This window comes from Mus caroli, unplaced genomic scaffold (assembly GCF_978045245.1).
Source record: "Mus caroli unplaced genomic scaffold, Mus_caroli_1 scaffold_5, whole genome shotgun sequence".
In the NCBI taxonomy this organism is placed as follows: Eukaryota; Metazoa; Chordata; class Mammalia; order Rodentia; family Muridae; genus Mus; species Mus caroli.
Window position 1 is genome coordinate 127,993,670 of NW_028227260.1, and position 246,136 is coordinate 128,239,805.

The following is a 246,136-nucleotide window of genomic DNA, read 5'->3' on the forward strand; positions in this document are numbered from 1 at the left end:
GCCAGCATGCTAAAGCCCAGGGTTCCATTCCCAGCACTCTGAGGAAAAACAAAGGATGCAGCTTGAGCAGAAATCTTGGGCTACCTACCTGTGAAGCCAGCACTAGGAAGGCTGAGGCAGGACCCATTCAAGGTCAGACTGGGCTACCTAGTGAGACCCTGTGAGGAAAAGAAAGGCCGCTTTAAAGAAGTGAGGGGCAAGGTTCTTGGTCATTTCTGTGGTCAGTCATGACAAAGCTCCTGCACTGGGGCACTCCTTCCTCTAGGCCCGCCAAGCTATGCAAGAGCAGTTGGCTAAGAACAAGGAACTGACCCAGAAGCTGCAAGTTGTGTCAGAGAGTGAGGAAGAGGGAGGTGCTGACGAGGAAGAAGCCCTAGTTCCTGACATAGTGAATGAGGTACAGAAGACGGCTGATGGACCCAATCCGTGGATGCTCAGGAGTTGCAGTCGTGATGCAAAAGAAAATGAGGTCCAGGCCGACTCTGAACAGCTGCCTGAGCCTGCAGCCCATGAGTTTCCTGAAAATGGGGAAAATGACAAACCAGTGGCAGAGGAAGATGAGTTGTTGAAGGAATTGGAGAAAAGGAGATCCCTTAGGAAAAGATCTGAGCTCCACCAGGCTGCTGAGCCACTGGCTGACCAAGGAACAAAAGGTGAGCTGGGAGGAGGACACTTTCATACTGCTGTGGATGGACTGAGCGAAAAAAGGCATGTCCACCCACACATGCTACATACACAGTGTGGGGCTCTAGGGGCTCTTCAAGAGTGTGTGTACTAGGTCCCCGAAGTGAAATTAGATTTATAATAACTTTTTCTTCTCAGGCATTTATTTGATAAGCAAATGCAATGTGCTCCAACACATTTTCTGCTCTTAGGGCTTATACTCTTCAGAAAAAGACATTACTCATTCAGCCTTTGAAAAGAAGGTGTGGCTTAGCATTCCTGGTACCTACAGACTTGCATCTAGTAAGATGATGTCAATCTAGTTGTACTTTGAGACTTACAGGTAGATTGGGAGAAATTGTTAAACTGCTTTAAATGTCTGGAGTCTACGTTTTGCTTTTAGTTTTTGTCTTGCTTGTAAAGGGAGAAAGTGGCATTGTTAGCACTTTAACTTGCTATGGTTTATATGTCTATATCTGGTGCCACTTCCCCAGAATGAATAGTTCTGTAAGCTTCATGATTAGGTTATTTATTGTAGTGCTGGGATGGGTTTCAGGGCACCAGTCTAGCCAAGTGCTGCACCACTTCCCTATGTCCTTGGTCTCATGACAAGATTTTCTGTAAACAATAATATTCATGCCCTGGAGGCTGCTTGATTTTTTTTTTTTTTTTTTTTGCCCTTACACTATGTAGTTGGAAATGACCTTGACCTTCCTATGGTCTTGCTTCTACTCGTGCAGTGCTAGAATTGCAAGTGTGGGCCACAGCACTAGTTTATACAGTGCTAGAGATTGGCCCCAAGGCCTTGTGCATATTGGGCAATCATTCGACTGAGCCACACCTCCTAGCCTATAAACATTATTTTTAAAGCAGTGCCATTAGAATGTATTGTGATGATCTTCACAGGAATGTTCTCAAGTGGAGATTTCTAGAATTAGTAGTTATAAGCAGTCATTTCTGGGGATTTTTGGGATGCAGCATTGAAGGCTCAGATTGTGGAACAAGCCTGTACAACTACAGAATGCCAATAGTTTCCTTCTGAGCCCCTTAAGAACTAGTTATCTAAGTCAAGTGTGCTACACACCTGCAGTCCTAGCCCTTAGGAAACTGAGATAGAAAGTAGAAGACCAGCCTAGGTAATAGAGCAACTTTGAGGATAATCTGGAATACTGTCTCCAGGGAGAAAGGAGAGAACTGATAATGTAGGTAAACAGAAAGATAAGCACAGCTAGTGTCGGGTAGCAGAACAAAGAACTAATGGCCTAAAATACAAGGAAGTCGTGGACACTCCCCCACCCCACCCCCGCCCCATCGAAATGAGCTTAGAAACTTATTCTTGAAAAATATTGCTACACCTGTCTCAAGGTCAGATCTAAAATAATACAACACCTTCAAGCCAAAGCTAGAAAGCAAGGTCCACAGGAAAAGGAGAAAACTTTGGTCATTGCAGTGGGCCGTTCAGAAGGCTAGTATGCTATAAAAAGCAGCTACTTCGTTTGTTTCTTGACCAGGTCACATACAACAGGTTATAAAATCTCCTTAAGGTACATAGTGAAAGGAGGAGATAGGTTCAACAAAGGACATGTACTTATATGAAAAAAATAAGTTTATTTAAGTATGAAGTGAGGCTAGCATAGTTGCACAAACCTTTAATCCCAACACTTGAGAGGCAGGCAGGCAGATCTCTGAGTGTGAGGCCAGCCTGGTCTACAGAATGAGTTACAGGACAGCCAGGGCTGTTAAACAGACAAATCCTGTCTCAGAAAAAGTAGCCTCTGCCCTTTTTTTGTTTGTTTGTTTGTTTATTGAGAACTTGGTAATATTTCCAAGTAGAGTTTACTATACAGGGAAGTGAAGTCCCGTCCTGGTCATTAGCAGTCACCTGGGAAATAGGACCCTGTTTGTTCATATTAGAATGTATTTCATGGTACCCAGCACTCAGTAGTTGCTTGACAAATACTTGTTAACTAAGAAACTTCCAAGTTTCATCTCTGGCAGCTTGATTCTTTTTCTGTCCCCGTCCTTCAGATTCTACCAGCCAGGAGGTATTATCTGAATTGAGGGCATTATCTAAGAAACTCAGTAAGGAAAACCATCTATCCAAGAAGCAAAAAAAGAGTCCAGCAAAGGCTGTTGACCTGGTCCAGGAAGAGGAACCTGCCCCAGAGGAAGATGAGCCTCTCTTGCTGCAGAGGCCAGAGAGAGTGCGAACTCTGGGGGAGCTAGAAGAGTTAGGTAAAGAGGACAGCCTTCCAAATAAGGAGCGCCCTAGACCTTCAGTAGAAGGGGAGCAGGTGAGGAGTAACCCACAGAATCACACCAAGGGGAAGAACAAGAAGGAGCAAATGATCAGTCTACAGAACCTCCTGACTACAAGAACTCCTTCTGTGACGTCGCTGGCGCTTCCGACAACAGTAGAGGAGTTGGTGAGCAAGAGCCAGATCTTTGGCTTGTGGTGGGGTAGTTGACAGTTGAACAGAATGGGTCCTTCTTACACACGGTACAGTCAGTACAGGTTGATTTTGCTGGAATGTGTTTCAGGAGTTAAGAGGTACAGATTACCATGGCACCCTGCTGGGCCCAAGTGTCAGTTTGACAGATGCAGATATGTGGACACAGCTGAGCCACACATGCTGCCTAAATGCTGAGCCACTAAAGTTCTTTGGGGTGACTCTCAACCTGCCCTCAAAGGAGAAGGTAGTCACTGAATGCTCTGGCTGGATTCCAGGCACATTTCAAAGATCAGTGATTGATCTGCCAAAGCTCCCTTCACTAAATTCCAGCACCCAGTGCTCAGCACTCCACCACAACTCCAAATCAAGTAATTAAAACGAGTACCTAGGAAGACAAGGCACCCTGTCTGCTTGGGTATATAAGCTGTGGGAAGTCCACATTCTGGCCAGGACCTTGGAGTTCCTGTTACTGACACAGGCCATCATTTCTGTGACCCTAAAACTTCCTTGCTGAAAGTTTAAAATTGTGTCATGATGACGAGCTGAGGATGTTTACCCTAGAAAGAAAGAAGGAAATTGGAGTATGATTGGCTGATTGGTTTCTATTGAGAATTGACCATCCTTTCCACACTTACCCCTAGGGGGCGCTAAGATGTCATAACCCAGGTTTCTGTCTTGTCTTGAAGTACTCTTGAAGACAAGTTAAAGTTCTTGCTCTTGTTTCTTCCCAGGAAGATGAAGGGGCAAGAGACCAAAAGCAAATGATAAAGGAAGCTTTTGCTGGGGATGATGTCATCAAAGAGTTCCTAAAAGAGAAGAGAGAAGCTATCCAGGCCAATAAGCCAAAGGCTGTGGATCTGACCTTGCCTGGCTGGGGAGAGTGGGGCGGGATGAACCTGAAGCCCAGCGCCAGGAAAAGACGCCGGTAAGAGGACAAAAAAGCCTGTCAGAAGAGCACAGTTCCCCCACTCTCCCTGAAGTATGTCCCCTACGCTTTTGACTAAAATACTCCCTTTACTATTTGGTTTCCAGGTTTCTTATTAAAGCCCCTGAGGGGCCTCCAAGAAAAGATAAGAATTTGCCCAATGTGATTATCAGTGAGAAGCGAAACATCCATGCTGCAGCTCACCAGGTGAGGGTTAGAGAGCTCTCCACTTGTCTAAGCTCCACCGCCAGCTTCCCTTGCTTGAGAGAACTATTTTAGCATCAGTGGTGAGAGGGATGTGTGATATTTTCCTTTTTAGGTTTGTTTACTTTGTTTTTGTTTTTGTTTTTGTTTTTTTTCTTTGAGACAGTGTAACCCCAGGCTGGCCTTGGACTCCAAATCCTCTGTGCTGGCTCTGACCCACACTTCCAGTCCCCTTAAAGACTATGTGTCACCATACCTGGCCAGCATGTCTGATGATCACCAACAGATCAAATTTGACTTTTTCACTGCCTGGCCGTTAGAAGTGAAGCCAGACAGGCTGTGCTGTTCTAACTCCTGACCAGGGTTAGTCTGAAAGGAGAATCTTTACAAGCAGTAACAAAACCCCCAAGTCACAATTTCCGTTGACATCCCCAGATTATTGAGTCTTGTCAAAGTAAAAACTCACCATTCTGTAGCAGGCTTGTATTTGTAGTCAAGAGAACACTCAGACTAGAAGATCTGAGCCATGTCTTAAGAAAAGCGATAGCAAACCAGTGTTCAAAAAAGAAGGAATTCTTTTTTTTTTTTTTTTTTTTTTTTTAAGATTTATTTATTTATTATATGTAAGTACACTGTAGCTGTCTTCAGACACTCCAGAAGAGGGCGCCAGATCTCGTTACAGATGGTTGTGAGCCACCATGTGGTTGCTGGGATTTGAACTCTGGACCTTCGGAAGAGCAGTCGGGTGCTCTTACCCACTGAGCCATCTCACCAGCCCAAAAAGAAGGAATTCTAAGTGGAGTCATTTGTTAATAAGCAAGGGATGAGCTTTGTGTGGTGACACCCACCTTTAATCCCAACAGAGTCAGGTGGACTTCTGATCTACAAAGTGAGTGAGTTCTAGGACAGCCAGAGCTACATTGTGAGGCCCTGTCTCAAAAAAGTAATACTACTAATAAGCAAGGGATGTTTGCACTACAGCCAGAAACTAGACAGTGATTCTGATTCCCTAGCTATCACAAGCAATACGGAACACTGTTGGGTACAGTCACATAAAGTGGAAAGGTTAGAAAATAGGCAGAAGATCCAGAGAGAAATTGGGATGCTCCAGGACTGAGCAAGTGACCCAAATGACATTGAACTCCATAGCCTGTGTGTTCCCTTCAGGCCTTACGTTTGCCCCTCATGAGTACAATATTGAAATGAATTATACTTGGCCATGTAAAAGAGGAATGAACTATGTAATGGGTACAGAGCAGAGATGAGTGTTTGCTAGAATACTTGCCTAGCGTGCACAAGGCTCTGGGCTCAGTTACTAGCACTGTGTAAAGCTCAGCATGACCTCAGCACTCCGGAGGTGCAAACAAGATGAAAAGTTCAAGGTTGGCTACAAAGTCAGTTGGAGGCTAGCCTGAGATACATGAGACCCTCATTCAGTCATATTGTTTGATCTTAGCTTTTATGCCAATCACTGCAGAAACTGTCATCACTATAATCCCAGCTGAGAATGTATAACGAGACAACTGGGTAGGGAAGGAATACCCTGTGAGGACTGCTGCAATGGCCACGCAGGATAGTGTTATTTTAATCTGCAGGGGCCCAAATTGTACGAGGAGAATGTCCCAATGGGACAGCTAAGAGTAAGAATCCGGCATCCTGTCTAGAGCTCATCCCATGTTCATTTACTATTGTCACAGCAAATTGTGAAGTGATTTCCAGGAATCTCTTGCTTTTGATTTGTTTTTTTGTTTGTTTTAGAGGAGAATCTTGTGTCTAGCGTACTCAGGCTTTGAATTCACTATATACCTAAACATGGCCTTGAACATCTGTTCTTCTTTACTCTTCCCAAGTTCTTTTTTTTTTTTTTAAGATTTATTCATTGTTATATCTAAGTACACTGTAGCTGTCTTCACACACACCAGAAGAGGGCATCAGAGCTCCCCACGGATGGTTGTGAGCCACCGTGTGGTTGCTGGGATTTGAACTCAGGACCTTCGGAAGAGCAGTCAGTGCTCTCAACCACTGAGCCATCTCTCCAGCTCCTCTTCTCAAGTTCTTGAATTAAGTGGTCCCAGAGACCAAATCCAGGACTTAGTGTGTGTTGGGAAACCATCCCCAACTACATCCCCAACTTTCTTTTTAATTAATTAGCTCAGCGCTTCTCAGCCTTCCTAATGCTTGTGACCCTTTAATACAGTTCCTCATGTTGTGGTGACCTCCAACTATAAAATTATTTTCATTGCTGATTCATAGCTGTGATTTTGCTAATGTTATGAATCATAATGTAAAGATGCGATATGCAGAATATCTGTTATGTGACCCATGGGAAAGTGTTCTTCAACCCCAACCACTGAATTATCTAGGTACTGTAGGAGCAATAGAGTGAAGTATTATGAGACAGGAGAGGATTCCTGAAACTGAACTTATCTTTCAACCCATCAGTAGCATATACAGAAAGAACATCGACCCAAACAAAAGATTTCCTTAGCCTAAAGGGAAAGGAAGCCTTTTTCTTTCAGTACTGGGGTTGGCGAAGTCTTCCTAGAGGGTAAGTACTCTGCTGGAGCAGAACTCAAGATAAGGGCCAGGAGTTCAAGAGTTCTATTCTCTCACACTACTCTTACTTTATTTGGGGAAATCACTTCCCCTTTCTAGATGCCTGTTAGTGCTAAGGGGGTATTATCTGCCTGGGCCAACCAGCTCTGCATCCTCTGATGCCTTAAGAGGATGGAGCTGAGCACAGGCACCTGGAAGCATTCAGGATTCAGATTTTGTTTGTTTTTTGAGACAGGGTTTCTCTGTATAGCCCTGGCTGTCCTGGGACTCACTTTGTAGACCAGGCTGGCCTCCAGCTCAGAAATCTGCCTGCCTCTGCCTCCCAAGTTCTGGGATTAAAGGCGTGCCGCCCCTCCCCCCCCCCCCCATGCCCAGCAGGATTTAGATTTAAAACATCAACCATAAAGAGCAGTGGAGTCGAGCATGATGGCACAAGCCTTTAACCCCAGCAGTCAAGAAGCAAAGGTAGACGAAAGTAGATCTCTAGAGTTCAGGCCAGCCAGGGCTACATAGTGACACTCTGTCTCCAAAAAAGAAAAAGGAAGGAAGAAAGGAGAAAATAGATAGCATTAAGAGAAGAGAAGGATCAGAATCCATAAGGATGCACAAATATCCGGGCCTTCTTGCAGTCACAAGTGTTGTATAGAAGCACCCAGTGGTTAACAGCCTTGAAACTGGTTTGGCCAGACAGAAGTGCTCTTCTGGGTTTTCAGTCCCAAAACCATTTGCTAAGCTTGAGAGAACAGGTACCAAATAACTTCAAACAGTTTACACTCCTAAGATTGTATGAGAACACTTGGCTGTTTTGGCCTCTAAAAAGCTTACCCCTCGATGGTTGTCATATAAAACTGAACTACATGGAACAGGCTGGCCTTAAACTTGTGATCCTCATGTCTCAGCCTTGCAAATGCTGAGATAGCAAGCATGAGCCACTGTGCCTTCTCTAAGCTGCCTTTAGAGTATTGCACCCTAGGCCTTACACTGAATCTCTTCTTTCCCTTCCAGGTGCGGGTCCTTCCATATCCGTTCACCCACCATCGGCAATTTGAAAGGACCATCCAGAATCCTATAGGATCCACATGGAACACCCAGAGAGCATTCCAAAAGCTGACTGCTCCCAAGGTTGTTACCAAGCCAGGCCATATTATCAAACCCATAACAGCAGAGGATGTGGATTACCGATCTTCCCCAAGGTCTGACCTGCCTGTCACCCAGAGCAATCCAAAACAACACTCCAAACATCAAAAACAACGGAAGAAAAGCTCTATAGGTTGAAATATCTGAGGAGTGTCCTCTGCATGGTCTATGCTGCAAAATGAATCCAAAACTGGTTTAACACTGTGTGTGTAGTTAAGCCATATCTGAGAAATAAAGGCTTTTTTTTTTTTTTTTACCTTTATAACTCAACTACCTTCTGTATTATCTATTTCCCTGTTGAATCTTCAAGTCACACACTTTAGATACCATGGCTTCTCTACTTAGCACTTGTCAGGGGAACTTCCTTTCATTACCAAGACTTGTAGCTGGTCATGAAAACTAAGGAAATTAACCCAAGTCTCTAGTTTCACATATATCACCCATCAATCACGACCCACTGTAAATACCAATTTATAATCAGGGATTGAGAAAGTACTATGTGGTTTAACCTCTGAATCTAGAAGCATGTACAAACCACAGCTGGATCCTGCCCTTGATTGATCATAGAACCAAGCTGAAGGGAGATCTAACCCCAAGGAGTTATAACTTAGCTTTTTGCATCTGTGTGCTTTCCAGCTCGTTCAGGTTGCTGTACACAGTGTCATTTGGAGATGTAGCTCAGAGGGGAATTTGGTTTCCTTGGAGAAATAAACATTCTATCCTGCAGGAAGTTCCCCAAACATTAAGGCAACAACACAGAAAAGCTCCCTAAAACTGATTTTCAGCCCTTCAGCACACCCTCCCCATCCCCCAGCCAGAGCAAATGATAAAAGCTGAGAGTCCACAGATGGAGAGAGACAAGCTGCAAAGACTAACGCAAGCTAGATGATCAGCTGCCTGGAAGAGGTTTAGACCCACTGAGGCCCCTGGAAGGGACTCTCTCCAGCATGTTGAGCTGCTTTCTGGCAGTGCAGTGTGCTCCAGGTCCCCAGCATTGTGAGCTGTCACCCACTGGTGCTTTGGTGGGCTTTGGTGATGCAGCTGGGTTTCAGTCATTTTGCTCCTGTACACAAGCCCAATAAAACTCATTAGTTCACCAAGTTGAACTTGGGTGGTATCTGTACTTGGGTCTCTCTTGGGCTTCCTGTCTGGGGTGAGCAGACTTGTGTCTCCCCAGAAGTTTTTTGTTTTTTGTTTTTTTTTTAACATGATGAGTGTACCAGCCTATATATCTACAAGGCCCAGGTTTGATTCCCCCCCCCCCTCCCCAGCAACCCCTAAAAGTAGAGCCATGGAGGCATGTCGACAGACGCTGAAAGAGCAGTATCGGTTTTTTTGTATGTCTTCATAGTAACAAGACAGGCTTTTTCCTCACTTTACAGGGACACGTATGCAATCTCAGAAGTAAACGTGTTTCCTTTCTAACTCACCCAGCCAGTTCCTCACCATGGATTCCAGCAGGATTCAGCCATATGGTCATTAACGCGGACTTTTGTATCCATGGGTGGCAGGCTGGAGGTGTAATGCAGTGGTAGTGTTAGTGCTTAGCATGCCCAAGGCCCTGAACCACGCTGCACCTCGTGTTCTCCAGGGGAGACTCACCCCTCAGAACCTTATCACAAGATCCAAACTCAGAATATGCTGGAAGGTGTGAACCCCTCTGAGACACAGGAGCACACTATGCTATGGTTTCAGCTTTAGACCTTTAGATCACTGGTCCTATTGCTACCATGGTTTGGGGTCTTTACACGCCCCCCCCCCATTCCAACTGGACCTCTGTCAGGCATGCTACTACTCTCCAAATGAATTCCAAAATGGTTAGACCTCGAGCTGCCTACCTACCAATACCTTAATTTTCATACGCAGAAGATTTCAGAGAATATGATAAGTCCCATGTTACATGGTGAATCAGGAACTAGAACCTTAGGCTACCTTGGAAGTCAAAAGTCATACAATTTTTTTTCCCTGAATTTCTGAGTGGTAACTGTGTGTTCTTATGAGTAGTCCTCAGGAAGTACCTGGGACTGGCTGTCAAGGGAAATAAATATAATGAGTAGTGTTCAATGCCCAAAGGGCATTTTTTAACTTATGCACTGGCTTGAGATTGTCCATAATCCGCTCCGCTAGTTGTCACTTAAATCGGTAGCCAGTGAAGGGGAGCGAGGAACCTCTACCTCCTCCTGCCTCCATTTAAGATACCTCAACATTCTTTCACTCTTAAGCACAAAGCTGCCATCTCTGTGCAAACCAGTTCCCAAATCGAAGCACCAATAAGTGGACAATTCCGGGTCTACTTTCTCGGGACCCTTCTGCGCAAGGTTTGCACCGTACAACACTAAAGTGATGCAAGCCACCCCATCCTTCGAAGGCGAGGGCAGACGCTGGAACATGACATAAACGACGCCCACTCCCCGTTTTCTAAGCCCCCAAACGGATTCAATTGTTGTTTCGTGGGGCTCTTTTTTTTTTTTTTCCTTTTCTTCCTCCGAACCTCCGAAGTGTTCTTCCTTCCTATTGGCCAAAGCTGCCCCTTGACGCCACCCCGGCTTTGCTTACTGATTGGTCGGCTCTGGATGTGCCCAAGCCTTTTTCCCAGGGTGTGGCGCCCCCCTCCCGCCCCCAACAGGGTTCTGACCCCTGGCTCCTCCCTTCCCCCAACCCCCCCTCCCGTTCTGAATGGTACCGCCCTGGCTCGGCTCCCCCATGGCCCGGCCGCTGCCCTTAGGGCCCCCGGACGGGGCGGGGCACATTGGGGACGGGCAGAAGGCGGTGGTGGCGCCTTCCTGCCGAGCCCGAAGCCACCCCCGCCACCCTTCTGCAACCCTCTTAGGTTCCACTTTCCCTTGAGCAGTTTTCGCCCTCCTTAGTAGCCCTGCCCCGTCTGTTGCAGCCCCCACTGGTCTTTTGGTCATCCCAAAGGGCAGCTTTCAATCCCAGCCCTCCGCGCTCGATACACGCCCATCAGGCTCCACCCTTGGGTTCTCGAAAGGCTTTCTCCCCGGGTCTGTACACCCTTCCCCTCCGGGTCCCTCTTTCTAGCGGACTGTCCATCCATCCCCGGGACCTCCCTCCCTGTGTGTGGCCGTTCCTCCCAGCGGCCTCCACTTCACGGTGTCCCCTCCCCTTCGTGGCCAGCGTGGTGGAGCACTCCTGCCCCCCCCCTTTCTCTGTACCCCCGCGCTCTCTTATGTTGTCCCTTCACGTCCCACTCTAAGTCCCTCCCACGCCATTCCCCCCCACACACACTCACACACCCCTCCCTGCAAGGCGTCCCCCGGCGCCCCTCCCCTAGCCCCCGCTTGTCTATGCCCCTCCCACACACCCGGTCCTTTTGTCTCCTCTTTGGTCTCTAAGTCCCCCGCCCCTCCCTCCCGCCCGCCCTCGCTCCCCGCGAGCACGCTCTTATCTTCCCCAGGTCCGGGCGCCCCGCCCCCTGGCCGCGCCCCGCCGGCTCCCCTCCCTCCCGCGGCCCCATCTCCACCCTCGGCGCTCCGCCCCCCCCCCCCCATCCCCGGTGGCTCGGGCCCTCCAGCCGGGCCCACCTCCCTCGTTCCCTGGTTCGCTCCTCCCGCCACAGCCTCCGCAGATCCCAGACCCACCCTTTTCGGGCCGCGGGCTCGGGCTCCCGCGCGTTCTCCCCACACTTGCACTCCTCCCTCCGCCCTGCTTTGCTACCTCGCCCAGGCCCCAAAGTGGCCCGGTCCGGGGCACGGTGCAACCCGCCCTCGGGGAAGCCTCTCTCTTTGCAATGGTGCGGGCACCGCACGATCGGACCCACAGCCCAAGGAGCACAAACCCAAACTGGGCCAGTCCGGGCCGCCTTTACATAGTCCAGCTCTCGGAACCCGCCCGGGACCTTGTGCCCGTCGGAAGAGTATAGGGACCTGCTGAGCGCGGCTCCTCTGGCCTGCCCTGCGCGCCCAGGGGAGACACTGCGACCAGGATGCCAGGGATGTCTTTACCCAAAGCCTCCTTCAGTCTTCCACCCAAAACCTGTGCATTCCGTAGGCTGCTCCCACCTGAGGTCTCACGCTCAGCGGGCCTAGGTTGAGACGCTGTACCGAAAATCCTCCCAGCATCAGGAGCTGTAGTTTAGTTACGGACCATCGGGCTCCATCAGTGAAAACAAGTGATAAGCCCTGACCACCCAGGGAGACAGGGAGCATGCACTTCTCAGCCTAGTGCTTTGTTATCAACTGTCTGCAGGTGGAGGACCTGGAACTAAACTGTTTCATCTCAGGTGAGGGTTGTGTCCTAAGTAGAGAACCAAGCCACAGGCCAATAACTAAAAAATATATCTGTTCCATAATGCCCACATTGGCGGTATCTCTCCCCTGAACCTCTTCTGCCAAAACCTTATTTACGCAGCAGACTGGAAGCTCTTTGAAGGAGGTCCCTGTTCCTCATCCTAGCTCACTCAATGGATCTCTTGTGATTGGCAGATAACTGGATGCGTTTGTTAACCGCCCGCCTTTGTGACTTAAGGTTGTAAACTGGCAAGGGCCAGGACCAGTTGGGGATTACTAACTTGCGCCAGGCACAGCATGGTGCCCAAAGGGATGGACAAGCAATGGTGTGTAAAGCTGATGAAAGTAATTATGCAGGAGGCAAATGCCTGCCTCTGGGTCCCCAGAACTGATCCAGAACTGCACCTGAGTGCGGGAGAAACTAAGGAAGCTGCTTTAGCAATCCAAAGCAGAGCTGGTGGCGCCAGGTATATAGTTCTAGTCATCAACTGAATACAAGTGTTAGCACTATCCACTTCTGGGAGTGGGTTTGCAAGGAGACATAAAATCATCCATTTCAGTTTACAGCGGAAACCGAGAAAAAGTAAATAGGCAGGACTTTCTCACTGTGAAACAAACTGTCCCATATAAGGAACAAACCTGTAGCTCTTCATCTACTTGTCCCCAGGTCGAGCTGAACCCCAATCTGTCATTTGAAGAAGCCTGAAAACAGACTGGACTCCATCAGCAGCACTTACGGCGGGCTGGGAAGGTAGGGGTGGGGGACAGTGCAGAGACTCCTTCCTCCCATTTATGGGTATATTCATCCTGGGCTTTGCAGAAGCTCATTTGTAACCTGCTCACTTTCGGGCTAGTAAAGCTCCCTGCCCACCTCAAAACCCCACCCCTCCCTAGTTGCTCTGTGTCCCTTGTTCTTCCTCAGCCCTACACTGTCTTCACCCAAGCCAGCCTGTTCTAAATGGACACGGTCACTGATCCAAGCAGAAACTGAAACAGTAACAATCAGACAGTGTCAAGAGACTCCAGCAGAGATGCCTCGGATCGCCCGGCCTCCTCCTCTGCCTTGGCACAGATGTTCTTATTGTCCAAGAAAGAAATACCAAATTCCCTCTTCAAGCTGGAGAGGGGATATTGCAAGGCTTATCCCCAAGGCCCAGCCCAGTTCTTCTGCCCCCTGATTATTCATCAGCCCGAGACTGTCACCAGCCCCTTCCCTATGCTAGCCAAGATTTTTCTCCCTCTCACCACCGATGAGATTAAGGGGAGTGGGACTGAAGCTGCAGGAGATCACTGAACTGTTCGGCAGTTCTCTTTAGGGACTGTTAGCACATCAAAATACATATTTGGAAAATGTTCACAATTAACACTGGGGGAAAAAAAACAGTAAACACAGTGTCACTTTGCCAGGCTCAACAGTTTTGTTTTGTTTTGTTTAAATGCTAATGGCCTCAAATGGGGAGCAGCATCCATCAGTTAAATAAACAAGCCATTAGACTGAGACTAGAAGTGTCAACACATGACTAATCTACTAATTGGGAGAAGCCATAGAGTAAGCGAAGAACAAGGCAGCAAAGCATGCTGGAGGCTGTGGAGTGGACAACTCAAGCACTTAGCACGTGGGGCTCAGAGCCAGCAAGACCTAAGTTTGAATCCTGCCCTCAAACAGTTAAAAACAGTGATGTCCTGGGTGAGTTGCTTCATTGAAACATTCTGTAGAATGGGCATAATGATGGTAACCATGTCACAGGATTCTTAGAGGCTGAACTGAGACGATACCAGTAGAGCTGTTGGCACTCAGCTTGCCATATCACCGGCATTCCATGCCTGGTTGCCTACCCCTGATAACATGGGGTACCTTGCAAACAGTGAGCACATTTTAAAAAATGAAAAAGCATTCACTTACTCTGGTCAGAATAGGAAAAACTGAACACAGTTTGTAGGCATTCATGTCTCCTGTCCCCAGCCCCTACTATACACATACATACATACATACACACACACACACACACACACATATATATATATATATATATATATATATATATATATATATATATGGCAAGGGCTTGATTTTGGTTGATTAATTTTAACATGTTTGTATTGAATAACTGGGAGTTTTGGGTTTATTTTTGATCTAGGATCTTGTATAGTCATACAGTTCTCAAAAATCCCTATATAACTGAGGACAGCCTTAGACATACCTCCACATACCTGGTTGTACTGGCTATTTTTGTGTCAACTTGACACAGCTGGAGTTATCACAGAGAAAGGAGCTTCAGTTGAGGAAATGCCTCCATGAGATCCAACTGTAAGGCATTTTCTCAATTAGTGATCAAGGGGGAAAGGCCCCTTGTGGGTGGGACCATCCCTGGGCTGGTAGTCTTGGGTTCTATAAGAGAGTAGGCTGAGCAAGCCAGGGGAGGCAAGCCAGTAAAGAACATCCCTCCATGGCCTCTGTATCAGCTCCTGCTCCCTGACCTGTCTGAGTTCCAGTCCTGACTTCCTTTGGTGATGAACAGCAGCATGGAAGTGTAAGCCGAATAAACCCTTTCCTCCCCAACTTGCTTCTTGGTCATGATGTTTGTGCAGGAATAGAAACCCTGACTAAGACAAATTGGTACCAGCAGAGTGGGGTATTCCTGTGACAACCTGACCATGTTTTGGGGAGGACTGTGGAAGGACTTTGGAACTTTGGGCCAGAAGACCCATTCGGTGTTAAGAGCTCTGTCGAATTCTGTGTAGGAGCTTGGAAGATAATGTTGAGAACAGTGCAGAGGATGGAGGCCTGGGTTGTGAAATTTCAGAGGGAAAATTAAAGACTCTCTTCAGGGCCATTGCTGTTTTTATTGTGAAGATTTTGTAGTTCTGGTTAGCTGGGGCTGAAGAATCAGCTGTGATTAACAAGATACCAGAACTACTAAAGCAAAAACTTTGCATTACTGGGACTATTGATGCTGGTTAGCTGGAGCTAAGAAATTAGCGGTGATTAAGAAGAGACCAGCATCATTGAGGTGACATCTTCTGGGAAGTGTTTTCTGAAAGCACAAAGAGGCTGTGTTCCAGAGATAGGCAAGGTTGTACTCCTTCTGCAGCGGGACTTGGTAATGTGTAAGGGTCACCCAGATGGTACTGGTTTTGAAGGCATGAAGGGGTCACACAGCAGCTCAGGCTTGGCACTGTGAGAGGCCATGGAAGGCCATTGGTGAAGGTGCAGCCCCAGTTGTAATTGAAGGCCCAGGACTGAAGGGATCACGCAGTGTTTTGGAGATGCCAGTACCACGAGATGACCACCAAGAGCAGCAGCAGCAGTGGAGTACAGGCATCTGGAGCCCAGAGGACGACGTGTGTGCTACAAAGGGCATGGCTGGAGAAGTGACCCAAGCCCTTGGAGGAGTCCAGAAGATCGTGAGTTGGATCCCAGACGTTGGACGGTTGGAGATTGATTTTTGCTTTGATTGTGACTGTGCCCTGATATTTTCCCTCTTGAAGGAAGAAACTGTTTTAGTGGAGCCCACAGTTAAGAGACTTTTAATTGTAAAAAGACTTTGGATTTTAAAAGAGATGGGTATTTTAAAGAGATTGAAATTTTAAGAATATGTAAAGACTGTGGGACTTTTAAAGTTATTTAGATCTTGGGGATGAATAAGAATGTAAGGGTTGAGGCTTACTAGTGATGTGTTTGTGTGTCAAGTTGACAAGGGGTCAATTGTACTGGCTATTTTTGTGTCAACTTGACACAGCTGGAGTTATCACAGAGAAAGGAGCTTCAGTTGAGGAAATGCCTCCATGAGATCCAACTGTAAGGCATTTTCTCAATTAGTGATCAAGGGGGAAAGGCCCCTTGTGGGTGGGACCATCCCTGGGCTGGTAGTCTTGGGTTCTATAAGAGAGTAGGCTGAGCAAGCCAGGGGAGGCAAGCCAGTAAAGAACATCCCTCCATGGCCTCTGTATCAGCTCCTGCTCCCTGACCTGTCTGAGTTCCAGTCCTGACTTCCTTTGGTGATGAACAGCAGCATGGAAGTGTAAGCCGAATAAACCCTTTCCTCCCCAACTTGCTTCTTGGTCATGATGTTTGTGCAGGAATAGAAACCCTGACTAAGACACTGGTTCTAACGTCCTTTCTTTCCTTTGTTTCAGAAAGAGTCCCATTATGTAGTGTTGACTGGCCTGGAATTTGCTAGGTAGATCAGGCTGGCCTTAAACTCACAGGAATCCACCTGTTTCTTCTGCCTTTCCAGTGCTATAATTAAAATTTTATTCACCCCACACACACCCTAGTTGTAACTTCTTACGAAGGTCATACCTTTAACCTGAAATTCACTCTAGCACTTAAGGATCTAGTATCCTATCCCAAGGTTGCTGAATTCTGGGGTCCCCTCTCCTACCACTTACCAAATAGACTTGAGGTAAGCTGGCCCTCAAAGTGAGATCCATCTTGGTGGCATCCTAGACATCCTTCTCTACCCAGCCAGACCCACTTCATCGTGCTGTAGACTGTCTTGGTTACCTTACTCTTATGGTATATGGAGACATGTGGTGCCCACTGTATTGACAGGACTCAGAGTATAGAAGGGAAAGGCAGAGACAGGTGCACAAGACCTCCCACAACATCATAAACAAAGAAGTTGATCATCTTGGCTATCTTGCCCCACCCACTTCTCTTTTAAAAATACTACTGGTTGGTTGGTTGGTTGGTTGGTTGGTTGGTTGGTAGGCTGCTTGGCTGGTTAATTTTTTTTAAGACAAGGTTTCACTTTGTAGCCCTGGCTGTCCTGGAACTCATTGTAGACCAGACTGGCCTCAAACTCACAGAGATCTGCCTGCCTTTGCCTCCTGAGTATTCTTTTTTAATCTCTCTATGTAGCCCTGACTAACTTGGAACTTACTGTGTTGACAAGATTAGTCTCAAAAGACTTGCCTGCTTCGGCCTCCCAAGTTCTAGACTAAAAGGCAGATGCCACCATGCCTGGCCCTGCATGTATTTATTTAGGTGTGTCAGGCACAAGCATTATGGAGCTCTTGTGGGGATGCCAACGTGTAGCAGTTGGTTCTCTTCTTCTATTGTGTGTGTCCTGGGGTTTAAACTGGTCATCAGGCTTGGCAGCAACTGCTTTTACCCATGGAGCTGTCTTGCCAGCTTCCTTTTCCTTTGAAGTCCACTCTTTTTCTACTCACCTGCCAAGACCTGTCCTCAGCCACATAGAACTGCTTAATCATCCAACCCTGTGGTCTTTCATGGACATTCACGTCTCTTTTTCTCTTCTTTTTCTATTCTAGGAATCTTGCTCACTACGTAAAAGGTTAATACATTTTGGGGATTCCTTCTGTGTAATTAAGTAGTTAAGCTGGTTGTGGCTTAACTTGCCACTCTCTTCCTGGGTCTTAGAGTTATATACTAGCAATTTTTTTTTCCTTTTCACTTGGGGCCCCCGCTCCCTCTGGCCCACAGATTTATTTGTTTGTTTGTTTGTTTGTTTATTGTATGTAGGTACACTATAGCTGTATTCAGACACACCAGAAGAGGGCATCTGATCTCGTTACAGATGGTTGTGAGCCACCATGTGGTTGTTGGGATTTGAACTCAGGACCTCCAGAAGAGCAGTCACTGGTCTTAACTGCTGAGCCATCTCTCCAGCTCTACTAGCATGTTGTTGTTGTTGTTGTTGTTGTTGTTACTTGGGGAAAAAATCCTGCCTAGTCAGCACTTGGGAAGCTGAGAGTGAGGATCGTTCTGGAGCCAGACTAGGCCAGAGTGAGACCCATGTCAAACAAACAACAACAAAAATCTCGGTGAGTGTCCAGAAAGGAATAAGTATAGATTTAAGGGAATTTCTGGTCTATTAACAGGTTGAGGAGGTATAGAAGAGAACTTTGACCTTATGAGTGAGATTCAATGATCTTTAATGCTTTATTTCTTTGTGGTTAGGATTGTATTGGTTTGGGTAGTTTGTTAGTTTTTGTTTGTTTATTGGAAGGGCACGCCATGGAGGTCAGAGAACAACTTGCTAGAATTCATTCTCTTTCCACCATGTATGTTCTGAGGATCAAACTCAGGTGTCAGGCTTGGCAGTAAGCACCTTTACCTGCTGAGCCAGCTTGCTAACCCAGTTCTGATGTTTGTTTTTAACTTTTTGTTTTCTTTGTTAAAGATTTGTTTATCTTATTTCACGTATATATGTATTTCTGCCTGTATGTATACATGTATTTATGTATGTGTGTATATACATACACACACACATATATATATGCTGCGTGTGTGTGTGTGTGGAGCAGATGGTTATGAGCCCCTATATGGGTGCCTTAGGAACCAAACCCAGGTCTTTTGGAAGAGCAACAAGTGCTTAGAATCAGGAGGCCATCTCTCTAGCCTCTGTTTTTATGACAAGGTCTCAAGTAGTTCAGGATGGCCTTGCATTCAATTGGTAGTTGAGGAAAAGTTTGACCGTTTGGCCCTTCTGCCTCTACCTCCCCAGTGCTGGGTGTGTGTACATTTCTATACCTAGTTTTGAAAGGCGCTGGAGGTAGGACCCAGGGCTTTAGATAGGTTAGGCAAGCACTCTATCAACCAAGTAAACATCTCTAGCTTTATAATCTTCAGTATTGCTTCTGTGTAAATTCTGCCTTGGATTTAGAGTCCTAAGTAGACAGACTCACATCAACATGCATAGGCATTTGTCTCTCAACTTCTGCAATTGGAGTACCCCTAACACTGGCAATGAAGTTAGGTCTCAAGCTCCATTCTCCCTCAGCTACTCTTCCCCCTAAGCCTTACATTAGGCTCCCTCCTACCTCTACACTTGCTTTTGCTTTTTTTTCTTCCTCTACAGTCCAGGCTGGTCCCCAGGTCTCGAAAATCCTCCCACCACAGTCTTCCAAGTGCTAAAATTCCAGGCGTGCATGCTGGAGTCCTAGCTCTGTGAATAACAAACAAAAGGGACGGCTTTACCTGAGTCTACGCTTCCCAGGGATTAAAGGGTTAAGGTGTTCTCCTTCCTGCTTCAGCAATTCAAATTGCACTTCTCCAAGCACAAGTTCAGTTTCAGAGTCCAGGCTGTTGGCAACTGTGTTGCCTATTTGGACCACCCATATTAGCCCCTCCCCCTGTCCTCTGCAACTCAAAATCTCCTTAAAGGACTAGCTAGCTAAACTGACCACGTTACAGAAACCTGCCTGGGATCCCCGCAGGTGAGTTCAGCTTTTCTTTCCCTAGTCATTCAGAACAGGGTCTCCCCACCTTCAAGGACCTTCTTGCCAATTATCTGGCATATTTTTTTCTTCTGTTAGACAGATGTAACCTTCTTGAGGACAAGAAGCATTTCAGAGCCAGACATTTGGTGGCACACACACCTCTAATCCCAGCACTCTCAACGGAGACAGAGGCAGGCAGGCAGATCTCTGTATCGTCTGCATAGCTACATAGCAAGTTTCCAGCCCATCATCAAGGGGGGGGGGATTAATCCAGGCGTCCGTGCTTCAATACTTCTTATTTAATAGGAGTCAAGTGTTTCACGAGTTTTATGGCTCCTTTCACATTCAGCACAACTATGTAAAATAGGTACTCTTATTGTGCCCATTTTACAGAGAGGTTAAGGGGTGGATTTACCTTGTTTGCCCAGATAAGGAAACAGAAGAGCTGAGACTCAAATCCAATTCCCTTCTCTCTATGCCGTGCAGCCTTCAAAGGTATCAAAGAGGCTACCACTGTCTCAGCTTCCATTTTACAGCCTATAAGATGGACTTCGCGTATGCACTTGTCAGTTTGGTATACACTCACACACACAATAACCTGCATGTAAAATACTTAAACTGATTTTTTTTTCTGTATGAAAATGCTCTTAAACCAACTCAGCCTGGTTAAGGGGAAGAGGCTGGCTGGCCATACCTAGGTACTCCCCAAAAGGGATACAAAAGTTCTTTCCTCCTGCTCCTGCTCTGTTTTGGAACTCTACAGCAGCCTTTGGAAGCTGCACCTTTCTTTTCAGTCTAAGTGACTTCTTTTTTGTTTTGTTTTGTTTTGTTTTGTTTTGTTTTTCGAGACAGGGTATCTCTGTGTAGCCCTGGCTGTCCTGGAACTCACTCTGTAGACCAGGCTGGCCTCGAACTCAGAAATCTGCCTATCTGCCTGCCTCTGCCTCCCGAGCGCTGGGATTAAAGGCGTGCGCCATCACTGCCCGGCCTAAGTGACTTCTTACTGTTTTTGTTCCTTACAACTTTGATTGACTTATCTGGGTATTTGTTTACTTATTCTTGTGCCAATATCTCTAAATCTCCAAGAGCCCACATGTGGATTCCTGGTGTTCCCATAGCCTGGTGGGCTCTCCCACACCACTCTCCATACCTAAATTCTCCAAGTCACCGGTTCAGTTTCTCCTCCTGCCAGCAGCGGTCCCAGAAGCTGCTCACCTGCCGGCTTTTTTTGATCTGGTCTGGTTTTGCTGTCTATCTCCCTTCTGGCCCAGACTCTTCCTGCCTCCTCAGCAGCGGCTGAGCTTACAGGTATGTCAGCACCACGCCCAGCTCTGCTTTTTCTTTTAACCCAAATCTTGATTCTCATCTTGATTCTCCGCTTGCACTCGCCCCCATCCCCCGCCCCTTCTCCAGTTGCTTCTTATGAACTGTTTGCTTAACCACACTAGTCCCTTGAGTTTGCCAAAAGTCTAGGAAAGACTTCATCGAACCGCTTTCTCTTGCCCATGCAGCTCTTGCTTCTCTTAACGGCCACATACATGTGCTGGTATGGAACATGAATGAATGAATGAATGTGATTTTTTAAAAAGGGGCCTAGACCAGCATTAGAGGTGGTGAATGCCTTTTATCTCAGAATTTAAGAGGCAGAGAGAGGCAGGAGGATCTCTGAGTTCTAAGCCAGCCTAGTCTACTGAGCTAGTTCCAGGACAGCTAGGGCCACACAGAGAAACCTAGCAGTGAAAAACAAAAAACAAACATTTCTAGACCAATTACCCACCTTCAAATGCTACCATGTTGGCTCTGGGCAAGTGCTAAGGCATTTCACTGGCCGACTTGTTCTAGTGTCTTGTAATGCAAGCAAAGCAAGAATGCATAAGGCATTAAACGGTTGGACTGCCTCTGGTTTCAGCACCAGCTAGGAAGTTGGGTAGCATTCTACTCTTTTGTTCAGGCACTGGAAAGTGAGCAATTGGTCTGTTGGAGTTCTGGCCTTGATCTTGCTACTCTAGTTAAAAGATACCCTCCCGCTGGGTGATGGTAGCATGCACCTTTAATCCCACAACTTGGGAGGCAGAGGCAGGTGGATCTTGAGTCCAGCCTGGTCTACAGACTGAGTTCCAGGACAGCCAGGGATACATAGAGAATCCTGTCTTGAAAAAATTTTAAAAGCCTTCCCTTTTGCTTGCCTATAAGAAAATACTACCTTTGTTAGAAATGGTAGTTCATGCTTGTAATTCGAGTACTCAGAAAACTAAAGCAGGACAATTGCTTCCATTTTGAGACCATGTCATTTTGAAACTATATCAACCTAGATTACAGATTGAGACCCTACCCCCACCCTGGAATAGGACCCTGATTTGGAGAAGATTCCAAATGCTTCTAATCCCAGCACTTCGGTAATAGAGGCAGCAAGATCAGGAGTTCAAAGCCAACCTCTTCCACATAGCAAGTTCAAGGCCAGTTTGAAGCATATGACCTGTCTCAAAAAAACAAACAAAAGTTACTTTATTTGCTTCCTGGGGGATGAGGGGGATTCCAGACAGGGTTTCTCTGTGCAATCCCCCTGGCTGTCCTGGAAGTCACTCTGTCCTCCTCCCTCTGCCTCTGAGTGCTAGGATTAAAGGCATGCACCGCCATGGCCTGGCTCAGGTTTGACTTTAAAAGGGTCAGGGGCTTACTAAACTGACCCATATTCTGCTCTGTACCCAACTACCTCACACCCTTTCTTTTGAGTCAAGGTCTTATTTTACACTGACTGAGCTGATATTCACAATGTAGCCCAGGTTGGCCTTAAACTTGAAATCCTTCTGCCTTATACTTCTTGGGATTACAGGTGTGTACCATCACACCGAGCTCCCCATATAGTTTCTAACCATAAATATTTATAATATGAGAGTAAGTAGGTGGAAAGGGGGCTTATTACACAGCACAAATAAGGAGTCTTACTCAAGCCAGATTCTGGAGACTGGTCTATATTTGTATGTACTTGAGGAATCTATTGTGGCCTAGAGAAAGGTGAAGATTCAGTCTATGGCTAGGTTGTTAATATTAGGATTAAAAAGAAGTCAGGGTGGCTGTCAAGTACCTGGGGACATCCTATCCAAGATAGCAGTCCCAGGGCTGCGGGAATGACTCAAGAGTGGAGTGCTGCTTCCATCCCCAAAGTGACACAGTGATGTCTGTCAGGAATGATGTTTCTTTGGGATGCTTTGTTCTGTGAGGCAGTGAAAGGTTCATGAAATCAGCCTCAGGGGCCAACTTTGATTCCTGACTCCTCCAGTACACAATGCTAAGGAGCAATGTTAGTCTCTTAGGGTCCCAGAAGAAATGACTCTGGAAACTGTAAAGTAGCCAAAAGAAATGAAATACTATCTTCCTCCATTAAAAATGTCATAGAAAAGACCAAGGAGCTAGCCCAGTGGGTAGAATGCTTGCTTAGCATTCATGGAGTCCCGAGTTCCATGTCCAACACAGACTAGTCCAGGCATAGTGAAGCACAGTCACAACCCCAGCTTGGAGGTGCAGGCAAGAGGATCAGAAATTCAAAGTCATCATCAACTATGTAGTACATTTAAGGCCAACATAGGCTACAGGAGATCCTCTTTCAAAAATGAACATATTTATGTATATATGTATATATACATATGTATGACTACCACATGCTCATTGTAGAAGTTTTCAAAATACAGGAAACTATAAAAATCATAAAACTCATTTGTAATCCTACCAACATAAGGCTTACTAGTGTTAACATTTTAGTATTTTATTTGTATCTATTACATATTTTTTTAAAGATTTATTTATTTATTATATGTAAGTACACTGTAGCTGTCTTCAGACACTCCAGAAGAGGGCGCCAGATCTCGTTACGGATGGTTGTGAGCCACCATGTGGTTGCTGGGATTTGAACTCTGGACCTTTGGAAGAGCAGTCGGGTGCTCTTACCCACTGAGCCATCTCACCAGCCCCTATTTTTTTGTTTTTAATTTGTTACTTATTGACTACATACCAAATTAATGATAGCATGCTAAGGATAGCACATTGCTTTTAACATTTTTTAAATTTTAAACATTTTTATTATATTTATTTAGTGTGTTTTGAACACATCGATATGCATGCACACATAGTGTGTGTGTGTGTGTGTGTGTGATTGTGCAGGCGGCACACATGCACACATGTGTCCATATGTATAAATCAGAGAATAATTTGTGGGAACTAGTTCCCTCATTTTACTGCAGGTATTGAACTCAGGTCAACAGCCTTGGGGGCAACTAACTTTATTCACTGAGCCATCTTGACAGCTCTTATTTGATTAATTGATTGATTGATGGATTGACTGACTGGATGACTGGTTGATTAATTGATAATGTGTGTTTCAGTATGTGCATCCCCATGGTGCAGAGATAAAACTTACTGGAATTGATTCTTTCTTCCTACTATGTGGGTTCCAGGGATCAGAAAGGAACTCAGATTCTCAGGCTTGGTAGTAAATACCTTTACCCACAGCCATCTTGCTGGCTTTATGATTTGTTTCTTTGAGTCAGAGTCTTGCCATGTATCCCAAAAAGGGCCTCAAACTGCAATCTTCCTATCTTATTCTCCCAAGTGCAGGGCTTACGGGTATATACCATCACACCCATTATTATATAATGTAAATGAAAATGAAATCATGCTGGACAGAACGACTTTATAATTTGCATTTTTCTTTTTAAAAAAAAAACGTATTTATTTATTATATGTAACTACACTGTAGCTGTCCTCAGACACACCAGAAGAGGGCATCCGGTCTCATTACGGATGGTTGTGAGCCCCCATGTGGTTGCTGGGAATTGAACTCATAAGAGCAGTCAGTGCTCTTAACCTCTGAGCCATGCCTCCAGCCCCTGCATTTTTTATATAAAATGTCTGTTTTCCTTTTCACTGATAATGGGCATCCTTTGAAAACATTATCTTTTTGAAAGGTTCAGTGTTCTCGGGGGGGAAAAAAAAGAAAAGAAAGGCTCCTTGTGTGTTCTAGTCAGTGACTACACAATAATTTATCCAATATTTTATTAAATATATAATTGTTAATCTTGTCACTTTATTATTATCAATATGATTTCCTTTAAAATACTTTTAAATATTTTTTAAATTCTTTCATTTTATTTTAATGTGTATGGCTGTTTTGCCTGCATGGATGAATGCATACCAAATGTGTGCCTACATTTGGCCCTTGGAGACCAAAAGAAGGCATCAGATCTCTGGAACTGGAATTACAGCTGATGGTTGATGAGTCACTGTCTCAGTGCTGTGAACCAAACCTGGGCTCCCTAAAAAAGCAGCCAGTGATCTTCTTGTTTGGTTTTGTTTGTCTTTGTTTGTTTTTGAAACCACCACTTGGCTACAGCCAGTGTTCTTAATCACTGAGCCATCTCTCAGTCCCCAATATAATTTCTTATTAATAGCTTTTGTACATATCTAATTTTAGAAACCCTTAGATCAAGAAGTACACATATCAAATTTTATGATGAAAATTTTCAAACACATACAAAGGTACACAATTAAACAAACCTTAATCTTTGTGTTGGTTGTTTTGTTTGAAGTGAGTCTCATGTAGCCCAGGCTGACCTCACACTTAGTAGCTTAGGATGACCTTGAATTCCTGATTCACACACCCTACTTAAGCCCCAAGCTTCTTTCCTCGTGTCCTAAACTATCTCCTCCTCACCAACAGATTTGTGTTCTGGGGACTAAACCCAGGGCCACTTGCATACTCAACATATACTCTACCATTAAACTATACCCACAGCCCCATAATGGATTATTTTATTTTATTTTACTGAGTGGTGCAAGGCCATCTTCATGCCATGCACTTTATCTACTATGCCACTATCATCCTTTTCTTTTTTCTGTCCAAGAGTACATATTTAGATATCTTTTCATAATTTCAAAGTATAATGTATTTTGATCATATTCTCCCCATTACTATGTCCCCTTCCCTTTCCCATTGAACTCTTATTGTTCCCCACAAGTCCCCTCCTACTTTCAAGTCTTCCTTTGTGGGCTCCACTTCATTTCATTATCATTGCTTCATTACCCATATGAACATGGGTTAATCAAGAAAAATTGACCTCTGAGGAATAGGACTCTCCTTCCCCCTAACCAGGGTTCCCTCTCTATACCTCCTCCGGGAAGGGTGGAGTCTTACAAGCCCCTATTCAGTCAATGATGCAATCAATGTCTGGAGGCCCAGTCTTGTGCCTTGTGCGGGTATTCTTATGCAGGTCATTGCTGCAACAGCCCTGTCATACCCACAGGACAGCATGTCACAGCACTTTTCCCAATCCTCTGAGCCTACATTCTTTTTGTTTATTTGTTTGGTCGAAACAGGGTTTCACTGTGTAGTTCCTGGAACTCACTCTATAGACAAGGCTGGAACTCAAGAGATATCCACCTGCCTCCGCTCCCTGAGTGCTGGGACTAGAGATGTGTGCCACCACTGCCTGACTACTCTGACATTCTTTCAGTCCCTGCTTCTGCAGTGGTCCCTGTGCCTTCGGGGAGTATATATAGATGTCCCATTTAGGGCTGAGCACTCACAGTCACTCTTAACCCTTTGGCTAGTAATGAGTCTCTGCATTAACTGTTACCCACTGAAAACAGAATCTTCTCTGACCAAAACTGAGAACAGCACTAATATATGAGTAGTAATATAAATATTTAGAAGGCAGTTTGATACCATGACTATAATGGATCCTTTTATTGTGCATGAGAATATACCGTTATACAAACCTGGTGCCTGCAAAGGCCAGAAGAGGGCCTTGGGTCCATAGGAGTTATAGACAGTTGTGAACTGTCCTGTAGATGCTGGAAACTGAATCTAGGTCCTCTGTAAGAACAACAAGCCCTTTAAACACCAAGACACTTTTTCAGGTCTTCTAATGGATAATTTTTAAAGTAAATCCTAGAAAGCATATACTTTGGACATGTATATTTTTTTTAAAGATTTATTTATTTATTTATTATAAGTACACTGTAGCTGTCTTCAGACACTCCAGAAGAGGGCGCCAGATCTCGTTACAGATGGTTGTGAGCCACCATGTGGTTGCTGGGAATTGAACTCTGGACCTTCGGAAGACCAGTCGGGTGCTCTTACCCACTGAGCCATCTCACCAGCCCGGACATGTATATTTTAACATGTATAATTTCATCATATAAAAATGCTATGTCTCAGCAGCTAAGAGCACTGACTACTCTTCCAGAAGTCCTGTCTTTGATTTGCAGAACCCACACAGCAATTCACGGCTATCAAACTCCAATCCCAGGGGGGATCCAATGCCTTCTCCTGGCATCTATGGGTATCAGGTCCATCAGGTACATGGTACACAGACATACATGCAGACAAAAAAAACCCCAATACTCATAAAAATAAATGTAAAAAATTAATCCCACAAACTGCAAACAAACAAACTGCAAATCCAAGCACCCTGGAGGCAGAAGCAGGAAGACAGAGAGTTCTAGGCCAGCCTAGAATGTATACCCAGATCCCTTTGAACAAATAAGCAAGGTTGGTATAGTGACAGGAAGTCGATCTATGGACTTCTGGGAACAGGTGGATGAAGTGACCTGTCAAGGACAATAAGAAAATCTTGGGGGAAACAGATATGTTCTGTGTCTTGATCTCAGGGGTAGAAATATATGTCAAAATTCTAATTGTATAATTTAAATGAACTTAGTGGGACTAGGAATGGAGCTACAAGGTAGACTGCTTCCCTTGCATCTGTGAGGTCCTAGGTAGATTGAATTGTTTTTAGATTTATTTTTATGTTTTATATGTGTGAGCTTGGGAGGTAGAAACAGGATAGTGTGGTGGTTTGAATAGGTTTGGACCCCCCCCCCCATACTCATGTGTTTGAATGTTTGGCCCATAGGGAGTGGCACTATTAGGATGTGTGGCCTTGTTTGTCACTGTGGGGCAGGTTTTAGAGTTCCTGTGCTCAAGTTCCATCCAGTGTGGAACATAGTCTCCTCCCTGCTGCCTGCGGATCAAGATGTAGAACTCTACACTCCATTTCCAGCTCCTTCTCAAGCACCATGTCTGCCTGGATGCTGCCATGCTGATAATCAACTGAACATCTTACTTTGTAAGTCAGTCCCAGTTAAATGTTGTCCTTTATAGGAGTTGCTGTGGTCATGGTGTCTCTTCGCAGCAATGAACCCTAACTAAGACAGATAGCCATGAGTTTGAAGCCATTCTGAGATAAAGTGTAAGATCCTTTCTCAAAAAAGGGAACATATTTCTTTTGGCACCACATATTCTAAAACTGAAATGATACAGAGAATACTAACACAGCTCCTATGTAAGGATATCATAAAGAGTTCCAGATAGGTAGATAATAATAGATAGATAGATAGATAGATAGATAGATAGATAGATAGATAGATAGACAGAGAGATAGATAGACAGATAGATGTATTTTTCAAGACAGGATCTCTCTATGTAGCTCTTGCTGTCCTGGAACTTACTTTGTAGACAAGGATGGCCACCAACTCAGAGATCTGCCTGCCTATGCTTCCTGAATGCTGGGGTTAAAGACCTGTGCCACCATTGCCTGGCTAATATATATGTATATATTTTAAAGAAGTCTGGCTTCACTAAAGGAACTCTTATTTAGATTTCTTTTATTTGATGTGTGTGGTTGTTTTGCCTTCATGCATGTCTATGCAACAGGTGTGTGCCTGGTGCCCATGGAGTCCAGAAGGAGTCAGATTCCCAGGAACTGGAGTTACAGACAGTTGTTAGGTGGGTGCTGGGCATTGAATCCAGATCCCTGGGAGCTGTAGTCTAGACAGCTGTCAGCTGAAAGGGCAGCAAGTGCTTTAAACTGCTGAGCCATCTCTTCAGCCTGAGTTTCATATATTTTTAAGCAAATAAATAAATAAAGCTGATTTAAAAAAAAAGACTTTTCTAAACTCTCTGACACTGAGTATAAATGAAACAAATAAATATTAAAATGCAGAGCTCAGTATTTAAAATTGCAATTCTTGGTGCAGCTCAGTTGGAATCCAGATGGAGCTCTGGATTCTATACCTAACACTGCAATCCCAGCACTTTCTGAGAGGTGGAGACAAGCAGAGCTAGAGTTCAAGGTCATCTTGGCTACACAGCAAGTGTAAGATCCGCCTGGCCGATAGACTATCTCAAAAAGTCAAAAGAGAAAGGAAGGCAAGGAGAGAGGAGGAGAACAGAGTTCTGTAGTCTAGACTTTTAGCCACTTGTTTTTGTTTCATTTTTAAACTCTGGGATTTTTTTTTTCAATTTTTTTATTGGATAGTTTCTTCATTTACATTTCAAATGCTATCCCGAAAGTCCCCTATACCCTCCCCCCACCCTGCTCCCCAACCCACCCACTCCCGCTTTTCGGCCCTGGCATTCCCCTGTACTGGGGCATATAAAGTTTGCAAGACCAAGCAGGGGGGCTCTCTTCCCAATGATGGCCGATTAGGCCATCTTCTGCTACATTTGCAGCTAGAGACATAAGCAGTTAGTTCTTTTTTGTTTGTTTGTTTGTTTGTCTGTTTTTGGGTTTTGTTGTTGTTGTTGTTTTGATTTTTCGAGACAGAGTTTCTCTGTATAACCCTGGCTGTCCTGGAGCTCACTTTGTAGACCAGGCTGGTCTCAAACTCAGAAATCCACCTGCCTCTGCCTCCCGAGTGCTGGAATTAAAGGCGTGTGCCACCATGCCCGTCTTAGTTCATTTTTTAAAAAATTATTATTTTCAGTCTGTAGGACAGGAAATCTGCAAATTCTCAATCTCACCGATGATGGAGTTTAAAATTTTATGACTTTTTTTTTTTTTTGAAAATGAAAATTCTATTTTACAGATGGCTGTGAGCCACCATGTGGTTGCTGGGATTTGAACTCAGGACCTCTGGAAGAGCAGTCAGTGCTCTTAACCACTGAACCTTCTCTCCAGCCAACTCTGTTTTGTTTTGTTTTGGTTTTGATTTTGGTTTTTAATCATGGGATTGTGTGTGCACACTAGAGTATATGCGCTTGGAGGTCAAAGAACACCTTTTCGGAGTCAGGTTTCTCCTGCAACCTTTACAAGGGTTCCAAGGACTGAACTTGGGTCATCAAGCTTTCAAGTCAAATGCTCTCACTTCCCAAGTCATTTCACTGGACCGATTGGTGATGTGTTTTTGTTTTGTTTTGTCAAGGTAGGGTCTTACTACATAGCTAAGGCTGGTCTCAAACTCACTGTGTAGTCCTATATTCAAGATGATCCTCCTGTATCTCATCCAGTTTTGCTAATGCTGCTGGGATTACAGGTTTGTGCCACCATTCCCACTGTATCATCGGCTGTTAAAATGTACTGTAAACTGGGTGTGGTGCTACATGCCTTTAATCCCAGCACTGGGAGAGGGGTGGGGGGTGTAGAGGTTGGTGGATCTCTGTGAGTTCAAGACCAGCCTGATCTACAAATCAAGTTCTAGGACAGCCAAAGTTGTTACACAGAGAAACCCTGTCTCAAAAAAAAAAAAATTTTTTTTATTTAAATTGCCAATTCGTATCCTTTCACTGGTTTTCTGATGCTCATCTTTTCCCTTGTGAACTTGTAAGATTTTTTTTTTTTTCGAGACAGGGTTTCTCTGTATAGCCCTGGCTGTCCTGGAACTCACTTTGTAGACCAGGAAATCGCCTGCCTCTGTCCCCCAAGTGCTAGGATTAAAGGCATGCACCAACACTGCCGAGCTTCTTCTTCTTTTTTTTTTTCTTTTCTTTTTTAAATGAAGACTTTCTGGGTTGGAGAGCCGGCTCAAAGGTTAAGAGTTCTTGCTAGCTGGGCAGTGGTGGCGGTGGGGTGGCGGTGTCCGCCGGCCGTGCACGCATGCCTTTAATCCCAGCAATTGGGAGGTAGAGGCAGGCTGATTTCTGAGTTTGAGGCTAGCCTGGTCTACAGAGTAAGTTCCAGGACAGCCGGAGATACACAGAGAAACCCTGTCTCAGGAAAAGAAAAAAAAAAAGTTCTTGCTATTCTTCTAAGAGAACCTGTGCTCAGTTCCTAGCAGGAATTTTAGGTGGCTCATGACTGGATATGACTCCAGCTCTAGGACATCTGACATCCACTTCTGGCTTCTGTGAACACACACATTTTTTTTTTAAAGACTGTTTAAATAAAGCGAGAAAGATGGCTCACTGACAAAGAATGCATACAGTCCTGAATAGAACCTGTCTTTGATTCCCACCACCCACCACCGCAAGGGCTCACAACCAGCTACCTGTATGAAGTCCACCTGCAGGTTTATCTGATGTCTCTGACCTTCACAGACACTCACATACATGTGCACATACCCACCCATGCATCATCCACAGAATTTTTAAAAAATGAAAAAGTTTTTATGTTTTTTTTTTTTTTGGTTTTTCTTTGTTGTTGTTGTTGTTTTTGCCAGTCAGTCTTGCACTTTATTGTCACCTTGACTGCACAGTGGGTACAGCTGCTTCTTTCACTGCTGCTTCTTGGTCTTCAGCTTCTCTTCATCCTTGGTAAGCCAGCAACGCATGGCTCTCTCTAGTCTTCTTAGGTCGCAGGTCCAGGAGCTCGTACTTCTTGCCCTTGTAGAATTTCCTGAGGTTTTCTTTTGGAGTCTGGTTAGAGACCATGAGGACTCAGGAGATGGATGTGTGTACATCTTGTATCTTAGAGAGCTTGAACGTGGCGCCTGTCACTTTGGGGGCACAAAGCTGGGACAGTTCCACCTTCAGATCATCCACTTGTTTCAACAGCTCCTCCTTCTTCTTGCTGCGAAGGTCCTGAGCCTTAATCTTGGCCATTGCTGCATTGTTCATGGCTGAGGCCGCCCGGTTCGAGAGAAAGAGAGCAGTTTTTTACGTTTTTATAGAGCTAAATCTATGGCATCCATCATCGTCCCTTCAACTACTTGTACGCCTAAAACACCTGCCCCTACTTCCAAGATCAGAAGCATGGTCACCTATTTTCTTCTGGATTGTCTATGGCCTTATTTGAGATCTTTCCTACTTTCTTTTCTTCATTTTTATTCTTGTTTTGTTTTGTTTCTTTTGTTGTTGTAGTTTTGTTTTGTTTTGTTTTGTTTTGTTTTGTTTTGTTTTTGAGATGGAGTCTCTCTGTGTAGCTTTGGCTGTTCTGGAACTCACTCTGTAAAGTAGGCTGTTCTTGAATTCACAGAGATGGGCCTGTTGAGGCCAGTCACAGGCAGTCACTTTACGACACAGTAAACAACAAGCGTAAGCTTTTCTTTGAGACAGGGTCTCAAGTAGCTCAGACAGGATTTGAATTCATTCACCAGGCAGATAAGGATGAACTTGAACATCTTCCTGTCTCCACCTCCTACGTACTGGGATTGCAGGCGTTCTCCAGCATATCTGGTTTATGGGGTGTTAGGGATCAAGCTTAAGGCTTGGTGATGATAAGCAAACACTGCAAACTGAGTTACGTCTCCAGCGCAAGCATGGTCTTTAAAGCAAAGGAAGCTGGTACCAAGTCTCAGCTTCACCCTGTACTTCCTTACTAGCTGTGTGATCAAAGGTATCTTCAAGTTTGTCTATAAAATGGTGATACTAACAGCCTGTGAGATAGCTCTGAAGGTTAAGTTACTGGCCATCAAGCCTGATCTGAGTTAACCCTGGGGATCCAAGTGGTGGAGGAAGAAAACAGACTCCCAAAGGTCGTCATTTGGTCTCCACATGTGTGACATGGTACACCTCCATAAATAAATAAATAAATAAATAAATAAATAAATAAATGTATTTTTAATGGGGATACTAGCTGAGCATAGTGTAGTGGTATCTGTAATCCCCAACACTGGAGAGGTAGAGGCAAGAGAATCAGTTTTTCTTTTCTCTCTTTCTCCTTTTTTCCCCTTTCTTTCCTTTCTTCTTTTCTTTTCTTTTCTTTTCTTTTCTTTTCTTTTCTTTTCTTTTCTTTCTTTCTTTCTTTTTTTTTTTTTTGTTATTTGGCTTGGCTTTTCAACACAGGGTTTCTATACGTAGCCTTAGCTGCCCTGTAACTCTATCTGTAGACCAGCCTGGCTTCCTTGAGCTCACAAAGATTCACCTGCTTTGACATCCCGAATGCTAAGATTAAAGCAGTAGAACCTTGTCCAAAAAAAACAAAAAGCAAGTCAGCAACTGGCCCAGGCATAGTGGCACACCAGGCATAGTGCTACGCACTTTTAATCCCAGCACTTGAGAAGCAGAGGCAGACAGATCTCTGTGAATTTGAGTTCAAAGCCAGCCTGTTTTGTTTTGAGGTCCAGGCTACCCAAAGCTGCAAAGTGAAACCATGCCTTAAAAAAAAAAAAAAGTCCAGCCGGGCGTGGTGGCGCACGCCTTTAATCCCAGCACTCCGGAGGCAGAGGCAGGCGGATTTCTGAGTTCAAGGCCAGCCTGGTCTACAGAGTGAGTTCCAGGACAGCCAGGGCTATACAGAGAAACCCTGTCTCGGAAAACCAAAAAAAAAAAAAAAAAAAAAAAAAGTCAGTAACTATAATGAACAGTTTGAGGGTTTTTTTTAAAGGTTTTTTTTTTTTTTTGGTATTATTTTTAATGAAGTGTGTGTCGGGAGTGTACACAGGTGGCCTCAGATCCCAGTGGGGCTGGGGCTCTATGAAGTTGTGAAACCACCTGATAAGGATTTTTGGAGCTAAACTCGGGTCCTGTTCAAGAGCTTTTTAGAGCATGTGCTCTAACCACTTAGCAATCTTTCCAGCACTGATATTCCTAGTTTTGGTGGCTCAGTATCCCAGTTCTCAGATGATTTAAAGTAAATCCACTGGCAGCTAGGTCAAATATGTCACCTAGAGCTTGCTAGTCAGATACTATAGCTCCCTCTGGATTTTAGCATTACAATGCTTGGAGCAGAGGGGCGGGGGCAGGGGGGTTGTAGAACAATGAATCCTGAAGGTACCTGTGTCTAGAATAGCAGCAAGTCTCTGAAGGGGACCCCAGTGTCAAGGCATCCTAAAGAAGTCAGGCCTGTGACATGGACTTGGCTGTACAGCATCCCTCTTTAAGAGGCTGATGCTTCGTGGTTTTTTTTTTGGGGGGGGGTGTTTTTGAGCAGGTCTTGTGCAACTTAGAGCTGGCCTCAAAATTGCTTTGTAGCTGAAGATGACCCTGAACTTCTGACCTCCCTGCCTCCAATTCTTGCTGGAATTAGAGGTGTGTGCCACCATGCTCAGGTTTCTCTGGCACTGGGGCTGGGGCTAGAACACAGGGATTCATAACATGCTAGGGGAGTACTTCACTAACCGAGCTATTTCTCTGCCCCGGTTCTTCACAGTTTTAGTCACAACAAGATCACAGATAGCTGCCAGCAAAGAGCTTTGTGTGCTTTCATTAGGATTAGGTGCCGTATCTTGCATCCAAGAACTTGACTGAGTAGCTAGCTCAGTGTTAGGGCACATGCTTAGTATGTGTATGGCCTTAGGCTTCATCCCTCAGTCCCATCTCTGAAAGCAATCACTAACTGGCTATCACTATATCCCTTTATGATTTTCTTGGGTGATGACATGAAGTGCTAACTTATTTTCCTCCAATAGTCACACACTGCAAAACCATTCACTGAATAATACATTCTTTTCTACTGATTTAAGATGAACATTTCACCTTAAAATTAACTCTCACCCCCAGGATTGCCCCTTTAACCCCATTCCTTCTAGAACTCTGGTAGGTTTTTCCTTTTTTCTCATTCCCTGGAGCCCAGACCTGCCTGCTCCAGACCAAACCTTCTGGCCAAGGACTAAGGACACCTCTGTCCTGAAGCTAGAGGGCCACCTTCCAGGGACATGCCTGGTAAGCTTTATTAATACCAGAGTAAACCAGCTACCTGATGGTTCTACTCTCAGATTAGAGAAACTCAGAAATGTAATTGTCAAGACTTTGCCTAAGGAAGAAAGAAATGGCCTAAGGAAAGCTCCCCCTTCCTCTCTACACCCTCTCCTAGTCCCTTATATCTTTTACCACTCAGCTGGGAAAGGGCTACAGTACCTTTCCTCTCCATCAGGTCCCTAAGTCCTGATAGTGGCTACAGTGCTTACATTCTGGCCTACCATTTGGGTGAAAGCAAAATTGAGTTTAGGGCACAACCTTGATGGCACGAAAGTTGCTTCTCTAGCCTTCTGAAGACCGTGGTGGGAAGAACTCAAGTTCTAGGCCAGCTTGGAGTACATAGCGAGAAGCTAACCCCACCCCTCAACATACACACCAAAAACTGAGTTTACAGGAGATGTAGGTCAGCTAGTGTGGCACTTGCTTTGCGTGCATAAAACCAGGTGGTACTCCTAGAACTTGGAAGAGAAGAGGCAGGAGGATCAGACCATCAGTGACATCTTTGGTTATGTACAGTGGATCCAGGCCAACGTAGGATTCATGAGATCTATCTCAAAAACGGACCTGTGAGTGCTACCAAACATTGGAGGTGCTAACTCTGGTTAGCAGAAACATAACTTCTTAAGGAAGCCGCCATTGGAGCCTGGGCTCAGAAGGCAGGCTAGAGCCTAGTACCAAGAAAGATCATAAGCTGAAAGAGAAGATGATCCTCTGAGGCTAAAGTATGTCGGTGTACACATGGCACCAAAAGGCCTGAGTATGCCTTGGCTTCCATTAAGTGTAATGACAGTGTTCACTTCGGCAGTTCGTGTACCAAAATTGGAACACAGAAATTAGTACGACCCCTGTTCAAGAACGGCAAGCACATTTGTGAGGCATTTGGTATTTTAATGACTTTGTATGCTAAGTTACAAATTAACTTTTCAAAGTGTAAGGACAGACATCTGTGGAGATGCCTAAGTGAAAGTAGAGATCCCAATCGATTGCCTGGGGGAGAATTGGATGTGATGTACAGCATGGGAAACAGGTGCTTCTGTAATTGTCTTCGGCAAGGGCCTGTGTCATTAAGGGCATTGCTGAGTTGGTCAGGGGTAAAGAACAAAGGAACCGGTATGCCTAGGAGCTTTGAAAACACACCAGGAATCTACACAATGAACAGTGATGTGATCACTAAGATAATGTTTACAAATATCAAGGAACTTACTGTTGTAAATTTAAGTTAAAAAGTAAGCTATAACCTTATGTATTATGTTAATCATAAATTATTTGATGAAAATAGATTTGGAGACAGGGATGTAGCTCAGTTGGTAAAATGCTTGCCTAAAACATTAGAGCCCTGGATTCAATCCCCAACACCACTTTTTTTTTTTTTTTTTTGGAAGTGATGGCAAGCCAGGAGTGGTGGAGCACACCTTTAATCTCAGCATTTGGGAGGCAGAGGCAAGCGGATTTCTGAGTTAGAGGCCAGCCTGGTCTACAAAGTGAGTTCCAGGACAGCCAGGGCTACACAGAAACCCTGTCTCGAAAAGCCCCCCCCCCAAAAAAAAAGTGATGGTAATTCTAGCAGTGAAACGGTAGAGGCAGGCGAATCAGAAGTTAAAGGTCACTCTTGGGTCCACAGTAAGTTCCAGACCATCCTGTCTTACAAAAGACTGTGCTTCTCCCACCCCTCTAAACATGGAAAGACTGTGGGTGGTAGTGCCCACAAATGATCTCAGCACTAGGGGGGTTGGCACAAGAAGATGGAGAATTTGGGGTAGCCCATGGGCTACATGGTAAGGCTCAAAACATAAAACGAACCAAAACAAAACCTGGAAGAAAATGCACTAAAAGGTTGATAGTAGTTGGTTATCTTTGGATAGTAGGTGTGTAGTAACATAGCCACAAAAAAGTAAGACAACTAGATTCTGTGTTTGGCTTTTTTTCCATAAATTATCAACACATCTTCACATGAAGACCCTGTGTGGGCCATTATTATTCCTACTCTACAGAAAAAACTGAGTCTCCCTAACTAAAACCTTCACAGCTAACTGAGTTGGGGGGAGGGTGAGACAGGGGTATTGCCATGAATTCAAGGCTAGCCTAGAGTATATGAGCTAAATGTAAGACATCTCAAAACTATAAACACATATATGAAATCCACACAGTTCATAAGTAGCATAAAATAAATTATTGATTATATTTTGGCTGGGGATATATAGCCTACTGGGTAGAGTATTTGTCTAGTTTGCAGAAAGCTCCGGGTTCCATCCCCAGCACTGCATAAAACAGGTATGATATTGCATGCCTGTAATTTCAGCCCTTGGGAGGAAGAAGTAGAAGACTCAGAAATTCAATGTATTTCTCTGCTACAGGTGGAGTTTGAGGCCATCCTGAGCTATAATGATTCTCTGTCTCAATCAACAGCAACAATGAATAAATGCTAACATCCTCTCCTGCTGTGTAGAATGTGTCATCTCTTTCTTTAACAAGTAGTTTTGATACAAGTTTTCACTGTGTAGTCCTGCTGGCTACAATTTGTCCTATAGACTGGGCTGACCTTGACTCACAAACATCTGCCTGCTTCTACCTCGAACTCAGAAATCCGCCTGCCTCTGCCTCCCAAGGGCTGGGATTAAAGGCCTGTGCCACCACTGCCCGGCTTTCAATGGCTTTCTTAATGGAGCAGACGGTCCTTGTGGGAAGGAGTCTGTACCTAGTCCTGAGTACAGAGGGATCCTCAGTGAGAAATAGATGGTTACAGACTAAGAAATGGATAGAACAGTAGAGTGACAACTACAGCATGCCTGATGGTGGTGAGGGCATTGACTTTCCACTAGATCGTGCAAAAGCTTGGGTGCTATTGGGTCTGCAGCCTATTTGGGAATTTGGTCCCATTGCCCTGAGAAATCCAGCCAGTCACTTATCAAAATGACATCTCTTAGCCTTGAGGATGGCATGGTAGAAGTCAAGAGCTAAAACTGGTAGCTGTTATGTCCTCCCTTGCACCGAAATGCCCTAATGATTAGTAAGACTCCCCAACTTCTAGTGCAGTTGGATGTTGGCCAGAAGAAAGGCTGTAAGGTTAAAGAAATACCAAGTTCTTGGGGTCCTTGGTAAAAAAAAAAAACCCTCAGGAGAAACAGAGAATAGAATCTATTTCTGCAAACTAAACAAGATAAAATAATTTGTATTAGATTAAGAAGTCAAGAAGAGAGCACTAACATAGCCAAGGAACACCTGGCCTGCTCTAAGGACCTAGAGTCTGGATTGAGAGACTCTGCTCTAATTGTTCAATCCCAGCAAGGAATGGAAAGACCATGGTGTGTGTTGAGGGAACAGGGCAATGCCAGGGTAGAGATTTTAGTGCCTCTGGGCCATACTCACTGAGTGGGTGGTCACCTCTTATCGTTGTGGGGCAGGGGGACTGGGGAACGACAGGATATTGACTTCATTTCCTCCTGGCCCGAACTTCCTCAATGGAAAAAGCAGACTGAGCAAGGTTTTTCGTTGAATTGGTAGCACTTTGGAAAATTATAGCCAATTCCCAGTAATCAGTGGCAACAAGGGGCCGGCAGTAGGGTCTGCAATTAGATAAAGAAAAATAGCAATGTTTATAGTTCAGTTTCTTTTAAAATGACAGATCTCCCTTTCTAACTGTGAACCAACGAAGGTTCGACTATGAGTTGGTCTTTGCTTCAGCCCTTCTGTTCAGAACAGTTCCTCTACCTGTCCTTAAATCCTTTGGCCTCCAGAACTCTTGAGTGCTTTGCTCCAACCCCTACCTCCTAAAGGTTCTGTTCTGTCTCCATTCTCCATATTCTCTCTGGCACTTGGTATAGACCTTTTTGCAGTCGGTCTTTTCTGCCTGTCTGTGACCTGTCTCTCTTCACAATAAAAGCTTCCAGAAGGCAGACTGCATTGTTTTGTCCAGTTCAGCAGGTCCTTGCGCTTAGCACTCTGCCTGGCACAGTTAGACTCCTACCCAACCCTTCGTTTGTTGTTGCTCAGTGAACTCTGGGTACCCTGGATCTCATGTCCCAGTAGCCTTGAGGGGTACTCTAAGGTCAGGGAGATTCCAGACTCCAAGGGCCTAGAGGAAGCTTCCCCCAACCCCCACCCCATCCCCTGCAGATAACAGGGAATTCCCTGTACTTTGCAAGCTGGAAAGGAGTAGTATTTACCAAGCCCAATTACTGCCCATTTTGTTGTTCTGGGAGAGGGAAGTGTCAAACCTAGCCGAGTAGACAGAGTGTGATGGAGAAGAAAGGGCTTCTTAGGCGGGCAAACAGACCCTGCAGTTCCCATTTGGTCACAGGGCCCCCTAAGTGTGAGACTGGAGAGTTGATGGTGAGGGAGAGAAGGAAAAAGAGGGAGTAGGCCCTTGCGCTGAGCCCTCCATTCTGCTCCTTTAGCCCCTGGTCCATGCCTCCTCCTTGCCGGCCTCCCTCTGGGCTCTTAGGCTCTTTGTTGGTCTGTCTGTCCGCTTTTTCTCTTCTCTTCTCTTCTCTTCTCTTCTCTTCTCTTCTCTTCTCTTCTCTTCTCTTCTCTTCTCTTCTCTTCTCTTCTCTTCTCTTCTCTTCTCCTCTTCTCTTCTCTTCTCTTCTCTTCTCTTCTCTTCCTCTCTCTCTCTCTCTCTCTCTCTCTCTCTCTCTCTCTCTCTCTCTCTCTCCCCCCCCCCCCCCTCTCTCTCTCTCTCTCTCTCTCTCTCTCTCTCTCTCTGTTCACGTGATCGCCCGCTCTCAACGGCTTTGATCACCTCTTCTGAGGCAGCACCTTTCCGCTGGTAACCGGAGATACTTGGTGTCTGGGGCGGAATGGGTTTTCTTCCTCAGCTTTTTTTCCTCTGCGTTCTCCAGCGACTCTAGAGGCTCCTTGCTGCTTGGTCTCTGGCCCTCGGCCCTCCACCACCTCTCCAGCCTCTCCCAGCCCCCACAGTGCTCATGCTCTCTCCTTTCCCCTTCCCTGCGGGCCCTCCCTAGGCAGCCAGCCTTCTTTGGGGAGAGGGTTTCTGCATGGCAGCTGGGACGGGGGTGGGGTGGGGCAGATAAAAGGGCCTGAACGGACTCCGGAGCACCCCTTTGCAGGGACCCACCACGTGGGCCCTCCGTCTTCCTACAACGGACAACCTTCTCGTTCTGGCCAGCCAGAGGACAGGAGTTCTACCTGTCAGGCAACCTTTCTGGACAGATTCGAGCCAGTTGCTCTGCCTTAGATGCCAACCTTCTGGGTGCTTCGAATACCAAAGAATGCATAGGGCACTAGTCCTGGAGATGCTCCTGAGTATGGAAGCAGCTCATTTGGTTCCTCAGGCTGGAGACTCGCCAGCTTAAGGGAGGAGACTCAGGGCTCCAATTTCAGAAAGCTCCCAGTCCTGGGTGGGGAGGTTGGGGAGGGGTGTGTGACAATATCTCCAGCCTCAGGACAGCCCTGAGTCTGATGGGAGATATACACTCTCTCCACTTTGTAGTCCAAACCGAATAAGGATGAATTCAGAAGCGAGATCTCAGGAGGAAGCTGAGGCAGGCAAATAGAGAGTTCCAGACCAAGCTAAGACTCTATGTAGAATAACAACAACAACGCTGAGATAAAATGTCTTGTCAAGGCAGAGCTGAACCTACATATTGGTGAACTCTGGACAGAACCATATATTGTTTCTCTGCCATTGTGCCCAGCACGTACCTAACTAACCATCTTCTACCACTAGCAACTATCATCACTTGAACCCACCACCACAGTTTGGAATCAAAAGCGAATTCCCATTATTTACATGGGTAAATTTTTTTAAAGGCTGGATAGAACAAGCGCATCAGGCAAAAGCATTTCCACAGTAGCTTCTCTGCAAATGTAAGCTCTTAGCTAGAGGCTGCTGCCAGGGTGCTTACCTGGCCCACATGCCAGGAGTAGGCATTTTAGATACGATGGTGGGACTATTTATCTGACATAGACACACACACAGCTGGCCACTTAATGCTATTTTAGTCAATAAAGCTAAGTCCCCTCAGGGGATATTGCCTGTAGCCACAGCCACACTTACTCTACAGTGGGGCATAGCCCTGGCCAATCCCATATCGAATGACCCAAAGACTGTGCAGGGAGGGGTGCCAGCAAGAATTCCATCTCTCCAGGATCTTGCAGAATGACGACTTGTGAAGTGCTCTGGGCCCCATAGGTACCAAGTAGAATAGTACTTGTTTGCAACAAAGACTAATAAAAATGGTCACCATGGCCACTATTTCTTGAGCTCTTCCCAAGTGGCAAGTGTATATAGCATATATTATATTGAATCAATATATATGGTGGGTACTATTATTGTCCCTGTTTAGCAGAGAAGGCCAATATGGTGCAGATAATAAAAGTCCAGACCTCTAAATTAAAAGAGGTTTCATTATTAGCTAATAGCAAAACTGAGTTTGAAATCCAGGTCTAGTCATTGTCCAGCTCCAGGTGTTTAACCATTATACTATCCTATCTGTTTCTTACATGGAATGATTCTAAGACTCTCCTAGAAAGAATACCGTGAGGAGTTGGGGGGGGCATTTCCTGAAAACGAGTCATTCAAAATGTGGTGGTTAAAGGGGGTGGAGCACAGGAGGCAAAGTGATCTCGCTGGCTCTTTAAATGTCATAGATCCTCCAATAAAAGTCCAGACTACTAGATCCCTAACCTAGAAAGTAAAAGAGACAGTCTACCTGCTCAGGCCCAGAGATATAGTCCCACTTCTGGTTTCTGTCTTCTGGATAGAATGCCAGGCCCCAGGGTGAGCTTCTGGGAGGCAGTGTTGTGGGGGTGGGCTTGATAATAGACCCCTGCTGCCCTACCCCCAGTCTTCCCTGAAGGGAGGACAAATAGAGCCATTGATTGGAAACTCTCCCAGAGGGCATTAGAGTAATGACTCTGGACTGTGTGATGCCCACACCCCCTTTGACCTCCTTACTGACCCCTGCCCTGGGAAGTTCCAAAGGCCACAAATCTCAGTTGCTTGTGGGCCATGTGGTTTGTGGCTAGTTGTAGTCTTGGAGGGGTCAGGGAAATAAGGGGGGGTAAGGGATACTTCTTCTCACTGTGCAGGGTCCCTTCCAAATCCTGCCAAGACATACTGCAACCACTGATATGGGTTCCATCCTTTATTTTTGAAAAGCAGCAGGGCTCTGTGCTGATATGCATGCATGTTTGCACTGCCTGCCGTACATTGGTGTCGGAAGAAAAGTGCCAGGGTACAGAAGGTGCTATGTGGCAGTAGACAGGTCTTACCCCTAAAGGAGTACTACTTCCAAGCCAGGTGTGTAGATGGATGGCTTGACCAGGAAAAGCTTAGAAGTCTAAATCCTCATTTCTAGCATCAGAAAAAGAAGCATGCTTTGAATGCCTTCCGTATATGCCAGCCTTCTTGTGGGCACTAAGCTGCGATGTTAAGATCATCTCCATTGTAGCGGGTCATGGTGGCACATGCCTTTAATCCCAGCACTTGGGAGGCAGAGGCAGGCGGATTTCTGAGTTCAAGGCCAGCCTGGTCTACAGAGTGAGTTCCAGGACAGCCAGGGCTATACAGAGAAACCCTGTCTCGAAAAACAAAAACAAAACAAAACAAACAAAAAACCAAAACCAAACCAAAACAAAAAAAATCATCTCCATCACTTGAATACTTATGACCTAGCACAGGTGACAGAAACAATAAAACATGCTACCAAAACTATGGCAACAGAGAATTAATAAAGTAGCATTCAGCCATTTGAAGTGGCGAGCTAGAGGGACTTGGGGGAGAATATGGCTGCTTAATCTGATCCCGAAGCACCAACCCCATTCTAATCTCTATTACCATCTCCCTGCATGAGCTCAGCAAATGATTAAGCCATCTGGGTGGCCTCAGTTTCTTCACCTTCAAAATGGGAGCCATAAACTGAGCGAAGCTGCTTGTGTTTTGAAATGCTGAAGGAGCTCAAGTTCAAAGCCAGTGTGGGCTCCGTGGTGAATTCCAGACGAGTCTGAGGTGCCTAGCAAGACTCCGCCTCAATAAGTAAATAATGAAATAGAAAAATAAAACAATCAGGGGTGGTAATCTGTGAAGCCAGGCCTCTGCGTGTCTTGTGTAGCCTACCTCTCATTTTGTTTGGATCCCACATTCAACATCGACCCCTGCAGCGAGCTGAGGGAAGAGTATAACATCGATTTCCTCGCGATCCCAAGTAAACACGGTGAAGAGCCGAAGACTAAGGAAAATTGAGATTGAGAGGCTGACGGAAGTTACAAGGGAGATTCAGTTGTGCGCAGGATGTGCGTGGCCCCAAAGGAAGAAGAGAGGAGAGTTCAGAGTTTAACTTCTCTTCTGACTTAACTAACCACCTTTATGTATCAAACAATCCTTCCAAAACCTTTCCTCTCCTCCACCTTTGAAGCAACTCCTCTACCCAACCCCAGCAATCTATCATGAGGACCAGGGAAATGAGCTGCACTTTCCGACCTCTTCCTCTCATTGATTGGCATCACCTTCATTTCTCTAAGGAGTCGAGCGGAGCATCTGCCTGCACTTTTTCTGTTGTTAAAATTCCAATCCCACTTTAGGGGAGACGATTGCCAGCTGCATTCCGTTTTGTCTTCGCTGAGCAAGGACAGAGTTCCTTTTACTGGCCCTAAACTGCTCCCTGTGGAGCTTCAGCGGGGCTAGAGAGCTCCGATCCTGGACTGGGCCGAGCAGGCTGCGCTGCCCCTTCAGGATTTCCTGCACTTGGAGAGGCGAGGTCGGCTCGAACTTCGGCCTGTGGAGAAGGCAACTCCGCATCTCTTTAAGATGCAGAAACTCCCAGCCCACGCCCACACCACCTCGGGCCACCCCCGCCCGCCTTAGGCTCCTCCCACAGCCCTCGGTGTCCTGGGCCTCCCAGCCACCTGCCCGATGCCCATCCCGCGAGCAAAGCACGACCGCTGGAGAAGGAAGCGGAGATCGTGCCCACACCAGCCGGGCGCCAACTACTGCCAGCAGCTCGCTTTCCCCGGTCGTCTGCGCTTACCCAGCATGCACTTCCAGGCCCTGAGCTATCTTGGAGCCGCAGCCCTTGGGGTCAGAGCGGCCAGAAGAAACAGGAAGTTTGGGACGGTCTTAGTCCTGGGGCTGGGAGTCCGAAAAGGCAGGCCCTTCGCTCCGCGCTGCCCACCCTCCCCACCGCCCCTCGCCGGCTCTCTCCATCTGGCACTTCCCTGGGGTCCGTTTCGGGGGCTGGCCTGAACTCGAAAAAAATCCAGATGTGTTAGGGGGTCATTCAAGGCACAATCCCAGGTTTCTCTTCGCAGTAGCATCTTTAGGTTTAAAGATCGAGGGTGTACAGGAGGGGAGAGAATGCCCTGGTCCTGATGAAGTGGTAGTCCCAAGGGTAAGGAAGGAGAGAGGCGATAGATTTGGGTAAGGGTAGTGACTAGAGATTCATTTTCCACGGACAGTCTCTTGGATAAGGCAATGGTTAGAACCCAGTGCAGAATCCAGAGATCATTGCTTCCGCCCTCCTTCCAGCTAGTTAGCTTCTCTCCATATTAACTTTAGAGATGCTCCAGCCCATCAGGGACCATCTCACAAGTCAGCACTGCCATTCACTAGAAGCACTTGGCAAAATAGAAGTGACCCCTAATGCAGCCCTATTCTTAGTGCAGAGAACACAAAGCACATGCCCATTGAAGGTGATCTCCATCCATACAGCATTTGGACAGGCAGAGAGGACTGGATTCTCAGTCCCGGGGCCTCTCTCTCACTCCCCACTCCTAAGTCCCTACTAGCTAAACCAGTGATACCAGCAACTTCAATCCTCACGTTGTCGTTCCCCCCCACCCCCACCCCCAACTGAGAGAGGCCTGGGTAGCAGTTGCTCCCAGTGAGCTGTTTTGATCCCAGCATGCCATTTGGCCAACCCTCTTCTGGCTGTGCAGACAGCCCCTCTGTGCCTCTGCTTGGAAACACTGGTTCTCTTCCCACAGCCTCACTCTTCAATCCAAAACCCACTTCCTTGCTCACTAGACATGCCCAAGTTCTCCTGGATGATTTCCTGAATCTTCCTAGCTTTGTCTTGAGGAGGGGGCCAGGGCGTGACAAAGGTGCAAGTCTTAAATGGCTTGAAAGTAAGACTGTGACGGTAATAACTCAAGGGTTTTAGAACGGTTGTAAAGTGAGACTATTACTGGCATAGTTTCGGCCTCGGACACCCCCAGGCAGAATTAGTTGGTCCTTTTTCTGTGCTCTCCTAATGCAGTCTTAATCTTTATGCCTCTATTATCACATTGTATTGTAATTATTTGTTTATGTGTTTGTCTGCCCCGTTGAAGGTGAGCCCCTGGAGGGCAGAAACCACACCTTATTTATTTCTATCTCTAGCTCCCCACACACTCCCTAGCTCAGTAAAGGGCTGTTGACTAAATGACCTAGAAATGGAAGGGATTCCGTTAATTGACAGACTCTCGTTTGCCTTTCCTATTCTTTGATGCAACTTTGACATGCATCCACGGATACACTCACTGATGTAAATGCTCAAACTCAGCTGATATACAAAAAACAATATACCACACAGTCTGGGCGTCAGTATAAGACCACACTTTGTAAAGTAAGAGGATGCTACCTCACATCAAGTAAGTGTCTTTCTGAACGTCTTCAAACCCAACTATCTGACAAACCAACAGCCAACAATCACAACTGTTTTGGCAGATGATTTTTCATTGGCCTGGCTTTTAAAGTAACCACAATTCAAGGTGTCAAAACACTGAACATTGGAGCCAGAAGGACTCTCTAAGGTGCTCTCGGAAAATCTCTTTTGCAGATGAGATGTTCCTCAGTACAAAGTCAGTCTTTTGTTCTTCATACCTTGAGTATGCATATGTATAACATGTATTTGTATGTTGGCACCTGCCAGAATCTGCTGACATGTATAGCCATAGATATATCTGAAACCTGTGCCACCATTGCACAGGATCTATCAAGCCAGTGAGAATGGTCCCATCTGAGTGGAGGAGGACAGGGTTCGTGCAGATCAAAGAAGGGAGGGCAGGGGTCACCCAGGCCAGGCAACCCTTGCCAGAATGCAAAGGGGGATAAAGAAGCCTACAGGTCAGGTTTGCAGCTGTCACTGAGTGTGCTTGGCTCTCCCAGCTCCCCTCTGCCCCACCCCTCCCCGCTACCCCAGCCTGTAGAGGCGGAAAACATCCTGTGCTCATTCCAGGAGCATGTGCGCACTGCCTGTGAGGTATGTGAGTAGCGAACTTCCAGCTGCTGTCTTACACTTAAAGGTCCTGACAGGCCAACTCCTCCTCCTAAATAAAACTCATTACCCACCACTGGCCTTTCTTCACATGGCGACCAGGACTCAACAGGAGAGATAGCAAGGCTTCCCCACACCCTCCTTCTCCTTGAGGATTTTTTTTTTCCTTTCAGAACCAACCCCTACCTGTGTGTGAAAGCCTCTTGCGACCTGCTCCAGAGCATAGTCTGTAGCTGGGCTCTGTTCTTATTTTCCCATCTAGGTCCTTGAAACTCCAACCCAGAGAATCCTGTTATCTGTTCCTTGCTTTTGCATAGTGCTTTACAGCTTTCAAAGCACAGTCCCATACAGGTCCTATTTTACATTTGTCAGAAGCTCTAAGGCAAGCATTAGTAGCTTCCTTTTACTCCACCAGGAGAGTGTAGCTTGAAGATAAGCAAGCTGCCCAAGGTCATATAGCTAACACAAGAGGGTGGGACAGAACCGAGGTCTCCATCTTTGCTACAAAGTATATATCTCAACTACCCAGCTACTCAGATGTCTGGCTCCTCAAGAAGAATTGAGGGGAGTATCATTCCTTTCTTCTTTGGCAATTCCAGGATGCCTTAAGGAGGATATTCTCTCCACTCAGACGGCATTGCAAGGCCTGAGTAGTCAGACAGCATACAAATGGCTAGTGGATCTTGGAAATTCCAGGTAAAGATGAGGAGCATTTGCATAGTGATTTTGTGCACCTCCAGGGTCTTCAGCAACATGCATCTCCTGCCTCTCTTCTGCACTCTAAGTTGCTCAGGACAATGCTCAAGACCTAGACAGAGAAGAAACCATCTCTTCATGTAGACCCTGGCTCTCCCGGGCCTGCCAATCCAGCATGATGAATGCTGAAGACTAAAGTTAAGATTGGTACTGATCAAAGGCATTGTGATCTAGATCCTTTCTTACAGGGACAGGTTATGCCAATAGACTTGTCCCTTGCCTCTTTAATTCTGGCAGGCTCAAATGAAGGGCACCCTCTCTCGTCCTTTTATGAATCTCAGGTGATTTCCCTTAAAAGCGGGCTGCTAGGCAGCACTTTCCGCCCCCACCAGACTCCTTCACTGTACCTGGGCCCCGCCCCGACTGTCCTCAGGGGCGGAGCCAGCCCTAGGGCAAGCTGGGGCAGGAAGTGGTTGCAATTACACACTCCTGCCCTGCATTGGCTGTCACTAACGGGAGCGACATTGCTAACTGGACTAGCCCCAAACGTCCAGGCCAGGGCTGTGCTTGGCAGGGGAGCTCTTAGGCTACAATGAATCTTTCTCAAGGGAAGAAATTTCTAGGCTGAATAGGCTTGAAGCCTCAACTGTCTGATGGTCAGTCACATCCAAGGATATAGGAAGGAGGTTGTGAGTCTGGATCCCCACCCTTGCATGGCAGCCACTCCTCACTACTGTTGCTTTTTAGCCTGGCTTCTACCTAAAAGCAATGTTCTTCTGCTACATGGACACCCTGCTCCAAGCTGCCAAGAGCTCTGATTTTTCCTAGCAGGAGAGAACAGGCTTTGATCTGTCACTGCAAACCACAGCGGGGTGGTTTTATTTCTCCCTATCACTCCCCCATTTCCATTTCTTAGACACTCTCCTCTGGGGCCAGGGCTGGGCCAGGTGAAGGGTGGGACCGGTGTGCTCACAGCCTAGGGCTGAAAAGAAACCATAAAGAAGGACGGCTGGTGGAGTTTCAGGAGCTTTGCCTGAGATAGCGTTTGAAAACTCTGGGCTTTGGCTTTTACTGAAAAAAAATTTCTTAGCTTAGAAAATGGGCTACATTAGAGGCATAGAGATAAAACACTGCTCAGTAAAGAAACTAGACAATGAGCCAGACGTGGTGGCACATGCTGGAATCTCAGCACTTGGGAGGTGGAAGCAGGTAGAATCAGGCGTTCACTGCCACCCTCACCTTCATAGCAAGTGTGAAGGCTGCCAGGATTACATGGGACCCTGTTTCAATAGGAAAACAACAACAACAACTAGGCAGTGAAAAAGATGTTGGAGTCTATGATGGGAATGGCTGAAATGGCTTTTAAGCCAGAACTGGAAGCAGAGCACAGTGCATGACCTTGGGAGCATGTTGACAGTGAGATTACAGTGAGTTCGAAACCAGCCTGGTCACACCTTATGTCACCCCACCCCCACCCCACCCCACCCACCTACTCCCTCCAAGATGCCAGGAAGTGGTGGCATAGGCTCCAGTATGGGAGTGGGAGGACAGGAGGCAGAGACAGGTGGATCTTTGTAAATTGGAAGTCTACTTGGTCTATAGAGCTAGTTCCAAGACAGCCAAGGCCACACAGAAAAAAAAAAAAAAAAACACCCACCCAGCAAACAAACAAAAGACAAAACCAGGCAAAAATACAGAAAAGCAACAACAAAACTGAGGCTCAAGAGATGGCTTAGTCAGCAAAGTGCTTGCTTAAGAGCACGAGGGCGCCGGGCGTGGTGGTGCACGCCTTTAATCCCAGCACTCGGGAGGCAGAGGCAGGCGGATTTCTGAGTTCGAGGCCAGCCTGGTCTACAGAGTGAGTTCCAGGACAGCCAAGGCTACACAGAGAAACTCTGCCTCGAAAAACCAAAAAAAAAAAAAAAAAAAAAAAAAAAGAGCTTGAGGGCTTCTGGGTGTCTGGTGTAGTGCACACACCTTTAATCTCCGCACTCAGGAGGCAGAGGCAGGAGGAACTCTGTGAGTTTGAGGCCAGTCTGGTCTATAGAGGAAGTTCCATGACAGCCAGAGCTACACAGTAAAACCATGTCTTTATTTTATTTTTGGTTTTTGGTTTTTCAAGACAGGGTTTCTCTGTGCAGTCCTGGCTGTCCTTGAGCTCACTCTGTAGACCAGGCTGGCCTCGAACTCAGAAATCTGCCTGCCTCTGCCTCACAAGTGCTGGGACTAAAGAAACCATGTCTTTAAAAAAAATAAAATAAAAGAGGATGATGATGGACAATGGGGATGATCCTTGGGGCTACAGGAAGGCTAGCTGAATCAAATTAAACTCCAGGTTCAGTGAGAGACCTGGTCTTTAAAGTTGCAATAGAGCAATGGTTTTCAGCTTTCCTAATGATGGGACCCCTTCATACAGTTCCTCATGTGGTGACTCCATAAAATTACTTTTGTTGCTACTTCATAACTGTAATTTTGCGGGGGCTGGTGAGATGGCTCAGTGGGTAAGAGCACCCGACTGCTCTTCCGAAGGTCAGGAGTTCAAATCCCAGCAACCACATGGTGGCTCACAACCATCCGTAACAAGATCTGACTCCCTCTTCTGGAGTGTCTGAAGACAGCTACAGTGTACTTACATATAATAAATAAATAAATAAATCTAAAAAAAAAAAACTGTAATTTTGCTATTGTTACATATCGTAGATAAACATCTTTTTTTTCATTTTTAAGAATTATTTATTTTAGGTATGTGAGTACACTGTAGCTGTCTTCAGACACACCAGAAGAGGGCATCAGATTCCATTACAGATGGTTGTGAGCCACCATGTGGTTGCTGGGACTTGAACTCAGGACCTTCGCAAGAGCAGTCGGTGCTCTTAAACGCTGAGCCATCTCTCCAGTTCCGGGTAGATAAACATCTTATATGTAGATGATCTTAGGTGACCCCTGTGAAAAAGTTTGACTCCCCCAAAAGGGATCAAGACCCACAAGGTATGAACCAATACAGTAAAGAGTAATTGAGGAAGAAAAGGACAGCACATGTGGACCTCTGGCCTCTAGGCACACACACACACAGACACACACCCACCACCACCACCACCGCCATCAACAACAACTACAACAACACAACCAAACCCTAGAAACCTCATGAATAGGATGAAGACTCCTCTGCCTTTCAGTCTCCTGCAAGCCTGGGTTCCTTTGCTGTGGCTGTGCACTACGAACATGGTTGCATATACCTTCAATTCCAGCACTTGGGGGGTGGGGCAGAGAGGCAAGCAGATCTCTGATTTTGAAACCACCCTGGTCTAAAAAGTGAGTTCAAAGCCAAACAGTGTTACCTAGCAAGACTGTCTCAAAAGCACAATCCTCCAAATGCCTGCATTAGCTATGCCACTCTGGCTTCAGAAGCCCATTCCACATTCTCTTTAAAGCTTCAGGACATTCTCTTTTCCTTGCCCTTTTGAAACTGTTCTTCCTCCCCAGCCAGGCTTGCTTAATTTCCTGAGGTAAGCTAGGGCTTGTTTTGGGGTTGCCTGAAGAAGAGGGCCTCCCCGTTCTGGCTGGAAGCAAAGCAAAGGTTTTGGCATTCCACTTCAGGGGGCAAGCTGGCCAGAAAGACCTTTCCCTAGAGTTCCAATAGCTCTATCTTCCCATCTGACTAGGAAGCTGAGTCACAGGCAATTGCGGGCTCTCCAGACAGCACAGCAAAAGAGAGAAGAGAAAAATAAAAGGGGAAAAGAAAAACCCAACATGATGTCTTTTACCAGAGGGCAAAAGGGCCTCTTGGTTCTACCTTAGCCTTGCTTCACTCGCAGCTGGAGATAGTGATCAGAAGGCTGGCTTTGAATATGAAGGATGATGACAGGAACAGAATCACATAAGAGAACCGGGATGGAAGTGTTGTGTAAACTATTAAGTTCCACAGAGATGTGAAGAGTTACTGTTATTGTTACTATCATTACAAACTTGAGTTTTTCTCCCATAGACCTGGTTTATGCAGTACTGGAGCATGCAAGAGCCAGTTTGAGTCTTTGGGACTTTGGGGTACCGTGTGTGTGTGTGTGTGTGTGTGTGTGTGTGTGTGTGTGTGTGAGAGAGACAGAGACAGAGACAGAGACTCAGAGACAGAGAGAGACAGAGAGATTGGGGAGTAGAGAGGGGAGGAAAGAAGCGTGTGCATAGAATCCCTTCCCTCAACATTCTAACCCTGCTAAAGTGTATTTCTTTCTTTTTTTTTTTAAAGATTTATTTATTATTATAAGTAAGTACACTGTAGCTGTCTTCAGACACACCGGAAGAGGGTGTCAGGTCTCATTACGGATGGTTGTGAGCCACCATGTGGTTGCTGGGATTTGAACTCTGAACCTTCGGAAGAGCAGTTGGGTGCTCTTAACCACTGAGCCATCTCACCAGCCCTAAAGTGTGTTTCTAATGAATAAGAGGGATGGACTTGAAGGGAAGAAGACATCACAAACCATGCAGCTAGAGAGATCTAAGGGGCAGTCTTGTTCAGCTCAGACCAAGCTGAAGCAATGAGCTCAAACACTTGGTGGCTGCTGCCTGAATGACTGATGGAAGGATATCAGGGAAGGGCATTCCAATCCTCTGGCTTCTTCTGTGGCTGCCAAAAGGACTAATTTTGTGCAAATCAGTCTGACTTCTTTCAGCTGAAGGAGTCTGTCCTACCAGCCCAGTCCCAGAAGTCTGCAATAGCAAGTCATCACATCCTGTGATGTCTTTGCCATATAAAGAGTGAGAGAAAAAGTATCAGCTCAGGACCTTCAGGACCAAGTTTTCAGCACAGAGAAAGCCTGATGTTCAGGGGCCACTCATACTACTCCTGCTATGACTCTTGGAGTTTGTGTGTGTGTGTGTGTGTGTGTGTGTGTGTGTGTGTGTGTGAGAGAGAGAGACAGACAGACAGACAGACAGACAGACAGACAGACAGAGTTTTTCTCTGTAGCTCTGGCTGTCCTGGAACTTGCTCTGTAGACCAGGCTGGCCTCAAACTCAAAGACATCCACCTGCCTCTGTCTCCTGAGTGCTGGGATTAAAGGCATGTGTCACCAGCACTGGGCTAACTCTTAGATTCTTTTACAAGGTCACCTAGAAGTTTCAGGACCATTCCAAGCATCAACCAACAAATGGGGTTGTGCATAGGGAAGCCTTTCATCACCCTCAGAGCTCCACACAAATAGAAAAGAATATTTTTTGCATATGATGGGTTATTTGGATTTTGAGTAAAGTTTACTGCACTGTAAAATGTGTTTGTTTCTGCCCCATGTGTAAGTTTACTGTCTTAGCCCATAGATAGAAATCTCCCTGACCAAGTGGCATATACAAAGAATCATTTAGACTTCATAAATCCAATATTGGTGAGTAAACTGGAGTCTCCTGCTTATCTATTCTTTTTAATAAGCTCTTATATAGGTATAGGTGCTTCCCACAGCATTACACCACACCCAAGTCCCTCTGAATTGAGTTCAGTAGAACAGAAAAGTATACAGTAAGCTCAGAGAAATCTGCATTGCAGGCTTTGCCTAGGAAAAAACTTTAGACACGGACAAACATGGTTCCTGTATGTCCTGACAGGTCCTTCCACTTCCATTCTCCATTTCCACAACATTCCACAAACACTTGCAAACCAAGAAGAAGACTCTTGGTCTTTTGTAGCATCTTTCTCTCTTCAAGACAGACCTTCCTTGATGTCCATTTTATTCTACTAATCTAAGCCAGGGTTTGGAATCCAGGCTGGTTGTCTGGTCTCTGACTGAGAAATGAGAGATCTTTCTGGAGAGAATGATGCTTAGAATATCATTCCTGGCCGGGCGGTGGTGGCGCACGCCTTTAATCCCAGCACTTGGGAGGCAGAGGCAGGCGGATTTCTGAATTCGAGGCCAGCCTGGTCTACAAAGTGAGTTCCAGGACAGCCAGGGCTATACAGAGAAACCCTGTCTCGAAAAACCAAAAAAAAAAAAAAAAAGAATATCATTCCTGTTTATCACTAAGCTTTTTTTTTTTTTTTTTTTTTTTTTGTCCACACCCTTGAGAAATCAGGAGAAAAATCATGTGATTGGTGTTGTGTCAGAATAGCATTCTCACCTAGGGTTCTGTCAGAGAGAACACTTCAAGACTAAAAGGCCTCTGCCAGACATCCAGATTAGGGAATCACCTTCCAAGGGGGCAGTTAATAGTTGCTATTGATGTCTGATTAAGACCAGTAATAATAATAATAATATTAGTAATAATAATAATAATAATATTAGTAATAATAATATTAATATTAGTGAAGTTCTAGTTACTAGAACACTTAGGTGCTTAGAAGATTTTAGAATTTTCTTTTATATACTTTTGATTGCATTTAATGAATGAATGAATGAATTAGGGATATGTGTGTGTGTGTGTGTGTGTGTCTGTGTGTGTGTCAGTCAGAGGACAGCTTGTGGGAGTTGGTTCTCTCTTTCTACTGTATGGATCCTGGAGGTTGAACTCGGGTCACCAGCTTGGTGGCAAACAATTTTTATGAATTTTAAATTGTTTATGTGTAGGTACATGCAGGTGTCAGTGAAGGTCAGAGACATTGGATCTCCTAGAACTGGCGTTACAGTTGGCTGTGAACCACCATGTGGTTGCTGGGGATTGAACTCAGGACCTCTGGAAGAGCAGTCAGTGCTCTTAACCGCTGAGCCATCTCTGCAGCCCATGTGGCAAGTTATCATTACTTACTGAGCTGTCTCAGAACCCTGGTTTAATTTCTTTTTCTTTTTTGGAAATTGTTTATCTTTATTTAATTTGTATGTGTCTGAATGTATATAAGTGTTCTGTGCGCCTGTGAGATCCTCAGGAGTCAGAAGAGTGCTTCAGATCCCTTGGAACTAGAGCAAGAGCCAGGTTGGTGCTGGGAAACAAACTTGGGTCCTTGGTAAAAACAGTAAGAGCTCTTTTTTTTCTTTCTTTTTTTTCTTGCTTTTGCTTTTCGAGACAGGGTTTCTCTGTGTAGCCCTGGCTGTCCTGGAACTCACTTTGTAGACCAGGCTGGCCTCGAACTCAGATATCTGCCTGACTCTGCCTCCTGAGTACTGGGATTAAAGGCGTGTGCCACCTCGCCCGGCTTCAGTAAGAGCTCTTAACAACTGAGCCATCTCTCCAGTGCCATATTTAAAATATTTCTAATTAACTAATTTTGAAATTTTCCTTTTAACTGAAAGTTAGCCCCTAATTCTTTTCTTTTTTCTTCCCTTCCTTCCCTTCTTTCCTTCTTTCTTTCTTTTTTGTTTTTTTTTTTGTTTGTTTGTTTGTTTTTTCTAGACAGGGTTTCTCAGAACTCCACCTGCCTCTGCCTCCCGAGTGCTGGGATTAAAGGCGTGCATCACCACTCCCAGCTTTTTTTCCGGTTTTTCGAGACAGGGTTTCTCTGTATAGCCCTGGCTGTCCTGGAACCCACTCTGTAGACCAGGCTGGCCTCGAACTCAGAAATCCGCCTGCCTCTGCCTCCCAAGTGCTGGAATTAAAGGCGTGTGCCACCACTGCCCTGCCAGTCAGGTTTATATATCAATAAATTTTCAATTCACAAGATGTCCACACAATAATTTTAGAGCCAATTGATAATGGTACAAGCTGCCCACGTAGATTAGACAAGTTGTCCCAATTATTCTATCCCTATATGATATTATAGCTACCTGTGGCTATTTAAAGCCACACGGAATCGGAATTGTCCTGCTCATCCTCTATTTTCCTCCTCTTCTCTGTTGCTCCCAGTCTCTCCAACTCTTAGCTCCGCCTCCCTTTTCCCTGTCCAATCATAGGCTTCTTTTTGTTTGTTTGTTTGGTTGGTTGGTTTTTGTTTTGTTTTTTGTTTGTTTGGTTTTTCGAGACAGGGTTTCTCTGTATAGCCTTGGCTGTCCTTGTAGACCAGGCTGGCCTCGAACTCAGAAATCCGCCTACCTCTGCCTCCCAAGTGCTGGGATCAAAGGCGTGTGCCACCATGCCCGGCCAATCATAGGCTTCTTATGGTATTAATAATTAGATTAATTGGACAGGGAAGATCCTGCTACAGGGGTGCACATGCCATGGAGCACATGTGGAGCTCATGGGGCAACTTTGTGAGTTGGTTCTCTTTCTACCTTTACGTGATTAAAGGCATGGAACACCACACCTGGCCCTCGTAAGTTTTAAATCAAAATTGGAATCTATGTCATCTGGTTCAAGTCTGTACTCCTAAATCCTTCATTCATGCTTGACTATTTAAACAGGATATATTTTAAGTAATAGTTAATTTCCTATTTAAAGTTTATCACATTTGCAGGGTTGGCTCATGCCTGTAATTTCAGCTTCCTAGAGGCTAATGCATGAATCCAGCCTTGGTTACTTATGGAGACCCTTTCCCTAAATCGATCAATCAGTCAATCAATCAATCAATCAATCAATATCTTGGCTTGGTGGTATATACCATTAATCCCAGAACTCAGGAAGAAGGACAGGATTACCTCATATTCAAGGCCAGGGTGGGCTATATAGTAAATATCAAGCCACTAACTGTAACATAGCAAGATTCTGCCCCACTCCCCACCAAAAAAATGACAGAAACAAGGTTATAAAATTTCTTCAAAGCTAAGCTGGTACACTAAAGCTACTTAACGCCAGCAAGTTTATGTATAATTTCACTAGATTTTATGAAATGAGATACAAAAAAAAAGAAAAAAAAGAAAAAAGAAAAACCGAAAAAAAAAATCTAACTGATTGATTTATAAGCTTCTAGACTTTTTTTGTTTGTTTGTTTGTTTTTTGTTTTTTGAGTCAGGGTTTCTCTGTGTAGCCCTGGCAGTCCTGGAACTCACTTTGTAGACCAGGCTGGCCTCGAACTCAGAAGTCCACCTGCCTCTGCCTCCTGAGTGCTGGGATTAAAGGCATGAGCCACCACACCTGGCTGCTTCTAGACTTTTGATTTTACTGGGTTACAGAGAATTGTGACAACTAACCACAAAGTGTGCGGTCATTATATGGGGCTGGCATGGCAGTGACCCACCAAAACAAAAAACCAAGCGAACAAAAAAACTCCAAAGAATTGGACACATGTACACGTTGCACCCAAACACACAAGCATACAACAAACACATGCCTGAACACACAAAAACAAAGTCAAACAACACTATGAAAGCCAGACATGACGGCAAGAGAATCCCACGGGGTTCAAAACTAGCTTGGGCTACAAAACAAAAACCAAAAAAAAAAAAAAAAAAAAAAACCTGAGCAAGCCTGTAATCCCGGCACATAGGAGGTAGAGGCAGGAGGATCAGGTGTTCAAAGCCAGACTCAGGTATAGGAAACTCTAAAGAATGAAATACTGGGGGCTGGAGAGGTAGCTCAGAGGGTAGGAATGATTTCTGCTCTTCCCGAGGACTCAAGTTCAGTTCTCTGAGCTCATATCCTGCCACTCAGAATCATCTGTAATTCCAGTTCTAAGGGATTTGACACTTCTGGCCTCCTCAGGCATCTGAATGCGCATGCACAGACATACATGTATACACATACTTTCAAAAGAAGAATGAATACTGACACAAACTCCAACATGGATGGATATTAAAAACATGATAAGTGAAAGAAATCTAAGGTAAAAGGTTATCATGAAATACCAAGGACAGGAATCCACATCAACAGAAAACAACTTAATGGTACTGGTCAGAGGCTAAGAGGAGCAGGGCCTGAAGAGCCACTTCGTTGAGCCACCAACACAGATGACACATGTCTTTAATCTCAGCACCTGGGAGACAGAACGAAGTGGATGAATCTCTGAGTTTGAGACCAGCCTGGTCTACAGAGTAGGTTCCAGGACAGACAGGCTTACCAAACAAAAAAGTAAAAAAAAAAAAAAAAAATTAACTCCTGTAAAGGTGGAGAAGAGATAACTCAGTCAGTGAAGTGCTTGCCATAGGGGTATGAGGACCTAAGTTCAGTCCCCAGAACCCACCTAACAAAGCTGAATGTGGCAGTTTGTATTAGTAGATCTAGTACTAGGGAGGCTTAGTCTAACCTAATCGACACATTTTAGGTTAGGGTCTTGTCACAAAAAACCAAGGTAGACAGCCTCTGAGAAACAACACCCAAGGTTCTTCACACACACACACACACACACACACACATACACACACACACGCTCGCATGCATGCATGCACCCTCGCAGATATACACACACGCTCGCATGCATGCATGCACCCTCGCAGATATACACACACAGCTGGAGATGTACCTGAGTTGATTGTTTACCTATCATGCAGGAAGTCTTGAGTTCAATTCCAAGTACCCCATAAAGGAAGTACGGTGGCTTTTGCCCACAATCCCAGTACTTGTGAGGCAGAAGCAGGAGGATAAGAAGTTCAAGTCACTCCTTAGCTATCTAGAGCCTGGGATGCATGAGGAGGCCTGATTTCTAACAAAACAAAACAAAAACAAAACAAAACAGAACAAAACAAAATCAAACAAAAAGCCTGAACTAAAACCCCCACTGATCATAGGGAATTTTAGAAATGTAGAATAGGAGGCATCATCTGAGACCAAGTCAACGCAACAGTGAGGGAGAGGAGGGCCTTGGAATCAGAATTGTTTTGGTGCTGAGTTTCAAAACCAGAGCCTGGTACATGTTAAGCAAATGTTTTACCACCAAAGGTATACCTTGTGCCAACAATCTGAAATGTTACCAGCTTCCCCTTCCTATCTCTTGGTGACTATGATGGATATTAAGTTTTGAGGAAATTTGGTGTAAAGGTATAGACTGGATGTGTACTGAAGACAGAATATTCATAATTTGGATTTTGAAAATAATCCAAATTCCAGGTTTTTATCTGTCTTTCACAATATGGGCAACACATTTTTTTCAGTACTTCTTGCAGTTCAATGAGAAACAACAGAGACAGGAATATATATGAACACATACATATACATACATACAGAGAGAGAGAGAGACAGACAGACAGACAGACAGACAGAGAGAGACAGACAGAGAGACAGAGATATCTGTAGGAGCAAAACTATGTGCCTTCACAATGCTATTAATGTTGGAGGCTCTAGTCTGGGGCATGTGGAAGACATGGCAAAACATGATCTTTGATTTCCAAATATTTAGAAATTCTTGTGCTGGGGGTGGTGATTTATTTCCGTAATCCCAGCAATTCAGAGGCTGAGTCAGGAGGATTACTACAAGTTTGAGGCCAGCCTGAGCTACACAGTGATACCCTGTCTCGAAAAACTAACAAAGCAATAAATGTCTAAGAGAGAAGATGGCCATTGAGAAGCCTTGGCATCATCACATAGGTAGTTGGTCTGACCAGTGGAATGGGGAGGATTAGTAGGCAGCCTGGTAGGCAAGATTTAAGGACACCTATGGATCACATTACCCCTCATGACAAAGTATTTATCAGTCAATCCTCAAAGATTCACAGAGTGCTCCTTTTTCAAACTCTGCCAGAAGGCTGCCTTCCATGTGGTTCCTGCTTCTGTGTTACAGGGTATCAAACTTAAGGGACAAGGCACAGGAAAGCTTGTGTAGCATTTAGTTGTGGGCCAAAAGTTCAAGAATGAATGAGTTTCCCAGAGGCAAAGGCAGTAGGAACAAACTTAATGTGCGTAGTAAGGGCTACAAGATCTGTTGTACAGGTAGACAAGAAGTGGGTGTCAGCTTTCGATCATCAAGAATGATAGACATGGGAACACCAGATGCTATAGGCTTTTTAAAAATGGCATGTGTGTCACCAAGGCACCTGAGTTCAAAGGAAAAGGAATTCCTTAGGCACAGTGATTCATGCCTGTAATCCCAACACTCGAGAGTAGAGGCAGAGAATCATGAGTTTGAAGCCAGTCTCTGCTACATAGCAAGTAGCAGCAGGTCAGCTTGGGCTACTGGAAGTAAGACTGTCTCAAACAGCAGCAGCAGCAGCAGCAGCACCCACCTAAACCTAGATAGAACCATTGCTACAAAAAGAAAAATGGAAGCACTGAAATCTATTACAGCTGGTGAAGATTCACTTTCTTACACAGGCTCACACTACAATACTTTTCTCAATATTCTTTAGTACCTTTGTGGGGAAGAAGTAGTAATTTTGGAATTTATGAAGTAGATCAAATTGGCCTCGAGGGCTGGAGAGATGGCTCAGCAGTTAAGAGCACCGACTGCTCTTCTGAAGGTCGTGAGTTCAAATCCCAGCAACCACATGGTGGCTCACAATCATCCATAATGAGATCTGATGCCCTTTTCTGGGGTGTCTGAAGACAGCTACAGTGAATTTACGTATAATAATAAATAAATCTTTAAAAAAAAATTGGCCTTGAACTCAGAGATCTGTTTACCTCTGCCTTCCCAGTGTTAGACTTAAAGTTGTGTGCTACCACATTTGACGAAATAGTATCTTTATGGTAAGTCTTGGTCAGTTTTATTTCATTTCCACTGCCAAATATATACCTTTCTTATATATTTTTTAAAAATGAGCCAGAGAGATGGTTCAATATTTAAGAATACTTCCTAACCTTTCAGAATACCAGCCTTTGATTGCCAGTATCTGAGGCAGGTGGCTCAAAATTGTCTGTAACTCCAGCTCCAGGGGATCATATCAAATGACCTCTTCTAGGTATTTGTACACACACACAAATATAAAAATAAATCCAAATAAAACAAATTGTATTATTATTATTAGTAGTAGTAGTAGTAGTAGTAGTTGTTGTTGTTGTTGTTGGTGGTGGTGGTGGTGTGTGTGTGTGTGTGTGTGTGTGTGTGTGTGTGTGAATGCAGGTGCATGTGGACCTCAGAGCATAACATTTGGCAGTCTGTCCTCTTGGGGATCAAACTCAGGTCATCAGGCTTCGTGCAAGTGCCATCTTGACAATCTGTTCTTTCTTTCTTTCTTTCTTTCTTTCTTTCTTTCTTTCTTTCTTTCTTGATTTATTTATTTATTTTATGTATATGAGTACACTGTAGCTGTCTTCAGAGAGACCAGAAGAGGGCATTCAGTCCCATTACAGATGGTTGTGAGCCACCATGTGGTTGCTGGGATTTGAACTCAGGACCTCTGGAAGAGCAGTCAGTGCTCTTAACCACTGAGCCATGCCTCTAGCCCTCTTCTTTCTTTCTAAGAAAGATTTACTTTTATTTTCATTGTGTGCATGTGTGTGGGTATGTGCATGTGAGTGTAGGTGCCAGTGAAGTCCAGTTGGATCCCTTGGAGCTGGAGTTGGAGGTAGCTGTGAGCAGCCTGCTGTGGGTGTGGGCTCTGGGAGCCAAACTTTGAGCGTCTGCAAGAGCAGAAGATCATAAGCACTGTTAACCTCTAAGCCATTTCTCTAGCTCCTCCTTTCTTTGGCTTTTTTTTTAATTTTTGATACAGTATCTAGTCCTGGCAGTCTTGTGTAGATCAGGTTGGCCTAGAACTCATGGAGAGCTGATTCCCTCTGTTTCCTGAGTAATGGGATAAAGGATGTGCATGCAGCACATTTTTTCCTTTATGTTCAGGTTGTGTCTATCCCTATGCTCAAATGAAGCACATGTTTTCACATTCTCAGCACCTTATTATTTTATGCATATGAGTGTTTTGCCTGATGAGTATGAGCCACATGCATGCCTCGTGGTCAGAAGAGGATGTGGCATGCCCTGGGACTGGAGTTACAGACTGTTGTGAACCACTCTACGGATGCTGGGAATTGAACTGAGGTCCTCTGGAAGAGCAGTCGGTGCTCTTAATGGCTGAACCAATTCTCCAGGCCTCCATGACTCCCTGTTCTTGTACAGTATCTGGGTTTGAGTCACAGCACAAACATGGGGGATTATAACCATTTTTATCCCCTGTTCCAGGGAATTTGACACCCTCGTCTGACCTCCTTGGGCATCAGGAAAGCATGTGGTGCACAGGCCACAATATACTCACACACAGAGACATAAAATATCTATTTTTTTTTTTTTTTTTTAAAGATTTATTTATTTATTATATGTAAGTACACTGTAGCTGTCTTCAGACACTCCAGAAGAGGGCGCAAGATCTCGTTACGGATGGTTGTGAGCCACCATGTGGTTGCTGGGATTTGAACTCTGGACCCTCCGAAGAGCAGTCGGGTGCTCTTACCCACTGAGCCATCTCACCAGCCCCAAAATATCTATTTTTTAAAGACAGTATCTCTCTTTGTAGCCATGGTTGTCGTGGAACTTGCTCTGTAGACCAGGTTAGCTTCAAACTCATAGATCTGCCTATCTCTGTCTCCTGAGTGCTGAGATAAAAGGCATGTGCCTCCCCCCTTTTTACAAGGATATCATGGACCAGTTGTGGTGGCATAGGACTTTAATCCCAGAATTCAGGAGGCAGAGGCAGGCAGAACTTTTTGTGTTAAAGGAGAGTCTGCTCTACAGGGAGAGTTCCAGTCCAGCCAAGGCAACATAGTAAGACTATATCACAAAAGTATCATCACAAGATGTCTAGTAGCTTGAGACTATGTTTTTTTGTTTGTTGTTTGTTTTTGTTTTTTGTTTTTCGAGACAAGGTTTCTCTGTGTAGCCCTGGCTATCCTGGAACTCACTTTGTAGACCAGGCTGGCCTCGAACTCAGAAATTCGCCTGCCTCTGCCTCCCAAGTGCTGGTATCAAAGGCATGCACCACCACGCCCGGCTTGAGACTATGTTTTAAGTGCTTCAAGACCAAAATCATATTTGATTCTTATTTGTTCACATTGTCAAGATGAGGGAACTGAGGCTTAGAGAAGAGTTCAATATTCACGATGTTATTACCAATAAATGGCAGAGTTAACATTCAAAACATACCTGTATTCTTGTTTAAGGTCAGAGGTTGAGTCTGTAACTACTAAACAGGAAGAGAAAGGCTTAAAAAGACCCAGTGAATACGTGTACTTCCTGTTCTTTCCAGAGGATCTGAGTTTGGTTCCCAGCATCCACATAAGGTGTTCACTACCACCTGTAACTCCAGTTCTAGGGGATACAATTCTGTTTTCTGAACTCCAAGGGTTCCTGTGTTTATGCGCACACAGACACACATACACGCAAAAATAAATAAATCTTTTAAAAAAGAGACTTAGACTGCAGGGCAAGATGGAAGCAGGATCAAGTTCAGGGGGTCTGCAGAGGACTGGTGCTGACTGTATACCTTTAATCTCAGCAGTTGGGAAGCAGAGGCAGGACGATCTCCATAAATTTGAGGCCAGCTGGTCTACAGTGTGAGTTCCAGGACAGCCGGGGCTACACAGAGGAACCCTTTATCTAAAAACCTTAAAAAAAAAATAAAAGAGTTCAGGGTTATCTTCAGTCTGAGTATTGTAAGACCTTGTCTCAAAACAAATTAAAACAACAGGACAAACAAATAAGCCAAAGCCTAAAAGAGCCCAACATTTAAAAAGGGAAGCCTGATGTAGAAATCAGCTCTCTCACTCTAGTGCAGGGAAATGAACTAGGTCTCACCCATTCATCTACTTAACAAGCATGTGTTAGTTAAAGACTCACTGCAAAAGCAATAGCTGGTGAAGGGAGAGGAAGAGAGCTGATACCCAAATGAGACATGTTGGTGCTTCTTCATTCAGAGACTTTGTTTCTTGGTTTGTTTTTGTTTTTTAATTTTACTTATTCACTTTACATCCGGCTTACTGCCCCACTCCTGGTCACCCCCTCCAACAATCCTTCCTCCACCCCCCTCCACTTCTCCTCTGAGCAGGTGGAAGCCCCCTGGATATCCCTCTTTCTTCCTACAAAGTAAGTATCTGTGAGGCTAGGAGCATCCTCTTTCACTAAGGCTAGATAAGGAAGCCCAGCTAGAACATATCTCACGGACAGGCAACAGTTTTTGGGATAGCCACTCCCCTCCTGCTCCAGTTGTTCAGGACCCAAATGAAGACCAAGCTTCACACCTGCTACATATGTTCAGGGAGGCCTAGGTCCAGCCTGTGTATGCTCTTTGGTTGGTGGTTCAGACTCTGAGAGCCCCAAAGGTCCAGGTTAGGTGATTCTGTTGGTCTTCCTGTGGAGTTCCTATCCTCTTAGGGGGCTGCAATCCTTCCTCCTATTATTCCATAAGAGTCCCCAAGATCAGTCCACTTTTTGGCTGTAGGTGTCTGTGTCTGTCTGATTCAGCTGCTGGGTGGAGCCTCTCACAGGACAGCCATGATAGCCAAACTTTTAAAGATTTATTTGAGCTGGGCAGTGGTGGTGCACGCCTTTGATCCCAGCACTTGGGAAACAGAGGCAGGCGGATTTCTGAGTTCGAGGCCAGCCTGGTCTACAGAGTGAGTTCCAGGACAGCCAGGGCTATACAGAGAAACCCTGTCTCAAAAAACCAAAAAAAAAAAAAAAAAAGATTTATTTATTTGGAGGGCTGGAGAGATGGCTCAGAGGTTAAAAGCACTGATTGCTCTTCCAAAGGTCCTGAGTTCAAATCCCAGCAACCACATGGTGGCTCACAACCATCCGTAATGAGATCTGAGGCCCTCTTCTGGTGTGTCTGAAGATAGCTACAATGTACTTATTTATAATAATAATAAATAAATCTCCCAAATAAAGAAGGATTTATTTGGAAAAATAGCATAGAGAAGTGCTAACCAAGAGGACAAGCTAAGAATGGTGGCAGTGGCCTATCGGGGGCAGCTCATGAAAGAGCAGTGTGAAAGAGAGCCTGAGAGAGATTACAAGAAGTCAAACACAAGTGCATGTTCTGCTTAAGAGATGCCAAGAAGTCCAGGTTTGATCCAAATGGAGGGCTGGGGAGGAATATGGGATGGAAACCGGAAGCTAGATAAGAGAATTCTGGAAGCCAGGTTCATAGACTTTATACTTTATGTTGTCTTCAGGGAGTAGGCATGACTATTGTTTGCAGACTAGTCATCATTTCTTTTTTTCCCTCAAGATTTATTTAAATTTTTTTGTTTTGTTTTGTTTTTTGTTTTTTGTTTTGGTTTTTCGAGACAGGGTTTCTCTGTATATCCCTGGCTGTCCTGGAACTCACTCTGTAGACTCAGAAATCCGCCTGCCTCTGCCTCCCGAGTGCTGGGATTAAAGGTGTGCGCCACCATGCCTGGCTAAGATTTATTTAATTTTAAAGTATATATATATGTATGAGTTTGAGCATGTGGGTGCTGGTGCCAGTGGAGATCAGAAGACAGGGTTTGGTCCTCTGGAGCTGAAGTTGTAGAAGGCTGGAACTGCCTGTGTGGTTGTTGGAGACTGAATTTGATCCTTTGCAAAACTAACATGCACTCCTAACTGCTGAGCCATGACTCCACGACCCATCTTTTACCTTGAGCACTACATGGTTTTAGGCGTGTTTTGTGGGTTTTTAATTTTGTTCATTCCTTTGTTTGTTTATATTTGGAGACAGGGTTTCTCTGTGCAGCCCAAGCTGTTCTGTCAACTCTGTAGATCAGACTGGTCTTGAACTCAGAAATCCACCTGCTTCTTTCTGCCTCTGGGTTCTGAGATCAAAGAAAGAAAGGCGCCGGGCGTGGTGGCGCACGCCTTTAATCCCAGCACTTGGGAGGCAGAGGCAGGCGGATTTCTGAGTTCGAGGCCAGCCTGGTCTACAAAGTGAGTTCCAGGACAGCCAGGGCTACACAGAGAAACCCTGTCTCGAAAAACCAAAAAAAAAAAAAAAAAAAAAAAAAAAAAAAAAAAAAAAAAAGAAAGAAAGGCATGTGCCACCAAGACCAGCAGGGATTTTTTTTCTGACAAGATCTTAGACTAAGGCAATGTATTCCTGTTTCAGCCTCCTGAATGTTGGGATTACAAACCTGTGCTACAAGGTTTAGCTTGATTAAGAACCATGTTAAACCAGTTGGGTGCCACATGCCTTTAATCAGACTACTTGGGAGGCAGAGGCAGGAGATTCTCTGTGATTTAGAATCCAGCCTGGTCTACACAGTGAGTTCAAGGCCAACCAGGATAAGTTAATGAGACTTTATTTCAACAGCAACAATAAAATCAAAACAAAACAAAACAAAAACCCACCCCATTTTGTTAAGGAAGATGGGGAGTGCATTTGGAGGGCAGAGGCAGGCAGATCTGTGCATTCAAGGCCAGCCTGGCCTACATAGTGGCCAAACAGGACCTGTACAATGAGATTCTGTCTCAAAAACAAACAACAACAACCCCCTCCCAAGAAACAACAACTTGTTTTAGGGGCAATGGGGAGTGGTTTGTGGATTGCTTGCTTGCCCTGCAAGGCCTCAGAGATGGGTTCCCCATTTTCCCCACTGTGAGAACAAAATCTAGAAAGTTGTTGGTTACAGAGCTAACTTTAACCAGAAGTGCTGTCTCTGTTTAGGCTAGGGGTGCTGAGAGGGCAGAGGCCTGGCCTTCCTGGCCTTCCTCATGCCGGTTTGGTTCATCCTCAGGCTCTCAGGGAGCTTGCACTTAGCTTGCAGCCATTGGCCTGCTGCTGGAATACATCTGCAAGCCTTAAGCCTGCTTGCACCTGGGTTTGTTATTTGTTAGTTGCCGAGATTTGCAAATGACAAATAGGGCAAGAAACCCTCCCCAATCCCACCTGCCCCTGGAACATAAAGTGGAACAGGATGGAATGCTGGATGAGAATGTGAAAGATGGGCAAAACATAGAATCTGGAGAGAAAGGAGGATGAAGAGAATGGAAAGTGAAATACTGGAGTCCACACTGATACATCAACACCCACCAAGGCCTCTTATGTCCCTTTCCCTTACTTGGTCCCCCTTCAACCGGAGTGACTTGCAATGAACTGTTCTGCTGTCCCGGGGCACTGCTTTCTGCACCTGACTTCATCTTCAATTGGCTGAGGTACTCAACAGGAAGGGAGAACCAGAAGCTCCCGATTTGCTTCATTCTGATAATTCTAAAAATCTCAATCAGTAGGATTCTTTTTTTTTTTTTTTTTTTTTGCCATACGGCTATGCTGTTTTACTAGAGAGACAAGGCTTTTGATTGCAGAACAAAGCAGAGAATTAACATAATTATCCTTGTGGATTTAGTCCAAGGTTGGTTTGGATCCTAAATTACCCAGGGACCCTCAAATGCCCTGCTTTGTCTGCTAAGCATCAGGAGGGCAGGGCCCAGTTCAGTATTGTTCCTAGGTCTCTGTGCTACACCTAGGTAGCCTGTGGTGGGTCATTGCTGATAATAACTCCTGCTTAAGTGCAGCAGTTTATGGTGCCCATAGGTTGTCTCTGTAAGGATAATACAGCAATGTACACTCATTTCTGTAATTTAGAGATGGGGGAAGGGACACATAATGAAGAACATGGCATCAGGCTGGAACTACTTCTTGGTCAAATATTAGGGTTTGCTAGAGCCACCACTGCTAGTTATCAACAAGGTAGGGCTGGGCTCTGATTTTTAGACTCTTCCTAAACAATCTTATTTATATTGTACCTACATCTCTGAGTGTCCTGACCCTCTCTGAGTGTCCTGTCTGGGTCAGTAGATGTTAGGCATGGGAGAATTGAGAAAGACAATTTTCCCGAAAAGGGCTGTTTTGGCATTTAACAAAAGTGTTGTATTATACTGAAAAGAATTACAAATGTGGCATCAGGACTATTGGGATTCCTGGCTCAGAAACTCACTCTGTGACCTTGAGCAAGCCACCCATAGAGGCTTAAGTGACTCAGTTTCCTCAATAACAGAACCAAGAACTATAGTGAGAAACAAATTGAATCACATAAGGGCATTGTAAACACTCTGATGCTATACAAAGGCAAGGCATTTTATTATGGTTATGTTGTGGTGCGAGCCTCAAATAAAATAATCATTGTTATCTCCATACTTTAAAGGTTTCTCACAGCTCTCCCCACACTGATCCTTGGTTTCCCATCATCTGTAGGGCAGGAAGTCTGGCCCCCAACAGGAAAGGGCTCAAAAAAGCTCCAGCTTCACCCAGGAAGCAACCATCTTCCCCTAACCTTTATTTTGCAGTCAAATGGTAAGAGACAGACTAGTGAAAATTGATGTGTCTAACATCCATTTCAGCCTCAAAGTGGGGAGCAGAGTCCTAAGTAAGGCCTTAAGATTAGTGGCGATTTAGTAATTACCAGAATAATTAAAATCAGCGAAGACCGTCAACTTAAAGCAGGATCTGCAAGAGCAAGGCACTTGGAGGTGATTTCCCTGTTAAGTGATGCATATTGAGTTCATATGTTGATGAACTCAAACATATTTCTGAATCCTCATTTTTGCTTGGTGCAAAACAGTTTTTAAATGTGGGTGTGTGGGTGTGTGGGTGTGTGCACTGGGAGGGCAGGTGTGGCCAAGTAAAATAACTAGTGAAGAGATTCCCAAAGGGGGAAAAAAATGGATGGCCCTACTATATCTACATTGCTCGAAATTAGTGGTGAGGGTGGTGAGGACAGGCAATTGGGGTACAAACAGCAGATCTCAGACAATAGCAAGACCACCAGAGCCTTAGCTGTTCTCATACACATCTCTCAGACCAGGTCAGGGGAACAGCAGGCAAGTCTCAACTGCCATCCATGAAGACTTCATAAAGAAGAAAACAAAAACAAAACAAAACACCCCCTAGCTCAGAGATGGAACTTCTGGGCCTAGAGGGGTGGGAATGGGGGGGTGGGGGTAGGGAGCAGAGAAAGTCATTAATCCAGCAGGGTTTCCTTCTAGTTCAAATGACCTCTCTGGCTTCCTTAGCATAGATAAATATATATTAAATAATATCAATATGTCTGGACATAGAGATTATTTTCCCAAGTTCCTGTTATTTCACATCCTGTTTCGAATCCTCTAGGAACTGTTGACTATGTCTCCTGATACCCTCTGGGTAGAGACAATACCTTGGAAGTCCTCACCACCAGATCAGCGTTGGAGCTGCTAAGAAACAACCTAAGACTGAAAGACATGTCAAGCAGCAGCTTCACCTCCTCAAAGCCTCTCTCCTTGGAGTTAATGTAAAAGTCATCAGAGTTCGAATGTGGGTCCACAAGCCTATAAGCCCTTCAAGTCTCAGGGATGGCCGGCGATATAAACACAGGAAGGATTTATATTCCCTTGGCCTGGCAGGCGGTCGTTAGGGTAAAGGGGAAGGGTCAGGGGACTCAGATTGGTGTCTCAAGAGCCCAGAGGGAAAGCAGGCAGAAACCAAGCCCTAGGTCCTTCTAGGCAGACTTCCCTCTGTAAAGTCTTGCAAGCTTTCCTCTTTATAGACCTTTCGTCCCTTCCTCCCTCGGGTCTCCCCGCCAACCCAGATGCCTCCACACCCTAGCAAGTGATATCCACTGAGGGTGACCCAAGGTTTTTGCAGCCTGGGAGGTTGCCACGAAGAGTGGGCCGAGCGGAATCGGGAGGCGAGGCGAGGCGGCGAGGACGGGGCATTTTTTCTTGCCCTAGCACCTGTCCCACTTCGGCGCCCGGGCTAGGGCTGCGCCTGAGCGCGGCCTCAGTGCTGGAGCGCCAGAACCACGCGCGGAGGTCGCCAAGGGTGGGGAAGTGGGGGGCCCGGAGGAAGGGCGGGGTGTCTGGCGGGGGCGTTCCCCTCGGGCGAGACCCCAGCCCTCCTACATAGACCGAGTCAAAAAAAAGAAGGAAAGAAAGAAAGAAAAGAGAAAAAAAAAAAACCAACAACAAAACGGGGAGAGCGTGTTACACATCAACCAGGAGCGAAAACGATCGCTCTCCGACCCCGAACGGCGTTGCGGCACCCCCCCCCCCCCCTTCCTGGAGCAGAGGACTGGCTGGGGAAAGGTGGCTCCGTTCTTCCCCGTGGCCAGTGCGGGGTCTGCGGCTGCCCAGCGAGGTTCCGGCTTCCCTGGGGCTGGTAGGGGGGAGCCCCGAGAACTGCAGGCCCGCCCCCTTCTTCCTCCTCCTTCCCCTCCTCCCCCACGTGTCCTCCGGGAGCCCAGCGGCCTGATCCCAGCACCCCCCCTCCGCGCCACCTCCCTCCTACTCCCGCTTCGCCCGCTTCCCGGGCGGTGTGGAGAAGAGCAAAGTTGCGACAGCAGCCGGGGGGCTCTGCCCAGGTGAAGGGGGCGCTGTGACGGGGGCGGGAACGGCGCGGCCCTGCGGCGGGGGCAGGGGGGGAGGATAAAGAAACTTGCTTTTCGCAGCCCCCACCCTGCGCGGGTTCGGATCTTGCGTGATCCGAGCCCTCGTGGAGACGCTGCACTGCCGCCAGGACCGAGGCCGGCACCCCGAGCCGGACTCAGATAGGGACCGCGCGTTCCGGCGGGCTGCCGAGGGCAGGCAGGCCGGCACCCGGGCAAGGGCGGGGTGGGTGACCGTGCACCGGACCGAACCGCGGACTCTGGCGGCGTGGGCGCGGGACGAACCGGGACCGGGCCGAGTTGGGTGGCGAAGTAGGACGTGGATTCGGGGGGCGGGGCGCAGCGGGAGGGGGGAGAGCAGGCCCGGCCCGGCTGGCCTGGGCGTGGGGGCGGGGGGCGAGTTCGGGGCACTTGCTGGGCTCTGGACCGAGCGCTAGGGCGGGGCGGCGCTAGGGGCTGGGCCCGACCGGGAGGAGAGGGCGAGGGGAGGGAGGGCAGGGGGTGGAGTAGGGGCGTGGAGTTGCAAGCGGGGTCTGGCCTCGGCCGGGGGCGAAGGTAGATCTGCGGGGCCGAAAGCGGAGGGAGGGAGGCCCGAGGCAGCGCGGCGGCGGCAGCGGCGGCGGCGGCGGCGGCGGCGGCGGCGAAGGCCAGCTTCCGCGGAGTTTGTGCCCGGGCTTCCCAGCTGGGCTCCGGTCGCCTCCCGTGCACAAATGGGGTTAGGGGACTGACTGGTAAGCAACTCCCGGTGTTGGACGGGCTTCCCAGGCGATTCCCGGAAAACCGAGGGAAGACGCCGTCTGCAATATGCCGCACCCCCCACCCCACCTCTTAGCATCTGGATTCTGCTCTTCGGGGTCGGTGGACCCTTCCCCACCACAATCCTTCCAAATCTCCAGCACCCCTTCCGTCTCCCTCTCATCCTTGGCCATCTGAATCTCCTAGTGGTATGCTTTGGAGGGGTGGAAGGCGTCGAGGGCTGCACTTTCCCTCCCTTGGGGGCAGCCTAGTTTGTGTCTTATTCCTGCCAGGTAATGTTGCTTGGCATGGTGTGGACCTGGGGTTTAGATAATTAAGCCCCCGATCCAAGCTCTTTTGATGGCTTTTAAGGAAAGGGACGGATCCCTGGATTTTCATGATCAGAATGTGGTTTGAGGACTGGAGTTACTCTCAGCTCACTTCCAGTACCTACCTCTTTACTATGAACCATTTCTGTGGGGGCTCGAACGTGGAGGGTGGGATAAGGGAGCATTAATGTGCTTTGCTTCTCTGTGTTTCCACAGGGTCAGCGTGGTGAAGGACAGCTAGTGTCAGAGGAAAAGTAGACACTAGTCCAACTACAGCCGCCCCCACTAATACTTCGGTAAGGGGGACACGACGAAGGGGATGCTGGTGGGTTGGGGCCCAGTATAAGAGTAGAGGTGGGTAGTCGCCCCCAGGACTCTTTCCTGGTGGGGAGAGAAAGGCGAGCCCCTGCTTCGGGGAGGGTTCCGGGGAAGGAGATGGAGGGTGGCGACGGGGGGGGGGGGTGCGGGAAGAATGGAAGAGTCACACCCTGCTTGCAAGGGGAGCCTCCCTTAGGCTCCTGGGAAAAGGGGACTGAATACGTGTGCTCTGTGGTACCAGGGCAGGGGAGATCTGGGGATGGTTCAAAGAGTGATTTACACACTGGTTCTGGCACTAGTGGCCTGAGAAAGTCAGGTTGGGGCATAAGGTGGAGAACGTTGGAAGGAAGGCAACCAAGCCTCTGGCCTCAGTACCCAGATCATTTCCCTTCCTCAACCTCCCTCCTAAGGGACATCGGGGTGGGGGGCGTGGAGCTCTTGGAGCCCCGCGGATTGAGTGCCTCCGCCTTTCTTGGGAGTCTATCTTTTTGCCCAGCTTGCTACAGCTACCACTGCCTCTCTCTCTGGAATCTGCTCGGTTCTCTCTGCGATCCCCTCCTCCTCCTCCTCCTCTCCCCTCCCCTCCCAGTGTCACCGGGGCTGCTTGGCTCTGCCCCCTTCGCCGCCGCTTGCTCCCAGCTTTAGTCCCTCCTTCTCATGCTTGCTCCCTCCCTTCGCCTCCTCCTCCCCATCCCCCCCCTCGCCTAGGCCGCATTCTGGGAGTTGTAGTCTCTCGCAGCGCTGGCTGGCGCCGCCCGCGAACAAGGCTGGACTCGACTTCCCGTCGAGCCCTGCGACCAGCACCCACTCCACCAGGCTTCGCTCACACACACAGACACACACACACACCGCTCTCCCCCTCACTCTTTCGCTCGCCGCCGCGCTGCCAGTGTGTGGCTCTGTCTCTCCTCCGCTTTGCTGAGCCCTCCCTTCTTCCTCTCAGTTCCTAGAGTCCGACCGCCGCCGCCGTGAGAGGAGAAGGAGGTCGGTAGCGATAAGGGGCGGAGGGGGGCATCGGATGCCGGCAGTGTTAGGCGGGTGGTGGTTCAAAGAGGGTGAGAGGGAGCTCGGGTGGCGGCCTGAGCCTCCCTGCGGAGCCGACCCGGGAACAGGTGCGTCTTTTTTCTCTCTCCCCCAACCCCTCCACCCCTTTTGACTCCCCGGCTTTTTCGTATTCCCCCACCCGCTTCTTTCTATCCTAAGCCTTTCCCCAACCCTGTCCGTTCCTCTTCCCTTAGCTTCTCAGCTTGCCCCCCGGGGGCGCCGTCCTCTTCGCGTCCCCGGACGTAGAGCTCTCAGGAGCTCTCTCTGTCCTCGCCCCTCCCTTCGGGACAGCTCCCCTCCACTTCCCACCTTCGTACCCCATCCCTGCCCTGCCCTATCCCCTTCTCGACCTCCTTCTCTTTTAGCCAGGTGAGACTTGTTCACCAGGATCCAAGAGAGTCTTCTCCTCGGCTGGGCGGGGGTCTCCATGGAAACGGGGGTCTGTAGATCCTGGGGCGGGGGGGGGTAACCATAGGAATTACCCCACTCTACAGAAAAGGAGGTGGAGGCTATGGTCTTGGAAGTACCTGGCCCCAAACCCTGATCCAAGGATCCGACGATCCGAAGGGAACCTGGCCAACAGGGCAGGGCGAAAAAGGGCTTGTTATTTTTTTTTTGGGGGGGGGGTGTCCGTGATGAAGTCTTGAAGAGACCGGGAGAAAATGCCCTCCAACCTTAGAGGTGGAGGTGCGACGGGAGCTCTCTCGGGGTTGCTTTCTCCTCTTTTCTGGGGTGCAGGAACCATAGGGTAAGGGGTACCCCTAGGTGGCGGCGGGGCCTGGGTTCGGGAGTGGGAGTGCTGTGATGGGGGCAGGGGCAATTATCCGAGTCCCTGGAAAAAAGGCGGGGGATGACTTCGGAGCGCCCAAGCTCCGCTGCCCTCGCTCTAGGGGCGGGGGCTACCGGGCCAGGCGAGGCTGGGAGGGTGCTCAAATTGAAGAAGGATGAGATGGGGGCAATTCATACTGAACCCGGCAAGCCTGGTGGGAGACCCAGCTGGCTTGCAAGCCCTCAACCCGCTTCGCGCCAGGCCTGGAGGCTAGGGGTCTGGGAGGAAAGCAGAGGGCTGGAAAGGAGGGAGGCTCCGGTTACGGGGCCGGATTTCGGGATCAGGGGCAATCCCCTGGCCCTTGGAGAGGGAGGGAGAGGGATGGCCGCGAACCCCAGGGTTCCCCCACCCTGCTTCATAAGGGGCGTGAGGAATGGACAGCAGGCCCAGCGGAGCTGGATTCAAGCGGATCGTGGCCAGGGAGTGGGGGGGCTTAGTGGTGGTCTTCGGGGGGAGTAGTCCGGCGGCGGGGCGGGCGGGCGGGGCGTGGGGCTCCGGCGGGCGGCGGGGCGGGGCCCGGGCGGCGCTGCTGCCGCCGCCGCCGCTGCTCCTGCTAGGGCCGCCGCCACCGCCGTTGCTGCCGCCGCCGCCGCCGCTTCTGGGCGGGGAACCGAGGCCAAAGAGAGTCCCGTGCCGGGGCAGAGGGCGCAGGCGGCGCGCGGTGGGGAGGGGGGCTTTCTGCGGGCGGGGGCAGGCTGGGGGTGGAGTCCCCGACGGGGGGCGGTACGAGCTAGGACGACGACGAAGAGGAGCCCCGGGGGCCCGGTGCGTGGAGGACGAGGTGCTGGGAGAAGGAAAGGGGGGGGTGGGTCCCGCGACGGGCCTCGTGGGCTTGGCTCCCGGAGGTTCGGCTTTGGGACAGAGCCTTGTGGGGGCGCCCAGAAGCCAGGAAAGGGTTAGAGGGGTGAACTGGACGGTGGAGGGGGCCCTCCTCGCCGGGGTCCCGTGGAGAGGAAGGCTGGGCCAGGAGGGACGTCCGGGCAAGGCTGGGAGGAGCCGGCCGCACCAAGGCTGGGGTTTTCGTGTTATGGAGGTGCAGGAGATTGTTGTATCGAAAGATGTGGTCGAGGGGAAAGGCGGGAGGGAAGCACGCTGCAAACCCAGGAGGCCCAACACCACAGGCCGTTGGGGGTGCCCTTCTGTTCCGCTCAAGCTTCCCCTCCTCTCCCCATTAGAAGCACTGTGTTTTTTGTTGCATTGTTTTGAAAATTTCAAGGTTGCCTGATCAAACTGTCGACGTGGTGATACTTTCTTATTCTTGCTGGTTTCTAGAGTAGACAGTCAGGACAGGCTTCACTTGGCGAGCATTCTTCTAGCCCAGGGTTTTGGGGGCTCTTTGCATGCCCGTGGGAAGGGGGCTTGTGAAGCAAGGCACAGATGAATACTCTCAAGGCGATTTGGAGGTCGTTCCTATGACACTGGGTAGAGGGCAGCTGCAGATAGCTTTGGTCAGACTTCTGGGGTACACTTGAAGGCTTCAAGTGTTAGTCCCATGCGTCTTTCAACTTAGAAGACTATTTCTCAGAATCACACTGCAGAAACGTTTCATGGGGAAAGAAATGGGGCATGAATTTGGAGTTGGGAGTTGATTAGGCTCATAATAAAATTCAAAGGATGGCTGGGAGTTACCATTTTAATGGTCATCTAGCGCTGTTCTGTTTAGTGTGTCTTGTCCTTGAATGTTAGCAGTGAGGGGCCTTTCTTATTGGGGAGACTGCAGGTGGCATAGTCAAAGCTAAATTTGGGCAGAGTTTTAGGATATTCGAATGTGATGTCACCTGGTGGTACTGAAGATGACAGTCTGTAGGAAAGAAACTTACAAGATTCCACTGGGGATTAAAGAGATAATCCCACACCAAGAATAACCCAGAGGCTCCAAAAGGCAGTAAAAGGTTGAGAAGGAACCTGTAAAATTTTGACAGAAGCAAAAGTAGCAAGCCAAACAGAGGGAGCAATAGGGACATGGTGAGTCAAGTTAAAAGAATCCAAAGTTCCATTATGCACTTGAGGATTGTCGTGGGCATCTTGAGTAGTTCATGAGGATATTGGTAGCAGGTAGTTTTTGCACCTGAGGAGATTATGTTGAGGTGGATCTGGGAGATGGGAACCCCCAGGGATTGGCATAAAAGCTCACTAAAATGGACTTTGTTAACGGATTTTCATGTACACTTGAGTGCAGGCATTAGTGAAAAGATAGACACTCGGAAAAAAATGAAATTTACTCTTGTGGGTATGAACTAATCAAGGGAAAGTCACTCTTAAACTGACTTTTGAAAGTCTGACTCTTTATAGGCACAGACCTTTAATCTCAGTACTCAGTGGGCAGAGGCAGGTGAGTCTCTGGAGTTAAAAGGCCAGCCTGGTCTACAGAGTAAGTTCCAGGATGGCCAGGGCTACACAGAGAAACCCTGTCTCGAAACCCTCTGAATCTCTTACTAGCTTTGCAGAAACAGTATGTAGGTTCCTTTCCATTCTGACCCAGAGATGAAGAGAGCTAGATACCTAGTTGATACAGGAAGGGGAAGAGATGCAGAAGTCTGGCTTGAATAGACTGGTTCTGTAAAACAGCAATAAGGAAGGGACGGCTAATTGTTGGAATAGGGCAGGGTAAAGCTAAGTGAGTCCTAGCCAGCTTTGCTGTTTTCAAAGTAGAGGGACATTGTAGGAGAAATGGGGCCGTACCAAGGCACTCTTCTGGATCTGGCTATTTTTTTGATTTGCCAGGACTGGTAGAGAGGATATGTGGCATCCTGGAGATTCCCTTTCTTTCTTACTGGCTTCGAGGCTCTTGGGAAACCTCTTCGAGGTTTCTCTGGGGGTGTGTATCTGAGCCTTATTCATGATACAGTTCCCTACCCTGGCAAGGAAATGCTTGGTGAAGGTGGCAGAGGATCTCAAGCCTTGATTAATCTGTGCTGTGAGCTTTAGGGAGGAGCTTTGCTGAGAGAAACAGAATCATAGGAGCAAAAGAGGTTTACCACTAGAAAGAAGGAAGGCAAAAGAAGTCAGGAAGAGGGGACCGTAGGGCAGGGAATGGGGGAAGGAAGATGAAGATGAGCATCATTGTTCCCGTGTCAGGTCTAACTAAGAAGAAAGCAGTAAGTTGAAACCTCCAGGGTAATGTTTTCCAAAGAAAGTTCAAAGAACCCTTAGGGCTCTCTACAGTTTAGTACTAGAATTGCTAAGGCTGGAGTAAGAAAGAAGATCTTGGATAAAAATAGTCTAGGAAGAAACTGGCATTAGAAAGAAATATGAATATATTTATTTACCCATAAAGAAGGAGAGGTAGTATCCATATTAAGAATTTAAAATGTACAATGTGGGCTGGGCATGTAAAATGCTTGCCTAGAATGTATGATGACCTGAGTTCAAGCCTTAGCATTGAAACAGAAAAAATAAAAAATAAAACAAAACCCTACAATGTGAAAGAAAAGCAGATCATTTAAAGAACCAAAGGAGAGAGGCATTCAGATGCTGTTCAAAGCTGGGATTGAGGAGTGTAAAGATTAGTTTTTGATAGTCACTACTATGGGAGGACCCAGGAAACAGAATAGCTGGGATTAAGTTGAAACATTTCTTAGCAAATCCAGATGAATGTCAAGATTCTGAATGGGAAAGGGGAGTCTTGGTCCCATCTTGAAAGGAGAATAGGAGAAAGTGGGACTACACCAGTTTTTCCAGTCTGTAAGCTGGAGGAATCCTAGATATAAGGAGGTAAGCAATAGAAATTCCAGAGCAAAACAAACAGGATAAAGAACAGGAACCCGAGAGCCTTGGGCCAGAATTGAACAGTAGAGTTAAGGGCACCAAAAAGAGACTTTAATCAGGATTTGACTGGACTACATTTGCACTGGCTTGTGAATTCTAGGTGGAGCTATCTGGGATGGATTGGGTTGAATATATAGAGCTTTCCCAGGGTCAGCTAGCCTCTTAAGAAGCCATGCAAGAATTCTGTGTTGAGTTTTGATGGGGACATGAACACTAGAGGGGAATGGAGAGACTAGAGAGAGTGAAACTTGCTACTAATTGGACAGGAAGGGGGAGAAAACACGGAGGATGGCTGTGTGAAGGAAGAGGGGGCACTTAGATCAGTGGGAGTTTTTAGAAAGGAAATTTCTTAATGTTAGCATTGGAAGTCAGTCTGAGTCTGTGTCTGCTCGAATCTTTAGTGCCAGGATAGCTAAAGAGGGAGGAAATAAGTAATTTACCTTTCTGTCACTAGGGGATTCTAGGGCAGTATTTTATATGATCTCTTATATGAGCCAGGTATTATTCATGCCAGTCTGTAAAATGTAGGAAATCGTCCTCTTTCTAAATCATAGCCTTTCTTGCTGTTCATAACTTTAAAATGGTCTTTTATGTTGAAAATGTTCTTTTAGCGACCTAAAGTTGTGTTCTGGTCAAGAGCAAAACGTAACTCTGTTTCTGTCTCCAAAATTCCAGTAAGCTCTTGTAATATATATATTTTTTAAAGCAGTAGCAACTCTTTCCTCATAAAACATGTAAAAATTGATCATTTTTAGCACAGTAAGTGTAGATTTGTTAAGGAACAATGAGAAAAACTTTGGAGTATGTGCATGGGGAGGGGGGGGGCAGGCAGGGAACAATACCCTGGTAGGTTAACTATTTTATTTATTTATTTATTTATTTATTTATTTATTTATTTATTTATTCTGTCTTTTTCTTTTAATGAGATATGGCCTATGGAGACCAGACTGGCCTTGAACTCACAGAGATTTGCCTGCTTCTGTCTCTGCCTTCCAAGTGCTTGGATAAGAGTGGGTGATACTATGCTTAGTTTCCCCCCCCCCCACTGCCTCCCCTTTTAAAGAAAACTGCAGGTCTAGTGTTGAGGTGGTGTTTTCCTCTTTGTTGGTAGATGAATTGTGATGAGTTTGAAGATGTGGCTTGTTCTTTGTGAAATGCTGTGATTTTCAGATTTCCCCAGTAGAGTTAAATAAATAAGGCAAGATGTGGCTTCATTTGGATTTAAAGATTTTAACTTGGGCTAAAGATTTGGGAAGGACTGAATTCTATGTAGCAGCAGCTTTGGGTTTGAGGCATCGTTACTATCTGCTAAGAAACAAAATTTGCTTACCTCATTACTAAGATCTATCTTCGTGTTGATTCCATTTAAAGCTACAGTAGAATTTTGCCACTGCAGGGCTATGAGGACACCAAGGAGGTCTTTCTTTTTTTGAGTTCTGTGAAATGTATAACACACAGATATGATCCCAGGGAGGAGATCCACTGAAGACTTGGATCTATGAGAGGATTGAATATATTTTCTCATGAAGAGTCTTTACTCAGTTGAACTTGGGTCTTCTGCCTTGCCCAGGTGGCTTTGCATCCTAATTAATCTCCTTTGGAGACAGAGCTGTGACCTGTCCTTATTCTTCAACTTCCTAATAGTATGGCAGGAAACAAGTCACTCACTAACTTTCGTGAGCCTCAGTGTTCTCATCTAGACAAGGGAGATGATACTAAATATCATAGGATGGTTAGAATTCTATCAAATAAAATGTATATAGGCACTGCTAAGGTACTTAACAAATGGAATATATTTTTAGAACTAAAATTTCTTGTGTCTTATGACGTTACTTACTACATACAAGGCAGAATGAAACTAAAAATTCATTCTGCTATCCACCCCTCATATTAGCCCTTTGTCCTTTTTCTCTGTAATTCTTTTTGATTAGTAGACATCCAGGGTTTATTGCATGGTAGGAAGTAATACCTTAACACATTGCTGCATCTGCCTCAGAGGTAGAGGTGGTAGTTGCTTTTACAGTTGTGCCATGATATCATCTACTCTTTCTGAACGGGAACTGAAGACTGAATATCTCATTGAAACTTTAAGGGATCTTTTGCACCAGAGGTATCAAATTCCCTGAAGCTGCCTGATGTGGGTGCTGGGAACTTAACTAGGGTTCTCTGCAAGAGCAATATATACTCTTAACCACTGAGCCATGTCTCCAGCCCAAAATACTGCTTTCAGTAAAGGAATGTTGTGTTATATTATGGCTGGTTAAGTGTTCTAGCTATCTCTGGAAATGCTCCGAAAGCTGATAGAACCCGGAGCTGATGTGCTTCGATGATAAAGATGCTCACCAGTGATTGAATGGGAGAGAATAATACTGAAGAAAGTTCTGGGTTCCCCAAACCAAACTTTCTGGGCAAAGGAAAAACAGTGGCCTTCAAAGTAGATCTCCTCTCTGCAGCTGGAGTGGACTTTGGTGTCAACAATTGGGTCTCTGTTAGTTTTGCCAATACAGGGAGAGACTGAGGACAGGCCAATTGAAAATGGCAGATTGGCTGACAAATTAACGGTCTTTCTGTTTGACTTAGAAAATGCATTGTTATTCTCTACCTGTCCTCTACCCCTGAGATTTACCTACCTATTTTTCTTCTGTTTAGGCAAATATTATGGCTGTTCCCTGAGCACACATCTACTGGTAGTCCATAAGTCACCTGGGTTTAAAAGGTAGCTGTGGGTGCAGCACACCAAGATAGTTGGGGAGTCAATTTTATTATTTTGCTTGGCACAATTTTAGTTGAGTTCTGTGTTTCTCTTTATTGTAGAAATAAAGCAGGAATAGAGTTGAAGTGAGAGCAAGGCAGTAAAAGAAAGACTTGCATGCAGTGCTGTTTTGTTTATTTGATGTGTGTGCGCGTATGTGCACATGTGAAGGAACATGTGTATGCACGTGCATGACAGCTTGCAGGAGTTGGCTCTCTCCTCCCACCATGTGGGTCCCAGGGATTAAATTCAGGTCATGAGGCTTGGTGGCAAGTGCATCTCATTGGCCATGTTTTGTTTTGCTTTTTAGACAAGATCTCATTGTATTGCTCAGGCTAGTCTTGAACTTGTGCATTCAAGGGATCTTCCTGCCTCAGTCTCCTGAGTAGCTGGGACTGCAGGTATACAACGTTGTGCTTAAATATTTCTACCTGGGTACTTGGTCTCTCTATGATATAGAAAAAGGGTGGTTTTCCTAGTAATTTATTTTAGCAAGGCTATTGAGCCATATTGTGTGCCTTATATTATGCTACACCCTGTTGGGAGGGGGGCTAATAAATCTATAGGTGGGTAGGAGAGTGAGTCATGGAGTTTGCATACTGTGTAATAAGAGGGATAAAAATAAAATAATAGCTTCCAATGAATTATATACATAATCTATGTAGTCATAGCAGAGCCTCATCTTCAGATAAAAGAACAGAAAAAGTAACCTGATAACGGTGTCTCCAAATATTCATGTACATTCATGGTCTAGGAGAGGTTTACAGAAGCAAACCTTAGATGAGGAGGAATCCCCTTTACATGAAAAATCCATGTTGTACGTACAGTACATTAAATGTTTTCAGAGACCCGCTGAAGACCAAGATGGAGGAAAGCCAACTCTTATTTTTGGATTAACAGAAATTACAAGTCTCACAAAATGTTTCTATTTTACGTAGATGTCTTGCTGAAGTAGCTTTGCTGATTGATTTTATAATGCGGACTTAAGTTTTGTAGGTATCTGTAACGTGTAGAAGTTACACAAAAACTTTTAAAGGATTTATCCCCTCTGTTTCTCTCTGTCTCGCTCTGCATGTGTCTATATGAGTGCAATGGTGTGTGTGTGTGTGTGTGTGTGTGTGTACATGTGTGCAGTGCCTACAGAGGACAGAAACATCATTGGACTCCCTTGAGATGCAGTTCCCAGGCAGTTGTAAGCCACTTGACATAGGTACTGAGAAGCCAACTCTAGTCCTCTGGAAGAGCAGGGAGAATTCTAAACTGCTATAAACAGCTGTATAAAGTCTTATTAGCTGGAGCTTGATTTTAGTATAAAGTTATTAATACAATGATATATTTTTCCTAAATAGAGCAAATACGTTTCTTTTACTACAGGAAAAGAAAACGAATAGTGTTTGAATAGTAAGAGGGAAAACCAAGGCAGAGTGTAGATGAGCTAACGCAATCTGATGGCATGAAATGGAAGTAAACCATGAAAACTTCGCTTTTGGTTCACTTCATCCTCAAAATATATGACCTCTGGCCCCTGCAAGTGCTTCTGTGTTATGCTCAGTTCTTGACTAATAAGATGAATATATTATCTGGCATAGTGAGATGGTCTTGAGGTGGCTGAGAAATGGAGAAGGGGAGTATTTTTTAAGGTTTCTACCAGAGTTTAGGCTATGGGTCCTATAATACATCACTGTTCCACGTGATGGGACAGTGGTGCTCTAAACTGTTGCTATCTGGTTACATTCCTCTTCTTCCTCTTCCTCCTCCTCCTCCCTCCACTTCTTTCTTCTCCTCTTTTTCTTTTTGAGACAGGGTCTCACTATGTGTTACAGGCTGTCTCTGAACCAACTGCATAGCCCAGGCTAGCATAAAAGTAACCTCTAAGTTCTAGGTTTATAACTCCACACATGTCATGATGGATTATGGCTGTTCCTAAATATCAAGTCATCTCTAAAAGCATGGGGTTTAGCAGCTACAGTAGTGAAGAGATCGAAAGGGTGTATATAATAGAATTCCATGTTAGTGCTCTCAGGAGCTCTGTGGAAAATTGTAAGCCTTGGCTGTCTAGTCACTAAGGTGACTGTCCAGCCTCCCAAGGTAACTAAATTCATCAGAATGAGTAAACTCTCATGTGTTTAATAGATAGTTAACTTTCCTTTGTATCCAGTCTCATAAATGTTTATAGGCACGTGTTTTAAACATGGTGGTACCCAAGGAGTCTACGAAGGCATCCAGGCTAGAATCATATACAGGTAATTTCTTAAGTCTTCTTGTTAAATACAAGAATTGTATCTTGGAAGAAAATGCAATATCCCCTGAGTCTGCTCTCATATGATAGACACCAGTGGACTTATTCAGAATAAAAGAAAGAAAAACCAAACTTAAGTGAGCCAGAAAACGTTAGAATAGATTTCGTTAGATCAAATGGACAGTTTTTTAAAAAAGGTGTTATATTCTTGAGGTGATTGTTTCTGGTTGATTCTTGTGTGTGTGCTATTACATGGGGCTAGAAGGGAAGCACGGGAATGCAGTTGGGACATTTGTATGTCACTCAAGTTTCAGGGATGATAGCTGATTAGTAGCTAGAAGAGATGAGGGGGATAGAGGTGTGAGGGAGGGCAGGTAGCAGAATAGAAGACCATTCTTCCATGGGAAATGACTAAACCAGAACACTTTCAGGGGGAGAAAACATTCTCATTGGGTTAAAGTTTGGGGTATGTAATTAAATGGGGAAGCACAGGTGTTGTTAATATCCTGTTCAACACACATGGAGGGAGGCAGAACAGTGATGCTGCTTTCCCCAAAGTGAGCTGGTAGGGTAACCTTTTCTTTGCCTTTTTAAAGTTTTCTTCTTATAAGAGTATTGCCCAAAGTTCTGCATTTCTATCAGAACAGTAGGACCCAAAGTTAGTTTTCTTTCAATAGTCACCACCGGCCCAACCCTCCTTCTTAAACTGTCTACTGGCCACAGCTATAATCTCAAGGACAGATTTAGGGCCAAGCTTCAAGATGAATATTTTCTGTTTTTTTTTTTAAGTCATCATTGCTTCCAGGTCAAAGGTCACCAAGCAGTGTGGGCCAAAAGGAGTCTGAAAGAGTACTGCCAGAGTTGTTTTACCTGAGACCCTGTCCTGATGTTGAGTTCAGTCACAAGGAACAGACAGGTGTCACACATGGGTTAGAGAGTCTGATGTGACCTGTGTCTCTACCGCCATCTTTGCTCTTCACTAATTGGGTCTTTGGTCACAAAGGGAGGAATGAAGATTTCTACAGATTCCAGGTTAAAAACTTTAAAAACACCATCTATGGTGGATTATGTCTGTAACCAAAGCACATAGAAAGCTAAGAAATGAAGATTGCCTCGTGTTTAACACCAGCCTGGGCTACATAGTATGGGTAACAGGCCAAACTGGAATCCATATCAAAATGCTGTTTCCAAAATCAACAAGCAAGCCAGGTGAGGTGACATATACCTGCAGTCCTAAGACTCAGGAGACAGAAGCAGGCGGATCAGTAATTCAAGGCCAGAGTCAGCTCTATAGTAACTTTGGGGCCAGTCTGAGTGTTGTAAAAGTCCATCTCAAAACAAAAAAAAACTAACCCCAAGACCCCAAGTTGATAAACAAAAACCCATTATCTACTTTAATGTAAAAACATTTGTCAGATTCTTACTCTGATACTTTGCTCTTTTGCTTTTTTGTTTGTTTTGTTTTTGAAACAAGGTTTCTCTATGTAGCCTTGGTTGTCCTGGGACTTACACTGTAGACCAGGCTGGCCTTGAACTTAAAGATCCCTATCTATCGGTACCCCCCAAATGTTGGGATTAAAGGTGCTGGACACCATGGCTTAGCCGTGCTTGGCTTTTAATTGTCGTGGAATCGACTTTTGTCATCTCGACTGCTCTCATATGATAGACACCAGTGGACTTTCAAAACAGATTCTGCCCTTTGGTAAGATCTTGGTATTTTAGGGCTGCTCATTTCCTACTTGTGATGCTCCTAACCCTGACTGGGGGCATAACTTGTTATATAGAACCTCTTCTTCCTTTTTTTGATAACATATTCTCTTTAAGCTTTTCTAAAATGCTCCCATGATTCCCCACAGTATTTCAGTTTGGCCCGTGATGGTGAAATCTTTCAGGTTCCCCTATTTCACTTTTCCCGTTTGGTTGCCGTGTGTTTGGCCTCTTCTTTCCATGCTCTAGCTTCTAGCCCATTGTCTTTGCTTTTGCAGTTCTCTCTCTCTCTCTCTCTCTCTCTCTCTCTCTCCCCCTCCCTCCTGCTCTTTTCACCGTGTTAACATTATTGCCCTCCCATTACTCCATTCCTGCCTTGGTGTTCCCTACTCTAGTATGGCCGTTATGGCAGATGGCGTACTTTATTCAGCATTCTTCCTAGGCACATTTCCTAGTATCCCAGTCAGTCTCTGCTGCTACATAGGCATCCTGCTGCTACATAGGCATCTCTGCTGCTACATAGGCATCCTGAATGGCTAAGTTGTCTTTTTTCAGGCACACTTGCTTCTTTGAGCATGTGGAACATGTGTTCTTCTTTGTCCTTATCATGAGTTAGATAAGACTTTCTGAGTGACTTCGACCAAAGTGAAGATAGTTTACAGTGGTCCCCCTCACTGCTTTGCAGGCAGTGGCAGCATTTGAGTCTTGGGTCATGTAGCTTATTCCTAACAATGACATAGTTGTGACACCTGGGAAAACCCTTTGAGGTATTTCATATCCCTGTGCCTGTGATTTCTGGGTCACTTGGGATTACCAGGTTTCTTCTAAGTTCCTTTTCCGAACTTTGCCTTCACTTGTGGACAAAGAAAGAGAGAAGGAGGAGGAAGAGAGAATGCGACTATCCCTGTGGGTACAGTGAGTGAAAGCACGTGGATCATGTGCGTTTGTAAGGTTTTTCTTTTTCTGCTTACCTCCACTGTGTACCTATGGTGAGCTTTATAGTGAGTGATTGCTAACTTGATTGGACAGGATGGAACAAAACGAAATCCTAGGCTTACTGAATCAGAATGTGTGGAGCTGAGACCTAAGATACTATTTAGAAGCAGCTCCTCAGGGACCTTGGCTGGGGAAACACTGGTTTGTATTGACTGTTCTGGTCCCAACTACTCCTTTGCCAGCGGAAGCCTGCTTCCTAGTGCATCATTTGACGCTCCCATCGGCTTTTCTCTTGCTACATGAATCTTGCCTTCTTATGTAGGCCACTTAGTTCAGTGTCCTGCTTGTGTGTCTGCTGTTTTCCACCCCTTGAGCACAAAGACTACTGTTAATTAGCAACAGTGGACTTCAGATGGTCAGGAGTACTGCTCTGATAAAGTCAGGAGAAAAGTTACAAGGCCAAGATTTAAGAACATGCCCAATTTTCAAGATTTCATGGAGGCTAGAGAGAAGGTTCAGTGGTCAAGAAGAATGTTACTGCTCTTACAGAAGGCAGAATTTGATTCCCAGCACCCAAATCAGGTGGCCTATAATGACTTCTCTAACTCCAGCTTCAGGGATTCAATGCCTTCTGGTGTCTGCACTCATAAGTACACACACACACACACTTACTTTTAGAAATAGTGAAAGTCAATTTTAAAAGAGATTTTCTGAAAGCAGAGGCATCCAGAGTCAGTTTTGCTCTCTAGGTTGTTACACACTACATCATGAACGTGTTTGACTTTAGCTTCCGTTTTGTTTGTTTTGCCTCTACCTTTCCTTTCATGTTTTGTTGGGCCTAAAAGCTCTTTATCTAGGGGATGTTTGGTCTATTGCTGTTTCCAAACACTGAGAATCCCCCTTTGACTTCTGTCCTGGACCTGCAAACAGCTTATCTCTTCAACACAGAACAGAAATAATTCTGAGTGAAAAATCATGTGGTTGGAGCCAGTGGTGGTGGTGGTATACACCTTTAACCCCAGCACTAGGGAGGTAGAGGCAGTCGGATCTCTGAGAAGGTTTTCTGTGTAGCCTTGGCTGTCCTGGAACTCCCTTTGCAGACCAGGCTGGCCTCAAATTCAGAGAGATCCACCTGCCTCTGCCTCCTGAGTGCTGGGATTAAAGCCATGTGCTGTCTCCTTATGCAGCCCAATCTGGCCTTGAACTCTCAGTCCATTTTGGATTACATGTACCACTAAGCCTAGGGAATAGGGTCTTTGTTAAAAAACGTTTCTAAAATTACCCCAGAGTTAGTAATGATAAAAGGTAGTTGTCAGGAAAAAGGTAAGGCATTATGACTCCAAATACTGGAAAGTGAACACATGGTACGGGTCTGATTTTTCTTCCTAATTAATGAGAAAACTAGACATGTTATAGCTACTGTAAAGAAAACGTCAAGAATCACAAATTTATGTGGAGTAAAGGAATTGGATGTAAATGGAGGTGAAACTGGGTTTTCCACAGTGAGGCAGAGGTCGGGGCAGGAGATCAATCCAAACTTTATGGAACCATGACAGAGTTTGTATATCCATCAGCTACTTGCAACTTACAGAGGCGTAAAGTAGGGCAAAAATGGTGAACTGAGGCAGAATCCAGCAACTTTGAGCCAAGTGCACTATATAGATAATGCATGGATTTTTTTTTTTTAAATAGTAAGTAAGTGTGGTAGACACTTTTTTATTTTGGTTCATTTTGCTTCTAGTGATTTCTCAGGATCATCACCTCAGTTCTCATCTAGAATTCAGCCCCATATAACATGAATTTACTGACTCCTTACTATGTTTGAAGTATTACAGAAGAGCCAAAGACCAGGGAGAAAAAGAATGTTGTTCCTTAACTGCAGAGCTGATCCTGTGCTAGAGAGACACGCGTTCCAGGTCCCCAGCTAACTCACAGCAGAGGAGAGCCAGAGGGAAGAAGGAAGAAAAGAGAAGAAAGAGGAGAAAAAAAGGAAGAGGAGAGCCAGAAAGGGAGAGTTAACACTTCCTGGGCTGAGGCTAGGGGAGTGACACAATGACATTTGAGCTAGGCTTTGAGGGATGGTAGCTGGGGAAGAAGAGGCACAGGGGGAGGCCATCTCAGAGTGAAGAAATAGCAGAGTCCTGAAACTAGGTGGCCAGGAGCTGGGGTGCCAAGGATGGCAGGCAAAGGGTCAGATGCAGCAGAAGAGGAGCATGCAGAGGTTTGAGGCAAGGACCTGAGGGCTCTGAAGGCTGTCCGAAGAATTCTGCCTTGGGTGCTGCCTTGATTCTGATGGCTTTTGACGAGAGTAGGGAGGTCTGATCGAAGCAGTGATTCAGAAGATGAATTGACTGTGGAATCAAGCGATGGGAGGCTAAGAGAGCAGTTAAGAGGCCAGTATAATGTTCCTGGGGTGAGATGATGAAGGCCTGTACTAGGGCAGTGGCAAGAGGGACAGAAAGAGAGAAGGAATTGGCTTTATCAAGACTTGACTCCTGATTTGATCAGTGTGATGGGGAGAGGAGTTGAAGACATTTCAAGCGAGGAGACAGAAGTGCTAGTAACAGAGGAAGCATGCTGTGGCTGGGCATGGTGGATGGGCTACAGAGTACATTTATGGGGACAGATAATGAGTCTACTCTGAGATCTCTTGGATTTGAGAGGCTTGGTGGACATCCAGTTAACTGCAAGTTGCTGGCATCTGGAATTCTGCTCTGGGCCTATGGAGAGAGGTCAGGGTTTAGAGATATCCATATGAGAGTGACCAGTCCATCTAGGGGTGAACTGAATTTGTGAGAGCTGAGAGAGTTAGAGGGTAAGGGTTGCTTACACAGCAGAGGGAGACACAGAAAGAGACCCAGAAGCAAGAAGGGGAGACGGACGGACGGAGGGAGACAGAAGTGAGGGTGGGAAAGACTGAAGGGAGGCAAGTAAGTAATGAGACTGAGATACTAAAGAGGAGCCAGGGAAGTGAGGAGGAGGAAGGGACACAGGAAGGGGGAGCCTGGGAAGAGAGGCAGGAAGGGAAATTGGAAGAGGCTGTGCTCAGAGAGTTCCTAGAAAAGGGAAGGGAGCACAAGCCATCTCAAAGAAAGATTAGAGAGAGAAATGAGTGTGAGGAAGAGAGCAAGGAGAGATCAGGAGAGAAGAATAAGAAAAGACGAAGACGGAAGAGGTAGTAAGAGAAGGAAGATTAAGGTGAAGGCTCATTTTCAGTGAACACCAAGGTTTCTGGGGTAGATAACAGGAGGACCACATACAGAGAAACCAGGCAGCACTAAGCCAGGAAAGGCTGGAGAAGGGAAGTATAAAGAAAAGGGGTGAGCAGCAGCTGACTGACATATGCAGAGACCCACAGCTGGACATTAAACTAAGCTGGGGGAAGTCTTGTGGAGGAGTTGGAGGAAGGATTGTGGGAGTGGGGGTGGGGGAGGGGAGTAGGGAGCCCCAATTCTGTTATCTGCCTGTGAATCCTATTTCCCTAGCTGGGCTGCTTTGTCTGACTTCAGTGGGAGAGGATGCACCTAGTCCTTCAGTGACTTGATGTGCCAGGGTGATACCCCAGGGGAACCTCCCCCTTCTCAGAGACAAAGGGGAGGGGGAGATGAGGGGAGGGACAATGTGAAGGGGGACTGGGAGGAGGGGCATGTGCTTGGGATATAAAGTAAATAAATTAATTATTTTAATGGAAAAATACAAATAATTTTAATTAAAAAAAGAAAAAGTAAAAAAGGAGGGTAAGGACAAGAGAGCCTGTTGGCTGCCCCAGAGATGGGATTAGGATGCAGTCAAGGAAGAGAATGGGTTGATTCATCTCTGTTGCTCTTCCTTGAATCCAACTACGATGACCTCCTGGCTCTCCCTTGATCTGAGCAGGCAGCCTCCTCCTGCTTTGAGAACTTTTCTTTCCCTCTAGTCATGTAGATCACTCATTCCTTCATAGCCTGTAAGTTGTTGAAATGATTCCATCTTAGGGAGGCCTATGTTGATTGCCTGATTGTGACTCATACCCCAGCACTCACTCCCCCGATACTGTCCCCAGGCTTCTTAGTGTGCATTGTATAGCTTGGAATGTACTATAACACAGATTACTCTAAATGTGCTTATTGTCCTTGTCACTACTTCTAACATGCAAGTGCTGTGCAGGTACACATTTTGTCAGGTTTTGTTAGTTCTTGAATCCCTAGGACCTAGGACAAATGTTTGTTGAGTGAGTAAGTGAATTATGTTGAGGATGAACAATCTGGGAACACTGAAAGGCTAAATGGAGCAAATCTCTGATGTAACTGTACTTTACAGAGAACAGCAGACAAGTCTGGTCACTGTAGGGTTCTGTTCAGTTGAAATTGGCCGAATGATGATTTTAGCTAATAGGTTAACACAACAGGCTCACTGGATAAAGCTATTTTTCTTGATCTCCCTTTTTCTATCAAAGATGAAATGGCTGCGTGATGATTGTCAGTAGCAAGAACTAGGCTTTGGCTCGGCTCATGAAGGGGTTAGTAAGCCATGGTGGGGATTAATAGGAAAGGACAAGGACAGAAATGTGTGGTTCCTGATGGAGGCTTGTTTTTGTTCATTTGTTTGTGGCCAGAGTACAAAGGGTATTGCACCTAATTTGGCGGGAGCTTTCTACACCTTACATAGATGTATTGGGACGAACTTGGAAGCAGAGCAGAGTGCTTCTGAAAGGCTTATAAAGAAAGTGTGTGCCTCCTCTGGAGAGCTTAAATTGGCCATGTAACTCAGATTCTTCCCTACCTGTGCATTAGAGAGCAGGGGCAGAAGAAGACCCCTAGTTGTCACTCACTTCACTTGTTGCTTAGGCCTGGACGCAGCACTCTAACTGGACGTGCTTAGGCTAAATGTATGTAGAAAATACACTGTCTCTTAGCTGTATGCAGCAGATTCAACTTCCTCAAACATTCAAGCATATGTGTCTCTGATGATTGACAGTGTCCTCATCTCCATCCTGAGTGTGGGTTCCTAGAAAGCTGCTGTGAACTTTGCCTTATTTGGACCTTCATTCCCCATGCAGACTGGCTTGTGAGAGTGATCACTTTAGCACTTGGAGGCCATGATTGCCTTCATTTATATGTCTCCGTATAAAAGATGGCTAAGGCAGCTATATTTGTTCTCAGCTTTAACTTTTTGGTATTCTTTTCCCCCAGGGGGAGTGGCCAGAGCAGATCCTATCTGGTGGTGAGTGGCTGTCATGATCTCTACAGCACCGCTCTACAGCGGGGTGCACAACTGGACCAGTTCTGACCGGATTCGCATGTGTGGCATCAACGAGGAGAGGTAAGGTTGCAAGGTGGCATCCTTAGATAAGCGGTACCTAGTCCCAGGTAGGGGTTGGACCTGGGGACAAGATTCTGGTTTGTTTCTGATTTCCCTAAAACACAGGGCTCACCTGCTCTACCACAGTGTCCCTGTTCCACTGAAGATGAAGAAACTATCAGATGACATTTGCCACCTAGTATTATCTGTCTAGTGATAAAGAACTCTAACATTGTGGAGTAAAGAAAAGCTCAGATGCCTGTAGTTTCTGATTCTTATGTCAGTTTCGTGTTCAAAAGTTCATGTAAGATATTTTCAGTTCTTGTCTAGGGCTTAGAAGAAAGTTGGTCTCATCATGTAGCTTTATGTTGGGGGGCAGGTCATCAAAATTCTGGGGACCAGTACTTCTTACCTCAAGAAGCCACCAAAAAATATGTCAGGAAGACCTTATGACATATCAAAGGAAGATAAGGTTGCTGACCATAACTTTAATGTAAAGTTCAGTTAGTGATGCCTGTCTGGTCTGTGTGTCCATCTTTCAGTTTCTGATATTTGGTTGTTCAAGAGAGGCCTTTTTAAAAGTTATGCATCATACCAAGGCTAGCCAATTGCCTTTCAGAGTTGATATTTTCCTTTTATCCTCCTTGGCCAAGTTGCTCTGTATGGTGGTTATGAGGCTGCTTCAAACTTCAAGAGATTGTTCTGTCATGCCTGTTGGTGTTTAAATCCATTGGCTATCTAAATTCAAACATGCCAGAGGATTCTGATAGGATTCTCCCCTCCAATTTAAGATTGGCAGTCTTTAAAAATAAAAAGAAAATAGATCCTGGTGTAGGTCTGTTAAGATGGTTCACTGGGTAAAAATGCTTGCCTCCAAGCCTGACAACCCGAGTTAGGTCCCCAGAACCCACTAAGTGTAAGAGGAGAAGTAAGTCCCACAAGCAGTCCTCTGATGTGCACAATCACACATGACTGTGCCACCTTACACCCAAAATAAACAGAGGGAAGTGAAAGAAATAGATCCAGAGTTTCTCAAGTAATTCTAAAAAGTATTTGTATGTCGGGAGAGGTAATGGTGATAGTTTTAGAGGGAAAAAGAGACTATTTTTGTTTTTATATTCTATGTGTGTGTGTGTGTGTGTGTCTAGGGATGGGATACTGGGAATCCTGAGTGCTGAGTATGTTCTATACCTCTGAGCTATACCTTCAGCTTCATGTTTTTATAGAAGTCATTTTTTTTTCTTTTCCTAACTAGAGAAGAGTATACTTGTCTGAGGTTAAGGTTAAGAGAATAGACTTTTTTATTTTCTTAATCCATTCACACCTGATAGCTTAATGGTCCCTGTTCTGAGGAATGTGTTAGAGGTGGACTTAAAAAAGGAATTTAATTTTAGAATACAAAAATCAAAACTAAGGAAAATAAGGCGAAATTCTTCCGAGAGACAGCAGGAAAGAAGTATTTCCCTTTGTGTGTGTGAGGTCTGTTCTTAGAATCTTCTAAGAGATGCTCCTGGCAAGGCAGGCTGGTGGGTGGTTTGTGAGCACGCACTGACAGGGCTGCATTACAGTCACAAGTAGTTGGGGCTGATGTAGAGCTGTGCGCCTGAGTCTTCAAGAACTTAGTACACAAGCAAGGTGTGTTTACTACATCTATAATCCCAGGACTCGGGAGGTAACGGCAGGAGGACCTGGGATTTGTCAGTAGCCCGGGCTGCCTATTAACTTTTAGGCTAGCCTTGTCTACCAAAGTGAGACCCTGTCTCTGTAAAACAAGGCTAACCTGAGAAATTAAAAAGCACTGGACAAATTACCTTGTTCCCTCCCTGTCTGTGCTATATTCCTTGCAAGAAGGGAGTCAGAGGTAGATGTGAAATCTGATTTTCTCTTTTTACAGACCTTTCTTGGGATGCTAAATTACCCAATATGCCCAGTGGTTAAGATGTTTTTTTTTTTAAGCATTGTCATTTCTGATCCCATCCACCCTTTGTCACCTTCTTACCACTGTCTAGGCTGTGTTACAGCTGATTTCTAAATGTAATCTCATCCTATATGCTTTTTGTTCTTTTTTGAGACAGGGTCTCTTTCTGTGTGTTGCCCGGGCTGGCCTGGAGCTTACTGTTATAGCTTAGGGAGACCTCAGACTTGTAGCGACCCTCCTGCTTCAGACTGCGTGCTAGATGTCATGTGTGAGCTACCGTGCATATCATAACATATATAATACACATCACCCCCACACACAAGATATATTTCTGTGTGTGCATGCTTCACCTCCATGTATGTCTCTACACCATGTGCGTGCCTTGGGCCCATAGAGATCAAAAAGAGGGCATCAGATCCCCCAGAACTTGACTTGCAGGTGGTTGTGAGGATCTGGGTGGCTGTTGGGAATTAAACCCAGGTCCTTTTGAAGAGTAGGAAGTGCTCATAAATGCTGAAGCATCTCTCCATCCCCCAGTCCCACCCCCATTTTAAAGACAAGGCCTTGCTATGTAGCACAGAAAGAAAATCTTCCTGCCTTAGCCTCCCAAGTACTATGATTACAAGCATATACCACCAAGCCCAGCTTTACCCTATGTAAAAACCATCTTCCTCCATCCTTTCCAACTTGCAGACCTTACAAATTTGAGGTATAAAGCTGTTTTTAGGGATAAACTTAAAATTACATTGTAGGAGTCTGCCAGGTTTATCAAATATGGGCGTATAGAACAGAAGGCATAAACCAGTCTTTTTGACTGCTCTAGGTGGTCTGTCAGCTTTAGTCAAACCTTCAGCTAAGTCGTCTTGCTTGCCTCTAGCATTAATTCATTCCTTCATTTAATAAGCATGTATTCAATACAAGAGCAAACTGGTAGTTCGTCTTCATACATTGCTGTTGAATGCTGTGGACTGGTGTGAACAGGTCCTATGGAGTCTAGCTGGAAGAATGATGTATTTCTTTGGGAATATCAGAGGACAGTGTCACCTGAGCCCAGGCTAGAGATGTGATTAGGAGTTTGAGGTGAGGGCCAATATCCATGCATCCTTGATTATTAGGGGAAGGCCTTGGCTGGAGTGAAGGGGGTTCTGGTGAAAAGTCTTAGGGATTGGTAGGTAGGTAAGGTGCCTCATGCATTCTGGGTTGGATATTTCTTAGATATTGTCCCAGACCCAACAGGAACTGAAAACCGTCCAGTGTGTCAGGTCCTGCCGTTACGTTAATCTTTAATAATTAGGAAAATGGCCCTGAGAGATGGTGGCTGGTTTTGGTTAAGTTCAACAAAGCCTTGAGCACACCAGCTGTTTTCTAGTGAGAAGACACAGTGGAACTGATTTCTAGTCCTGCTTGGAGCCTCTTTTGGCCTATGTTTCCCCCTCACCTGTATCCCCATAACCTTGCTCAGTTGACCCAGCTCCCTCCCCTGCCTTTCTGATCCCAGGCTCCTCTCTCAGTGGAGCGGTTTTTTTTTTTTTTTTTTTTTTTTTTTAAATATTTGCTCAGCTTTGCATCCCCCTCAGAGGATTTGAAACACCATCGCACACATTTTCCTCCCTGAGCTTGGGGGGCTGGTGCTGCAGCTTAGGCCTGGCTGGAGTAGCCAGAAATGCTGCCTCTGCTGCCACCACCAGCCTCTCTGCCTGGCTCTAGGCTTCGCTGCTAACTTCTGGCCTTCGAGAACATAGCTTCTGCTTTCTTCTTTGGGGCAGAATTTCTGCCCAAGGAGGAGCCCACCAAGCAGGAGGGAGCGTGGTCAGGAGGAGAAAGAATGTAAACAAATAGTGCCTTTCCATGCGGAGTTGTGGAGGGGAGAGGCTGCGCCCTCCACTACCACAGCCCTCCCCCTAAACCATCCCTGGAGAGTCTAGTTGGAACATGCTTCTCCAGCCCAAGGCTGGCTACATATAGGTCCTGCTTTTCTGGTCTCTCAGGAGTTGATGTGAAAAGTGTGTTTTCCCTTCTGTGGGGCCCTCCATCTCTCCTCTTCCTCAAGACCCCTAACTGCGGTCCAAAGCCCTTGCCTCACAGTCCTGTTTTACCAGCAGTCATTTCCAGTGGTGGAACCGTCCCACTTCTGTCACCCTAGCTGTTTGTTAAAGGGGACAAGCCTTTCCCCCTTGATTAGCCCCTTCTGGAGCCGGCTCCGATCCTCATTGCCATTCTTGCTTCTCTTGCCCCAGGTACAGTTAGAAAGTCTGTGTTTCAGTCGGAGGGAGGGAGTTATTTGCAGGGGTACTGCTCCTTGCTGGAGTTGACTCAGGCACCCCCAAATACCCTTTAGACTAGAGTGTGGTCGCTAAGGCAGACGCTGACTTTTCTTCACGGGCTGTATTGGATCTCTGGCAGGGCTCCAAAGATGGCAGGCAAACCCAAACAAAGAGCAGGCAGAGCAGCCCTGTGCTTTGCCCACCCAGAAAACTTGCTGCAGCTTTGTTCTTTGACCCCCTACCTCCTCTGCAGCCACTCCCACCCAGGCGGCTGCCCTATTGATATGGCTCCTGAGCACAGGGGCCGGGTTCCTGCTGCACTTAAAGCGGCCAGCAGCCGGTATGGAGCCACCACTTGTCCTTCGACTTTACTTTAGCGTGTGATCCTTTTATTTGTTCATTTTGTCAAATGGAACATGTTTTAGGATTCTTACCTGAAGTTTAGAGAATTCTTCTTGAGCAGTTTGGGGGGAGGGGGTTACAGTTGAATTTTTCTCCTTTGAGATCCAGCTTTCTGGCCTTTAGACTTTCTTTATGGCACATACCAATAGAAATACAGAGTCTGTGGCTTTGAGGCGCTCCCTTTGTTAGGAGAGAGGATGTGGTGATGCAGAGAGGCTGAAAGGAAGGTGCGCCCATGTACTATGAGAAAAGAGCGCGTTGCGTGGAGCCAGGTTGACTTCTAGAAGTGTTTGCTTTGTTTTGCTGGTTTTTCAAGTAACACACAGGGTCTTACTCTTACTGTATAGGCTTGCTGAGTCTAAGCTGGCCTTGACCTCAAAGAGATCCACATGCTTCTGTCTCCTGGGTGCCAGGATTTAAAAAGACATGCATCACCAGTCCACTGTATTTTCCTTGTTGTTTGAGACAGGATCTTCTGTGGCCCAACTGACTAAATTCCTTACCTTCCTGTCTCTACTTCCTAAGTGCTCACATTACAGACAGGACACATGCTCAGCTAAATGTCGTAGTTTTAAAGAGCCTCTTGGTGTCAGTGACCAGATGGCCTCACATCAGTGCTGTAAAAGTGAGTGTGGTTGGGCTTCAGGCCCACCTTGCCCAATAGAGGAGCAAATGATTCAGATTTGGACTAGATTGGAAAGCACAGTGGAAGTGGAGATTTGCTTAGGAAGAGGTTCACCCTGAATGGCACTTTCCATATAGACTTGAAACAAGATTGGATTTAAAATAAAACTAATTTGTGCACCCTTGAGGCTTTTGGGTTACATCTCTCTCCTTTTGGGCAATGCCTTGTATATCCTGGAGTGAATGGTCAACTTGATGGTTAAGCTCCAGGCGAAAGGAGAAGGTGCTAAGGTGGGGTTCATCTGTACTTTGGGTGAGAACACTAGAAAGCAGAATAAGTGGCCCCCAAATTCTGGTCAGACAAGGCTCCTCCTCTTCGGCAACTTGCAAAGCTGCGTGTGGCGGTTCCGCTTTGCCTGGTTCAGCTCCTAGTCCTCTGCCATCCCCCCTGAGGTCACCATGGAAGTGAGACAGGAGGGTTTGGAAAGCTAGGCAGGCAAGACCTTCTAGAAGTGTCAGTGCTCTAAGTCCGGGCCTTATCTCCCTTTTCTGCTGTGTCTTCCCTGCCAGAAGAGCACCTCTTTCTGATGAGGAGTCCACGACAGGTGGCTGCCAGCACTTTGGATCTCAGGAGTTTTGTGTCAGCAGCAGTTTTTCCAAGGTAAGGAGCTATGTGCTGTCACATGCTACCCATCAAAGGGTGAGCTTCTTGGACCATGTGCCTAGTTTGGCCTTCCTGAGACTGGGAGCAAGAAGACACAAGTTGCTGTAGGTGAGACAGAAACGGCTCTGCGCATGCCCTGTACATTGCAGTTGGTTGAGTTGTCGAGAGGACCAGCAGGTACTTCCCAGGGGCCTCAGGGTACCTGCATCAGTTCCCGGGACTTTGCTAAGATGGCCATGCTATTCTTTCGTCGCAGGTGGAGCTCACGGCAGTTGGAAGTGGCAGCAATGCCCGGGGGACAAACCCAGATGGCAATACCACAGAAAAACTTGGGCACAGGTCAGAAGATCAGTCTGATGACCCTCAGCCAAAAATGGACTATGTTGGGAATCCAGCAGAGGCTGAGGGCCTCCTGGTGCCACTGAGCAGCCCGGGAGACGGGCTCAAGCTGCCCACTTCTGACAGCACTGAGGCCAGCCACAGCAGGGCCAACTGCTCCTGGACTCCCTTAAGCACCCAAATGAGCAAACAGGTTGACTGTTCGCCAGCCGGGGTAAAGGCTTTGGACTCTCGGCACGGTGTTGGGGAGAAGAACACTTTCATTTTGGCAACTCTGGGAACTGGAGTCCCTGTGGAGGGTACCCTGCCTCTAGTTACCACTAACTTCAGTCAGCTGCCGGCACCTATCTGCCCTCCTGCCCCCGGATCAGCCTCTGGGACCCCCTCAGTTCCCGACCCATTCCAAGTTCCCCTTTCTGTCCCAGCTCCAGTGCCCCACTCAGGACTAGTTCCAGTCCAAGTTGCCACATCGGCTTCAGCTCCTTCCCCTCCCCTAGCCCCAGCAGCGCCCTCGGTGCCTACTCTCATCTCTGATTCAAACCCTCTCTCTGTATCAGCCTCTGTCTTGGTGCCAGTGCCAGTGTCTGCTCCCCACTCGGTCCCTGTGCCCTTGTCGGCTCCTGCTCCGACCCCTCTCACAGTCTCTGTGTCTGCACCTCCCTTGGCTCTGATCCAGGCTCCCGTGCCTCCTTCGGCTCCCACCTTGGTCCTTGCTTCTGTCCCAACTCCGGTTCTAGCTCCCATGCCAGCATCCACACCTCCAGCAGCTCCTGCCCCTCCATCTGTACCAATGCCCACTCCGACCCCTTCCTCTGGCCCACCCTCTACCCCCACCCTTATTCCTGCCTTTGCTCCTACACCGGTGCCTGCGCCCACCCCAGCCCCAATCTTTACTCCAGCCCCCACGCCCATGCCGGCTGCCACACCAGCTGCTATCCCCACCTCGGCGCCCATTCCAGCCTCCTTCAGTTTGAGTCGAGTGTGTTTTCCTGCAGCTCAGGCACCAGCTATGCAAAAAGTCCCCCTGTCTTTTCAACCAGGGACAGTGCTGACCCCTAACCAGCCTCTGGTATACATCCCACCTCCGAGTTGTGGCCAGCCCCTCAGTGTGGCTACACTGCCAACCACTCTGGGTGTGTCTTCCACACTCACACTCCCGGTCCTGCCATCTTACCTGCAGGACAGGTGTCTCCCAGGTGTGTTGGCCTCTCCAGACCTCCGCTCTTATCCATGTGCATTTTCTGTGGCCCGACCTTTGGCTTCAGATTCAAAGTTGGTCTCTTTAGAGGTGAACAGGCTCTCCTGTACTTCCCCGTCCAGCAGCACTAACAGCCAGCCTGCTCCCGATGGGGTCCCTGGACCTTTGGCAGATACCTCCCTCACCACTGCTTCTGCCAAGGTGCTTCCAACTTCACAGCTTTTGCTGCCAGCTCCCAGTGGGAGCTCAGTCCCACCACACCCTTCCAAGATGCCAGGTGGCACCGATCAACAAACAGAAGGGACTTCTGTCACCTTCTCTCCTCTCAAGTCACCTCCACAGCTGGAGAGAGAGATGGCCTCTCCACCCGAGTGCAGTGAGATGCCTCTTGACCTCTCTGCCAAGTCCAACCGCCAGAAGCTTCCATTGCCGAACCAGCGTAAAACACCTCCCATGCCTGTGTTGACCCCTGTGCACACCAGCAGCAAGGCCCTCCTTTCCACAGTCCTGTCTAGGTCTCAACGCACAACCCAGGCTGCCGGCAGCAACGTTACTTCCTGCCTAGGCTCCACCTCTTCACCTTTTGTTATCTTTCCTGAGATGGTGAGGAATGGAGACCCAAGCACTTGGGTAAAAAACTCAACTGCTCTGATCAGCACCATTCCTGGCACATATGTGGGAGTGGCCAACCCAGTGCCTGCATCCCTGCTGTTGAACAAGGACCCTAACCTGGGCCTTAACCGAGATCCTCGTCATCTCCCCAAGCAGGAGCCCATCTCCATCATTGATCAAGGAGAGCCTAAGAGCACTAGTGCCACTTGTGGCAAGAAAGGCAGCCAGGCTGGTGCTGAAGGACAGCCAAGCACAGTGAAATCCCGTTATACCCCAGCCCGCATTGCCCCTGGGCTGCCAGGGTGCCAAACCAAGGAACTGTCTTTATGGAAGCCTACAGGCCTGACAAATATGTACCCACGGTGTTCCATCAATGGAAAGCCCACTAGCACCCAGGTTCTGCCTGTTGGCTGGTCACCATACCACCAAGCATCTCTGCTTTCTATTGGCATTTCTAGTGCCGGGCAACTAACCCCCAGTCAGGGGGTGCCTATCAGGCCCACCAGCATTGTTTCTGAGTTTTCTGGTGTGTCACCTCTTGGTTCCAGTGAAACTGTTCACGGACTTCCTGAGGGGCAGCCACGGCCTGGGGGCCCCTTTGCTCCAGAGCAGGATGCTGTCACAAAGAACAAAAATTGCCGAATTGCAGCCAAGCCTTATGAAGAACAAGTTAATCCTGTCCTCTTGACTCTCAGCCCTCAGTCAGGGACCCTGGCACTGTCTGTTCAGCCTAGCAGTGGGGACATGGGAGTAAATCAGGGATCCGAGGAATCTGAGAGCCACCTCTGCTCTGACAGTACTCCTAAGATGGAAAGCCCCCAGGCAGCCTGTGGCCTGAAGCTGGCAGGAGACACAAAGCCTAAAAACCAAGTGCTGGCTACCTATATGTCCCACGAGCTGGTCCTGGCCAACCCACAGAACTTGTGCAAGATGCCTGAGCTGCCTTTGCTACCTCATGACAGCCACTCTAAGGAACTCATTTTAGACGTGGTCCCCAGCAGCGAGAGGGGCCCCAGCACAGACCTTTCTCAGCTTGGAAGTCAGGTGGATCTGGGGCGGGTGAAAATGGAGAAAGCCGATGGCGATGTGGTCTTCAATTTAGCCAACTGCTTCCGAGCTGATGGTCTCCCAGCCGTTCCTCAGAGAGGCCAGGCTGAAGCTCGGGCTAACGCTGGGCAAGCTCGAGTGAAACGGGAAAGCTTTGCGGTCTTTACTTGCAAGAACAGTTGGCAGCCAGATGAAGAGACAGAATCTCTGCCACCCAAGAAGGTCAAGTGTAACAAAGAAAAGGAAATTGAGGAAGAACCACGGCAGCAGCCACCACCACAGCCACACGATAAGCCCATGGTCCGGAGTTCCTTGGGGTCCAAGGTGAGTGCCAGTATATGGCCTAGAATTCCTGATGGTCGGCTTCACGTAGGGGTCTCTACTGCATCCAAGCCCACCACCTCCCTACAGTGCTCTTGAGCAGCACAGCTGTGTGAAGGGAGCTGATGAATGGGAGGCTTCCCCTTTTTAACTCCTGCTCTCTCTATGTGATATTTTCACCTGGAAAGGGCCTAGCTCATTCCATAGGATATAGGAAATGATTTCATCTTTGGGGCTAGAGAAGCCATTGTCCTAGATAAAGTTGGAAAGCCTGAGAAGGTATTGGTGAAGGAAATCACTTAATCACAGGCTCTTCCCCAAGGAACAATTCTTCCTGGTTCTTTAAAGATGATGAACCACTGCCCTTGGCAGTTTGGGGCCCAGGGAGGAAAGGAAACTTTGATAGGGTCATTTTGGCCCCACTTCTTCATAGCTCTGTGACATTGATTAATTTCTCTTACCCTCAATTCCTTCATCTCTGCAATGAGACAAATAATACTTATTTAGAGAATTGTTGGAAAGATTAAATGAGCTGTTGATATGAAATATCCAGAACAGGCAAATTGATAGGGATAAGAAATAGCCTGATAGTTGCCGAGGGCTGGGGAGGGCTGGAGGATTTCCATTCAGGGCAGTGAAAAAGTTTCTGTACCAAGCAAATGGTGATAGTTACACAATTCTGTTTGTACAGAAACAATTGCATTGTACATGTACGTTAGTGAATTGTTACAGCAGAGCTCAGTAAAGCTATTCCAATTAATGAGATGGCATATAAGTGCTTAAAATAGCACTGGGCACGTAATTAAGTGCTCGGTTGGTATTAGCGGCTGCTTTTGTTTTCAGTATCACAAACAGAATAGCCCTGCCCTCATGCAGCTCAGGTCTTGCCGTGTTGACTTAATGACAACTGGGCATAGCCCTTCCGGTATGCGATGGATAGTTTAATAGGCCGATTGAAAGATGTGGGAGGACTGAGAATAAAGTTCCAGGAGAAGGAGAAGGCACCAGCATCTCCAGGTTTTCCCTTTGGAAAGCAGATAATCTAAGTGTTTCATCAGGTCCCATTTACTTGAGGAACATGTGAACTGATAAGCAAGCTAAGATGAGGGGTTAATTCCACACAGCCCATTGCTGGGGATGGCCAAGAGGCAGAATAAGCTCTGGTTGCTTGCTTGAATTATTTTTCTTTCAAATATTCTTTTAATACGTTTGTATTTCTTTTCTGTGCTCATGTATATGTGTGTGGTACATGCATGATGCCGCACCTGAATGCAGATCCTTGGACAGTTTTCAGCTGCTCTCTCTCTACCTCAGATTGTCCCATGTAGCAGCAAGCACCTTTACCTGCTAATCCATCTTGCCTGCCAAAGAATGAGGTTTCATTTGATGCTGTCTGTACTGTATTCTTGTCCCTTGAAACGTATTTCAAATATCTCTTAACCCGAACACTGATCTTGCTTTCTCCATCTTCCCAACTTCTCATGTAGTTGGAGTGTGTCATAGTTTTACTTTCATGGCTGCCCTGGCAGGAGATATAAACCGGAAATCTCTTCTAGATGTTCTGTTTTACTTATTATTTATTTATTTGTTTGTTTGTTTGTTTGTTTATTTTGGTCTACCTTAGGAAGTAAAAGTTAATGGTCTATACTTGAAAGAGGCAGCTAAGAGCATATTTAGAAATAAGGCAGAGATTTTCAAATTGACGTGCATTTAGCTTTATTTCCCCTGCCTTAAAATGGTTTTTCTTTGGCTATACCTGAAGTTCATATTTTAGACAGTCATCTCCGTCTTCCTCTTCTCTCCCTAGTTCTTTGTTTTCTAACACCTTGCTTCATAGAAACTGCCAGTGACTTACTTTTCATTGCGCTAAGTCCTCCGCTTCACTGAAACTAGAGGTTGATAACCCTACTGGAAGGTGATATGGATGCGATTATGGGTAGGGGGGACATGTGTCAGTCTTTCATCACAGTGACTTAAGTATCTGAGAGAAAAATGAGAGAGGAAAGATTTGTTTTGGCTTATGGATTCAAAGATGTCAGTCCCTCATAGTGGGAAGAGTGTAGTGGAGCAGAACAGTAGCTCATAGAAACCAAAAGGGAAGGAGGGAGGGGGGGAGGGAGGGAGGGAGGAAGAGAGAGAGAGACAGAGAGAGAGAGAGAGAGAGAGAGAGAGAGAGAATGAGAATGAATGAATATGAATGAGTGCATGTCACATGTCTGCAGTACTGGCCTCTCCTTTTTCTATTTTGTGTTTGGGTGAGCTCATGTGCATGGGTGTTTGTGTATACCGGTACCTGTGCAGATCAGAGGTCAGTCTTGGGTATGATTCCTCATTAGCTGTCCACTTTGTGTTGTGACGCAGAGTCTTTCTCTGGAACCAGGAGCTCATTAGTTATTCTAGAGGGATCCACATAGCTCTGCCTCCCCAGTGCTGCTATCAAAAGCAGGCACCACCACACTTGACTGTTTTTCTGGTGATGACTCTCAGATCTTCATGTCTTGTAGCAAGTATTTGACCTACTCAACTACCTTCCCCACCCATTCCACCTGGGCCCTCAGCCTACTGTAGGATGTTCCATACATAGCTTTAGGGCAGGTCTTCTTCCATCCTTAGTTAATTCTTTCTAGAACACAAAACACAGATACGCCCAGAGGTATGCTATACTAGGAGCTTGTCAATCCAGCCAAATTAATAAATTAAGATAAACTTCAAGTTGGTTGTTGTTGTTGCTGTTTTTAGACAGGTTCCTCTGGCTGTTCTGGAACTTGCTCTGTAGACCAGGCTAGCCTTGAACTCACAGAAATCTTCCTGCCTCTGCCTCTGCCTCCTGAGTGTTAGGATTAAAGGCATGAGCCACTGTGCCTAGCTGACTGCAAATATGTTTAACTCTTTCTGTCTTCTTAAAACCTAACTTCACGTGCCCCAGATCCACAGGACTAGGACCACCTACCTTGGTATGGAGAAACCTCACAGATTGTGAAAATCTGTGGCTTTGAGGCAGAGTTCCTACAATGTGTATGAAAGCTGATAATCCAGTAGTAGGTGGGGATGGAACTGGACAGAAACAGAGGACAGAGACAACAAATAGGGAAGGAGATCACTGAAAGCTGATGAGAAGAGATCCAGAGATGGGACCAGGAGCACCAGGGCTTCGTTCCAGCTCTATCTATCTTACTGCAGATGTAACCTTGCAGGGTGACCTGGTCAGCAGCATCCCTTCAGTTAGTGTGTATGCTAGCCTGTGTGTGGCCCAGGAAAAGTCAGTTGACCTCTTCTCTGAGTCTCTGTTTCTTCATCTGTTCCGTGAGGTGGTTCTTAGGATAAAGCAAATGTTAGAGTTGAACGTGATGCAGAGAGTAAAGCATCCTTTAAATATACCCAACTTCGCTGTGAATGGTGTACCAAACCTGTCCCTGTTCACCGTGTTAATAGGGAGGTGGGAATCGTACCTCCTATGTAATGGTTTGAGTCCATTTCCTGGTATTAACTGACACATGAGAAAAGGTTTTCTTGACTTGCCTGTTCTCAGAATGATTATCAATTGATAGCAATGCCATCCACAAGGAAGATGTTTGAGCCATGTAGTTACCTAACTTACAGAAAAGGCATTTTTGCTTAATGCCTATTTCTACTTGGGTTTGGGTGTGCAGAGTATGGATCCCAAGTTTGGACCTTTTAAGAAAAAAACCTTTGGATGTGTGTTGAGGGGCCATGAATACAGATTCTGTAGATCTCTGATACAAATCACTGAAGGAACTAGCAAGGACACTCAACTAAGTCCAAGAGAACCTTTATAACCCAGTGTGTCCTGTGACATACATACACACTCCCAGTCCTAACTCCGGCATATGACATGATCCTTCCTAAGACTGGAGAACATTCTTAAGCAGCAAAGCTGACCTCAGACCTGACTTGTCCTACCTTAACACAGTGCCGGAAGCTGCCTGGAGACCCCCAGGAACCCACCAAGAAAAGCCCCAGAGGGGCTTTAGATTCAGGAAAAGAGCACAATGGAGTCAGGGGAAAGCACAAGCACCGGAAGCCAACAAAGCCCGAGTCCCAGCCTCCAGGAAAACGAACAGATGGTCATGAGGAAGGTAGGTCTCAAAGGCCATGCATGACCTTCCAGCCTGAACCTTCCAGGGATCCAGTGGAATTTTGGTGGGGAGAGAGTTGCTGAGAGATTGAGTGGAAAATGGATCCTTCTTTGCTGTGGAATAGAAAGAGAATTGGAACTCAGAAGTTAACAGCTCGGGAGGATGGGTATGTTGTGGTCATGAGTTTGTGAGTACCATACCATCTATAGTCTTAACATTGAACAAGGTGATTTGCAAATGGACACAGAAGAGTCACCAACTGATTCCATAAGGTGGGATCTAGGCTCAAAGAAGAAACAGCTGTAAGAATATTTATTCAAAACCAGCAGAATTGGGATTCATTACGCTGTTTTTTTCTACCTTTTGGTATGTTGGAAAACTCCCATTCTAAGACCTGAAACAAATAGCAGGCTGACTAGCTAGATAGATAGAAAGGTTAAACGATGTCTCAAAGTTTTTTTTATCAGCTAAGAATACCCAAAATGTTTGAGTTGGGTATAGGGTATACTTGATCTATATACTCTATTGTAGATGGCCCCTCAGTGCCTTCATTGGAGATAATCCAGGCATTCCTGGCCACAGTAGTCCATGTTCATGATCTTGCTCATTGGACATGACATACCACTTCTATTTTACTCTTATATACCTGTTTCTATGTGACCACCACTCCCAGCCTTACCTTGTTTTGTTTGTTTGTTTTTTTAAAGATTTATTTTATTTATTATATGTAAGTACACTGTAGCTGTTTTCAGATACACCAGAGAGGGCATCGGATCTCATTACAGATGGTTGTGAGCCACCATGTGGTTGCTGGGAATTGAACTCAGGACCTCTGGAAGACCAGTCAGTGCTCCTAACTGCTGAGCCATCTCTCCAGTCCTCGTTTTTTTTTTTTTTTTGTTTGTTTGTTTTGTTTTGTTTTGTTTGTGTGTGTTGTTGTTTTATTTATTTTTTTATTTATAATTTTTTTGGTTTTGTTGTTTGGTTCGCTTTTTCAAGACAGGGTTTCTCTGTGTAGCCCTGGCTGTCCTGAAACTCACTTTGTAGACCAGGCTGGCCTCGAACTCAGAAATTCGCCTGCCTCTGCCTCCCAAGTGCTGGGATTAAAGGTGTGTGCCACCACTGCCTGGCTCAGCCTTACCTTGTTAAGGTCCATCGAGGCTGTGCTTCTTTGGGATAGCTACAGCTCAGTTAGAACTTAATGAACACACACCAACCTTTGCGTTATGTGGGCAGACATTATACTTTGGAGCATGCTGTTAAATTGCTTCTGTGTATTGCTTTTATTGGTGTCAGCAAAAATGACCCAGCCCCAGTTTTGAAAAATCACCATTTCCAGAAAGAGCTGGGTAGTGATAGCAGCTTAAGGAGAGTCAGTTGGGTTAAGTCAGGGTAACTGCAGGCTCAATACAAGCCTTTCGGTTTTCTCATTTCAGCATCCCATGTGGGCTTTCTGGTTTATAGATTTCTAATTGTGATACTTCTGCCTTCTGCCCCTAAACCACACATCACTCCAGGTTCCTTGGAAAAGAAAGCAAAGAACAGTTTCCGTGACTTCATCCCCGTGGTTCTGAGCACCCGAACACGCAGTCAGTCTGGTGAGTAAGACTAAGGGTAAGACCTTGCTTTGGTACCTTTGAAAATGTAGACATGAAGTTTGAATGGTTTTACCATTGACGTAAGTAGACATTTTGTTTCCCTGTGCCAAAATGACAGGCATTTTGCAGGAATAACAGAGTCCTGGGTTGGGCAGAAGGCTTGCCTGAAATTTTAGAACAGTTTGTTTAACAATGTTAGATTAGAGATTTAACATCATCTTTGTTTAAGAGTCAGTGATGGAAAGAAGAACGGCCCCTGCCACTCAGGAAATTTGTGCTCTAACATTTTGCATCTCATGATCATTGAGGCCCATTTGAAGTCCTCAGACTTTCAACCTTTGGGCTTTAATCTCGTCACCCTACATAAAGCATTATCAAAATTGGAAGGTTCATTGAATCCTATGGGCTGGCACAATTACTTTTGCTCCACAGAACTTGTATTGGTTTAGGTCTAAAGAAGATAGTTGTTTCCAGTTTGTGTTCTTCTCTGCTGGTTCTCTGTTGGGTCACAGGACAGAGATGGTTGCCTGCATTCACCCAGATTCCCATGCAAATTGGAAGGAATAGAGATGACTAATCCAAAGAAAAGTCAGTGAGCTGACGTCCTGTTAACTGGTCCCTCAGCACATGGCAAGCTCTCTGGTAACTGGGGCTTAGAATGATGGCCTGGTGGCCTCACAAAGTCCTAAAGTGTCCTCTGAATCATCAAAGAGTGATTACATTATTGCCAGTCGCATTTTTGTGTTAAACACATTGTACTGTATTTGATTCTTTGGAAATTGGTGATTTCTGTGTGATTCTGTATTGACCAGAATATTAGGTTAACTAGAACACTCTGTTCCCTGCCTGGTCCATATAATGCAAAGTTTAGTGGGATAGTTGTTGTCTTTAAGCACTTGACCAACTTGAAGCTTTGGTCTAGGGTGGGCTTTTTGTTTGGTTGGTTGGTTTTGTCTTTTCCCCTCCAACCACCTTTTTCTTCTGCTGACCTTACTAGGGTGTAGATACTGCTGAGTTAACAGCTAGGCTTTCGGGAGAAACATAGTAGTGTTCCTTCTAAGGAAGGTGTGAGATCTCCTGTAGTGTAAAACCAGGCCAATTTAGGATTGTGCTTTTACTGTTAGCAAAGTTAAGGGTAAGTAGGGAGAGAGCGAATAGCCTCTTGGCAAGGTAATCCAATTGGATAGGAAAGATGCTGTTTGTCCTGGGGTGATCAGCCTTGTACTTGTCCAGCAGCAAGGAACAGCTGCAGTGGATGGGCAGACAGACTAGAGAGAAAAGTCCACCCTTGAACTTCTGCAACTATGTAGGAGGTAGGATTAGTTTAATGGAAGAGGGCCTACTGTACTCCACTGGGACATGCCTGAATCAGATTGTGGCATAGGAAAGGGACTCCTTGCCTCTCCTCTCTGTCAGAGACACTCTTCTTTTGTGACAATTCTGCTTGGCCAAGGTAGCTCTCTTGGCCATATTGGTGAAACCACAGGGTTACTAGGACGGAAGTTGTCACCCCAGGCTTCCTTACTCATTTGCTTCCATTTGCCAACCAGCAGAGGACTGTAGCTCTCTCCTGCCCTTTATGCAGTGCTTGGCTTCTGATCATCACTGAGAGTTTGTGAGTGGAATTCAAGTTAACACTGCACTAGGAATGAGTGAGGATGGTTCCTAGTACTTCATGGTATTTTGGACTCTATAAAGTACGTACTTAAGAGTGAAAGACTTCATTTGAGCTCCCAGAACAGTCCTTCAAGAGAAGTGTACCCCTAATAACTGACAGAGCTTGATCTTGAACTCAGTTCTACAAATTTCTACTCCAGGAAAGTTGTATCAATACCATACATAATCCCTTGAAGAAGTACCTGAATGTCTTCTGTACATATGTCATCCATAGGTAGCATCTGTAGCTCCTTTGCTGGTATGGCAGACAGTGACATGGGAAGCCAGGAGGTTTTCCCTACAGAGGAAGAGGAGGAGGTCGCTCCCACCCCAGCTAAGAGGAGAAAAGTCAGAAAAACCCAAAGGGATACCCAGTATCGCAGCCATCATGCCCAGGACAAAACCCTGCTGAGCCAAGGCCGCAGGCATCTGTGGCGAGCCCGAGAGATGCCCTGGAGGACAGAGGCTGCCCGGCAAATGTGGGACACCAATGAAGAGGAAGAAGATGATGAGGAAGAGGGCCTCGTGAAGAGAAAGAAACGGAGACGGCAGAAGAGCCGAAAATACCAGACCGGGGAGTACCTGATTGAACAAGAAGAGCAGAGGCGGAAAGGGAGAGCAGGTAAGGCTAACTGTAGGCTGCTGTTCCTGTTGTGACGTCAGCTGGAGCCTTAGGGCTGACAGGAACCTGATACTATAGTCTTCACAAGTGGGATACACAGATCCATCTTGAGTATGTGCCTTTGAATCTAGAATGAATGAACTCAAACTAGTCTACAAACTAGCCTTTTAAAAATGTATATCTGAACCTGTGGTCCAAGCCACTGGGATATTCTTGGCTTGGGCCACTGTCATATTAGGGAGTTAGAATTGGCTTGACAGAGTCAAGTTTTTGGAGACTATAGGTTCTTTTTTTTTTCTGTGATATTCAGTTTAAAAGTAAGACAAGCCAGGTGTGGTATATACGTCTGCCATCCAAGCAGTCAGGAAGTTGAGGTAAGAGGACAGTGAGTTTGAGGACAGCCTGAGTTACATAGTGAGACCCTGTCTCAAAACAAAGAGGGAGGGCATTGGCTGCCACACCTGGCATGCTTCTGCTCACAAACAAAAATGAAATGTAGTAATTCTAAAGGCAATGGAAAACGTGAAATATGTAAAACTCTGCTTTCTCAGGTAAAGTCACAAGGGGGTTTTTTAGAGTTAAAGTTTTGAGGTGACATAGGTGGCCCTGAGCTGTGAAAGCAGGCAGTTCAAAAAGAAAACTTTCTATGGCCATGGCTCATGCTTAAATACCATCATGGAAGGATAGACAGTCATAAAAAGCTTGTTCATACTGGGGTACTTCATTAACTGCCGCTCAGGACTGTTCCCATAGTGGCTTTCTAATTGAGCAAAAAATCCCATCTCTGGATTCCATAGCAACACATTTGTCTCTTCTTATTCTCTGTCCTCTCCCCTTGAAATAACAATCGATTGTCTCTTACAGTGTATTCACTTTTAGCTGGTGATAAATATGTATAGTCCCCTTATTATCTAAAACAAACCAAGCTCCCATTCTGTAGCCGTAGATCCTGGGTATGCTATAATGCCGAGAAGGCTTAACCTCGTTTCTGACTCTGTTGGAGTGGAGATGTATATGATACCTTGTCCCCCACGCTCAAGAGTAATTGAGCTCATTTTCATCAACTGTCTGAACAAGTGGGGCAATTTTGCCCTTCTTTTGCCGGAACAGTAATGGATTGGTCATGAATGAATTGTCAAACCATTGGCCTCAGCCTCTTGTTAGGACGCCCAGCAGTGTGTGTATTACTCAGTCCTCTCTAATGAAGGCTGCTTGCCTAGCTTGGGAGCCTCTCCTGGAGCTATCAGCTCTTTCTTTCTTCTTCTTTTTTTAAAATCTATTTTCCTTTCCTTTTCTTTCTTTCCTTCTTTCCTTTCTTTCTCTTTTTCTTTTTGAAATATCTTTTTTTCCCTTTGAGATGGGGGTCTCTCTACTATAAAGCTCTGGCTATCCTGAAAATAACTCTGTAGACCAGGCTGGCCTCAAACTGGCAGTGATCCACCTGCCTCTGCCTCTCAAGTACTAGGATTAAAGGCACATGATACTCACCACTCCCAGCTTGGGTTATTAGCTCTGTCAGTCAGAAAGACCTCTTTGGAGTTGCCTGGTCCTATTTGCTAGCTAGTCCATAACATTGAGATAGATGTTGCTACAGCATGCATGATAGGGGCTTAGCTAGCCGTTGCTAGACCATCTGCCGTAGCATACTGAATACCAGTGATCAAGGTATCTTGCTTGTTTAAGGGCAGCCCAAACTATTGAGAAGTAGGTCATTCTCCTCCTCGGAGTATTTTTGGGAGCTATGCATTGAAGCCACTGGTGTTAGCAAATCTTTTCATGCAGAGATTTTTTTTAATATATATATATATATATATATTTAAACAGGGTTTCTCTGTATAGCCCTGGCTGTCCTGGAACTCACTTTGTACACCAGGCTGGCCTCGAATTCAGAAATCTGCCTGCCTCTGTCTCCCAAGTGCTGGGATTAAAGGCGTGCGCCACCATCGCCCGGCTAAAATATATTTTTATTGATTTTTTTATGTTTATGGGTGCTTTTCCTGTATGTATGTCTGTGCACCACATGCAGGCAATTACTGAGGAGGCTAGAATAGGGTACCAGAACCTCCAGACTGCAATACAGATCATTGTGAATCACTGTGTGAGTGCTGGGAATCAAACCTGTGTCCTCATGAAGAGCATCTAGTGCTCCTAACCACTGAGGCATCTCTCTAACCCCGGGGCGGGGGGTGAGTTTTAACAAGCACGTCCCTCCTCAGAAAGCTCAAGTCTCCCTTACCTACACTATTTGGCTTTCAGGCCGGGGTCAGAGAAGTAGGAAATGGACAAGCCAGGTAGATCACCCTCCTCTCTAACTCTCACGGCCTCTCCTTTCATCTTGTGCTTGGCCCACTTCCTTCTCATTCTATGAAAGAGGTAGAAACAGCTCTTTCCATGTGCCTACCTGTTCCCTTCACACTCTGTGCTTTTGTAGGCTAGCATAAAGCTCTGGTTCTTCTGCAACTGAGTACACTCCAGAGTTTGCCCTGCCCTTGGTTACATGGAGTAGATGCCTGTTTATTTCCTTCTTTATTGAACTCTGTGATGTGGTTTCCCGTGCTTCCCACAGTTTTCACAAGGCACAGTTCTGTTTCTTCCCCTTGCTTTAACCCTCTTGTTGGGTCAGAAGCCCTGGATTAAGGCTGAGTATGGTGGGTGTATGCCTTTAATTATAGCACTCAAGAAGTACAAGTAGGTGAATCTTTGAGTTCTAGACTAACCTGGTCTACATAGTGAGTTTCAGGTCATCCAGGACCATATACTGAGACCATGTCTATAAAACAAGCCAGGAGGTGGTGGCGCATGCCTTTAACCCTAGGACATGGGAGGCAGAGGCAGGCAGACCTCTTGAGTTCCATGTCAGCCTGCTCTGCAGAGTGAGTTCCAAGACTGACAGGGCTACACAGAGAAACCCTGTCTCTAAAAAGAAAATAAAAGGAGCAGTGCAGAATCCCTAGCACTCGGGGTGCAGAGGCAGGTGGTTCTCCAGGCAGCCAGGGTTTTACAGAGAGACTCTGTCTCAGAACAAAAGGGAACAGGGATACCTGCTGGGCAAGTGACAATTGGGTTTGTCCAATGAGTGTCACTGGGTCTATCAACCACACACTAGTCCAGGTTGAATGCACACAGTAGTTGCCTAACACAAAACATACTCCATGTTTTTTTAATGGGCTTTTTTGTTTTGTTTTCATATTTTTTTGCCATGCTGATTCATTTTTGTTTTTCATGTTTGTGTTTTAGGTTTTTGGAGAGAGGGAAAACATTTTAAAAAGACTAAAAATGGGGTAAAAAGACCTGAGTTTGAATGTTCTTGCTGGAAGTGTCAGAGACCATGTAGCACAGCATTTCTTGGCCGTATTGTGAGGACCCACTAATACACTAGGTGGAAGAAGGATAGTATGATGATAGCTAGGGCTTCTTTCCTAAATCCATAAGCTATAGCCGGTTGTGCAATTTCCTTTTATTGTTGTTATTGTTTTGAGACAAGTTCTGTCTGCATAGTCCTTGCAGTCCTGGAACCCACTACATAGACCAGGCCGTCTTCCTACTCAGAGATTCATCTGCTTTTGCCTCCCAAATGCTGAGATTCAAGGCTTGTGCCACCTCCCACCCCAGCCAATTCACTGGTCTTGACTAGAGACTCCTACATCTGCATCTGCCTTTGGCAGTTTTACAGATGAGAGTCCATTTCAAGTTTGGGGTGGCAGTGAGTTGAGAACTCTGGGATCCCAATCTCTTCATTTCACACATGGTAGAAACTGAAGTTGCAGAGCTTGCACTGAAGTCATATAATAAATAGTGCAGCCAAAAATAAGAGAGACCCTCCCTCAATACAAGGTGGAGGGAGGGGTCTGACACCTGATGTTGGCCTCTGTAACTGCTCATTACAGCACCTACAAATACATACAGACATAGCCACACACACAAGCCATGCATCTCCATTGCCAATAGATACAAGTGAATGGTTTATGTCACCTACACAAGAGGTTTAAGGCAGACCCTATGGGGTGAGGCTCTTGCTAGTGGAGTTTGCAGTAGACCTTTTTGAAATTACAATTTTAGACACATGTTGTTGCCCTGTGATACCAATTACCTGATTTCCAATCAGGGAAGGCAGTATCTTTCTGCTATTACACACAAGTAGGCCTATACTGCGCTGGGGAGTGTCTGTTGCATTTACCTTGGTATCTTCAGACAGGGACTGACAGGCAGTTGGAGGTGAGGAGAACTAAGCTCGTAAAGTTAGCCCTCCACTTTGTACTTGAACCCCACTGTACTTGATTGATACTTCAGCAAAACTGCCAAGTTGCTTTTGATTTTGGAGAGGGAGGGGGTAGAGAAAGGCTGAAAAGAGATTCTGGTTTGCTCTTAGCTATGGGGAGATCCTTTCAAAATGACCCGCATTTTGGGGGCCAGTTAGATGGGCTGCCCCCTGCTGGCAGGTCTGGGAAGCGCCTCCTGCGGATAGATGGGGAATTTGCATGGTGAAGCACTAAAGGATGGTGTTCCATTTCTGTGACAGTCGTTCTTTCCTGTTTCTTGTTCAGATTCAAAGGCCCGTAAGCAGAAGACTTCCTCCCAAAGTTCAGAGCACTGCCTCCGGAACAGGAACCTTCTCTTGTCCAGCAAAGCCCAGGGGATCTCAGACTCACCAAACGGTTTCCTTTCAAGTAACCTGGAGGAGCCAGCCTGCCTTGAAAATCCAGAAAAGCCATCAGGAAAACGAAAGTGCAAGACCAAGCACATGGCAAACGTCTCAGAAGAGTCAAGGGTATGTAGCCACCAAAGGGACCAATATGAGGACCGTGGGCTAGAGAGGCCGACTTTCTGGCAGGTCTGTCTAGCTGTAATTCTCTCCCAGAGGGCAAAGGAAACATGTAGATGAGGGAGGGGGCCACTGAGCTGTATGAAAGTATTCTAAAAGTATTCTAGAAGTGCGGGACACATTCGAACAGTGGAAACTGAAGTTATAGTTAATTATAGGGTTTGACCCCTAATTTCTTTTCCCTAACAATCCTTGTACCTCATTTGAGGTTTTTTGTTTGTTTGTTTGTTTGTTTGTTTGTTTGTTTTTTAATATGGCAGGGTATTAACCTGAACAGATTGTTAACATCCAGTCAAGAAGCTCCTGTCTGAGCTTTCTGAGACAACTAAGGTAGAGTGTAACTTGTTGAAGCCAGGATTTTGTTACCTAGACCAAGGTTTAAGGGTCCAGGTTAGCTGCTGTCTCCACCCTGTCCCCTGTTCCTTTGCCTCTGGAGGAAGCCTAGCAGCGAATGAATTGGGTACTTAACAAGTAGCCAGGCAAGCATTCTTTGAACCCTTTTCAGAATTACCAGTTCATTTGCTTCTGAGGTTCATAACACTTGTAGCGCTGTCAGATTCTACAATGTACCACTAAAGAAGAATGGCATAGTCCTTGGAAGGAAGCGAGTTGCAGGTCCAGCGTGTACCTGTGATAGGTATCTGCCATTGACAACAGAAAATCAAATGACCATGTTGGGCTGGTTTGGTTAGTTACAGCTCTTATTCTTCTGTCTGGCTTTCAAGTAGGAATTCCCAAATGGTACCAGCGAGGGATGGATGCTTGTCTTTGCCCACCTCTTCCTCCCCTGTGAATCCTTGTTGCAGCTTAGACAAGACACTCAAGTCTATTTGCTCATCTTTAAATGGAGCTGATGCTCCCTGCCCCTTCTGTCTCACAGAGGTACTTGGGGGGAACAAAAGCAATGTCTGTGACAGGCTTTGATAACGGAAAGTGTTCTCTGAGGGTCAGTATGCATCCTTGCACTTCAGGCGGAGAGAGGAATGAGAGAACTAGAGGGAAAGCCAGACCAACTGTGATCTGGCATGCCAGGGAATCCATTATCCCAAACCCATAGACTACAGGACTGATAGGAGCCACTGGGAGAGTACAGACACGTGCTTGGCTCTGGCCGTCTCGTTCTTCTTGTCACTTTTTATTTATTTAATGTATGTGTTTATATTGTGTGTAGAGGTGAGAGGACAAGCTCAGGTGTAGGTCCCTTGTTTGAGACAGTCTCTCTGTTTTTCTGCTGCATGCACTGGGTAAGCAGGAATGGATTTTTTTCTGTCTCCACCTCCCATCTTCCCATAGAGTACTGGGATTATAGGCACTTGTATCACAAGTCCAGCTTTTATATGGGTTCTTGGGACTCAAACTCATATCCTCATGCTTATATGGCAAAGTTGCTTTTACCCCAGCTCTCCTGTTGGTGCTCTTAATTCCCAAGTACTTCTTAGAGGTAGGCACTTATATTCCAGTCATTTTACAGTAAAGACTTATGAGAGGTGACTCAGTGGTCCTCCTTGCCAGAATAAGGACATGAAACAAATCTGTCTGCCACAGGAAGAGGCCTAGGTTGTCAGTGTGTCTTGCAGTCTCTGAATAACTGCTTTCTGCCCATTTCTGGGCATCCCTAGGAAGTAGGTTAGTAGGCAGAAAACACTGCCACCTTTAAACAGTTCTGAGACAGGTAGAGGTCCCAGGGTCCTGCCCTCCTTCCCATCTTCCCTGGCCCCATCCCACACAAAGGGCTCAGCAGCACACTCATGCTTCTGTGTGCTTGCTCTGGCTGGCACCGTGTCTGCTAAAATGTTCTCCTGGAGAGGGTTTTGTCTCTCCCTGAGGCCTCCCTTCCCCCTCCTGCCTTTCTTTCTCTCCCAGTCACCACACCTGCTCCAGTTGCCCCCATGGCACGGGGCTTTGTAGTAGGAAGCAAGGCAGGGGGAGGATGGGGGATGCTCCTGCAACACTAAAGCGCAGCATTGGACAAGAGCCTCTTCCCACAGGGGCTCAGAGCCAGGAGGAAGAGGAGGGGGGGAGGGGTCCCCTTACATGGTCTCACCCCTCCCCCTCTTGGGCAGCCTTCTTGCCTGCTCTGGCAGCCTGGCTTTCAGAAAGGAACTTACTGGAGCTGGCTTAGCGTCACAAAACCTGAGTCCATTTCCCCATGGTTTCCAGTCTCCATCTTCCTAGCAACAAAGCGGTATCATATAGTTAGTGTTTTCTTGCTAGGGATTGTACCTCCACCGTTCTGCCATGGAAACTGATCAAGACTTGTTGAAACTTACCAGAGGGCACAGATTCCCTGGCCCTGTATCTTTCATCTCTTAGTGCTCCTTTCTTGACTTTATGTAACTTTCTAGGTAACTTTTTTTGACTACCCAGGCTTTGTACACGGATAGCTTGAATCAAGCCAACACATAATTGTAATGCACCCAGCTCTGACTTCAGTGCCGTAAGCAACAACTGAGAAGGTGACAGTGTGACCAGTGCCCCTAAGGAACTAGCGAGAGCTACGTGTAGAGGGTAAAGAAGGCTTGCATGATCCTGGAGCTGAAGGCCAGCTTAAGCAAAGTAGTAAGACAGAATCCTAATGGAAATTAAGAAATAAAAAAACTTCCCAAGGGTTTCAAGACTCACCTACCTATGGAAAACAGCAAGAAAATAAGAAGTGAGGTGTCAGAGGATAAACTCTTGAGTTGGACTTGCAGAAAGGGCAGTGGGGCCAGAGGGCAGAAAAGCAGAGAGGACAGGATTGAACTGAGCTTCCGATGCTCGGGGGGGGGGGGGGGGGGCTTTGAGTAAATGCTCGTGTTTTTAGCATAAACAGCCACTCTAAAATCTAGCGGTTCCGTATAAGCAGAAACATATAGCCATGTATCATCTTGTAGTTTCTGGAGCTCAGGGTTTCAGGAACAGCTTAGCTGAACCCAGTGTGGGGTTTTTGTGTGACGTCACAGTCCAGGTGTGTTTCTGGTGTATGTAGACATGGCTGGCAAAATGATGCTGACCATTGGGAGGAGGCCTCTATTCCCTTCCTCGTGGATCCTCTCAAAGGTCTTTTCTCACAGAAAATAATTTGAGAGAGAACCAAAAAGGAGCCATAGTGTCTTTTGGAACCTGGCTTTGGAAGTGACACCCCATTCCTTTTGTAGTCTTACCTGGGTGAACCTTATCCCAGTGTGGGAAGGGAGCTACACAGAGCTGGACCCTCAGGGGTAGAATCATCAGGGTTCATTGTGGTGGCCACCCCGTTACTCTTCTATCTGCTTTCTAGTGGATTCATGTCTCTCATCCATGCAGGGTCTAAAACCCTGCTAACATCCCTCAGGTGTCCTTCAGTTCGTAGCTTTGACTTGGAGCCAGGTGCAGCTAAGGCTGCTCCCATCTTGGAATCCAGTTGCTACAACACAGTTATTCCTCACCTAGAACCTGAGTTTGAGATATAAGTGACCTGTGCCCCTACAGACCAGACCGAGGGAGGCACAGTAGAGCAAGCACAGGAAACTACTATGTACCTTCAACTCAAAATGGGGTAGAGGGAAGCACCTCTGTGTGACTTCTGCGGACAGACCTCTCAGAACATTTGGAGTCCACAGCCTTTGTAGTACTTCATTATTTCAGAAGGGAAAAATGAATGCTCAGAGGAGTTAGGCATTAATTAAGGGTTTTTAAAAATATTTATTTATTTATTTATTTTATATGTACATGAGTACACCATTGCTGTCTTCAGACACACCTGAAGAGGGCATCAGATCCCTTTACAGATGGTTGCGATCCACCATGGGGTTGCTGGGAATTGAACTCAGGACTTCTGGAAGGGCAGTCGGTGATCTTAACCACTGAGCCATCTCTCCAGCCCTACTTTAGGGGTTTTAACTAGTGGATGGCAGAGGCAAACTTCAAGCCCAGCCCTGTCTGGTTCCAGGGCCTTACAGTCCACTGCCCAGGATGGGCCTGAATATAATCTTAGGCCATGGTATGAAAAAAGCTGAGGCAAGCTTATGAGGTTGGATATGGGGGTAGGTTTATATAAGAGTGAAGGGATTGAGAATTGTGACTGGTCAGACTGCTGCCTCTGTGTGTCTCTTTGTTCTCATTACCTATAGACACAGCTTGTCCAAAATGTCAACAAGTGGACGTTGAGGCCAGGTAGAAAAGGCATACCAAGTGCTTGAGAGAAGCTGGGCTGTCTCTTCCTAATTTTCAATCCTCACGTCTTGCCATGGTTTATGGGGCTGAGGATCTGATATTTCTAACATGTTGTCGTAGTCAGGGTTTCTGTTCCTGCACAAACATCATGACCAAGAAGCAGGTTGGGGAGGAAAGGGTTTATTCAGCTTACACTTCCATGCTGCTGTTCATCAGCAAGGAAGTCAGGACTGGAACTCAAGCAGGTCAGGAAGCAGGAGCTGATGCAGAGGCCATGGAGGGATGTTCTTTACTGGCTTGCCTCCCCTGGCTTGCTCAGCCTGCTCTTTTATAGAACCCAAGACTACCAGCCCAGAGATGGTCCCACCCACAAGGGGCCTTTCCCCCTTGATCACTAATTGAGAAAATGCCTTACAGTTGGATCTCATGGAGGCATTTCCCCAACTGAAGCTCCTTTCTCTGTGATAACTCCAGCTGTGTCAAGTTGACACAAAACTAGCCAGTACACATGTATCCACCCATGGAAATGCAGGAGCTTTCCTTAATTTGAAAATAAGCTCACATGACTAGTGACTAACCTAGCCTCCAGTCTCCCAAGCTGACAGTAGACTGGGCCACTTGGCATAGTCTCAATAAAGGAAAACATGAGTGCTGGATGTAACGAGGTGGCTTTCTCAGCCAAATGGCATGGCCATGATGAATTGAATATGTTGCCTGGCCTGACCCATGACTTCATTTCTGTTTTCCAGAGCAAAGGTCGTTGGAGCCAGCAGAAGACACGATCTTCTAAATCTCCCACTCCTGTGAAGCCTACAGAACCATGTACACCCTCGAAGTACCGAAGTGCTAGCCCTGAAGAGGCCTCAGAGTCACCCACTGCCCGACAGATTCCCCCAGAGGCACGGAGACTTATAGTGAATAAAAATGCCGGGGAGACCCTCCTGCAGCGAGCAGCTCGCTTGGGTTATAAGGTGAGTAAGCACTCCCTGAGCAGGCGATGACAGGATGACGTTGGGACCTTAGGGAGCAGCTATACCATTGGTTCCTCTGTGTTGGATGGTCTCCCTCTACTCTGCACATGGCCTCTGAGGATGCTCCTTATGTGTGCTCCTCTTTAAAATGTCAGTTCAGGAGAAATGCATTTGAAAAGGTAGTACAATATCGTCCACTGCATCCCTAGGCTATGAAGGGGATTTGGAATTTTCACTTTGTCTTAGGTTAACAGAGGGGAAGTAGTGGCTTCCCCAGCGACGGACGCACGGTGATGATTACTCGTTACACATTATCTATCTCCTGTAGTTTCTCCTCCTTTGGGCTTTCAGGTAGAAGGGTTAAGAGCCTCTTCAATAATCCTGGGCTAACCCACCCATACTACAGACTTTCTTAAACATGGGAATGAGAACAAACAAGGCAGGCTTCCTTCCTTCCTTCTTTCCTTCTTTCCTTCTCTCCTTCCTTCCTTCCTTCCTTCCTTCCTTCCTTCCTTCCATCCTTGCTTCTCCCCTTCCATCCTTGCTTCTTTCCTTCCTTCCTTCCTTCCTTCCTTCCTTCCTTCCTTCCTTCCTTCCCTTTTGGTTTTGTTTAGTTTTACAAGACAGGGTTTCTCTGTGTAACAGTCCTGGCTGTCCTGAAGCTTACTCTGTAGACCAGGCTGGCCTTGAACTCAGAGATCTCCCCCCACCTCTGCCTCCTGAGTGCTGGAATTAAAGGTGTGTGCCACCATGCCTGGCAAAAGGCAGCATTCCTTGAGCACTTATTTTATCATGTTAAGGCCTTTGATTATAGTAAGTCTGTTGATGTAGGTCTTATTCCTACAGTTAGCAGTATGAAATGATTTGGCAAGATGTATGTGGTAGATTACCCAGGTTATAATCCCAAGACCTGGGAAGTAGAGATAGGCAAATCAGCAATTGAAGGCCAGCCTCGGCTACATAGCGAATTCAAAGCCAGCCTGGGCTACCAACAAAAGAAAATAAAATGTGTCCAATATCAGTTATGACAGTACTTTTGTCTGAGTTCAAACATCCTGTGCCTCCCATGTGAGATGTATCCGAGGCTGTATGTTGGTGCACGTTTTTATCCTTGTCTGCTCTCGGTTGAAACACATACCTTTGGCTATGTATCTCTGCCCCACTGTGTGATGGTTTCCTTGGGATTTGCTTGTGGATGCGGACTTACCCACATTGCAGAGTTTACCTTCTCTATTAGGCTTTCTGTACCTGTAAGGGTCCACTCTGGTCTGTGCAACTTGCACGGTGTCTCCATCAAGCTACCAATGTACCTTTCTTGAGTATTTAGTATGGATGTCTGCATGGCTCTCAGGGAGACCTCAGGATGCATTGAAATCCAGTCTCTGCAGAAATAGCAAACAGGAGAAAATTGGGGTAAGACTAGAACAGAGCTGGCCACCCCCAGCTCAGGCACAGAGTAGCTATCTCCAGACATCCTCTCACGCTGTCTCCTGTGCTTCCTGAGAGCACTGACAGCAGAACTAGTGGGTACCATGTTCTAGAAGCTTCACCCAATGGAACTGCCAATCTCCATCCCAGTTTATTCATAGCTTTGTCCCACGGTAGCAGGAATGCTTCAAGTCACTTGAGTTCTCCCTCTGGTCCCACCAACTCAGCTCCAGGAAGGTAGCATTACCCGAGGCTGAATGATAGAAGTGCATTGTGGCTACAGATCTAACTCCATTGCTTTGCCTAGCAGGCATAGAACCCTGGTCTCAATTCCCAGTACTACATCAATTGGGTAGAATGGTATACACCTTTAATCCGAAAGATCTGAGATTCAAGATCATTCTTGGCTACATAGGGAGTATTAAGAGCAGCCTGGCCGGACAGTGGTGGAGCACGCCTTTAATCCCAGCACTTGGGAGGCAGAGGCAGGCAGCTTTCTGAGTTCGAGGCCAGCCTGGTCTACAGAGTGAGTTCCAGGACAGCCAGGACTACACAGAGAAACAATGTCTCAGAGAAAATAAAAAGAGCAGCCTGGGCTACAACAAGACCCTGTCTCGAAGCAAAAAACCAAAGTGAGTTGTGGAGTTGTGCTTGCTGGGGTAAGTGGAATTTATGAGCCTCTGAGGAACAGAGTTCCCGTGTAGAGCTTGTAAAGCTCAGAAAGGTGATTGCTGGGCAGCAGGGGAGCCTCTCTGAGGACCTTACTCCAAAGATCACCACCCAGATGAGTGCTCTTGGCCATAAGAAGTGTCTTCCTCCTGCCAAGGGAACAGCTCAGGGCTGGGGCCCAGCAATGGAGGCTGAGAACTACCTTTGTTCACAGAAGATTTTGAATTGTGTCTTTTGTTTCCTCATATAAAGAACAGGCTGTGAAACTTGTCAGACACTTGTGGAGTGGCAAGTCTAACAGGGAGGATTCAAAAAACTTAAGACTTCTCTTTGCTCACAGAGCTGTCTCCCATCCCTACAGGACGTAGTTCTCTACTGCCTCCAAAAGCACAGTGAGGATGTGAATCACCGTGACAACGCGGGCTACACAGCCTTGCACGAAGCCTGTTCCCGGGGCTGGACTGATATCCTGAACATCCTCTTGCAACATGGGGCTAATGTGAACTGCAGCTCGCAGGATGGCACAAGGCAAGAAGGCTGTTCCTCTGCCAAGTCTCAGACCTCAGTTCAGTCCCTCGCTTCAGAGCTTTACTCAGTCCTGGATATTTGCAGAGTGTCCAGCTGCTGGTGTCAAAAAGGCTTTAACCAGGAAGCCTTTTGAAAGGATGTCTGAAGGGAGCCAGCTTAGGGGCAGGAGCTGATGAGTTCCTCAATGGCCAGTCTGTACGGGACTAAGGAAAGGCTGAGGTTGTCCAGGGTTCACCCTGTCCCATGCCAAGTCAGTCCACTCAACCCTCGTGAATACCATCATCGTCGTTGGCCATTTATCATCTCATGTGGAATCGAGGCCTTAGGTTCCAAGCAGAACACTAATCTAGGGGTCCCAGTCCAGATTGGGTTTTTGTAATTTAGTCTCTGTGAACATACAAAAAAAAATTAACTACCTGAGTCTGTGAGATTGGCTTGGTATATGCAGGCACTTGCCTTCAAGCCTGGCCCTCTTGGCTGCCACATGATGGAAGAAGAAAGCTGATTCCTGCAAGTTGTCTCCTAACTTCTGCACACATATTCATGCACACACACACAATACAGAAATAAGTAAATGCACTACACCATATTAATGTGCACACATATACAAACATAAAACCTTTCCATGTCTCAGAGAAGTCACACCCATCTCCTCTACTGGTAGGGTCCCAGGGGAACTGTAATACCAAGTAGAAGGGGCCAGATCAAAGTGGACAGGGCTCTGCTTGGCTGCTACCTGTGTGGAGCCTCCCTACCTATCCATCCCTGCCCTTGCGCAGTCACCTGGGCCCTTCCTTTTCCACAACCACCCACACCTGCTTTAATTTTAACTTCCACCAGGGACCTGTTCTCCACTGAACTCCTAGTAGATCGACATTGTGCTCTAGATACTGTCCGAAGATGCGGGGGAACACAGAGGAGAGACAGATATGGGAAAGAAAAAGAGGTGCACAGAGACAATATGAATCGTAGGCCAGAGGTGGCTCCCCTGCTCTCTTACCCATGTTACACTGGGGTTACCTCGAGGTTACCATACTATCTTTCTCACTCTTCTTCCCCCTAATATGGCATTGTGAAAGTTCTCCATTAAATCCTGTAGCCCTGACTCTTATTTGACCTCCACAGGCCAGTTCATGATGCTGTGGTCAATGACAACCTAGAAACCATCTGGCTCTTGCTATCCTACGGAGCTGATCCCACACTGGCTACCTACTCGGGTCAGACAGCCATGAAGCTGGCCAGCAGTGATAACATGAAGCGCTTTCTCAGTGGTAAGCATTGACCACAGTTGCAGCCAGAATCCTTAGGGTTTGTTGGCCTTGGACTCCTCAACCGGGGGTGGGGGGGTGGGTGGAGGAGGTCTTCAATAATTCTGTCCTAGACAGTTCCCACAAGGATGTGTTCTGTCTTCACGTATTCCTTCAGTGTCTTGGCAATTTCTAGCTACTTTTAAAAGTCCCTTACTGTGAGTGTCCACATCACTACCTCAGTAAGGCCCTCACCTCCTACAGAGATTCATTTCACCACTAGGTGTCTGGAGCAGACCTCCCAATGGGAGACTGGCTATACTCTTGGCTGGAAGCAGGATATGTTGACCTGTGCTATGAATGGAATGTCAGTGGTAGAGAATGAATAATCCCCATTTTGCTGTTGCTGCAGTCTCTTCTTGATTGTAATTAAAGTGGGACCTCTGGGACCCTTCCTGATGCTTGATTCTTTGTGGCTCTTCTCCCATGGTAACTTTGATACTTCCTATGCATTCCAGTATTCCCCCTTCTCTCCATTCCTGTCTCTTCTCCACCCTCTCTGCCTTCTAGTGAAGTGTCATGTTCAGGTCCACGGCCAGGGCCACAAGTCAGTTCATAGATTTTTCTCTCTAGTATGTAGGACTGTGTGTCAGCAGGTAGGCAGGCTGATCTGAGTTGGACAGCTAGGATGGGAATGAAAGAGAAGACTCTACTTTCAGCATGCTCAGTGTCAGTTCCTTCTGCTGTTATCTCAACTCTTTGTGACATCATGACTTAGTCCTTCGGATTGCCTGAGTGATGGATGCTGCAGTTGGGAGTTGTAGCCGTGACCCTCTTCATAGGCTTCAGTTGTGATACAACAGTCTGTTCCCCTCTTACCCAAACTTTGGCCCATTGGTCACCAACTACACCTGCCAATGATGCAGCACTGGGTTCCCAGGTCAGGCAGGAGTCACACTTGCTTAAGAGAACTTTGCTGCGTAGCTAATAATGTCAGGAGTAAGAGAACCTAAAAGTTCCCATGGGAGGGAAAAGAGGTAGGGATATTGTAGAGGCTGCAGGGAGGCAAGGGGATGACAGATTGCCTAGGAAGGGTTTGACTTGTGCCTGTCCACTCTCCAAACAGTGATCTTAACTAACCTCTGAAGTATAGGCCTCGGGCTTTCCAGCCTTCCTTATCCTCGGGCTAGGGCACTGACCAGAGGCTTCCTTTTTCAATTTCTTCCACCTGACTCTGGGTCCTTGAGCATCTGGTCATCATGAGACGTTAGTCACTTAGGGATTTCTTTCCATCAGTCACTTAGTGTAGGCCAGTAATGACTGGCTATCAATCCTTTCAGCAGAGCCACTCCAAGGGTGCAACATCTGTAGCCTCCTCCCACGCGTGTCCACCTATGTATATTCTGTCTTAGATGTCGGCATGGCTCTGCAGGACAATGGAGCTTCTCTGTCTTTGTTACTTGTGTGATGGGGGTGGGGGGCTGCAATCAGGTAGCACCTCTGCTTACTTTATTGAATATAAGCGTAAGCCTTTCCTCCCGATTCACCTCTCAAACTCCAAAGGACTTTAAATGTTGACACTTTGTTGTTTTTGAAACGGGATCTCTCTGTGTAGTCCTGGCTCTTCTGGAACTTGCTATATAGACCAGACTAGCAGAGATCTATCTGCCTCTGCCTTATAAGTGCTAGGATTAAAGGCATGGGCCACCATACTCTGCCAACACTATTTTTTAATACCTAAAAATTGAGAGATAAGAACTTCTCTTTTTATTTTCTATAAACTCATCCCAATCTCCTAGGTAATTGTTTTAAAAAAATAACACCTTTAACGATAGGTTCTCACTGTGTGACTCTAATCAGAACTTGTTGCTTATATCGGGCAGGCCTCAAACTCAAGAGGTCTGAAGTTTTGTCTTAAGTAACATCCGCTTGCCTCTGTTTCCTGAATGCTGGAATTACAGGTGTGTGCAACTACCCCCAACCAAAAAGATTTTTAAAACATGTATTACATGTTTTATGTAATTCTATTATGATTAATAGAATTAATAAATACATTTATTATTATGTAAAGCTATTCTGGGTTACATAGTGAGTTCCAGACCAGCCTGTCCTTCTTAAGTGAACAAACAGCAAGACACTGCTAAAAAAAAAAAAGGAAACAAAATTCATCTAATATAACAGTATATAACATTTTAACTGACTAATTCTATGACATTAAGTGCATTCATGATGGTGATAATAACCATCACTGGGGGCTCTGATGCCTCAAAACTGAGCAGCGCCTCTCTTCCGTTTCATCTCTGGATGCTACATCACCGGTTCCCCAAGAGTCATAAGGTCAAATGTTTCTGAGGTAGGAAGGTAGGGAAGTGCTCTTCTTATGCTACACCATATATCCAGCTACCTATGCATAGGGGGCTTTTGTTGGTGTTTTTTTCGGAGGTGGAGGTTGTTTCTGGTATTGCTGTTGTTGTTTTAAATTTCAGCTCACCTGTCTGGCTGAGACATTTAAAAGTATCTCATTCATCTTCAAGCACTTGCTTAGCCAGGTGCTGCAGAGATGCATTGTCTGTGTCCTCCCTAGCCCAAGTCTTCCAGTAGAAAATGAGGCAAACCCATGTAGGGTGCTAAGGACTCCATTTTTTGCAAGCGTCAGGATTGGGCTTCATGTCTAGCTTTCCTCATTCTGTGCAAGGCTCCTGCTCTGGAATGGTTGCCTAGAACGGAACTCTTCTAAGAAAGCTATCTTGTGTACATGGAGCATGGAGCTGTGCAAACCCCCAAAAGATCTAGGAAAGCCTTCCCCCATGGGCCATATTGCTAATTTACCTTTGACCCTTTGGGGAAAATAAAAAGAGCAATATCCAATGTTACTGCGAGGGAAAATAGACCCAGTTTTGCCTCCTCTGTGGAAGAGCACAGGAACTGTGCAGTTAGGACTGGGACATTAGAGGGGGGTATAGGGACTTCTTTTCCTTTCACTGGGGAAAGGGTTAGCCAATGACCAATCAAGGGCATTGAAGCACAGAGTTGTGTTTTTCTACAGAGACTTCTATGATATGAAGCCATATTGAAGACAGCTCATTTCCTTTTCTCCTTTCATGTCCCTCAGCTGGTGACTTTGGTTGGGTGGGGTATGCTAGGATGCTGGGATCTAGAGAAACTCTACTAGTGCCAACTCCATACGTGGGAACAAGGTTCTCTCTACTTAAGAATGAGGTACTGAAGGCCGGGTGTTGGTGGCGCACGCCTTTAATCCCACCACTTGGGAGGCAGAAGCAGGCGAATTTCTGAGTTCAAGGCCAGCCTGGTCTACAGAGTGAGTTCCAGGACAGCCAGGGCTACACAGAGAAACCCTGTCTCAAAAAAACAAAACAAAACAAACAAACAAAAGAATGAGGTACTGCTGAGGGGGCTTTCAATCAAAAAGTGTAGGGTAAGATTGATGAAGTAAAATGACTAATTGATTAAATTAAATCACCCCAAGTGATCGGTTCAGTGGCCTTTACTTCATTTACAGTGTTCCAGCCGCTGCTGTCTAGTTCTGAAACATTATCATCATCCTCCATGCAGCCTTGTACAAACTATTTCTTCCTGTCACCTTCTTCTCAGCTCCTTGCAGTTACTAATCTGCACTCCTGTCTCTGTGGCTTTGCCTATTCCAGACATTTCATATACATGGAACCCTACAACCTGGGGCCTCTGAAAGAAGGCTGGCATAATCATGTACTATAGTGGTTTTATGGCCCATCTATATGCTAGCATATTTCAGTACTACACTCATTTTAAAATTCTATCACACTCTCTCCCTCTCCTTCTCTTCCTTCACCCTCTGTCTGTCAGTTTGTATGTGTGACAAATGTCTGAGGACAAGTTGTGGGAATTTTGTTTGTCTTTCCATGTGGGGGCCTGGTATTGAACTTGGATCTTCAGGCTGATGGTAAGCACCTTTACCTATTGAGCCATCTATCTGACCAACATTCTTTTATGACTGACTAATAGTGTGTCCTCTGTGTGTGTGTGTGTATGTGCGCATGCATACGTGCATACACTATTTTTATCTGTTCATTCATGCATAGCCATTTGCGCTGTGTCCATCTTTTAGCTTTTCTACAGTGCAGCTTTGGTCACGTGTGCTCAAATCCTTGTTTTGTCAGTCCTGGTGCATTTGTATGTGGAACAGGAATGTTTACGCTCACAGGAGTTTCTCACACAAAGGATAAAATCTTGGAAGTTTGCTGGGGATGGAGGCAGAATGGAAGAAAATGAAGGCTACTCATTTTGATGGTAGTCCTATCTGAGGAGTATGCATTATCGCTATACCATCAGGTGACTCTGCGCACGTGTTTGTCACTCATGGGCCTGTTCCAACTTTAGCATCTTTGCTCATGCTAGCTAACTAACTTTGGCAGGTTCACCTGTCCACGACAAAGCTTTGCAGGCAGTAGAGAGAATTAGAGGAATGTGCTGGGCTCTGAAGGCAATTCCTAGTGGGAACCACAGGAATGTGGTGAACTTGACCTGCTCCAGTGGAATCCTTGTGTGACTGCGGGTAGGGGGACAGGGGCAGCAGAGTGCATATGTTTTGGCACACTGCTTAAGCAAGCCCTTTGCTGTCTCACTTTATTGTGATTCTCTCCTTTCTCCCTCTTCATCCTCTTCCCTCTTCCCTAGTATGTTTATTAAGCTCTTCTTAGGGACCAGACACCAGAGTTCTGGCAAAGGAGAGACAGTAGTTAACAAAAAGTAGACCCCGTTCCTTCCTTTTGCAGAAAGAAGGGCCTCCTTCCTTTCCTTTCTATGATACAAAGCATAGGACTGGACTCAGAGTAGACTAGACACCTGCCCAACAGATGCTTCTGGAAGGAAGTCCTTGTGTGTACTGAAGAGTGTGGAGGCTGTCAGCAGGGCCTCCAGTTTTATGTGGGCTGTACAGAGATCTAACCTCCACAACTTAAGGTACCTCACTCTGCTGTTACTTTAAAAGCTGTTCCCTGCTGCCTTCTCAGTGGGAGCCTGAGCTCTTCATGTCTTAGAAGATGGCCAAGAAGGGAGTGGCTTTGGAAGGTTACATTAACAGACAGTTCTTGCTGCTGGATTGCTCTAGAAGGGGCACTGGGTGGTGATGGTACCTTCAGTGGAGGAATCAAGCTGTACTCCTTGGGGGGAATAACTCCCAGTGGAATTCTGGGACTGGCTTTGCAGGTGACCACCCTCATCTCCTTGTGTTCTTTGGGTTCTCTTCTTTCCTGTTGCCTAGGTGCTACTTGAGAGCTGGTGGCGATCCCCCGTCGCTCAGCCAGCCTGTTAATTGTACAATTGGGCACACTGGCAACTTCCTAGCCTTGCACTCACAGGCTTCATCAGGAAAGCCTGCTTTGTATCTGGGTGGGGAGAAGAGGTGAACCTGTCCACTGACTGATGCTAGGAAGCAGGGAGGCTGAGGGCAACCTGAGGCCTATCTTTAGAGCTAGCCAATGAAAGGTGGGTTGTAAACGCCTTTCATTGTGGGAGTAGATACATAGAAGAAGTTAGCCACTTGAGACAGCTGTGTGATGGAGTGTTGTCGAGTCACAGTGTTGTACTACAGTCACCACTATCTGCTTTCAGAACTTTTTTATCATTGCAGAGGGAAACCCCAGATCTATTCTTAGTCACTGCCCTTCCCCCCACCCAAAACTGCCATCCATGCTTAGTCTGCTTTCTGTCTTATTGACTTTGCCTAGTCTGGAGATCTCATTGAGATGTGTATATATATATATATATATATATATATATATATATAGAGAGAGAGAGAGAGAGAGAGAGAGAGAGAGAGAGAGCCTTTGTAACTGACTCTTATACTTAGTGGCATCATGTATTTCCAGTATGTGACATATTATCACTCTTTTTTGATTAATTTTCGTATTCGCTTTATATCACAGTATCACCCCTTCCAGTAACCCCTACTCTTTTTTTTTAAGGTTTATTTATTATTATATCTAAGTACACTGTAGCTGTCTTCAGAAGAGGGCATCAGATCGCATTACAGATGGTTGTGAGCCACCATATGGTTGCTGGGATTTGAACTCAGGACCTTTGGAAGAGCAGTCAGTGCTCTTAACCGCTGAGCCATCTCTCCAGCCCCACCCCTACTCTTTTCTTTATATGGCACTTTGTATCTGGCTTCTTTCACCTACCATCCATGTTGTTCCTTTTATGGTTTAGTAATATTCTTCTGTGTGGATATTACCTCATTCTGTCTGTCCATTCATCCCTTGATGGACATTTGGGCTGTTTCTGACTTTTGACCATTGTGAATGGAGCCACGTCAGTTCATGTGTACAGAATTTTGTTTGAACACTTGTCTTCGGTTCTTTTTTAAAAAAGTAATTTATTGTGTGAGTGCATGCATGTTTGTGTGTGCCACCCTTACAGGTCACATCATGCGGGTAGCAGCCACTGGGCACATTTTGGGGTGGTAGTCCTCTCAGAGCACCTTGTTTTCAAGCAGGATCTATTTTTGGTGTGATGTGCTCCAGCCTAGTTGAGCTTTTAGTTGACTCTCCTGTTTCTCCTTCAAGTCTTGCTGGTGGAGTTCTGAGACTATAAATACTTCCTACCATACCCAGCTTTTTCCATGCCTCCAAGGATCAAACTGTTACCAGGCTTGTGCAGCGGGCACTATTACCTGCTGAGCCATTTTCTAGCACTGCCTCTTGAGCTCTTTTGGGTAGAAGCAAAGGGGTTTCTGGTTTGTTTTTTTTTTTTTTTTTGGTTTTGTTTTGTTGAGACAATGTTTCTTCTAGTGGCCCAGGCTGACCTCAAAGTCAGTTTTCTTCCCTTAGCCTTCTGAGTGGTAGGGTGTGTGTGTGCGCGTGTGCGTGTGTGCGTGTGTGTGTGTGTGTGTGTGTGTGTGTGTGTGTGTGTGTGCGCGCGCCACCCTGCTGTTATTTATGTATTTTTTGAGCTATAAATAAACTTAGACTCTTGCATGTGCTAAGCATGCATTCTACCACTGAGCTACCCCCATAGCTACTTACTTACCTTACTTTAAAGAAGCTAGATCATGACTGGACACACATTACTATTGTGCTAGGTGTGGGATTCTGCTTGAAGAGGAATGCCCTGTGCCTTTTGAAGCTGAGGTCCCCAAGCAACAGCCATCAGGCTGATGTGTAAGCGAGAAGAGGCCCAGTGGGGACTGTGGAGGCTGTACATGTGTCACAGTGTCCTCCAGCCAACTGTTGACATAGAGGAATGCAGAGGCAGTGCTGCCAGATCTTCGAATTTTTATCTTTTTTATATATAAAATGTTGAAAATCTATTTTTTAAATTTAAACCCCCATTTTAAAATACTAATACTAGAGGGTAATTTTTCCTTTTATTAAAAACTAGGTCATACATCAGTTAGGGGCTTCTGCTTGCTTGCAATCTGTTGTGTCTCTTTCCTGTCACCCCTGGCCACTCTTGTAGCCTTGCCCACTTCCCCTCCCCCAACCCCATATAGCTAATCCTCAAGAGCTCCTCTGTGTCTGTCTCACACCTACCTCTGTTCTCTCATCAGATCACCTCTCGGATCTTCAGGGCAGGGCAGAGGGCGATCCCCGTGCGTCCTGGGATTTTTACAGCAGTTCTGTGTTGGGTAAGTTCAGAGTGGGAAGAAGCTGGGAGGGCTGGATGCATCTCAGTGTGGTTCAGAGGTAGGAGCCCCGCTGTGGAGGCAGCCTTTCCTCACCTGCTAGTAGCTTTACAGGCCCTTTCAGCCCTTCCCCCTCAGGCTCAATAGTCACCAGTCTGAAGCCTGAGATGCCACAAGGATTTGCATAATGTCATCCTCTCCTGCCTTGTCCCTTTCCCCACCCGGGGTGCTTTGTAAATCCTAAAGTTACCTCAAATCCTAGTGTCAGCCCCTTAGCCTGCAGCTTTCATTGTCCCCCACTCTGTCCCTGTGACATAGCCCTCATTCATTTTTTTTTATTATTATTTTCTTCTGGAAGAGGGGTGGTGGTGGTTTGGTTTGGTTTTCTTGTTTGCTGCTCTGTTTTTTGTTTTGTTTTGTTTTGTTTTGTTTGAGACAGGGTGTCACTCTGTAACTCTGGCTGGCCTGAAACTCACAAACATCCTTCTGCCTGTCTCCCAAGAACAGGGATTAAAGGTGTGGGCCAACAACGTGCTGGGCTTAGCTCTTATTTTTTGAGATTGCTGCTGTCCTGGGCCCTTAACCCTCTGTCACCAGCACTGTGCAGCAGGAAGCTCAGCACACCAGTGTCTGCGATCATCCAGCATTTGCCTCGTGAGCTGGGGGCTGAGGAGTAAGAGCAGAAGGCTGAGCCGCACCCAGAAGATCGATCGGGTGGAGAAGGGAACCTTCTGAGTCTATGGACCTTGGGATCAGGCAGTGAGGTGGATAGAGGAACCTCCAGCCAGAGGACAGGTGGACTAGCCCTTAGCAGCTGCTAGTGTCTTCCGTCTTTTTTTTTTTTTTTTTATCTGAAAGAGCTGAGCTTCTAACCTTCAGGGCAGTTTGCTTTTACCAACCAGACGGTGGAGAAGGATAATGGCCTTCTGGCCACAACTTAGTTCCTTCCAAGACTAGAACTTTTCTGTGCCCTCTCCAGAATTCGAGTCCATAGTCGATCCAGCCAGGGGCCTGTGGCCCTGTATTTATCTCCTAAGTGGTCCCTTCATACTCCTTTATGGAGCCTTTCCTTTCCTTCAGTTTTGTGCTTGTAGCTGATGCCCTGTGTTCTCATCCTACAGAGAAAAAAGACGGGTTTGCCTGTGACCTCCTCCATAATCCTCCGGGGAGTGCCGAGCAAGGAGATGATTCAGAACAGGATGACTTCATGTTCGAACTCTCAGACAAGCCTCTTCTCCCCTGTTACAACCTCCAAGTGTCAGTGTCCCGTGGGTAAGTGTCTGGGAAGTCTATGGAGACTGTGTGACAGTGTCCTGGCAACCTGTAGCCTGCTTAGGGAAGGAGGAGCTCTGCAGAAGGAGGCACAGGCTGTCTGGGGAATGAGTGCTGGAGCAGAAGAAAGACACCCTGTTCCTCCAGTCCAAACTCAAGCTTCACAGACCTCCAGAGCTACACATTAGCTATCAACTTGATGCATTTCCAGGCCCCCAAATCTGAAGAATTTTGTGCACTGTTGTTGTGTGTGGAGGCGATAATCTGGGAAATATCTGGGATGATGAACTATTAGACTCTCTGGAACATTTTTGTGGTTTCTGGGGACAGTTACACAGAATACTTGCAATTGAAATTCTTGGAAAAGCCAAGACATATGGTTGCCATAGCTTTGGATCCACCAGAATTCTTAGCAATGCACAGCACAGGGCTCCCACAGCCTGTAGTCAGTAAGATGATCAGTTCTTCAGGCTCAGATGACTCTGAGAACATGGGGACACCCTTTTTTGGAGACTAGGGTATACCTCACACCGGGTAGTAGACTGAGCCAACTGACTCTTGGCTGAGAGCAGTTTGTCAGCCTTCAAGCCCATGGCTTGAGATTGCTTTTCCAGTGCATCATATGGAAGTGTTAGGCAGATGGATAAAAATGCTACATCAGGGCGCTGGAGAGATGGCTCAGCGACTTAGAACACATGGAAAGGGCCCAGGTTTGATTCCCAGCACCTACATGGTAGCTCAGGACCATATATAACTCCACTTCCAAGGGATCTGATGCCCTCTTTTGGTCTCCACAGACACTAATCACATTTGTGGTACATACACATGCCTGCAGGAAAATCCTCATATAAAATGAATATATCTTTTTAATGTAGGATCAGTTAAATATAATTTTTTTATGTAGGATCACTCCCCTTTTGTTCTTAATCTCCTTGTTCTGGACAGAAGCTGATCCCAGGGGGTGAGGCTGGGCCTCTGGGATATAGTATTGCACAGTTAATTATTTCCTCCAAAGTATTCAACACCTCCTTCTCTGAAACAGGATCCTGGGCCACAGGCAGTAAAAGAACCAGAGTAGTTTTCTCTAGGTACAGACAGAACATGGGCAACCTGTTAAGCCAGGCACATGGACCTCTGAGCCGTGTATGTATCTGCTGCCTACAGAGGCCAGATGAGGGCGTTGGATTTACTAGAACTGGAGCTGCACACAGTCATGAGCTGAGCCACTACATAAATGCTGGGAATTGAACTCAGGTCCCCTGGAAGAGCAAGCAGTGCTCTTAACCATGAAACCATCTCTCCAGCCCCTTTATCCTCATTCTTTGAAAGAGTTGATCCACATATATGGTATTGATTGTCACGTTCTCTTAGCTGAGAGTGCTCCATTCCCTAATGTTATGATGTGGCAGACTTTGCCGTAGAAGAAATGCTGAATTTTAGGGAAAAGGACTGAGTCTAAATAGATGAGGGTATCTTGTTTTGTTGATACAGGATCTATATGTAGCCCTGGCTAGCCTAGAATTCACTAGGTAGACAAGGCTGACCTCAACCCACCTGCCTGTGCCTTCCAATTTCTGTAATTAAAGACTTGAGCCACCAGGCCCAACTTGATAGGTGTTTAATATACCATATGGAATGACTGATCCCATAAACATGTTTTATACCCTGGATCCAACCTTGTGATCCATAGTACAGATAACTCTGGCCTTCAAACCAGCCCAGCTGAGTGTAGTACACAGAGAAGTGTGCAATGAACTTTAATAAAAGACCAAATGCTCTAAGCAGGTTTATTACTATAAAAAGAATGTCAAGTGAAAAAGAAAAAGTTCACTTCATCCTGAGCTCCGGTGAAGACCAGAGAAGACCAGAGTTTATGTTGACTTTGTAGCCTTTTGGAAATGGGCTGAGTGTCATGAGACCGTAGAAGATGTACTGAACACTCAGTTACTTTGGGGTTTTGTAGGTTTAAAATGGCATCCGAGCTGGGCTAAAAGAAGGAGAGGCATAGGGAAGGCATGAGCAAAGGCATTATAGCAGACACACTCAAGTCATTCAGAAAGCAAAAGCCAGATGTTGTGACACATGCCCAGCACTTGGAGACAGGCAGGTGGATCTCTGTGAGTTTGAGGCCAGCCTGCTCTACAGAATGAATCACCAGTTAGCTAAGGTTAGATATAATGAGATCCTCTGTCTGAAAAAGGGAGGGGGAGCTGGAGAGATGGCTCAGAAATTAAGAGCACTGGTCTCCAGGATCTGTGTTCAATTTCTGGCACCTATTATGGTAGTCCATAATTGTCTGTAACACCAGTTACAGGAGATCCAACATTCATGCAGGCACCAGGTATGTACAAGAAGCATACAGACAGTGGTGGTGCACACCTTTAATCCTAGCACTCGGGAGGCAGAGGCAGGCGGATTTTTGAGTTCGAGGCCAGCCTGGTCTACAAAGTGATTTCCAGGACACCCAGAGCTATACAGAGAAACCCTGTCTCGAAAAACAAAAAACAAACAAACAAAAAAAGCATACAGATACATCAGGCAAAGTATCTATACACATAAAATTTGTAAAAAAATAAGCGTTTCTGGTAGGACAGGAATACAGTACAGGTGAGTAGATGTGGGAGCTGGAGACTGAGTAGAAGAAATCGAATTGGGGTCATCTTTTGGAGGTCTGGCTTAATATTACACTAAAAACTTGCTGTGTGACCTGGAACTTACTCTGTAGACCAGACTGGACTCAGATTCAGAGATCTGTCTGCCTCTGCTTCCCAAGGGCTGGGATTGAAGGCAGGTGCCTCCAGGCCTGGCTTTTATTTTTCTTTTTAATTATGCATAGATGTGTGAATTTGCATGTGTGTGTATATAGACATGAGTGTGGGTACCCAAGGAGATCTGGAGCTGGGGTTCCAGCAATTAGGCAGCTGACGTGGGTACTGACAATTCAATCTGAGCACTAGAAGACCAGTATATGCTCCTGGCTGTTGAGCCCCAAGTCTATGCTTGCTGGAACTAAGAGAGAGTCATCATAAGCTATTCAGTGAGGGGGGAGATGGAGGGTCATATTTCCTTTTAAGAAAAGAGGACCCGAGGGCCTGAGAAACCTGGTATGTCTTACTTTCTGTTCAATACCTTTTGTCTTAAACCTATGTACTTAAGCCTGTATTAAAATAGCTCTATTAGGTTGGTCCCCCATTAAGAAAACAGACAGAGCAAGTGTAAGGCTGGTATATTGTAACCCAGACTAGAAGTGGCAAAGGCTGCAGATGAGAAGTGGAGTGGCTAGGAGGAAGAACTGTAAAGTGGGGTGAGCGAGTGAGGGGAGACTGCAGCACTTCCTCCTGGTTTGAGTTCCTGCAAGTGCTTGGCTGGTAAGCAGAGGCCTCTGCAGTGCCCCTCCCAGCTGTCCCTAGGCTGCCGCCCAGTCTCAGATGTGCTCCACAAGGGCAGACTGGCTGTAATGTGAGCCCTGGGCCTGCAGAAACATTGGTGCTGCCACTGCTGGAGGAAAAAAAAAAGTTGTCTAATACATTCCAGAGCCAAAGAGAAATGCCTTTTGGATTACCCACAGTTTAGGCCTTTCTCCACAGCTCCACCTCCACCAGGGAAGATCTAGAACAAGTGAGCAGGAGTCAGGTCAGGAGACGGAGGCCAGGCAGGGTTGCCTAGAGTGGGGGTTAGGAAGATATGGCCCCAGCAGATAGTAAATGCCAGGCCATGGGGTAGCAGGCTAAGCCTAGTTTGCCCCTGGCTTGCCCTCTATGGAAGAGGTAGCCTGTGGGATAAGTACTCACTGATGTTCAGCTAGAAGCTGGGGCAGGTATTGTGCTATATCCCAGCCTCAGTCCAGAGACTTGTGGTTTCCTGAAAGATAGCAGTTAAGTCTCAATAGGAAGTATGGCTGTGGGGTGGACTGTAGGGGTCACTTGGTCTCCTGACCTTCTATGCTTTGGGGGCTCCACTCTCCCTCCTGAGCCTGCTTCCCTAATTCTTTCTTTGCCTTTCCAGACCCTGCAACTGGTTCCTCTTCAGCGATGTCCTGAAGAGGCTGAAGCTCTCCTCAAGAATCTTTCAGGCTCGCTTCCCACACCTTGAAATCACCACCCTGCCCAAGGCTGAGTTCTACCGGCAGGTGGCCTCAAGTCAGCTGCTGACCCCTGCTGACAGGCCTGGGAGCTTGGAGGACAGATCTCCCCCGGGGTCTTCTGAGACTGTGGAGCTGGTGCAGTATGAGCCAGAGCTGCTGCGGCTCCTAGGGTCTGAGGTGGAATACCAGTCTTGGAGCAGTTGACAGAAACAGCCCCTCCTCCCCGGTCTTCTTTCTCCTTCGAGTTCACCCTTCCCCCACCGCTCATGTCTCCCCCACCGAGCACCAGACTGCAGAAAGAGGCAATAATACGGACCAACAAGAAGCCGCCTTATCAATGCCAGCATTAGTGACTGGATTCCTTTCTCTTTTTTTTGGGGGGGGGGTTACAGTTAGTTCTCATCTCCTTGTTGTTGTGGTTGGTGATGGGATGGAAAGTTGAACTCCACTTCTGAAGACAAGAGGTCTGGAGATGGTGGGAGGTGGCACCAGGGTCCCTTGGACTGGCTTCTACGCTTATGACCAAGACCAAACATGGGCCTGGGTGGCTGTGGCCTGTCCTAAGGAGAAGTGAGAAAAACCCAAATCTCTTGAGTGCCCCCTTTTGTCTCCCTGTGCTCTTCTGTCTTCCATAGTATTTATTTTATTAGTATTTAATTTGTATTGTTTCATTGGTTTCTGATAAGTCTGTATCACTGTGACGATTTGAGACAACTTGTTGTATTGAGGGACTTTCTTTACCTCCTCTCCCTTTTCTTTCTGCATAAGCTCTGGGGATGCTCCCTCCCTCCCTCCCTCCCTCCCTCCCTCCCTCCCTCCCTCCCTCCCTCCCTCCGAGAAAAGTATTCCCAGCTTGCCTTTCTCCATGTGGGGAGGGAGCAGGGTGAGGAAGGATAGGGGGACATCATCATATGACTAAATAACCTGGCTACTGCTGGCCTAGAGCTGGGGGCAAATCCCTGGCCTTTGGTGCTCCCCCACCCCCTGCCAGTTTTACCCCACCCTTTGTAGCAGCTCTTCCATCTTGAGATTGGTGTTTACTAGGGAGCAGGGTTCCTGAGTTACTCCAATAAAGGCAGGTTGAGATGGGCCTGAGGCAAGGGTGCTCCTCACACTCTCAGTGCACAGTAGGAACTTGTTCCAGCATCTATGGCCCTGCACCCCTCCTCTACTTGCCTCACCTTACCTACCCTGGGCTCCCCATCTGGAAATATTGAGCCTTTGCCTTGCCACCACTCCCACAGCCTTACAGCATCCTCTACCCTCTCTCCTCCACCTGCCACCCAACTCTCCTTTGGAATCAGTAAAGGGCCCAGAACTGACTAGGTGAGGGCAAGGGACCAGTCTCTAACCTGGCTCCACATCAACTCGGGGAATGAGTGAGTGGCTCCTAGGCCTTTGGATGCCTGGTTAGATCTGGTACCAGAGGGAAGGAGGAGGAGCTTGGGTTGTTTCCCTGGCCCCACCCCTCCATGGCATTGTCTCTCCCCCCCCCTTCTTATTTTTCTACCGATTGCTATTTTTCCGAACAATCCTTGTAGAGAGTATGTACCATCCAAAGGCAGGAGGGCCTTGATGGGGTTGGCTCTGGATGGAGATGGTACAGTTTTATTGTACAGGTGCTAAACAACAACAAAGAAGAAAATGGAAAAAAAAGACAAAAAAAAAAAAAGGAAAAAAAAAGCCAGTTTGGGGATGGGACAATCTGTCCTCTGGGGGCTCCTGACCCATTTAGGAGCGTTATTTCTTTTAACTGTGTGTGTGTTTTGTTCCCAGAGGAATTTCTGAGTCCCCTTCTGTAGGACAGCCCCATCATCCTACCCAATTGGTTTTGAACAACTGTTTTCCCTTTTTAACGGCAACAAAATTATATATATAGATATACATATATATATATATATATAAAGTTGGGGGGTGGATTTCAATTTTGTTTTGTTGGAAATTATGATACTGTGTGGTTTGTTTTCTGTTTTTTTGGTTTGCTTTTGTTTTGTTTTGTTTTTCTTTTTTGTTTTGCATTTCAGTGTGTATTCTGGCTGCCCTTTATGTTTCGTTTTAAGCAACTGGCTGTGGAGTCAAAAACACTTGCATACTGAAAAACCCGTGTCAGGGCCTTTGTCTCCTGTCCTCACTTTTCCCATTTGTGGCTTTTTGGGGGAGTTACCTGGTCCCTAGAGATACAGGGGAGGGGGGGAGCAAGTCAAATTAGAGCTTTGGTCTGGGTGGGACTCTGGAAAGGGGCGTGTTCCAGGGCCCCTGCCCACCTGAGGGAAAAATAGTCCAACTTGGGGTTGCTTTGATTTGGAAATGTAGAAGGGGCATTCTTGGACTAGAGTAACAGGAGTAGAGGAGGGACTCTTTGGCTGCTGGATGATAGGATTCTCCCAATTCAGTCAGAAATCATCTGCTGACTCCTCTTTGGGCTGACACTACCCACCTGGCTATACTGTGGAATTCCCCACCTGCCCCTTAATGACCTAACTATAAGGCAAGACACCTGTTCCTAGGTTTACGATTACTCTTTAAGATAAACTGTGGCAGAAGGTCTCTGCAGACCCCAGAATGTGTCTGCTACTGTTCCAGGTGAGACTTTGTGAAGCTCTGGATCTTATAAACTGGTTTTTTGAGACAGGGTTTCTCTGTATAGCCCTGGCTGTCCTGGAAGTCACTTTGTAGACCAGGCTAGCCTCGAACTCAGAAATCCACCTGCCTCTGCCTCTCGAGTGCTGGGCCGGCTGGATCCTATAAACTTTAAGCGCTTTGGGCCTCTTACTGTGGCTTGAGTGGGCAGGCCAGGAGGATGATGTGTCTGGCTTAGAGTCCGGACATTCCCCAGGACTGAACTTCAGCTGCAATCCTTACCCATCCTTCAGAAATGTGCTTCCACTGGAGTTTGCCCAGGTACAGAAACACCATCCTTTTGGAGGTACAGCACTAATCTGCCTTCCTGCTGTTCCCCTCCCCACTTCTGATTATAAGGTCATCCCAAACACCCCACAGTGTTGCTACTTTCAGGTCTATCCTCTAGTTGAAACCTGCAGTCAGAAGGCAAGCATCCATGGTGACACATACCCATAGTCCCAAGCACATGGGGGGAGGGAGGCAGAATGGTTCCTGTGAACGCTAAGTCAGCCAGGGTTATATGGCAAGACCCAGCGCCCAAACAAGCAAGGTGTGATAACGTATGTCTACAGTTCTACTTCTCTGAAGAACAGAGGCAGGGGGTTGAGGTCAGCCCAGGCTATATAGGTGAGACCGTGTCTCAAAAGAACAAAAAGGAAATGCGGTTCAGAAGTCAGACAAATCAGGAGGTTACAGAAGCTGTGTTGCGATTAACAGTATTCAGATAGGCCCCAAATGCCGTGGGAGCTCAAAGGGCTGGGCAAGGGCACCTGGATGCTTGGAACAGATGGCACGGGAGAGGTAGTGAACGGTGCATACTTAAATATAAATAGATGCCAGGGAATGGTATTTGGAATGAGGACACAATCTGAGCAGAGGCTTGGAGGAGAGAGAAGAAACAACAGCACTTTCACATTTCATGTTTATGTGTTCTTTGACCCATACATTAGCTGGAGACTATTGTCAGGTTATAAAGATCAAGGCTGACACGGAAGCTTTTCTTTTGCTGTGTTGGGTAGGGAAGAGCTACCAAATGTTCAGGCAGACCTGCTAGATTAAGAAGGGGAGCAGGCCTAGCCCTGTGTCCCCCTTATTGTGGCAGTTTCCACTACCAGGAGGGCTGGCCGCTGGGTGAGTGCTCCTCCCAGGCTCATGGTGTGTGTGTGTGTCTCCTCCAGGTGCAGGCAAATGGTTGTAACAGATGCCTCGATCCTTCTCCCGTTTCAAGGGAGAAAGCGGTGGCGCGTGAAAGTGTTGCTAAAGGCAGGCTAAGGAGAGGGAGCATCAGATCCAGGACCTGTCTAGAGGTTGGCGATGGCCTGGGGCTTGCCTTAGCGCCTTTGGGAGCCCGCAGAGAGCCCAGTCGCTACTAGCTCACCTGCAGGTACTAGAGACGGGGGGCGGGGCCAGGGAACGGTTGGCCAATGAGAAGGCGACATTCCGCGAACTGTTGAACTCCCCTTGGAGAGGGAAGGGAACCAAGGAGAAAGTTCGAAGCTTCAAAGCCAGGGAGACTGTCGGCGGAAACCAAAGCCGCCCAGAAGTTAAGAATCAGGGAACACTTCCAAGGGACAGGAAGACGCCCGCTTAGTCTGCTCTTCTGGGAGCGGTGAGCCACGCCCTGGCCGCCCCTCCCTCCCGGGCTCCGCCTGGCTGCCCCACCATCGCCGGCTCCACAGCGCCACCTGCTGGATATTGGCTTCCATACCCGGCGCACAGGGCAGACGTGCTTGAAGGCTGCTGGCTGCAACTGGGAGCCCAAAGAGCTTGCTCAGCCTGGGTCCAGAGTCTTCAAAGCTCTAGGTAACTAACTGCCTTTCTGAGTGCAGTCAGCAAGCTCGTGACCGGCAGACAAATTTGACTGTTCCCGCCCAAGGGTGGGAGTGACATTTCTACCTCCGTCCCACCAAGGGATAAGGAAATAGTGCTGAGCGCAGTCACTTGGAAGGGAGACAGTGGCAGTTGTTTGGTAGCCGCCTATCAACACAGCATAGTTGAAGTTGAAAGCAGCTCTAAGCTCCAGTCGAACCCAATGGTAGATAAACACGTGGGTAAAGGGAGTAGCTGCCTGAAATGTTATGATGGGTCAAAATGCTGTGGTCCAGACTGGGGATGTAGCTCAGTTGATAGAGTATCTATCCAGCATACAGGAAGCCCTGGATTCAGTCTTCAGCCCGAAATAAGGTGCGGGGATGGGAGGGGTGTGGCAACGAATGTCTGTAATCTCAGAATGGGGGAGATCATGCTTGGTCACATAGCCTGGGCTACATGAGACTGTCCCCATCACGACCTAAAAAAATGACACCAAAATTACAAAACCACCATGATTATTAGCTCCTGAGCATGGAATGACCTACTTGTCCTCTTCCTGCCCCCCAGGTAAGGCAGAAGGTCCCACAATTGGAATCTGAACACCTTCAGTCTTTCAATAAACATTTATTGAGCACCTACTGTGTATCAGGCACTGTGGCTAGGTGCTGGGGATACATCACTGACTAGCACACAGCTCCTGCTCTGGAGGAGCTCACAGTCTGTTGGAGGGAAACCGTACATGAACACAATCAAAGAACTACATACAATGTGCTACAATAAGAGGTATATACAAAGTGCTGTGGGAGCCAGGAGGAGGGAATCACATATCAGCCGCTGGGACATGAGGACCATCACTTGACTCCTGACTCCATTAGGCAGGCCATCACAAAAGCAGGGGGATTGCTGCCACCTGACTCTGGTTCAAGGAAATCTGTCTCCTGAGGTTCTCCTGTAAGCCTCTTGCAGAACGCTTGTCAGCAAGGGTTAGTTAACCGGTTAGCTAGTTTAACACTCTGGGTAAGGAAAAAATTGAACAAGAAGTTGTCTTTAGGATCAGAGGGATGTTGAAAGTAATACAAATCTTTGATGTTAAGATAGAGGGTGAGGTGGTCCTGGGGGGGGGGCGGCACTGGGCAGTGAAGCACCTGGAGTAACTGCCTAAGCAAGAGGGGAGGACGGCGGTCAGCTACCTCAAAGTTTGCTTCCCAGCTCTCATCAGATCAAACAGTAACTAGTCAGGGATGCTCATCTGCGTTATAGTATGCCCAGTGTTGTGGGTGACACGGTGGTGCCTACCCCTCAGGAGGTAACACACACGGGAGATGAAAGGTACAAGATCTAAACTTACAGTCTAAGTAACAGTTTGTGATTACAACAGAGATGTCACAGGCTGTTTCTAATCACCTGTCCATCAAGTGGCAGTTACAAGTTTAAGAATTAAAGGTAGGAACTGGCTGTTAGCACTCAATTCCATCTTGAGACACAGTTTTCCATTGTTAGTAAGAGGATAGAGCATATTGGTTAGATGGAACCCAGGAAAGAAAAGGCATTAAGTGGGAACAAGTTCAAAGACCATGGACTCCTCACAGAGTACCTTGGCATGGGGTGGGTGGGGAATATCAGAGAGGACCCACTAGTGAAATGCCACCGACTTAGAGCTCTTTTCCCTGGTGGGGCTGTTATCAAACTTCAAATCTTTCAAGATTTACTCCAAGTGCTCCCCAACTCCTTGGGCCCTGTCACGATTCGGGAACTAAAGCTAGGCCTAGACCATCTAGAAAATCCTGAGTGGGTGGGGATCAGCAGTTTAAGGATTGGCCTAGTCTGCAGGCCAGGACTCACTGAAGGCTTTTTAGCAGAGAAAGGCCAGAGCAAGTAGCCTGCCAGATGAGAAGTGCTGAGAAGTCACATTGGACAGGGCGCTTGGGAAGTGGGATGTTAAGAGGCTTGGGCTAGGCTGGAGGCTCTGGGAATGAAGACAGGCCAGATAACAGGAGATGAGGGAGAGGGGGCAGGGTCAAGTGTACAGAGCCTACCAGACAGCTCTGAGATTTCCAGTCTAGAAGGTCAGCAGAATGGTGGTATCATGAACAGAAGCAGATCACTAGGGCCGAGCGAGAGCCAGGAACATAGAGAAGCAGGTTCCAGATTGAACTCATGTGAAAGAACTGGCCCATGACAAAAGCGAGACCCTTGGAGAACACCCACACACAGAGAGGAGGAGGAGCCCGCACAAAAACAGAAAGCACAATGGTGTATGCAGAGATTAGGTCCCAGCCTGATGCAACTCATGCAGTCCCTTTGTGCTCATTAAAACTGATTGAAAAAAAAAACTGATTGAGCTTGGAAGGTAGCACAGTTGCTAGGAGTACTCGTCATGCCTGCACAGAGTTCTGGCTTTGGTCCACAGAACCACATGGTGATCCACATGTGAGAACAAGGGAATGGGGGGCGAGAGAACCAGAAGTTCAAGGTCATCTTCACCAACAGAGCAAGTTCAAAACCCCAAAAAACTAAAACCCAAACACAACAAGAACAGCAAACAACACTAACAATGGTGACCTTTTCTCTAGATGCTTGCTTCCATCCATCCCATCCATCCCATCCATCCATCCATCCATCCATCCATCCATCCATCCATCCATCCAGAGATTGACATCATCAGCCAATTTTATTAGAACAGACATTTCAGCGCCAATTGCTGGGAATGTAGCAAACACACCTGCATAGAGCCACAGATGGTTCCTTCCCTCAGGGAAGGAGAGGAAACAGTAGGGAGAAGGATGACCGGCCAGGGAGGTAGTTAGGTCAAATGGGTGTTTTGGCATAGAGGACATAGAGAAGGTCCTGGAGCACTGATTCACATTAACCAAAGTCGCCAGAGGCTAGCTAGACTTGGTTCTGGGTGTGACATCTCCACACATTGTTCCTAAACCTGGTAGGAAAGAGGCAAGCAGATTCAAGGAAGGGAGATAGAGACCCTCCATTGAGAGACTAAGAGAGATCAGGAGAGCTCTTTCCAGAAACAGAAAAGAGAGAAGCAGACTCATGGGCTGACAGGAGCTGTAGGAACCCATGTGTGCTCACTCCTGTCATCTCAGTGAAGCGAGAATCCAGTTATGTGTGATGGGCAGAAATAAAAAGCAATGGTTGTCCTGGAGTCTTTCAGAGCCACTGTGAGAGGGAGAGGGTGGGAGAGCGAGCGAGACTGTATGGCTGGAGCTAACCTTGCCACCCCACTAGCCTCAGCAACTGAGGACAGGTGGGATTTCTCAGGGCAGACAGAGTGAAGAGGGAACCCAAGACAGGGAAGGGAGAGTACTGGACCACAAAGGGCTGTTATTGTCAAGCATAGGGCTGATTTTATACAAACAGCCAAAAGCCCTGGCCACAACCATTCAATGCACTCAGGCCTGGCTAGGGACTTTATAATCGGGGCTGCCTATAGATAGTTAAATGCTTTGCCTCACAACCTTCAGTAGAGTACTCCAGGTTCCAGCCTGGTGGCAAGGTGACTATGACAAGCAAGTGCTCCCAGGACTAAGTGTGTTCCTTTTCTCTCCCACTATGGTTTTAACATACATGGCTTCTTGTCCCTTAGCAGTGTCCTCTCAGCATATGCACCCATTGAAGTTCTCCTACCTAGACCTTTTCCAGCTCTGTGACACCTCTATAGACTGGGAGGAGGGGCATTCCACCAGTACCTTCCAGTCTCAGAAAGGCATTGTTGTTTGCCAACAACAACGAGAAGAAGTTACAGAGTGCTTTCTCTTAAAACTGCCTCATCTCTGTGGCTGACCTAGGAAGGGACGGACGGACACACACACACACACACAAACACAGAAAAGACCTGACATCTACATCCTATCCTTCCCAAAGAAATGAAGATACAGACCCACAAGTGCACACAAATGCATACAAAGATATTCACATATTGGATGGTAAGTTCCCTGTGTAAGGAATACAGATAACAAAGTATGACCAGGCCTAGCTCTTCCTGTGAAGCCGCTGACCAGCTCTGGCCACAAGCTGCTTCCTGGCTTGTGGATTTCCCTCCATCACCAAGTCAGCTCATTTTCGTTCCAAGAGCGCATCTACTCCCTAGTGCTCTTGAAGGCCCTGGTCTGGTGCCAGATGCTTGAGCTGGGCACACTTTGGTCAGAGCGATGCCAAATAGGCCTGGGGAACTTGGAATCAAATGTTTTCACACCCCACGAGATAGAAGGGCGGGTACTCTTACTTAAGTCCACATGAAAATGCTTCACAATTTTGCCCGGTGGTCATACTTTTGATCCCTTTGTTTATATATCTTGGGGTTCCATCTTAATGAGGGAAGTGGGATTGAATGGGGAGAAAGGGGCCTGGGTTGGGGATCTGGTCACACTAGGCTCAGTTACGAACAGGGGCCCTGAGCCTGACGAGAGCTCAAGCTCAGCCACTGGGGTTAGCCCAACAGTGGGGTGGCTAGGGGGAGAGAGAGTCTGGTTCCCCACAAGGCTCAGGTTATGGGAACCCCTTGAGAGCACCTGACTCGGAAGTGGCTGAAGATGACCCTGATCTCTCAGGAGCTCTCTCAGGGTCTCTTCAGGAACCAACAGCCCCTCCACGGGTGCCCCAGTAACCACACCCTGCACATATGAAGAGGACCTCAAGGGCCCCTCCTTAACCACAGGCACTGATGTGCCACTGGAAGTCCTGATAAAGGCAGCAATCACAGTCCCAGGGGGCTGAGAGCTAGGCCCTGCTGACCCAGCACCTATGACCTGGGATGGTCCTGGGTTGCTCTGAGGGTTGGCCCCAGCCAGAAGTTGGGGGAGACCACTGAGGATCAGTGGGGCCCCTTGGGTTGCCACCTGGTTCTCTTGCAAATTGGTGTTCAGGGGGAAGGAGGTCTGCAAAGTGAAGGTGTCCTTGAATGTTGACACCTGCGGGACACTCTGGAGAACGAGTTGAGTTGGAGCAGTAGTACTGGCAGGAGGCCCATTGGTCAGCACCGTAGTCAGCGGGATGGTCTGCAGGGTGACAGTGGAGCCAGACCCCACAGGGGCTACTCCTAGGTGGATGTTACTGGGCGCTGAAGAAGGACTGAAAAGAGACAGAAAACAGAGCTGGTTAAGGCAGGAGGCACCCTAACTGGCTAGGGAGGAAGGCGTAAGAGAAATGGAGTTGTAGCTTTGTTGTGTCTTTATTGCTCTAGAGCTTGAATAGTGTCAGACTTCTAGAATAACCTCTGACCTATTCAAGCTTCAAAACTGCCCATGAACAGAGTAAGAATCATAGAATTGTAGAGTTTGAGGAAACTGAGACACACGGCCCAGGGCCCCCAGAACTAGCAAAGGTGGGAGTGAGGACGTTGCATGGAAGCCTTGTGAAGCCTAGAGTTTGTGCTCCTCGCTGTTCTTCAACTCTTCCCCTTCTCTGAAGAGTGTCCCTGAGACCCAAACCAATGTAGTCGGACATGCCAGCATGACCCAAAACCCAATCTTTTTAGAGAAAACTGTAGGTCCCTTAGCATCAAAGAGCAGAGTGTGATTCCTAAGACCCCTGGAAGGAAGGTGGTGTTAATGTCTGTAACCTAAGTACCCTGTTGTGAAGTGGAAGGGACTTCATGGCATGGGACCAGATGGAGAAGCCCCAGATGGCTCCTGAGGACATGCTGTGGTAGCATAGGGAGGACAGACAGACAGACAGCCATATCTTGCAGCAGAAGCCCCCACCCCTGCCCAAGGGAAGTGCTGGCTTACTCAGTCAGGCAAGCCACACTTCTCTTTTTGAAAGAGATTTATTTTTTAGTTCTATTTTTTTCATATTTTATTTTGATAAAGTTTATTTTTATTTATTTGTGTGTGTGTGTGTGTGTAAGAGAGAGAGAGAGAGAGAGAGAGAGAGAGATGTCTGTTGGTATCCAGAACAGAGAGAGGAGGGAGAGAGAGACAGATAGACGGACAGACATGTCTGTTGGTATCCAGAAGAGGGTGCCAGATCCTCTGGAGCTGGAGTTATAGGTGGTTACGAGCTGCCCAATTTATGTGCTGGGAATCAACCCCGGGCTCTTCTGCAAGGGCAAGCCATGCTCTTTAACCACTGAGCCACTTCCCCAGCCCCATCTTTCCTCTTGACCAACAAGTGCCCTGCTTGCTTCTTAGGGGTTCTGTGAAGACCCCACAAAACTGGAAACACAGCAGAGCTTCATGGGAACCTGACCACTGACTCCCTATAGTCAACAGGAAGGACTAAAGGAAGACTGCGATTGCTAGAATGCTCCTACCTCACAGTTTTGGTGAGCCTGGCCTGGCTCTGTAGTGGGCTGGCAAGCATGGTGGAGGTGGTGGGAACCTCCTCATCCACAGACAATCCTAACTCCAGGCTTGCAGATGGCTGGAGACCAGTGTGTTGGACTTTTGGCTTCTCCCAGGGAGGGCTATCCTTGTCCTCGGGGGATGCTCTGGTTCCGACCCTGGAGCTGGCTCTCCGAATGGTACTGGTCGAGGGTGTGGAGGAAGTCGAGGCCTGGGAAGAGTCTTCTGGTGTCTCAGGGCTCTCTTCTTCATCGTCAATCACCACCAAGTCCTTAGGCATCTCCTTGAACTGGTATACCAGCCTCTGCCCTTCCACTTTGGCCAGGATTCCTCTTTGATAATAATATCTGGAGGGACAAGAAGGGGATTGGTGAGTTTACCAGAGGTTGAGTAAGGAGGTCCTGTCGTTCCATTTGTTTAATATGCTACTCTCTAAGGCTGGGCAAGCACGGGACTCAGGTGGACTGAACAGGGACAGTCCAGGAGAGGGTGGGACTGGGAAAGAATAGCCAACTCTCAGACACAAAGGGCCATTTATGACATTTTAAAAGTTACTACAGTCTAACAGATGTACAAAAAAGGAGTATTCAATGTCAACCCCATATTGCTTTGGGGCTGAGGACAGTGAGTAGTAGGTGAAGAGTGAAAAGGGGTGTAAGCAGGCTGGAGAGACGGCTCAGCAGTTAAGAGCACTGACTGCTCTTCTAGAGGTCCAGAGTTCAATTCCCAGCAACCACATGGTGGCTCACAGCCTTCTGTAATGGGATCTGATGCCCTCTTCTGGTGTGTCTGGAAACAGCTACAGTGTGCTCATAAATAAAAAGAAAGAAAGAGAGAGAGAGAGAGAGAGAGAGAGAGAGAGAGAGAGAGAAAAGAAAAGAAAAGAAAAGAAAAGAAAAGAAAAGAAAAGAAAAGAAAAGAAAAGAAAAGAAAAGAAAAGAAAAGGGCGTGCAGGGACAGAGGGTAGAAGCCCAAGGATGCATCTCGGGGACAACTCAATGCCATCTCTGGCTTCCAACATGTGACAAAAGCCCTCTGTAGAAATGTTTTGGGTGTCTGTGGAGCTAAACTACCCTTCAACACAGAGATGCTAAAGAGGGCTTGTGAAAGAAAAGGGAAATGTTAGAGCCATTTCCTAGAGGGGACCAATCAGGTCTTCCTTCAAGTGGAAGAGCCTCCTTGGGCACAGGAAGATCTTAGTGATCCCTTGGGGAAGAAATTCTGTGTCCCAGCAACTCCTACCTCAGGGCTCGCCCCATGGTCTCGTAGTTCATGTCGGGTTTGTTTTTCTGCTTGCCCCACAGCTTGGACACAGCCTTGGAGTCCACCAACTTGAAGATGCCCTTCTCTCTCTGCGTCCACTTGATGTACTTGGGGCAGGTGTTTCTGTCTTGCAGAAGAGCCAGGAGGAACTCCCACAGATAAATGGTGCTGCCTGCAGAGGGAGAGGTAGTAAAGGGCTGCTTAGGCTTCTGAAATTAAATTAAGGGGGTACCCTGCCCACCTCACCTGAAAGCCAGCTATACCTTTGCCATCTTTGGATTTCTTCCGTATAGGCACACTAGGGTCAGTGACAGGTGAGGTACTTCGGTTGTTCTTGGTCTTTCGGTCTGTGAAGAAAAGGCAGGTAAGCAGAAAGCTGAAGTCAAAGTTAGCTAGGCAAGCCAGATCACTAAGCTGGGAGTCTAATCCTTCCCCACAGCAACAGCCAAGAAGTATCTACACCACATCAAGGCTACCACATGAGGAGATGAGAGATTTACAAATGAGAGACCTTTAGATTCCAAAGTTCAGGTGAACAGCTAGGCCAGACAATTCCTGATCTAACTTTTGAAATGGGAGCTAGCCTAAAGGTGTTGCTGTGGAGTGGATCAGTGTGGTACAGAGATATAAGGAGGCATACTGGTAAGGCAGCATCAAGCAGCCATCTCCTAAGTAAATCAATAACACAGGGGCTTGGGAAAGTCCAAAGTCCTTGCATAGATGGCCTTGTTCATAAATGCAATAGAAGCTAGATAAGCATACAGCATGACTCATTTTTATAAGGGAGGGCCCCCCAAAGTCCAGGAACTAGCCAGGAGTCTATGCCTGGTGTCCTAACACCTACCCTAGAATCCAACCAACTGGGAATACTGGCATAGCTAGAGGAGTTTATGAATGCTCTGGATAGATAGAAGCAGTGTGAGAGGAAGGCTGGCTTTGGGAGGAACATCTAAGGAAGCCAAGATATTCAGAAGAGGAACCTTTAGTCCATCCCTGCTGGACCAAAGAGATAACACCTTAATGTATCTGCAAGCCTCGAACCACTCAGTCCTTGGGGCCTCCCAGTCCCCCCAAGGCTCCCCACACCGAAGATGTGCATATATTCCCCCTCATCCTTACTTCTCTTCCGTGCCTTCCCCATCTTCCTAAGAGTTTCCTCTCTGGAGACCACCTCCTCCTCAGAATGCTCCTTCTGCTCACCAACATCACTTGTCTTCTTCAGGTCATCAGGTTCAGGGGTAGAGAGCAGGAAGTTGGGTAGATTGATGGCCTGAACAGAGTTGGAGTCTGAAAGCACTTCCGGTGAGCTGACTGCAAGAAGAAAGGCCCGTGATGGGCAGAGCCGAGGGCAAGGAGAGCCATCCTCCTGTCTCTCGTAACTCCGGAGTAAAATGGGTAGCACACAGGGAGGGTGTGGATGCTGTTCTCAAAAGCCACACACACAGGGTACATCTAAAGCTGCCTCAGGGGTCTTGTCCCACATCTGAGTTATAGGTGTGATCAGCCCTAACCACAAAGGCTACATTTATCCCTCACTGCTGGTAGTGGGGAAGGGCCGGGTTGCATTCAGATAAAGGACTTGAATGATTTAGTCATTCACGCATCTGACAAGTCAAAAGGACTCCAGAAATCATTAATCCCAATTCCTCTGCTTTCCTGATAAGGAAACTGAAAAATGGCAAGTCATGTGCCACGGTCACACAGCAACAGTGGGACATTGTTGGCACTCGGTCAATATTTGTTGAATATTAGTAAGAGGCAAGGGGAGACATTTCTTTTAGCCTCAGAGACTTTTTTTTTCCTTTAATATGCCATAGTACCCTCTTGGGTAAGGGCAACTGACTGGGGGACTGTCTTGAGCAGTAGAGTACCTTCTGGGGAAGGAACTAAGGGGAGCTACCTTGGAGGTCTTCTCAGGAACTTGGAGCCATGGCAGATCAATAGGCATCTATGCCCTCTTAGAATCTGCCCTTCAAGAACAGGCAACAGGGGCTGTGAGATGTTTCTGTTCGAGTCTTTTCACGTTTCCACTGAGGGATGTGAGGACTGAGACCAAATGCCCATGTACCCGAGAACCCAGCATGTGGAAGCAACGTGGACTGTTTTATCACCTTGAATTCAGGTATTCAAGTTCAAACTTACAGATCTGCTTCTCATCCAGGACATCATTGGGAGTTGCCACATTGAATAGGACTTCAGTGGATGACACGTTGTTTGAGGTGGATACATCATCATCTGGTTCCAAGTTCCATGAAGTGGGAGGAGAAAGGAGAGTTTCATCAGGCTTCAGAATAGTTAATAATAAGGGCCAACCCAAGGGGAGATGGTCTATGGTACAGCTAGGCAGATATCAGAGCTCCTCCCACCGACCCCCCTCCCCAAACTGGTTTCCATTGTGGGTGCTACCTGGTCTGGGGAGTTTATGGTTGGGTTAAGGTGATTCCCTCCTCTTTTGTGGGAAGCATTGGTTGTTATGTGGGGCTACTAGCAGCCATGGGAGTTGCTTTTCCCTGAAGGCTGCTGCCTTTTCTCGGACCATACATCTTACCCAACCAGAAAAAAGAACAGACCTGTCAGCAAAATACTGCCTTCTAAAATCTGATCCTGTGTCATGCACAAGGTCCTGTCCCTTATGATGCCATTGTGGACCTCATCCAGATCTAGTCCTGAGCACAGATGCACTAATTCAGGATAGGGGACCTGTTCCACGATCACGGCTGGGAACACTGAAGGGTCTTCCAGCTATGGAGAAGAAAGAGATCTGAGTCAGGATTCACCTCCTCCTGAGAAACCCACCCTACCAGATGTCACGGCCAACCTCACTAAGTGGTACTTTTTTAAATCACATTTTTTTTTAATCTTAGTCATTTTTGAGGTGGGGCATACCACCGCATGTGTGTGGGGATGGTCAGAGGACAACTTGCTAGAGTTGGTTTTCTTCTTCACTCATGTGGGTCCTGGGGATGGAACTCAGGTCATTAGGCTTTGCAGCAGGCACCTTGAATTGCTAAGCCATCTTGTCAGGCCTCCCACCCTAGGTGATGCTTTAAGTGAGATCTTGATGAACAGAGATAGATAGCTTAGCTTAGCAGGACTTGCAGTCAGCCATGTGGTTTATGTATGCACAGTACTAGGGATGGAACTCAAGGCCTTGTACATGCCAAACACGCACTCCACCACTGACCTATAGCCCCAACCTGGGCAAACATTTTGCAAGGACTCTGAAGCTGCATGTGACTAGTGGTCCTACATTGCACTAGACAAATACAGGACATTCTAGAATTCCATAAAACGTGATTGAAGGGGGCCTGGAGAGATAGCTCAGTGGTTAAGAGCACCGGCTGCTCTTCCAGAAGTCCTGAGTTCAATTCCCAGCAACCACATGGTGGCTCACAAACCATCTGTAATGGGATCTGATGCCCTCTTCTAATGTGTCTGAAGAGAGCAATGGTGTACTCACATGCATAAAATAAATAAATAAACCTTAAAAAATGTGATTGAATTGCACTGACTGAGAGACAGATTGCCTGAATTTTAAACTAATATCTGCTATTTCCTAGCACGGGGACCCTGGGAAAGTTTTCCAACCTTTCTGTGTATCAGTTTCCTTAGTCATGAAACCAGGTTACTCCTATGATGGACCCCATAGATTGTTTAAACAGATCAGTAAGCATAATGCATTCACAACAGGGCCTGGCATAGAGTACATTATCATTAGGTACCTGGAGCTTCTGGGAAACAAATGGTTGTTTTTTTTTTTTTTCTTTTTAAAATGTCAGGGTTTTGCCTACACATATCTATGTGCAAAATGTAAGTGTCTGTCTGGTACCCATAGACGTCAGAAGAGGATTGCTTGGGACTGGAGTTATAACAGTTGTGACCTGTCAGAAGTGGGTGCCAGGAACTTAACCTGGGTCCTCTACAAGAGCCAGAAGTGCTCTTAACTACTGATCCATCTTTTAAGTCCCATGCTTTCCTACTTAACCAGAGCACACTCACGTTCCTTTGTCTGTCTGTCTGTATGCTTATGATTTATGAATTCTTTTATATTTGTGACATTTAACAGCAAAGACTGTTTTCTATGAGGACGGAAAGGCAGCTGAGAATGGAAAAAGTATGGTGTAGAGGGGTCTGTGGGGAAGCCAACAAGCTGGTATTCTGAAGTAGGAAGGCAGAAGGAAGGGAAGGCTTGCTTTTAGGGCTAGGGACACCTTAGGGGTTATATATGAGAGGTGTGAAAGCTCTCTCTCTCTCTCTCTCTCTCTCTCACACACACACACACACACACACAGAGAGAGAGAGAGAGAGAGAGAGAGGGAGAGAGAGAGAGGGAGAGAGAGCGAATATAGAGGGAAAGAGGGAGGCAGAAAGGATAGAAGAAAGCAGAAAGGAAAAATGGAGAAAAGGTGGGAGAGAAGAGGTGATTTTTTTTTTTTTGAGATCTTGAAGGAGGTAGGTGTGAACAGATGCTCTGAAAGGGTAGGAGTTACCTATCCTTTTCCCCCCTAAGTCAGTGGGAAGGGAATAAGAACAGGGGATGTTAGAGATAAGTGGGAGAAGACAGGGAAATTGCAGGCAGCCTTGGCTTGGAGTATCTCTCGATCAGAGGAGAGGCTGTGTGCTGAGCATACAGACATGCTGGGGAGTATAGAGAATTGGAATAGCTGCTGGAGGCCTGGAAACAAGCGAAAGACGATGAATTAGCACTAAGAATCCAGGTAAGGGTCACCCTTTCTTCCCTTCTTATCTGATGTCTTCCATGAGGCTTTATGCCCTGGAACAGACAAGCAAGCTGACTTATTTTGTCCAAGAACCAGCAAGCCAGAAAGTGCAATGCACTCAAAGGCCACTAGAGGGCAGGCTTTGGTAGGACCAGCAAGAGGGTTTTCTACCCTCCCATAGATAGAGCATCTGACTTCCTCAGAGGTGGTTTTGGAAATATTCAGCTGGATCTTCTCTTGGACAAGCTTTGGGAGATAGCAGCCAGACAGGTTAGGGGAAAGACTTGGCTAGCTGACATCGTGTCTCAACTGAGATTAAAACCCAGCAGTTTTAATTTCTACTCTCCCTTCCCTTCTTCCACACTTGCCTGCCTCGTCTTTCTCCTTTCTTTCTGAAGGAGCAGAGTGGAAAGCTGTGGAACACTTACCAGCACAGAAAAGGCATCCTCCTGGCTTCAATGCAACACAAGTGATGAAGCAAACATGACCAGGGTACCAAGATCTGATCCTACCCTAGTTTCCAACATCCTCCTGCCCAAAGACCCCATTCCTGGCATGTCCTGAATCCTTAGGCCAAGAAGACATTTATAAGCGAGCCTATCAACTGGTCTGGAGCCCTGAGTGTGAAGATGCTAAGACTCCAATGCTGTGCTTTAAGTGCGGCTGGCAGTGCCCTCTTTGCTATGGAGTTGTCCCAGCAGTTTGTTCAGTGTGACACTGGGGCTAAAAGGAAGTAGCAGACATCCTACATGATGTTCAGTTGTATGCAACTGTCTGTTTAGTTCCATTTGCCAGTTGACTCACAGCCCAGCTGGTTTGCTTAATAACTGCTTGGCTAGCCTAGTGACTACATGTATTATAATGGCATGTAGCCAACCAGCTCCCTGAGTGACCATCCAGTGACTCCTAGGGAGTAGCTGGTGCCTGATGGGTATTTGCTGACTAGTTATCTGTCAAGTTCCCCCACCCCTTGGACTCTCAGGCTGGCTGTTCACGGCTATGTCTCCCTAATTGCCCATACTGACTGACTGTTTTACTCCCAGAGGCCATATACCTGGTGGATATCATCCATCCCGTTGCTTGCAAACTCGAAGACCAGATCACTGGGCTGCAGAGCAATAGCCATACTGGCTTCTGCCAGAGCTGACAATGAGACTCCCCCGGCTCCCTGGAGCTGCGGTGGTTTGTTGTCGAACAGAAGTTATTCAGGTATGTTAGGATCAATCTAGTGCCTTCTCTGAGCCTCTGGGGAAGATAACCAGAGTTGGAGTGGGTGTGGCCTATGCCAGGCTCAAGACTGCATGCTGGGCTATGCCAACCACAAGAGCAACCTACAGAGAAGGGAGAGATGGAAACAGTAAGCCAATTTCCCTGAGCTCCGTGCCCTAATCAGCTAGTGAAGTCAAGAGGCTCTGCTGTGCCTAGACAGACTTCCAGCAGAGACAGAGTAGGAAGGGACCAGGCCTGACGCGGGGCACTAGGAGGAAAAAATCTCTGTAACTATCCTGGCTTGAGAAAGACTCATGTACGTGTGGCTTAGAGGGGACACAGGGTGTTCATGGGCTCAGTTTACCTTAGAAGTGAGGACCAACTGACTCAAGGAACAGTCTACAGAGGAAGAAATGTCTCAGTTGGGGTTGCAGGGAGGGGTGTCTGGGCTGGTAGGTCACATGCCTTGCATGCTTGTTAGCAACCCTACCCCCATTGCCCTCCACAGGGTGGCCTCTGCGCTGTGCTGCCTGTGGGTTTGTGTTCTAGGCTGAGCTTTGCTTTCAGTTTCAGGACTGAGCTATCACCCTGGGAACTTGTGAGGAGAGCCCTGGCTGGAGGAGGGGCCAGCAGAACCTTCCTCATCTTCTATGGCTGGCTCATCCCCCATATTCCAGGAAGTCTCGGTCTGCTGAAACCCACACGAGTCTTTCCCCAGTGCCTCCCAAGCTAGTCAGGCACTGCAGCTGCCTGTAGTTTCCCGGGAATCTACTCCTCAATTACCAGAGCCCCAGGCTGCTTCTAGCAAGATCACCTGGGGCCAACTCCCAAAGCTCTGGTCTCCAGACTCCTTCTGACCGACTTCTCTGCTCTTTCCACCTGGAACCTACTGGCCTTTGCACCTGTCCAGGTACCTGGTCTTTTGCCCTTCGGGTTCCTGAACTGGTGATGTGTTTTCAATGTGTGCAATAACGACAAGCAGGCTGATTCAACCACCAGAGACAGGCTAGAACCCAGGCTACCCACTAGAGCACACATCGAAACGCCTTGACATTCCATCTGTAGTGCCAGGACGGCACACTCTTATCCTGGCTGGGAAAAAAACAAGGAACTCTGGGTGAGACGCAAAGAGGGGTAAAAGAAGAGTGCCACAAGTGACCTCTCTGATGACCGCTCTCTTCCACTGGAGGAGACACCCAAGCCTCTCCCACTTCCTTTCCGTTAGCCCACAGGGTTAGCCCCGCCCAGTCTCCACCCCCACACCTTTCCACCTACTCCATCAAACAGCCTGGAGAAGTTGCTAGGCTCAGTTTTACCCACCCGAGTAAATTTCCCTTTAGATGGAAGAGAGAACTCGGTTAGGTCTATCACTTGTGGAACTACAGGGGCTGGGGAGTGAGGAGCAGTATGGCTAACAGCCTTATTCTGGCTCCATCCTTTCATCTTGCCTCACCCTGCATGTGACCTTATCCCTCATGGCCTGCAAAATCTTGCAGGACCACTTGCATCTGGCTCCCCTAGCCTAAGTGCCCTTAAGGCAAGCATTCCATAGTTCCTGCTCTCCCACCAGCCAGCGTGTCTGCCCTTGGGGAACATTCTCATACTAGTCATATGAAAGGTGATCACTTTCATCTAAACCCACCAGGTCCAAGAGTCTGCATCTGCTCCTGCCCCAGGTCATTCACTGGGGCTCTTCCGTTCAAGGTATCTGTCTTCTTGCTTTCTCTTCCTAAGCCAGTGTTTCATTTTCAAAAGTTCTGCTGGTACTATTTGCTTAGCAAACCTCTATGCATTATCCTGACCTCCCAAGTCAGACACTGGCTTCCTTGACCGTAGGGATGACTGTGGATCATTGATAAGACATCGACACCTTGCCTTGTGTTTGCTTTATGAAATAAATGAAAAAAAAAAAAAAAGGGGGGGAGCAGCAATCAGCAATCGGCATGGTGATTCACGCCTGTAATGCCAGTATGAGAGTTGGGATGGACAGGTCACTGTGGTGTCAAGGTTAGCCTGGGCTAAAAAATCCAGGTTTGGGGAGACAGCTCAGTCTTTAAAGTACTTTCTATGAAAACGTGAGCACTTGAGTTCCGTGCCTAGAAAACATGGGTTTTTGTTTTGAAAAGCCAGGCACAATGAAGCATACTTAGAATCCCAGAGCTGGGGCAGTGTGTTGGGCAGATCGGTGGGATCTGCTAGTTAGCTGGCCTAGACTGTGGACTTCAGGGTAACAAAAGACCCACTCTCAAACGAACACCAGGGTGGACAATTCCTGACAGGCTGACCTCTGGGTCTCCATGGGCATGATATCCAGGCATGCGCACTAGCGTCACATGCACTCACATGAACACACTCCCCCCCCACACACACACACACAACCTAAAACCAAACTAAACAAAATAAATTTAAAACAGGAAAAAAGAAAGAAGGAACAAATGAGTGAATGACCAATACTGGTCTATGGGCATTGGTGTTGGTTGGTTTTTTTTTTTTTTTTTTTTTTAGCAGTATAGAGCTACATGGACATTGACTGCGTGTGAGGAGAGATGTGCAAACTCAGAGGCTACATTGATATTATTCTTTGCATTGCTAGTTACACAGGTGCACTATCTGTCTGCTGTGAGTGTACAAACAGACCACAGGTATATATGCCTATTCAGGGTGTGTGTATGTGTGCCAAGTGTGGGGACATGTTCGTGAGAGCCTCTGTGTGTCAAAGGGCTACCCTGGTCTGGCCAGCTTACGGAGCTCAATCATAGGTTCCTCCTCCTGCTCCTTAGGGCAGGCAGACTGAGCTGCCTTGGTTCAAGTGCTTTGGAGACAATGGGGGTGGGGGGCTGAGCAGGTCAGGTTCTGCTGGTTAACAAGGCTCTTTGACGATGTGCTCCCCAGGGGAAAAAAGACAACTCCAACACAGGTATGAGACTTATGGGTCCTCAGGTGAGTGATCCCCTACCCTAGGTCCACTCTGCTAAGGAACTAGGAGGTAAGAAAGGTCCTCCAGATCTGTGTGTTGGAATGCACTGAACCTTTGGCCATCATGGTCGAAGGCAGAAAGGAGTAATTCCAGTAGTGTTCTTATACGTGCCCGTATATTCAGTGTCTAAGCTCCTTCTAGCTGGGAGATCTTCGAAAACTATCCCCAGAGAACTGGTTCTGTCTGAAGCTAAAGCAAAGGGATGGAGAGGTGGGGATGTGGCTGCCCTACTGGTAAGGCTTAAGAAACCTACCTCGCGGAACTTTTCAGTCCAGAAATTTCCCCTCCCCCTTCAAAAGTTTGAGGATTTGAAAGTGAGAGGTGGAGAAAGGCTCATTTGCATGTTCACTTACTCTCCTCCAGGCCTTCAAAATACCCCCCCTCTCCCAGGAACTTGAAACCAAAGACACCACCACCACAGAAGGCACACCCTATAGGAGGCAGGCAAGAAACACATGGAAGGTTCTTGTCCCCAGGCTCCTTTCAAAGCCCTTTGGCTAAGCCACAGCTTCAGTGGCCTTTTGTCCCCCTGCACACTGCCTTGCTAGAGAGAGGAGGTCAGAGGACACACGTGCCTCCAGGCAAAGTCTATTCCCAAGTCTCTCTGGGACAGGGAAGTGATGCCTGGTTGATACACTGAAAAGCAGATACACATTGCAGGAGTGTGCACCACAAGACGCAGCAAAAAGGCCGGGCTGCCTGTGAACACACACCCTGGGCCTCTGAGGTTCTGAGTACGCTTTCCAAACCAAGGCAGCAGCGAGGTAGTTTGGACTGATTCTGCATAACCACAACTAGGCTCCCCCCTTCAGGGGTACAGACCCTTCCTTCCTGGAACTGTTACTGGGACACACCAAGCAGCATCCAGCACCCACCCATACAGCCCTCCCCTACCAGAGGAGGCAGCTTTGATGGGAGAGTCACGTCCACAATCTCTACCAAGTGGGTTTAAATCTAGGCTTGATCAGCTCAGTCAATGGCTCTCTGAATTGCTGGTAACAACCAAGGCATTTTTTGCACATGCCAAGAAACATGGGGGCCAGATAGTCAGCTGGGCCACCCGGTGCAATTCTCCAGTTCCCTGTCCTCTCAAGAGGCGACTGTCACTCCTGAAATACCTCGTTCTCTCTTGAAACCTTTCTGGAATTCTTTGGAAAGGAAATGACAATTTCCTTCATGTCATTTCCCACTCCTGCACCACCCCTCCCCCAACAGCCAGAGACAAAATGGAAGCTGCCCCAAGAACAGAACAGCTGTCCCCTCTATGCAAAAAAAAAAAAAAAAAAAAAAAAGTCTTTCCTCTGGCTAAGCGTGTGGAGTTGTGCCTGCTGTACCACGTGACCAGTAGCCTGTATTTAGGAGCTGGAGGGCTGGAGGACCAGCGTCAGGATGGAATGCGCAGTCCTAGACAGAGCAGACCTAAGCCACCGGCAGAACTCAAACCCAGAGCCTTGTCCCAGTTCAAGACTCAACTGCAATCAGCCAACCAAATCCTCCTTCTTGAGCAAGTACCCAGTAAAGTGACTCCAGCCACAGCTCTGTTGTCAGCTCCTCCTCCTCTGTTCCTTTCTGTCCCCTGCCCCCTCCACTGGCGATGAAATCAGGAAGGGGGGCGAGGTTTTGCAAGGCTGGGGTTTCTCTATGCTTATTTGCAAAAAAACAACCAAAACTCTAGGTTCCTAAACCGAGTGTTGTGGGGCTTGCCTTTAATCACCATACTTAGGAGGTTGTATCTTCAGGATCCCCACTACAAAGCCAGCCTGGGTTACATAACAAGATCTTGTCTTAGTGGTGGCGCACACCTTTAATCCCAGCACTTGGGAGGCAAAGGCAGACAGATTTCTGAGTTCGAGGCCAGCCTGGTCTACAAAGTGAGTTCCAGGACAGCCAGGGCTATACAGAGAAACCCTGTCTCAAAAACAAAACAAAACAAAACAAAAACAAAAACAAAAACAAAACAAAACAAAACAAAACAAAACAAAACAAAACAAAAAAAACCCAAGAGCTAGGGATGTAGCTCAGTTGGTACAGTGTTTGCCTAGCATGCAAGGTGAATCTCCAAGCTAGCCAGGTCTACACCAGGGCCAGGGCTATAATCCCCAATGCTGAATAAAAAGCAGGTGTGTTGACTCATTTTCTCCCTGAACATGGTAGGCTGAGATAGAAAAATCAGAAGTTCAAAGTCTAGTTGCCTAGTTAAGGCTGCCTCAAAAAGACAAACAAGAAACAAATCAATCAAAAAAAAAAAAATGAAGGAGACACATATTAAAAAAACAAAACCGAGACAACCCAGGGAGGCATTAAGTATAAAAACTAGACAGCACTCACACAGAGCATAAGCCAGTCAGGTGACCTCCCACAGGGCAAGGGTGTGTGTGTTGGAGGGGGGCCTCCCTGACCCCAGGATTGTGGGAGCTGAGAAGGAAGTCCTCTCCTGGGTTGGGGTCCCTGTGGGGTGGAGTGTTCTGTCCTCCGCCTGTGTCACCCCGCCCAGCCCTTTGGGTTGTGGTTATGTAGCAAGAAAAGCACCAGAGAAGCCCTAATATAGGAGAGGAAGGGGAGGGGTAAAGGGAGGGGGACTGACAAAAGGAACCGATTTCCTCAGTCACGCTGAGAAAGCTCACTGAGCACCCTCTAGAGGGGCCTGGGGCCACCACATCCTCTTCCCTAGTGCCTCAGGGAAAAAGAGGCCAGGAAGGGAAAACAGACGCAGGGAGGGAGCAAGGCTAGGTCCAGGTAGCTACTGACCTCCAGAGCATGGCCCTGTTACCTATTACAACCTCGAAGGTTTGCGCAGTGGAGATCCCTACAGACCCTACAGCCTAGAATGGCCAACAGAGGTTCCTGCAGACCCCGAGAGCGTGGACCTTTCAGGTAGAAGACCTAGATCTGCCTTGGAACTTAGGCAAGTCACTATCCTATACAAAATGGGCCTATGTGACCAGTCCTAGGGGCTGCTGCCAAGGGCTAAATGAGTTACTATAGGCAAAGGCTCCCTGGTATGCCTTTCTCTTTCCCCCTCTCCCTTTCATTTGAATTTTGGATACGAGGTATCACTGTGTAGTCCAGGCTGGCCTCATATTCAAATCCATCCTCCTGCTTCAGCTTCCCCAGTACTAGGATTACAGGCATGGGTAACAATACCTGGCTCTAAATGTATTTTTCAATTTCCTGGTCTGATTTATTTTTTGTGGGGCTTGGCCATTCTGCTTGTTAAGTATTCAGAATGTTTCACCTAGATGGAGAGAAAGGAAAGGAAATGAAAGCCATAGGAGCCAAGGCCATTAACTACTAAATTCATAGAAAAGCCAGGCACAGTGACATACCTACCTGTGGTCCCTGCTACTTGGGAAGCGGAGGCAGGAAGGAAGATCTGTGTCAAGATGTTCAGAAACATCAGCAAGATCTTGTTGACCCCCCAGATAAAAAATAATAAAGAAAATGTATGGTTGAGCCAGGCCATGGTGGTACATGCCTTTAATCTCAGCACTCCGAAAGCAGAGAGAGGCAGGCAGATCTCTGTGAATTCGAGGCCAGCCTGATCTACAAAGAGTTCCAGGACAGCCAAGTCTACACAAAGAAACCCTGACTGGAAAAAAATAAATAAAAAATTAAGGTAAGTAGTTTGACCTGGGAGAAGAGGAGGGGGGTATTGGTTGGAAGTTAGGGAAGTTGACAAGATCTAGATCCAGACAGTGGGATCTGAACTTACTGTGGAGAGCGCCTGGGACATCCTGTTGATCCCCAGGGCAAGGAAAGCAATTCCTTGAGAAGAGTCCTTTGGCCTGGTTACAAAACAGTCCCCGAATTGGGGAGATGGAAGATGACTAGGTTGGGCAACTGAACCCAGGAGAGGGATGCCAGAACCACCTCATGGGAAAAGAGGGACAGATTGAGGGGGCCATACAGAGACCCTGAGACAATGTTAAAAGACATGAGACCAGGGAGATGGCTCAGGGTGATAAAAGCTTTTGCCACAAAAGTCTCTGTCCCATCCATGGAACTCACGATTGCAAGGAGAAAACTGAGTTCCAAAAGTTGTACTCTGCGTGCACGGCTGGACAAACTCGGACACACAGTAATAATAACAACAATGTTCAAAGATATGGAGTGATCAAGGCAAGAAATGAGGCTGGACAAGAATTCAGCCTGGACCCTTTGAAACAGGGACTGTTTTGGAAAAAAAATACCAAAGTTAATGGGAGAAAAGATGCAGATGGGCATTTTTGAAGCTTCTGTCTTTCTGTTTGAGTTTTGAGATTTTTGCTTTGGAGTCCTGGCTGCAAACTGACCATCCTCCTGCCTCAGCTTCCACTTATGGGCCAGAGGGTTTCACATCACCTCTGAGATTCTATCTTGTCTAGTTAGGGTACAGGGCAGGAGCCTACGCAGGTGCTCAGTGGGCATCGGAGTCTCCTGATCTGGTGCAGAGGACCAAGTAGCAGGGAGTCACACACTGAGTGGATGGTAACTTAGCACACTGGGCCCAGTCCCTAGAAAGTCCTGCTTGCTTCCATTGTTGGGGGGAGGGAGGAAGAGAAGAAGAGAAGCATGGGCCAAAGACTAATTAAATTCATTAGTGGATTTTTTCGAAGCTGGGGCAATCTGTGACTCTGCACAACAGGATATTAAGTCAGATAACTTTTTATTGAAGGGTCAGTGTTCTTTGTCAAGGCCCCTGGCAGTGTGTGTCCTAGAAACTGATACAGAGGCTACTGGCTCAGCTCTGCCCCCACCACGAGTAAGAGGGGCTGTAGGGAGTATCCTTCCCAGATGACCCCTTCTTCTATTGACCATCCAAAATAAAGTGCAGGAATCCAAGCAGAGGCACAGTGCACCGGATTCCCTACTCAGAAGGGATGATGCCACAAAGGCTGGGGTAAGAAGCAATCCGTCGGGGCCTGGGGAGACCACAGACAGCTTTGGCTTCAGGAATCATGGAGAACACCTACCCTGGGTTTTGCCTTTTTCTCCCTCTCTCCCTCTTGGCACTACTGAAACATCTCCAGAAACCAGAAAGTTAAAAAGAACCTAAAAGGTTCCCCCTGTCTCTCTTACCCGAGTTCCGGAGGGGCAGGAGAGTTGAGTTACTCAAGTTCTCTCTGTAGTAACCCTCCTCCTCTTCTCATGGTCTCGCTGAATCCTCAACAAAGCTAACCCTTTCCTCCAGTGAGGACAGTGGTGGTCTTGAACCCCGGCACTGGGGGAGGCCAAGGCAAGGCAGATCTCTGTGTGTTTAAAGGCAGCCTGGTTTACATAGGGCGTTCCAAGCCAGCCAGGGCTACACAGTGAGACCCTGTCTCAAAAAAAAAAAAAAAAAAAAAAAAGAGCAACAGTAGCTGGCAAATAACAATGAGGCCACACAGGTGCGGAGCACGGTTAACCTTCACAGTGACTCCCCACTGCCACACCGTTGTTCACAGTCCCTTAGGCCAGCCATGCCTGCTCTCGACTTCTGTGACTTTAGTTCCCTCACATCCTTCAAGGGTTGTCGTCATCATCTTCCTCCCACCTAGCAGCCTCTGCTCTTGACAGCCTAGAGCTTTACTTCTTGGCTCTCAGTAGGGCTTGAAGAACTTATCAAAGAAGGGCCACAAGGATGGAAGTTTACAACACATGCAAATATTCTGAAATTCAAGTTTCCGTGCCTATCGACGGAGCTGTATTGGAACACAGCGATGCTTATAGGTTATTAGTGCTCATTCATATAAGCCCCAAAGCCTGACATACTTGCTATCTGATCCTTTACAGAAACCTTTGCTGATCCCTGGACTAAATACTCCACCTCCCTTCCGTGCGAATGAATTCATCAAGCTCATTTCTGAGAAGAATGTCCCAGAACCCTGTTGTGTGGGGGCTGGGGGGAGGTGCCTGTGGGAGGTGTGGGATGCTAAATACCAACTCAGCACATTTTCATCAGAAAGAGAGCCTCTGGATTAGAGCCATGGCTTCTGCTCTGCCCACGATGTGACCTCAAACAGGACACTTCTGCTTTGTGTGCCTTGGTTTCCTCGGCTGCACCGTGAGCGGTTGGAGCTGCTCATCTGAGGCCATTCCTGTCTGTGGGCTACAAGTCAGGCATCCACTGACTCCAACCTGCTGCTAAGCAGGTGTGGTCCTAATCGTTTGCTCCCCAGAACTCGGGGTCAAGGACAAAGGGTTCCTCTACCCAGCTGTGGCTTTCTGCTGTCCTGGCAGGTGGGGCAGATGCCTCACCCCACACTCACCTACCCTGCTTGCCTTGCCTTTCCCTTGATCTGCCGGCCCTGGTCTCTAATTGCTAAGGGATGGTGGCTTCTCTGAAGAAGCTCTCCCCTTTACCCACCTCCACCTCTCCAGTGCGCTGCAGGAAAAGCCTCATCTTTTGGAGAGAAGGGAGGTAGGGAAAAAGGACTGTCACCTCTCCCTAGCCTCCCAGGGCTCATGGTAGGCAGGCAGGGGCCAGGACACAGGCGGCTCTCTCCGCCCCACACCCCTGCTCTGTGAGAGGAAGCAGCCCCTCTGTACCACTTCCTGTCCCAGGGGTTTCGGCAGTTTCCCCTTCGGGGCCTAGTGGCCCTTGCAGCCCCGCCCCTGCTCTGCACAGGTCAGAAAGTGCACAGGGAGGATCCCTCACAGGAAGGCAGAGGAGACAGCTGTCTACACAAGGGGGATGCTGGCAGCAATTCCACCAGACTGCCTTGTGGTGGGAGGGGGCCAGACAGAGAAGTGCTACCTGATGAGGGGACAACTGTTTCCACAACCTCTCTCATCACTGCACCTAGACTACCCTTCAGGGACCAGCAGGGTACGCCTGGTCTTTGAGGACATGGATTAAAACCTGGACCATTAGTGCCCAGCAAGGCCAATGCCTTACATAGACTCTTAACAGTGGCTACAGATGGAAGGACAGGTTGAAATGAGAGGCTCTGAGGAAACTAGACCAAGGCCTGGGGTTGGGTTCATTTAGAAGAGCAGGTGACACTGAAATCAATGTGACTTCCTAAGGTGTCAGGGGTTTATCCTTAGTGCCAATAGGCAGAGGTAATGATGAAGAAATACTACATTGTCTTTGGGTCAAAGGACAGCAGCCTTTTCTGGGATAAGGAACAGTGGACTCTAGAATTCCACGGTGGCTGCTGCTTTACTGGTAACATACACCTAAGTACCTCCCAGGAGTCCATGCGAGGTGGGGCTCCCTAGTAATAGAGCTATATACCTGTAGCCAGTCCTTTAAGCAGATGACCCACTCCATGAGATATCCCCAAGGCTGTAGGTCAGGGAAAACATTAGCAGCCCAAGGTCCTGGATTCTGCACAGCTGCCAGACCTTCAGGCCTCAGGCTAGTACTAGAGTATGATGGTCTCAGAAGCACTGGCGCCTGGTTTGAGTGCCTAGCAGTAGGCAGACACCACTCACTACCTGAATCTTGCCCAGGATAACACTGCTCAGTGAGGTTTAAGTAGCATCAAGAAAAGCTTTGGAGGCCCCTAGAGGTGATACTTATCAAGGACCAGCAAAAACACACAAAGGGACAATCCTGAAACCCCAACTCAGCTCCGACAGGGCATCTTCCTCCACTGTTTGCCAAGAATCCTACCCAGGCCAGGCCTCTTGTCAAAAGAGCAGGGCCCTTTGAACCCATGAGAGGGTGCAGCAGGTAAGACACCTGCCACCAACACTGATGACTTGAATAGTCCCTGGAATCCTGAAACATCACAGTGTAAGTTGTCTTCTGATGGCCACATGTACACCATGGCACACACATGCCCACACACATTCATACACATATGACATAAAGAGTAAGTGGCTCAGTGGTTAAGAGCATGTACTGATCTTGCAGAGGATCGGAGTTTGGGTGCCAGCACCCGTGTTGGGCAGCTTACAAATAACTGCCTATAGCTCCAGCTCTAGGAGGATCTGGCACATCTGGCCTCCAGAGGTTCCAGTACCCATGTGCACATATACCCATACACAAACCCATACATATACACAGAATTAAGAATTAAAGTCTAGGGATGGGATAGACAACTCCAAGATTAAGAGCGCAGGCTGCGGAGGACATGGGCTTAATTCCCAGCACCCACATGGCACTTGGTCAATGCTGCCTTTTGGCCCCGTCATATACCAGGTCTGCAAGTAGTACACAGTCATACATGCACAACACATGTACACATTACACAAATCAATAAATCTAATATCAAAAGCTAAAATAAATATAATTTAAAAAATTAATTTATAGCGAGCAGAGCCCTGCTTTTCTTCTCTACGTACTCCCTGAGACCAAGTATACGAATTCATTATCCTTGGGGGTGGGGCAGGGCAAATACTTCTTCATTCCTGTGTTGTTCAGTGAATACTACTTTACAGCTGGCTCGGGGATGCCAAGAAAGTCTCAGGGGCAACATCTGGATGTGCACCTGGGCCCCTGCCAGCCCCACCCTCCATCTGCAGTACAAACCCAGGGCCAGGGTTTGGTTATGAGCCGACTCGAAGCTGGAGGCATGTGACTGGAGAGGATGGTGGAAGCAACTGAGGCCAATGCCAGCTCAAGGCGAGCACTTGTGGAGTTGGCAGGAGAGCAAGGCCTGGGGCCTGGGCTGCTGCGGGTGTGGTGACTGTGGCCTCAGTCACAGTTACGGCCTATTGGAGGAGGGGCAGAGGGGTGTGGGTGCTTGTTTAAATGTGGGCAAGATTTTCTTCTGCACTCTCTGATAGCACTTCAAGTTATTTCCCCTGCTTCTGGGGAGAGGGGCCAGATGGTAAAGACAACAGAATGACAGGGTGGGACACAATGGCAGGTGGTAGGGATTTACAGTTCTGGGCTCTGGGCTGTGGGGCTGCTGTTATACTGAGCAGTCTATGAACACCACCTCCTTCCATTCCTTTCTTCTCCCTTTGCACTGCTGCAGACTGAACCCAGGGCCTTCCACATGCTAGGCAAGTAGATCTGCCATCCAAGTGCTCAGGCTAAAGATGTGCCCCGCCTTGCCTGGCTGGGCTTGGTTTCATGAGAGGTACTCCATATGTAGCTCAGGCTGGTCTAGAACTAAGGATTCTCCAGTGTTGGCCTCTCCCATACTTGCTTGAAATACAGGGGTGTGTCACCATGCCCAGGTTTCCTTTTTTTTTTTTTTTTTTTTTTTTTTTGGTTTTTCGAGACAGGGTTTCTCTTTGTAGCCCTGGCTGTCCTGGAACTCACTTTGTAGACCAGGTTGGCCTCGAACTCAGAAATCTGCCTGCCTCTGCCTCCCAAGTGCTGGGATTAAAGGCATGCGCCACCACCACTGGCCCAGGTTTCTTTCTTTCTTTCTTTCTTTCTTTCTTTCTTTCTTTCTTTCTTTCTTTCTTTCTTTCTTTCTTTCTTTCTTTCTTTCTTTCTTTCTTTTTCCGAGACCCGGCCCAGGTTTCTTTTCAATTTTTTTCTCCTTCATTCTTACAAAGTTGCTAGGCAATGGTACGTAAGGTTAGAGGTAGGAGTCATGTTCTTTTTACAGCTGCTATTCTGTTTGAACTTTGCTTTTAGTGAACTCTGTTTTGGTGATAATCTTACTTTAACAATTCTATTTATTTATGTATACAAGGTCTGACCCTGCATGCCCAGCCTCAAGCTCACTACATTATCCAGCTTCATCTCAAACTTGTGGTGATCCTCTCCGGCCTCTGCTTCCTGAGTGCTGGGATTACAGGCCTGCACCATCAACCTGCCTAACAGATCCACTTTACAAACTGCAGAAAAGCTCCGAAGAGATTAGGTAACAAGACCAAGGTCATGTTACTTGTCAAGAATAGAGGCAGAACTCAAATCCAGGCTTATGTGACCTTGATCTCAAAGTCTGTACTGTCTCCTCTACACATATTGCTGGCCATCTGTTGGGACTGAAGGCTCAGAGCCCAAGGGGCCTCTTCTATGGAAGCTACCCAGGCCCAGGTCCCATACCTCTTAAGGCCTTAATTTCAACTGGAGATCATTCTAATAAATCAATCCTCAACTTTCCAGACCAAATCTTTATCAAAATGGTAGCAATATGAGCTTCAATGGCTTGCTTCAAGCTCTGCTCAGCTTCTATACTTCAGTGACCTGCTCTTACCAGAGAATTTAGGCTCTAGACCTAGAGTAGTCATGGCATGGTCCCTGCCCCATAAATATACAGTTACTCTCAGCTTATACATACTGTGAAGTTGAGGTTCTTATCTTAGGGTGTTGGTTCATGTGTTTATTCAAATATTTATGGAAAACTAGCTCTAAGTACCTCACATATGCCAGGCCCACAGCCAGGGGCTTGATCATCAGGCCTGCCCTGGTTTTGTTTGTTTGTTCGTGGTTTTCTAGTAGGGTCTCTGGATCAAAGGCCCCAGTAAACTGAGCTAGCACATCTTGATCAACAAGGGTGGGCTTTCACCTCAAAACACCTAGAGCATCTATCTATAGTAAGTATCCCTTTAGAACCAAGGCCCTGGGGCTGGAGGGAAATTGGGACTGGCTCTAAGGGATGTGGTATTTGGTATTTCTTTGGAGGAAGATGAAAATACTCTAAAGTGGATCCTACTGATAGCTGTGCAATTCTGTGAGTGCTAAATAAAATAAAATAAAATAAAAATCCCATGTTTCTAGTGTGTGGAATTTATAATTTCTTAAAATAATTAAATATTATTATTTTTCTGTTATTATTATTTAAAACATTGCTCCTTATTGTGATTTGAGTGTGGAGGGCAAAGGATAACTCTGCGAAGCTTGTTATCGTCTTCCATCTTTACCCAGAGTCAGTTGAGATTTTCATATGATCTGTTTTGACCATAATGATCCCTAACCTAATTCTTCCCAAATCTACTCCCATCCACCCAACTTTGTTTTTTTGTGTGTGTGTGTTTGTTTGTTTTGTTTTGCTTTTGTTTAAACAAAAACATCAAGACCAATTTATGCTGCCCAAATATTCTTGGATGTGTGGTCCACTACCAGGGTTAACGCTCTTAAGAGAATTGCTTTTCTTTGTCTTCTGTTTGATTTGAAAGAGGGTTCCCGTGTAGTTCAGGTTGGCCTCAAGCTCACTATGTAGCTCACTCTCAATATTCTTCTGCTTCTACCTCTCAGCTGAGATTACAGACACACATCACCATGCCTGCTGAAAATTATTACCTTTGTAAATTTTTTAGGAATCTCTGTGGCCCAAAGGGTCTACTCAAGGCCACATACAAGCAGAGGCCTTTTGATTTATGACTCTGAGGCTCTTTCCTCCTTCCAGGCATCCTGTAGCCTTCAGCAAGGTTAAGTACATACAGGTCCAGTGAGTATGCAGGGCATATCCAGGCCTATGTGGGAGGGCTGGGTGCTAGTGAGGGACCTCCCACACCAGGGAAGATGGTTGGAAGCTTTGCAGAGCAAGGGCTTGAATTTTGGGTCTCCCGTGTAGGTGACTCAGCCTCTGTGCCTCTGATTCCCAGTTTCCCCACCTGTAAAGTGAAATGGACAGGTCTGCCGATCTCTGCTAAAGGCAGAGATCTGACCCTCTGAGGTTCTAATTAAAAGGCACTGCAAGACCGAGCTGAAAGAGCATCAGCCATATGACTGTTCTTCGCGGAGGGCCGCAGGAGGCCTTTGACACAATTGACACAATCCTGTGTTCCAATCAATGCTCCTCACAGACAGTGAAGGCGATGATTTTTCCCGTAAGAAACAAATTCTCTCAGACAATCACTCTGGAGAGTTTCTCCACGGGGGTAGTTTGGCTCTAAACCACCTCCCCCGCCTTCTCGGCGTTGGTAGATGGTACAGCAAACCCTAACAGAGACCCATGAGCAACCCATAACAGAGACCGATTGATCATGTCCCTCTGAGATGCCAGGAACCAAGAACCTGGCCTGCTGCCCAGGCAAGCAGCCCCACCTTGTACTGTATTTGCCACCATAGTGGACGGAGCAATCACTGGTGGCTACCTCTCTAGCCCCTGCTGGACAGGATGTTTCTACATCAAGCCCCACTTCCTGTAGCTCGGCCTGGGCTCCAGTTTCCCTCCTTCTCTTGCCATCTGGTAGCCTGCCCTCTACCCACCCCCACCCCCAACTTGCTGGGTGTTTACAAGCCGCTTTATCAGCTTGGGGAATCTGGGCCTCACCCAACCAGGGCCCCGCCCAGCCCAGACAGCCTGCCCAGAGCCCTACCTGCTCTTTCTCCTGCCCCAAGCCCCCTGACAGGCAAGGGGTGTGGAGGAAGGCTTGCTGCCTGGCACAGGCCCTTGATGCCTGAGGCCCTGCCTGGTGGGTTAAAACCTGCCTATTCTGAGTGCTTTATCCAGCTTGACCAGGCTTCAGAGGGCAGGCATTCTTTCTCCAGTTGGCATCTCTATCTGTAAGCTATGGGGACAGTAAATCAAATGACTGGAGTGCTGAGGAGATTCACCTTAGCCTTCAGTGCCTTAGCCACCAAGGTAAGCCAGAGCAGCACTAGACTTGAAGGCTCTGATAAGTCCAGGCAGAGTGTTTCCAAACTGGAACGATCCTAACACTCTACTATGAATAATCAAAACCAAAGATGGAGCCAAAGGGAAAGGCCACAGGTATGGTATGATAGCAGAGGTGAAGTTCAGTAATCTTTTTGAACAGTCTTGATTTACAACCAGGCTCCAGAGCCTCATAGGCCTCTCCATACCAACTTCAAGATCTGTTCACACCCGAAACTTTGAAGATGAGACAGAGCTAACCACTGGGCAAGTCAAAGGACCTCTCCCCAGAGCAAAAGGACCTAGTCATTTGCTCTCAAATGTATTCGAAGGCAAGGAGAAAGGGATGGCAAGGGTGGCAAGCAAATGAAGATGCTGCTGCAGGTGATAGGATTTCCCTTCCACTCCCCTTTTCAAAAATCTCAAAAGCTAGGTTCAGTAGAGAGGTCCCACGAGGGTAGGGCCTTTTCACTAGATCTGACCAAGCCTGAGACTAGGGAATCAAAGGTACAGTTCAAACCCATCTCACTTTTTTGTTTTGTTTCTTTTTGTCTTGACAAGTTAGCAAAAATGACATTTTAGGTAATAAATGAAAACAGTCCCACTTAAAAGTGAATACTAGACAGGTGTGAGACCCTTGGCACCTGGGAGGCAGAGACAGGTGGATCTCTTTGAGTTCTAGGCCAGTTAAGACTACACAGAGAGATTGTGTCTCAAGACGAGTGAATGCTATACTTCAGAGCTAGGATTGCTGTTGAATTGAGAGAATGCTCGGCCAGTATTCACGGAGCCTTGAGTTCCACTCCAAGCATCACATAAACTATACTGTGGTGCACACCTGCAATCCCAGGTAGGGCAGAAGCAGGAGGATCAGAAGTTCAAACCCATTCTGTTACATAATGAATTTGAAACCAATTTGGGCTACATGAGATGTTGTCTTAAAAAAAAAAAAAAAAAAAAGAGAGAGAGAGAGCTGGGGACGGACAACAAATGTTACATTGGAAAGAAATGTTATCAGAAGAAGTCTTCTAGCTCAAGAATGCAATGTAAGCCTTTACCACGGCATACTTGGAGTTTTTAGTCTCAGCATTTGGGGTGGGGGCACAGGCAGGTGGATCCCTGTTGAGTGCACGGTCAGACAGGACTACATAGTTAGACCCTATATCAACATTTATATATAGTGTGGGGGACTTGGGTGGTAACAGAACTCTTGTAAAACAATTTTTGCTATTAATGTCACCTGGTTCTTGAACTCTCAGGTGCCCATTCTCCAAGTGGATGGATTGCATGTCACTCAGAGCTCCTTACAGACTTGCTGTCCATGCCACATTTCTTCTACTAAAAATACTAGGCCAAAATACCATCTCTCTCAAAGCAGCCTTTCCTACCAGTTAGAAGTGGACAGGGAGGAAACTGCAGTTGGGGAGCACTGTATGAGAGAAAGCTAAATAAAAACAAAAAAAAACAAAACAACAACAAAAAAATAGTGACACAGAAAGGGAAAAATCACAAATCAATTAGCGTTGATATATTGATAACTGATACTGAGTTAAAAGGTCATTTCTCTCCTTAGCACTTTCCTTTTTACTTTCCTTTCCTTTTTTTTAGATCTATTTATTTTATTTATATGAGTACACTGAAGCTGTCTTCAGAAACACCAGAAGAAGACATCAAATCCCATCGTGAACCACCCTACCTACTTGCTGGGATTTGAACTCAGGATTTCTGGAAGAGCAGTCAGTACTCTTAACCACTGAGCCATCTCTCCAGCCCCACAATGTTTTTTTGGGTTTTTTTTTTTTGTTTTGTTTTTTGGGGTTTTTTTTGTTTGTTTTTTGTTTTTTGTTTTTTTTTTTTCTTGACAAGCTGTCTCACTATGGAACCCAGGCTGGCTTTGAACTTGCAATTTTACTGCCTCGGCTTCCCAAGGGAAAAGACTGTCAGTACTGCTGTGCTTGCTCTTCTCTTCTTTCTTTTTTCCCTTGTTCTTTTGAGAGAGCATCTAGTGTTGTTGCCCATGTTGGCCTCAGTCTCCTGAAGCAAGGCACAAACAAACCTCCCTTCTCAGCCTCCTGCATAGCTAGACACACAGGCATGCCCCGCTGCACTCAGCCTGCATTTTCACTTTCAAACACCATCCAGACCTACTAGGATTTCACCTAAGCTGTCAGGGTAAGCAGTGGGGTGGACCAGTCAGCAGGCAAGCTACAAAGTGCTTGTTGGTTATCTCTTGTCCCACCATTAACGCCCCTTGCCAACGATCTAGGTTATGATGCTCTAGGGATGGGGTGTGAAAACCTGAGAAAGAGCTAAAAACTGTGTTCCTTTTTCCTGGGAGTGAGAAAATTCACATTCCAGCCTCGGTCCTGCCTCCACCTAACTACTCCCTCAGCCTCTGAGCTGGTGCCAGCTTCTTCAGGACACACACATTGAAATCTGTGGCCGTGGACTACGACTCGCCAGAGCCCTAGAGTCTCGACTCATCTAACTTGGTTTCTGAAGGTCCTTAGCAGTCTGACCCCACCCTACCTACTCAGCCTCGTTCCCATGATTTCCCAACTCAAGCTGGGCTTCAAGCCCAGTGGTCTCCTCATGGTCCCTGAGGGAACATTCCAGCCTCATTCATGGAATTTCTCAGGCTTGCCATCCTTTCGAGATCTTTTTGGTCTAATCAAACAGTACCCATGGAGCAAGGTCTCCAACAAGTCCCCTAACCCCACAGAGCTGTTTATGTTCTAGTAATTACAGTTCATATCCACAGAGCCCCGCCTCCCATAAACTCCCCAGAGCCTTTCAATTCTGTCACAAGGTCTTTTGGCACATGTGGCCTTGAACTGCTGCTTTCTTTCTGTTGTATCTCTTCTTCCTCCAACCTATATCTAAGCATCCATGAATTAAACTCTGGTAAATTGTCAACTTACAGGTTTGAACGGGTCTTAGCATTACAGTCCAGTAGTATGACTGGCCTGCAGTTGAGAGACAAAGAGTTCTAGGGACTCAGGTATTACTTTTCCTCTTATGCTGCAAGCCCCTGTCAGAGGTGACAAATGCCAGATCGAGTTCTTCCCCCAAGTAGCATTGAGGAGACAGTTGATAATCAAGTTATCATCAAAAGCATTAATTTTTTGCATAAAACCACAGTCCTGCCCTGGGAATATTGGGTTCTAGTCACATCACTGTACCCTTGGAATGATGTCAGGATGCTGTATCAGGTCTAAGATACAAAATGACTTGAGAGAATGAGATAGGAGAAAAACTGTCTGAGGTCAAATATTCTTGTTTTGGTTTGTTTTTTGTAGAGGGAGGGGTAACAAGGTCTTGCTCTATAGCTCAGGCTGACCTCAAACTTATCACTCTCTGCCTCAGTATACCAATAGTTAGGGCTACAAGCATGTGCCACCATGCCCAGCTAAACTTTCGTTAAGGGGATCTGTTTTCTTGGCAGATGTGGTTGAAAGGGGATAGGTGAGGCATGTACACAGGGATGCATGAAAGAAATGTTGGATTTATTCACTATAACTGAAGGGCACTATAACTGAACAATGTCCTATTCTACTAATGCTCAGTAAATTCAAGCCATAAAACAACAATTCTAAGCATCATCTAAAATAACAGTGATAGCACACACACACACCTGATTACAAGAGTCAAAAACAAAGCCAGGAATAACTAACTGTCTTAATGATTGATGCGAATAAGGTTTATCTAAATATTAAAAGAAAATTATACAAACAGTTTTAAATTTCATATGATGTTTGCAAAGAACTTAAAGTAGCCAAAATCTGGGCCAGCAAGGTGGTAGAGCAGGTGAAAGTTCATTCCCAAAACCTGTCCTTTGACCACCACATGTATGTGTGGTGTGTGATCATGTCCACTCTCATATCTGTAACACACACACACACATGCATTTGCAGACACACTAAAAATTTTAGATGACCTGGTAAAATAAGCCTAGATAAGTGCTTGCCTAGCCCACGCAAAGCTCTGGACCTCAGTACTGAAAAATTAATGAGCAGACATTTTACTTTAAAAAAAAAAAAGGATATATAGATAACAAGTAAGCACATGGAAAAATGATTAAAATAGTGAGTCACCAAGGGAAATGCACACTGAAATTAGAGTGTAAAACAACGGGCAAATATATCACAGACCAAAATGCAAAGGCTAAAATTATAAAAGAAAACATATGATGAAATAGTTATGATTTAGGCCTAGGCAAAGATTCCTTAGACGTAGTACTGAAGGTTTGATCTAAAAAAAGGAAAAGCGAAGGCCTAGAACATAGCTCAATGGCAAGGCACTTGCTTAATAGGCAAAAGGTCTGAGGTTCAATCCCCAGGTCAACAGCGAAAGAAGCACAGCGATTAGTTGCATTTTGGCTAAGATTGAATGCAAAACTAAAGACTTCCAGAACTAGACACTGGCTTGCGACTGTAATCTTAGCACTTGGGAGGTGGAGGCAGAAGGACCAGGAAAGAAACAACGATTGTCAAGCAGGACTATGATAGAGGTCTTGTATCTAGAGTCTATAAAGGACTCTCTGGGCAACAGACCTGAGCAGATATTTCAAAAAAAGAAAGACCCAGCGATAACAAAGAAGCACATGGGGAAATGATTAAAATAGTGAGTCATTAAGGGAAAAGCAAGTACAGTGCAACCCGACGGCGCACCAATAAGAATGGCCACCCACCCTTACACACCAGTGCTAGTGAAGATGAGCAAACAACTTGGAATTGTTATCCTTTGCGGAGAGCAGATGTAAAATGATAAAGGCATTTGGAAAACAGTGTAATACTTTCTTTAAAAGTTGAACCTTCACTGGGCAGTGGTGGCGCACATCTTTAATCCCAGCACTTGGGAGGCAGAGGCAGGCAGATTTCTGAGTTCGAGGCCAGCCTGGTCTACAGAGTGAGTTCCTGGACAGCCAGGGTTATACAGAGAAACCCTGTCTCAAAAAAAACAAACAAACAAAAAAGTTGAACCTTAGCTATTGTTAGGACCCAGTTATTTTTCTTTCAGGTATTTAACCAAGAGAAAAGGAAACATATAGCCATAAAAAGATTTGCTCACAGATGATCAGAGCAGCTTTGTTTCCAACAGTTTAAAGAAAAAAACTAGGAAAAACCATCAGAAGTCCAAAGGCTGTTGAACAGATAAACAATGGTTGTTTTGTCCATACAATGGAAAGCTACTTTGTAATAAAAAAAGATCGAAACATCTGCCAGGCATGATGGCGCAAGTCTTTTAATCTCAGAAATCTTGAGGCAGAGGTAGGCAGCTATCAGTGGCTGAGAGCGGTGTGGTCTGCATAGTTGAGTTGCAGGAACAACCAGAGCTACAATGTGAGACCCTGTCTCAAATGAGGAAGTGAGGGAGAGGGAGAGGGAGTGAGGGAGAAGAAACACTGATATATACAAAAACAAGGAAGAGTTTTAACATAAATATCCAGAGAGAAGCCAGGCCAGACAGAACTGCATGATTCCAATTATACGAAACTTTAGAAAATGCAAACTAATCTATAGTGACAGAAACCAGAGCAGTGGCTGCTTTAGGATGGGAGGTGGAATTGCCAAAGGGTGCAAGGAAACTTCCCAGGAGGCCCACATATGCTAGCTGTCTCTTAAATGTGGTGATGCTTTCACTGGGTATATACATACATACGTCAAGTAGGACCAAATTGTACACTTAAAAAATATGTGCCATTTATTGTACATTGATATGGTTTTAGTAACGTTATTAAGTCACATGAAAGAAAGGGAGGGGGCCCTGGATTGTACAACACTGACTATGGTTTCGTCATTACATGGCATTACTATGTGTGTTTGCTGTATCGTGTTGCTTTGCAGTAGTAGTGAAGGCCAAAAATAGGCAATAATCTCACACTTCCCTAGAATACCCATTCTTGGAAGCTACAGTAGAGTCAGATTCTGAACTTGGAACTTATCACACATGCCAATTGTGGGGGACTTACACTGTTGTACCTCTGGCTTTCTCATGCCAATGTTACCCTCTCACCCAGTCTGGAATGCCCCTAGAACATGGCCAATGGTCTCTCTTTCCTCTTTTGAAAGGCCATCTGCCCTTTCACCTCCAGGAAGTCTTCCCTAATGAAGCCAAGAAAGAAAAATGATTTTTCTCTGTGTAAGCCATTAGCCCCACATCATGCAATTTAGAAATATGAAGATCCCCTACCTGCTAACAGATAAATATATACATGTCCCTGACACTCTAGAATGCGGCTTGGAGTCTCCAAGAATAGATCTGGGTCTTCTCTTCTCTTCTCTTCTCTTCTCTTCTCTTCTCTTCTCTTCTCTTCTCTTCTCTTCTCTTCTCTTCTCTTCTCTTCTTTCTGCCTTTCTTCCTCTCCCTCTCCCTCTCCCTCTCCCTCTCCCTCTCCCTCTCCCTCTCCCTCTCCCTCTCCCTCTCCCTCTCTCTCTCTCTCTCTTTCTTTCTTTCTTTCTTATTACTGTGGTATTAAACTGGTCACCTTGAAAGTGTCTATGGTGCTTGCTTTCTGCACGTTGACTTTTATAGACTCAGAAGAGTTAATGACTGTTATCCTAGAAAACACTGGAAAGACACAGAGTACCACCTCAGTCCACACTTGAGTACCTCCCCGTTATCAGGTATTTAGGAAGATTAAGACTAATTGTCTGGGTTGGAGAGATGGCTCAGCAGTTAAGGGCACTGACTGTTCTTCTGAAGATCCAGAGTTCAAATCCCAGCAACCACATGGTGGCTTACAACCATCTGCAATGAGATCTGATGCCTTCTTCTGAGATGTTTGAAGACAGCTACAGTGTACTTACATATAATAAATAAATCCCCTTTAAAAATAAACCCAATTGTCCACTCTTCCATTGCTCAAGGCCTAGCTTTCTTAATTTGATGGACAAGGATCACATGATCCACTAGCATGGTCCATTTAGGTGTAGTCCATACAGGATACCTCTTATCTTGGGCTCACCTAAACACAACTGCAGCTACAGCAGATGGGACCTCAAAATCTTCTGAGGGGCAAAGGTTCCCAGACCCTGAGAGCTGCTGGCCAAAGGCAGTGCCCCAGCCTCAAAAAAGGCCTTTGGACATTTGCCCATCAGGGACCCAACCTCACTGTAAACTGAAAGGATCGGAAAGATCAGAAAAGCAAGGCAAGCTGTGATGAGTCCAGAGTTGGCCAACTGGCTTCCAGAGCTTTACCCTCAGGAGGCAAACAGCAAACTAATGATTGCTAAGTAGTCCCCAGGGGTAGAATGGTATGCCTTTTCTCAAAGGAACAAACTTCCTCTGATTTTTCTCCTCTTCTTTTTATTTTTTTAATTTTTTTTTTAAGACAAGGTTTTGCTTATAGCTGGGGCTGACCTGAAACTTGCTATGTTGGCCAGGCAAGCCTAGAACTCTCCATTTTCCAGCCTCAGCCACTGAAGTGGTGAACTGACAGCTGTGTGCCATCATACCCAGCTCACTTCTGGTTTCTTCAGTGGATATTCAAAGTGAAAATAACGCAGACCAAAAAAAAAAAAACCCACGGTAATATTAATACAAATATTAAAAACTTAATCCTCACCTTTAAACTGTTTTTACATTTTTATTTCAACGCGCACACACATACACACACACACACACACGAGAGTGTGTATGCACTCAATGCATGTGGGGGTAGGATGGGGGTGTGTGCCACGGCTTATATGTGGAGGTCAGAGGGCAGCTTGCAAGGATGGTTCTCTTTTTTCACCATGTAGGCTCCAAGGACTGAGCCCAGGTTGTATGTAGTGCTTGGCAGCGAGCACCTTCACCCACTGAACTACCTTGATGGCTCAGGTTCCAGTCTTTAAAAAAGATTTGTTAGTCATTTAGGTGTGCTGTGTGAGTGCCTCTGTACATATGTGTGTGTGTGGGGGGGGGGATGCCTGCAGAGCCAGAAAGGTGTCAGATCCCTTCAAGCTGAAGTCATAGGCAGGTGCAAGCTGCCCAACTCGAGTTCTGGGGACTGCAGCTTCGGCCACCTCAAAGAGCAAGGAAGCTCTTATCCATGGAGCCATCTTTCCAGCCCCTCAAGCACCACTATTAACTCTAGAACTGTCTGCCACTCAGAATGACTTTGTAGATAACACACAGACCCCTGCACGTACGCACATGTGCGCACATAGCGCTTCTTCCATATCCCTTCTGTATCCTTCATGATGGCACAGTTAACAACAACAACAACAACAACAACAACAACAAAAAGACCTTAGCAGAAAAAAAATCTGTAAAAACAGCCAGGTATTTTCAGGAATGGGCTGGCATGCCCTGCCAGCACTTCTGGCAAGGTGTTTAATTCTGGGATCTTGGCAAAGCTTAGAGTTCGTGAATGGTGAAAAGATGATATGACCAGCAACAATCTTAGCGAGGACTAAACCTAATCCGAGGAACACTTACTGGGTGGGTACACTGGGAAAAGCACTATGCTCAATGTTTTATATACATTATCCCATTTGTCACTCTCTCCCTGTGAAGCATACAGTGAGACCCAGAGAGGTTAGTTAAGTCAATGTCACACAGCCAGAGCCTGGTAGGTCTGAGATATGAATGCAGACAGACCGTGCTCCCTTCCTGCCTTCTTCTAGTCTGAAGCATTTCTGTCTTCTTGAGAAGGATATTAGGTCAGACTAGAAGAAGGTAGGAAGCTTCCAGAATGGTAGGTAGACTAAGAGGCATGAAGTATCAGCACTGGGAAAGAAACGACTCATCCAAAATTAAGAACTTAAGGCGAAGCTTGTTCAACTCGGACCAGCCACTTAATACCATTTCTCTCAGTCTCTCTTTCTTTCTTTCTCTCTCTCTCTCTCTTGGTTTTTCAAGACAGGGTTTCTCTGTGTAGCCCTGGCTGTCCTGGAACTCACTCTGTAGACCAGGCTGGCCTTGAACTCAGAAATCTACCTGCCTCTGCCTCCCAAGTGCTGGGATTAAAGGCGTGCTCCACCACCGCCTGGCTCCATCTCTCTTTTGAGACAGTGTTTCTCTGTGTAGCTCTGGTTGTCCTAGTTAGTACCTGTTCTGTAGACCAGGATGGCTTCAAACTTAAAGAGAGCCACCTACCTCTGCCTCCTACAGTACCAACCATAGCCACTGCTGGGCTACTTTGTTTCTTGTTAGCTGCTTTGAGAAATGTTTCAGCACTTTCCTTATAGACCCTACTGCCTGAAACACTCATCTTGTTCCTCTGGGAACAGGCTCTTTGTCAAGAAATTCACCATAAGATAGTTTCCCAGCCCAAGTCAGGACATTCTAGTATGCTCCTTAGGTAAATTGAACCTAACAAAAGCCAAAAGCTCACCTCCCATCCAGCCATGGAGGGCTCAAAAGTAGAACACACCCACGATGATTTTTTTTTCTGTGTCCAGGCAGAACCTCTCTAGACTTTAATTCCCAGCTGGCTGGGTGGTGAGCTCTGATGAGAGCAGAGATTTTCATCACAGCCCACCACCCAGCCAGCTGGGAATTGAAGTCTAAAATCTCTGTTCTCTCCCAGTACTTGGGAGGCAGAGGCAGGAGAATTTCTGAGTTCGAGGCCAGCCTGGTCTACAGAGTGAGTTCCAGGACAGCCAGGGCTACACAGAGAAACCCTGCCTCGAAACAAACAAACAAACAAACAACAAAATAAAAAACCAAAAAAAAAAAAAAAAAAAGAAAAAGAAAAAAAGAAAAAGAAAATCTCTGCTCTCTACCACCAGGGTCCCAAAAAAGCCTCAAACGCGGGGGTGGGGGGTGGGGGGGGGTGGAACCTAGGCAGCAGATCTCTCCTGTGAACAATTGTGATATGTCAGCTTTGATGTTCTCTACCTCTCTCTTCCCCCACTTACCTCCCTCCCTCCCTCCTCTCCTAACTGGCCTGTGTTGGAGGGTGCAGTCCATAATGAAATGCTCTCAGCTTGGGTGGCGGGGAAGCCTGGCTACCCTTTGTGTATTATCAATACAGACTGGGCTCACTGTCTCGGCCAAGCATTTTGTACGTCCTGAAGTGGAGATCGAGGTTTGCATGAAGCCACCCACACTCACTGACCTGCTCTTTTATGTGACATGCATTTACCAAACAATCATCCAGGCTTCGAAGGTCAGTCCGTGGCCAGGGAATAGAGAGAAAGGCGTCTTTTCTCCCTTTTCTGCTGGAGCCACATCTCCCCCTCGCTGTCCCCGCCCCCTTTCAAGGTCTAGCTCTCACCCGAATCCCTCACAAAGCCTTCCCTCCCTCCTCTAGCTGCTGCTGACCTCAGAGTCCTGGCCACGCTGGCCTCTGCTCCAAGAAGTACAATTAGCACCTGACCAGCCCCTGGCCTGGCTGCTTGTCTTAGCCTCTGATTGTTTCAGTGTCTTAGTCATCTCTGCCCCACCACGTCCTTCCCTCGGCTCCCCCACAGCTCATAGCACAGGTTGGGCACACAGTAGGTGTTAATAAATGTCTGCTGAATTGAAACTCAGCAGCCCCTATGAGGTCAGAACCCTCATAAGCACCCCGACTAGCAGTTTCTTGGCAACCAGCGCTGGGGCCCAAGCTACAGGGCATTAGCGGCGCAGCCGCTATTACAGGACACACGAGGCTCAGCAGCCAGAGATTTGCAGGCAGGTTGGTGTTGATGAGAAAAGCCCCTGACCCCCAGGAAAGCGCCCATGGGATTCTGGGTACCTTTCATGGGTTTCTTTTCTCCCCTGCAGAACTACTTTTCAGTCTGAGAACCACAAAGGGAATAAATTGGCAGTGAAGCCAGAATCCTTTTTGCAGTTTAGAAAACCAGGAGTGATAACCAAGGTCAGGTTGGGGTCAGGCCCAGAACAGAGGAGCAAGGGTTGCCCAAGGCTTTTCCTAATTCAGCAGGGGATCCAGAGATGTGGAGGAGGCTCACCAGGTGTGATCTCTGCCATTTCAGAGGGCTTTAGGAATGGGAGGGACCATAGGTAATGCTACCCTGGCCCTGGCACGCAGAAAATCACAGTCCAAAATGCCTGTCACTTTCAGCCTATGCACGAGCCTACTTTCCCTTCCCTCTCTTTCACCAAAATCTTAGGGCAGACTTGAGAGACAGATAGCATTCAAACCAGAACCCAGCCATCATCTCCAAGCAAGGAGAAGCCTTCAGTTTGGGGCACCTGGCTCCTCATCCTAGCCCAGGAATTTGAATTTGGCTTTATTTTATTTTATTTTTGAGAATTATTTATTTTATGTTTATGAGTTGGACACATGAGAAGAGGGTATTGGGTCCCATTATAGATGGTTATGAGCCACCATGTGGTTGCTGGGAGTTGAACTCAGGACCTCTGGAAGAGCAGTCAGTGCTCTTAACCCCTGAGCCATCTCTCCAGCCCTTTATTTTATTTTTTTATTTTGTAAATTTATTTTGTGTACATGTGTTTTGACTGCATGTATGTCTGTGCATACTTGGTGCCCAAGGAGGTCAGAAAAGGATGTCAGCATCCCAGGAACTGGAGTTATAGATGGTTGTGAGCCACCATGTGGGTGTGAGGAACCAAACCCAGGTCCTCTACAAAAACACGCAGTGTTCTTAATTGCTGAGCCATCTCTTCAAATCCTCGAGTTTGTTTTTAAAGTCTATTATTTATACAGACAACATACCCAATCTACCTGCACTCTTCCTACATCCTACCAGCCATTTCAGCCAACATACAACCCTAGAAGGCCAGTGCTGTCTTCTTCATCCTCCTATTTTCTCGGCCAACACTTCATTGGGGCCAGCCTAGTACTAGGACCAGCTCCCAGTAAATGTCTGCATTTGCTGAGCTGGACCTGAGTTTTAGGTTCTGTATTGGACACTATCACAATGCCAGTTCCATATGGGCCCTGTACCACACAGTCTTCTAATCAACAGCCTATAGGTAAGAACACAGTTGTTCCTCTCCAACTTAGTAACTTGATTCTTTTGCCACTTAGTGAGACTAACGCATACAACTGACTGGGGCCATAAAACTAGTAAATGACAAAGCTGGGCTTTTAAACCAGACAGGCTGGCTCTCATGACTGGGAGCAAGTGAGAACGTTGTGGAAGCCAAGGCCAGGGGTAAAGGGCTCCCTAGAAAAGCCATACTCTTAGCAAGTGGCTAATTTGGATCTATCTGGGGCCAAAGCCCTAAATGTTTGCAGCATTAGAGGCATTTTGAGTATGTTATCAACCAGTCCCATGATGGGCCACAGGGCCCTTATTTTTAGGTTCCAACATAATAGCAGAGAAGGCTGAAGCTATTGCACTGCCACTCAGTACAAGAAGAAGGCTGTGTGAAGAAGGCTGGATTGGGGGGCCCCCCAGCTTGACCAGGGGTGGCACTAGTTTCTGAGTAGACAGCAAACAGTACCATGGAGGGGGGAATGCCAGGCATAGTTGCAAACAAGCCACTCCTTCAGCTCACAGAGAGGCCAGGGTGAGCGTGGCAATGGTGGTGTCTGCTTCATAGCCACCCCCGCCCCACACACACACCACAAGAGATCATAGGCTTTGAACCCTGCTCCAGGGACCCCCGTATTCGAGGCAGCTTCTTAAAGCTCAGGTTTGCTGTCAATTATTGTCACACACCTAGAGAGGGCTCTTCCTGCCTGCTCACCCCATGTTTTCTCTGCACTGGGTCAAGAAGTACTTTTTAACTGGGGAAATCCTAGGGCTGACTGACATTTTTACTTGGCCTATGAGTTTCCTGGGCATTTTCGATGCCAACGAGCCCTGTTTCCCCAGAATGAGGGGGAGAAAGATAGGTTCTTTTCACCTTCTTTCATCCTGGCATTCTCAGGCCAAGCAAGGGTCAGCTCACAGGAGTTGAATCCCTAATGGGTGTGCCCACCAGCTGTTGGAGCCAGCTGTGGTGGCTCAGGCCAGGGGTGGTGACCTCACTTCCGTTCTTACCTCCTCAGAACTCCTCCCATTTGAGGCCCCACCAGACCAAAATCGAGAAGTCCAAGGTTAACTGTTCCTCCCCACTTTAAGAGCTAATTAAAATGATTAGCTACAATGAACTGTCAAACATTAACTAGAAGAAGCTGCAGGACCAGACAGGCCTCTATCTCAGGCAGAGGGATGAGGGGCAGAAATCAAAGGGCTATCAAATCCCACCCCTAGCTCCTCAGCTGGGGTGCGGTGGTGGTTGGGGGTACCCAGGGGAGTCCCACTAAGCTGAGATGCTAAGGGGTCAGGAGGTAACTCTTACATCAGGACGTCTAAGTCCCAGGCCTACTCCCAACGAAAGGGCATCAAAGTTTAGGGGTACCGTGGAGGGGGCAGGAATTCCTAAAGCGGTTGCCAGCTCAGCAATGTCTGAACCGCCTAAGGCAGACTCTGGCATTGAGGGGGGGGGGAACCTTTGCGCTGTGCGGTTGCTGGGTCCCCTCCGAAGTAGCAGGGGAGGAAGCCAAGAGGCGGGAGAACCGTGGAGAGCGGGAACAGGGAGCGGGAAGCCTGGCGGCTGGCTGACTCGGAAACTCCAGCCCCTGCCAAGAGGTCTCTATTTTGGCAGTTCAGGTCTCCAAGTCATAGGTTTACGTGCGGACGGGCGGGCTTGCGGGCGTGTGTGTGTGTGTGTGTGTGTGTGTGATCGCGACTGTGAGTGTGCGTGTCTCTAGTGTCTGGCTGTGGAAGCCCTAGGGGCCACTGGTTCAACCTGGTCGGAGTCGCCTGAGTCCGCAGAGCCTCCTGCGTTACAGGATCGCCGATCGGCACAGGGTAGGGGCGGCGCCGCAGTCACTAACGGCCTCTCCACTGAGGCTAAGCTGGCCGGGACTGACCGAAAGCGCCTTCCCGCCCGCCGCTGCCGCCACCACCACCGCCAGCGCCGCTCACTTCTGCTTGTGACCTCCGGAGCTCGGACTCCTCACAGTTCCCAGGCTGAGACACACGCACCCTTCCTGGTCTCCACCACCCTTGATGCCCCACGCGGGCAAACTTTTCAAGCTCTCGCCCCGCGTCCCAAGAAGCGGCGCCATCGACGTACCTGAGGTCCGGCGCTCCTCCGGTCGCCCGGGCGGGTCTGGTGACCCAGGCTCTTGGATCTCGGCCGGCGGGTGGTCCCCTCGCCGTCTCAGGGCCCGAGACACGGGTCCCCAAGGGCCGCCGGACCGCCTTCTCCTCCCCCCACCTCGAAATCGGGTCCCCGGCCGGCGGCGCCGGGAGCTGGGCGCCGCGGAAAGGAGAAGTGGCGGCTGAGCGCGGCGCCGGGTCCGTCCTCGCGGCCGCCCGCCCTCCCGCCCGCCCTCCTGCTCTCCTCGGGGCCCGCCTGCCCCCGCCGGCCCGCGCCCGTGACTCACCTCGGCGCCGGGGCAGGCTGGTCCGGGCGGGCGGGCGGCCGGGCGAGGCGCTGGGCTTCTCCCACACGTCCCGCCGCCGCCGCCGCCGCCGCCGCCAATGGCAAAGTTGGAGGGCGAGCGAGATGCGAGCCCCAGGTGAGACGGCGGCGCCCGGGATGAAGAGGAATCAGGGTGCTGGCGGTGCGACGGGAGTCCCGAGGTTCCCGGGAGGCCGCGCCGAGGGAAGGGCGGCGGGGGGCACCCGCTGATGAGGAGGGGGGCGCGAGCCGCTGGAGAGCTGCGCCGAGGCTAGCGAGAGAAAGGGGAAATCGCACTGGAGACACACACAGCACACACGCGCGCACGCACGCACACACACAGACACACTCACACACAGACACACTCACACACGTCCCCGCGGGCGGAGGCTGGGCTGGGCGCGCAGGAGGCAGGGCGAGGAGGGACTGAAGAGCCGGAGGGAGGGACCGACGGGAGGGACCACGGGCGAGCGGGCGGGGTGGAGAAGGGAGGCTGGGAGGAACCAGGCTCGGGGTGGAAACAGCGCCCCTCCACCCCAACCCCGCCACGGTCGCCAGCACGGCAGGGGGAGCCTTGCCAGGGGCCCGCGCAGGCTCTCCTGCCCCGCGAGCCTCGCGGCCCCCCACCTCCGCGGAGAGGTCAGAGAAGGCAGAGCCCCTCCCGAGCTCACGTCGCGCGAGCTGCTTCCCTAGCGAGCACCCCCCTCCCACACTCTACTCATAATTGGCGGGGCCCGGGGCCCTCAGCTCTGACTGGGCGCTTCTCGGCGGGAAGTCCCACACAATATCCAGTGGAGCTATCCTGGGGATTCTGGAAGGCGATACTCCGATGGCTTGCTACCTCGGCTGTCCCCCCACCACACCAGCACTCCACAGTACCAAGCGTGCACTGTGGCAACCAGGCAGCCTAGCAATGATGGGAAGAGATGGACAGAGGGTACATTTTGCAAACAATGTCCACCCCACCCCCACCCCACCCCACCCCTTGAAGTCTCTGAACAGAGATTTCCTGGATTGGTGTGACCAGAGAGTTGCAGGAAAGTCCGACCGCTTGGGGGGCCAACACAGCAGGTGTACAGCCAGCCAGAATTGGGGTTCAGGGAGAGAGCCTACACCCCACGTTTTCGATATAAAGTCAAGCAATGGCCGTCCTTGAGCTGCCCACTTCAACCCATTTTCTGATTTGCTCCCTTTTGCACTTTTTCTTCTCCGTATCCACACCAGTCCCCATCTGGTACCCACAGCGAAGGTCCTGGGAAGGTGTCTTCTGGAAATTGTCATTTCTCACAGCTGTATGCTGACTAAAGCGAGGGTGGGGAGGGCTGCGGGAGAGGCACGCAGGGGGCGGGGCGTGGTGGGAAAGCAGAGAGACATGACCTTGGCAGAAAGCCGCTGGGGTGGGGGGAGCTCCGGGGGAGGAGGGCCCTCTGAGAGATGGCCAAAGGGGCTTCAGGTCAGGATCTACTCAACCACCTCCAAAAGCCTGCTTCATCAGCTTTAGAAAAGATGATCCTGGCACGGGGCTTGGGTAGTGGGTGGCATCATCAAAAAGGGGTGTGGATCACAGGTTAACAGTAAAAGATCTAGAGGCTGCACTAGGGTCCTGGCTCCTGAAACCTCCTTGTTACCCATAGACAGACAAGTCCTTGAAGCAAGGACCAAGAGCAAATTTCCACTTCTTTTTCTTTTACAAGTGAGCACACTCTTTAGGGGATTCTAGATTCTGGAAAAAAAACAGCTTTCTGTTGGACTCCAGCCTCTGAGGCTCTCCTTTCTAGTTTGGGGCAGGTCTCAGACAGCTTCGAAGCTCACAAAGGCCAAAGTGAGTACAAAAACTAAAACAGTAAGCCTCACATAGTGTTTCAGGTCTTTAATCCCAGGGCTGGGGAGGCAGAGGCAGGTGGATAGCTAAGAGTAAGGCCTGCCTGGTTTACAGTTATAGTAAATTCCAGGTTGGCCAGAGCTGCATAGTGAGACATTCCTACCCTACCCCGGGTCTCAAAAACAAAACAAAACCAAACCACACACCACCTGGCTAGAGAGATGGTTCGGTAGTTAAGAGCTTAATTGCTCTTGTAGAGGACCCAGATTTGGTTCCCAGCACCAATAATGGTGGCCCACAACAGTCCCAGTGGCTCTGATTGCTTCTTATGACCCCTGAGGGCACTAGGCTCACATTTGGTACACAGTTTTGCAGGCAAAACATTTCTACACATAAAGTAATACAATTTTTTTTTAAATGAGCATGAATTGGGTGTGGTACAGGCCTTTAACATTCTAACATTTGGGAGGCAGAAAAAGAAGGATCTCTGAGTTCAAGGCCAGTGTGATCTAAATAGCAATTTCAGGTCAGTCGGAGCTACACAGAGAGACCCTACTTTTATTTTTATTTTTTTTTTAAGATTTATTTATTATATGTAAGTACACTGTAGCTGTCTTCAGACACTCCAGAAGAGGGCACCAGATCTCGTTACGGATGGTTGTGAGCCACCATGTGGTTGCTGGGATTTGAACTCCAGACCTTTGGAAGAGCAGTCGGGTGCTCTTACCCACTGAGCCATCTCACCAGCCCTGAGACCCTACTTTTAAAGCATAGGAGATGGTGCTGGGTGGTGGCTGGAAGCTAAGAGCACTTGTTGCTCTTGCAAAGTACACAGGTTCGATCCCCAGCCCCCACATGGTGGCTCACAACCATTTGTAACTCCAGTTCCAGTGGGTCCTATGCCTTCTTCTGACCTGTGAAGGTCTCAGTCACTCGTGTGGTGCACAAATATACATGCAGGCAAAACATCCATACACATAAAAACAAAATAAATCTTTAAAATGTTAATTGAGGATGCTAAGAGCTGCCCCCCACAACACTGTGGTGATGAGGACTAAGTGAGGTGACAGGGTTTACGTCAGGGCCTGGTGCCTAGTAAACCCACCCTCCATAAGTATTTGCTATATCCAACCTCCTCTTGCTTTCTCAAATCAGTTCGTGGAAGAAAATGTAGTAGAACCAAGGCAGAAGCTGTTGAGGACTTAGGGTGGGTTCCTTCTGAAAATATATGTGGTATCAACCAAGGCTGGTGCCTAAAGGCAGAGAGCATGAGGCAAGTTTTCCCTCTTGAGAAGGACAGGGGAAGAGGTCAATACTGTGGAACACTTAAAATGTCTGGCTGTATTGCCTGCTGGTGACTTGCAGCCCCACAGCTTGTGGGAATCCCAAAAGTTCCCACCTTCCCCCAGCCACGCAGAACTAACCACAGACCCACACCCTCCTAGTTGAAGTCAAAGCAAACCCTACACCACCCCCAACGTGATGAAAACCTTGGGCTGATCTCACCATGTCTGTGTATCACATGGGAGACCGTGAGCAGCCTGAAGAACAGTTCTGGCTGCCTATGCCAATAGCTCTGTTGCTCCTCAGCCTGCTGGCCCTTACCCATTTTGCCTCCTATGTTCCATGCACCCACTGGGTAAGTCCCCACCAGGTGGGGCCAACCAGGCTGAGTTTACCATTCTCCTGGGGACAGCCACTGTCTCTGGCATTGGCTTATTCCCTCACTTGGCAGGAATTCCCCTTCTCGGATTGCCTGTAGATGCCCAGGAAGCGCCATCCGGCAGTCCCCTCTCAGTCTCTCTTTCCTCCCTGTCCCTTAGCTGCCTTGCCCTAACTGGCTCTCAACTCTCAGAACCTCCCCCTGATCTCCCAGTCTGGGTAGGACCCCTTCTGCCCCCTTGCTCTCATTTTGACAACCTCCATTGCTTCCTCTCTGTGCCTCCAAAGGGTGTTATTTTGTTTTTCTGCAAATCACCCCAGGCTGTTTAGAGACAGGACTATTTTTTGTTCTCCCCACCTCTGGCCCCCTCACTTAAACTCATTGGCCTCAACAAATTCTTTTCAAACCTGTGGCCAGAACAAAATACCACAGTGCCAGTTTCTATGTTCCTTGCTTTCCATCACAGAAATACACTAGGAAAATTGTGGATCAATCAGTTTTATTTTTTTTTTAAGGAAAAGCATATTCAGAATCAGGCAGAGAAATCAGTTTCAAAGAATCCTCCCACTCTAAACGTGGGAGGCTCCATTAGCCTTTCGTAAGCAAGCCATCGTTTCTCAGTTGTGTTTAGGAACCACGTTTGTAGTCATGGGTTTTCCAGAAAGGCCTAGGTATCCAAATGACAGACAGAAATCTTTTTTTTTCCAGCTTATAATGTTTGTTGTATTTTTTATTTTTTAAAAGATTTATTCATTTATTATATGTAAGTACACTGTAGCTGTCTTCAGATACACTAGAACAGGGTGTCAAATCTCATTACAGATGGTTGCGAGCCACCAAGTGGTTGCTGGGATTTGAACTCAGGACCTTCGGAAGAGCAGTCAAAGCTCTTAACCACTGAGCCATCTCACCAGCCCCTGACAGAAATCTTGATGCTTCAGATTATACCTAATCAGCATAAGCAGTTTGTTCTAAAAATCTTGTTGATGACTTGGCAGGATGGTACACTGGGTAAAGGCATCTATCTGCCATTAACCATAAAGACCCGAGCTTGAGCTCCAGGATCGAAAGAGGAGAGAACTAATTCCCAAAAGTTGTCCTGATGGCACTCACATGCCGTATAGAATGTTCACACCATACACATCCACTCACACACACATTTTATTTTGATTTATGCAATGAGTTGTTTTGTTTTGTTTTTTAAGGGAAGGTTTGTTGATTGGCACCAAAATCGAGGCTCTTGGGATAGATGATACAAAAATTCATCAGTTGTTCCTTCTTATAATGGAGATTCCTAGCATGTTGCAGTGGCTTGCTACTGAATTCTTAGTGTTCAGGAGGCTGAGGTAGGAGGGCTGCTCTGGGTTTAGGAATAGCCTTGGCTATGGAGTAATGCCTTTCTTTTTAAAAAGTAACAATAAATAAATCGACCAAAAAAGGGGGTATGGGAGAATGGCACAGAAGCCGGGGAGGGGGGAAGGTTGGGGGGGGAGCTCTTACCATGCAAGCCTAACCACCTAGGTTCAATAATGAGAATCCACAGAAAAAGTCCAAAATGGTAGGTACACATCTGGAATCCCATGTTGAGATGGGGGGAGGGGGCAGGTGACTGACTTGGTTGAGAGCTCCAGGACACCTGAGGCTAGATTAGCAGTGACAGAGCAACTAGACAGACCCTGCTTCAAAACAAGTAGAAGACAAAAGTTGACTCTCAAATGTTGCCCTCTAATATTCAAAGATGTATCAAGGCCACACGCATAAATACATATATATTTACATTTTGGGGGGGGGAGTTCTTTTGTGATTTTTGTCACAACTGATCTTTATTTAATTGCTCCATTTTAACACGAAAAAAAGCTAGCTATATAAAATCATTTCAATTTTACAGAAAAAAAAAAATAAAACTGATGCAATGCTTCTACTTGACCTCTCTCAGATGATCTGTAGGGGAAGTTAGTGATGTCCCTAATAGTGACTAAGATCAGAGAGAGAATATTTATGTATCGTTAAAGATTAAAAAGTTCTTTAAAAGGATTACATGTTTGCTCTCCTAAGAGTCGCTGGGACACTGAAAGCCTCTACAAAATGTCAGGGGAATGTGTGTCTTATGTCTTGGACAGCCGCTCAAGAGGCTACTGAAGGGAGTTGGCAGCCTGATAGCAGATGCTCTGGGCCTTGAGCTGGCACTCAGCATGTCGACCCTAGACGCAGTGGCTAATAGCAAGTACTGTCCCTGCCATACATCCAGGAGCCTTGCTGGTGTTTAGGAAAACATACTCATTTTCCATGGCTCTTCAGTTTTGGTGGCAGGGAGGTTTGGGGACTGAAGAGAAGGAAAGGAGACACACCTCTGATTCACTTGAAAGGAAAAAGAAGTGGCCTCAGGCAAAGCTGAATAAATTAGAGCACCACCCTCCCCCAGTCTCAAACCCTGGCCTAGGACTCTACCAGAGATAGTAGAGTACCGCAGGGTTCAGGGCTGCTGACCAGTGACACCAGAGTTCATCCTTCACGCCTCAGCCGTTTCTGGCCTAAAACTTGTCTGTGCCATCTTTTTAGAGAAAATTATAATTCTCTTGTGTCTGTGCAGGTATATGGTTCTTGTCAGCGTGCGCACACATGCACGCGCACTCACATAGACTCATACACACTGGGCTATCCCTTTGACTTCTGATGTGTCCTTCAAATGAAACTGGAGAGGCTTGGGCTTGACTAACCTGCCCACAACACAGTGTGAGTGGATTAAAGTATCAAAACATGGAAAGCTTGGGTTTTTTGTTTTGCTGTTTTTGCCAGAGGAGTGCTCTGGAGACTTTGAGATACAGCAGCCAAGAAGTTGGTTTTCCCTCCATCATGGGAAGAGGAAAGGGCTCCAGCCATATATGAAACTGTGCATGTTTTATAAGGTGAATGGTGCCCCCACCCCCGGCAAGCTGTGCAAAGTAATGGTAACAATAAAGACAAATGTAGCGAAGTTGGGGAGAGAACCTGGATAGGAACAGAGATTATGAAAAGCACCAACTGGATACCATGTGAGGGATGGGCCTACTTCCCAGGGATCCAGATATGGGATGGGGAGGGGAAAGAGGCTGGGGTACCATTAGACTCTGCAGCATACATATCCAGCTCCTGCCGAGGGGCAAGTCCAGGTTGGGGAGAGTACCAGGAGGGGAATGATTCTGTTCTCTTTGGATTACCCCCATCATACAGGAAATCAAAGACAAGCCTGAGACATGCCAGACAGAGGCAACAAACATAGGCCACTGAGCCGCTCCTCAGTGTCCCTACCCTGACACTACATCAGGTTTTGAGTGTTGTTGTTGTTTAATGCAATATTTCATATCTATGAAGGTGCACTATGAGTCATTTCATGGAATGTCTAGGCCCCTTTGCTGGCAGAAAACAAATTTTCCAGCCCTCTTTTGAGGAACCCATCCAAGTCGGCTTCTCTGCTGCTGGTCTGTGTGTGAGAGAATGAATGTGTGGCATGGGCCTCAGCTAGAGGGTTGCTTGCTTAAGTGTGCCTCTGTGTGGGTCTCATGGCTATAAGTATGTGTGTGTGTGTGTGTGTGTGTGTGTGTGTGTGTGTTCGTACAGGGCATGCGCATGTGTATGTCTGCTAGGCAACGTGGTATGTGAGCCTGTGCATCTGAGGGTGACTACGTGTACATTTCCCGCTTCAGGGCTGGCAAATTATCTTCCCATCTCTCTCTCTCTTTACAAAGTGAAGGGCTGACTGAGGAAGGAAGCAGTCCAAAAGTGGGGTAGCAGGGGAGGGGAGAGGGGCTGGAGGAAAACCAAAGCAATTCCACTGGACAGAGGAAAGTGTCAGCCAAGGATGAAACCGAAACCGAGGCAGCAGCAGCTTTAATGCACTAGCACCCAGGGATCTTCTCTGGCCTTGTCTTCCCCCCACTCCCCCACTCCCCCAGCGAGTGGAGATTAGTCAGCCTAAGATTCCCAGATTCCAGTCCCCAAAGCCTGGACTTGCTATGGAAGCAAAGCAGCTAGGCTAGAGTTTAGTCCATGGTTAGCACGTGACCCCATTAAGCACCCATTATCACATTAACACAAATTAGTCTATCAGATTGTCTCCCAGTCACCTGGTAGGGCATAGAGCCAGATTGGCGCTAGAAGACAACACAGGGTGATATCAGTGGGCCACAGGCTGAGAACTGGAAGTCAAGTTGGGGCAGACTCTAGAGGTAGAAAAGGAAGGCAGGGAACATCAAGTTTTGCTCTGGGAGGGGCACCTAAAGAGAAGGGGCTAGGGGAAGGGAGGTGCTTCCAGGAACAGTTTAGCTAGGCACCAACCCTAGGAAAGAGGCCGGGGTTCTGAGGTCTGGGCAAGAGACAGACTGTATTTCTCCTGGCACACAGTGAACCCTGGGAACGTTTAGGATCTCTTTAGGTTTTTTTTTTTTTTTTTTCCTCTTTCCTCTTCTTTATGGAAAATCTTTAGATAACTTTCTCAGATGACTGAACACCCTAAAAGCACAGAGTTGGGAAGACTGGCAGAGAAGAGGCACCCAGAAAGCTGGGACAGGGTCTGGATTTATTTATTTATTTATTTATTTAGATTCAGCAAAGAGGGAGCTACTCTGCCCATATATTTTATCTGTAAAGTGTATCATGGAAACTGGCCCACTAGTCTTTTTGGAAAGGATTAGGTTGGAGTCCCCTGGTGTTCACCTCTCCGCTCAAAGGTGTCTGGCCACAGGTTATTTTGGGGTCTCTATTTGTCACCTCAACAGTCACCGCATAGCCATAAACGATACACAATGGGAGGTCTAACCAGCACCATGGCTCCTTAGTGAAGAGTTAGGTAAGGGTTAGGAGAAATGGTTTAGCGGTTAAGTGTAGTTACTGCTCTTTTAGAAGACCAGAGTTCGATTCCCAGCACCCACAGTAGGGGTAGGCACTCAAAACCCACTGTAACTCCAGCTCCAGGGGATCTGATACTTTCCTCGGGACTCCACCGGCAACTAAATTCACACACACAAACCCTTATAGACATAGTTACAAATAATAATAAATCTTTGAGAAGTTAAACCATGCAGCGAGCAAAGCTGCCAAGTTTGAGCCCCTGGATGAGCCTCAGCGTTTTCTTCCTATGTAACTGCAGAAGATTGACAAGCACAGAACCCCTAATGCCCCCCCCCCATCCAGTCTCAGGCTGAACCCTCCTCTAGGTTAAGCCTCGGTCCCAGCCTGAGCCTCAGTCCTGACCACAATCTGCATCTCTGTGCTGGAGCTCTGTGGTCTCCAGAGAGCCAGGCTAGAGAGTAGCTTTTCAGGGAAACCCACCCCCAGTGTCCAAGACGCGACTCAAAGTTTCCATTCTACTGCCCACAGGTCAAGAGGACCATCCCCAGATTGCCAAGAGGCTCTGAAAAGGCAGTGCCTGGGCTGAAGTGAGCAGCCTGGTCTCGAGCTCAGCAAGGGTCTTAGAGGTGGCCCGAGGGATTAAGGAAAAACCTCTCACTTTCCCTCTATGGTGGGAGCAGCTCTCTTGCTATTTGGAAAGGAAGAAGCCTTCTTTTGAGACGAAAAGAACATCACGATGAGCGGTTGGGCTCTGACTGCCCGCCACGTCTTTCCTGGCCATCCTTTTTCTAGGAGCCAGGACCTCCCCATCTCGAGATCACCCCCTGCGGGGCAGAGCGCTCCCACCTACCCTGTCGGCGCGCGCAAGACGCCTCTGCAGCGCCACCTACAGGTAGAACGCGCATGGCGCAGCGATTCTGACCGCTGTAGCCGTTCCAAAGGGGCAGCTCCCGGAGACCAGGAGAGGTCTGGTCTTCTGCGCCCCCAGCCCCTCCAACTTTCCTGGATGGCGCATGGCCTTCCCTAGCCGCTCCTGCCCACAAGCGTCCTAGCCAGCCTGGCCCCAAGCCCAAACCCTGCGTGGCTCGAGCAGCCCGTGCTCTAACCTTTCCAGTCCTGCAGCTGCACTTTAAGCGGCCTTCTGCCCGGGGGCGCCTCTTCCTGGGAAGCAGTGAAGTCACGCTGGGCCCCCGATCCGCTGACTCAAGAGAACGAGAATCCTCCGCCCTGCTGGGCACACCCCTTGAAACTTTGCCTCAATTCCTTCTTTTTTGCTCCCGCCCCTCCATCTCCTTCCTTTAGCTCCCCAGGCTAGCAGCAGCGTCTGCTCCCAGGGAAAGGATTCCATGGGGGCAGCTGGGAGGAAAGTGAGTCCACGTGGAGACCTCCCGCACAGTGTTCTATCCCACTAAGCTGCCCAGCTCTGAGGCTCACAGGGTTCCCGGGCTGAGAACAACAAAATGTTTGCAACTTTAGGCAACACTCCCTTTAGGTATCCTTTTCCAGTTAGCCACCGCCTAAGGGAAGGGTCTGCTGAGAGGTTTGCTGGAAAGTCCTCTTCCCTCTGGGAGGATTGCTGGAAAGCCTTCTTCCCTCTCCAGGGTCTCAGCATTGCCTCGGAAATCATAAAAGCTGAGGTCTTTTCTTTGGAACCCCCTGGACTATTGAACGTGGCTTGCTGGGGTAGGGATGGTTCACTAAGGCTTGTGCCACCAAGGGGACCAGTTTGGAGTGCTCTGAGCTTTGAACTGTCCTGGACCCAATAATCAAGTCGAGATGATTACCTGATGTGTCATCATGACTGTTCCTTCTGGAACTTGGGACTAGACAGGTTCAGGTTGGGGTGGAGGGGACTTTGAGGTGGTTTTCGCCACATCCTTTTGTACGACTATATCAGGCCAGTGGAAGGCCAGGGCAATTGGCTTGTGTTTCTAGGTGGAAGCCAGAATTTCCCATCTGTTGCTTGGAATATTCTTTCAACAAGGTAGCTGAAGGCCTCAGGCTCAGGTAAGATGCAGAGAACAGCTTCAAGCTGGGCCTCTAGTGTCTGAAACACAAAACCTGTTCTTTCTTTCTTTTTTTTAAAAAAACAATTTATTCATTCTATGTGAGTACATTGTGGTTCTCCTTGAACACACCAGAGGAGGGCATACAGATGGTTGTGAGCCACCATGTGGTTGCTGGGAATTGAACTCAGGACCTCTGAAAGAAGAGCCAGTGCTCTTAATCATTGAGCCATCTCTCCAGCCCTGTTCTGTCCTCCTTGAGGGCCATGATCTCCCCCCCCCCCATTTAGAGTTCTTTTATTTTACATGTATGATAATTGAGAACAACCACGTGGGTGCTGTGAACGGAACCCTGGTCTTCTACAAGGGCAACAGATGCTCCTGACACTGAGCCATCTCTACAGTTCCAAGGGGCATGGCCCCTAAAACGTAATTTTTTACCTAGCAAATTATGAGACTAGAATGCACACACACACACACACACACACACACACACACCTACCCTGCACACAGTTTCCCATTGTGCATGTGTATGGTTAACAGCTCAGCGCAGAAGTTCCCAAGCTTCCTGGCTCATTTATCACACTGTACTTCAAGGCCTGGTGCTGCCAAGGCCATGGCCAGCGTGGAATTGACCATGGATGAAGAGTAAGGGAGTGGCGTAAAGATGAGGCTCTGGGCTTCTGCGGCATGGGGGGAAGCTTTCTGAAATGCTATATTCATATCAAATGGAGAACCATCGTGGGTTAGAGTAGCTTTCTACTTGCCAGCCGTGTAAGGTGTTTGGGGAGGGTAGGAATGTGTGCAGAGGGCTGGTGAGATGGCTCAGTGTGTAAGACTGCTCTTACCTGAAGGTCCTGAGTTCAAATCCCAGCAACCACATGGTGGCTCACAACCATCCATAATGAGATCTGACGCCCTCTTCTGGTGTGTCTGAAGAGAGCTGCAGTGTACTTACATATAATAATAAATAAATGTTTGTGCCAGAGCGAGCAGAGATCCTGAGTTCAATTCCCAACAACCACGTGGTGGCTCACAACCATCTGTACAGCTACAGTGTACTCATATACATAAAATAAACAAAGAAATCTTTTTAGGAAAAAAGGGCTGTGTGCAGAATGTCGTGCTTGGGAAGGGTGCCACTCGGCTTTCTTGGGGGTAGGGGAGTGGATTCTGGGTTTAAAGGCAAACAGTACTTTAGGGGCTAGAAGAATGCCCTGTTTCAGAGATCGGTTTTGAAGATGTCAGGTTCTCCTTAAAGGGAAAACCCGGCAGGTTAAAAAAGACTCAGCTGGATGATGGTGGTGCCCAGCCTTAACTCGGGAGGCAGAGGCAGCTGGCTTTCTGAGTTCAAAGCCAGCCTGGTCTACAAAGTGAGAACCAGGACAGCCAGGGCTACACAGAGAAACCCTATGGGGGTGGAGGGTAGGGCAAAATGAAACAAAACAACCAAACCAAAGCAACCCAAAAGATTTCAAGGCCATAAAAGCAAAAGATAGCCAGGTGTGGTGATATATGTGCTATGCCATTAATGCCAGTAAGGAGTAAACCTGGGCTTCAGTGAGACTCTGGCTCTGGAACAAAACACCAAACCTCTAGTTCAGCCAAAGGGGGAGCAGAGTCATGGTGAGGAGACATTTTCCAAAGGCTTCAGGTTCTCTTAGCATCTGCTCTAGGGCTCAGGTAATGGAGACCACGGGCAGATAAAACACAAAAAGACATTTAAAACTCACACACGGGGCTGGTGAGATGCCTCAGCAGTTAAGAGCACAGACTGCTCTTCCGAAGGTCCTGAGTTCAAATCCCAGCAACCACATGGTGGCTCACAACCATACGCAATGAATTCTGACGCCCTCTTCTGGAGTGTCTGAAGACAGCTACAGTGCACTTAAAGATAAATAAATCTTAAAAAAAAAAAAAAACAAAAACAAAAACAAAATCACAGACACACACACACACAGAGGATATTAGAGCGCCGGCACCTAGGTAGTGGGTAGCAGAACACTCCAATCCAGGCATGCATACTCGCTCCACTGTGCTCCACCGCCTCAGCAGAAAAGACAAAGAGTACCTGCTGCAACCTGAGGAAGAAACACATTGAGAATGTAAACCAGTCCGTGGTGGCAGGAGGAAAGCAAGAGAGTGAAAGGCTTGAAGAAAACAGAAGAGAGCTGCGGAACCAGGCTGGGCAAAAGGACTTCAGCCTCTATCTTCTCACTGAGCATTGTTTACTCCATGTTTTGTTCACAGGGAATGGACAGAGCAGATGCAATCAGAAAATGGTTTAGTCAGTGAAGTAGGATAATAAAGCAATGTGAGAGGCAATGAAGTTTCATTTGCCATTCACACAGGATACTCCCAGCACTTGTGTTGCACTGGCAGTCCCCTTTGGCATGTCTATGTCTGCCACCAGGTTATAAAGCCACTGAAGGCAGGGCCTATATATGACTCATCTCCTTATCTCCAAGACTTAACATGATATGCAGGAGTTGCCAGAAAAGACTTAACAAATGTTTCACCAATGAATAAATCTCTGTATGTATTTCCAAATTCAACACCCATATTGACTGCTCCCCACACACAGCTTTGGGTGCAAACTTGCCTGAGCCTTCCTCAAGTGACATGCAGACCTAGAAGGCTCCTCGGAGACTAGGGAAGGTGAGTCAGAAAGGGCGAGACAGACTGGTAATGGATCTGCTGGGGAGGTCACGTTTGTCTCCAAATTGTCAGCATTTCCTAGCCAAGACCCAGGAGAAGAGCCTTGTGATGAGATGGGTTGTGTTTATTGCTCATTGCAGCCAGGAAGGTGGCACATCATGGGAGCCAAGAGAGTGCTCGAAAGCATTTGGAGGATGTTGGCTGGGTTTAAGGTTTAAGCAAGCTGGTCTTAGCTCTGGACTAGCTGTTTCCAGGGAACAGGAGTCATCCTCCCATGATTGGTTTGGCTTTATTTATTCATATTTATATTTGAGACAGGGTCTCATTAGTAGCCCTGGATGTCCTGGAACTCACTAGTTCAGAACACAGAGATCCACCTGCCTTTACCTCCCAAGTGCAGAGGTTAAGGGTCTAGATTGCCACACCCTTCCTGGGTTGGCTATCTTAACAAGTCTTATCCAATAATAGGGTAGAGTAGAGCAAGACTAAAGCTATGTATGATTGGTAATGAAGTAGCAGGCAGTTAGATTACCCAGGCTCAGGGATTTTTTTGGTCATTTCCTGTGGTTTCCATGATGTTCATGTTTCTGCCTCAGGCACATAATGTAGAAGTCTCTTTTTTTTTTTTTTGTCTAGATTCATCGTGGTCATGCAGAGCCTTGTGTGATGCCAATGTTCTGAGATTTTATGTTCAAAACAGTACTTGGACCTATGAATGCCAGGTCAGTTACTAGCCTGATAGTACTAAGTCAGCTTCCAGGTGTCAGGGGTATTTTCCCTTCTCAAACTGTCTGTTTTGAGATGATCTCTGCTTTACAACCAGAGTTTGGCAGTCCAGTATCTAAGTACTTAGACCCTCCCTGTACTATGACCCAGTCACACCCATATGTAGAACCAGCCAGGCTGGGAGACGTCATTACTGGCTTGGGCTTTATGTATCTGTGTGTGGTACTGTGTATATGTGTCTGTGACCACTAGAAATTCTCTGATAAGATAGGAATGAAAGCCAGAGGTAGGCCTACTTCTTCTACTCTGGTCCCAGCAGGACTTTCTTTCTGCCCAGAGAGTGAGGTGTTAGGATGGAATCCCAACAATCTCCTGGACAGCAAGGGTACTCCGCTTTGGGCGGAGTCAGTGAATGGAAGGGCTATTGCAGGAGCAGAGCGGGAAAGGGAAGAGGTAGCCGTGGAAGGGAGGGGAGAGTTCCTTTGTATAAATGGGTCTCTAGAGAAGCTGCTGGTTTTCCTTCAAGGAAGCAGCCTGCAGTAGGTCACTGTGTGTTCCCACCCTCATCCCTGTCTGATGTAAGTCCTTGTCTCCAAAACAGGCCTTGTTGATTACAACAAAAAATAAAAATCAACCACATGTGTTGACCTCATCCTTCATAGAGAGGCTTAATCTGACCCCTTTCAAATCAAGTGAACCTCCTCTTAGTTGATCTTGCCAGGCTTAAAATATTAGGACATCTTGTGTCATGCCTTATGGGTAGCCAAGCAGCAATAACAGGTAACAAGGTACCATCTGATAGCATTTGGAAAATGGCAAAAGGAACTGGATTGAATTCAAGAGGGTGGGCTACAAATACTTGGTATTCTGACAAAGCTCTGACTTTCATCCCAGGGCATGTCTTGCCCTGTCCTGCATTGTGGTATGGCCCTGCTAATGATAGAGATGCTACTTGAGGCTAAACCTCAACTGGCACTGCATTTTGCTGTGAAGTTAGAAATCAGACTCCGTGATCTTCCATGGCCTAGGCTGATTAAATGTATCCTGGGTAAATGGCAACTTATGGCAGTGGGTGACGTGATGGGGGTTGAATATCCTTTCATAAACAATCTGAATTACGAAGATCAGAGCCTGTAAGAGGCTCGTTTTACAATCAAACCTGTTACCTAATATCATTCAACCAATCAAGGAAGGACTCTTTCAATACTCCGCCTGAGTTTTCTGGGTTATGGCATATGGTCAACATCTTGGAGTTGAGGGGGACAGTTTGTGCTCTGAGAGAGCCTGCAATTCCTTTAGAAATGACATAAATACCAGTGGCTATGGTTTGAGGGTATGGATCAATGCATAGCAGCCAAAACTCTGGGCTAGCATGAGAGGTGAGGAGAGGAATATCTTTACCCTGATTTGAAAATTATAGAATATATACATAAACCAAAATCAAAACATCACAAATCACCATTTTTGTTCTGATGTATCGGCTTTAAAAATTAATTTAAGAAAATTTAAAAGAGCAGTTAATTTGTTTTCTTTTTTATCTGTTTTTTTTTGTTTGTTTGTTTGTCTGTCTGTTTTTGAGTCAGGGTTTCACTGCATAGCTCTGCCTATCCTGGACCTCACTTTGTAGATCAGGCTGGCCTCTAACTCACAAAGATCCACCTGCCTTTGCCTCCTGATTGCTGGGATTAAGACTATAGATTACCACGCCTGGCTACGTTCTATCTCCTAGATGGAAGGAAGCTAGAAATAAATTAGCTGAAAGTAGAATAATTACTGGAAGCTGGGAAATATGGGAGTGGAGAAAGGGGCTTGGATTTGATCAGCGTATGTCACTGCATACATCGATGTTACACTGGACCATTTTAATATACATAAAACATGTTAACCAAAAACTAATAAGAATCCAAAGAGCTGACCTGGTGAGATGGATCAGGAGGTAAAAGTGCTTGCTGTTAAGCCTGACAACCTGAGTTGGATTCCCACGACCCACACTCCAGAAACTCGCTTTCTGACCTCACACACAAGCCATGACATGTTATATGTACAATAAATGTGTGTAATAAGGATTTTAAGACGTTAAAAGGACAATAAAGATTAAGGTAATAATTGCAATTGGAACTCACAGAGAAATCATACATGGACACTAGTCCAAGGCAGGCTTTGATTTGGGGTGAAAGAAGAAAGGGGAGGGAAATGGAGTTTTATATGTAATAGGAATAAAACAAAGTTTAGAGAGCTTAATAAGTCAGTTGTGAAACGGAGTTTTATATGTAATAGGAATGAAACAAAGTTTAGAGAGCTTAACAAGTCAGTATTTGTATGCACATGTGAGTACATTTTATAAACGTTACAAGAAAGGCCAGGAATGGTAGTACCACAGCTTTACTCCCAGCACTTGGGAGGCAAAGGGAGATAAATCTCTGAGCTTTGAGGCCAGCCTGGTCTCTATAGAGCCCCAGGCCATCTGGGGCCAGTCTCAAAAATAAAAGAAATAAAGTCATGAGACAGGATGTAGGCAGGAAGAGTGAGCTGAGATCATGGACTGTTAGAAGATACTTGGGAATTGATGTGTGGGTGACGAACAGGCACTTCTCCACCCCCCCCCTTTTTTTCTTTTTGAAACAGCTGCGCAGCCCTCTCTGGCCTGGAAGTCACTATTTAGACTAGGTTGGTTTCAACCTCAGAAGTGCCTCCTGATGCTGGGAGTAAAGGTGTGTACCATTATGCACAGCTCCTTTAGTTTCTCAAGTAGATGTGCTATCTATACGTATCACTATTTGCATGTGTGAGTATACACTGATGGGTGGTATGCCTGTATGTGGCCATGCATGTAAAGGCCAAGGAGTCGGGAGTCTCCCTCAGTCTATCTCTGTTTCATTTAGTGGGGCAGGGTCTCTCAGGTGAATCTAGAGCTCACTGATACAGGTAATCTGTGAGCTAATTTGCTCCAGAAATTCTGCCAGCTCCTCAAGAGCACTGGGACTCCAGGGGGTCAGCACAGCCACCTGGAGTTTCCATGGGTTCTGGTGTTGATCCAGGTCCTGAGGCTTACTGCTTGTGAGGCCAGCACTTTATTGACTGATTATTACCCCAGCCTCACTGGACATGGTTTTTGACTAAAACTTGCTATGTAGACCAAACTGACCACAAAATCAGCAGCTTCTGCCTTCCGGTACTGGCACTAAAACCATGTAGCACCATGTCCAGCCCTGGTCATATTTAACAATGCTGCCATCTACCTAGCTCACAGAAGGCAATGGACATGCATTAGATGGAATAGGTCACTTAATTTTTAATTAACTGCATTACAGTGACACAAAAACCGCTGCCAGAGAATTAAACTAAACTGTCAATATCATAAAAACAAATCAAAATCTGATTTTCTTTACAAGACAGGCTCATTATGTAGTCCTGGCTGGCAAGCATCTTGCTATGTAGACCAGGTAGGCCTCTAACTCACTGAGATCTGTTTGCCTGTCTCCTGAGACAATACAACGTTTAAAAATGGAATTCACCCTGTCCCGAAAAACCAGAAAAAAAATGGAATTCAGTGAATCTTACTGAAGAGGGAGAGGAAGGATTGTAGAAGCCAGAGGGTCAAGTACACTATAGGAAACCCACAGAATCAACAAACCTCTACTCATAGAGGCTCTTGAGACTGAGCCGACAATCAGGGAGCCTGCATGGGTCTAACCTAGGTCTTCTGGGTATGTATTATGGTTGTGTTGCTTGGTGTCTTTGTGGGACTCCTAACAGAGGGAGCCTGCTTTAGGGATTCTTTCCTCTTTCTGGGTTGCCTCGTCCTGCCTTAATGGGGGGGGGTGCCTAGTTGTACTACAACTTGATATAACAATGTGTGGTTGATAGGCATTGGAGGCTTGCCCTTTTCTGAAGGGAAAGGGAGACGTGGACCTGGGTAAGATGTACTATATGAATCAATCTATCAAACAATGATTTTGAAATGCCCAACCCCATCTATATAAGTAGCAGATATTACTGCATAATGATTCCTATTTTATAGGGTACTGAAGAAATGTCTATATACCAGTGGCTATGTCACAGATCAGATCATAGCTCACTAAACGTGTGTCCACATAATAAGAACCTGTCCTAGTGCAGATGGTTCTTGGAGTCAAACATGACCTGTTCTGGTATTCAGAAGGGATACAACTGTAAACTTCCTTTCATTTTTAGTTGTTTTTGTAATCAGGCAAGTAGGGCTGGAGAGATGGCTCAGCAGTTAAGAGCATTGGCTGCTCTGTTCTAAAGGTCTCAAGTTCAATTCCTAGCACCCGCATGGCAGCTCACAACTGTCTATAATCCTAGTTTCAGGGATTGTAACACCCTCACATAGACATACATACAGGCAGAACACCAATGTATATAAAATAAACACAAATAAGTCATAAAATATCAGGCAAGTAGCAATTTTCTGTTTATAGAGATAGTCATAACTGCGTTCTCAATTCTGTGCTGTTGAGGACAGAACCCGGGACCTTGCACAGGTTACACAAGTGTTCTACCATTGAGCTTACTGACAGAGGACTTTCGCAAAGTAGTAAAAGGGGCTGGAGAGATTACTCGATGGTTAAGAGCACTGACTACTCTTCCAAAGGCCCTGAGTTCAAATCCCAGCAACCATATGGTGGTTCATAACCATCTGTAATGTGATCTGATGCCCTCTTCTGGTGCGTCTGAAATATAAATAAATAAAATAAATAAGTCTTTTTTTTTTTAAAAAGTAGTAAAAAAATTTCTCGATGGAAATAAACTTTAAATTTTTACTTACTTTTGATGCTGGGGATTGAACAGAGTTCCTCCTATATTCTAATCATACATTCTACCACTGGGCTACCATTGAGAAAATGAGATTCAATATTAGCAGTTACATAATTTAATTGGGCCTTTTGGTATAGTCCTGTTATCACAGGTAGTAAAGATATAGCAGGAAGATTACAGGTCCAAGGCCTACTTGGATAGTAAGTTCAAGGTCACCCTGGGCATACTCATAAGAATGTTTTGAAAGCAAACAGGGAGACAGGATGTAGCTCAGTTGTAGACTATTTGCTTAGAATGTAACACACACACACACACACACACACACACACACACACACACACACACACACCTTTCTGTCCCCATAGGACCAGTTCAATTCTGGAGTGGTTAGTTGTTCAATGTCAAGCTGAGTGTTCCACTTTGTTCATTTGTTCGCCCATTCTTACTTCTGTAGATATGGCCACGAGCAAGACCTTAACGTCATGGTGCCTGCTTCCAGAAAGCTATGCATCAGTAGTGAGAAAGCAATAGGAGTGGGGTTGAAAGGTCGAGGCAATCTTCATAGAAGCAGTGAACTTGCCTGTAGAGGTAGAGCTCTAACTGGCCATGGTAGTGTACACCTTTAACAGCAGCACTAGGGAAACAGAGGTGGGCGTTTCATGGAACCAACATGCACTACACAGCAAATTCTAGGCCAGAAGAGCTACAGTGAGACCCTACTTTAAAAAATACAAAAAAGAAAACAACGAATAAATTCTTTCCTCCTTTCCTTATGGGCCTAGAGGGACAGCTCAGTGGTTAAGAGTATTGGTTACAAATTGTATCCTGGGTATTCTGAGCTTCTGGGCTAATATCCACTTATCAGTGAGTGCATATCATGTGTGTTTTTTTGTGATTGGGTTACCTCACTCAGGATGATATCCTCCAGATCCATCCATTTGTCTAAGAATTTCATAAATTCATTGTTTTTAATAGCTGAGTAGTACTCCATTGTGTAAATGTACCACATTTTCTGTATCCATTCCTCTGTTGAGGGGCATCTGGGTTCTTTCCAGCTTCTGGCTATTATAAATAAGGCTGCTATGAACATAGTGGAGCATGTGTCCTTCTTACCGGTTGGGACATCTTCTGGGTATATGCCCAGGAGAGGTATTGCGGGATCCTCTGGTAGTACTATGTCCAATTTTCTGAGGAACCGCCAGACTGATTTCCAGAGTGGTTGTACAAGCTTGCAATCCCACCAGCAATGGAGGAGTGTTCCTCTTTCTCCACATCCTCGCCAGCATCTGCTTGTCACCTGAATTTTTGTTCTTAGCCATTCTGTCTGGTGTGAGATGGAATCTCAGGGTTCTTTTGATTTGCATTTCCCTGATAATTAATGATGTTGAACACTTTTTCAGGTGCTTTTCAGCCATTTGGTATTCCTCAGTTGAGAATTTTGTTTTGCTCTGTATACATGAAACTCAAGAAGGAAGACCAAAGTGTGGATACTTTGTTCCGTCTTAGAATTGGGAACAAAATACCCATGGAAGGAGTTACAGAGACAAAGTTGGGAGCTGAGACAGAAGGAAGGACCATTCAGAGACTGCCCCACCCAGGGATCCATCCCATAATCAGCCACCAAACCCAGACATATGCCAGCAAGATTTTGCTGACAGGACCCTGATATAGCTGTCTTGTGTTAGACTATGCCAGTGCCTGGCAAATACAGAAGTGGATGCTCACAGTCATCTATTGGATAGAATATAGGGCCCCTAATGAAGGAGCTAGAGAAAGTACCCAAGGAACTAAAGGGGTCTGCAACCCTATAGGAGGAACAATATGAACTAACCAGTACCCCCCAGAGCTCGTGTCTCTAGCTGCATAAGTAGCAGAGGATGGCCTAGTTGGCCATCGTTGGGAAGAGAGGTCCTTGGTCTTGCAAAGATCATATGCCCCAGTACAGGGGAATGCCAGGGCCACGAAGCAGGAGTGGGTGGTTGGGGAGCAGGGTGGGGGGAGGGTATAGGGGACTTTTGGGATAGCATTTGAAATGTAAATGAAGAAAATATCTAATAAAAAATAAAAATAGCCAGGTGTGGTGGCGCATGCCTTTAATCCCAGCACTCGGGAGGCAGAGGCAGGTGGATTTCTGAGTTTGAGGCCAGCCTGGTCTACAAAGTGAGTTCCAGGACAGCCAGGGATATACAGAGAAACCCTGTCTCGAAAAAAGAAAAAGAAAAAAAAAAGCAAACAAAAAATAAAAATAAAAAAAATAAAAAAGGGCAAAAACAACAACATGAATTCATGTAGCAATTAAATACTTCCTGTCTACCAAAAAAAAAAAAAAGCATTGGTTGCTCTTGTAGGGGACCAGTGTTCAATTCCCATCACCCATATGGTGGCTCAGAACAGGATGTAACTCCAGTCCAAGGGGATCTACCACCCATTTGTAGCTTCCACAGGCACCAGACGCATAAGTTGTACAGATATATGATCAGGCAAAACACCCATATACATAAAGTAAAATCCATGCTGTGGGCTGAGAGGTATGGCGGAACAAGATTAGAGAGCTGACAGTAATTTAGTGTCAACTGCTGAATGCACAGCTGAGAAAAATCATGCACTTGCTAGTAGCTGCTGTTAGCTTGCTGGTATGTATACATTCCCGCTTCATCTACTTACCCCCTTTAAAATAAAACAACCAAATTGAAAAGAATCAGATTTTAATTTGTGATGTGCATTTATACAGATGAAAATATTCACAGAGGCTTGTTCGATTCCCGCTCCTACATAAAGAAAATGTATGCTGAATAAAAAAATGTTCTATCCACCCATCCCGTCAGGGATGGAAAAGTGCTTGTGTATTCCACGATTGGGATTCAATCTTCATGAATGTTGAAGAGTTTAGCTACTTCGTTGAGATCCTCATGTTGCTCACCATCCTTAATGATCTGAGAGATAGAGTAACAATAGGTTCTTAACTCAGTCCATGTGCGCCCTGTCCTGGCCCACACAATGGGGCTGCCTGGCCCACAAACTGGGCTAGTCTCCAGGTATACACTGGGAGGGGACTGTGGGAGCAGCTCTCTACTAACCCCAAATGAGCAGCTTGACAACCCTCTGGCAGCCCAGCCAAGTTTCAAGTAAAAAAAGAAGCGTTTCTGAGGCAAGGCTATGCCGTTGCCTAAGGACGATGTGACCTTGGTGGACAATGCATCTCAGGGCACCTGCTGAGGTCCCACAACTGCCCGCAACTCCCACTTCCGTCTTCCTCAAAGGGCACCGACAAGCACACCTACCTTCCTTGCAATTGGCATTCGGTTAAAGACGTTCCATAGCACAATCCCCACCACAACTTTGTCCCTGAGGTAGAAGATGACACCTTTGCCATAGTCCTCCCCTTCAACAGGGACCTGTGGGACTGCAGGGGTGCTGGGAGGAATTGTGATTTCCGAAGCTTCTGACTCTGTCTCACTCTCCGAACGGATACCAGTTCCTGTGGCCAATTTCACAAACACAAAACCAAAGTTCAGTCATGTTGAGCTTGAAAAATTCTAGAAGGTAAGTGTCTTTGTATGTATGTGTACAGGTGCACACATGTATGTGCATGTGACAACCTCAAGTATCGCCTCAGGATTGGTTTTTTTTTTTCTTTTTTCTTTAAGAGAAAGTCTTTCTCAATGGCCTGGAACTCCCCAAATGTTAGACTGGCTGGCCAGCAAGCCCCAGCAAACCAGTTTCTGAGTCCCCAGTGCTGGAATTACAATCATGTGCCACTCTGCCTACCTTTTAAAATATGGTTTCTGGAGACAGAACTCAGCTCCTATTTGCAAAGCAAGCACTTTTCTCAACTGGGATATTTCCCCAGCCTAGAAAGTTTCTTTTGAAATTGGCTTCAAGCTACTTCTAGATAGGTTTTTTTTTTTTTTCTTGTCAATATTCCTCAGAGTATCCTCTAGCCCCTTCTGATTAACAGAGTCAAAGGCAGGTCTTTCTTGCTATCTCCTGGGCACTGCTGAACCTCACCTCACACATTTAAAAAAAAAGATTTATTTATTTATTTATTTATGTAAGTACAGTGTAGCTGTTCTCAGACACCCCAGAAGAGGGCAGCAGATCTCATTATGGATGTGAGCCACCATGTGGTTGCTGGGATTTGAACTCAGGACCTTCGGAAGAGCAGTCAGTGCTCTTAACCGCTAAGCCATCTCTCCAGCCCACCTCATACTTTCTTATTTTACTACTTCATTTCCATTTTATGCTACAGACATTTCCAGGTCTCTGGATCTTTCCAAACTAAAAAGTATTTCCATAAGCAAGTACTGAGGGTCCCACCCCTGGCTGGTGGTTCTTCCTCGTATCATTCGCTAACTAAGCCTTGGAGGAGCATGCCCAAAAGCATCTTTCCTCCACGGAGTCTGCTTTAGTTCCTATGTTGGCTTCACTAAATGATGAATCGTGACCAGGACATTTAAGCTGAATAAACCTGTCCCTCCACGTGGAATGGTCTCTTATCACAGAAATAGAAATCAAACTAGGGGGCTGGCGAGATGGCTCAGTGGTTAAGAGCGCCAACTACTCTTCCAAAGGTCCCGAGTTCAAATCCCAGTAACCACATGGTGGCTCACAACCATCCGTAACAAAATCTGATTCCCTTTTCTGGAGTGTCTGAAGATAGCTACAGTGTACTTACATATAATAAATAAATAAATCTTTAAAAAAAAAGAAATCAAACTAGGACCATGATTCAGAACAGTAGCCACTAGCCACATATAGCTATTTAAATAATGAAAATTGTTAGGAATTAAATAAACCAGAGAATTCAGGGTTTTCTTCTTTTCTGAGACAGGGTCTCATGTAGATCAGGCTGACCTTGAACTTGTTTGTTTGTTTGTTTGTTTTTCGAGACAGGGTTTCTCTGTGTAGCCCTGGCTGTCCTGGAACTCACTTTGTAGACCAGGCTGGCCTTGAACTCAGAAATCTGCCTGCCTCTGCCTCCAGAGTGCTGGGATTAAAGGCATGGACCACCACGCCCAGCTTCTGACCTTGAATTTACAGATAATATCCTTCTTAAAAAGTGATGTGTCCATGAAAAATAGCCAGCAAAAAGAGCTGGTTAAATAACTCAAACCAAGGTGGTGAAATAAGGCCAAGGAGCTAGTGAAAGAGACACCTGTAGGAGGAACACCCACTCCAAGAGCGGGGCCTCCTGTCTGAAGCAGCCCTAGCATTCACAGCAGACAGCTAGCATGGGAGTCAGCTTAAAAACTCCTTACCCCAATTCTCTACTTCCCAGGATCCAGGGAAGGCAGCATGCCCTATGCTGAGGCTCTCACCTGGGTCCTGAGATTATTATGAAACAGGCAATTTAAACAACAAAAAATCTGGTTTGCTTCATCACCTGGATTTTCTCAGCCCCGAGAGACAAACTAGAGTCACTGAGCAAGACGTTACCCACCATTTGCCTAGGAATTTCATAAATTCATTCTTTTTAATAGCTGAGTAGTACTCCATTGTGTAAATGTACCACATTTTCTGTATCCATTCCTCTGTTGAGGGGCATCTGGGTTCTTTCCAGCTTCTGGCTATTATAAATAAGGCTGCTATGAACATAGTGGAGCATGTTTCTTTCTTACTAGTTGGAACATCTTCTGGATATATGCCCAGGAGAGGTATTGCGGGATCCTAGAGACTGCCATATCCAGTGATCCATCCCATAATCAACTTCCAAAAGCTGACACCATTGCATACACTAGCAAGATTTTGCTGAAAGGATCCTGATATAGCTGTCTCATGTGAGACTATGCCGGGGCCTAGCAAACACAGAAGTGGATGCTCACAGTCAGCTATTGGATGGATCACAGGGCCCCCAATGGAGGAGCTAGAGAAAGTACCCAAGGAGCTAAAGGGAACTGCAACCCTATAGGTGGAACAACAATATGAACTAACCAGTACCCCCCGGAGCTCTTGACTCTAGCTGCATATGTATCAAAAGATGGCCTAGTTGGCCATCACTGGAAAGAGAGGCCCATTGGACTTGCAAACTTTATATGCCCCAGTACAGGGGAACACCAGGGCCAAAAAGTGGGAGTGGGTGGGTAGGGCAGTTGGGGGGTGGGTGGGTATGTGGGACTTTTGGGATAGCATTGGAAATGTAATTGAGGAAAATACCTAAAAAAAAAAAAAAAAAAAAAAAAAAGACGTTACCCACTGTTTAGGATGGATAGGATACCTACTATACCTGAGTTTCTGCTTTGACCAGGATCTCAGAGCAGCAAAGAGTGGAAAGTCAGGGTTTGGTTACTTTTTATAAAAAAGCACACTACAGAGGCTTGTGAACGGCAGCTTCCTCTGGCCCGTTCAGGAAAACCCAGGCCTACTATTTCTCACCATTCTTCCTAGAGAAGTAGTTGGGCTTCCTTACCTGACTGCTCTGTGGCAGATTTTGGGTTGTCTTGTGCAGTTGCTTTTGCAAAAACACCAACTGTGGGCAAGCTACTATCCACCAGACCAATAGCTTCATAGCCGACATCAGGACCCAAATCACTCCTGTGGAAACAAAGAGGACATTTTGTCAATGGACCATAAGGAATGGCAAACAGATTTACTGTTACCAGGACATCTGAGGACATGCATGAGAGAGCAGGATTACCTCAGATAGCTGTGGTTTCCCTCAAGTAGCTGCTATACACATCATACCCATATAATAATAATTTAAACTTCCTGAATTTTGTGATTTTTTTTAATCCCATAATACATATGGCATGGTATGGGTCCCCACCTTTTTTATTTTCAAGACAGGATCTCATTGTGCAGCACTGGCTGTCTTGGAACTAGCTCTGTAGACCAGGCTAGCCTTGAACTCACAGGTCTGTTCCTGTCTCCCAAGTGCTGAGATTATAGACGTGTACCAGCACTGTTTGGCCCAGGTTCCCTACTTTTGATACTCTCTGATTTTCTCTTTTTTTTTTAATATTTATTTATTATTATATGTAAGTACACTGTAGCTGTCTTCAGACACACCAGAAGAGGGCATCAGATCTCATTATGGATGGTTGTGAGCCACCATATGGTTGCTAGGATTTAAACTTAGGACCTTCGGAAGAGCAGTCAGTGCTCTTAACCGCTGAGCCATCTCTCCAGCCCCTCTGATTTTCTTTAACTCACACTAACACTGCCTTTTTGGAATTGTAAAATGTGTCCTACTTGATGAAATTTGGAATCTAATGATTATGGTTTTATTAACTTATTGGTACTCCCCCCTTGTCTTCACATGGAGTGACTTCCCTTTTTCCTCCTTCTTTCTTGTGTGTATTCATGGACATATGCATGTGGTGTGGTGCATGCAGAGGTCAGAAGACAATATGTGTGAGTGGGTTCTCTTTACCATGCAGACCCCAGGAATTAGATCGGGATCAATAAGCTTGGCAACAAACAAGTTTTTACTTGGCATTTCACTGTGACTCCCTTTATAATATACATCCTTAATATACAGACTATCTGAGGACTAGCTTTTGGGTTATAATCTAAGAACATGTTTTACTTTCTTTGCTATAACAGGTATTTAGTATCATCAGAGAAGAATCAACAACAAACCCTTAGAATCTATACGTAAGCCCAGATAACTGTATAATTACAGACTCAGTTTTCCTAACTGTGTTGTATGCACTGACCTAGAAATCTGCTACTTTTTGGCTGTTCACACATAAAACTGCGTGTGCTTGTCCTATAAAGTATTTCTATTAGCTGTGAATATCTCCAACATCAACCACTTAGTCTTCTGAAACCTTAAGGCTTTTATTTCTGTACCCCATATTTCCATATTTTTATAGTAGTAGACACCAGGCTAGGATCCTATCCACTGTTCTACCACTAAACTATATACCCATTCCGTTACTATGAGACAGAATCCTACTAGATTGCTCCAGACTAGCCTCAAACCTGAGGTTCTTCTGACCCAGCTCGCTACTTATAGTTAAGAGTATAGTTAGGCACAGTTCTGGCTAACCTTATCTTTTAATTAAAAATCAAGATCAAAGAGTACTAAATAGGGTTAGCCTTGAGGACTTTATTTAGACTCTTCAGTACTAATTACTACTAGTCAATTAACCAATAAATCATGCTCACTCTTTCCTTTTTTCCTTTTAGATACAGGATGGTTTTTGTGTTTGTGTTGGGTTTTTGTTTTGTTTTGTTTGCTTTTGTCTTCTTATGTGTTGGGGTGTTTTGCCTATATACTGCCTATCGTATGCATGCCTGTCACCCATGGAGGCCAGAAGGGAGGACTGCCCACTCTTAACCTTTTAAAGTTCAAACAACTGTCTTATGCATGTGATTTAAAAAAAAAATTACTGAAATAGTCTTACCAGGTAGGCCTAGCTAGCCTGGGACAGCTTAGTCAGGCTGGCCTTGAACTCACAGAACCAACTCTGCCTGCCTCTGTTTCCCAAGTGCTAAGACTAAAGGCACATGGCAATATTCCTGGCAAATTGCTGCTCTTAAAGCTTACATGAATGGGCTGTGTTTTCCCAAGTATGCTGGGACCATTAGGGATACTACTAAAGACTGCCTATTCTTAAGGCTATACTTCTGTATCAACTAGTACCGTTCAAAGGCTTAGTTTCCTAGAAGCACTGGTTCAATTTCCTCTCATTTTACGCCTGGCAAACACGGTACTTTTATTCAATAACCCCTTAGAGACAGAAGGTGTGGACATGAGGTGGGACTTTTTCCCTTCTGTACAAAGGTAAGTGGGCTAGAAGGAAACCAAATCACAAACCAAATACAAAAACCCTCTGTATTTTGAGCTCATTAACACAGAGTTCTCAGCAGTTAAGTCCCCGAGACACAAAACTTTACCAGAACATTGACTGATGCCAGTACGGCTTAGCGGCTCCAGTCATGTTTTCTCCAGCCAGTCTTCCACTCACAACAGCATGATCATGATGCTCTACTCGCCTTCGACCCAACTTTATATCATAGAAGCATGCAGCATCCCCTGCCTTCGAAAACAAATGATGGAAACAACGTATTAAAAACACACACACACAAAAAAAAACAAAAACAAGTTAAAGGCAGAATATAAACTTTGGGCCCCAAAGGACCTTGCAATGTTAATATTTTTTATCTATAAGCTAGACTCATTTCTAAACAAGTGAGATTGCATTTTTAAAGAAAACAAACTATCCTAACTCCCCCTTCCTTCATGTATGCCTATTTCTCCCTATTTTGTTGTTATAGCAGATGGGCTAATTACTAATGGAGTGCTGAAGAATGCTCTTCTCATTATTTTCCAGACAGGGTTTCTATATAGCACAGGCTGGTCTCAAACTAATGATTCTCCTGTCTCAGTCTCCCTAGTGTTGGGATAAGCCTTCACCACCATATTCACCCTGGAATACTCTTTTCTCTATGTGGAAAGCAGATGCCTAGAAATCTTTCCTAAGAGAAGTTTTGTCACTAGTCAGTAGTCAGTCACTACGTGCTTATGCAGTATTTATTATTTACAAAAGCTGGGTTCTTAACATGGGCTGGGGAGATAAAAGTGGCACGAGCCTTTCCTACAGGGAGTGTAGACCCTCGTACAGGCAAGACACAGCATTGATCTTAAGGACACGGCAATGTAAACAAGTCCCATGCCCTAGAAGAGGTAAAGATTCAACAAGCTAAGTGCTTCAGAGAACCCTCAGCGAGGGGTGAATAGGGCCAGCTTCATGCACAACGTGGTATCGGAGTTCTCCAACTCTTGTTCATTTTTTAGAGCTATTCAGACTCCCCCACAGCAACCTAAAAATCCAGTAGGTGAGCAACAGCGAAGTGAACTGTGAGTCCATTTAATAGGCTATTACGCAATCATTAAACTGCTTAATGAGGCTGAGCAACAAGTCTGAAAACGCTTGCTTTTACAATGTTAAGTGAAAAATAGAATACAAATGTTTAGATATAGTCGGTTCACTTCAACCACATAAAATGAAGGGGAAAAACCCTTTGCTCAAGAAAACAAAGGGAAGGAAATAAACTACAACATTTCTGGTTGCTAGAGGTGACTGACCCCCCTTTCTCTTTCTTGTCTGTGTTTTCTACAATGAATACATAGTACAATAGGCAAAAAAAAAATCCCAGACACCGGAGGAGGAAAATATCCCTTCCCAGCACTTATGGCCTTAGTTACAGAATCCATAACCGAACAATACATTGCAGTGTTCTAGCAAGGGGGAAGTTACCTCATAGTTTCTACATATGAAAGTCTTGGTTTTGTCATAATAGGTTTTAAGAATAGCTGCAAATAGTACTCAAGGAAAATGAAAACAGAATAGCTTTCCTTTCTAGGGAACACATTGGGAAAGTGCTTCACCCTACATTCTCTGGACGCTGAGCTATGGGAACAGGAGGTCTGTCTGAAAGCTGGAACTACAGAATTGTTAAGAGTTCTGTTCCCATAGCCATCCACATTGCCCTTGTCACTCTGCCATAGCTTGCAGATGGGGCCATAGGTGCTCTTCGAATACAAGCACCTCACAAGTTTCTAGTGTTTCTCTGCGGCCATCAAACACGTTGACTCTATTTGGTTAAGCTGTTCTGAACTGGCTTTGCTTGCTTGCTTGCTTTTCTTCTTTCCTACTGAGCTTTAGCACTTGGCCAGACTTACCTCCAGGCTAGGAGCAATGAATCACACTGGGTTAGGCTGTAGCACACTTACCACCCAGATGTTAGAACGTGCTTGGAGTTCTGCATTTACCCGGAAGCCACCAAAATCGGAATCTATTTCCAGTCCGCCAGTCTTGGCCAACTCAACATTGGGCTCTAGGCCCACAGCTGTCACTATGTGGTCAGTTTCTACCTGAAAGGAAAAAGGGATTTGGTTGATGATCTCCTTCACATCACAACGTTAGTATATCACATCATTTAAAAATCAGACTTTCAGAAAGGTAATGTCCTCAGGAGCCCAATAACGCAGGCTTTTTCTATCAAGGGTCTGGGGGGGGGTAGCTCAGCTCAGTGGTAGAATGCTTTTGTAGCATGCAAGGAACTGCTGTTCAAAACAAAGAAAAAAGAAAAATAAAGAAAACTAAATAAATAAAGTATTAGAGCTTCAAAAATAATCATAGGGTAACTTACTTTCAGTAAAGAGACTTTAAGCTCTATAAGAACCCCCAAGCCCCATTAATATTCTATAGCACCTAGACAGAAATCTGCTATCCTAGGAAGGACTAAAGACTAACACAGTTTAGAAGAGGCCAAGGGAGAACAGTTTACATTGTGTCCACTCTAGTTCTCATTATTCTATTTTGACAGCGGGCTGGTTAACTCAGAGAACTGGCAGATGTTAATGGTGGCTGCTAAGGAAACAAATCAATGATGTCAAGTAAAGGAATGACAATAAGGGAACGGAAAGGAAGAACTGGAAGGCCTTCTGGCATTCTGTCTCTTCCTTCTTACCTCTCGTCTTCCTTACCTTCCTTCCATCTTTCAGCTTAATGAGTAACCTGCCACCGCTGACTCCAACTGATTGTACAATTGCATTGGGCATCACTTTCACTCCCTCTGTAAACGAAATGAGACCCAAACTGAACTCACAAGCCTGGGAGCTCTGTGAAAAGTAAGGAGGCTGGCTGGAGGCCTCCTGTGTGGTAAAAAACCAGACAGCCTCAGATGCAGGCAGTTTTGAGGAACCAACCACAAGAACCTCCACACACACTCCATTTTTAGCATGTCTGGGAATGTGGTGCCTCACATTCCGAATGCTTGTGACCTTGTCTGACTGAGCAACAGTGAAACATTTCCTCTGCCAGGTGTCAGGAATTATGTCAAGGGGGTTCCCCCACAAAAGCTAACTTTGCTTTTAGTTTACTCTCAAAAGAAAGAGCAGCTATGGAGAGTCTTTCTACCTCGTTTGACTTTTTCCATGGTCCAGTTGCTGAGGTATTGAGGAAGGATCTTCCCCATATTTCCTTTCTCAGGGAACAGCTGGATCACTTCTATGCCCGAGGCTTGAGCTGGGAAGAAGAGGAGCTAGTTAGAGAAGAAGGGAAAAGCCAATCCCAGGCAGACAGGAGGGAGGCAAAGGACAGTTAGTCAATTCTGAGGCCACAGCTCCTGCCTGTGAGGCACTAGGGCAAGACAGCCATAATGGCTGTGCTTCTTCAGGCAAACACAGAGGTGTCAGCACTTGTGTCCCTGGATTAAGGTACCAACTGTGAATGTAGTACATATCCATCTACTCCTGTGGCCACCTGAGGCTTACATCAGGGCTTTTCAAGCTCTGAATAGGAAGCACTCGCCTAGGAAGATATCCAGCGTTTAGCATGTGCATTCACATAATCCCACCCCCATCCCCACCAAAGAAACAAATAAATATTATTTAAGATAGAAACACAGTGGCCATGAAACATTCAAACCAGAACCCATAGAGCTGTTTATCTGGGAACCATCATATTCCATACAGTTCTTTAGTTCCCATGGACCTTTTCATCTTACTAACCCACATCTTTAAATACTTGATTTCTAAAAAGTCTTGGCCGAGAAGGTACAGGAAAGGAAAGAAGGCCCTATTGTAAAGTTATTTAGGTGACAGTTTTCTGGTCACTGAGGGACTGTTCTTACTGCGTTTCTTTTCTGTCAACTTGACAAAAGCTGGAGTTATGTGGGAAGAGGAACCTCAATTGAGAAAATGCCTCCATCAAATGGTATGTAGGCAAGTGTGTAGGACCTTTTTTGATGAATGATTGGTGTGGGTGGGCCCAGCACACTGTGGGATGTACCATCTTCGGACAGGTGGTCTTGGGTTCCATAAGAAAGCTCCTGCCTCCAGGCTCCTGTCTGACTTCTCTCAGTGATGAACGTTGATGTAGAAACATAAGCCAAATAAACGTTTCCCACCTCAACTTGCTTTTCGCCATGATCTCTATCACAGCAATAGAAACTAAGTAGATAGAAACCCTTGATCTAATCTTAGTACTTAGCTTTTTAATTCTATAAAATACTTTTTGGGGGAGGAGTGGGGTGAGAGTAGGTTTGCTTTATAATCCCAGACTAGCCTTGAACTCATTATGCAAGCCAGTCAAAAATCTAACTCACAATCCTGCTGTTTCTATTTCCTGATTTCTGGAATTATAAGCATGTTCAAACATGGCTGCACTCATTTCATAAACACTGATCAGACTCCAACTCCTGGCAAATATATTTCTGGAATTTGTGACAGTTTACCAAGATGTGTGATATGTGACTAGAGAAAGACAGCTGAGAACAGTTGTCAATACTCACACTTTCTGCCAAGAGCACAGGCCAGTTCACTCCCAAGGAAGCCTCCACCGATAACTGTAATTGACTTGACCTCCCGAGAGATCTTCTCCAAGGCTCTAAAATCTCCAATCTGCAGGATCATACCAGTTTAGTCCACTGATTTCCCAAAGGGGCATAAGATAATAATCCAAGAAGATATTTTCCTCTAAATTTACTGCCACAGACATTTGCACATAATATTTTGTACAAAGTGGCTCAATTACACCCTCTATGTTATTAATGTGAATATCTTTCTCAATTGTAACATTCCTTCTAGCAACAGTGGTTGTCAACTGATATCAGGTTTTCTCCCTAGTCCAAGGTGAGTATGTGGCAGTATCCAGACACATTTTGGCTGCCAGGACAAGATGCTCCTAGTCTCTAGTGGAGAAGCCAGTGATGTTGCCAACATCCCACAAAGCAAAAAGCGATCTCCCACACAAAGAATTATTCAGCGTTAACAATCAAGAACATACAAACTTCATCCAATATCCCTAAGTGTAGATAGAAAATTCCAGCACGGCATGGGGTGAAGAAGCAAACAATCTCCTTTCCTTTGTCCTGGTATACTCAATCGTTTACACCAAAGTCTTCACAAAGTACTTGTAATGAAAAATGCCAAGAAACCGAAAAGAGTTCTGGTGGATCAAACATGAGAGAGAGAAAACAACTGTGGAAGGGCAATCAGAACTATAGCAAGCAGTGGAAACCAAATGTAGTTCTCTCCTAGAAGCACAGAACCCTTGAGTGAAGTATCAGAGGTACAAGGAGAAGTGACTTGCTCCAAAGCCAGATAGCAAGAGTGGGGAAGAGCTACCAAAAGAACTTGGATCTCAATTGGAGGGAGAACTTGGGGACCACAAAAGTATGTTACCTCTTCAAAACAACATACACAAAAGCCCACTAAAGCCATTACCTTTCTGAAAAGTGTTGTTCTACTCTTCACCTCTGCTCCAGCCCTATCGATGGCAGACAGACTTCTTGGAGTGCCTCCTGGAAATAATAAGAAAGAAAAGTCCTTTAGCCTGACAAGTGGGAGCTCTCTGCTGTGACCGTGCCTAAGTATGCTGGCTGTCACAGCAGTAGTCTTGGTGGTAGTGGTTGCTGTGGCTGCTGCTGCTAATATTACCATGGAGTGACTAACAGATAACACGGTTTGCCTCACAGCTGGCTTCTTATCAATTTCCTTTAAGAAGGAAAGCTGAGTCTCCTCTTAGGGGACCTTGCCTCAATGACTAGCCAAGCCAGAGAGCCTTATTTCCTTTTTCCATGGTGTGTGTATGTATGTTTGTCTCTCTCTGTCCATTTTTTGAGACAGGCTGTTATGTAGATCAGGTTGGCCAGAAACTCATGAAGATAACAGCCACTTCTTCTTTTAATAAGCTTTATTATAAAAATTGCAAATAAATAAAACATCACACACTGAAATTAACCAGATATCTACATTAGAGATTCTGGACATCAGATTTCTTAAGAAAAATAAATTGTACCATCTTTTCAAGAGAAAGATAGACTCTAAAGCTTGAGTGAGTTACCATAGTAGAGAAGACAGCCACACCTCTAGAAATACTCACCCGTTGCAATCAAGCACTTTTCAAAGGTAATCTGAGAGCCATCATTAAGTTTCACCATGTTGCCTCTTACATCCAGATGTACTACCTGGTATAGTTGCATACATATACACAAGAGGTAGATATGAGTAAGTTATGAAAAACTACTGTGATATAATATTCACCATTTAAAAGTGTACAATTTATTGATTTTTAGGCTATTCACCACTATCTAATTGTAGAACATTTCATGACCGCCAATTTTTCAAAAAAAAAAAAAAAAAAAAAGCCTCCAAACCTATGTTGTCACCTCAATGAGAAGAATTAGTTTTTGACCAAAACCATCCTTAAGAAATTGTTTCTAAGCCAGGTGTGCTGGCATATGCCTTTAATCCCAGCACTCGGGAGGCAGAGGCAGGCGGATTTCTGGGTTTGAGGCCAGCCTGGTCTACAAAGTGAGTGCCAGGACAGCCAGGGTTATACAGAGAAACCCTGACTCAAAAAAAAAAAAAAGAAAGAAAGAAAGAAAAAAGAAAAGAAAAAAAAAAAGAAATTGTTTCTAAGTAATTACTGGGATTTTGGGGGGTGGGGTGGGGAAGGTTAATGTTTCTCTGTGTAGCCCTGGCTGTCCTGGAACTTACTCTGTAGACCAGGCTGGCCTCCAATTCACAAGGATCTACCTGCCTCTGCCTCCTGAGTGCTGGGATTAAAGGTGGGTGCTAACACTGCACCTGCCTAAGCAATTATTGGGACCATAGTTTTCGGGACCCAGTTTCCTCAAGCAATCAAGATTACTATCCGTTGGATTCCCAAACTTCCATTCTGATTTACTGAAATGGACAATGGAGAAAGTCTGTTCTGTTTTGCCATTAGAATCCTTATTTCTTTACTAACAACTCTACCACATTCAGAACATCTCTGCAGAATCTTTCTCCAACTTCTACTTTTCACTGACACTCAGCTATCCCTCTGGGATGTCACACTCAGAGATATTCCAAGTCCAGGAAGAGGAAGGTGTTCTAGAGTCTTGTAGGTTCATCCTCCTCTGACTGGTATCTACTTATACCCCTTTAAGTCACTGTTGGGAAATCACTTCCTGCCACTGCTCCTTATATCTAAGGACCTTGGAATTTGGCTATTTTCCTCTGTGCCATATCCAGATTCTTGTTATCTCCTAAAGTACTATTTCCACCTCAAATATCTTACCACAATTATCTCTCAGGGTCATTGGTTGGTTGGTTGTCTGTGCATGTGTCTTTGTTTGTTTGAAATAGGGTCTCATTATACAGCCTATCTAGCCTGGAAATTGCTATGTATATCATACTTGCCTCAAACTTACAGAAATCTACCTGTTTCTGCCTCTTGAGCACTGGGATTAAGGCACACACCACTATACATGTACACAAGCCTAGCTTCAATGCTTGCTTGCTTTTCTTTCTTTCTTTCTTTCTTTCTTTCTTTCTTTCTTTCTTTCTTTCTTTCTTTCTTTCTTTCTTTCTTTCTTGTTTTTTGTTTTTTTGTTTTTTGTTTTTCCAGACAGGGTTTCTCTGTGTAGACCTGGCTGTCCTGGAACTCACTTTGTAGACCAGGCTGGCCTCTAACTCAGAAATCCACCTGCCTCTGCCTCCCAAGTGCTGGGATTAAAGGCGTGCGCCAAATGCTTTCTTGATTGCCATTGTTACATCAGTTTTTGTTCTCTTTGTTCGCAGCAGTGTGGAGAATGTGCCTGGGGCTTTGTGTATGTTTAGGCAAGCACTGTACCATGAAGCCCAGCCTTAGTGTCTTCCAATTTTCTGATTATTTGGTTGGCAGTTCCATTCCAAATAATTTAGACCAATCAATGGTAGACCATTCAAATGGCTCTTTTGCCAATACTCTTAATCCCCCTGTCTTCACTAGGGTTAAGAGCTTGAGTCTGAGAGATTAGTTCGCATCATCTGCTCTATTCCTTACTAGCCTGTGAGACCATCCCATCAAGAAATACCTGTTAAACATCTCTGGTGCTTTAGAGGCAGTTCTAAGTGCAGGGGACACAGTGATGAGAAAGACATTATTTTCTCTGCCTTCAGAGTATATTAAGACAAAAGCAGCAATTTAACAAACACCAACAATAGTAAGGAGTGTCAAATCTGATAGCTTTGACAGGACAGGTGGCACTAGAAACATGGGGTGGGGGAATTCGAGTCTGGTTGAGTTGCGTAAAGCTTTCTAGAGTCAACAGCATAGATGAAGGAGTAGCTCCTTTAGCCTCCTTTGCTTTGTCCTTGGTAAGCTCTCTCTTCAATACAACCTGACAATCCAACATCTAGACTATTCTTTCCGACAACCATCTTTTTTCCCCTTGATAACCACCTTACATCCTGTATCACTGTGAAATCAAGTAAGGCCGTTAGATGTGCCTGCAACACAAGCATGAGTGCAGCAGTAATGCATCTGTAACCCAGTGCTGGGAAGACAGAGATAGGCATACCCCAGAGGTTCCATAGTCAATCGAACTGAATTAATGAGAGAGAACTCTCCAGGTTCAGTGAGAGACCCTGTTTCAAAAAATAATGTGGAGACAGATAGCTAAGACACTCAATGTCAACACCTAGACTCCACATGTGCATATACAGTGGTCCCTCCATATACATGTGCACACACATATATACACCACACACATATGTATGCACACAAATTGATCCATACCTTTACTTCTTTTTTTTCCAGCTATTGAATAAGGGGACCTTTCTATTCCTTTGTGTCTCGCCATTTTATTGTCTTTCAGAATCTTCACCTGGTCCATTCATTCCTGTACCCTCTCCTGTGATCTTAGTCCATTACTATATCCAATAAGATCAATCTTTGATTCTATGTCCTCTTCAAACTTTTGTCCAACGGCCATCTCCACTGATTTAAACTTTTAATTTAGGATTTTCGAAAAAGAAATACTCACACACCAACCATTATTTTATTTACTTACCTTTACTGTACAGAAATTGAACCAGATCCTTGTGAGTGCCATGTAAGCTCTCTTATCACTAAGATACACCTATAATCATTAAGGTTTTTTGTTTTGTTTTTTCGAGACAGGATTTCTCTGTGTAGCCCAGCTGTCCTGGAACTCACCCTGTAGACCAGGCTGGCCTTGAACTCAGAAATCCACCTGCCTCTGCCTCCCAAGTGCCGGGATTAAAGGTGTGCGCCAGCACTGCCCGGCAATCATTAAGTTTTTAAGAGATGGGGCCACAGTCTTTTGCCCAGATAGGTCTAAAATGGACTATACTGCATCCTAGACTGGCCTCAAAATTGTAGCAGTCTTCCTGATTCAGTTTCCAAAGTACTGGTAATAAAGAGCGTGACCTACCATGTCCAAATTTTATTTAAACTTGTGTGTGTTTTCATGTCTGCATGGGTGCATGTACTCATTCATGTAGTAGACAAAAGATAAACTTGGGTATTGTTTCTCAAGCCCTTCCCTGTCCACCTCTTTTTTTTAGAAACCAGGTCTTATATTGGAGGCCTAGAACTCACTAAGTAGGCTAAGGTGGCTGGCCCGCAAGTCTTAGGGATCCACCTGTCTGCCTTCCTAGCACTGGTATTACAAACATGTTCCACCACATCTGGATTTGTTGTACATGGGTTCTGGGTATTGAACTCAGGTCCTCCAGCACCTTACCCTTCTAGATCATTTACATTTACTGAAAGAATAGTATAGGGGCTATGGAGATAGCTCAGTGAGTAAAGCACTTGCTATGCAAGCATGAGGAACAGAGTGTGGACCCCCAGTATCTACATAAAAACATTGTAGCTGTAGCCACCCACTTGTAATCCCAGTGCTAGCAAAGTGGAGAGGAGATCTCCAGGGCGAGCCAGCGAGCAGACTAGCAGAACTAGCCCTATGTCTGACAAGAAACTCTGGTGCAGTAGACAGGGTAAAGAGAGGTGCCTCTGGCCTCTACATGCATGTGCACACAATGTCAACATGAATATACACATGCAAAAAAATAAAGGGTAGTTTAACTTTGCATTGTTATCTAAACTACGAGAAGGGGACACCTTATAGTTCTTTCCTTACCAAGTTCTTTGGCAATAGTAAAACTGCAGGTCATGTTCTGCTTCTTCCAAGTACCTAAAACCTTGGCTCTTATCCTAGGTTTCTATACTTCTCTCTAAGTTATCTTCTGTTGTTTTTGTCATTGTTTGATACAGGATCTCATTATGTAGCCTTAGCTGGCCTGGAACTCTTATGTAGACCAGGCTGCTGTCAAACTTGCAGACATCTACCTACCTCTGTATCCCAGGTGCTACAATTAAAGGCATCCATCATCATGCCTGATGTCCAAATAGATTTTTATCTTTCCCTATCTTTCCCCTTAAACCAGATCTTCCTCTTAAAATGTTTTTCTGAGCTGGGGGCTAGTGGTGGCACTATTATCTACTCTGACACACACAATTAGATACTTTGTCTCTTTGCTTTCCATCTCCTGCTTTTAATCCATCTTCAGGCCTTAGGGATGTTTAAGCATCCCTCAAGCATGGCCCACATTCTGATCAAGTACTTCCCTCCATGCTAGGCATCTAATGTAGTGTTACACAAGAAGTAATACATTATTAGGAACTTGGGCTCTGATTAGAATTTCTTGGTTCTACCTCTCTAGTTACATAGCCTGGATTCATATTCTGTTTCTCATTTATTAGTTTGTACTGTTCAGGACAGTTACTTAAAATTTCTTTATTAAAAATGTTCTCTATGAAATGGAATTTCTATGTTGTAAGATTACTGTAAGGACAAAAGAACTATAAGAGATAATGAACATAAAACATTTTAAAAACTTTGCTTATAAGATTCCAACAGGAAGGCTGGGACTATAGTTCAGCTAGTAGAGTGTCTTGACTAGCATGCAGGAGGTCCTTGGTTCAATCTCCACTAGTGTCAAAAGGAGTTCAGAGTCACTGGGCTGTGGATGTTGCTTAGTGCATAGAGTGCTTGCTTAGTATGCATAAAACCCTGGATAAACCAGGTGTGGTGGTACATGCCCATAAATCCCCACACCTAGGAGGTTGAGGCTCGGGACATAGAGGCATGAGGACCAGAGTTCAAAGTCATCTTGGCTACATGAGTTCAACACCATTCTGTGATACATAAGAACCCATCTTAAAAAGGGGGTAAGGCTGGAGAGATGGTTCAGTGGCTAAGAGCACTGATTGTTCTTCCAGAGGTCCTGAGTTCAATTCCCAACAACCACATGGTGGCTCACAAGCATCTGTAATGGGATTGGATGCCCTCTTCTGGTGTGTCTGAAGATATGAGACCGTTTAGTCATATACAATAAATTAACACTATTTTTAACTTTATATGGATGGGTGTTCTGACTACATGTATGTATGTGCACCATATATGTGTGCCTGGATTGTTGTGAGATGCTATGTGGATGCCTTGAATTGAACTCAGTTCTGTTAGGAAAGCAGCAGTGTTCTTAACTGCTGAGCCATTTCTCTGGTCCCTCCACCTCTAGTTGTATCCCCCTGAAATCCACCATGCCATAGTCAACAGTAATTATCTAAAGTTCATTTCACGTATCTATACCTTTGTCCAAGTGCCATCAGCTCCCCAGTGTATATAAAGTTCAAGCTCTCCTACGTGGCAAAGTTTTGTCTTAACCAAGCCCTAGTAAAAGTTCTCAGTTTTGCCTCTTGCTACTTCCTAACTTGAATATTTTTTTAAAATTTCTTCTTGTATGCACACCTTAGGAGGCAGAGGCAGAGGCAGGTAGATCTCTGTCAGTTCAAGGCCAGCCTGGTCTACATAGCAGGTTCCAGTACAACCAGGGCTACACAGAGAGACCCTGTTGCAAATCAGCCCTCCGAAAAACCCAGACAACAATAAAGTAAAGAAAAAATTTCTTCTATTTATTTTCTAATCTATTACTTCTTTTGCTAAGTTAGGGACCAACCCTGCACCTTACCCACACTAGACAACTATTCCACCCTAAGCTATATCCCCAGTCCCCTCATCCAGGTTTCTACTTTATCAGAAGCCAGCTGCTTGTTCTCTTTGACTAAGTGGGCTTTTCTGTACTGCTGGGCACCTGCTTATGATGTTACTTCTTCCCTCAAATGTTATCCTCCTGAGTCTTCTTTGCTCCTATGTAGTCTATGCCTCTTCATTCGTTAATGTTTTCTGCTCTAGGGTTAGGGAGATGGCTCAGTAGGTAAGAACACTTGCTGTATGAACATGAGAGCATGAACTACAATCCTTAAAACATGTAAAAAAGCCAGGCATATCAGTACAGGGGAACGCCAGGGCCAAGAAGTGGGAGTGGGGGGGAGGGGAGTGGGGGTGGGGGGTGGGTGACTTTTGGGATAGCATTGGAAATGTAAATGAAGAAAATACCTAATTAAAAAATACTCTGTTCTGAAAAAAAAAAAAAAAAAACAATGGAGGAGAGAGAGAGAAAAAAAAAGCCAGGCATAACAGTGTATAAATCTGTAAACCCAGCATTGAGAAGAAACAGAGACAGGAGGATAACTGTAGCTTGCTGGCCACCAACCTAGCCTCAGGTTCACTAAGAGACCCTGTTCAAAAGGAATATATCAGGCAGAGTAATAGAGTGGGACACGTGACACCTTCCTCCTTATACCCCCACACACCATATCCACACACCAAGAAACAGACAATTTTGTTCTTGCTGAGGACCTCAGTTCAGTTCCCAGAACCCACATGATGGCCCATAACCATTTACAACTCTAGCTCCAGGGGATCCAAGATTCCTCTTCTAACTTTCGTGGGCACCAGACACACACATGGTATGCATACATACATGCATACATACATACATACATACAGGCAGACACTCATAGACACAAAATAAAATAAATAAATCTAAAAGGCATGTTTTAGTAAGATTTTAGGTCTATCAGATTTTTCTCCAGGAAGCTTTCCTTGCATGCATTACTGCACACTCTTCCTCCTACTCGCTCCCAGCATACACAACTCCTAGACATTTCTGCGATGTGATTGTCTGTCTGTGTTCCTGCTTGTTTCTGGTCTCCCTTAGGGAGCCGGGATCCTGTGTTTCCCAGCAGAGCCATTTAACATGATGTCTCACTACCAGCTTAACCACATTCTGCAGCTCTGTTATAGAAGAAGTGGTTACAGGTGAATCTTTCGTTCTATGCTTTCCATCCCCTTCCTACCATCCCCTCCATTGAAACACTGACATTAGCTTACAAACATAGTCTACTGTTTCCCAGTAACAAAACTAAAGGCCAACACAACAAATAAAACAAGACAAAGCCTTCCTGAGACCCCACAAGCATCCTCAATAACTGCTCTCCTTACTTAGGCAAGCACCTTGGTAAAGTCTGACAGCAGTTTCCATGCTGTGTTTTGACTGAAGTGTTGCATTATGCTGCAAATTTGGCTTAAACTCTTGTCATCAACAATAGGAGAGAAAGCTGAGCGTAGTGGCGCATGCCTTTAATCCCAGCATTCAGGAGGCAGAGGCAGAGGCAGGCGGATTTCTGAGTTCGAGGCCAGCCTGGTCTACAGAGTGAGTTCCAGGACAGCCAGGGCTACACAGAGAAACCCTGGCTTGAAAAACCAAAAAAAACCAAAAAAAAAACAATAGGGGAGAAAGGTAAAGAAAACAATAGGAAGGAGGAAAATGCAGAAGCACCAAAAAAGTGGCAAGAGCTTATAGAATTCTAGTATCTGACAGTGGGACTTTCCCTGGCAAAGCTTAGGTAACTTCAAACTCTAGGCTCGGGTATGGGTTTTCCCTAGACAGACACACTAAAGAGTCTTAATCTTAAAATGCTTTGGCTTTTCCTTGATGAACTACAATGGGAGAGGAAACAGGAGTTGAAATGAAAAAGCAGACTACTGTTCTTGCTGGTTGGTAACTACATGGGAGAGAAAACATGAATTGAAATGGGAAAGCAGACTACATGCTGGTTGGTAACTACGTTGAGCCCCAAAGAGAAAGCAGCCTACGAGCTCACCTTTTTCCCGGTAAGGACAGCCACACCACCGTTCTCAATATTAGGCAGGTCCTGAGCAGAGACATAGAAAGAAGGTGGCTGGAAATATATGCTGTATGGGAAAGAGGAGAAAATGATAAGCAAGCATCTGGAACTGCCATAGGTTCCCCCTATAGCTTTAGTAAAATGATGCCAATTAAGAAAAATCAACTCAGGCACATTTTTTCAGAGTAAGTCTCTAGCCACTAGAGCTTGGTACTGATTGGCTTACTGAGAAGTAGTATAGGTCAATGATTCTCAATTGAGTACTTTAGCCCCAAAGACATTTGGCAATTTCGGGAGACATTTTGGATTGCAACTTAAAAGGGGACGCTACTCTTATCTGGTATCTTGAAAGAAGGATGTGTGCTACACAGGGCAGCCCTTACCTCCAGAAAAATTATGTTGCCTCAAATAGCAATCAATGCTACAGAAGCATGAAACTAAGCTCTAGATATAGAACCATTTCAAACTAAGAACAAGGACATTCAAGGACCTGGGATTCATGTATCGACCCCCATCAATTTTTCAGAATGGTGCTGCTCGTCAGCGGAGCAAGATCTTGCTCCTAGATGACTCGAGCAATTAGGTGCTTGATCTAGCAAGATCTTGCTCCTAGATGACTGAAACAATTAGGTTGGTGCATTGGCATGTATCTAGTCTTGACTACTCAGGAAGAATCAAGAATATTGCTTGAACCCAGTTTTGGGGCTAGCCAGGGCAACAAAGTGAGAATACAAATTTAAAAAAACTAAGTAAATAATTATGATATATTAAACAGAAATAACTTAGCTGAAAGTCTGTGGTCTGCTTGAAAATGGAACATGATAGTAAAGATGAGGGAGGCAAACAAACACATCTTGGTGTTTAATTTTTTTTTACATTTATCTATGTTTGTGGATGCTTTTTCCTGCATGCCTGTCTGTTTCTAAGTGTCAGGGAAGGGTGTCCTATCCCCTTGAACTGGAGTTACAGATGGTTGCGAAACCACCTTGTGACTGCTGGAAATCGAACATGGTTCCTCTGCAAAAGCAAAAAGTGCTCTAAAATGCAGACCCATGTCTCTGGCACAGGCTTGTAAAACTGTAGTTCTACATCAGAGAGCAAAGCAGCAGTGCCCAAGAACAGTGTTGGAATTGAGACCTACGGAGTCAGTTAAAAGAACAAAGCTTCTGGACCCACAGCTCCGAGACTTGGGGGGTTTGTTTGCTTGTTTTGTGTCTCTGAGACAGAGGCTGTTACCCTTGGTACTCAGAGGTTAGTCTTGAACTCCTGATTGCCTTGCCTCATCCTCTCAGTGCTGGGGTTTCAGGCATGCACCATCATACCCGGCGAGCTCCAAGTGTCATTTGTGCATACATTCTGATAATGAGGCTCTTCATTATGGTCATCCCACTTTACCCCCACAATTGTGAATGCTGGTCAGAGTGTCAAACAAAGTGCCATTAATGGACTAGGGAGACAGCTCAGTTAGTGCTTGCTGGAGAGGCAGAAAGACTAAGTTTTAGCCTCAGAACCCACATACAGAAGCAAGCATGGTGACATGCACCTCTAGGCCCAACACTGTGGAAGCAAGGACAGGAAAATCCTTGGTGCTCATTGGCTACACAGCCTAACCTATTTAGTTGAGTCCCAGACCAGTGACAGACCCTGTCTCAAAACAAACAAACAAAAAAATGGTAGCTGGCACTTGATGAATGACACCAAAAGTTAACCTCTGGTTTCCACACACATATATATAGAGAGAGACATGTATGCATATTAACACATACATCTGAGCACTGCTGCGAGCTCCTTTAATACCCTCCACCCATGTCCCCATTGCTCCCAAGAAAGTAGCTATTTTAAACGGCAGTTCCCGATTGGCTAGCATTATTTGCACCAGCCATCCTTGCTCTCAGGCAGTCCTCAACTAGGTCCTCCTGCAGGAGAAGCTTCTGCAGCTGCACGGCCCCCAGCGTTTACATCGAGGTAGCCCTGCCATTCCTGCTACACATATACATGCCCAAAATATGTAAGGGTGCCAGAAATTAGCTTCACTTGCTTATATGTGACATGCCTAGCTATTTATAAAGAACTGACAACACCGGGCTGGTGAGATGGCTCAGTGGGTAAGAGCACCCGACTGCTCTTCCAAAGGTCCGGAGTTCAAATCCCAGCAACCACATGGTGGCTCACAACCATCTTTAACGAGATCTGCCTCCCTCTTCTGGAGTGTTTGAAGACAGCGACAGTGTACTTACATATAATAAAGAAATAAATCTTAAAAAAAAAAAAAAGAACTGACAACACCAACTAAGCTAATCTCTAACAGAAAAAAAAATCTAACCTAAAGGTCCTAGAAATAGGAACCCTAATACGTAACAGTCCAGCATTAAACTACTGTTAGTAGTTTGGGGAACAGACATTAGAATGTTCTTTGTGGTCTCTTGCCTCTGAGCTTGATCAAGCATGCACAATAGCAGACTCCCATGTACAGCCTTCCAATTTATCATCCATGGTCAGTGACAAAATCCTAACCTGCTCCCCATGCTCAGCTGAAGATGGTCAGGCCCATTTTACCTACAGAAACGTACCTTCTCTCTTTTCCATTCCACTGTCTGAATTGCAGTGTCTTTGTGACATTTGGATCATCTGAAAACCACAATTCTTTTGAAAGAGGAGGTCGCATGTATGGCAGTTCAGGGTCTTCAGATACAATCAGGACCTGTAGACACAAAATGATACTTATCAGAGCTGAGTAATTTAAAAGGAAAATGTCAAAACATCACACTGGCTAAGTACTTGCACACTATCCCCTCCATGCCAAGCAAGATAACATGCACCTTACCCTGGCCCCAGGATCCCGAGCCCGGATGGATCTGGCTGCTGCAAAAGCAGCAGTCCCTCCACCAATCAGCAGGAAAGGGACGTGACTTGGTGCCCTGATCTGAGGAACTGAGCCTCCCTCTGTAGCTGTAAAAGACAGAACAAACAGAGTAAGTCTTCTAAAAGGCTCTGATGACTCCTTGGCACTATTTCAAAAAGCCACCCAACATTCCTCTCAGTCCTTTCCATAAAATAAACCAGCACGCCTATACTAATCAAAAACTTATCGAGATAAAGTTATAACTCAGTGGGGGCTGGCGGAATGGCTCAGCGGTTAAGAGCACTGACTGCTCTTCCAAAGGTCCTGAGCTCAAATCCCAGCAACCACATGGTGGCTCACAACCATCCTTAATGAGATCTGACTCCTTCTTCTGGTGTGTCTGAAGACAGCTACAGTGTACTTACATATAATAAATAAATAAATCTTTAAAAAAAGTTATAACTCAGCCGGACGTGGTGGCGCACGCCTTTAGTCCCAGCACTCGGGAGGCAGAGGCAGGCGGATTTCTGAGTTCGAGCCCAGCCTGGTCTACAAAGTGAGTTCCAGGACAGCCAGGGCTATACAGAGAAACCCTGTCTCAAAAAAACAAAAATAAATAAATAAAAAAATAAAAAAAGTTATAACTCAATGGTAGAAAGCTTGCCTATCATGTCTAAGGTTCTGGGTTTGACAGCCAGAAATGAAAAAAAAAAAAAAAAAAAAAGAAGACACGGAAAAAGACCCCAATCTTCATAACATTACAGTGGAAGGGCAAAAGCAAGTATTCCTTTCATTTTACCAGTAGCAAAAACATTTTAAGAGGATGAATGCGCTGCAATGTCTTTCACTCATTAGGTCTATACTGGCTCTAGGGCCTACCTTAAATATTAGTCTTTTCCTTATTACTACCCTTAAGATAGGGTTTCACTATGTAGCCCAGGCTGGCCTCATCTTCCCATATGGTGGGATTAAAAATATAAATCACCACACCCGCTACTTATTTCTCAAATATTTTAGAAAACATAGATTAAAAGGCCTCTGCCCTTATTGGTTTTTTTTTAAGATTTATTTATTTATTATATGTAAGTGCACTGTAGCTGTTGTCAAGACACTTTTTCTTCTTGCTCTATCCCAGCTCGCTCCGGTCTGCTCCTTCTAGCCTGCTCACTCCAGCCCAAAGATTTCATTTATTATAAGTACAGTGTAGCTGTCATCAGACACCCCAGAAGAGGGCAGCATCTGATTATGGATGGTGGTGAGCCACCATGTGGTTGCTGGGATTTGAACTCAGGACTTTCAGAAGGGCAGTCAGTGCTCTTAACTGCTGAGCCATCTTTCCAGCCCCACATTGCTTTTTTTCTTGACACTATGGAGCCCATACTGGCTTTGAACTTGCAACCAGTGCTCTTAACTGCTGAGCCATCTCTCCAGCCCCTTATTGGTTTTCTACTGACCACCAAGAAAAAAATATCAAGTTCAGTTGCACCTTTTGTTACCAATAAAGGGGAAACACCTAGGAGGTCAACTGGGGATTATTATACAATGTTCATGAAGAAGGAGGTATTATTGAAAAAAGCAATACAAACCGCCTACCCAGATTATAGGTCTAATTAAAGGATTAAAATATTCCTCTTTGAAAATCCAAGTGAGGGCTGGTGAGATGGCTCAGTGGGTAAGAGCACCCGACTGCTCTTCCAAAGGTCCAGAGTTCAAATCCCAGCAACCACATGGTGGCTCACAACCATCCGCAACGAGATCTGGCGCCCTCTTCTGGAATGTCTGAAGACAGCTACAGTGTACTTACATATAATAAATAAATAAATCTTTAAAAAAAAAAAAAAAAGAAAATCCAAGTGAATCAAACAGAAGGCTAGAGGTTTGTGCTGCAGGAAAACACATTTATAACAACTCAAGACTCCAGATTCAAGGGAATTAATGTGACTGAAAAAATTAGTCATTGGAAAAATGGCTTTCTTATCTTTTCCAGTAGTTTTTTCCCCCATACTTTTATCAGCCCACATTCAAAAATTTTGACCCAGAATTGTTCATGTCCAAAAGAAATGCAGAGACAAAAATGGAGCAGAGACCGAAGGAAAGGCCATCCAGTGACCAGCACAACTTGGGATTCATCCCATGGGCAGGCACAAAACTCCAGATGCCATGTTGTGCTTGCAGACAGGAGCCTAGCATGGCTGGCCTCTGAGAGGCTCTACCAACAGCTGACTGAGACAGATGCAGATACCCACAGCCAAACATTGGATGGAGCTTGGGGACTCCTATGGAAGCTTTAGGGGATGGTCTGAAGGAGCTGAAAGGGCTGGCAACCCCATAGGAAGAACAACAGTGTCATCTAACCTGGATCCCTCAGAGCTCACAGAGACTAAGCCAAAAACCAAGGAGCATACATAGGCTGGTTTGTGACCCCAGCACATATGTAGCAGAGGGCTGCCTGGTCTGGCCTCAGTGGGAGAGGATGTACCTAATCCTGTAGAGATTGATGATGCTCCAGGGAAGGAGAATGTGAGGGGTGAGGTTGGGAGGAAAGCATCCTTTCAGAGGCAAAGGGGAGAGGAAATGGGGTAAAGAACACTTGGAGGGGGGCTGGTGAGATGGCTCAGTGGGTAAGAGCACCCGACTGCTCTTCCAAAGGTCCGAGGTTCAAATCCCAGCAACCACATGGTGGCTCACAACCATCCGTAACGAGATCTGGCGCCCTCTTCTGGAGTGTCTGAAGACAGCTGCAGTGTACTTATATATAAAAAATAAATAAATCTTTATATAAAAAAAAAAGAACACTTGGAGGGGGGAACCAAGAAGGTGGGTAACATTTATAAACAAACAAACAAATAAACAAAACAATTAAAAAAAAAGAGAAATCCAACATGGAAAAAATGGACAGGTACCCACAATAATTACTTTTCCTCTCTAGTCTAAAATGCCAAGCAAATACTTTAGGCAATTGCTCCCTGTTGTGCGGTAAAACCATAGTTTCTAGAAACATACTCTCATGCTCTTCACTCACCTCAACGAGATTAATATCTCAGCCTTAATCACTTTCCCTTATTTCATCTCAACCTACACAGAAGAGACAGGGGAGTCCTTACCGGAGGCAATGGCTCTTCTCTGTTTCTCTTCTGGGGACAGTCCTAATCCCATCACTCTTTCATTGTATCTTTTTTGGTCTTCTTTTATAGTCTTGTAGGCCTGTAGACCCAAACATGGAGAAAGTTTATTTCCTGACACACCTAGCTCATACCATAAGCTAATATCATTTCAATTAAATGAGAAGCTTTCGTCTACATTGAAGGTAGTTCCTTTATGCAAAAAGCACTATGGCCAAGCTTACTTTTTCAGTGCTAGGGACGGAACCCAGAGCTTCATGCATACTAATCAAGCACTCTACCACTGAACTTAAACCCCAGCCCAAAACTCTTTTGTCAAGAAATAAAACGATTTGGTGTACACATAAGAATACTTGAAAGCAGATCAAAATACATCAGGTTTTCTGAGACTCTCAGTAAGAAACTCTCTTGATACTGAATTCAGAAAAGGAGAACTAAAGGAAATGTAATGTTAGTAAGTATAGAAATGGCTAAAGCATAGAAAGGGCTTTTGGACTATGCAGGGTGCTAGTTGGAAAATCATCCTACATGGGCATAGGTAGAAACCAGGAAATATATCTTCATGGTAGATGTTTAAGATTTTGCCAGGGATTGGGATATGTGCTTATATCTTTAAAATGTAAGTCATCTTTCCAGTAATAGCTTTTACTTTTCCTAAACTAAGGGAGTAGACATCTCACTTAGAAACACAACAAATTAAGAATTATCAAGGGTTAAACACCATCTTCACTAAATTATTTCAAGCATACTCTTTCGCCTATACTTTCAAATTGAGGAAGGCTATTTTAGTATGACTAGTATCTATTGTTTATGTTTATAACATGTAGTAGCAGGATTTATTAGTGACTTTTAACTTAGTTTAAAAATATTTAGAAGCTGGAGACTACCTATGGCCTTATGCATATCAGGCTATATTCCCTAGTCCTAATTAAAATTTTTCAAAAAAAGTAATAACATCTTTAATTCCAGCACTTGGGTGGCAGAGGCATACGGATTTCTGTGAGGTGGAGGCCAGTCTGGTCTACAGGAGTTCTAAGCTAGTAAGACTACACAGTGAGCCCTTAATCTCAAAAGTAAATTCATTCATTCACTAATTTATTCATTAAAAAAAATGGGATCTGGTAGTGGCAGCACATGTCTTTAATCCCAGCACTTGGAATGCAAAGGCAGGGACATCTGAGCTCAAAGCCAGCCTGGTCTACAGATCGAGTCCCAGGAAAGCCAAGGCTACACACAGAGATCCTGACTCAACAAGTTAAATAAATAAATAAATAAATAAATAAAGGGCTGTGCCTTTAATTCCAACATTTGGCAAGGAGCTATAAATAAATAAATAAATAAATAAATAAATAAATAAATAAAGGGCTGTGCCTTTAATTCCAACATTTGGCAAGGAGCTAAGACTGGTCTCTATGAATCGTAGCATAGCCAGAGCTATAAATGGATGAGGACTATGGTTTTTGAGACTGGGTTTCTCTGTGTAGCCATGGATGTTCTGGAGCTCCTTCTGTAGACCAGGGTGCCCTCGAACACAAGAGATTCTCTTGCCTCTGCCTCTCAAGTGCTGGGATTAAAGACATGAGCCACCACAGCCAAGCAGAACTAATTAATTAACTAAAATATAAGAAGTATGATTCTCTTTGATGAGGCCTCATGTAGTTGAGGATCAATCATCGTCAACTGCCTCCACCTCTCACATCCCAGGATACAGACATTCACCAGTGTCTGTCTGAATGATGCACTTCTGGAGACCAAACCTAGGGCTTCATATATGCTAGGCAAGAGATCTACTAACGAAGCCCAAAGATGTCTTCTAATCACAATTTTTTCTTCTTTTGTATCTCAAGTGGTCAACAAGTTAAAATTTAAGTGACCATATCTCAAATGAAATTTCAGACTAAATGCAGAAATAAGGACAATTAGAACAAATATCATAAAATACACTCTTTAAGAAAAGTTGGGGATGTGGCTCAGTGGTAGAATGTTTAGCACAAGGCCCTGGTTTTGATCCCTAATACCTTACAAAAATAAATTAATAAAGAAAAAAAAAAAGACTTTCTATGACCACTTTACAGAGCAGCTCATTGGGTGACATGCTGAAAATAGGGAACCTAACCCCTGAGAGGTTAGTAAAACAGATGGTTTCATCTTATCAAGAGGAGTAAAGAGGAAACAGGCTGGGGCTATGCTCATATTGAGAGGGTCATCCCAATGGTCTAAGCCACTCTACACTTCCTGATACTTTCGCACATGTAAAGAGTGGTGTAGGGAAGGCTTGGTGGCAAAGGACTAAATTAAGGTTAGATGTTCTAAAATCAAAGTTAGTTTACATATACACTAAGTAACAAATTCTATTCCTCAAAGGGTTTCTGTATTTCTAGTTTACACAGATTTCCAATAAGGGAGGCAAATATATGCTGGTTAAGAAATACTACAAATTTATGAAAAATATTAGTAGAGACAATTGTTTAGACATTTCTAAACAAATGGGTGGCAAGATCAACTGCAATTCTTTTTTATTTATTTCTATTTCAAGTGTATTGGTATTTTGCCTCCAATGTGTATATGAGGGTGTGAGGTCCAGACAATTTTGAGCTGCTATGTGGGTGCTGGGAATTGAATCTGGGTCTTCTAGAAGAACAGTCAATGTCTTAACTGATGACCTATCTCTGTAACCCCCTAAACTGCATTTCTTACTACACATCCTGGGAAAGTGTTTTTCAAAGCCAATGGGACAGAGGGCCAGGAGGATAAAGAACACATAATATAGTAATTGTTGAAGGATTATAGTCAAATTAAAAACATTTTTTCAAATGAAAAAAGTTGTGGAAGGGATTCAAATCATATGCTGAAGCTCTAACTGCCAAAATGACAGTATCCAGTAACAGGAATAGTGACAGGTTGGATAGAGCTTTTACAAAAAAGAGGAAGAGACATCAGCACTAATTCACTTTTAACATGCTCTGACCCCATGTGAGGAAAGAGTAATGTGGATGGTTGGCTACATACACACCATGAAGAAAGCCTTCATGAGAAATTTAACCTTGTCTGATTTTCCAGCTTTCAGAACTGAAAAATTAATGCCTGTAGGCCAAACCATTTTGTGGTATTTGGCTATGACAGTCTGAGAAACAAATATAAGCACTACATGATTTTTATTGCATTTCTTTGTATGTTTGCATGTGTACACTCACATATGAATGCCAGTGTGTACCTGGAGGTAAGAGGACAACATTACAGAATTGTGTTTCTTACTCTCCATCATCCTAGGAACTCAGGTGTCAGGCATGGCCACAGGCACTTTACCCACTGACCATCTCATCAGCCCTGAACCTTACATAATCTGCAGCTATAAAAATCTCACCAAATCTGGGCACTGATTTTAAACTAAGTTTCTCCTATGACTAATATGAATTTCGGAGAAAAAAAATGAAGCCACTTGAAAGCAGGTTTTCAACTATTTAAAACCTGAAACACAAGTAGACAGACTAGTTTGATAAATGTAGACAAAAGCTTATCATTTAACCTGGAGCCATTATAGTAGGTATATTACAACCAGTGTTTGGATAAACACAGAGGGCAATGAAGCATTTAACTGAATGACTTGAGAGAAAATTGTGTTTCTCGATATTTCTAGGCAGGAGAAAGCATCAGTGGCTGGCCCATCTTATAGTTTGGCATCAAGAGTTTCTGCATGGTTAACTCTGTTGGGGCCATCTAACTCTGGCCAGCAACACAAACCAGGGCTTTAACAGATTCAAATCATTATTAACATATCTAATGCAAACACTTTAAAATTATTTTTAAATAAATGGGGTAGAAGAGATAGGAAAAACATGAAATGGAAACATTAAGGCTCAGAAGGTAGAATCTGAATCAATAAGAGGTATTCAAGACATCACCCTACACGAATGCTTCAGCCACTTGTTTGACCAAATTAGAGGTAACAAAAGGGACACTGCCAAGTGGATTTAGTTTGAAGTAGACTGTGGGTGGTTTGAGAAAATACTCCAACCTCTATGGCTTTGAGGACCTCCTCAGAAGCATTTAATAAAATGCTTTTCATAGCAAAAGCTGAGTTGATTGCTTGCACAAAACAGAAAAATTACATTTTAGCTAAAACGATTCAAAGTAGATGGTACTCAAGTTCCCTTTATTTGCTTATTCAATATTTCTTGTTAGACATGCAGCACTAAAGCACAATAAACTTCAGCAGCATAAAAATAAGCACAAATTTGACAGATGTTTCAAAAAAGGTTGATATATTTGGCTCTAAATTTATGGTTTTGGAGTGATCTAGTATAATTTCAATGGTTTGAAAAATATTTGAGGACTCTCTAGTGACTGACAATGTCCCTTTAGCAAATGTCTATAGAAAGCACATGCTGTGAATATTTTACAATATTCTATGAACCAAGTTATTATTAGTACCATAGTCTTACCCACCCTATCCCCAAACATATTTTAGCATAGGCATCTTACATAATAAATTCCTGCCCCAGTCACTGTTGCTCCTACAATTAAGAAGTATACTAGGCTGCTGCCATCTTTCCCAGAAGCACCTGCAGACGCTAGTGTTCTAGAAGGGGATCCTAGGAGATGACACTGCACAACTGTAGGCAAACATATGGCCAAGAAGGAGACAAAAAAAATAGAGAAAGCACTAAGTATTAATGAATGAACATTTAATGCAAATGCAGAGAAGCAGTTTGGTTACTGTGCTAAAAAATAAAAAAATTAAAAGCTGCTCCAGGATTGGAGAAGAATGCCTCTCTTGTCAAAATGTGTTATCAAACAGAATTGTTTCTATATCTTGCTCTGATCTAACTTACAACTGGCAGGAGCTAGCTACTCCTTTTGTGCACTTTGGAGTCAGGTTAAGGTATGAAGATATGGGTAATTCAAATAATTTTCATGCCCTCCCCCAATCTATTGCCAGAGGAACAAAAATAACTTTACTATTATCAGCAGAGAAAGACCTAAGACTATAGTGGCATCCAACCTTTTGTTCTCAGTGTGCAAAGCAAACAGCTTTCTTTGATCAGGATGTCAGTAGGCATCATCAAAGAAAATTCGCTCAGCACACTCTGCCAAGTTAAAAGAAAAAACACCCACAGAATAAATTTTCTGTGACCAGCTAGGATGACCAGGTCATTTAAGGAGATATACTTGTGCTAACAGTATGAAGCAATTACTCCCCAAAATGCCATTCTACAACTGGAGATACTAGGCCCTTTTCTATAATTTAGCCTTTATGTAGGATCCAGGGATTTAGTTTTGCTTTTAGGAATGCTTAGTATTTTTTTTAAAGCTGTTTATTTAAATTCTCAATCTCAAGTTAAGAAAAAAATCTTTTAAAAATTGACAAATTAAAATCAAATATTGTGCTTAGGAGCTGCAGTGAATTTTGACTTTGTTTACAGGTTACTTCATCACAATCAAGAGACAAGTGTAATTTTGTGGGTTAATCAAGCCTAAAGCAACACAGCAGTTTTCATGCAAAGAATAAGAAGACAAGTAAAAAGAGCAAAGATCAGTCAACATGAGAATACATATCAGTCATCCCCGCACAGGCTCCCATAAGCATTTTAAAGAGGCCTTTGGAACGTTTCCTACAGGAGAAAGCAGAATTAGTTGCAAAAGTTTTAAAGCAGAGAACTGAGTTGATCAATGGGAGCTGTCTGGCAGCTTTTCTACATAAGCTGCTTTTTTACTTACATATGCACCAGCTCCTATTGTTGATAAGCCCACAATAAGGACTAACACAGAATTATCCATTTTGCCCCCTGATGAACCAGAGCTAGCCATTTGTCTTGCCATCTGGAGTTCTAGAGGAACACGCCATTGCTGGAACAAGTTGCCTAAAGGAACACAATTTGTTAACACACACAAATAGAATAGTTAACACATGTTTATGATTAAATATCAATGTATTATAGAAATAGAGAATTATACCCTGGGCTGTATGATGTTCACTGTTCTATGACCAAGAAAAATGTAATCAAATCTGTACACATAAATACGACAGATATTTATGTACAACTTTTGGCTATCAGACTTTTTGAGGCAGGGTTGTGCTTCATAGCCCAAGCTGATATCAAACTACTAAGCCTAAACTACCATACCCAGCTTAGCTGTTAGAGTTCTCAAGACGACAATTTCAATGTTATTCAATGAGGACATTCACAGCTCTCGGGAAGTTGGTTAACAAAAAGAGAGCAGTTCAACAAATCTTTCCACGCAATAAGTAAACACTGAGATAACCTATTTAGTAAACAGCCATCCCTCAGTGTCTGTGGGGCTTTGAGTCCAAATCCCCAGAAGGAACGAAAATTCCAGTATGCTTAAGTCCCTTATAGAATCTGGTGTAGAATTTGCATATTGTCACATATACTTCAAACCATCTCTGAATTACTTATAATCATTAATACAATGTGAGAAGCTGTTATACTATATTGCTTAGTGAAAACAACCAGAAAATAAAAAAAGAAAGAAAGCTTGTACATGTTCAGTACAGAAATGTATTTATTTATTGAGCCTTTAATCCCAGCACTCGGGAGGCAGAGGCAGGCGGATTTCTGAGTTTGAGGCCAGCCTGGTCTACAAAGTGAGTTCCAGGACAGCCAGGGCTACACAGAGAAACCCTGTCTCGAAAAAAAAAAAAAAAAAAAAAAGAAATGTATTTATTTATTGAAACAGAGCCTCACAAATAGCCTGGCTAGCCTGGAGCTTGTTAAGTAGCCTGCCTCTGCCTCCCAAGTGATGGGATTAATGGTTGGCTGAATCCATGGATGCAGAACCAACAGATACAGAAGGCAAAAAATACATAAAATTGACCACAGGCTAGCTGGGATTCTATGATGTCCATTTCAGAAACAATCTACAAGGCTCAAACCTTGCTTAATTACAACCTTGGAACACACAGTTCTGTCTTGTGTGAAAAGTAATGTGTCCTAGAAGAAAGATACATTAAACATCAGAAGGAAGTCAGAATGACAATTTCATAATGAACTGAACCTCTCACAAATAACTGAAGAACTTAACATATACTCCAGAATGACAAAATTGAAGTGTTGGCCAATATCTTATCATTTCTCTTTCAAGATAACACAGTCATTTTTATGTACAACTAATTAATGCTAAGTGATAACCACACAACCATGACATACTAGGAACAGGAAAATGTGCAGCATTTCCCGATTTCTTTTTTTCCCAGTGGATGCTGACATTTTCAGATGAGGCCTGTCCTTAGAACCTTCTCAGATTACTCCATATGGGTGTCCACCACTAATTTAGAACGGTGATTTTATTTTCAGCTTTGTGAACAGTCTGGTCTCTGTAACAATCAATTCTGCTGCGTATGAACGTAGCCCCCAAATACGCAGGTCTATGTTCCAATAAAACTTTACTTATAGCCACTAAAATCTAAGTATTAAATATTTATTAAAGCCGGGCGTGGTGGCGCACGCCTTTAATCCCAGCACTCGGGAGGCAGAGGCAGGCGGATTTCTGAGTTCGAGGCCAGCCTGGTCTACAGAGTGAGTTCCAGGACAGCCAGGGCTATACAGAGAAACCCTGTCTCGAAAAAAACCAAAAAAAAAAAAAAAAAATTTATTAAGTATTACAATATTGTCTAAGGTTTTCTTGGCCATTTAAAATATATAAACACTGTGTATAGCAGCTCACACCTATAATCTTAGCAGTAGGGGGGCTGAGGCAGGGGGACTGCTGCAGATTTGAGGCCAGCCTAGATTACAGTGTGAAAATGGCTCAAAATATCTAAAAACTATAAAACTACATGAATAAATAAAGCCTCAACATGGGGGGAGAGGCCATGCCTATAATTTTCATTCTAGGACTTGAGAGGGTGAGGCTAGATAATCCTCAGTTGGAAAACAGGGAAGACTACATAATAGGTCAACTCAAGCTACAGAGGGAGACAGTCTCAAAAAAGAAAATACATCAACAACAAAAAGTCTCATCTACTTCACTTGTGTATGAGCTATTTGACCACGTTTGGCTGAGTAGGAGTAGCAGAAGGCTGTTTGGCCCACCCACCCTTCCTTGTTTTCTTTCTCTCTCTCTTTCTCTCTCTCTCTTTCTTTCTTTCTTTCTTTCTTTCTTCCTCTCTTTCTTTCTTTCGCTTCTGCTTCTCTCCCTCCCTCCCTCCCTCCCTCCCTCCCTCTGTCTCTCATCCCCTTCTTCCTCTCTCACCCCCTTCCCCCTCCCCCCTCTGTGCCTTTCTGTCTCTACTCCCTTCTCAATTCCCCTTTCCATGTTCTAAATAAGCTCTGTTCTATACAAAAAAACAAAACAAAGTTGTGGTTCCAAAACTTCAAAATATGTCAAAACTCCTTGATATATTTGTTAGGTGGTCACCGATCAGGCCCCACCCCCAAGACTTTTCGACCCCTGCTAGTTCTGGATAAGGCCTGATAATTTGCATTTTATGTTAATACTATGTTGTGCTTTGTTTTTTAAATTACCATATTTAGTGTGTGTATGTGTGTGCGTATATATGTGTGTGTGTGTGAGAGACAGAGACAGAGTGAGAGAGAGTGTGTGTGTATATGTACAACTATACAAAGATGAGAGAGAGAGAGAGAGAGAGAGAGAGTGAGTATGTACAAGTATACAAAGATTTCAGAGCACACCATTTAGGACTGAGATATCTCTTTCCATTATGGGGTCTAAGCGCTGGATACAGGTCTTTCTCTTGCCAACAAGTGCGTGTACCTGACAATGCCATTTACTGGCCCTTTTTCATTTTGTGAGAGAGTCTCCCTAAGCAGCTCAGGGGAATCCTATCTTAGCCTGATGAGTTGTTTAAAGACAAACAGAGGCTGGACATAGTGGTACATGCCTTTCATTCCATCACTTGAAAGGCAAAGGCAGGGGAGAACTTTGCTGAGTTCAAGGCTAACCTGGTCTACAAGGTAAGTTCCACGTTACACAGAGGTAATTAATGAGACTGAGGTAAATTCATAAATCCAAGACCTTCCTGGGATACAGAGTGAGTTCAAACCAGCCAAGTCAATTTAGTGAGACCTTCTGTTTTTGTGTTTGTTTTTGTTTTTAAAGGAGCCAGGGACACAACTCCAAATCAGGGTACTTACCTAGCATGTGCAAAAATCCTAGGGCTAATCTCTAGTAGTGTTTAATTAAAAAAGAAAAGGTTTTGGTAGTAGTATCCTATATAAACTTACAGAGATAGGAAAATGTAACACTCTCCCTTTCCTTTCACAGTGTCAGGGCACAGGGGGCTAACAAGCCTAACACAGCTCTGCAGAATCTTTTAAGTTCTTGGGAGCATAAGTATTTTAGAACTCAGAACAGATTTAAGTATATAGTACATATAGCTGGCACTGGAAAGGGCAGCAATCTAGACTCAAATCCATTAATACTTCAAAGAGAAATTACACTGTGGTACTTAAAAAAAATGTAATTAGGAGCTGAAGCGATGGCTCAGTGGTTAGGAGCACTTACTGCTCTTTCAGAGAACCTGGCTCTTGTTTCCAAGTGCCACACAGTGGCTCCCAACCATCTCTAACTCCAGTTCAGACATTCTCTTCTGACCACCATGGGCAATGAGCATGCATGTGGGGCACAGATATACATTCAGGCAAAACACTCACAAAGTAAAAGGAAATACATCTAAAAACAATATTCTAAGTAGCCTCTTTCCCATGCAGATATTTCATACTGGTCATACAAACATGACAGTCCTATTTCAATTTCTGAAATATAAATAAGAGACTTTAAACCTATACTCTCTAAGAAAGGAAATATATTTTTCTTTACTCTCCTTGTTTCTTATCTGCCTCACAACTCTTCGTTGTCATGAAATAAAATGGTTTAATTTTTAGAAGTAATAGTCAATTATAAAAATAAATCTCTAAGTTTATCTCATTTCTTTTTTCTTTTTTTGAGGCACGGTCTTTCTATGTTGTCCTGTTTAGCTAGCATTAACCTGGTAATTCTGCAGACACACTATCTGAAACCACTGGGACTGTCCTCCATTTTAATCTATGAGACTATCCCTATGCCCTTCTCCCTGTAGTTTTCCATTTTTAGGGAGTCAAGGGAACCATCGATTGTCTCACTATCCAGAGTGCTGGCATCAAAGGTGTACACAGCCACCTGGCCCTAAACAATGGAAGAAAAATGGAAATGTTTTTCCTAATTTTATTGATATTGAACAAACTTTTATTGTATTTTTTTTTTGAGATGAGAATGTGCTATGTAGTCCTGACTTGCTTTGAACTCATAATCCCCCTACCTCAGGCTCCCCGGTACTTTGACTGGACACTTATTTCTATTTGTTTTGTTTGTCGGAGACATGGTTTCACATTATAGACTGGGCAAGGCTGGAACTCACTATGTAGCATAGGCTAACCTCAAAATCTTGGCAGTTCTCTCCTCCTACTGGGAGTATAGGTATGAACCACAACTGTGGCATTGACTAATAATAAAAAAGAATGATAACTATACTACCATATGAATCATTCTTACAAGAAACACAAAAGAAAAAAATGCTTAGATATCTTTTAGATAACAAAAAAGAAAAAAAAGAGTTTAAAAAAAAGAAGCCCTTCATCAAGAACTCAGTATGTATCAGAAATTGTACAGAATGCTTAGGACATGAGAACAAGCCGGGGGTGGTGACTCACGCCTTTAATCCCAGCACTCGGGAGGCAGAGGCAGACGGATTTCTGAATTCATGGCCAGCCTGGTTTACAGAGTGAGTTCCTGGACAGCCAGGGCTATACAGAGAAACACTGTCTCGAAAAACCAAAAACAACAAAAACAAACAAAACAAAACAAAAAAAAAAAACAAAGAAAAACAACAACAAAAAAAGAACTCTAGAGGCTAAGACAGAAGAAGGACCATGAGATCAAGATTATACTTAGCTACACAGTGAGTTGTAACAACTGGAATACATACCAAGATCTTGTCTCAAAGTATCAATGTGCCATTTGGCAGTATCCACAATCTAAGATTCTAGGCCACAAAGAGCTCAGTTTCTTCTTTAAAGATGCAAAGATTCAAGACAAGCTATTGGTGACCATCTTTAATCCCAGCACTGAGAAGGCAGATCCAGGCAGACCTCCATGAGGCCAGCCTGGTCTATACAGTGAGTTCCAGGACAATCAGAGCAGCATAATAGACTCTGTCTTAAAAAAAGATACTATGGTTCCAAATAAAGAAAAATATTATAAGTATTTGAACCTTAGGTCAGGGAGTTAATCACAGTTTGATCACAATAGGCAGCATAATGTTTGGTCAATAAATAAAATATTACAGAACACAAAATATTTATTATCAACCCCTTCTGCTGCCCAGTAATAGATGCAGGCACAGAGTTGTGATTGAGTTACCCTTAATCATTTCTAGAAAGAGGCAGAAAATCCAAATAAAGCCGGACAGCAGGTAGTGAGGTTTCAAGACAAAAAGCCAAGTGTGATGGAAATGAGCTTTACAATGGTGAAAAACATCGTTCTACTGCAGGCTCAAGGTTTACTAAAACAAGAAAAATAAAAGCAAAGAAGAAAGACTGCTAACAACCTGGCAAAGCATTGGGGGAGGGGATAAAAGAGGGTAAAGTGGTACATAAACCTTGTCTCTTACCCACCTCTGTGAAAACATAGGGCAGATGCTGTTATATGACACTGAAATCAGATTAAAGGTAATTGGCAAATGAGCCATAAAACATTCATTCCTACAATGACATTACCATCATTTCTTTTGGAAACTGTAGTCCCTACCCCCACTCGTTTTTAAAGCAGGTGATGTCATCCGCTGGTACACGGACAAAGAAGTGTGTGCAAAAAGATGGATGGGTATGACAGGAAGTCCTGGTATTTTCTACAGGAGAGGCCTTCAACCGCAGCCATGCAGTGGGGAAAAGGCATTTCAGTCCTGTATTTTTCCACAGATCTAATGATATAATCAAATGAATATTTAATTGGTGAGAACATTTGGTTAGCCATCAGAATTCTGGTAAAAAGCTATGTATTTAGCAAAATAAGTGCACAATATTAGAAAGGGTAGGATCTTTGGGTTGTCTACATTTTTAAACATTTCTCCACAATTTACACACAGCACCACTGCTTCCATGTACAGAACTCACACAAATTACAATTAGAGTCACTGGGTTTTAGGAAACTTAAGAGGTGGCTTTTTTTCTAAAACAGAAATTCTTACGTTCCAAGAGGTAACTGAGAGAACATTTACTTTTTTGAGATGGGCAACTATATCGCCATGACTGACTTAGAACTTCCTATGTAGACTAGGATGGCCTTGAACTCACTGAGATCTGCTGCCTCTGCCTCCAGAGTCCTAAGATTCAAGTCCTATGTCCCCATACCCAGCAGATAACACCCATGAAGAAGATCTTTTTTTAAACATGTACGAAGTGGACAAACTGTCCAAACACATTTGCAAAGGTCCTAACAATCAAAAAGTATTTGCACTTCTTATTCCTAAACTACCCAAAAGGCATCTGAACTTCAAAAAAGACCCAAGGGTAACATTTGATATTATAAATGTAATTACACTAGGATGATGATTTTTTTAAAATGTTGATTTAAAAATACACCTTGGAGATTGTGGAGGGGGGCCCTTCATTCCCACAAATCTGTATAGGTAGAAAAGACGATGACTCAAACCATGCTCAGATAAACCCATGGATATCAGAAGCACAATGGGCTAATTAGTGGAAAGAGAAGCGAATTCATTCTTAAGTGTTTCAGGTCAAACTTTAGGAAGTAGGATCTGCGTGTAGCAATAGGATTAGGGGCCTAGAGACTAGCAGAGTAGCTTTAGCTCTACCTACTAATTATGTGACCTTCTGCAAGTAATTTCACCTCTCTGTTCCTCAATTTATTATCCATAAAATGAATGGGTTGGTGTTTACCACAAAATCCCTTCCAGCTCTAAAGTTTGATGAGACAACTTCCCAGAGAACAAATAGAGCGGGATCGAAAAACGTTCATTGAAGCGTGTAAGCCCACCACCAGGAATTCAAATATCTGGCCATCTCAAGGCAATCTGAGCTAATTCTCTTGATCTCTGACATACAGTTTCTGAAACTGGTGATACACCATTGCCACGTCGTAGGGCAATCAAATGTACAGCTCTCACGTGGAGTTTTGGGAGGTAGAGCAGATAATCTGAGTTCCAGGAGAAACTTGTGACTGTGTCCCAACCACTAAATGACAACATCCATCTGATCTCAACGCTTTAAAAAAGGCAAGGTGGCAGAGGATGGGCAATATGGTCTGTTATAGCCAAGCGTTCTGTAATCCCCAAATCGCAAAGCCTCCCAGAAGAAGGCCTCATGCTGACTTCTGGGGTTCAAATCTCTTGAAGGTCAGGCCGGCATAAGTATGCCTATTCCTCAGTTTGGGAACTCTTACGTTTATATCCCGCCAATTTGGAGATTCTTGCGACTGTGAAAGAAAGTTCTTTTTTTGAAGGACAAGGGAGCTCTGCGAGGGATGGGGAGCCCATGGCACCTAGGCCATTGGACTTTGAAGTAGGATAAGAGGTTGCCTGGGACAGGTCAGCTAGTCACCTGGAAGCCGGTTCCTCTGTTTCGGCCTCTGGACACACACCGTCCGCACCAAGGGCACCAGTTTCTGCTTGAAAGCACCCGCCAGGCCTCCACACCGGAACATTTCGGCGATCGCTCCTCGGAAGCTCCCGCTCCTTCCTTTTCCTTCCACGCACTGTCGAACGGGTCGAATACCACGGGCTCGGGTCCGCTCCCCCTCCCGTCACACGCACACTACGCAGGCTCCTCCTCCCAGCCCCGAGTGGACATTGGATAGAGGAACCGGCCCGCTAGAGCCAGGGAGGGGGGGCGGGGGAAAGGCACTGAGGCTGGAGACCCACTGCGCAGGCGTAAGACTCAGCACCGCAGCGCAATTGGTCCCACAGCGAGGAGGTCAGCGCATGCGTTCGGCTGCACGCGCGCTGCAAAGCCCCGGGCCCCGCCTCCGCAATTGCAAGTTTCCCAGAGTTAGTGGCGCTGTAGTAGGTTGAGCCTCTTAAGAAACCTGGGCAAGGGACAATCGTGCCCGGAGGCAGCGGGTGGGGCAGCCGCTATGTAGGTAATGGGGACTGCTAGCAAAACTGTCACCAAAACTGACCTGAGAACTTTACTTTGTTTTTTTTTTTTTTTTTTTTTTTTTTTTTGTGCTTTTTAGGCAACTAGCTAGCCGGCATTTAAGCCTTTCTGAATCTCTTTCTGTAATCCAATTCTAGTCTTTCCCCAAGTCTTAGTCATTACACCCGACTTCCTGAATCCTGAATAAATTCCATCCATGTTTTAAAACTAACTGGCCATTTTTTTTTATTTTTTATTTTTTATTTTTTTTTATTTATTTTTTTTTTTTTTTTTGGTTTTTCGAGACAGGGTTTCTCTGTATAGCCCTGCTGTCCCGGAATTCACTTTGTAGACTAGGCTGGCCTTGAACTCAGAAATCCCCCTGCCTCTGCCTCCCCGGTGCCGGGATTAAAGGCGTGCGCCACCACGCCCGGCTTTTTTAACTTTTTTTTTTTTTTAAACTGGCCATTTCTTAAGCAGCCCTGATTTTTTGTTTGTTTGTTTTTGGTTTCTTTTTTTTTTTTTTTGGCGGGGGCGAGGGGAGGCGGGATGGAGTGGGACGTGTACTTCCCGTGTTATATCTCCGTTATCACTGTCATATGTACCAAGTGTCCTGGATAGTCTCGCGCTATTATGGCTTTCGTGCTTGAGAAGAGAAAGCTGACAAAAAAGTTTGTGCCTGACAAATTTTCTGTGAAAGAAATTCTAAGCAGGACTTAGAAAGTTGTGGGAGATACAGAGTGAGAACTGAGAGAAAGTAGATATTTTGCTCTCCTGTGGGAGATTTGAATTGCAGATTAAGTATTTATGGAAACTGTGTGTAGTGGCCTAACACCTGAACTCCCAGAGACAGAGACCGAGACAGAGACAGACGGATAGCAAGGAAATTTGAGGCCAGCCTTGTTCATATCAAGCCAGCCAAGGCTTCCTGGTGAAGATGCCCTATCCCTTATTATGGAACAGTACTATATAGAGGCTTCTGTGGATATAAAAACATGGAAAGTGATCACTGTAATGGGATCTATTGCCATTTAGATGATACCTATCACAGAGCCACTAGTGGACAGAGTCACTAGTGGAAGAGAAAGAATAGTATTTCAGAGGGTAAATGCATTGAGGCCAAAAGTAATATTTTTAGGGTTTAGACATATTGACCTGGACTCCATAAGGACCTAGGTTGAATCCTGCCTCTGCTACTTGGACAAGTCACCCAGTTGGCTTCAACTGACCTGGAGACAGTTGGACTTAAGGATGAAAAGCTATATGGCCTACACCTTTAATCCCAGCACTCGGGAGGCAGAGGCAGGCGGATTTCTGAGTTCGAGGCCAGCCTAGTCTACAAAGTGAGTTCCAGGACAGCCAGGGCTACACAGAGAAACCCTGTCTCGAAAAACAAATCAAGGGCTGGTGAGATGGCTCAGTGGGTAAGAGCACCCGACTGTTCTTCCAAAGGTCTGGAGTTCAAATCCCAGCAACCACATGGTGGCTCACAACCATCCGTAAGGAGATCTGACTTCCTCTTCTGGAGTGTCTGAAGACAGCTACAGTGTACTTACATATAATCAATAAATAAATCTTAAAAAAAAAAGGATGAAAACCTATAGTTTCTCAGCACATGGAACTTAATTAGGAATTAGAGACCAACCGGAGCAACATAGACTGCTTCAAAACACCGAAAGGCTGGAAGTATAGCTCAGAGGCAAGATGTTTTCTAAACATTCCAAGGTCCTCTTTTCAGTTTGAAGCAGCACACAACCCCTATCCAAAGTTTTAAATAAAAAAAAAAAAAAAAAACAGAAATAAAGTTCAGTCTATTTTCAAGAGACAATGACAGAAGACTTGCTGTATTAGGAAGTAGTGATAAGGAATGCAACTGCATCGGGGCCAAACTTGAACTGTCAAATGAATTTGAAAATGATGAAATTCCTTTTTTTTTTTTTTTTATCTTGGTGGAAGGGAATGACGAAAGCATAGTTTAGGAAGTTTAACCCAGGAAGCAGGATTTATTGCATGAAAACAACCAAAGTTTCATTATCTGTTCAGCAGATTAGATCAGTGTTTAAAATCGCAAGTCATGAAGCCAGGAGTGGAGTCATATACCTCTAATGACCGCACTTGGGAGGCAGAGATAGGCCTGAGATCAGGAGTTCAAGGTCATCCAGTCATCCTCAGCTATTTGGTGAGTTAGGGGAAAGCTGGGGCTACAAAACACCCTGTCTCGATAAGGAAGGAAGGAAGGAAAGAAGGAAGGAAGAAAGGAAGGAAGGAAGGAAAAGAAAGAAGGAAGGAAGGAAAGAAAGGAAGAAAGGAAGAAAAAAGAAAGAAAGAAAGAAGAAAAAGAAAGAAAGAAAAAGAAAGGAAGGAAGAAAGAAGGAAGGAAGGAAGGAAGAAAGAAAGAAGAAAGAAAGAAAGAAAGAAAGAAAGAAAGAGAAAAAGAAAGGAAGAAAGAAAGAAGAAAGGAAGGAAGAAAGAAAGAAAGAAAGAAAGAAAGAAAAAGAAAGAAAGAAAGAAAGAAAGAAAGAAAGAAAGAAAGAAAGAAAGAGAAAGGAAGGAAGGAAGAGAGAAAGAGAGAGAGAAAGAAAAGACTAACAACAAAACAAGCTGGATGTGGTAGCACATGCCTTTAATCACAGCACTAGGGGAGATCCAGGAGGGGAGATCCAGGAGAGTTTCTGTGAGTTGGAAGCTAGCCAGGACTACATAGAGAGACCCTGTCTCAGAAACAAATGCAAAGAGACAGCTACCCCCAAAGCCTCAAAATACAGTTAATATTGATTTTATGTGTATGACTGTTTTGCTTGCATTTATGTCTGTGTACTAGGTGCATGGTTGGTGCCCTCATAACATTAATTAGGCATAGTTGGCTATGTTGTAGGTGCCAAGAAGTAAACTTAGTCATCTGCAAGAACAAGTGCTCTTAACCACTGAGCCATCTTTCCAGCCCTCAAGATTAATTTTTTTTTTTTTTTTTGAGAAAGGGTTTCTCTCCATGTAGCCGTGGCTATCCTGGAACTTGCTCTGTAGACTAGGCTAGCCTCAAACTCACAGAGATCTGCCTGACTCTGCCTCTGCCACCTGAGTGCTGGGATTGAAGACCTGTGCCACTACCTCCTGGCTTTGAGTGATATTTTTTCATCTAAATCTGCTTTGGGGGATGATTATTGAAAATATCAATTCCAGAATAAAATAAATATATTTTATATTATAATGACATTATAGATATTGCTTCTTGTTATTTCTAGAAACTCACAATATGAGTTTCTAGAAATTCACTGAAGGTCTGAGGCAAGACAGCCCTTGAGTCCAGCAGTTTTGGGGAGCAGCATGGAATAACACAGTGAGATCCAATCTCTCTCTCTCTCTCTTTTTTTTCTTTTTTGGTTTTTCAAGACAGGGTTTCTCTGTGTAGCTCTGGCTCTGTAGAACAGGCTGGCCTCAAACTTAGAAATTTGCCTGCCTCTGCCTCCCAAGTGCTGGGATTAAAGGCGTGTGCCACCACGCCCAGCTGAGATTCAATCTCTTAACAACAGTAGCAAGTTAATAATAAAGATTAATAATAAACATAAATTGGTTTAATACAAAGTCAATTATGTCTGCTAATAAAGAAAACTGAAAATACTATCAAAATTATGATACTCATATACAATTATGAAATAACTGAATAATAGTACAATAATTTAATAATGCATAATTAAAATCAGTGCAAAACACATATAACTTTTTGTGATAGGGACAATGAAGCATTTCTCTTGTCCTTTTAGTTAAAAACTGGATTTTACCCTAGTAAAATATTCATCAAACAAATTCCAAAAGAATGTGATAACAAACATTTCATTAGGATAAGAACCCATCGCAAAATATTATGTTTCTAGAAATCAAAACTTCAAACTTACAAAAGTACAAAGGTAGACACAGTGGCAATTATTTTTTGCCAGAAACATCTGTATGTATATGTGTGTGTGTGTGTGTATAATATATGTATGTGTTTGTGTGTTTGTGTGTATGTATATAAATGCAAGTTGGCATAAATTCTACCCAAAGTTAGCAGCATCCTCTTTCTACTGAATGTGAAGTGTGTGACATTAATAGTTACTTCCCCTCATTTTTTGAGACAGCCTCCCATAGTCCAAGCTGGCTTCAAATTCACTATGTAGCCAAGGATGACCTTTAACCTCTGATCTTCCTGCTTCTACCTCTCCAGGGCCAGCATTGTACCAACTGAGCTAGCCCTCCTAACTCAGAAATCTGCCTGCCTCTGCCTCCCAAGTGCTGGGATTAAAGGCATACACCACCACTGCCCGGCTTCTCTGGATGGTTTTAATGTTGTCTAGTATAATCAAGGGTTTTAGAAATGGGTGACCCACACAAATACTATATGTCCAACTCAAGAATAAGATTAAGTAGAAGGCTGTATTTTTAATAACTTGAACTTGGCTGAGCACTCACATTCCAATATGCTTACACACATATCACTCAGATACTGGGCTGTTTTATTTCCTGTAGAAGAATTTTAATCCAGCAACATGGCTGCTCTAGCAAGGGATCACATCCAAAGATCTGGAATACACAGACACATCTTTAATCACAGGAGACAGAGGCAAGCAGATGTCTGAGTTCAAGGCCAGCCTGGTACAGAGTAAGTTTCAGGTAAAGAAAAGCTTAGGTCCAGGCATGATGGTCCACATCTTTAATCCTAGCACTCAGGAGACAGAGGCAGGCAGATGGAGCCAGAAGATTAGAACAGATTGCCAAAGTTAGTATGAGGCCAAGCAGAGCAGTCCAGTCAGAAGCTGAGAGAAGCCAGTTTGAATCAGTCAGCTTAGAGAGGAGTTTGGGCCAAAACAGCTGACTTGAACCAGTCAGACAGAATTCAGAAAGAGCTAGAAAGGATGGCCTTATTCAAAAGTAAGTCTTAGAGGTTGAAACCTCTAGATTATACAGAGTCTAG

General features: G+C 45.8%; 4 protein-coding genes and 2 pseudogenes across 8 annotated transcripts in view; 3 read left to right on the top strand and 3 right to left on the bottom strand.

Moving 5' to 3' along the window:
• Utp14a (UTP14A small subunit processome component) overlaps positions 1-9,003 on the top strand; it is a 25,890-nt gene extending 16,887 nt beyond the window's left edge. Inside the window, exons 11-15 of the mRNA XM_021153220.3 lie at positions 266-653; positions 2,692-3,089; positions 3,848-4,041; positions 4,149-4,248; positions 7,807-9,003. Of these exons, the coding sequence (XP_021008879.1) occupies positions 266-653; positions 2,692-3,089; positions 3,848-4,041; positions 4,149-4,248; positions 7,807-8,076 (1,350 nt within the window). The 3' untranslated portion in view covers positions 8,077-9,003. The remainder of the gene's footprint in view (positions 1-265; positions 654-2,691; positions 3,090-3,847; positions 4,042-4,148; positions 4,249-7,806) is intronic.
• A 21,803-nt stretch (positions 9,004-30,806) lies between these two features.
• LOC110287144 (large ribosomal subunit protein uL29 pseudogene) lies at positions 30,807-31,188 on the bottom strand (annotated as a pseudogene).
• A 3,825-nt stretch (positions 31,189-35,013) lies between these two features.
• Positions 35,014-35,114, top strand: LOC147004798 (U6 spliceosomal RNA; annotated as a pseudogene).
• A 32,901-nt stretch (positions 35,115-68,015) lies between these two features.
• On the top strand, positions 68,016-132,981 carry Bcorl1 (BCL6 corepressor like 1). Of its 3 annotated transcripts, none has more exons than XM_021153041.2 (15): positions 68,016-68,093; positions 69,398-69,477; positions 87,946-88,075; positions 93,833-93,923; positions 94,183-97,446; positions 101,375-101,540; positions 103,058-103,138; positions 105,030-105,416; positions 109,961-110,184; positions 115,122-115,343; positions 117,802-117,968; positions 119,094-119,239; positions 126,762-126,839; positions 127,958-128,108; positions 132,114-132,981. In XM_021153041.2, exons 3-15 carry the CDS (start codon positions 87,990-87,992, stop codon positions 132,394-132,396), a joined length of 5,346 nt encoding a protein of 1,781 aa, XP_021008700.1. In that variant the 5' UTR covers positions 68,016-68,093; positions 69,398-69,477; positions 87,946-87,989; the 3' UTR covers positions 132,397-132,981. The 3 variants fall into 3 exon arrangements, with proteins under 3 accessions (XP_021008700.1, XP_029329379.1, XP_029329380.1); XM_029473519.2 differs by lacking the exon at positions 68,016-68,093 and adding an exon at positions 68,747-68,848; XM_029473520.1 differs by lacking the exons at positions 68,016-68,093; positions 69,398-69,477 and adding an exon at positions 70,212-70,483.
• A 4,249-nt stretch (positions 132,982-137,230) lies between these two features.
• Elf4 (E74 like ETS transcription factor 4) lies at positions 137,231-180,196 on the bottom strand. Of its 2 annotated transcripts, none has more exons than XM_029473586.2 (9): positions 179,793-180,196; positions 149,964-150,240; positions 146,759-146,930; positions 146,331-146,423; positions 145,308-145,499; positions 144,452-144,535; positions 144,168-144,360; positions 142,895-143,272; positions 137,231-141,711 (listed from the first exon to the last, which is right to left on the bottom strand). In XM_029473586.2, the coding sequence occupies exons 2-9, from the start codon at positions 150,033-150,035 to the stop codon at positions 140,928-140,930; spliced, it is 1,968 nt and encodes a 655-aa protein (XP_029329446.1). In that variant the 5' UTR covers positions 150,036-150,240; positions 179,793-180,196; the 3' UTR covers positions 137,231-140,927. The 2 variants fall into 2 exon arrangements, with proteins under 2 accessions (XP_029329446.1, XP_085694319.1); XM_085838193.1 differs by lacking the exon at positions 179,793-180,196 and adding an exon at positions 179,480-179,613.
• Positions 180,197-200,978: 20,782 nt separating this feature from the next.
• Positions 200,979-240,912, bottom strand: Aifm1 (apoptosis inducing factor mitochondria associated 1). 2 transcript variants are annotated; one of them, XM_021153017.2, is made up of 16 exons: positions 240,655-240,912; positions 232,796-232,938; positions 227,060-227,159; positions 223,938-224,062; positions 223,684-223,814; positions 221,090-221,180; positions 213,128-213,212; positions 212,470-212,546; positions 211,536-211,644; positions 210,161-210,268; positions 209,728-209,816; positions 208,972-209,112; positions 207,132-207,274; positions 204,697-204,821; positions 201,572-201,768; positions 200,979-201,223 (listed from the first exon to the last, which is right to left on the bottom strand). In XM_021153017.2, exons 1-16 carry the CDS (start codon positions 240,755-240,757, stop codon positions 201,152-201,154), a joined length of 1,839 nt encoding a protein of 612 aa, XP_021008676.1. In that variant the 5' UTR covers positions 240,758-240,912; the 3' UTR covers positions 200,979-201,151. The 2 variants fall into 2 exon arrangements, with proteins under 2 accessions (XP_021008676.1, XP_029329142.1); XM_029473282.2 differs by lacking the exon at positions 232,796-232,938 and adding an exon at positions 231,560-231,690 and having other exon boundaries at positions 240,655-240,910.
• Between the last annotated feature and the right edge of the window lie 5,224 nt (positions 240,913-246,136).

Bases quoted from the DNA above. Each gene is read 5' to 3' on its own strand.
- Bcorl1 (XM_021153041.2), top strand. From the start codon at position 87,990: ATGATCTCTACAGCACCGCTCTACAGCGGGGTGCACAACTGGACCAGT. The intron at 105,417-109,960 runs GTAAGGCTAACT...TTTCTTGTTCAG, and splicing joins GAGGCGGAAAGGGAGAGCAG to ATTCAAAGGCCCGTAAGCAG. The intron at 126,840-127,957 runs GTAAGTTCAGAG...CTCATCCTACAG, and splicing joins TTACAGCAGTTCTGTGTTGG to AGAAAAAAGACGGGTTTGCC.
- Elf4 (XM_029473586.2), bottom strand. From the start codon at position 150,035: ATGGCTATTGCTCTGCAGCCCAGTGATCTGGTCTTCGAGTTTGCAAGC. The intron at 146,931-149,963 runs GTATATGGCCTC...TCTTCTCCATAG, and splicing joins GGATGGATGATATCCACCAG to CTGGAAGACCCTTCAGTGTT. The intron at 143,273-144,167 runs GTAGGAGTTGCT...TTGTCCCTCCAG, and splicing joins ACCATGGGGCGAGCCCTGAG to ATATTATTATCAAAGAGGAA.
- Aifm1 (XM_021153017.2), bottom strand. From the start codon at position 240,757: ATGTTCCGGTGTGGAGGCCTGGCGGGTGCTTTCAAGCAGAAACTGGTG. The intron at 221,181-223,683 runs GTACGTTTCTGT...TTTCCCATACAG, and splicing joins TGGAATGGAAAAGAGAGAAG to CATATATTTCCAGCCACCTT. The intron at 211,645-212,469 runs GTAATGGCTTTA...ATGATCCTGCAG, and splicing joins GAACAACACTTTTCAGAAAG to ATTGGAGATTTTAGAGCCTT.